At 33.0% G+C, this 288,358-nt stretch overlaps 2 protein-coding genes across 2 annotated transcripts; one reads left to right on the forward strand and one right to left on the reverse strand.

Moving 5' to 3' along the window:
- Window positions 1-27,538: 27,538 nt before the first annotated feature.
- On the forward strand, window positions 27,539-40,958 carry LOC118191918 (uncharacterized). The gene is made up of 4 exons (XM_035362781.2): window positions 27,539-27,683; window positions 31,152-31,283; window positions 36,555-36,716; window positions 40,288-40,958. The coding sequence occupies exons 1-4, from the start codon at window positions 27,675-27,677 to the stop codon at window positions 40,621-40,623; spliced, it is 639 nt and encodes a 212-aa protein (XP_035218672.1). The 5' UTR covers window positions 27,539-27,674; the 3' UTR covers window positions 40,624-40,958.
- A 26,546-nt stretch (window positions 40,959-67,504) lies between these two features.
- LOC118191919 (uncharacterized) lies at window positions 67,505-236,107 on the reverse strand. Its single transcript, XM_035362782.2, has 3 exons — window positions 235,816-236,107; window positions 77,696-77,809; window positions 67,505-68,896 (listed from the first exon to the last, which is right to left on the reverse strand). Exons 1-3 carry the CDS (start codon window positions 235,852-235,854, stop codon window positions 68,051-68,053), a joined length of 999 nt encoding a protein of 332 aa, XP_035218673.2. The 5' UTR covers window positions 235,855-236,107; the 3' UTR covers window positions 67,505-68,050.
- Between the last annotated feature and the right edge of the window lie 52,251 nt (window positions 236,108-288,358).

Genomic DNA, 288,358 nt, shown 5'->3' on the forward strand with positions numbered 1-288,358 from the left:
CTACTGCGAATATGGACGTGTGGAAGCCCAAATTTGGAATTTGTTTTATTATCGATTTCATATTTTGTAAAACATTAACGAATTTTTGATCAACAAACTCAAAGATTTCAAATCGAGCAGTTGCAAAACTCTACGGGGAAAGAAAAGCCTTTTTATCTCCAGTGTGCGGAACTGTGTATCGGAAATTCTAAGGATAGGCTCATTTTAAAATTATTTTGCGACATTGCTATTGAACTGAATTTTATGGTTTAAGTGCAATGAACATGATATTTAATAAATAAAAGTAACACACAAAACATTAAAAAAACTTCCCTTTGGACGTAATTTAAATTCTGAAACCTTCAAATTTTGCCTTTAATTAATCTGCATGTAGTAATTGTAGAATTATCAACAATTTAAATGCTTGAATGGTACTAAGCCTAACGAGGTCGCCATTTAATTACATTTGAAACTCTTCGCAAAATAGTGAATTAAGTCAGTTTGTGCACGACACTTCAGTGTCTTTCTGCCGAGTGGGACCTAAAGTAGACTTTCAGTTTTGTGCTGGGAAAAATCTCTCTTATAGGCTGCTGGCCGAATTGCTGCTTTATGCGTGGGAAATCTAATTTTAATTTTAATTATTTTTTTTTAAACTTCATTTGGTGTTTTAGCTTTTTGTATTTTCCAATTTTCAATGCAGATTTGAGTTTTATTTAGTTATTTATTTTTTGTATTTTTGTTTTGTCACAAAGTGAGGACTGAATTGATTTAGAAATATATCTGTAATGAAATTCGTGGAAATAAGTATAACAAAATGCAGCAAAAAATGTGTATAATTTAATAGGCTATAGAAGGAAATCGTCGTGTCCACATCAGATTTTTAAAAAAAATTTCTGCGCAATTTTCGTACCCACGCACTATAAAATGCTGGAGTCGCACTTTTCACATAAAATTATCTGTTAATTAATGGTTCAATAATAATACTGCCAGAGGCTATCACTCGCAGAAGATTTTGCATTTGGAGCCCAGAGAGCCATCTTCTGTGGATGGACAATTTCAGGTCTGGTTCAAAATCTTTACTGTCCATGTCTCTTCAGTAGCGATTATTCGAGACAAAAATCTTACATTTTCAAATAGTCATTTCAGTAAAGTTCCATTAAACAACGGCCGCAAAATTATTTCTTCAGCAAAGGTTTTATCGAAATATGGTATGCTGGAAAAATCTTCCTATCTTGCGACACTTCCTCGCATGTTGCTTAATGATTTTCTTCTTGTCTAGCCTGCGACAAATATTACGCTTTCTCCTTTTATTGATGGTTCTTGTCTTCCTGACCAGCAGTTGTTTTGTACTCCTGATGTGCTGTTCAAGAAAACGAATATGTTAATAGACTGCTATATTACAATGTATTTGCCTGGTCATACATTTTATGGAATGCGCTGTAAAATTCTTGAATCTTGCCGCATAAATTTCAGTTTACGCTTTTTGGTTTTCTACTGTACAATATCCCATATAAAGACTCCATTTCAAGACACTTCAAAATGCATTACTCAAATAGATACTTTGTTTCGGCTTATAAAGTATAAATAGATACTTTGTTTCCGACTGTATTAGCAGTTGAAAGCAGTCCGAAAATCCTCTCGTCCAACACCCGGAATGATCTAAAAATCCGAAATCCGAACAAACAGCAACGTCGTCTTTCCTTTTTTTTTTTTTTTTTTTTTTTTTTTTTTTTTTTTGTATGCTTTACGGACGCTTAGTTGATATTTTTCATAATAAAACCTGTGGAGGATCCCGATTTTTAATTTCACTTCGGCGCTAAATTAAGTACATCCATACTAAAAGAAACGATCATTTATTAGAATAAATCTGTATGATCAACAATCTGGCTCCGTAGTCACCCCGGCGAAACATTATTTATGAATTTTTGTTTTTATCACCGCATCATTATCAACACACACAAGTTTGAGAAATGACTCACGCAGAAGATGTATAAAACAATTTTTATTTAAAAATATTAGTAGCTGAATATCAAAGAGCATGGTAAACCATTTATGTCCACAATAAGCTTAGTGATGAGTGTGTTGACAACAGTGGAGTAGCGAGCATAACTGGAGCCCGGGGTAAAATACCTTTTTGGCGCCCCTCCCCCCTCGAAAAAAACGCAGTGATATGATGAAAGTCTTGTTTGGAGACCATTTGGCGCCCCTATGCGAGCGGCGCAAGGGGCATCATACACCCCCTTGCCCCCTCCTCGCTACGCCACTGGTTGACGAGGAGAAATTAAAAAAAAAAAAAGTTTTTTGTAATTCATAGCCGTAAATTAAAAGATTACATATAGTGCTGTTTGAATTGAAAGCAATTGATTTGTTATTCAGATAAGCCGAGGAGCTAGAGTTAATGGGGCCGTACCGGGCGACAGAATTTAGGGAAAGCAACGTTTCTCAAATTTAGAAAAAGCACTGAGCAAGAAAACTAAGGGATGGCAAAATCTTTAAAGTTTATGGAAGGCACTGGGACGGAAAATTTAGGGGTGGCAAAATTTTTTAGAAATAAGGAAGGCACTTGGCAACAGAATTTAAGATCCTCAAAGAATGCACTGGGCCGCAAAATGGCTAGCGCGGGGCCTGGGTAAGCCTTAAGTATAATCTGGGAATTAGTACATTCGGGACTCAGATGAGCATGTGTAGGAAACAGACGTAATGTATAATAAATAACTAATATATTCTAGCTGCGCCCAGACAGTGGTTAGGGAAGTTCGACTGCTGTACCGAATCCTGGAGAAGGCATGGATGTGAAATTGTCTGTCATAGGAGGTAACAGTGGTCGCCTATTAGGCGCCTCCACAATAAAATGGCCACCACTTCTGGCTTTAGGAGTGGCCAATGCCGTTATTGGCAAGTGAATGAAACTCCATTAGGAGTGAAAAAAGTATATATTCAGGCTTAACTTTGTCAGCGTGTGATGAAGATAAAACAAAACTTAGAGGTACAGCACATTTTTAATCGCAAATCTCATGATACATCGCCAATAGCGTATTGAGGACGCTAGTTAAACTTTATAATTATAGCCGAGAATTTGAAGATTTTCAGAAATCGCATGCAGAAAACGACATTTTCCAATTAATGGAATTTGTAAAGAAATACAAAATGGTTATAAATAAAGATGATATAGCAGAAACTTCTCATTGCTATGACAATCCTCCAATCATCGATTAACTAACGGATGCCGAAATCTGTACCATGCTACTAAATCCAGAAAATGTTGCTAGAGAAGTTCTGAAAAACGAAAAAATTTCTTTTGGCAATTTAGAGGAATTCTTAACACGGCAGTTACAGGACTTGAACAATGAAACTTTGTAACTGAACAAGAAATTACATCTGTCTGTAAAATTAAAGAGAAAGTATTAGCCAAAAAGGAAGTAATTTAAACAACGTACACCGAAAGACATGATTAATAAAGAGAAAAAAATAAATACTAAGCTCTTTTTTTTTTAAATTTTGATTCCGTTAAGGTTATAAATGCTTCCTTATTTCATAAACCATCATTTCATATTTTAAATTTTATAATTTCTATGTCATCTTTCTAGATTTAAAATATGGATTTAATATTCGGAAAAATCCTTAACCTTAAATCTCCGAAGTTCGTCGAATCCAGATCTCGGACTTCGCACTGTATAATACAGTTGCTTATGTTATGTGCATGATCTAGAACTCTCCCTCCAAATGCATATTTACACATGCTTCCGTGACGGACGCTCTAGCTCATCCTGCTATGAGCCGGTTGCTTCCGGCTCATTCACCAGGTCATGTACTTAAGCTCTCCCCGTTTGATGAGAAGTAATCAGAATATATACAAAACAAAATTTTAAATGATTTCGTTAGCAAATCTGTGGAATCCCATCAACAAAGCTTTAAATTTGCCTGCTTTTTTTTTATAAGATGAGGCTTATGATATCTAATATACGCTTCCATCTGAAAAACGTTCATATGCTGATGCCTTCCTTAATTAATGCTTTTGAATAGCGCTTTGGGACATTTCTCACGCATAATAAACGACTTCAACTTAACCAATAGCTTAAGCTTCAGACACGATAACAAAATCAGAAAAGGAAGTTCAAGAACTAGCAACTGCAAAAGTTAACTCCGCTAGTATTTCCTGATTGTGGCAGGGAAATTGAAAGCAATTTAAATTTCCAATATTTTGTCGGTGCTATTAGGGAACCTAACAGACGCCGAATAGCCAACAAAAAAGATCTGAAGGGTGCTCTTGTGCATGCCATGAAAGAAGAGGCTGCGCAGAAGGCTAACAGAAGAGACCTTCATAATGTAAAAGGTGTCAACAACTCGGAAGATTCGATCTTGAGAACGGTAGTAAAACTGATGAAAGGATTGAGGCAGTACAAATACTCAAGATTGAAAGAACCTGTAGTAACGGATTAAAGTGCTAGGGTTGAGGCAATGATGAACATTTGCTGAAGCAATGTAATGTCCTATGCGAAAAAAACTGAAAGTGTACGAAATTGTTAAATTTGTACGAAAGAGTAGAAATTCCTTAAAGCAGAAAATTCAACTGCGGTATTCTACAGATATCGTCACTTCACGGTGGAAATCACTAATTTTTATGTTGAGAAAGAAATAAATACATCTTTTTGCACGATTGATTTTTGCACCTAACGTGAATGACGAATGCATGTATCAAGTTCGTATCCTGTGCACACGAGCACTCAGTGTGTGTATAAAATCCACGTAACTCTGGAATTTTTAAGCAAGAGATGGCACCTTTGAGTTGCGATGGGTAAAAGGATACTGGGCTTTATGGGATTTCCTTCATTTGGGAGATCAAGTTCCCTATCGCAAATCAAAAGGCTGCGATAGAAAGAGCTTCAGATAGGAGATCTCGAGTATTTAGTATTTTATCAGAGCTTCACAGTAGCCCTACTGGAATTCATTTCAGCATAACGAAGGCACTCCCCAGAATTCGTGGACATTCTTGTGGATAAGACTATACATAGAACGTATAGAAAGTTAGTGCAAAGCTTGAGATATATGAAGAGCTCAAACGGCAGAAAAGTATATGAAGTATTATATCGTTACAAAGTATTATATAGAGAAGATAGAAGTAAAACAAAACTAAGATGCGTACTCCTAATGAAGAAATATCGACATTTGGAGTGGATAAAAATGACATGAGCTGCTGTAGGACAATTGTTTGCGATAATATTATTATCCCTTCTGGAGCTGAATAGGGGTAATTCGCAAAAACAGTAACTTCGCCGAAGTTATTGTTTTTATAATCAAGTTATTATTTATTTGTTGCTTTTAGGGGATGTTTCTAGATTTATTTTAGTGTGTTAAAATTTTTGGCCATATATCTTGGGTATAAGTTCTTATTTCTTGTACATAATTGTCGATTTTATGATTGGAATCCAACAACGTTGAAAATGCTCAACTGGAATGAGAGATAAGGAAAAACCTTCTCAGACTTACTTTATTGTTTGGACTCAACGACAACTTTTAAGGTCAAATCGGCAAAATTTGAAGATTTTTTTTCTGAGTTTTGGGGAAAAGAATTTTTTAGTTTTCCCTGAAATTTTCAGAAGCATTGCAACTCCATATAATTACAGCTCTAACAGCCAAGCGAACCTACTTTTAGTATGTTCTGATTCAGTTCGTAGTACTTCAGAGAGATTGCCTTTCAAAACGTTAACTAGATTGCGTTTTAAAATTTAGTCTGTTAATTATGTCGTCAATTTATGACATTCATCATGTGATAAGGATGATATGCCTAACCGCTTTCTCCTTGAGATATTTACTGCTATTTATTTTGCTTTGTTTTATTTGTTTTATAGCTATTTATTTTGTTCATTTTTCTGGCTATATGAAGAAACATACATGAACTATATGAATATAGAAGAAACATAGCTCGTAACAATATTATTTATGAAATGCAATTAAGAAATCACGCTTTATATTTTTTACTTTTCGTAAATATTTAATCATACGGTGGAAAGCATTTCAATTGATATCAAAATGAAAATTCAGTTTTACAGAGAAACTTGAACAGTAATAGCAGATTTAATCAGATCTGAAATTTAAGATTGTAAAAAGAAAATTCATGATAATGAATTTTTGTAAAGAGAGCAAAGTACTCCTAATTTATCTGACTTTAATACGACAGATATTATAAAGCATGAATAATACTGCTTTTTCAAACTCAAGAATTTGTGTTTAATTATTCTGTACTTTTGAATTTTTTTGATTAAACTGTTAATTCTAATGTCTTGTAAAATGTGCATTGAGCTCATTTTCTCCGTATCTCAATTTGTAATTGTTGCAGAAAATTTTGTTCAAAATAATTAGGCAGATTACTTTGAAAGTCTGTACATTTTCTGAGTTTTTATCGAGTAAAGTAATGGGACTTGTAACTGAATTGCATTTTCATTAAACAATAATTTTAAGGCCTGCGATTCAGATAATATTTCGTGATGGAAATTCAGTAATTTTGAAATACGAATGACAGTGTAACCAAGTTATTCTTTTGTATGTAAATATTTTAAGATGATCCGGAAGATTAAAATACACTGTGATGGCATATAATCTGAAAGTTTCCTGTCGATCCAGAATGCTACATTTATTTGTTTAATAATTCATAAATTTTTTTCGGACATTAAGCTCATATTTCTTTAATAGTTTGGTGACTTATTTCAGTCTATCTTCCTTCTTGTTTCTTTTAAAATAATGAAAGCAATAACTGTTATTTTGCAGGATGTATCAGCTGAGTGCAATTTTTGTAAAGATTTTATTACTTTTGGTTATAATGCTAACGCAAGTAGAATAAAACGGTAAAAAGTATGGATGCTGTAGGTGGTTCACGTTTTGGCCAGCGCAAACGATAAAGTCGCCAGTAATGATACAACTGATGCCAAACGGAATATCTTCGCTGATAACTTTTTACGCTTCATTTTCAAAACAAGTCGCAGCCATTTCTTAACAGATTGATTGTTTCTTTCAATACTGGCATACAATTACATAGAATTTTTACAAAAGATAGTTAAATTTTTTACCCTAAGACCATTTGCGGTAATTAAGTCAATTAGGATACAATCACACCGCTCACCCAACGGCGAAAATATAGGAAAGGCAAAAATTAAAGGTTAAATTCATCAGTTCTAATGAGAATGCACTAGCGAAGTAAAGCACTGCGGTTTTACATAATTTCTGAGTAAGCTATTCGTACGAATTGAAATAATTCTTGCATTTAAACTTGTATTCCAAATTAAGATTTAGCTTGAAATTAATGTAGATAATTACTGAGAGAATTATATTTTGTAGCGTAGTTTACGTGAGATAAGATCACTTTAGGTCACGTGATACGAACCGACGAATCAGGATGCTGAACCATGAAAGCATAGTAAGTTCTTAAATTAATGTCTTTTTACACATTTATTTTCTTTATTTATTGACTTTTTACAAAATTCTAAATCATACAGTTAATATGTTTATGCCTTCAAAATAAAAAATTCTTAGAACTATGTGAATACTGCATGCTGTCGCAAACAAAGTCTGCTTGGCGAGATTTGCGCCGGCGAAACGGAAAAGTACCGTTATTTTCCTTGATAAAGGTAGCTTAAACATTTAAAACATTTTTCATTCTCAGTTTACGCCACTTTTTAGAAAATACAGAGGCTCTTCGCACATTTTTTAGACAATTTTGCTTTGCTATTAAAAAAAGTCTTTTTGAAATTTTGTTTTAACTGCAACTGTATTTCTGAAAGTATAAATTATCATCTGCTGTTTGACAGTTTTGTTTTCATGAAAAATGGCACTTTTAAAAAATGATGGTTGGAAGGTCACGTTTCTGCTAGCGTAGAATATATTCGAATCTAGTTATTAAAAAACGCTAGGAAAGCCAAGTTTTTTTTTTTTTTTTTTTTTTTTTAATATAAATGTTTAAAGCTACGATAGGCATTGTCAACAGGGAAGGGAACAAAATGTCAAAGTTTGGCTTCAAACTTTTATCTCCAGTGCGCGGAACTGTGTATCGGAAGTTTTAAAGATAGGCTCATTTTAAAATTATTTTGCGACATTGTTATTGAACTGAATTTTATGGTTTAAATGCACAGAGCATGATATTTAAGAAATAAAGGTAACACACAAAATGTTAAAAAAAAACGCCCTTTTGGACGTAATTTTAAATCTGAAATCTTTCAGATTTTTTTAATTTATTGTTATTATTTTTTTTTTTCACTCGATCTTTTTCTGCTGTTATCTTTCTACTTATTTATTCAAATTTAAATATTACTAAATACGTTCCATTACTAAAATTTAAACACTGAGGTCTATATGTCTGCTATATTTAAAGCGAATGAGGTAATGTGCGCGGTATGAATAACTTGTTCTTGACGCAAAGAGATCAGTGATAGACTTTCAATTAAAATTACTCAAAATAAACGGGTTTTATTTATTTTGAGAGCACATGATAGCATGTATCTCTCATATAAATTATTGCAGAAATTTGGAAATTGCAGAGTTCGGAAACATACATTTGTAGAGTCATTAGGATTGTTTTATTTTGAAGCAAGAGTACATGAAAAATGAGGAGTGCTCTCCCAGGAACTCGAACCTGGACCTCTCAAATACGCGCCGAGTGTGCTACCTTTACACCACGAAGGCATGGTGAAAGGAGGAAGAAAATACCTTATACGCTCCCCCTTTTAAAAGGCGACTGGGGATTAGGGGATCCAATCGCCAAATCTTAGTGGTGACGAATTATTGTCCACTACCTTTTAGTTGGGTCGCCACTGTAGATTCGAAGCAAGAGTACATGAAAACTGAACAATGCCCTCGCCGGGACTCGAACCTGGACGTCTCTAATACGTGCCGAGTGTGCTACCGTTACACCACGAAGGCATGCAGAAAGGAGCGGGGAAATGCTATATTTATTACATTAAATAAACGACTGAAGAATTCCAGTAGGTTTATGCTTTAAATAAAAATAAAATAGTTTCCAATCTGTGACACACCAATCATGAAGACATCAAAGTTATGAGAAAAACGAGGACGGTAAATTTTATATGCAAAAATTGTAAGCAAAATTTTAACTTTTATACAAAGTAAATGGGGTATAATACTGATTTTGTTTCGTATCTTTGTCTTCCTGCATGCTTTTCTGATTAAGTACTTATGATTTATTTATTTTAATCATTTACTTCAACAGTTTTTTGATGATGAGACAAAAATTATATTTCCAATACATTAAATATCTCAATATATATGCGGTTTATTCGTGCCTACGTTGAGCTTGTATGATGAAGTTTGGTTTATTGGAATGTTTGTAGAAGGAAGGAAGAAGGAAACATTGTTAAATCGCTTGCTCTGATTACTTTGCTTAAATTGCGCAACTATATTCACTTATAATAGAAAAAAAAAAATGGTAACCGTGTTATATACTGAAAATACCTCAATGTATGATCTAGATTTTCCCCCAAACTCCAATTACATATCGAATTTCTGTAACAGGTTAATAGTTACCTTCACCTCAAATCGAGATTTTAGGAACTAATGGATCCAAAAATTAAAAGAACTATTTTTACTTTTCTGACAAGTACATCACTCTTTTATCTGTTAGTAATCAAAAGTAAATAAATAAAGAGAGAAATGATTTTTGCAGAGAACGGAAGACGGAATTTCCTCAGGCGAATAAAATTCTCTGTCGTTTCAAATCAATTTCGCTTTTTCCGAAATATCCTTTCTCTTGGCTTGAACGTGAAAGTACGACGTGCCCTACTTTTGCATAGTTTTCCGGGTTCAGATATTTTTTAGCAAAAATATCGTTTCCGAAAACCGCCAGCTTCTGATACATCATAGACGCCATCTTTGATATAGAATGAAGATTCTTTTCAGGGAACATTAGAATCTCATAGCGACCATATCTGAGAATAATTAGCATTTTTGAGAACATAGATGATTAATTTTCTGGGAATACAAAAGTTTTTGATTCCTGAGAATGATTCTTATACACATCGAAAAAGAAAATCACTTCTCTCATACCACCTACTTAAAGAAGACCGAAACTATCTTAAGCAGTGGGTAGTCGTCTTTAGTATGTTCACAGAATATTATGTAATTTGCTACTTAAAACTGATCACAGGTTCTTAAGCATAATCAATTTTGTACTCGATATAAACGGTTATAAAGGCAGCCAAATAAATAACTCAGATATTAAAATGTGTAATTAAAAGATTTTCTATTTCTTTTCTTGACTGAAAGCTTATTTCTAATCTTAGTACAAGTATTTCAAAATAAATAAAATTATTAAAAAAGTATATTAAATTGTTTGGAAAAGCATTTCAAAGTATTATAAAGAATTATTAATTAATTTTGAAAAGGTTACTGATAGCATTTGCAATTTAATTTTTGTCTTAAACTAGAGCTGCCTAAACGGGATTTTGATAAATTTGGTTAATTGTCCAAGATTTATTTAGTTTCATTAGAAGATAAGGCTTCAACAGCAAACTGTTTAACAACTATCAAAGAGAACAAAAGAAGATGAACATACGAAATCGTCTTTTGTCCTAAGGCCCTGAACCGAGTATTGAGTTAAAAAGTGTAATACAATTAACTTTTATGTGTAGATATGCAAGAGTTGCGGCATGATTCATTTACAAAGTAGGAATCTGTATTGAATTCTGGGCATCGAAACGGCTTACATAAAGGGATCGTCTAGACAGTATTGTTTCGCTACAACGAAGACAAGCTTACATGATGCCGCTCACTTTCGTTAGTTTTATTCATATGATTATGCAGAACTGGCTCTGTAGCAAGTTGTATTTTAACAATAAAATAAATACAAAATAAACCTCATTCAACTTTGAAAGAACACTAAAGTCTGCTAAATTTAGAAGTATCATTTCAAGGTTTAGAGCTTATACTTGTTTTCACACACTAAAAAAATACGTAAATCAAAATAAACTGGGTTAAAAATAGAAAATGCGTATTCGTAAAGCTTTATAGCTCTAACAAAACAAATATTTATTCAATAAACAAATATAGCTCAATTAAAAAAAAATTAAGGAGAAAAACCCTTTCAGATTTAAATTTTTAAAAAACATTTTCCCCCGGAATATGCTTATTCTGAATACACATGCAACTTATTCTTAATTATTAATTAAAATGATTTCCTTATGCACAAATTAATTTAAATTGCATTATATCATGCAAGTTATACTTGTAGGATTTTATTTAGTTTACTAATAGTTATTTTAAATTTGTGAGGCTTTCCTGCTTTCTCTTATTCCCCTCGTGTTCCTCACCAGGATGTAAATGAGTTAGGGTAAACGAGAGTATTTAAACTGTTGTAGAGAAATGTTTAGTCATATGTGATTTTATTGTTCGTTACTGTGAGCGCACGTTGCTATTTTCTTTCAGCTGTTAACTTTAATAATCGGCTACGCATTCTTGCCGCCGAGTTATTATTCTGCCGATGTAAGTTCTAAGTCAAACTGTTAGCTTAAATTGAACTGTGTAGTTTCGCACTACTCTTTGCCTTTAAATTTAGTGTTACATTATCTTTTAAGTTATGAAAGCAAGCAGTATGTATTTGTAATCACGCAAGTCCGGACCATAAATAAATTAAATTGTGTTCAATAAAAGGGTCTTTTGCACCCTTCGCCTGGTTATGTTCATCTTCAAGCTTGTGCGCGAATTCGCAAGGATTAACTATCTAGTCACATTTCATGATAGCTATAAAGACTAGATCTTACACGCGATAGTTCCAAATCAAAATATTATTTGTCAACTAGACTTATTCTAGCGGCACTTATTTAGGCTGCATAAGTTTCAAGACGAAAAGAATGAAGATTTATTTTAAAATATTATTTCATGAAACACTGTAGTAAAAATTTTAATAATTTACAATGCAAGGGGGGAATGAAGTCTCTAGCTTCAAAATAAACTGAATAGCTGGCCTAAAACGACTAACAAATTACAAATTAAATTATCTAACCAACTAGACACCCGGAAACATTCAGACGCTCACTTCAAAGATTCTATAATTTCAGCTTTCACTTACCAAGAAGGTCTCAATTCACTATCAAGAAAGCAGAGCACTGCTTAAAGCAGAAGATAATCTCATTATTGCAATCAAGCATAAGTTGCAGCTAAGAATTTATAGTATTTAAACTCACAGAACTTAGATTTCCACAAAATTTCTGGTTTAGACGAACTGTTGGTGACGGAAATCGAGAACAAGAGGCAGGTGTAAATTTAAAATTTAATTGCTAGGTATTTAATGTAAATGTCTTAATATAAACAACTAAACATCTTCCAAAACTAAACAGACATATTTGAAAAATACACACTGCCTAACTATTTAAAATAAGTACAGAAAGCTAATTAATGGAGCAAATCCAGTTTCTGGAATAATGTGAAACAGAAATTGTTTTTAAAGTCCCTTTCCTTGATTATCACTCCTAAACATTTACTGCAAATAAAATTGTTAAACTTCGTATGATAAAAGGGATCTGGCGTTTCAGGTTCTCTTCACAAGCGAGGCACGGATTAGAGTATAAAATTAACCGTATAGGTTTCCCCTTAGCCAGTTATTTCCCATTTCCACGACAGGGTGCAAATTAAGTATGTGAACGAGAGTATTTAAACGGGTGAAACGAGAAGGTTAGGCAGAGCGTGATTTCGCTAGTGTAGCACACGTTTGTTCTCCAGCTGTTAATTTTAGTAGCGGCTACTCAGTCTGGCCGATTAGTTAGTGTGTCGCCGGTGTAGGTTGCAGAGTCCACCAGTTAAATAAAATTAAATTGTGTAGTTAAATTTTGTTAAATTAATTTTTAAATTAATACTTTGAAGTTTTAAAAAATTAAATTGTGTAGTAGATAAAATTAAATTGCATTACCCCTTACCTTTCGAATTTTATTGTTAAATTACTTTATAAGATATTTTCTCCCTCTTTTCTGCATGCCTTCGTGGTGTAACAGTAGCACACTCGGCGCGTATTCGAGAAGTCCAGATTCGAGTCCCGGCGAGGGCATTACTCATTTTGGGTTTCTCCTGCTTCAAAATAACCTAATGACCATACAGCTTTTATGTTCTCACCGCAAGTAGTTGGTGCTATTATAAGCACGAAGTCCATGGCTTTCTGTTAAAGAGTTGTGCTTAGGGTATTTTACACCCTTTCCTTGTTGTGTTCATCTTCACGCCTGTGCGAGAAGTCTCCAGGTTGGACTTTGAGATCTAGTCACGTGGCATGATAGCTAAAAAGGTGAGATCTTACAACCGAATCCCCAAAAATTATCTATCTTAATCGGGGATTATGAAATTGGATATTCTTTATCTAGCAATATATCCAGAGCCCAAATGTTTTAAAAGAAGCAAGCAAATATAGAATTTAGTATGTTTTCGAATCAGTCTCTACGATTCGAATTATGAAAGCCATTACGTGACTTGATTTCTTGTATTAAGAGAAAATATTTTTTTTTCTTTTCTTTTCTTTTTATTAGTCTGCTCCGCTTCGAAGACTCATAAAAAGTTGACTCACGTCTTTCACGACAGGATATGTCAGCGAAGACCAGCACCTACCTCGAAGTTTACGTAGAACTAAAGTTAACAAGGATGAGACGATGTCTTAACATACACTAAGGAAAAGCAAAAAAACTTCGATTCGGTAAAATTTAAAGAACGTATAGTATGATAAAATGAAAAATTTTCAGTTAAAACAATCAACAGACATTCTTTTAAACTAGATGCTAGTTTCTGATTCCACTTTAAAAATTGTAAGAATAAAAAGACTATGATGATAATTAAAAAAAAGATAATTAATTATCTCTATGCTAAATCTTGAAATTGAGTAGAAATAAATAAATAATTAATAATTATAAGAGAGATAAAAAATTATGTTTAGGCACGGTATGTTATTGCCGCGTTAATTCTTTTAATGATATTGAGAAAACATTGTTATATTACATTAAATTTAAATCATGACGTCGTATGTATGCATATTAACTTGAAGTGTCAACAGTTTTTGTTCCCTGGTTTGGTAACAAAAATTATTTACGAATTGGTTGTTTCTTGGAAAGAATGAACTGATTTTATTCATACTGAAATGTTTTTATGCATTTTATTTTCAGATGTACATAGAACTTTTAAATTCTGTTTTGGCCGTGGCGCGCTCATAGTATACTATAATAATTAGTTATTCTTTTCTGCACCGATTGAATTAAAAAGAACTTGGGGCAGTGAATACTTTTGCTTATAATTTTTCTTCGAAAAAGCGAGAACCATGCAGAGATTTCTTTCGCTAGCAAGTGAAGTTACTAATTTAGATCTTACGCAAAACCGAATATTTTTAAACCAGGGATTACCTACATTAAAAAAGTTACCTTCATATTTATAAGAAAGAAAAGAATTGAAAATTACATTCGTATAACGCATTTGTATTTTCTGACTGATAATATGAAACATGAATATATGTGTGATAATTTTAATTAATTTAATGAAAAATATTTTGCTGTCCTTGACTGTATGTAAGAAAAATGAATGTCTACTAAAGAACCAAAGCCCACTTTGTTTATAAATTCTGGCTTACGATTAGAAAAATGTTTTAGTTCAGAAATATTTTCTTCTTTATTCTGTTTAAACCATTTTATACCTATAATTTTTTATTTAAACTTGACAAGGAACGACTTTTCAACACTTAACTGGTGATTTATTTTGAGCATTCAAGGGCTGGTTCTTTTCATTCTTTCTTCGTTCCAAAGAGAGTCCGTTTGTTCTTAGACTTTGCCTGAGGTCCTAGAATGACAGATTATTGCCAAATAAATAGCGACAACTTTATCAGCGATTAATCTTTCTATTTCGGATACAGAGGAACACATCAGTTCTCTGAAAAAAGGAAGAAGAGCGTTGAAAGTGGATGGGGAGGGGAAGAAAGAAAAAAGAACAAAAAAGAAAGGAAAAAAGTAAGCCAAGCTTAGACCAATTTGTTGTGAAGTTAAATAAGTATTTTCTTGAATAACTTTATTTTTATTTCTTGCTCTCAGAAGGAATTTTAATATTTTAAATTTCTTTATTACCGATTTTTGCCTGGCATCATGTGCAATGCAGTTTTTAAAAGAATTGTATACCTACATTTTAAAATTTCCTTCTTCTAAATATGTTCGTTTGAAGATGATAAAGAATGTTTCATTATAACACTACTATGAATACGGTGAATTCTTCCTAAATGAATCTTTTGTAGAGCTGCATGGGCGTTTTCGTGGTTTTCTCTATGTGTAACGTATTAATACGAACCGGTTTTCCTTAGAAAATCCTCCACGAAGGTATCCCTTTCTTTCGTGTAGTGCCTTAGGGCGGAATACGTAAGTAATAATAATAATAGCAATAAATGTGCACCGTAGTCTTCTCACTGCTATTTGAAAGATCTATAAAATGCCAATTGAAAACAACTTTTGATATGTCGAATGAATCAAAAAGGGTTATTTTGGACCAAAAAATATGGAACTACTCTTATATGCGCCCTCAGGTCGCCAAATGTGGAGACAAATTTCTCGCCGAAACTCCACGGTGCCATACTACTATCTAAATGTTTTGTCTACATTTCGAACTTTAAGCCTAAAATGCTTCCAAAAACGCGGTTTTCGCACAGGCAAAAACCACGTTTTGAACACACAATTTAAGCTAAAAATCCGAAACAAAAACAAAAAATTTAGATAGCAAAAACGTAATGTTTCTAACCAAAAATATTATACCAAAATATAACCAAGAATCCATGTACACAGCGATATGTTTTAACTTAAAAAAAAATTACGAATCGTACAATCTAGCCAGTGAAGAAATCTGCGAAGTAGGCACACCTCGTTTTAATAAATTAACATAACAACAATAAATTTCAAAGAATACCATGTACACAGCACTCTGTTTAAACTTACAAAAAACATCTACGAATTGCACAATCTAGGAATTGCGCACAAATCAACAAAATAAACTAAAATAAATTACAAATAATTCAAAAAACAACAATAGCAACAGAAATTCATAGTAAAAGAACAATAAACATAACATTCTACAAAATAAGAAGAATAAAATAAAATGCACTTATCATAATCGATGCTTCTTCGGACAGCAGAGCGTAGCTTTAATATGCCGCCACGTACTCTCTTGGGTATTTATATGAGAGCCAGACTCGCTATCCACAAAATTCATACTATGGTTGACAAATAAATGTTCAAAACCTTCTTTTCCTAAATCCTTGTAAGATTTCCAGCCATCCGAAAAAAATAGTTGTACAAGGCTCAGTCCACTCTTTAATGCATTGCATCAGCGTTTCCTTACTTCTATCATGCACAACCACTAAAAATAATCTCCCAGACCCTCTTGCAACCACGTCTCTCATTGCAACATAGGCCATTTCAAAACACGCAAGACACGAACCAACCAGCAATTAAACCACTCCGACAAAAGAGGTTTCAACGTCAAAAGGGATGCCATACAACACGCAACCGCTCCATAATCCAGCGCAGAACACATATCGCCACATTTGGTGATTTTAGGGCGCATATAAGAGTAGAGCCAAAAATACAAATCTTGGACTATAAATAACTGAAAAAATGTCATTTTCAGCGATGGGATTCATTTATGTGTTCATGGTTAGACATCTAACGCTGCTAGACAAAGCAAGAGTGAGTTAATAAGACCTCGACATAACCAGCAAACCTTAAAATACCCAAAAAACAAATGTTTTGGGATTTTTTTTTCCTCTGCAGATGGCACTGAAAGTCTAGTTCCTATCGATGGAATGAAGAATCCTTCAAAGCTTACAGGAATTTTAAAACATAAGATTGTGCCGTTGTTGGAAACCTTTGCAGAGACATTTCAGCATGAATTGGCTTCATGCTATAATTCGAAATCTGCCAGAAAGTTCATGTTGGAAAATAAACTTACTCCGCTAGAGTGGCCTGGAAATTACCAGACTTAAATTCAAACGAAAATTCGTGGCACATTCCTAGTGAACATCTTAGCGAAATGGATTACATGACAAAACAGCGCTTGATTAAGAGAGCTGTAAAAGCGCATTTCCATAATAAAGAAGTAAAGCCTATATGAAAAAGACTAGTAGAGTCAATGCCTAAGCGCATTTTAGAGGCCATTTCTGCTAAAGCAGTGTATATTTTCTAATTTTATTATTATCACTGTATTTGGAGGCCTGTACGAAAATTATTAAAAAAATCACTTTTTCCCATTTAATTTGCACACTAAAGAAGCTTAATGTGCAAAGAATTATTGCATTGTTCCAAGCGTGTTGCTGTGATGTAAATGACAGAATTTCTAGCTAGTTAGCTGGAAGATCCGTGGTTTCAAGGAGTGCGTAGTTAATTTATTACGTTCTGATGTCGGAGGTGAGGTTTCTTTTTAAGATATTCAAGGGAATTATTATTACGTTATGCACTAGGGATTCCCAGTCAGGAAGGGAGATTTCATAGCTTAAAGCTTGAATGCAGCCAGCCTTTTAATTATTTGTTAAGTATTTAATTTATGAATATAAATTACTGCTTTTATTCAAGTTTACATACTTATAAGCATTTCCTATACTTTTGTTGTTTAATATATAAAACAAGTTAAATAATAATTTAAATTAAAATCAATTTATGTATGTATTTTTCGAGTTTGGGAAAGAAAGGAGGCAGGTGATCTTCTGGCAGTGGTGAAGGGAGTGCATGAAGCCCAAAAGGTTGAGAACCACTATTATAGATTATGTTATAGGTATGAAAATAACATTGAATGACTTAACATGTAGTCGTATCATTGCTAAACTGTAGGGCGCATAAATGTCAATGATATGGCATAAGGATTTCGATATCGTCCTGTTGTATTGTTTCACGTGTGTGAAAGACCCTCAAAGCAATAAGAAGAATTGTCAGAAAGAACGGTGGAGATCCTTAAAGGAATATACTACAAAAAGGAGATAAATACAGTCGTACAGGCCAAAAGAGATTGACTCTAGGCAATATTTTAAAGCAGCTGTATATGGCTACGGGAGGTACAGCATCGTGTTTTACTATGGTGGGACATTTACAAGAAAGGCGTTGTAGCATTCAGATCGTGGACATTTATCCATTGACTTAAACGTTGCATCTCTTTAAGCCATCGTGTTTTACTATGGTGGGACATTTACAAGAAAGACGTTGCAGCGTTCAGATCGTGGACATCTGTCCATTGAATTTAACGTTGCATCTCTTTAAGCTTGAGAATCGGAGATACTGTTTACAAAGCCGTAAGGACCACCGAGACTAACCCATACTGTAGTTTCACTGAGAGTCGTTTCAGTTTTGTGACCTATTCTTGATGTCGGTTGATCTGGTAGGAGCACAATTTCACCAGGAAAACATTATTCAAAGGTATCAGTATAGAAGTTTTACAGTTCCTGTGTGAGGCGGCATAATGCTCAGTGGTCCAACTTTAGATTTTTGACAGTTTTTCTTAATGACAAACCGCTACTGCAGTGAGATGAGCTTTCCCTACATGCATCTTTTCGAGGCACTATTAGTTGTGACTTCTTTCTTTTATTGACAGTAATGTCACAATGCCTCGTTCATGTACCGTAGACGAATAATTGGAAAGGGATGACATCTTTAATATGGAAAGGATAGCAAGATAGACATCTCAGTTATACAGCACATCTATGGAATGCTATGGTCTTACTGAACGCCCGTATCCACTACACAATATTCATCAGCAAAAGAGATTTACAATGAAATGAAAAAATATTGACGAACAGCTTATCGGCCTCCTTATGTAGACGTTGCAAGCTTATGTTAAGGGCCATCACGTTCCCGACTAAATTCAAACTCTTGCCTTTATTTCATTTACAGGTATCACTTTCATTTCTTCATGCTACTTCAACGGGAAGGTTGCTGTAAAAAATGAAACAGTTAATACATACATTTGTACAGCATGTATTCAATATATCTCACTGATAACTGTTATGAATATTTGCAGCATGGTCATGATTAATAAAGACGATTTAGGGCTATAGGTATCGTTCCTGCTGCAAAATCATTCTCGTATTTCATGCCCACCAGTGGCCGAGCGGTAAAGTGGCTGAATACTGGTATTTCAGTTCAGGGTTCGAGTTCACGAAAGCATACCTCTCCCAAGAAAGACAACCCTAGTTTGCTTTGCCTAGTCAAGTAAACCAAATTAAACCATTCTAAGTTTTCTAATTATATACTTAATGTAAAATCTATCAAAATACATTATTGTTATTAATGAAAAAGTATATTTCTAACGTTATATGTTACCTGCACGATGCATATCATTTCAGAGTCTTATTTCATTTTAAACATCTTTTCAAGGCTTAAGTAGACAGTTGTGTAAGTTAAATAGATTAAATTTATTTTGTGAAAATCTGTTAATAAACTTAAAAAATTCAGAGGATATTTTGATATTGAAGAAATTACTGAGAAGGGAGTTAATAATCAATTTCACCGATATCCTTTATTTTATGTATGTGTATACACTTCAAACTTTCTATCACAACCATCCATAACTCCAGGCGATTTTCGTTTCCTGTGAAGTAATCACTTTAGAGATTGTAACTAGCAGTGGTATCAGTTATGTATGTAAATCGATAATTACTGTCATTTACTACTATATTCTACACAGGGCTTTTAACATGTGTAAAAATATTGAAACATGTTGGATTAATTTTACCGGTAATAGTTTAACTACCCATAAGTTAATAAAATTTCTGATTAAATGAAGTGTAACTTTTTTTGTTTTGTTTTGTTTTGTTAAGGGTAAAGGGCGTTAGCCCAGAAGACTCTCGAAACGGCATTTTGTCACTATAAACTATCTATAAACTAACACCTTAAACTAAATATAAAATCACTATAAACGGCCGTATAACTTTTAAAATTGTTTCCACCAAATATTATCACTATGTAGTATATTTAAAGAAATTAAATAACTAAGAATCTGCATGAATGTACGTAATGTTTATCGCATTGTGAAAAAATAACGATACCTAGAGCCATCCGATTTCGAATAACGAATTCCTCCATTCGAATATAGGCACCTGGAAGCTCAGGTGAATTTCGAATTTGTTTTATTATCTATTAAATTAAACTTAAACGAATTTTGTGGTGGAGGCACCTAACAGACGGCCAGCATTGCGTTCTAGTTACAACCGTTTGGTACCACAGTAATTGCAGTTACAACCATGCCTTCTCCGGGCCCTTTGGTACCACAGTAGGCTGCCCTAACCACTATACCGTCTGGGCGGCAATTAAGGTATAAATAGTCGGTGGAAAATAGTAATAATGAGATGAACGTTTTAAAATAGTTTGCATTAATTGGATCTAAACATCACTAAACTATGTCAAAAGCAAAATTGTTTCGAAATTCCACATCAGTCAAAATATGTTTTGGTTTAATTTTACTACAGCACATTTTATCAACCGATTAAGAATTGACTGAAAACCAGTAAATTAAAAATAGATACATCCTTATGTGTTTAAACTAACTAAAAACTATTCCGAGCCAATTAATTATGGCGGGACTTTTATGAAATAAAATGTTTACGTCTTGAAATTTTTTAAACAGTTTTTTGAAAATAAGTTTAGTAAACAGTACATTTTTTTGAAGTACTGACTAAATAAAACTCTCTTAAGGGAGTCTGACTTCTTAAGGGAGAATTATAATTATTTATGAAATCTGTTTACTTGATTTTTGTCTCTTGATTCATCACTTTCTTTTCTAAAATAAGTGACACTTCTCAAGTAAATCCATTTTATTATTTTGTGGGTTGCGACTTTCATTTTTTAATTTATTACGTAATTTATAGCTTCATTTAAAGAGCAGCGGAGATTTCTCCAATTTCTTTTTTCGGCTACTTCTTATCCTTCTTTAGAAAGAGGAGTGGCACCTGTCGTGCGTTTAAAAAATGTCTTTCCGTTAGACATCTTCAGCCTGAAGTTCTTGATTTATACTAAAGTTCGTGTTGATGCTTAAGCTGGCCTAGTTCTGTTATTTAATTTTTTTCGTCTGGATTACAATGTTTTTATTTGTACTTCAAACCTTAATTAATATCACTTTTCTTAAAACTCTTATCCTGTACTCTCATTCACTCTAGCCCATTCTTCTTTTCGTATGTTCGCCTACGTTTCTCAAAGAATGCTTTCATTTTCTTCATCTACTTTTTCTACTGAATAGGAAAGTGCAATAAGAATAGTCATTACACGAGGCTGATATTGCAGTACAAATGATTTAATTATTCGAGATTTAAAAGTCATGCTTACTAGTTCTACTACTACTTATGTCTATGCTTACTAGTTAGTAGATAAAAATGATAAATCAAGATACATAAACATATCTTGGGGCTGTCCGGGATATTATCCAAAATTAGGACTTTTCTTGTATTAATTTTTTAACTCAGTTTGTAAGAATAACTTATTATTTCTTACTTTCATTTTGCTGCCACTCGTCTTCCATCTCAGATGTATTTTAAAACATTTTATCAAGAGGAATTTAGTTTATTATAAAAGATAGTCCATTCTTTCTTAAAGCACTTATAAGGTATTTCTCCCGTCTTCCTAGCATGCCGCTGAACCCGTATTCCAGAGGTCCGTGGTTCGATTCCCGGTGAAGGCGATGCTAATTTTTCAATCTCCCTTGCTTAAAAAAAAAAAAAAAAAAAAAAAAAAAAAAACTAATGTCTCTACACACTGATAAATTACATCATAATAGTCCTTTGTTTCACGTTTTCAGTACCATAAGATTTAGAATTTTAAAATATTACTGATTTAATCTGTAATAACTGATATTAAACACAGCCATTTGTGCTCTTGAAATTATATTATTTTATTAATGACTATGCAATATCATACTTATGACACTTGCATATGACATATAGCATGTGTATTAATAATGTAATACATATGCCCTAAGAGTATCATTTTCGTCACAAATATCTTTTACAAAGAGTATTGATTCAATGATATCTCTTTAAAAAGATCAAAGTTTTCATTACATTTTATACGGTTATAGTTAAATTATGTGCTCTTGTCAACTAGAACCTTGGAGAAGAGTATAGCGACTATTCGCTGTTCTTCTTACAACTATAGAACAAAGTCCTAGGAAGGGTTAAAATACCCTTTTATTCCTCTCAAAGAATAATAACAGGTGGCCCTTCTTGGGCTTACAGGTAAGCCTGAAATTGGGCTTAGCCGAAACTGTACAGAAATAATTAACCGAGTTGACCCTTAACCAACTAATAAACTTAATTAACCAATTAACTAACCGATTAACTTAATTAAGTAATTAATTAACTAATCATCTAGCTAGTAACTTAACAAGCTAATTAACTTACTAATTAAATTAATTAACTAACTAATTAACCTAATTAACAAATCAAATAACTAATTAACTAATTAGCTAACTGGTTAACTTAATCGACTAATTAACTAAGTAATTAACTTAACTAACTAATTAACTTATTTAACTAACAGGCATTTAAGACTATGTAAGATAGGCTTAAAGACTATATAGGCCGAATGTAGTAAGATAAGCTTAAAGCAACGACGTGGCCAGACGTAGATTAATATGTTATAGATAATTTATCGAAAGATAGTTGACGAAAAGGACTATATTTTTACTTCCTTGTACGAAGTAAAAAGGAAGTATTGTAATCGCGAAAAGTTTCAGGCAGCATATGTCAACGAAAATATTCATTTTGACCGCTATCGAACGCAATTTAACGATGTTTTTGCGTGACATCTGTACGTAAGGACAGAATAAAAGACTCTTTTTCCCCCAAAAAAATCGTAAAACTAATTCAAATTAATACTAAAGAGAATTTTTCGTGGTGCGTACGTATGTATCTCGCATAACTCAAAAACGAGTAGCCTCAGAATGTTGAAATTTTTGTATATAGGACTTCTATAACATGTAGATGTGCACCTCGTATTTTGGTTGCAATCGGCCGCTCCAAACGTATATGTTTGTAAATTGTGCATTTTTTTGCTTTAAAAATAATTAAATTATCTTGTTCTTATCTTCCGGTTAAGGTTTTTATGCATTAGGAAATCTGCAAGCAATATTTGTAGAATTATACAATTTAAAAGCTGTTGTGCGGTAAAGCCTAATATTTAAATAACATGACGGACATGTTTGTTTACATTTGAAACAGCAGGATAGTGGGTTTGTTGCCAATCTAGGGAGACTAAGCTTCGCAACAACAAAGATAACGCCTTCATTTGTTATTGCGAATTAAATCATGGTGAATCCTTTTTGAAATTTATTCGAAGAAATGAGTATTTAAGATTTACTTCGTAATTTTTAATACAGATATTTTGAGTTTTTATGTATTTTTGCCTTGTCGCGAAGTAAGAACTGAATTAATTAAATGCGAAATACTGAATCGTGTGTGGAAAACTTTTTCTTTTATACATCGTTCTAGCTTTATTATAATGTTTGAATAGAACATGTGGCAACGATTAGATAATTCTTCAAATGATATAAATTTTGTGCATTCTGAGTTATAATATGAACGAACTATAACTCTGTTAAGGGAACCAAGCGCCAGAGTGTCGCTATGGTAAACAAATATAGTGAATTTTAAAGAGTGCGTTTATTCTATTGTGGTTTATGCGCTATCGACGAAGTAGATTTAATTCAATCCAATAAGTTTAAATAAAATGCAAGAAAAAATGCGTATAATTCAATATTGCCTACAAGGAAGTCATGTGGTGTACACATCAGATTTTTTAATTAACATTTTATTGCAAAACGTAACATAACTTGTTTAATATAACGTAATTTTTTCATTACTAGCGTTAACTCGGACTCCAATGTCAGCTACCTTTGCATTATATTTAGCGATTGACGGGTGCTTCCATTTTTTTTTTTTACACTAACTGTTGAAGTCTAGCTCTATTCATGTTATCTGCAGTCGTATTTCATATTCTGCATTTAATTTACTTCTATATTTTGTTTTTGTTTGTCGACAAAGATTTTTCAGTTAAATACGCTATTCTGAATGGTATTAATTTTTAATATATTTATTTACATGCGAAAAACTTCTAGTTTCTGTTTAAATCCACAACCAAAAATTTAGGAGCTGCTCTTGCTTAAATTTAGATCTGTTGATATGGCAATAAGTTGTTCCCTTTTAGTGGCAATCATTCTATTTTATTCCTTCGAATAAATCAGAACTAGTAAGCATTCTGACTAGAACGGAGTTTTTAATCCAGTCATACTTAGTTTCGGTCTTAGTTTAGAAAAAAAATTATAATTTGTAATAACAATCAAGTTCCGACTACTTCGTACTAGGAACGACATCCATTGTTAACTAAAAATAATATTTCAGAAAAGCAGTTAACACAGGAAACAGGATTAATTTATATTATAATTAACAGAAAAATAGTGTTAATAATTTATTCGCATTTCAGAGTTTAATTCAGAGAATAAGTTCATTCTGTTTCACTAGAAGTCAGTGTGAAAATTATTTTTAAGTTTGACTAATTTGCTTTCAATGGATGATTTAATAATGCTTATAATTTGATTACGTGTAATCAAAATGCTGTGATTGTAATGTTGTGAATGAAAACAACTCTTAAATATTGCAATAACATTATCTACTATTACTGCTGTTAGCCCACGCACTTTGATTTTCCTTTTTGCATTTTCTGATAATAGTTTTCTGTTATGATGATGATTATTAGTATTAATAATTTTCCCATCGTTTTATAATAAACAAAGTTAACACTTCTTTTTACTTCCTTGTACGACGCTACTGTAATCGCGAAAAATTTCGGGTGTCATATTTCAATGAAAATATTTATTTCTACCGCTCTGGAAACCATTTGAACGATGTTTCTGCATGACATCTGTCATGTCACGTAGTGCACTACAGATTCCTACCCAGTCTTCAGTACTAACTGCTTTATTCCTGAGTGCCTCGTTGTATGGTAGTAGTGCTCTTGCGCGGCATGTTAGTGTGCTGTTTAGTGTGTATATGATGGTGCCCAGTACATGAACACTCTAAAGTAACTAACCTATCCAAAGTTACTACGTATATATGTATGTCGTATATATGTAAAATGCACCAGGGTAACTTATGTGTGTTTATTTATTTATGTTTATATATGTATGTATCAATGTAGAGCTGGCCTGTAACCAAGAGTAAAATGTTTAATTATTAGTGTGAAATGTTTATGTACGTGCAATAACGTACGCATGTGCAAAACAAATATTATTGTAACAATTTATTCCCAGTGTTTAAACCTAGGTGCACATAAAATGCACCCCGTTAATGTTTAATTATTAATGTACAATATTTATGCAACAGCTGCAGTGTGTGCATCAGTATACGATTATTTTATTGTAAATTACAATTATTGTAAAATGTTTAAATATCATTTTAAAATGCTCAAATTTCAATATATTCAAATACAGCACCAACAAATGTTTCTGTTAAGCTCCTGACGCCGGGCTTCTGGGGCACCAAAGAATTATCGCGTTGTAAAGTTGCGGATTTCGGACGATACCCGAATCGTCCTAGTAAGCCGCCTGGGTGACCGGATCCGCTCTCACCTGTCACCTGTACGTACGTATGCGTTTATCTCTCATAGCTAAAGAATGAATACCAGTACAGCGTATATGGGACTTCCATAACATGTAGTTGTGTACCTTCGTTTTTCGTTGCAATGGGTTGCACCAGTGGTTTTTATGTTCCAGTTAAGGTTTTTATGCCTTTAGTTAATCTGCATGCAATAGTTCTAGAATTATCAACAATTTAAAAGTTTAAGGGGCTAGTTAAGAATAACGAACGCCCATTTGCTTACATTTGAAACTCAGGAGAATGGTGAATTAGTCAATTTGCACCTTCAATATCTTTCTGCCGATTGGGACCAAACGTAAACTTTCAGTTTCTGCACCGAAATATTTGCTGGCCGAATTGCTTGCTTTTGCATAGAAACTCTAATTTCAGTTGTAAAAAAAATCTTTTGTAACTGTTAGCTGTATTTGGTGTTTTATACTTTGCTCTATTTTACAATTTTTTTTTTTTTTTTTTTTTTTTTTTGAGGTTTCATGTATTTTTGCTTTGCTGCGAAGTGAGAACTGAATTAATTGAATGAGAAATATATCTCTAAGGAAATTAGAGGAAAAAAAGTTTAAGTGAAATGTAGCAAAAAAATGTGTATAATTTAATAGGCCATATAAGGAAGTCATGTGAGTCCACATCAGATTTTTCTTTTTTTTTTTTTTTTTAAATATAGGAACCTACTAACACCACTGATAATCGAGGAAGTTGAACTCAGCTTTTGCATTCGTTTTTTATATATTTTATACGAAGGCTGAAATTTAAATAATTATTAATAAAATGGCAAAAACCAGTAACTGTCAGTAAACGTTTCTTTGTCGTGAAGTAGTTCGAATTAAAAATAATATTTAAATGTAAAGGTAACAGCAAAATTTATAACGTATTGAACGTATTGAAAGAAGACTTAGTGAATAAGTATGAGATTTAAGATTAGTGTATTTGCATGTATGTAATTCACCGTTTATTTATATATCGATCTTAGAATGCAAAGAATGTATTTCTCATCGTAACATCATATTCAACTGAAAAAAAGTTCAGAAATTTTTATTATATTCTTAATCTGAAAAATCTGCAGCTGACATGTAAATAAACTCACGATAGCAAACTCCAGACTATCTAGAGAGTTTAGAATTCTTTGGAGCAGCAAACACGTAAAATCAGCTATGCCGTCGACGGGATTCGAACCGCATAGCTTCAATTTGATAGTTGGGCATTTTGTAACGCGACAGCATGCATTGAAGAAGGTAATTCCATTATAACTATGTACTAAATTATACAAAAAAATTAAAACATCTTTATGAAGTTATTAATTAAGTTTCAAGGAGGAGGATAAAAGCGTAGAATTATTTTATATTTCTAAAATTATATGTCAGTTCAGTTTAAAATTGAAATTTGACGTTCGAGAGTAAAAGCATGAATGATATGGAGAGAAAAGCACAGCGGCGAAACAAACAGATCAAACCAGATTTAAAAGTCATGATAAATATTAAACTCTTATAAAGCACGAAATATTGTGCAATCGTTAGTGCATACGTAAAATGATATTAAAAATGTATAGATGCGTTTATCTTATTTATGATGCGCAAAAGTTTCCTAGATATTTTATAGATGGGTATAAAACTTATTCAATACTTATGGACAACGCACCCATAAAAGTTTTATGTTGCAGCGGTGACTCGCTTCTGTTTCGGAGAAAGCTTAGACTATTTTCGAGTTATTAGAAATAAAATTTTTTGTATTTTACTTGCGAAGATTTTAGCTATAACTTTCTTCAGTTAAAAAGGAAACCGTATCATTTTGTTCAATAAAATTGAAAACACCATTGTTTTGATTGGTGCAAATTTCAGAGAACATAGAAAGAGAGCCAGCGGGCATTGTCTTTGGTCGTAGAGAGCACTTACTGAAAAATAGGCCTTGTCCCGAATGTTCCACATAGGATGCTCAAGGGCGGTGACCAAAACTATAGATAAGACATAGATTGGGGCCATCACTTGCTATTTAAAGTCAACCGGCCAGCTTTAAAAGAAGAAAGCATTTAGAGTTTTATCGAAACAAGTTTAGTAAAAAGACGTTTTCGACTTCACCTATGAAGAAGGTAAGCTTCTGAATTTTTTCGGTTTGTTTTCTGATCGCGGAAGATGCCTTTGCAAAATGTTAAATATTCCCCTTTTGTGTCAAATAGAAAACGCATTAGAAATTTTTATATATATATTTCAACATCTTTATGTGTTGAGGATGTATTTGTTAAAAATTAACCGCCGCGAGATTATTGGATAATAGTAAAGAAAAGAGTTCATAAATTTTGAGAATTTTATTTATATGATAAGATTATATAATAAAAGTGCATTGTATTTATTTATATTATTAACTTTTCCATCAAAAACAAAATAATTTAATTTAGCTTATGGAATAAGTTTACACCAACTATTTTTAATCATTTCTTAAAGAGTGTGATAATTTTCCATTTGTAGTATTTAAATTTTTAAGTTATAAACTTCTTTGTTTACATTCAAAACAATTTTAGCTTAAGTGCATTATGAAAGCATTTGCGAGATTAGTATTACATTTTTGCCAGTCGTTGTATTAAATGTGAAAAAATATCCACCATCCAGAACTAAGCAATAAAAATAATACGTTATACCCTGACAGAATTTTTAGTCCAAAGGGGCTTTGTCCCTGAAGGACTATTGTTTTCGTTTTGCGATTTTGCGTCGGACTCATAAACGTCGGTTCACTTTTCAAACTGTTGCCACAAAATGTTAGAGTCCTGCATTATATTTGAAGAAATTAAATAATGAAAAATCTGCATAAATGATTGTCTATTTCTCGCATTGTGATAAAACAATGGAACATAGAGCCATCGAATTTTGAATGACGAAATCCTACTGCGAATATGGGCATCTGAAATCCCAAATTTGGAATTTGTTTTATTATAGATTTTATATTTTGTAAAACTTTAACGAATTTTTTATTTACAAACTCAATGCTTTAAAAGCGAGAAATGGCAACGTTATATATAAAAAAAAATACTTTTATCTCCAGCTCGCGAGACTGTGTATATCGGAAATTCTAAAGATATGCTTAATTTAACATTATTTTGCGATATTGCTCTTGAACTGAATTTTATGGTTTAAGTGCAAAGAACATGATATTTAATAAATAAAGGTAACACTCAAAACGTTAAAAAAACGCCCCTTTGGACGTAATTTAAAATCTGAAACATTTCAAATTTTTTTAAAATTTTTTTTAATAAGTAATTTATAAACGAAATTTATATAATCTCAGAGAATTGTTATATTGTTTGATACATATCATATCTTGCAATATCTATGAAGGTAAATGCTAATTTACGTTACTAACCAATTACTGGTGTCTTTAGTTGCTTACTATTAATTAACCCAGTAACGTATTTTTACCATTAAAATGAAAGCGCGTAAGAGTATTTTTTCTGTCAATAGTATATGAATCTGTGCGCACGTGAAACGTTAGACACAAATAAATAAAATCTTACAGAATAAGAAAAATGTACTAGAATAATTTTCTTATTAGAACTTTTTTTGACGTATATTTGGCTGTTGTTTACAAAAGAAGGAAAGCAATATAAATCACAATTTTAAATATTCTAGGGCTTCCGTAATCTTTTAAGCATTTTTTCGGAAGGATAAAAGAAGGATAACTCTAATTTAGTTTTGAACCTTGATAGTAGCCATTCTTATTTACCAAAAACCATAGTATATTTTACGTGTATTAAGTTTTGCAAGTTTCTTTGAGATATCCATACCCTGAAACACATCCTATGTGTATACATCATTGGCAAGATGATAGATAGCATTGTGTACTTTTTAATTAAAATTCTTTTAAATTTATTCCTAAATTTTCAACTTTTATTTGTTTCATTTAGACAATATTTGTTTGAAAGTTATTTTTAAGTGACTTATAAAAATGTAGCAAAAATTTACGCCAGTACAACGCGGTGCTATAATTGAAATCGAGAAGTTTAATGTTAAAATCTCTGGTATATTTAACTATCAAAGAAGGTAGCAAAAGCCTACAGTTTTTAGGAACGGTAAGATTAAATAGCGAACCAAACAAGGAGTCATGTCCATTGAGATTTATCGGATTTAATATTTCAGTGAAGCTTTAACAAAATAATTAGAAATAGTAAAAAATACTTAACTAACTTAATTTAATAGCACTCACAGTACTTAACTTAATAGCACTCACAATACAACAGAAAGTGTTATTCAAGGAACTGTTAAACATGCATTTTTTACAACGTTACATTTATTTTAAAAAAAGAAGCCAAAATTTTTTCTTATGTAGACTATTGGTACAAAATAGATTTATTTGCAAATGTTCAAAGAGACAGTATCCAATTTCATAAATGTACACTTTTCAGTAAAATTATGATAAATTAGGAATTTCAATCACGAGAAATGCCGTTTATCAAATAAAAATATTCTCTGTTACTAACAGTTTTGAATCACGTTAATTAGACGCAAAATCCCGCCACGGAAGATTTACATTTATAATTGCACGAGGTAGCTATTTGGAAATGTTTTTTTCTCCCAAATCCTTTCCTTCTAAACAATTGAATCGGAAATTTTTATAAAGACGCAAAATTTTGCTAGATAGGTTATATTAAAGTTTTTCGGGAATATCACAAAATGTTAGTTTTATAATTTTGGTTTCGACAACATACACAGCAGGCAACATTGCCGATTTTATTAAACTAAAGGGGCATTGGCACAGAAGGGCTAGTCTCAAAACGGCATTTTGCATCGAATCACCAAAAGCGTTGAATCACATCTCAAATTGTATTTATGAAAATTATTTATGTTTAAAGAATATATCATTATATTTAAAGAAATTAAATAATAAAAATTCTGCATGAACGTACACATGTTTCTCGCTCTGTGAAAAAACAACGGTACTTAGAGCCATCAAATTTTGAATAACGTAGTCCTCCACCCGAATATGGGCACCTGGAAACCTGAATTTTGAATTTCAAATTTGTTTTATTATCTACTAATATTTTGTAAAACTTTAACGAATTTTTGATTAAAAACTCCGATTACAAAGCAAGCAGTACCAACACTATAGGGAGTAAAACATTTTTATCTCCAGCGCGCGAAACTGTCTATCGGAAATTCTAAAGATATACTGTTTTTTTAAATGTTTTTAGCTTAAAGAGACATGATATCTTTTTATTTATATTTTTATTACATCTGTGCTATTAATTGAAACACTATTATTTATTTTCTTGGTAATGAGACATTTAAATTATGGTTTTTTTTTTTTTTTTTTTTTTGTGTGTGTGTGTGTGTATGTGTGTGTGTGTGTGTGTGTGTGTAAATCTTAAGATCTTAATAGCTTTAATGGTCTGCAAAGTTTGACATTATTATATCGTATTCTTTACTGTCAATATAGCAATTTTTTTAACATTATAACCATCATACCTTCTTTACTAATTGTACAGCAGTGCATTTTCAAACTGAGAGAGCGAAATGATAAGCTGTACATTGAATTACAAATATCATAAAAACTATGTGTATGCTTTCAGGTTACCATTTTCTTGGTTTTCTTTTATTTTTGCTGCAAAGTAAAAGCCCAGGAAAGGCATTTGCAGTACCGAGCGCAAAATGAATATGAAAAGAGGGATGCTGTTGGAGAACACTACCATGAATACCACCACGTGAGTAATAATTTACACTCTTATTTGTAGCATTCATTATATACAGCAATGCTTTAATTTAAAGACTTTCTTCAATATTACAAATTTCGTCCTTATTCTCAATAATACAGCAGAAAAATCCATTTGTCCGAATTAAAGGGGATGACACCTGTTTTCAGATAACTAATGCTAGGAGGCGCTTTCCTAAAATATGGAAATGGCTATCTTTTATACACATTACCTACAACAATAATGTACAACAATAATGTACAATAATGCACTTTCATAACATAAAATCATTTTTAAAAATTTCTTACTTTCATTTAAATACTCAAAGCAATAAAATATATATGTGATTACGAAAAATAAATTATCGATTTTTATTTTTCTGACAACTACCGCTTCTAAAAATCTATTCGCGCGGATGAGAGAAGAAAACGCATAATGAAAATTAATAGTATTGTTGCATGCATACGGGTTCATATTAGATTGAATTACACAGCTCCGATGATAGGTTAATAAAATTTATTTTATCGGAAGAAACTCTTCAGAGTTCTGGAACTTTCCACAGAAATAATCGTACAAATCTTCCCAGTATCATAGAGCACAATCAGTAGTTACACTTCAAACTACTAAGAACGTTAAACACAACGCAACGCAAAGGACATCTAAAGAGCGAAGCTAACCCGGAGATATCACAGTACTCCGAATTCACGCTAAACTAACAAATGAGAGCAGATGCTCTTTCCAGTGTTATATAGTTTTCACCCGGCTTCCTAGAAATGTCTATTACTTATCGAAATTACTGGAAGGCATATGAAGGCCGAGTACGGTTACAGTTTCACAGAACATTAATTACAATTATACAATTACAATATCCATTACAGTTATACAGGGACCGGACGAAAATATTGCCAAATGGTCGCCAAGTTTGGCGGATTTTGGCGATTTCCTGCCAAATTTGGAGACAAAAATTTGTCGCCAAAACCCTTGCCAGCTTGGCAATATCTCGTCAAATTAGCCAGACAGCCATTTACCCAATGTTAAATACACCTGCCCCGGTATTCTTGCTTTTCCTGAACAGCATCATCTCTAGATTCTAAAATAATCTACCTATATACAAAATTCTTAATAATATTAAGGTTTAAATATGCAAAGACGTTTTTCGAAGGCTATATATAAAAATCTCAAACTTAAAAGAAAATTATTTTAAATAATTTCTTCTAAAATTTCCAGTATTCTCATCTTTTTAACATCACTGGTAATTTAATAAAAAATATACCCAAACTCATTTAAAGCTTTCCCATGCTCAACATCTAGCTCAACGTAGCTTTAGAGCTTTCATTTAAACTTATTGGATTGAATTAAATCTACTTCGTCGATAGCGCATAAACCACAATAAAATAAGTGCACTTTTTAAAATTCACTGTAATTGTTTACCATAGCGACATTCTGGAGCTAGGTTCACTTAACAGCGTTATATTTCGTCCATATTATAACTCAGAATGCACAAAATCTATATCATTTGAAGAATTATCTAATCGTTGCAACATGTTCTTTTCAATTACTATAATAAAACTAGAACGGTGTATAAAAGAAATTAAGCAAACAAAACAAAAAAGAAACAGTTTTTCACAGACGATTGAGTATTTCTCATTCAATTAGTTCAGTTCTCACTTCGCGACAAGGCAAAAATACATAAAAACTAAAAATATCTGTATTAAAAATTATGAAGTAAATCTTAAACACTTAATTTCCTCGAAAGAATTCCAGAAAGAATTAAGATTTAATTCGCAATCATAAATGAAGGCGTTATCTTTGTTGTTGGGAAGCTTAGTCTCTCTAGATTGTCAACAAATCTACTATTCTTCTGTTTCAAATGTAAACAAACATGTCCGTCATGTTATTTAAATATTAGGCTTAACCGCACTTAAACAGATTTTAAATTGTATAATTCTACAAATATTGCTTGCAGATTTCCTAATGCATAATTACCTTAACTGGAAGATAAGAACAACATAATTCAATCATTTTTAAAGCAAAAAATGCACAATTTATAAACATATTAGTGTAAAGAAACTGAGATCATTGAGCCGGGTAACAGAGGGGATATATATATATATATATATAAATATATTTATATATGTTTGGTGCGGCCGATTGCAACCAAAATACGAAGTGCACATCTACATGTTATAGCAGTCCTATATACAAAATTTCAACGTTCTGAGGCTACTCGTTTCTGAGTTATGCAAAATTCTCTTCAGAATTCATTTTAAAGCAGTTTTATATATTTTTTTGGAGGAAAAGAGTCTTTCATTCTGTTCTTACGTACAGATGTCACTCAAAAACATCGTTAAATTGCATTCGATAGCGGTCAAAATGGATATTTTCGTTGAAATATGCTGCCTGAAACTTTTCGCGATTACAATACTTCCTTTTTACTTCGTACAAGGAAGTACAAAATCAGTTTTACTCTTTCTTTTTTATTTCGTTGTAAATTCCTGTAATAATATGTGCATAAAATCATGTGTTTTGATTATACCTTTCTCCAACTTTATGAACTACTTTACTTACTTCCAAGGTGGAGCCTATTAATAGAAGGATAAAACATTGCACGCTAGCTCATTACGATGCGTTTTTCCTTCCTTCTTGAAGATGTCCATGTCATGTCAAAGAAGCGTACTCATGCAAAAGCCATGACGTTGTCTAATCGGCCTTTAATCCATGTAGGACAGAAAGCAAAGACAGATTGATTGCTGAGCTTAGGATAGTGTAAATGTGTATCAAGCCTTATAAATGCATTTCATTTCTTTTGACTGCTTTTCTGTCTGAATTAGGCCATTGTGTTAATGACCCAAACTAGGGCATAACATGGGCTGCATTTTATGCAAAATTAAACGTATTGTTTAATAATGAATGGCGTTTCTTTATATTAAGAGTTGCAATCTGACCATCACCTCATGTAAAGAAAGCAAATTTTAATGAAGGTCGCATAATTATGAATCTAACTCGTGTGTTTCTCCAAATCGACTGCGGAATTCTCGCTAACCATTTAAGCATGACATGGGTTTTGGTTACAACATAAACTATAATGTTAAGAAAAGTTTCTTTTTAAATTTATTGAAATACTTCAAATTATAAATACGTAGTTTTTGCGACAGAACATATCGCATAAGTTCCAGATGTTCTTATGAAATAGACATTCGTATTCGTATGAAACATAGATTCATGGATTCGTATAAAACAGACATTCTTGGATTTGTAAGAAACAGAGATTCATGGATTTAGATATTTACGAAAGGAAAAGTTTCACATTAGAGCCGGACAAAGCAAGAAATATATTTGCCTCATATAAAAATACAAAGGAATGCAAAAGTAAAATATAATAGATTACATACGAATTGGGAAAACATGAAAGTATTTAAAAGGGTGCAACCTTGAAATTTGTCTAAAATGCTAAAATCTGCTTCGCATAACAATCATGGCTTTTTTTTCAGAATTTATATCCTCAAAAATATAACTTTTATTAAAAGCTTTAATTTAAGAAGAAGATGAAGAAAAAAGATTTTCGTTCGTTTTCTCAGTTTCCTTCTTTTCATTTCTCTAAAAAAAAATTTAAAAATGTTTTACAGAACCGAAAAACAGTTGTAGAGACATTAGGTATTTTTTTGGAAGCAGGAGATGTGAAAAATAAGCAACGCCTTCGCCGGGTATCGAACCACGGACCTCTGGAATACGCGCCCAGCGTGCTGATCACTATACTACGAAGGCATGCTAAGAAGGCTGGAGAAATACCTTATATACTTCCCCCTTTTAAAAGGGGGAGTTACGGGTCCCAATCGCAAAATCCTGGGTGTGGAGAATCATCATCCGCCACCCTTTTAGCTCGGGTGCCATTGTAGAGGCATTAGGTTTTTTTTTTTTTTTTTTTTTTTTTTTTTTTTTTTTTTTGAAGCAGGAGATGGGAAAAATGAGCAAGGCCTTCAGCGGGAATCGAACCACGGACCTCTGGATTACGCGCTCAGTGTGCTGACCACTATTCTACGAAGGCATGCTAAAAAGGCGGGAGAAATACCTTATACTGTCAGAAAATTGAAATTAACGACACTAATTGTTTCATTTATTGCAGAATAATTCGCAGCAATCTGAGGAGCCGATTCATATTAATTTTGAACACTAAAGCGAAAGGGTAACTCTTAAATTATAGTAACAAGGTTTTAACTAAAAATAGCCACTTATTTACAAATATGATTTCGGAATATATGCGAGATGTTATCTTCGAAAGACTTTAACAATTTCATTCGAACACTTTTCTTGCAATTTATTATTTTATAGCATTCCGAGATAATTTACTATCAAATATTTTGGTTGGAAAAGGCTTATCTAATGATGTCTGTATTGTTTACCCATGTAAATATTAAAATATAACAGAGTGGATACTTAACTGGCAATTATCTATTTTGTATATAAGTACATCTAACAATATTAAACATACTCAAATTTTACTCATTTTGATTTGTAAAATAGTTTATAACACAGATAATTCTATCTATTACTGCAAAAGACTACTACTATGTAACTGTTGCGTTCTACGGGTTCGTGGATTTGGAGTAATTGATGATAACACTTGCTGAAGAATAATAAAACACGTTATTCGCCAGTATCTATTACTACACAGGGCAGTTCCAAAGACACGTTTACACTCTTCGAAGAACTACGACAAACACATTGAAACAATCAGCAACACAGCCTTCTGGGTATACGGGTGAAGAGAGCTTCACGGCAAAACACTAAAGTATTGTTTTCGACTCGGTCGATCGCTCTCAAGCTAATCTTTGAATTCAAGACACTCCCTTCTCTCCTGTACTGGCAGGGTATATATAGATCAACCTTCGAGAATATTCCCGAGAAAACCGCTAAAAATGCGTTCTAGAATGTTCTCGTTCCGTCTGTAGCTTATCACCAATTTATGGTTTCACCAATTTTGTTGTCAGATAACGCCAGATGGGCGATTTTGCGCGAAACCTGGCAACCTTTGCCTTTCCCTGCCACTTTCTGGCAACCCTAAGTCCCTTTGGCACAACGCTGCTCAGCCGCAGATTTCGTCACGTTTGGTGAGGAAGCTATCTCACCGCGCAGCCGCTTGGCATTTCGCAACAATCCTTTTATACATTTAAGCTTTTAATTTAAAATTAATGTATTAAATATATATATAAAATATTTAAAGTTAATGTTACAATTAATTATTTTAATTGTTAATTATGAAGTAAAATATCCTTTCTTCTTCAGAAACCTCATCCATACCATTTTGGATACAATATCAAGGACGAAAAAGGTAATTCACAGTGGCATAAAGAAGAAAGTGATGCATACAACAACAAGAAAGGTTCTTACGGCTACACTGACGCCTATGGAGTTTACAGGCATGTAGATTATATTGCAGACCATGATGTAAGTATGAGTACTCATTATCATTGAATATAATTTGCAGTTATGTAAAAAAGTTTTTAGTTACGATGAGTCCTCATTCATTTTGTTGTTTTTAATTCTTTTCTATTCTATTTTTATCTTCTGAAAATAATAAACGTAATGAGTCTTCAAATTATTACTTATTGTTTCTCCAAATTCCCGTAATATGAGGTCAATTTTTGATAAAAATTCGACTGTAGTGGACTACAGTATTTGATGGTTTAGGACTTTTAAGCTAGAATGCTCTGTACAGTACTGAAATTCAATATGAGGACATTTTTCAATGAACGCCAAGACCCATGGTTCTACATGATTGTGGCTTCTATAGAGATGGTCGTCTTAGAGAGGAAGAAGTTCATATATGATTCGACAGGAGATCTTCATTTATGTTGGGAGCAGTACTCGTCATTTTCAGAGCTGGTCTTCATAGGGATATTTTAAAATGAAGTTAATTGGTATATTGTTTTTATTTTAAAGTTAAATTTGAAGATTATAAATGCATATAAAGAATAGGAATGTCACATATCTTTGCGGTTGAGTGTCACCCCTTTACATTCAGAATTTCCGCCTGTCACCTCTGAGCATCGTCTGCCTGGAAGATCAAAATATTAGCACTAGGAGAGAAATATCTAATGGAGTCTGCGTTGCATTTAGTTGCAGTTCTGGAAATCTTGTTTCTCCTTCATGTTCATATAACGCTGTATGTACAAAGGTGACAGAATCTGTAAATTTTAAATCCTGACAGACCTATGCGTCTAATACAATTTTTCGATTTCTATTATTTGATTCATTATTTATTATTAAATTAGAAAATATGATAATTGAAAACATAACTGTCCAACTATTTTATTTTATAAGTTGCCAAATGGAAATTTGCTCTCAACGCGCAATTTAAAAGTATTGAAACGCCTAAGATCGTCACTTGCAATCTCTTCTCACCTATCAAGCAGCTGCATAACATCACCCTCGTAACCGAAGGTTTGAGGTGGGAATTGTGCAAAAGATCGTAATTTCACGCCGGGAACTTGTGATATGACATTAATTTAAACTGAGTGTTCAATTTAGCGACGACAGAGTTAGTTGAAGTAATTGGTGATTAATAGCCCTGATAATTATTTAATTGTCAACACAAACACAAGTTAAAATCAAATAAATATTTATTTATCTATTCTTTATGGTTTACAAACTAAACTGAAATAATTAATTTATCGCTATACCCCTCCCCATAAAAAAAATGAAGCCACTTGCCCTGGCCGTTAGGAGATTAAAAAGTTACAGCAAAATTCTAATTCAAAACTACAACAACTGGTCGGATAAATTCACTGTTGCTAAATTTAAAAAAAAAAAAAAAAAAAAAAAACCTGTTGTGCACACCACATAATTTTTTTGTACGGAATATTAAATTTTTGCGCATTTTTTCCTGCATTTCATTTAAAATTATTGAATTAAATTAAATCTAGTTCGTCGATAGCGCATAAAACCACAGCAGAATAAATGCACTCTTTAAAACTCACTATATTTATTTACCATAGCGATACTCTGACGCTAGGGTTCTCTTAACAGCGTTAAATCTCATTCATTTTATAACTCAGAGTGCACAAAATTTATATCATCTGAAGAATAATCTAATCGTTGGCACATGTTCTATTCAAATATTATAATAAATCTAAAACCATGGATAAAAAAAATAAAAAAGAAACATTTTTTCACAGACGATTCAGCGCTGCTTACCTATTCGCTATTCGCAAACATTCTCCTCTATCCGAGACAAACTGGCGGCAGTATTTGCTGCTAACACGATACACTTATTACCTCGAATTTAATTGGAGATATGTTTCTTATTCAATTAATTCAGTTATTTAAGCAGGAAAGAAGGCAAATTTTTCGGTGCACAAAACTGAAAGTTTCCTTTTGGTCCCACTCGTCAAAAAGACATGAAGGTGCAGAAATAATTAATTCACTATTCTGCTAAGTTTTAAATGTAAACAAGTAGGGCTGCTATTATAAACAAAAGTTAAGCTTTGCCACACTTAAACAACTTTTAAATTGTTGATAATTCTACAATTATTGCATGCAGATTAACTAAAGCTATAAGAACCTTAACGCTATGATAAGAACAGCATAATTAAATCATTTTTAAAGCAAAAAATGCACAATTTACCAACATATAAAAAAACTGAGCTTACTAAGCCGACTAACAGAGTGGTTATGTTATATATATCTATATTTATATACTTTTGGTGCGACCGATTGCAACCAAAAAGGGAGGTGCACACCTACACGTTATAGCAGTCCTGTATACACAATTGCAACGTTCTGAGGCTATTCGTTTTTGAGTTATGCGAGATACATATGTACGTACGTACAGACGTCACGAAAAGTTCCCTTCAGAATCTATTTTAAATCAGTTTTTTAATTCATTTGGGGAAAAGAGTCCTTTATTCTGTCCTTACGTATAGATGTCACGCGAAAACAAGCGGTCAAAATGGATATTTTCGTTTAGAATATAGTACCCGGAATTTTTCTTAATTACAATACTTCCTTTATTTTGTACAAGGAAGCAAAAAGCATTACTATGGCATAGCGTCATCACAGCAGGAAATAAGGTTTATTAGTCAGACATAGCGTATTCTGTAAACTCTTACGAAATAGCTTAAACATTTACGGTTAGTCTACAGTTAGTTAGTCTAAACATAGAGTTAATGGTTAAGATTAAATTTTTAAACACTACGTCTTGCGATTCTGTTTAACTTTTTTGTTTGAGTGAATATTGTGAAAACGGCAAAGACGAATACTACAGATTTAAACTTAAATATAACCTAAGAAATAAACCTAAGAATCAATGTCACGAACTGATGGAATCTTTCTTACAATTGGCAGTAAAAGACAGTTTCCTTACTCGCAGATATATTCAGAATTTGCGGATTTAATTTCATGGAATGTCTAATCTGAGTTTGTCAATTACGAGTAGCTCCATTTGGTCACTTGTCGAATTTTGTTGCAAATTATTTTTCGTAGACAAATATTATTTACACGTTTATATATATTACACGCACTCTGAGGTATTTGTTGCACAAGCGCAGAAAAAATCTATGAATTCTCGTTAGTTATGGAAACTTTAAAAAAAATATTAAGTTTTTTTCCAGATAACTTGATAACAATACAAATAAAACTGGCTTCCAGTGTAATAACAGCGTGAAAACTTTCCATCGAGTAAAAATGTGATGAGTAGGAAATTAAAATGAAAATTCGACGCCATTGATGAATGTAATCTTTGTCGTAAATTTTCAACAAATACATCTCATCTGTACATTTTTATGTTTTGAAACATAATACGGCTTTTATATATTTTCAAATGTTGTTTAGTTTGCTGTTTTATATGTAAATTACTTCCATACTCCATATTTTGATGGGGCATTTTATAAAGTTTTGAAAAGATTTCCCATAAAAGAATTTTATGCACAATTTTTAATAATTTATCTTTATGAAAAAAAATCATTTTCTTTGCTTTGAACTCAAGAAATCTTTTTAATTTTTAATAATATTGTTATAGGGATTTCGAGTGAAAATCCGTACAAATGAGCCCGGAACTGCCAGTTCATATCCAGCGCATGCATATTTTGATGTGGAAGCTCCGCCGCAACATGTTTATTCTTCATATCAAAAACCTGCTCATTATGAATCTCCGCCACAACAGGTTTATGCTTCATATCAAAAACCTGCGCATTCTGTAGCTCCACCGCAACATGCTTATAGTTCGTATCAAAAACCTATTGAAGCTGCATTACATCAAGAAGAAGAACAAGATAATGAGTATCCAAACTCGAAAGAGAGGTATACGTATGTCCCTGTTTACGTTGAGGATGCTAACAGGCAGAAAAACTACTAGTTCTTGTTTCTCAGTACTGGAAACATTTAAGAAATTTCTCAGGGTTTATGATGTTGCATTTGATGTTACCTTGATGGATTAAGGTAATGATCATCATGGAAATTAGTAATTTAAGAACTGTATATTTTATATATAATATTACAAAATGAAGTATTTTAAAACATTTTCTAATTACTCGTTACTTAAATAGAATGACTATGATTTGTTCCCTATTTGTATATATATATGTGTATAGTAAGGATAAGGTTTTTTATTTTAGAAGTCATTAATTTTATGTCTCATGTCGAAAATAGTGTGTTTGTTATAAGTCTTCTGTAAATAAAACGTGTTTTCAATTATTATTCTTTTGAGACTCTTTTGTAGTTAAGCACGCAAGGGCTATCTGCCTAAGGAGGGAGATGTCTTCGTGGAGGATTTTCTAAAGGGAACTGGCTCGTATACACATTACACGTTGTAGACCTTTCTGTATATTTATATGTATTTTAAATTAATTTTCTGATTTAAATTTAATGCTTTTTAACAAATTAAATTTTTTTATTTATTATGTGTAGGCAATCGAGAGGCAAATTTTATCTTTTTTTTTTAATCGATTATGGAGAGGCAGACATTGGCAACCGCGAAAAAAGAGGGAAGCCCCGTGAAGGACTTTTAAGGGAAACTGGCTTGTATCCCCGTTACGCATGGGGTAAACCACGAAAACGCCCCTACAGTCAACTCGTTCGTTAGGATTCGAGCCCCCACCGAATTACCAGTGTTCGGTGACTTCACCGCTTGGCCGATGGTGGGCCAGTCGAAGAGCATTGAACACATACACACACAAAAAGAAATCCATTTCACTGCCTGAAAACTCTAATACTGATGACTTCCATTTCTAGTTTAAATTTTTACAATAATAACATTCATTGAGAATTTCATTAAAAAGGAATAAAGGAATCTTTTTTAGGAAGTAAAGAAAAGTTTTTCCAAAGATTAATCTGAATTTTTCCAGTGGAAAACTCTTTAAAGATAAAACCAGAAATATAATATTATCAAAATGCAAAAATTTTTGAGACAAGAAAAAATAAAGTACGTAAGCGACAAAACTTTTGAAATGTGTTTTACTGCATATGTTGAAATGAAACCTAATGTGATTTTTCATGATCTTTTATACACGTGCCTATTTTTAAATATTTGGAAACGGTATTTAAATTGTTATTTCGAAATTAAAAAAGGTAATGTGCTCTTTTCGAACCAAATCATCGAAATCACAATAAATATTTAAGTACAAGAAAATTTTAAATATGAATTATGACGCATGCGGTTGAATGACGAAAAGAAATTAAATTAAAATTTGGTCTTTTGCTTTTATAATGATTCTAGAATAGGAATTATGATGCTTAATTTGCATGCGGTTGAATGATGAAAAGAAATTAAATTAAAATTTGGTCTTTCGTTTTTATAATGATTCTAGGTTTTAGACAAAAGTAATAAACATTTCCATTTCATAATAAAACAAATTTTGATTCTAATTCTCATTTAACTCTTCGTTACAGAAACATACATGTAAAATAAAACTGCCTTTTCTCATCGTAATTTTGTTTTTGTCAGGATGCGGATATTGCAAATTAATTGTTGTTGTTTCTTATCAACAGTTATGTTGTTACTTGTCTGACAGTAATATCAGAACAAGCCTATAAAATTCATCGTGGCAAGGAGTGCGAGACTGGGCCTGTCGTTGGCAACAGCCTTGAACACCAGACAGGTGGCAGTACGACTTTGCTCAGTTCCCCCCCCCCCCAGTTTTGACGGAGAGCAGCCCGGTGTGGACGGTCCAAGGGTATCCCACTCCCCTGCCGCTACCACTAACCTCCCGAGAGGACTTTCGGCTCACCGTATATTTAGAGTACTCCCATGTCGCACACACACTGTACATTACAAAAACCAATGCCATCTATACACAATGGCAGTCAGCGTCGCTAACCATATCCTCGCTGGGCGGCGCAAATTATTTGAGACTGCTAATGGTCTTTGACGACAATGTTGCTATAAAATTATTAATTTTGTGTTATAATAATGAATTACGTTTATTCAATTTAAACAAATTTAAAATGATTTACATACACGGGATTTAAAATTCTACGTTAGTTCATATTTAAAAAAAATTCTGGTTTGTAATAATAAAATTAATTATTGCATAATATTTAAATATTCTCATTTTATAAAATATACAGAATACTGTATATTTATCAAGAAAAATATAACAAAGAAAAAAGATGTCTATTTACAGGTACAACTTATTACTACTCGTCATTTTTGCTACAGAGCTTTAAAATGATCGCTTAGGTATTTTAAAAAATTGCTACTCTTCTAAAATTTACGCAAGATTAACAAATTGCTATCATCATGATGGTTAGCAAAACGCCTAGACGAATTAGATATTAAGGTAAGGCTAGGTTATTTCAATACGGCAAAGCATCTCAGGGCTGTCTAAGAGAAGAGATGCTTTCGTGAAAGACTTTCCAAGGGAAATTGTTACGTTAAACTACCTGTTAAGTTTGGATCCATGTTTATAGCTTTCTGTTACAGTTTGCAACGGAACAAAAATAATAGTTTAAAAGAAGACATCTCAATCCTCTTTTTCTGTGTCTTTTAATATGATATCGTCCCCAAGAAATTCGATACCACGGTTCTAAAATAAAAATCTGATGTGGACATCACATGAATTCACTTGTACGGCCTATTAAATTATACACATTGTTTGCTTCACTTCATTTCAACTTTATTTCCTCGAATTTCATTAGAGATATACTTCTCATTCAATCAGTTCAGTTCTCACTTGGCAGCAAAGCAAAAATACACAAAAACTGAAAGCATCTTCATTAAAAATTTTAAAGTAAAGGAAAACATACAACACTATTACAGTTAAAAAAGTTAAAAAAACAATTTTTACAATTAAAAATTAGTCTCTACACCCAAACAAGCAATTCGGCCAACGAGCAGGAAGACTGATTTTTCTGTGTACAGAATTGAAAGTTAACTTTTGGTCCCACTAGGTAGGTGAATTTGGTACATAAACTGATTTAATTCACTATTCTACTAAGAGTTTCAAATGTAAAGAAATGGCGGCCTCATTCATCTTAGTACCACACAAGCAACTTTTAAATTATTTTTGAACATTTTTACCACCTAATAGTTGCATAGATGGGTTTTTAAAGCCCGATGCCTCAGTCTATCCATGAATGATGAATTCAAAAGTGTAGGTACCATTGAAACAAAAAAGTGGTAAAGTCAACTTTTACCACTATTTCTGTCTGGTTATCAAGCAAAAGCCATTTTGAACATGAGGGGGAATATGAACTGTTAACATTCCTCCTGAGGAGATTTACACCTATAATGGTGAAAAATGGCACGGCATAAATTACTGTAAACCAAGATTAACATTTTTTTAAATTTTAATTAAATGGCACAGAAAAATTACACTTTTTTTAGAACTGGAGGGGAAAAAACTCAATGTTTTCTAAATGTTAAAGCATTATCGAACCTTTATAAAAGCAACAAGAACTCGTAGATACGAATAAGATTTTATGAACAATATTTATCAGAATTGAAAAAAAAAGCCCTCAGAAAAAATTACCTTTCTCTATGGATACATAGAGCAACACATGCAAATAATATGTCAATAACGTGAAAAACTTTATTGCTTCTGATTGGCAACTTTAGTGTAGCAACTCATGAACTAAGGATAGTTAGGTTAGGTTAACTGGTTAAGGTAAAGAAACTCGAAGGCTATCTCTCTATGGGGAGGGATGCCTTCATGGAGGACTTTTTAAGGGAAACTGGTTCGTATCCAAGGGCTATCTGTCTTATGGAAGGGATGCCTTCATGGAGCCTCTTTTAAGGGAAGCTGGTTCGTATTCAAGTTACACATTGGGAAAACCATGAAAAACAACCGTGTAGCCAAGCCCGTTCTACGAGATTCGATCCCAGCTCGAATTATCAGTGTTCAGCGACATTACCGTTTAGACGCTGGTACACCCACGGACTAAGGGAATCATCAGTATATTTTAAAAGTGTTTTCGATATCAACTGGAGCTTTGCTTTTTTTGTGAAAAAATGAAACATAAAGAAAGACACTCAAGCTTAAGAAACTGTATATTTCATGGCAATATTATTGAGGAATACGATTATGACTCTGAAGAAAATAACTGGAAAACATTGCTAAGCAAAATTAGTTTCAATCCATATTTTAATGACATTTTGTTGTGTTGTTGTTGTTTCTCATCCGCGTGACCAGCAGAGCTAGATCAGGTCCATGAGCCCAGTCACCCTGAAAGAGTCCAGTACAAAAAGGGGGTTTTGAACCAGATCCTGTCTGGTAAACCCCAGACAAGTTAAGATGTGATCAGGAGAGGCCTGTGCGGTAGAACACTTAGTGCATATTTCAAAGTGTTTATTACCACCGACAAAAGTCATTGATAACAGATGGCCACTAAGGAATCTAGTAAGTGCAGTTTGATCTCGTCTATTGCTGCACTGAACCAAGGAGTCACCAGGGCATTTACTCTGATACCATGTATGTACTGGTGGGACCATCCAAACGGCCTTATTCTTTGCCTTACATTTAGAAAAGGACATTTTTAAATGACGTTATGTCGGACAAAATTTAATCTGTAAGATGTTGCCAATGAGGTAAGGGAAATTTGATTGAAAGTGAAAGCGAAGATGGAGAAGAGCCAAGAATTATTCCAATTTATGAAGAGTAAATAAACGGTTTAGAACCATTCCACTGGTACGTTAGAATATCAAGAAAATTTAAGAGTTTAGAAAACTTGAATATTATCATTTACAGTTTATAGAAAGGATAAAGAAATAGTCGACATTTGATAATGTTAAAATAACAGCAACATGCCGAATAACAATTATTAGAAGTTCAGACCAGGAGCACTTAACATTAATTTTTTATAAATTTCAATATTACTACAGAGTAATTATTACGTCAGAACCTTCGAAACAAGTAAGGCAAAATTATAAAAATGAACGTTGATTTCTTTGATTGAACTACTAATAATTTGATTAATATTTTTAGCGAAACTGATATGTATTTCCTTAATAAATGAATAAAATAATTAATAGAAGATTTGAAGAAGAACATATTAAAAATCTTTAAAAAAATTCAGGTAATTTTGTTCTATCGCGTATATAAATAAAAGTTAATGACTTAAAATTTAAGTTTAAATGTAAATTTTACAAATTAAATTTTAAAATACTAATCCAACTGAAATAAAATTTAATGTGGAACATTTCAATTCACTTTTTAAAAAAGGAAACGAATTTAACTTCAAATTTATTATTAAAATTACTATACTTACTATAATAAAAGTCTTCCTTATAAATGAGCTAAATTTTGAAAAATGTTTTTTCTTCATGTGGGCCTGTGGAAAACTTCTTAAGCGAGTTTATCCATAGCTATCTCGTTTGTATGTGTATTAATTTATGCATGAAAACTTCGTGTATAGTATGTATTATTCATGATAAAGAAGTGTGATTATATTATTTTGTAACGTATTTTATTGCAAAAAAATGAGTGACGGAAATAGGACGAAGTTAAAGTAAGGTTACTAGAAATTATAAAGATTGAAAGTTTTTATGACAAGCTTGGAATTAAGCGGACGAAAGAAAGGTTTAGCGTCAGTAACGTGACTGATTGGAAAAAAAGGACTTGTAAATCAAGTAATAAGAGCTTAACTTTTCTTCAAACTAAAAATGGAAAGCACGGCTTTCCATTTTTAGCTATTAAAAATGAGTAATTTATAATTTTCTAAGCGTTAAAGATGCTATAGGAACAAGAATCAGCTCAAGTTGCTTAAATTTTCAGAATTATAGTTTCGAATCAACAATAGCTAAGGAAGAGGAAACGAAACACTTTTTTCATCAATTAATAAAAAATAAAATAACTATAATAATTAACTGTTACTTCATAACTGCGAAATAATTTCTTTAAAAGCTGAAGGTAAAGATAGGTTAGAATTGGGATCATTAAAAATAACTCAATAATTTTTATAATGTGAAAGGCTTCTAGGAAATTTAAGTTAATTTAGAAGGAAATTCTCCTCCCCCCTTCCGATTTGATTCGGTGTCGAAATGCATGGAATATGTTTGGAGGCAAAAACTAAAAACTATTTACTGATTGTTCAAAGTTCATTTTCCTATCCTCTTATCTACAATTTTCAGCCTTAACGAAGAATCAGATTATTTTTTTAAATAATCTGATAATTAATTAAAAATAAAAAATTAAAACCTCATTAATTAAAAATAAAAAAATTAAACCTATAAAATTAAAGCCTCGAGAATTACCATTCATTTAATGATCATTCATTTACTACAGGTGTTCGAGATTGGCACGCTTGGAGGGAGGGGGGAGAAAATGCCACGTAAGACATCAGATTTCTAATATTCTACACGCATAACGTTCAAAATTATTTTAGAATTATCTTAAATCTTTCCATTAATTGAAATGTTATGACGTACCTAGTTATTAAAATGCTTTGTTTTAATATTTGATTAAAGTACAGGTTTTCCAACTTAGCTGCTTTGTCAGAGGTAATAATACTGTGTCATTATTTATGATATAAAAGTGCCACTGTTTCACCATCATTTTCTGCAATCAGCTTCATGACGAAATTAGTTCTACTGTCCATTAAATGGTTGGCATGACATTAAAAATATAATAAGCTCAACATCAAATGATGTGGTAAATGAATTTCACCAAAACAAAGAGTAACTGACGGTTTAATTCTAAGGCACAAACCGTCAGAAACCGTGAATGGAAAACTGCATCTTCAACTTGAATCTTTGGGCATCATCGTTTTAGATTAAAGTTGTCAATCATTTTTTAAGTTGGATTCAACTAGTCGCCGCTCATTCTCACGATTCGTAGAGAAGAAGCTCGAAATCGAGGCCACGTCTTCGGCGGAAAAGATTTATAAGACTTGTTCTTTTTGATACTCCTGTTGCTGCTCGTGAAAATAAAAATTCTTTTTTGAATTCTTTTACATCGTGATTATTTTTATTATTCTGTTTTCTTTTTTTGTCTTTGATATTCTTACGTGCGTCAGCCTTGACATGATGTGAAGCAGACCATTCGGTAACCACAATGCGCATATTTAGTATAATTTGGCTCTTACTGAGTAAGTGATTTGTTTGGTGTTTCTAAATGGATATGGTGTTATTGTTCGCAGTCCATTAAGTTAAGCTTCTGCTTAGTGTATTTAAAAAGGTTATTAGTTTTAATATGCGATTAAATTTGAACAGCCTTCGGTCTAAAATAATGGCAAAGTTTTTTTCAAACACCGAGTTTAATTTTTCTAGTCGCCATTCAGTGTAAAAGAATGAAGTAACAACAAATGATATAAACAGTACTACAGTATTGTTTATTTTCTCGAATGTTAAAGAGATCTTATTAAAATATGAATATACATAAAATCCCTGATGCATTTTATGAATTTTTGCGTGTTTTGCAAAAAATATATAAAATTTTTTGAAATTTATTTTCAAAATTAGAGAAATCTATCTTCGAGATAAAATGAAATTCGCATTTGATTTTTAAATTGGAATCTGAATAATATTACTTCCCTTCCCTTAATTCTCATCTAGCAAAAGTAAAATACATTGCTAGGCAAATGGATATATATTACAGTTTAGTTTAGATTTTCTGGATCTGTTCTTGTCAATTTTATTTTTTCTTCCGATATTCTACGTTTAATTGTAATAATAAACCGAGCCACTTGCAGTTTGAAGTCTATTTACTTACAATCATAAATGATAACAGCTAGGACAATATTTTTCTCGCAGAAGTGGGATGGAGGAGACAAAATTCGCGGTGAAGTAATGGGGTATTTAGGTTTGGTTCAGTTTACTACGGCAAAGAAAACTATCTGCTTAAGTAGAGGGTTGCCATCGGGGAGAACTTTCTAAGGAAAAGTGGCTGGTATACACGTTACACATGAGGAAACCCACGAAAATGCCTATGCAGCCAGCCGGTTCGCCTGGATTCGAACCCAGGTCAGAACTACTAGTGTTCAGCTATTTTACCGGTTTGTCGCTGGTGGACCAAAGTAGTGGTTTAAGTAGCGAAAATTGGGGATGTTTCTGATTTGAAATTTATACTAACAGTTTAACGGTTTATAGATGGATCTATACTGTACATATTCAGTTTTCCTTCATTATGAAACGCGTTTTGAAAAAAATATTTTTCGGCATCAAATTGATTATCATACTAATAAGCAAATCAGAACAGACGAGCAGCAGCCAAAGTGAAACTTAAAATTACTAATTGGAGGGCAAACAGGTTTCTTTTCATCAGGAGCAAAGAAATTTGCAGGACTGTTAAACAACGGACTTAACGGTCCTATTTATTATACCCTACTGCAGTACAGCGAGCAGAAATGTAGCTTCATCTGTTGGCAAAATTAATAACGAAAGCTGAAAAAAAATTACTAATAGACAACTGAAGACGACTGTATGTAATTTCAAGCATTCAGTGTATTTGTTTTATTCCTTAAAGCCAACAAACTTATGAGTAATTTAAAGATTCTGACATGCTTATTCACAAAGCCTACAGACCGTTTCTGCTGCTGTTTGCTCCGATTGGTTAAAACAGGAAACGTAGGGTTACAGAATCTAGTGCTTGGCGACTTTTGGTTCATCGCCTTTACAATTTGTATCTGAGCGTCGTGTACCAAAAAGTGTGCATAACTCAGCTGAGAAACCGCAGCTCAGTGGTAACGAGCGCGGGAAAATTTCTCAGACTTCTACGGCCGCCGGTTGTATTCCCGCTCGTAGCTAACATGAATTCTTCTCTACACTGATTAATTTTTATTTTAGTTTTATTGAATGACTTTGTCGTTATTTGTCTTTTCGTCTTCGGATGCGGTGTTAAAAATTAAACGCCTTTATTTTTTCTATTTTTGTTAATGTTAATTTTTCTTATTTTTATTTACTGCTTTATACTCTTTGTAGTAGGTACCTGTAGCAAGATTACTATCCAAGATCCCGAAAAGCGTTTCAATAAAAATAGCGCATAATGGAATAAAATATAATTTTAGTTATACTTACTCATAATTTAGGTAAACGAATAGGTATCCAACGTCTTTAAATGTTTACTGAATGTTTTCATTTGGTTAATATTTTAATATTCCTTTATTTGTATAATTTAATGTGTTATGGAAATTTACACAATAGACTCTTTCTAACAGAAATGACGAAAAAGTGCATATGCTATCTCCATGTAAACACCTTTTTCTTGTAAAACAATTATGTACTTTTAAAAGTTTAAATTCAAATACAAATAAACTACTAAAAAGATCAGCAGGTTATTTAAAATATATTCCACACAATTCTTCTAAGCTTTCATTCATAAACTAAAAAAATTTCAAATGAAATAAACGCTGTTTTCGTTTGCTTGGCGTTAATTACCACGCCTACAGGGCGATAAATCGCCATTCCAAATATGAATGCCAAGCAGATGTTTCCTCCAATGAGAGCAGCCCGTAGCGAAATGGTCTGTAGGCTTTGTGAATATGCTTCTGACATTGACGACTTAGGAGTAATTTAAAGATACTGACATTGACGACTTAGGAGTAATTTAATGATACTGACATTGACGACTTAGGAGTAATTTAAAGATACTAACATTGACAACTCTGACATCTGAACTACGTATTTTGGAATAGGATTACTTTGAAATGTACTGTTGTGGACATTTAACGAAAAGTATTATAGTATTTTATTTATAAATGATATATTAATAGAAATTAAAAAACAAATAGAAATAATCCGAAGTTTGCATATTTCATATTTGAGAAAAATACTGATATTTGTTAAAATAGAAAATGAAAATTCTGTAAAATTCGCGAAAGTAATCCTAAAAATTTGTACCTCGGCAATTTACTGCCCTACACGTAATCCATATAAATGTATATTTCTGATTTTTCGAATGTAATTTTCAGTTTCTTTTATAAACGTACATTCTGTAAGTTCTGTATTATGCAATAATTCATTATCACTTCTCCTGGAAGGTTTTACTACATGGTTATTAAACATGTTTATGATGGAATAAACTCTCATCTATTATTATTACGAAAGAATTATATATCATCACAACAAAAGAGTACTTTAAATGTTCTTTAGAAACTTAGAGTTTAGATTTTTCTCTTAAAATTCCCGAAACATCTCAGCGAAGCAAATAAAAACACTAGTTTCACTATGTTATGAATTATCTAATAATTATGGAAACTGTACATTACCGAATCTAAGATTGCTGCAAATTTTATCGTGATTACACTTACAAAACGCAAATGAACTGTCAACTATTATCCTCAAGGTTAACTCCACTTTCGCATGTTACAGAGCAGACTAGTGTCCAAGATGTTTCAACATTATATTTAATTCTTATGTTACTTCGAATAACCTCATCCGTCAGGAGGTGACAGCTAGAACAAAGCATAAAATAATCTAAACTTCCGAAGCAGCAGCAGCATAATATCTAAAGCTGCGTTCACTTTTCTTATGCTGACCCATTTTTGAAGGCGTACATGAGAAAGTGAAATCAACCTTCTATTTCATTGTTTCACAAACAGCGTTTTAGTGAAACCACATCTTAAAAATGCTACAGTTTTTGTGCGATCTATAATTTTGTTGTGGAAGTGGGTGGTCTTACCTGTACCGATAAGTAAATACGATAGTTGCACAATGATGGAAGGTAGTTCCTCTTCTCTTCCCCGCAAAATTCGTGCAGTAAATCAAAGAACACACACATACGGCATATATAATTTGCGGAAAAAGAGAATGGTAAGTAATGGATAGTAATACGCCCTTCAACCTTTGACAAATAGAAGGTGGCAGTGAAAGGTGATCTACGCTAGAAAAGTGATCTCCCAATTATAGTGATTTATAGTGACGTTTGATGACCAAAAATGTGTTTAATATTGAAATATCATCGTCTTTCTTTGTCTCATTAAATATTATCTTCTAGCTTCATCTCATTAATTTGTCTCACTGTTACCAATATCATGCTTTACTTTTGTCTCATTAATTTGTCTCAGATTTAAATTTCGTAAACTATTGAGTAATTACATTTTGTGACTGAATGCACGAATTCTAAATAAATATAGAATATAGACAATTAGAGAAAGAAATGATATTGGTTCTGTAACAACTTCTACTGGGGGATATTTCTGTCGAATGACGTTTCATATTAAAATTACATTAAAAATTATTAGTCCAAAGGGCTAGTTTGACCAGAAAGACTATTAATTTCGTTTTGGCATTTTGAGTTGATTCACTATAAATGTCGTTAACTTTTCAAACTGTTGCTACCAAATATTAGAGTCCTGTATTATATTTAAAGACATTAAATAATGAAGATCTACATAAATGTATGTGTGTTTCCTGCACTGCCATAAAACAACGGTACCTAGAGCCATCCAATTTTGAATAACGTACGTTTATGGGCATCTGGAAGCCCGAATTTGTTTTATTATCTATTTCATATTTTGTAAAGCTTTAACGAATTTTTGATAACCAAACTCAACGATTTCAAAGCGAGCAATGGCAACAGTGTACGGAATAAAAAACATTCTCCAGGGCGCGAGACTGTGTTATGGAAATTCTAAAGATACGCTCATTTAAAAATTATTTTGCGATATTGCTGTTGAACTGAACTTTATGGTTTAAGTGGGAAGAATATGATATTTAATAAATAAAGGTAGCCTACAAAATGTTAAACCTCCCCTTTTCTTTTAAAAATCTGAAATCTTTCAGATTTTTATTTTTTACAATTATATTAAAAACTTAGGGATTTCATGAGTTTTTGGGAAAAAGGAAACGTGTGCTTAAAAGTCTCCCTTAAAATTTTGCCTAGGCCATTAGCGTTAATTAGAAAATGACGTATTCTTGTACGTCTATTGTCCGAAAACGTGAAACTGAAGGTGACAAAGTCATGAAATTTCAATTTCAGAGTTCGTGCGTAGCAATGTCTACGTGGCATACCTTTTTTATAGGTTATATCCATCGCTCTAATTTTTCAGTATAATTTTTTCAATCTTAATGAACAATATATAATTTTTTTTCTAGTATCAGACATTTTTAGTTAGTTAAGAGAGCACTTCGGGGTCACGTGAATATCGGTGGGGGAATGAACAAGCATTTTAGTCATGTAAATTTACGAAACTTTCAGTTTAATATTTACTAGCTTCGGTCAAGAACACAAAGGTCCAGCAAAATTAATAAAATTTACAATTAATAGTAGTATTATTCTGCATAGAAAATGAATTTTTCTAGTAAGTTGAGCTAATGTATGAAGAACATGTGATTTTTCTTGATGAATTTGCCTTCATTGAATTTGTATGTTATTATAATAATGAATATGAATAACTATGTTAATTCATAGTACTTCTCTAGTTTCTTTGGTAAAAACACAAAGCCTTTCAAAAGCACAGTAGATAATTATATGAGTGGTAATAATATACTTTTCGATTGCGTTTATTTTATATGATTTCTTCCTTAATAAATGATGTGGCTTTATATTAATAAATCATTATATTAATTTAATGGCGCTGGAGGTAATTATCAATTATATTAATAATTATTTTAGTCAAAGTGGTATTGATTATGCCGATCCATTGTCAGTGCATATTCAGCTATCGACATCCTTGATCATCATTTACGCCATTTAAAATTTCATCGACTCCCAAGGGGTCAATCCCGACATTGGAGCCTCCGGTTTTAAGACCTGTTGGGAACCCCCGGTCTTAAGACGCATCAAATGTTGTAGTTGTAATGTAAATGAAAAAAATCAGAACTGTGTTTAACTGATGAAAAAATGCGTCACAAATCTATTTAAGGTGCAGGAGTACGAATAATTAGTTTTAATTTTTAATTATTTCGCTTTTTAATTTTTTTACCATCACTATTTTTTGTGTGTTTATTACGCTTAAATTACACAATTTTCCATGAGTGAGTTAAATTTTATCGAAATTTCTTATATTCCTCAAAATTTATATTCTTTCTTATGTAAGTTTTAGTTAATAATTAAACTAATGTTTCCTAATGATCTCCGACCGTACGTATACGCTCCTGATTCATATGAGCCATATTTTTACCTTCTAGTGTTTCACATAATACTTGGCGTTAGAACCCAGCCTCAGTTTTTATCTTTTTTTTCATTGTTTGTCACTGTAATAGTGGCAACCATGTGAGTTGGTTGTGGCAACCATGGTTGTAGTTTGTTGGCAACCATGGTTGTAGTTTGTTGTAGTTCTACGGATTTTGAAAATAAATATGACGCTTTGAAATTTTATATGTGAAGTTATTTTATTTTAAGTTTATTACGAGAAAGGAGAACGGTTAGCTCTTGCAAATCTCGAACACTTGGATCTTAGCCAGTTGAGTGTCGCTTGCAACTGTACTTGTTGCTGGTTGCTGAGTGGTAAAGGCCGCTGCAAATACTGAGCATTTGATCTGAGTTCGATTCCAGGTAAACGATTGTTGTTGCCATTCTCACTGATAATCGCGAACACAAACCCATGACTTTCACCGTAGAAAAGAGTCAAATGCGCCTGTCATTGGCATGAGCCTTGAGCACGATAAATGTTACAGCCCGACTTTAGATCAGTCCCGCCCCCAATTTTGATGGAGAGCATTCTGGGGGGGGGCGGTTCGAGGGTCTCCCACACCTCTTCACCTAACACGAACCTCTCGAGAGGACTTTTGGCTCGCCGCATATTTAGAGTACACCCATGCCGCGCAACACTATACATTTGAAAACATCCATGCCTTCTCCGGGATTCGAACCCGTGCCCTTTGGTACAGCAGTCAGCGTCACTAATTATTATCCTGGTTGGGCGGCCCAGGCGAAAAGGGTAACTGCAGGGGGGAGCAATTGAGGTTTCTCCCACGTGTAACATGAATATGGGCTAGCTTTCCTTAAAAGTTCTTCCCAGAAAACATTCTCCATTAGCCCTTGTACCCAAAGTACGTTTGCGATATTCCAAAGAACGTTTGAGATATTCGAACATTCTATAATTTAAGCTAAATGCATGCAGCAGCTAAATGTCCAGTGTCTCAGACCCGAAAACAGGAGCGTGTGCTATTAATTATGTGTTTCTGAAGAAGGAAAATCTCTATGTGTCTGTTAAAATCCAACGATCCTTTTTCATTTCACATAAACTACAAGTAAAGTCAGGATATTACAGTTACTATTTTTAATGCTATCGAATACCGTTTGCATCTGTTATGAACAATATTTACGTAAACGTTTACCCTAATAGAACAATTTATGTATAAAAAAATTAAAAATTATGTCAAAAAGAATATTTTAAATATTCTTGTTAATACAATTTCAAGAAATGGGAAACGTCGTTTCATAATATTCAACTGAATAGGCGAGAATTTCATTTTGAAAGTAATAAGAGTATGAAAAATGTTTATATTGAAAATTCAGAATATTTTTTTAACCGAACGTTTTAATAAAATCCGTGAAACAGTATCACGAATTTGAAACCTCCTTCCATCCTGTAGCTTCAGTGATATCAAATCAACACTAAAGAGGTCGCTGTGATTAATGATGAATCCATTTCGAATATATTTCTTTACTTTTTTTTTCATTCCTGCTGCATCATTTCGAACTGCACGGCGCGCGTCTCAAGATTTAATCGAGTCGAGGTGATTTGAGGTTGGATGTGATCGGTAATTGCCGGTTTTAACCGGTATTTTGACACTCTTTATTAATTGATCTAGACTTCAGAAGCTGGTAAGAAGATCCGTTTATTGTAGAGACTCCATCATCTTGCTGCTTAAGATAATATTTGAATGTTAGGCATTAGACTTCAAATAGAATATATTATGTACGTTATAAATTAGAGAAATATAACCAAGTAAATAGTTGAAAATATACTTTAATATTCTGAAACTTATAACAATTAAAATCACATATATTAATTCATCCAAAGACTAGTGTTATTGTAAATATGATACACAGCATTTTGTCAAAACAAGTTGCTTTAATATGGCTTTTATTTGCTACGAACATTTATATCTTTGATTCAACTCAATTCTACTAATTTAGGAGTAAGAGGTCAGAATTATATACATATTTCATAAAAACTACAGATCTTTTTCCTTCTTTAGTTTGGAATTTCAAGTCTCATGCATGGGTAACGTAATGATTTATAGAAATAATGATTGCCTAGAATGTTGATCCATAATAAAGAGCAAACTGGGCAGCTGAGACGGATTAAATATTCATCTTTATTTTAGAAAACATGCTGCGGACACAAACAAATTGGCATACTACTCGTGCTTCTTTCCTAACGTTTACGTTTTTTATAACTTTGTAGTAAGAAGAGAGCAGCAAGCAGCAGTTCAGCTAGGCACAAGTGTAGAAAGCAAGTAAGTATTGTGGATGAGTTAGTTTTGTTTTTCAATGCATTTGATTGGATGATACTGCTTTAAAATTATTATTGGCTGTTTAAGTTTTATTTCCATTTACATCCCCAGCGTTGTATAAGAGAATATGACACATATTAATTAAATCATTAAAATTAATTTAATTGCGACAAGGCAGATGATCTATTAAAAAGAGGCATCCAACATGAATGGAATTTTTAAAAGTTAAACTCTGCCTCGTCAGTCCAATAAGTTCATACTTAGTCAGTGCCAATAAGTTAATACTTGTCTGAGAAAAATTATAAAGAATAGCTGCATAAGCAGTTATTAATTTGCGGATACAAAGTATTTAAAGATAGAATAGCAGTAATCTTGAAGACTGCATTGGTATACAGGGTGTTTTAAAAAAGTTGTGCAACTGATTATCACTTGACTGATTGATTGTAGATTCAGGATCTGTCTTTAAGAAATGGATGAATTAAGGCAGATTTACTAACTGCGATGATTAAAGCATACGAAACTCCCTTAGTAACATTGAAAAAAAAAATTAAAATTTTAGCATTTGTCGTCTACAAAGAAAATTCCAGTGTTTAAGTTGCCATTTATCCTACTAATGGTCTTTTTATTTACAAAACGGAAAGTCGGTAATATCCAGAACCAACACTGAAAATGTTTTTAAAATTTTCCGAATTAAACCACTATCATCCGAAAGGAAATAAAATCAATTTAGGAGTTATATAAAACTGAATTTCATTAAACACAAAATTTCGAATTTTAGTATTTTTGTAAATGATAATTTGACACCAATGTTTCTAAATTAATGCTTCTTTAACGTAAAAGATATCTAAAAAAAAACGGCATAGGAAATCTTAACCTGCACAGCTGATCTGCAGTAATATTCTCAAAATATTTAATAGTGACGTTTGAACAGTTATGATAAGATGAAGATTATATTTTCTTTTTTTATATGACTAATTTTATCTATGGACAATTTTTATTAACACTCGTTTTTCATTGGAAATTTTCTAAATTTGTGCACGGCTTTATCACGTGAGCAAAACTGTCGTGGCTTATACATTTAATTATTTTCTTAAATTGATTTACGATAAACGGTCAGTAACTATTTAATCATGTAACATTTTGAAATGCCAAGATAAAAATCAGCTAATGCTTTGGGCGAGGAAAACGTCTTCTGAAATTAGCTTCTACCATATGATTCTTGTAAAACCCAAACGACACTTGTACTTACAAGCCGCAAAGTACAAGTCAAAGTAAAACTTTTTATCCAATTATAATTAAACCAAAACGCTTACCAATCAATAGTAATAAAGCATTATATGCCTTTTTATAGAGAAACAAAGGCACTTCATTCTTAATTTAAAGTGAATATAATACTTTTGTTCACAAGTGTCTCTGCCCTGCTTAATATGTAACTCCGCCTCTCTTTCTTTCCGAATGCTGTGTTTGAGTATACTAAAAACAAGTTTTTGGTTACTGAATAGGGCAAGCACCTCGTGAGCCAATTTAGTTAAACTGACTTCAGTAATGTTATATCAAATATAAACAATTGTATTAACTAACTATAACATGCGTCAGTGAAGTGATGCAGGCCTCACTTCAGTGGCGCATGGAAGATCTACATCATGAATGGAAGATCGCATGGAAGATACATGACGCACGGTTCCTGCATCACGGTTCGGGTCGTGGTTTCGAACACCTTCTTTGATGATGATCGTTGTCTCTTCATGTTGTTTGTTCTTTGTTTTTTGCTGTACTCTGAATAATAAACATGTCTTCTCACCCCGTTCGTGTCCTTTGTTTCTTGAATTTTGTGTCGTCACTACCGCACCAGGAAAGCGTTTCCGACCATGCATTCCTATGTGATTTCCCATCGTCTAGGAGTACTCTGTCTCTCCTGAAAGTTTGTCACCGTATGTATGTACTGATACACCCTGTACACATACATATATATAGACAATGAGTTAGAAATTTAGAACCAATTTCACAAAGACCCAAAAGAAATGAAAATCAATAACATTCAATTTCAAAGTTCCCTATAAATATGTAAATTAACTATGTAGAGACATTAGGATTTTTTGGAAGCCAGAGAGATGAAAAATTAGCAACTGCCTTCGCCGGGAATCGAACCACGGACCTCTGGAATACTGGCCCAGCGTGCAGAACCACTACACCACGAAGGACGCTAGGAAACTACCTTATAACTGAAAGCCAGAAGAATTAAAGAAATGTGAAATACTAAAACCTCCAAAATACAAACACCATAAAAAATAAATACATAGAAAGAGGAATGCAATCAAATTTGATATTACGTTATCAAGAGGAGGCACATCAGGCTCAATTGAAACCCCCTCCCCATTGAAATTTCTGCGTTTTTGTTATCCAAAATTAACTAATGAAGTAAATTATTTAATTATAATAGTTCACTAGAAAATTAAATATATATATTATATATATTATATTTTATATAATATATATATATATATAACATTCTATCGTTATACAGAAAATTTTAATTGCAAGAAAGTAAATATAATATTATAAAAGAATTCATAAACTAACTTGAATATTAAAATCTGATGTGTACGCCACATGACGTTCTTGTACGGAATATTAAATTATACTAATTCTTTTCTGCATTTTATTTAAACTTATTTCCTTGAATTTTATTAGAGATATAGTTCTCGTTCAATTAATTCAGTTTTCACTCCCCGGTAAGGCAAAATACATAAAACCTCATATCTCAGTCAAAAATTGAAAATATAAAACACCAAATGCGTTAAAAAATTTTATTATTAAAAACTTCCTGCAAGAAAGCAATTCAGCCAGCTAGCAGGAAGACATTGAAGGTGCAGAAATTGACTTAATTCACTATTCTGCTAAGTTTCAAATGTAAACAAATGTGACTGCTGTCGTAAAAAGTTAGGCTTAGCCGCACTTAAAGTTTTAAATTGTCGATAATTCTACAACTATTGCATGTAGATTAACTAACGGCATAAAAACCTTAACGGGAAGATAACAACAACATAACTCAACCATTTTTAAAGCAAAAAATGCACAATTTACTAATATATAAGAACAAAAAAAAAAAAAAAAAAAAAACTATGCTCACTGAGCTCAATATATGTATTTATATATATAAACCAAAAGTATATATATATATATATTCTACATTCTAATTTATATATATATATATATATATATATATATATATATATATATATATATATATATATATATAAATTATAATGTAGTTGAAGTTGCGTTATATATATATTTTTTACAGTTAGCAGTAACAAACTACTCAACTGAACTACTTTAGTAAATGCGAGTACTAGTCAGAAATTCAAATATGTAGATCTTTGTAAGTTAAATTAAAACTTGCTATTTATTAGCCTTTTTATAATTTTTATTTTTATATTTTAATTGTATGTAGTTTATTTAAGGTTTACATGAATAATTCGTGTTGGGGAAGTTTCCTGTAGGCAAGAGTTTCTAAATTACTTTGGTTTTCTACTCTTAATTGGCTTTTAATTAATTTAATTAATTTTAACTCTAGTCATTTACTTGCTATTTTCTCAAAATTCCACTGTTTAAATTTCTTTTTTTGTAATTCACAACATTTGATTTTACTTTTGCTTTTGAATTTACTTTTACCCTTTCCTATATGGATGACGAAACACGAATGGAGTAATTGAAGAGTTAGGTTTTAGTGCAATTTTCCCTTGATAAGTCTGTCTCTTGCCTGCTCAACAATTATTCACTTATTTTTAGGAATAATAAGTTTAATTTTTTGGAATAATTTTTTAATGATTTTAGATAAGCGCAATTAATTTACATATGCTCTTAGAATTTAAATGATATTGTAAATTAGTTCGCAAAAATAATAATTATTTTTATTTTTATTTCTTTGCAATTAAAATTTCTTAATTAAATTTTAATTTTATATTTACTTTATACGAATAGATAATATATATATTTATGTACTTTTGGCGAGGCCGATTGCAGTATAAAAGGGAAGTGCACAACTACATGTTACAGCAGTCCTATATACACAATTTCTACGTTCTGAGGCTACTCGCTTTTGAGTTAGGCGAGATATGTACATACATGCGTCGTACGTACAGACGTTACGAAAAATTCTCTTCTGAACCCATTTTAAATCCTTTTTGCAACTCGTGTCAGGAAAAGGAGTGCTTTATTCTGTCCTTACGTACAGATGTCACTTAAAAGCCTAGTTAAACTGTATTCAATAGTGGCCAAAATCGATATTTTTGTTGAAGAATGGTACCCAAAAATTTTCACGATTACAATATTCTACATCCTAACACTTATAGCTTAACTCAAACTACATTTAAAATTGGGCAATCATAATGAAATTTTTTCTTAATTAATTTATTTATACAATTAATTACAACAATGATTACAAAGACAATTTTTAGTTTTCTAGTCAACTTCAGTACATAATAAGTCGTGTACCCATATTTTGCATTTTAGGCACTGAATCATATTATGTTTGTAATCTTCGTTACAAATACTATTACAGGGAGACAACTCGATGTGAAACAATATGGTTGACTAAAATTTACTCTTTTTGCCCAAAGAGGCGCAGTTGGTGCGATATTATGCCTAATATTTAAAAGGTATCATTTAAGCGGTGGTACGATTTAACGCAACTTGTACCCTAATTTAGAGAACAAGTTTTCTAGAAGCCCATTAAGCGTATTTCGTTCTAGCGCGCAAAATTTCGTAGACCATAAAATATTTTCGAATTCTGAGCTACACTTATGCTTAACTGTAAAACGAATATCTAACCTTTAGTTTATTCTTATTATGATTCTTTATTGAACTAGCTTGTAAGCTAAGATCTATGCGCAGCTGAAATATAAAAACGCAGCAGGATACTAATTAATGCTCTATAGGAAGATTTATGCAGTATGTTCCTCCTTCTTTTCTGCATGCCTTCGTGGTGTAATGGTAGCACACTTGGCGCGTATTCGGGAAGTGCCAGTTCGAGTCCCCGTAAGGGGATTGCTCATTTTCCACGTCTCTCGCATAAAAAAAATCCTAATGACTCTACACTGGCGCCCGAACTAAAAAGGTGGATTCACCAGGATTTGGCGACTGGCTCCCCTAATCCCCAGTCGCCTTTTAAAAGGGGCTTATATAAGGTATATTCTCCCTCATTTCTGCATGCCTTCGTGGTGTACTTCGTGGTATAGAGCACTGAGTGCGTATTCGAGAGTCCAGGTTGGAGTCCCGGAAGCAAAAACTTTTGAAAAGTGCTGACACTTAAATGTACGAACTAAGATAAAATCTAATTTTGATAATTTCAAATTTGTATCCAGGCTGTTTGAAGAAAGCCATAACAAAACGAAAACACTACATTGTTTCATGATAAAATGCGCATCTTTAGAGGATAAACGTTACAAAATAGTTGCCTTACTAAACAATTAATATTCATTCACGTTTTAATTCTACAAATACTCTTTTACAGAGCTTATTTCACATGTATGTAAATGGTTAATAATGACACATTCTATTATGTAAGAATTCTTTTGACTACAAAAAGAAAAGGCGGTACCATTCTTTTCTCAAATAAAAAGTGGAGCAGAAATCAAGCCACCCTTTAATAGCGTATTTATGCAAATAATAACCGACAGAACCTCCAAAGCAACTTTTGCATCATCAGCATCTCTTAAACCCACCTCACCTTTTTTTTTTTTTAATTATTGGAACATTAAAACAATTCTTAGCTTATGAAATAAGTCTCGCCTACCATTATCTTCAATTAGAGTAACAACGGTTAGAAGAGAAAACTCATCATGTAGTGTTGATGATGCCCCAAAGATATGTGCTGAAAGGTCGAGAACGAGCTTCCCAAAAAGCTGAGACCTGTTCAACCTTGCCAAGAGCAGTTGCAACTGAACTGAAAATGGGGGCACGTGTTGACTACACCCTCTCGATTTGCCGTTCATCTTACTTTCTGTCAGCCCTACCTGTTATACTTGCGACATAGCTGTAAAATTAGAGGGGCAAGTATCCTTATTTTTAATTAAGCTATTTCCTTTTAAAGATGGGGGTTATGATGCAGCATTAAAAATCTGTGATTTATAGCTTCCTTTGCCAATATTTTAAGAAAAATTCTTTGATAAATGGATTTCTTTTTTCGACTTTGTCAAAGGAAACAATTGCAGTAGTTTTATAAATTATAAATTTCTTTAGATTAATTTATAATGTTTATTATAGCCAATATGTCATTTTAATATAAATTATCTGCATTTTCTATTTCTTCCATCAACTATAACAAGAATGTAAATTCGAGCATTTTGTAGCTTTCAGAGAGGGAATCACCCAGTATATTTATTTAGCTTGAGACGTTCATTTAGCTGACTTATCTGGTGATAGAATGTTGCATCCTTTAGCGTGAAAGGCACTAAAGCCCTACAAACAGCTAATTGACAAGAAGTCAAAAAGTTTAATTCATTCTATTTTTTTTGTTCTATTAACTGCCAGTCTTAACTAATGAAACCCTGTATTAGTTTTGAGTCTTATGTCTTAGTAGTGAAGCATTAACAAGGGTGAGTTATCTCCCCTGTTAATGTTTAACTACTAAGTTAACTACTGCTCCTTCGAAATAATGTCTTAATGCCAGACTTTGCGTTTGAGAGCAAGCTTAGAGTTAATTCCAGACAGAGTTACTTAAAGTTAATACTCAGCCAAAGTTAACATCTTAGATATTATAACTGGACATTTCGGATAAATAAATTTAGGATAATTTAAGTTTGTATGGAATCTCAGTTACGATAAAAAAATAAAATTAATCTAAAGTAACGATTCTGAGTTATAATCAAATGTATTTTATAATCTTTGCATTATTTTAAAATATAGATTTTATTATAATGTTTAAATATAATGATTAAAAATATAATATATCAAAAAATTATAATATTTGATTATGATATTATGATTAAAATATAATATGCTGATATAACATAATGATTAAAAATATAATATGCCAGATGTATCATGATATCAATATTTAATATTGATATTAAAATACTTTCGGCAATCTCTCTTTGGATAATAATACCGCTATTAAAAATTTATGACAAACTTAAACAGTTGTAATTCTATTCCTATGTATCCTGAACTGGAAAAGTTAGAAAATCTCCGAATCACGGGCAGCATATAAGCATTCTGTACCGCGCCACGCACATGGGGAGGGGAAAAATTCCTCTACGTGATTGGATTTGGCTTTCGATGACAACAATTCTTCTACACTTAAGAGCGCCTTGACTTTGCTTGGGTTCGATGGTACATCTCCATACCGTTTGTTTACGTTTTAACAGCAGTATCGAAAAGATTATTACGTGTGTTGTATTTTTGTTGCTATGAGGTTACACTTCTTACAACACTGTAGTGTGGCGAATTTAATACAAAAAATGTAGAGATTTTTTTTTCCTAGAGAGAAAAAGTATTATTTTTTCACGTGCAGCTCTAAATGTGTATTAATAAATGTATTCTTAATTTGAAATCTTTCATATTAAAGGTGTTGTGATGAATATTTCCTGTTCATTATATACCATTCTCTGCAGATGCAATCTCCGAAGGCATGAGACAAGTCAGTTTTCGGAAATAGCAAAAACGATGTTGGGGGTTAACACAGTACACAGTAAATTAACAATATTCATAATCAGTCTGAAAAAGTAAAAGTTTTTGTTTTGAATTTATATTTAAATTTTTTATTTTGAATATAGATTTGGAACAGAGAAAGAGACTACGAATTTTTAATTGAATTATTTATTCTTTCATTTAAGGCAACAGAATGTAAGAAATGTGAAAGACATGGACTTTAACATGGAAAATAACATTTGCAAAGGAAACATTTTCTGCAATGTAAAACGAACAGAATGCAACAAAATTGCAATAATAATAGTATACTTACTAGGCCCAAGATGCCTTTACAGTTGGGTCGAGATCATCGTGTTTTCATTTTTGCATTTAATTCATGAAATCAGCTATTTATATAATCTCAGCGCTTAAGATTGCCTCTGATATTAACATTACCTTTGAAAGATTTAATAATTTTATTATTCCATGAAACAGGAAACTATGTGCAGAACGCTTCAGCTAAATATTTTCGTTTCAAAGAAAACAAACGGTAGTTTTCACGCTTTTGTGTCACTCATGCGTGTCATTAAACGAAAAATCAAAAATAAGAATCCCGCTTAAACGCCATTAAATTAAGACAAAATGATGTCATCGGATATTATGTCCAATCAGAAGTACGGATTTTTTCCTCATGCGCGTGGCGCGGTACAGAATGCTTATATGCTCACGGGCACGCATCCAATTCTTTTGCTCATTCTATTTATTTTTCTAAGTTTTACAAATCAGAAAAGTTCCACGAAAGTTTTGTAATGCTTCTAACTACTTTGTCTATTCTAACGTAGTGGAACTTACTGAACTAAATTGTGACTTATCGCTGAGTCAAAGTGTGTAAACGACAAAGTCCAGATAAGGGTTAAATTAACCTTTTATTCACTCAAAGAAATAATGAAATTCGGTTCCTTCTCGGGCTTACAGGAAAGCCTTCACTTCGGCTCAAGCTAAGAAAATAAGAAACTAATTTAATGCTAAACTAAGCTGACTTAGCCGAAGCTGTATACAATTACCTAACGTAATTGGCCCTTAATCAAACTAGCCGGTGACTATCAGCAAGCATGTTACAATACGGCCAAGCATAGTGAACTTAACAACGATACTTTGATACTTGGTCGGTATACTGGCCTGCAGCAGGTGAAAGTTTTCCCTACTCTTGCCAGTTACTGAGAGAGTCCCATTAGGGCCTGACCTGTGATGTAACCGCAAAGAAAATTCTCCATAAGAGATAAATACCTGACGAGGAGAGAAGAGATTGAAAACTGATAACCAGGAAGAGCTGGAAACTGGTCGGTTTTTAACAACAATGTTGCCTGACGGCAAACACAGGACACTAAGGACTCATAAGCTTCTCTGTTGGAAGTAAGCAAAACTTCTTTTATGTACTCTTTCTACCTCATTTACATGGAATGCTATGCTAAAAACTCATTCTGGTAAGGAGTTGTAAGTAAGGAACAGGAATTTAAAGGAAAAGGTTACAAAATTTACAAGGATCTTATACTTTAATTTGAAATAAACATCACACCATTCTTCGGTATGCTTTTATTTACGAAAACGGTGTATATTTTAACTGACTTATCTAAATATGTAAAAACAAAGATTTATCACGATTTAGTAAACAAAGATTATTATTGTTTAAAATTAATAAATACCGTTCCAGAAACTACAAGAATGCAGACTATTTTCTGAGAAACGATCAAGTGGAAATCAAGAATTTTCCAGTGGCACAAAAGTTTCGAAAAGGAAGAGTATCAACAAAAGATAATGACCAAATTTAGGAGACCTTTCAACACAAGTAATGGTAGAATAACAGAGAAAATTTCACAATAAATAAAGAGCATTGCTCATTATTTATTGATGATGATTTATTGATTTGACTTATTGATGATAAGATGAGGGTTTATTGATATGACTTATTGGATTTATTCATATGATTTATTGAATTTAATGATATGACTTATTGGATTTATTGATATGACTTATTGGATTTATTGATATAACTTATTGGATTTATTGATATGACTTGTTGGATTTATTGATATGATTTCTTGGATTTATTGATATGACTTATTGGATTTATTGATACTGATGATGACTTACTGATGGTTAGAAATTTATCTGAAGTACTAAATATTCCACCCCCCTTCATTGCTCATACAATATAACTAAGGATTTAAAAGATGACAAAATTATGTATATTTTCAGGCTTCATTTCTCCTAACTCATAAGTCGGTACGCAGCACTATATAAGAAACGGCGTTTCATGGCGATACGTTTTAGCGCTTTATAGTAACAAGGCATGAGAACTGATGATGGTATGATCCCGAAATAAAGAGATAGATTGTAGAATGACGAGATCCTTTGTGTCCCGCAATGAAGAAAAAATGTTAATCACTTTTTTGACTCAAAAATGCACTTTTCTTCTAAATCCTTAAGAGAATCTTTTATTCAGAAGCAATGAAACGTTATCACATATCATAAGAAGAATGAGAATAGAATTGAGAGGGGAAAATTATTTGCTTCATGACAATACACCAAGTAATATAGCGATCATTTTCAAAGAATATTAATCTAGGCAACGAATTAAAGCACTGGAGCATCCTGCATATTCTTCATTCTACAATACTTTGAAAAAGTGACACATTTGAAACTCATTGCCCATTTTTCAAGCATAAACTGGAAAAAAAAAATCTAGAAATTCTTTCACAAACCAATCTCTTTGTGGATCTAGCCAATGATCTTTAACGATCTTTCCCGCTTTCGGTTTTCCTGCCAGACTGCTAATTTCTAGTTCACTCGTTTTCAAATGAGACATAAAGAGATAGTATTTAAAGGAAGGTTTTAGATGGTAGAATTAAAGCATGTTCCACCTGCTGAAGACCGTGTTACTAATTAATTCTCTTGAAAGCAGTTTATTTGCGGCTTTGCGTTATTCTCACCCTGAGGTAAGATATCACGCCGATATTAGGTCTGAGCCAACTTGCGCGTTTTTCTGTCCGTCCAGCCTTCGGCTTAACTACAAATTTACTTGGTTCATTTCAATTCGTTACTTTTGATTTGCTCCATAAATGCTGGCTAATTCTGCAAGCACAAGCTTTGCTTTCTGTTAATTCATATGAGTTAATATAAGAGTCTTTTATACACTTTCAAAGTGTCTGTTATAATTTCGAAGACATAGCGATAGAAGTCGATTAAGTCCTAAGAGTTTTCATTCAGGTTATGTTACCAAAGAGGGTGTAACTCTAAAGCATGTGAGAATGACATGTAAATATCTAAATCTATCTAAAATATGTCTTTAAATGTTTAGAGTGAAACTCTATACCTTTAAACATATAACTAGAAGGCACAATCATTTCATTATTGATTGAATATATTTCTGAGCCCACAAAGCATCCTCATGCATGTATGGAACGGCAACAGCAAATTATGTGTCAACTAATTTACATAATCTGAGAATTATAAAGAGGAACTTTCTCTGGAACATATCATAAAGCATCGAAATATCTGGCTGTGCTTGTTGTTAATAAAATTAAGTATGTTTGATTTTAACTCTTGAATGAGTTTGAGGCAAAAGTTCGCAGTAGAAAATCAGTATGTAAATAACAATCTGAGTATTGCAGACATAGTAAGATTTCCCTCATTTCCTTTGAAATCATAAAAAATATTAAAATCGCAAAAACTAAGTATTGGATTATCTTAATTTTTATAAAGTTTACCTAGCATTTATTTTGGAGATTTGCTTGATGGTATGAGGAAAAAAAAGTGAAAAATAATAGATGATATCAACAAGCTTTATTACTTATTTTTAATTGAATATTCATTGGATAAGGAGGAATTTTGCAGAATTTATTTAAAAAAACAGTTTTTAAATGTAATTTATCAAAAACTTTCGAAAGCTCTGCATTTTCTTCGAACTGAAAAACTCGGTACAGACTGAAAATCAGTTCATCGCGGCTTGAGTGCCCTTCTAATGCTGAAAAATCATTGTATTTACTTCAGCAACGAAGCATCAGTTCTCAGACTTCGCAATTTTGTACCACAAATTCTTAACATTTTTCCGAATGGCATATTTACGAATCTCGAATTCCTTTCTGCACAATCGTTCGTATCATGTTCAAACTCATTAACAACACATTTTGAGGATTTTGTTCAAAACATCAGCAGCTCCCGACTTCGAGAAGAATATCCATTCACAAGACGCTTCCACACGAAGCCAAATGAGTGACTCTGAATCTGAGTATGGCTTCCTAATTGTTCTCAACTCATCTTTGTAAACTCATAACTGAAAAATTACTTTCGTATTCCTAATATTATTCTGGAATTATTTGTCCCTATATAATGGAAGATCAGGATGGTCCTCATATCCTTCAGGAATATGAATTTTAAGCACATGTCTCCTTTTGGCACGCGCTCTTGAATCACGATGTCTTCGAGGATATCTCTTACCTGTTGAGCTCTGACTGTTTGTAGAGAGTTTGCTACCGTAAAGAGGAGCGGTATAATCTTTTTCAAAATCTTTTTTAGATAGTTTGTCACCGAAAACATAATCAGAATTACTGTCAGGCTTGTTAAAATATTTTTCCAAATTAAATTCCTGAAATTTAGGGTCAGGTATCTCTGGGTATTTTGGAGATAACGGGAGAATAGATCTCAGCGGTAAAGCACTGCCTTTGTAAGTGTTAACAAATGAGGAATCCTTCGGAGAGGATAACTCTTCAAAATTAGGTCCAAAAACGGCACTTTTATCAAAAAATGAGTTTTCCTTGAAAACATCAGTGTTTTCCTGAGGGTTTATGAACCTATCTTTATCATGAATTAAATCTGAACTCGAGTTGTATCGCGAAAAGATCTTGCTGCTGTATTCCAGCTGGGGAGAATTCTGGATGGCATGTCGGAAAGCATTTCGGCCGTTTTCGGAGAGCACACGTACATGAGCTGGTTCGGATGACACGGTTCCTGGTTCATTGGTCGTGACTGTGGCTCGAAATCCTTTCCCATCAGCGACATATTCCACCCTTCGGAAAAGGCCACTAGCATCGACGAAACTGTAAAAACCAGTTTTGGAACCGTCTGGGTCCATCTTTTCTTGTCTGGATTGCATAGTTCCATAATCGTCAGAGAAACGGTAGCCAAATGTCAAAGGAAGCTTTGCACTTAATGTGTGGTCCTGTAATAAAGAAATTGTTAAAAAAACAAGAAAATATAAATTTATTAAAGCAAAAAAACTCATTAAGAAGCTAAGGAAAAGTGTTAACAATACTTAGCAGGAAATAAGATATTATTCTAAATAAAATCTTATTTCTCGTTTCAAAGTATTTATTAATTAGCATTCAATTTATATGATGTATTATTCTTAAGAATTAGAGAAAAATATACGAAACATATTATTATGTATTGGATGTATCTTGTGTCATATGTATCTCGAACCCAAAAGAAATTAATGGGCTCACCAACGCCCTAACGGTACAGTCGCTGAACACTGATAGTTTAATCCAGGCTGAAATCTTCGAGAACGTGTCTTCTCTAAGGTTACTTTACTGCAAGGTTTGCTGTTGTATGATACCTTTGACTCTCATTCTGTTCAAAAGCAACTATTCCTTTTGTGTTTTCGTTTCTTCCCTTGTATACGGGACGTCAGAATTGGAAAGAGCCTAACCTTGTTTTTCTACTTATCTTGGCTTTCCTCATGCGCACCGTGAATAGGAAGCAGGTTTCCTTAGAATCCTTCACGAAGGCATCCCTTCTCTTAAGCAGTGTAGTCTTCCCTTGCTTTACAACAGTCAAACAAACCAAACCAAAAGAAATTAAGATCGTGCAACAGAGTTTTATATAACGTTAGCAGTTTTAGACAAATTTCACTAAATTTGACCTTAAGTTTTCAAGGCTTTTAATTTTGTTTTAGAATTTACCGAAAAACATAAAAAAAGTTACTTTTTTCTAACAATTGTTATATATTGTTAAGAATTTTGTATTTAGATAGCTAATTTTAGTAGAATTATAATTAAAATTGTTCTATTTCCCAGTGCAATGCAGCGCGAGACAAATTTTAAGAGAAAGCTATACCGGAAAAATAAAAATAGAAGGGCACGTGCATTTAACGTTGAGTAATATCTTGGTAATTTGTATTGAAATTGAATAAATGTACTTGACCATTATGTTAGCTGTAATCGTAATTCCATGCTCTTATTGCTTCCCAGAAATCTCGAGAAGCAGAAATTACTAGAAATATCTCGCGACCGGTTGAAAAACTATAAAAAGCCAGAACTCAGCTCAGTGAAAACTGGAATCTCAGCTCAGTTGCTTACTTACTGTTGTTGCGAGTTGTTTAGTTCTGCGTGCAACTGTATCTGAATTAGTGTTTAGATACGCTTTGCATTGCGCTGTAACGTTTTTAGTAGTTTGAAGTATAACTACGGATTATACTCCGTGATATTGTGAACTATTGTACAAATATCTCTGAGGAAAATTCCAACGTTCTGATATATTTCTTTTGATAAGAATAAATTTTATTAACCTATTATCGGGCTTCTGCATTCAATCTATTACGAACCCGTACGCAGGCAACAGTATCTAGTGTAATGTAATTGCGTTGCTAGGATACCAACATAATTCCACTAAGAAATGTAAATTACCGCAGACGATTATCCGCAAAGAATATCCGCAGACGTTGCGTGAGCTTAAAAATGTTTTTCAGTTATTCTGTAAGTTTTGACTAATAAAGTTTGTTGTTCGTTCAAAAATGGCGAGAGTTCTTTAAAACTTCATTACAGCAGGTTATGTACTTTAAACTGGTTCTTGTGCTCATGGACAATGAGCGCCTTTAATTTGATAAATGCAACTGCCATTAGCTTTCCTGATTTCGGAATTTCATATTTGTGCGCCATTTATTTTCAGAACTTTAGTAAAGAATAACTGCAAGCATGCTTTTAGGTTTTGACGATATTTTCAGATGCATTGATTCTATGAATCATTCATCATATACGTTCTATCATTAACATAAAATATTAATATTTCCTTACCTGAGCAGCGTTATTCAGGTTAATTTATCGTGGTCAAGACAAGAAATAAATTCAGGGAAAGGTGCTGCCATTTTGAGCCTCAAAAGCTATAAGGTTCTTTTATAAAAAAATAACATTGCTCACTATACGCAAATCTTTATAACAATAAATCATACCTAAATTATTTTAAGTTGATTTTTTAAGCAAAAATATGCATCATGTATTAAAAAAATATAGTACGTGGCAAAATGGGCAAAAAAAAAGAAGGGATCTGAAATATACATAAAAAATAATTGCTGTAGATTGTAATCATCTTCAATAAGACTGTCATTAACCATCCTTTATCTTTAGTGATTTGTTATTAACGAACTGGAATCCGACCTCTGGTTACATCACTGAAGTATCGCAAGATTTTTTCTGCAGTTGTAATGACCCTTAACTTCATTGGGATTTAAGTTGAGGTTAAATCGTTAAGGCTGCAACACTTACTGTGATAAGGTGGTTGCTATTTTGGAACATGGAGGTTGTTTAGATCAAAATTAATGAATCGGATAATCTTTTAAAACTTACGCGACTGCGGTGCATGCAACATGTTATAAAGAATGATGTTGCTGGATTTACTGAACAGTTAATTACTTTTGATGCAGTTTTCGAAGTTCCTGAAGCATTTGTGAAGTGAAGCTTCTATTAGTTTGCGTAAAAATAATCATTGAAAAATTGTGTAATTTTTCTATTTTGTATTTCAAAAAAGATTTTACGTTTAAATATTTCTTTCGAGGTTGGTTATAGACTCATGTTGGAAATTTATGAAATGAATAAAATAAGGTAAAGTGATAAAATATATTATTATTTGCGTGTTCCGCCCTAAGGCATTACACGGAACAGAAGGATGACTTATTGGAGGATTTTCTAAGGGAAACTGGATCGTATTAACACGTTACACACGAGGAAAACCACGAAACGCCCATGCAGCCAGCCCGTTCGCGAGATTCAAACTTCCAACCGAGCTACCAGTGTTCAAGGACTTCACCGTTCGGCCGCTAGTGGGCAAAGGTGGCAAAATAAACGATACATATGTTTATCTCAAAACTTCATTTGTCGAGTTATACTACTATTCAAACCCATAAACTATTTATCACAGTAAATCAAAAACTTTTTACCTTATTAATAATTTGATTTTTACCGAAACTTCTTGTTTTCTATTATTTATTATGAATTTTATCTTTAAATTTGATGTGCATTTATAAGTTGCTCCCATACAAAAATTAACGAAGTGTTACTTAGTACTGAATGTCACTGAACAGTTCTCCGAGAGAGAGAAATTAATTTTAGACATCAATTTTCTGTAAACCCACATCATTCCAAGAGCACGTAGATTCATTATTATGGGAAACATCAGAAATAATTTCTGTTGACTGCTAGATATAATCAGCATATTAAAAAAATTCCCATTAAGTGTACAATGCTGTAAGAAAAAGATAGATCAAGATATACAATTCTGTATAATTAACAGAGATCTGAGTGGGCTTCTTCACAAAAGTATAAGCTCTAATACGCAGTTCCATAAAACGCTGATGTTCGAAACCGATTATTCTCTAGAAAAAGTAGACCTTTAAAAGCAGTATTGACATTTGCCATATAAGCATTCAAAAATTCAATACTGTTCATAAAAACATTGTGCCTCTGCATTCCAGCAGATATTTCTCAAACAATGAGCACTGATTAATAATATTCTGTAATTAAATAATTTGGTTATTTGCGTATGGTTGTTAAATCTAACTTTAGTGTTCACAGGTTTCTATATTTTTGGATTTAGAAACCGTGAAAATTTTCTAATGGAAGCGAAAATGTATATGAGTAAAAATTTTTTATATGATAAGCAATCAGTAGTTTTTTAGGCCGCAGCTCGAGGAAACTATCTTTTTTTGGGAACGATGCCTTCTGTTTGGGAAGAAATGAAGTATTTTGAAACGAAATAACATTAGCTTTGCATAATTATTCTTTTGAGCAAAAGTAACGCTATTTGTCTAGGAATCAAATGAATGCATAAAAAATTATTTCGAAAGTAAAAATAGTTAATTTCTTTTCCTTTCATTTTTAAAAACATGGAAACTTAAAAATCCACTGGTTATTTTCCTTCTGCTTAAAAGACTAAGTGACCCAAAGCAAAGAAGAACAAATCTATTTTAGCGAAACTGTCACATGTCTACTGCTGTTTTTCGTACTGAAACAAATAGACAGCTGAAACTAGGATTTCGCGAAGACGATACATCATTGTGTGATCTGCAACAACAACTATTTTTAGTGGTTGAATTCGATACTTGTTCAGTGTCAATAAAGAGGATTTTTACCTGTTACAGATTACGTGAGTTGGCTCTAGATGGGTAGAATATATTTACGTCAAAGTGGACTGAAGTTCATTGTGGTTGTATTGCAACAATTTCGGGGACAAATGTCGGATAACAAGATTTTGAAAATAGCACAACTTTATTTTTCGGAAGTCGTTTCCTTAAATACATTAACTAGTTTGTTGGAAAGCTCATGATGACATAGGCAAAGCCCGAGTTAATAAAACAGCCGTAACAGCTATTTTGGTGATTTGTGCCAATGGAACGCTTTTAGAGTCTTGCAGGCATTTAATTACACAGCTGCGCAAGATGTAACTGATACGCCAAATCCAAATATAACATATAATTATAGTGCATATAATTTGCAGATTATTTTTCCAGCTTCGTAATATCTTTTTTACATAAAAATCGAGGATTTCTATAGAGACAGCAGCACTAACAGTTCATGAACTTACATACCTGGTTATTGGAAAATTAAAGAATTCTCTGAATAACTTGTCACTATCAAAAAATAATGAAGTACCACAACGATATACATCATTTTAAACTGATTATTCTTGAGCTAAGAGATGCTGTGACAAAAGTCATGGCACGTTGTGCATATCAGTAAAATTTGAATTATCCCAGAAAAGAAGCCGGAAGAAGAATGTTAAATTTACTCAGTTTTAATTCAAATAAAAAGAAATCACAACTCTAGAACTATTTTTTGAATTACACAGGGTGAATCTGAATAAGAGGACAAAACTTCTGGAGGTGATAGAAGGCAGCTATACGAGCAATATTCATCATAGAATGTATGGTCGAAACGCAAAGGGCGAGCCGCTAAGGCACTGCAAATAAATGGTATAAAACGGGTAGGTCTTCGCACCCAACGGCATTTTCTACCGTGGATTACGGAGAGAATTGTTGGTTATACGAATTATGAAATTTCCAGGGCAATGGATTGACCGAGGTGGTCCCACAGCTTGGCCACTAAGATCACCGGATCTCTCGCGTTTGGTCTTTTTCCTGTGGGGCCATATGAACAACATAATCTTCGAGTCTCTCATTGAAATCACTCTTGTTGCCGGCGATATCCGGAAAAAGCCTGATGTCTGCGCAAATGCGCTACTCCCTATCCCGCTGGTATGAAGCCTAGCAATTTTTGTGAGCATGTTCTGTTCATAAAATGTTTTGTGAAGTATTTTCACTTATTCTTGTGTTAATTCTTTAAACGCGACAATGGAAAATTATCCTTTAACTTCTCACCACTTGCGTTCCGACCATACATCCTGTGACGAATATTGCTCGTATCTGTCACCCCCTAAAGTTTTGCCCTCATGTTCAGATGCACCCTGTATATTTGTTATATAAACTTTTTTTGCTCCTTAAAGTAACACTTTTTTTTTCACTTCTGTAGTTGTAAGAAATCATAATCGCTTTAAAGTTAGGGGTTTTTATCACAGACAACTGGAATTACCGTACTCTGTGATTTTCTCATTAAGCTCAAATTCCGCTAAAGACAAATATAGGCTTAAGCGCTAAAACGAAACCTTTCTTAAATCGAAATGAGATAAAGAGCTGAAAACTATCATTAGCCCTATTAGTATAAATAAAAAGAATACTTTAATAACCACTGCCAAGGCAAATTTGGTTAGGCCGTTTACCATTTTCGTTTTGAAAAACAACAAAATTTTAAAATTGATGGATATCGCATTTCTATCAATAAGTCAATTAAAATAAAGCTATTTAATAAAAAGCACAAATTTCTTACACTGAAAAATTTTTAACTTTTTCGGGACTTCAGAATAGGTTACAAAATCATAATAAATAGCACATGAACATAAAATTAACATTCGTAATATGATAATTAATAATGCCACAGTTTACATAGAATAAAATAGAAGTGAGACTTTGGGATACTATGCATATTTTATTTAAAATTAATACCTTTTTGCATCAGTACAATGAATGACATGACATGTCAATGATTGAAGTCACTTCCGTGTGTTTTCATTTGTAAATATTGAAGAAACATTATTCTTTCTGTTGACGATATCATTAAAAAATTGCCCAGCTCTATTTTAATTTTGAAGGAGATTCCCTTTTGGAACAGTTTCGAAGGTCTTTCACCTCTCTTTTCCTTCCACCATCCTCTCGAGAGTTCTTACGGTTCAACAGCACTTTAAGTGTCTCCACAAAGACCCTATACAATTGCAAATATCCATGGGATTTTAACTCGGCTCTAAGGACATGACACATGACTGCCCTGTTTCCGTGGTGGTACACGCACTTGTCTTCTTGGCTAAAATTCCATTCATCGATAATCATATCCCGTCGTGTGTGCTCACTGTTGTGCAAAGCGATCCAACTACCTGCTTGACCAAGATGGAAGAAAACCGGTGCATCCTTTCATTAAGTATTTCGGAATGCACAAATAAACATGGCTAGGGCAAATTCACTATGAATCTTACAAATTTTATTTTGACGTTTAAAAACGAATATTCTTGCCTTACGCAGATCCTGATCTCGTTCATTTAAAACCTTAGCGTTTTAATGCAGTAGCATAGCTATAAAAACGAAATTTAAATTTCTGCTACAGTCAATTTCAAGAAATTTTTATTCTTACGATGAATTTTGATAATGCCTTTTTGTTAACTTCTACTCTAATAGTTTTGAATATTTAATAAGATTTGTGGTACAGATTAGAAAACGATCTTTCTGTTAACCAAATATTCCAAATAATTTTGTGAAACTGTATGTATGTTAAAACTAAAATAACCTATAACAGTTCTAAAAAGAGCACAACGGTTTTTTGTTTTTCTTTCTCTTATTTTGACAACGTATATCTTGTTCCAAACAGATTATTGGATATCCAGACCTTCTATGGCTGAGAAGTTTCTCTATGTCTGTACTATGAAAACCATCTAAATATCTACGCACGGAATGATATACGTTTTCTTCAATAACTGCTCCGTTTTGAATACTGATTTTATTAAAGTTTGAAACAGATCTTGATACCTGCTTTCCTATTCATAATGTTGTTAATGGTTCCCAAGTAGCCTAGCAGTGGGATTAAAGAGTACTACAAGACTGCAAATTGTAAATATTCTTAAGGCCTTTCACAAACTACACTTAGATTAAGCTTGTACCTGAAACAATGAAAAACAAAATGTCTTATTTTATAACTCTTAAATTGTACATGGTAAATTTAAATATTATTTCGTAATTCGAGATGTATTTTATATAATAATTGCGCGAAGGAAATGCTGATAATTGTTTTCATTTTTAACGAAAGTAAAAGTACTGTTTGGAGCTCTTTCTGCTAAAAAAATTACGCTCTAATATGAGCCTTGTATAAAGACGAAGTAGAACAAAGTTAACTTTCGTAAAGCGGGGAATACCCGCATAAATATATTTAGATACTTTTCAAACTTAATTAAATTTTTTCTTCTTTAGTCTGTGATTCTGTTGCACGAAAATAGTTATATAATAAATTAGAATATTAACAGAAAGATCTTTCAGATTAATTTAGGTTAAAATAACACACCGAATAACGATTATTGGAGAAGTTAAACAACAAGTAAATCAAACAATATATAAAAAATCTATAAAATCTATAAAATGTCTCGCTAAAAGAACATGAGGCATACATTAGGAAAAAGAAAACTCAGAAATCCTCTCTTTTCCAGCACTGTCGGCCAGAAAATCAAACTTTCCATTTTTCTGCAGTCAAAATTATTCAAGAAACATTTTGCATTGGTGAATTAGATTCTCTAGAGGCGTTTCATATTCGAAAAAATCTTTCTGTTCTGGTTAACGAACCTAATTCTCATCCATCTTTATCCTCAGTCTTTAGGGAAATTATGTTTTAGTTTTCTTGTTTCATCAGTAGATGGCACCAGTAGTTTGACTTCTTTCCAGTCATTCTTGTCCTATCACCATATTCTATCTTGTTTATTTGCACTTAGGCAGCTGAAAAAGTTGGTTCTGTATTTAAATCCTCGGAACTAGTTCTGCAAAATTTACAAATATTACGCTGATTCTTGTTTAATTTCTCCAATAATCTTTCAGATTACAAACGCTTAGCATGACCAGTAGTAACAGTGAGATCATGTAGTAAAAGGGAGATCAAAAGATAATTAATGTCCACTCAACAAGATTAATTCTTTTCTTACAATTACGAATACACAACTTTATGAGGGAGAGCTTACTAAGAAAATATAAGCTGTTAGCACTATAAGAACAAAAGGAAATAATTTATTACTCAATGTGAAAAAAGTTTCCGTGTATTTAGCTTCTTTTAAATGGCTATAACATTTAGCGATTATTTTTTTATTACTATTATTAGTGAAAAGGTAAAATATACAGTTATTTCAGTTTTGTACACACACATTTTTTTATTACTATTATTAGTGAAAAGGTAAAATATTCACAGTTATTTCAGTTTTGCACACACATATTTTTTTATTACTATTATTAGTGAAAAGGTAAAATATTCACAGTTATTTCAGTTTTGCACACACATATTTTTTTATTAATATTATTAGTGAAAAGGTAAAATATTCACAGTTATTTCAGTTTTGCACACACATAGAAATGAACAATAAAAAATGGGCATAATACAGAATGAGACCTTACATTTTCAGGTATAGCATATCTACGAGTAAAGCTTTCAAGACGCTTCAATTCTGGATTAAAAGAATTTGAATTTCGAGCAATTGGAACTGCTCTGCAACAGAATGCTGTCAGAACCTGCAAGAAAGTAATCAGTTTTAATTTAAAATAATACAAATTAAAATTTAAAACTAAATAAAACTTTTTCGTTACTAGCATCACATAAAGCAGTTAATAACTGTGAACGGTTTATTACGACCGTCCCAGTTAGCATTTGTTTTATAAATGCCCACAGCCATTACCCCTGGTGGGAAGGTATGGAATCTGGTATCTCTTACTAGGTTAACCCTAGTCACTTGTATACAACTTTAACAGCTTGACGATATGTTGACGTCACCCTACGGCCGTTTTCGCTACCCTTCATCCTGGAGCCATTTTTCAACAGGATAATGCTAGATCAGATAAGACTGGTATATCTCTGGACTGTCTCCGAGATTTTTATGCTCTTCCTTAGCCAGCAAGGTTACCAGACCTTTCGCCAGGGCCGTGATACTCAAGCACCCCAAAATGTCGATGATCTAGAGACAAAATTGAGAAACTCCTGGCAGAGTGTATCGCAGGATGAAACTAGGAATCTTTATCACTTCCTACCCCCATGATTACAAACACGTATTGCAGCCAGGATGGTCACTAGCAACTGATATGAACATTCAATCTGCAACTGCTAGCCACTGATTTGTCCTATGTCCTTGAATTTTGAATCATGTCATTACCTGAGTGTGAGCTTTACGCATTCATTACAATAAAAACAGTCACTTTCTTCATGATGCTTGGTATTTTTTCCTTTTGCCAAAGAGTGTACATGAGCTATTATTTTCCTCTCATCCTTTCTTTGAGCATGCACCGCGAAGGTTTTTTGATGCCCATATGCAAATCTTTGTTTGTGTGCTTGTGGCTTATCCCACCCGATTGAAAAAAATATCATATCAGGTGTCTGGCAAACCCACAAAATTCATCGTGGCAAGGGGTCAAGATAGCTAATGTCATTGGTAAGAGCCTTGAACACCATATAGGTGACAATACGACTTAGTTTAGTTCCGCGCCTAATTTTGATGGATAGCACCACGGGCGAAGGATCAGCCACTCTTCTTCGCCTACTATCAACCTCTCGAGAGGACTTTCTGCTCACCACATATTACAGTGTCCCCATGCCGCACAGAAACTCTACATTTACAAATATTTATGCTTTCTCCGGGATTCGAACCCGGGCGCTTCGGTATGGCAGTCAGCTTCGTTAACCACTATCTCGAATGGGCGACATGCAAATTTTTTGCATAGTTAAGTCGATATCGTTAGACATAAACTAAATGGAACGACTTGAAACAGTTACTTGAAGCAAACACTGGAATTAGAGTTGGAAGGACAGTACACAAGAATGGCAATAGCGCGAAGTCCTTCCCAGGTTTTCCAGCCTAGCAATCTAGGCAAATCAAAGGTATATAAACAAATACCATTTTTTTAAATTTAGTTTAATTTGCAGATTTTTATGAACTAAGATTAAGAATCCCTTGCGTATTAACCAGGAAGTGGTCGTGTTTCGTTTATTTAGTTCAGGAAAAGCGCGAAAGGGTTAACTACTTAAGAGAAGGATACGTTCATGGATAAATTTCTAAGGAGAATTGGCTCTTATCCACGTTACACATGTGGTAAACCACAAAAACGCCATCGCAGCCAGCTCGTCTTGAAATCGAACTCACTATTTACTCAGAACTACCAGCACTCAGAGACTTGACCGCTCGGCCACTGGTCGGCCAATCAGAAAGTAGAAAATCCATAACATTAGGTTGTTGAATAATATCAATTAACATGCATATTAATTTTCATTTCATTGACTACAGATAATGCGTTTGTAAATAAATTCATTTAATTTTGATTCAAGTCTAACTGTTCATTTTACACAGCATTTAGATGCAGTTATCTAAGCAACAAACTGAGATGAATCGAGCATATTCATATAATTTTAAACTGAGAATTTAAACCTTTAACTCTGCAGTATTGTGTTCATAATAAAACAAAAAGCTCTTTCAGATATCTTAATAAAATGTTGCTGCTTATGAAAAAAAAATATTTACTCATCTTTTCTTTGAATGTGCGAAAACAAAAATTTCACTTAAAGCAGCCAATAATCTGAATTATTTGAAAAATTAAAATGCACGTCTTAATTGTATTAAAAACTGAGTAATATAGTATAAAATTATTATTCGCTTATTGGTGCTAGTAAAGCAGTTGAGTTTCCACGTCATGTTCTGTTACGCTTATATTACATTACAATATATATTGATTATCTTCGTTGTCTAATGAACTGTCGATTTGAAAGTTGTTGCCACTCTTCGAATAAAAGAAATTTTAATTTTCCTTTAGCAAATTGCTTATTTTAAGACTGTTATCTTTTAGGAGCAAACGACTTTAATGGCGTTTTTAGGTTGCAATAGGAATAAATTTTGTGTATTTTTGTTTACCAAATGTTAGTTCGCTGTCGATTTTAACATACGGTTGGGGGGGGGGAAAAAAAAAAAGACATGTTTTACTTTTTTGTTTTTAAAAAGGCAAGAAAGCAGCTGAGGTTCAAGAAGAGATATGGAAAGTTTATGGTATTGAGTGCTGAACAGAACGCATGTGTCAGAATTGGTTTAAAAACTTTTTTCTGGATATTTTTCACTTAAAAACGATCAACGCTCTGCCCGACGTCTATTTCCACCCCAATTTTCAGGGAGAACATCCCAGGGGGGCCGAGAGTCTGCCACTCCTCTTCCCAGGTATCAATCCATACGAGAGGACATTCGGCTCGCTATAAGTTTAGAGTGCTCCCTGTCGCAAAGACACTATACATTTACAAACATATATGCCTTCTCCGAGATTCGAGTCTGCGCCCTTCTATACCTCAGTAGGCTCCTCCAACACTATGCCACCAGGGCGACGTTAAATATCTGAATTCACAACAATTGAAATCGCATACGATATCTTGGACTAGTTTAAGAGCTCGATTTTTAGGTTTATCGTGAATTGAAAGAAATTCACTTAACACAAGGAATCAATATTTGTGGAACGTATTTAAAACATAATTGCAATCGAACTTTTTTTTTAAACGAATTATCGCTGGTGAGGAAAAATGGATCGTCTACAGTAACATTAATCGAAAAAGATCATTGTCTAAACATGATAAATCAGCGCAAATCATTTCGAAAGCTAAATTACATCAGAAAAAGATCATGATGACCATTTGGTGAGATTACAAAGGTGCTGTATATTCTGAGCTTCTTCAGAGCAACCAAAAGATCAACTCGGATAATTACTGCCAATAACTAGAGAAATCGGAGGAAACAGTCAAAGAGAAAAAAACCAGAATTCGCAAATAGCAAAGGAATAATGTTCCAACATGACCATGCGGCGCCTCACACATCTTTGGCAACATGTATGGAATTACTGGAGCTTTGTAAGAAAATGACGTCACATCCCCCATATATTCCCGACCTTACACCACCAGATTGTCATTAATTTCGAAGTTTACAAAACTTCTTAAAAGGTAAAAATTTCAGTAGTATCAGTGACTTCTCAATGGCACTTAGTTGAGTTTTTTGTTGATAAAGACCATAATTTCTACGAACGCGGGAAACCATGATGTTATTACGAAAAGGCCAAAAGCTCATAGAATAAAAAAATGGAAGATATTTAATTCTAAAGTTCATTTTCGTTTAGAAAAAATATAATTTTATTTCGCACTGTAAAAACGAAGCTACTTTCTCACCAACCCGATATTATGTCACATTTAGACATAATGGTGCTCTATGTAAGATAACAAATTTTCCTTTTTATGTTTTTTAACCTCTTTCACTTCAGTAAAACTTCGATCTGATAACAGGAAGAATAATACAATTGTTTGCGGTATTTTACTTCTTTTCTTATCATACAATAAAATCAACAAATACTTCTAAAGTGAATAATGCGTTTCATGCTATGATGCCCATATTTTAAAGTTTCGATACCATTGCACTATCAACCATTCAGGCAAATGTGGATATGAATCTTTTAAACCTCATTAAAAACTAATTTTTAAAATCAACAGAATAAGATAGCTACTATTCTTCAGATTTCTGACAGAATAAGAAAAGTATTACTTTTCAATTGAAACAATTTTAATGCTATTTTCATAATAATTTTCGGAAAAAGATTCATTAGGATACTTAAGGCTTTTCGGAAAATTCACACTGCTTAACATTGACTTTCCAGTAAAATGCCTGACTGAGTGATATTAGTTGTCAAATCTTATGTAGCACTGAATTAAATTGATTACCACGTAGGCTATCATGGAATTAGAATTATTTCCTTACGAATTTTAAAATTCTTGGGATTTTTATTGTTCAATACATTTTACTTCAGTTTAAGAGGAAAAAATTAATTTATTAATATTATTTAAATTAGAATATTACTTAAATTAATTTAATATTACTTAAATTAGGAAAAAAGAATTAAAAAATCTGAAAGCCTTCAGATTTTATATTACGCCCAAAGGGACGCCTTTTTTCTAACGTTTTGTGTGTTACCTTTATTTATTAAATATCATGTTCTCCGCACTTAAACCATAAAATCCAATCCGACATCAATATCACAAAATATTTTAAAAGAGCATATTTTTAGAATTTCCGATACATAGTCTCGTGCGTCGGAGATAAAAATGTCTTTTTTCCCCTTTGCAGTGTTGCCATTGATCGCTTTGAATTCGTTGAGTATGTTAATCGAAAATTCGTTAAAGATTTACAAAATAAGAAACAGATAATAAAACAGATACCAAATTTGGGCTTCCAAATGCCCATATTCAAGTGCAGGACTACGTTATTCAAAATTTAACGTCTCTAGAGTTGTTTTTTCACAATGCGAGAAACATACATTCATTCATGCAGATTCTTCATTATTAAATTTCTTTAAATATAATAGAGGACGATAATATTTCGTGGCAACAATTTGAAAAGTGAAACTTCGTTTAAAGTGAATGACGCAAAATGCCAAAAGGAAATTAAAACATACATTCATTCAAATTAATGTTAAATTAAAACATACATTCATTCATGCAGATTTATAATTATTTATTATATATTTAAAATCTGCATTATTCATGCAGATTTTAAATTCATAATTCAAATTAAAACATACATTCATTCATGCAGAGTCTTCATTATTAAATTTCTTTAAATATAATAGAGGACGATAATATTTCGTGGCAACAATTTGAAAAGTGAAACTTCGTTTAAAGTGAATGACGCAAAATGCCAAAAGGAAATTAATAGCCCTTCTGAGCAAATTGCCTCTTTGGACTAAAAAGAAAATATAAAAAGCCGGGAACTTAAATTAACGTATGTAATTTACGTAACAGTTCTAAAACCTTAAAAAGATTCTGTTAAAAACGTATATAATATTCAAATAATACCCGAATACGGAAACGCTTATTAATCAGGTAACAGTAAACTGCACGACAAACTGTTAACATAATTAGGTTTTTGACTTTTTTAAGCACGCCGAAAATTTCTTTTGCAACGTAATATGAGCTATTAAAAAAAAAAAAAAAAAAAAAAAAAAAAAAAAAAGGACGAGGCGAAACACTTTTGAAACGTTCTTGGCTATTCTTTTCAATAGGTGTTGAGCAGAGGTGGTAGATGTACACAAGCAGAAAATTTAATTTTCTCCCATTCACGTGATACAGACTCACGAAAACGTCGATGAAGTACAGAAGGAGTGTTAGGGTGGAAAGCCACAGTCACGTTTCAGAAAATAAGTATACTCGTAGAGGTAAGCGTTGCCATTTTCGAAATATTATGTTTCGGGTTTCAAACAGCGACCCGATCCATTGTTTTCAAAAATGAATAAAAAAGATGGTTTTCTTCCTGTAAAATGATACATCGGAGAAATGGAATGGGATTACTCGAATATCTTCTAACAAAACATGTTGAACGATGTCTTTTAAAAACGAGTTATAAAGCGGTAAAGCTAGAATTGTGAATCTGTGCATCGTTTCCGTGAATTATTTCACGCGTTTAAATATAAAGCGAATTTCACGTACTTATTAACACTAAAGTTAAAGGCATGGTATTTATATAATTTTTTTCGAGCGATTCCTTTGTCTCGTATTTTACGCATACTTCTGTACCATACATTTTTTCTTTTGAATACCGTTTTCGCATACTTTTCTTTCAAACTTATGTCCTCTTGTTTTGTAAATTTAAGTGTTTTTTGCTTATCTTACTACGTATATACATAATACATACCTGTTATAACCAAGGCAACGATGAATTTGAGATTTAGTGTAGTTTTTGTTTTTTATTATGGCATAGCACTCGAGGGTTATCCGCTTAAGGGGAGCGATACCTTCGTGGAGGATTTTTATAAAGGAAACTGGTTCGTATATAGGTTACAAATGGGGAAAATCACTAAAAAGCCAATTAGCCAACCCGTTCACCAGGATTTGCACCTCGGACCGAACTACCAGTGTTCAAGGCCTTTACCGCTCGGCCGTTGTTGTGCCCATCGAAATTCAGAGTGCTTGTAATTTTATAGACGGACTAGATGACACCTCACAAAACAAAGCAATTCTGTACAATCATAAGAGTTGTTGCCATCCACTAGCTACATGTGTTATTCATATCAGCATATTGTGGAAGCCCAATAATCATTAACGTCCATTCGGCTTGGCCAATAGCCAGTTTCCATTTAATATGACGTAATAATTTTAATCTATCACTCAAGATACAAGTTTAGCTGTTTAACAGATTGAGTATTTTAAAAGAAATAATCACTATGCTTTCGTTGTGATAATTATTTTACAAAAGCAAAATACATCTGTATGGTAATAAAAGCCCGGAATTTGATCTTTGAAATAAAAGAAAGATAATTGTAGATTAACAGCTTAGAAAATTTCTTTGTTAGTGTATATAACACAGCTAATATGAAGATAATTTGAAATTAAGATGTTAGAGCAGTGGTTCTAAACTTTTTTCTGCCCCATGCACACCTTTTAACATTTCACTGATCGACGATCATTCTTCTCCTTCCTTCTTTTCAAGATAAAAAAATACATACACATTTGTTTGAATTTAGATTATTTTTTAAATGTGTTTTATAGATTAAGCAAGAAAAGGATAGAAAATTTTGATAATTACAAGAAACCTTGAATAAAAATAGATTTTTTTATATACAAAAACTAAAACTAAATAATTAGCAGTCAAACAAAATGTTAACTACATTCCCCTTCTTGAAACTATGAAATTCCTCCCTGATTGAAAACTCATGTACTAGATACTTTTCTTTTATATGTAAAGAGTATTTAATATGTTAATTTCGCACCAAGTTGATCAGGTGTGTCCAATACACGGCACCGGATAGTTATTAAAGTGGCCCGAAAAGCCTAAACCGCTGTATAATGTTTATACTGTGACATTTCTTGGTTCTGTTCAAGATTTTGTGACTATATTATGAAATCTTAAATTCCGGTATAAAAAGTTTAGCGATCTTTTGCACCGCGGAGACAGTAACGATAATTTGGGTACTTTTCTTGTACACTACTGGCCATTAAAATTGCCACACCAGGAAGGAATGATCTGATGAACGTCAAAAATCACTCCAAAGGAAGAAGAGTTTGGGATATCCAAATGATTAGCATTTCAGCGCATTTAGACGACACAGGAGGGAGAAACGACATCTGAAGCACTCCATAAAAGAAAAGTTATGTAGCGGATTTATCATTCGGAAAGTACTTTGCAAGGTCGTAGTTTGCTCAGAATACCGTGTTATGCCTCGGACAAGAAGAGGAAATGCTTACCAGTAAGTTTCGGAATTCGATCGAAGCAGGATCGTTGCCTTTCGAATGTAGATTATAGTCCCGTGATATCGCCCATCGCAATGGTCGTCATCCAACCATTGTCACGCGAATATGGAATCAAAGGATTGCTGAGGGCAGAGTCGTAGCTAGGGTTTTCAGCGCCCAGGGACAACTGAAGATTTTGCGCCCTCTACTGCTTGCCAAGGATGGAAAACGTTTAATTCTAAAATGTCGTAACATCAGTTTGGCGCCACTTGATTCTGCGCCCGGGGACAGATGCCTTCCCTTGCCCCCCTCTAGCTACGCCCCTGGCTGAGGGTTATACTGAAGGGCATTCAGGATCCCAACGCCTTCTCATGAGTAACGCCCGAGACGACAGACATGTTGTGAAGTCAGCCCTGCAAAACCGTACGACCACATCACGGACCATTACTTAGGAAAGGCGCGTGCTTGCAGCACGCTCAATATCAGCTCGTAAAGTGCGTCGACGTTGACGTTTGCAAGAGCGGGGACTATCAGCATGGTGACCATTACTTCGGCCATCCTTAACAATGCAGCATAGACAGAGACGGCGGCTATGGTGTGGAAATGACAAAGCTGGATACAGAAGAGGCACAATGTCGCCTCTTCAGACGAGTATCGTTTCTACGTGCAGTATTCTGATGGCCGTATAACGTGTCTGGAGTGTCCGAGGAGACCGCATGTCACCTGCTTGCATTCGACATCGGCATAGCGGTTCTGCACCTGGTGTGATGGTTTGGGAAGCCATTGGGTACGCAACACGCACATCTCTAGTTCGGATCGACGGTAAAATTTGAACACAGATGGGTACATCTCTGACATCTTACGTCCAGTGGTTCTGAACTTCGAGGCCGCCAAAAGCCAAGTTCCAGTAAGATAATGCAAGACCACATGTTGCACGTCATGTTCTGAACTTACTGGATACAAAGGGTATTCGATTGCTGCCCTGGCCTGAACGGTCTCCAGATCTGTCACCAATTGAAAACATCTGGTCATGTGTTGCTGAAAGAGTGGCTCACTACCCCTCTCCAGCTAATACGGTTGATGAAGTGTGGCACAGACTTGAAGCAGCATTGGAATGAATTGCTGACTTCTGTCATTCAAGCTCAATTTGACTCCATGCAGAATGGGGTAAGGGCCGTTTCAGCTGCCAGGGATGGCAGCTGTTGCTACTAATTTTGCACCCCTGTAAATATTCAAAATGCTTACAAATTTACGTGCGTGTTACGTACGTGCTTACAAATTTACGTGCGTACGGCGTGATGCTTTTGTCATCACGCCGTACTGTTTACGTGCAATAAATACCTTTTTTGTATTGCTTTCCTTCATGGTGTTGCAATTTAATGGCCACCAGTGTAGTAGCATTCAGTGGAAAAAACGTCAAAACTTTATGCTGAAAGGTTCCATATATCATACGCGTAGTAATATATTTTTATCCTATTTTGTACACATTTTAGACATGCAGTCCTTAAACCGAAGAGCTTAACCGAAAAACAAAAAACCGAAATTCTTAACCGCAAAGAAAGATGCTAAAAATAGGCGAATTTTTCGAATATTGGTACATATTTCGGCAAATCAATGTACAGTATCAGCGTACATTTTTGAATATACACTGGTATTAAATCTTATAAGACACCGAATTAGAATTTAACATAAATTTCCTAATAATTTGAAAATTTTCCAAGTTAACAGCATGTATGCTAAGGATGAGAATAAGAAAATCAGATGAATTCAAAAATTAAGAAGAAATCGAAATTCTGAACTAAATATCTAACTCTATTACTCACAATATTATACCAAATATTAATATATTTCTTATTTTTTAATAATGCTTTGAAATTTCGTTCGTCTTGCCTGATGCGGTGATTAATAGGCAACGTCATTTCAATCATCTTATCAAAATAATTCAGACATAGAATTATCTTTAACGTCAGAAAAATTGATTTTATTAAAAATATTCTTCATTTTAATCAATGAAATTACTATTTCTATAATCTATTCATACTTCGTTTTCAAACTTAACATGAAGTTCTTATTTATCAGAATATGCATTAAAACTGCAAAGGAATTTTAGGTCGTTTTAAAAAAGCTGTCTCGATAAAGTAAAACAAAATTGTGTTTCAGCAAAATATAATTATTTGCTGGCAGGTAATTTAGAAGAAAATACGTAAAACTTGTACACCTTTAATATGTGAAGAAGTTAGAATATATCAATGAAAATTTTTGTTTCAAAACCTAATTTCATTTTTCTTTCTCAAAAACAAAATACAAGTTTGTATCTTTTTCTTTATTTAAAAAGATAAACCTCATTTCTGTGGTTTTAAGTTGTCAATCCACCCATTTTAACCTGATTTAGATTTGCTGCGTGTGCTTGAAAAATCAAATATTTTATTTTAGTGAACAAGCACTTCTTTCCGAATTGTTTAGTCACATTCTTCACACGAGCAGACATTTTTTAGGAAATTCTCTATTACACTATATAAGCCATATTAAGACACAATAGTTTTCATTTGCTTCGCGATATTTAAATGCTTCATTTGTTGATTTATAATCAATAAACTGCTACCTTTTAACCTCTAGTGTTTTCGCAACTTTATCTTCAATCATTTTTTTTCGTTATGGGTACCTTTTCTTTTGTCTCTACGATTCGTATTTAATCTTGAACTAACGTGAGATTTCATCTCAGGATAATTATATTATATATATATATATATATATATATAAACTTACCTTTATTTATTAAATATCACGTTCTTTGCACTTAAACCATAAAATTCAATTCAACAGCAATATCGCGAAATATTTAAAAGAGCATAGCTTTAGAATTTCCGTTACACAGTCTCGCTCGCTGGAGAGAAAACTTTTTTTTTCCGTAAAATGTTGCCATTGTTCGCTTTAAAATGGTTGAGTTTCTTAATTAAAAACTCAAAAATGCTTTACAAAATATGAAATAGATAATAAAAAATTCCAAATTTGGGCTTCCAGATGCCCCTATTCGGGTGGAGACGTACGTTATTGAAAATTGGATGGCTCTAGATACCGTTGTTTTATCACAATTCGAGAGACATACATACATTTATGCACATTCTTCATTAATTAATTTCTTTAAATATAATACATTACTCTAATATTTGGTGGCAACAATTTAGAAAGTGATTCACCGTTTATAGTGAATCAACACAAAATGACAAAACTAAATTAATAGCCCTTTGAGCTAATAATAATGATAATAGGATATTTAATAATAAAATTATACGTCGGCCATTTTTCTAAAATATTTTCCGAGTACGTCTTAGATTTTTATTTCTCTCTATAAAATTATACTCGCGTCCCGTTTTCATAATTTACAGCATTAACACCTTCGCTGCCAGCCACGAGTTATCTCGTAAGTCAAGTTCGTGTTTAGGCTCCAGCAACGAGTTAATTCGTTGAACGTTTTCGTTTTACCTGAGCCACATACCACCAAACTCGTAGTATTTTCATGTTCTTTGAAAAAAAAAAAACAAAAAAAAAAACAAATTGGCGCAATTCGAGAGATTTAATTTAAGTAAATAACATTAAAACTGTAAAAACAACCAAACAATTTATAGTAATTTTTATTATAATAACTGTTGTAAAAATAATCAGTCTTTGTTATAAGCAACCGCCATCTACGAATATACTCGTAGTTGGCGCTGTCATAAAAGCATTTTATCGCAAAAACCAATTACGATATAACTCGTATAGCTAATAAGGCAATTAAAATTATCTAAATTAAATATCTTTCCCATAAATACATGCTTTGCATTTTTTATTTTACAATTAATTAATTAAAATTTGTTGGCGTGATGGAACCGTTTCAGAAAATGTCCCTCGGCAGTGAACCTGCTAAAGGTGGATGTATCTCATTTAGGACATTTATCTTAATTTGCTATCTGATATTTCACAATTTAATATAAATTAATATATTCTGTAATAATCTTGCTTTTCAGTTTGTTTTAATTAGGTTATTACGAAGCAAGAGACATGAATAATTAGCAATGCCCTCGCCAGGACTCGAACCACGGATCTGTCGAATACACGCCGAGCGTGCTGACCACTACACTACGAAGGCATGTTAAGAAGGCGGGAGAAATACTTTATATACTCCCCCCTTTTGAAGGACGACTGGGGATTAAGGGATACAATGGCCAAATTCTACTGGTGGAGAAGAATCATCTACCACTTTTAATTCGGGTGCAACCATACAGACATTTTAGAATTTTTCGAAACAAGGAAATCGAAGAAATGAGCAATGCTCTCGCCGGGATTCGAACCTCGAACCTCTCGAATACGCGTCGAGCGTGCTGACCACTACATCACGAAGGCATGCTAAGAAGGCGGGAGAAATACCTATAAATTTACCAACGGCCGAGTGATTAAAATAGTGATAATTAACGTTAGAGGCTCAGCGGCAGATTTTATCATCAAAGGTAAATTTCAAAATTATTTTCCCAAATATTTTCTATTGCTTCCACTTTCAAGTTTTATTTATTATAATTTAATTTGACACCGACACCATTTTTATCTCAGAAAAGGTATCTTTCCCCTATCTTAGGGTATGGTAAGAATTGTAAGAAATGGAGGCTCCCTTTTTGACGACAAAAAAAAAAAAAAAAAAAAAAAAAAAAAAGGATCGGTAGTTCAACTTTTTATTCTAGATAATTCATTAATTAGACTATAAGGTATTTCTCCTGCCTTCCTAGCGTGCCTTGGTGGCGTAGTGATTAAGCACGCTGGGCCGGTATTCCAGATGTCCGTGGTTCGATTCCCGGCGAAGGCTGTTGCAGAAGCATAACATGAATGTCTTTAGATTCTATTTTTCTTATCTCATAGGCCTAAATTTCAGATTTAAGTTCAGATTTCCAAAAGTACCGTTATTTTGATTTTGCCGGTTAATTGAATACCAGTTACATGGCTTTTATTGCACTGCACATATTAAGTACTTCATATTGACTTTATATAGTTCTTTATCGTGCATAATTTTATTTAGAATGTGCTATTAATTGAAGATTTGTTTAGAAACTATATAAATTAAGCTGCATGTAAAGAAATGGGTAATAATAAAGTGTGAAAAAATGGATAGAAACAAAGAATGTTTATTCGTTGCATAGTGCGAAACGGAAGGGATTAGAGCTACGAAACTGAATGCAAGATTCTTTAGAAGAGGTCCACCAGCTTCAAAATTCTCCTAATCTATGTAATTCCGGTTCTTTATTTCACAGCGAATGAGTTGTACTGCTTTCATTTAACATTTAAAATTTTGTTCTATGAGATCCTCAGTGGGGGGGGGAGGAGAAGTGTGGAAAGAATCTAGAAGTAGCCTTTAGCAAGTTTTGTCACTGCACGAAACATATGACCTTTAATCTATCTTTTACTCACCCTCACGCTTAACAGATTTTCAGAATACTGTCATTTGGTAAAGTATATATGTAATTTAGCTTTCAAATTTAACCAGTCTGTTACTGATTAACAAACTGTGTAATTTAAAATAAAGGCTTTGCTGCTACATGAAGAAAACCTTTATCTTATTTAAACCGATGCATGCAGCCTTTATCTTTCAGATTCAATAAATTAATTTTTATGAATATTTACAGCTACGTTATTATTCTCAATAAAAACATTTATGGCACCTTACTAGTAAAGCATAAGCTTTGAAATTTTATAACATTTTATACCATAAAATAAAAATTAAAAAAAAAAAAAAAAAAAAAAAAAAACGGAAAATTCATTTTTGAGTTGTAAAACTCTCCGAACGGAATTTTCTATTCTCAGCGTTGATACAAGTACCCTTCTCCAAAAATATATATCAATCAGTAGAATATAATTTCATGTAGGGTAAGCTTGCAGAAGTCCTACTCCCTAAGAAAAAAGTATCAATTAAAAAATAGAATCTATGAAAAAAATATAAAAGTTATGTGTGGAAATAATATATTGGGTAATTGTTGCTCATATGTATTACAATAAAATTCCATGAAGTCTACTCTGTTGGATAAAATTAATAAAATTTATGAACACAAACTTAATAAGAGTTTGACAACCAGTAATCTAAATCGTACCACATATAACTTAAGACGTACTACGTTTGAAAATTAGACGATTATGAAAAAATATCTTTCTCTCAATTAATTTAATTTATACAGTTAATACAATAATGATTACAAAAACATTTTTTCACTCTGTTGCCAACTCCAGCACGTAAGTCGAGTATCCATCCTTTGCATTTTAGACCACCGAATCATATTCTCTTTGTGGTCTTCCTCACAAGCATTACTGGCAGACGGTCACAATGTGAAACAGTATGATTGACTAGCGAGTAACTTATTTTAAATAATAGTGCCAGTTGGCGCGATATTACGCCTAATATTTTAAAAGGCACGACTTAAGCGATGGTACGACTTGTGCAAGCTTTTCCTATGTTTCTCAGATAAAACGATCAGAGAGGTTTCTGATTAATTTTGCCCCAAATCCCCAAAGACATCGAAACCAAATAGAATCTGACCCGGTCCATCTTCTGTCCGGTTAGGCACCTAAGCGAGAGGTCATACCTATGCACCAATGACCTTCCCTCAATGAGACGCAGGTGCTCAATTAGTGGCGAGCAGCAAAGCGTTTACGAAGGGGAGTAAATAAATAAAAGAACTCGTTTTCCTAATGGAATTTCGTGACTCGGAGTTTATTCAAATAATCCAGAATATCGGTATATGATGAAGATGGTGAAGAGGGTGATTTCATGGTTCAGGAAGGGACCACCCACAAAGTGCCATGAAAACAAATGAATTAACTGTTAAACGAATTGAAAACTGCTCCTTTTCACTTTCTGTCCGTTAAGGCATTCCTATTAAGGAATGAACAAATTAGCCGAAACTGTCAAAGCATAAAGTGGCGCAATGGAAATGAAATAGCGGTAAATGGATACTGTAAGTTTTAAATTACGTTTTAAATAGGAATAGGTATTAAAATTTCATAAATATGGCGAAAGCCTCGGAAATAGAAAATTCGAATCTTCCTGCTTTTTTGATTTGAATCTTTCGAATTCTAACCTTTAAAAAATAATAAAAAAAAAAATAAATAAAATAAACGTTAAACAGTTTTTTATTGACGTTGATAGAAATGATCTTCATAAATAAGGAAAACTAAAACTAAAAAGGATCACTAAAACTGAATCACTGTGTAGGAGGACACAGTGATTCAGTTTTAGTGGATTTGATCACCTGATCACTTCACGGCGGCCCTAAATGATCCACTCTTAACGTTCTGTAAGTAATTTAGCTTTCCTTGCTTAATATTTACCTGTATTGATTCTTGATATAATCTTATATTTACTACAATTTAATAAATTTTCGGGAAACATGTAAAACATTTGAATTCTTACTTAAATAATTTTTGTGAAATAATATTGAGATTATGATCCCCAAGGTTAAGAGTTTTATTTAAGCGCTTTATTTACTAAATATACATTGAATTTTCTCAATAAATGTTGTCCTGCTTTTATAAGCCGTAATATTAAATTTGGTTTGCTTAATTAAAAATGTTTCTTTCTTCTTTTTATGTACAAGATTCAAGAGATTTGATATTAAAACATTATAGGTTTCAGTTTGAGGGAATTGTAATATAAGTTCTCCTTCTAATTAAACTAATTTCCTTATAACCCAAGCTTTGTGTCACTGGATATATATATATATATATATAATTTTCTTTCCTATTTTAAGTAACATAACGCTTATAGTAAATCATTCTGAAAAACATCTTTCCAGATTTAATCTCTGTCATATAATTTTACCCATAGGTATTCAACTCAAAACCTTTATCATCAAATAATAATAAAGCGTTACTATGTTCATCTATCTGTTACTATATGTATTGAGAATTAAAGCAACTACACACTTTAAATCTATCTATCTGCGAAAATGAAGCGCTTTGTCTCTCTTCCTGCTTTATGTCCCAATGCTGTACGAAAAAAAAAAAAAAAAAAAAAAAAAAAAAAGTTTTAGATTATAAATTACGTCTAAAGGGGCGTTTTTTTAACGTTTGTGTTACATTTATTTATTAAATATTATGTTCTTTGCACTTAAACCATAAAATTGAGTTCAATAGCATTGTCACAAAATAATTTTAAAATGAGGCTATCTTTAGAATTTCTGATATACAGTTCGACGCGCTGGAGATAAAAAGATTCCCCCCCCCGTTAGAGTGTTGCCATTGTTCGCTTTTAAATCATTGAGTTTTCATTCATTGAGAAAATTGGATAGCTCTAGATACCGTTGTTTTATCACAATGCGAGAAATACACATACATTTATGCAGTCCTTCAAATATAATGCAGGACTCTTAACATTTTGTGGCAACAGTTTGAAAAGTGAACCGACATTTATAGGAGTCCGACGCAAAATGCCAAAACGAAAGTAATAGTCCTTCGAGACTCAAATCCCTTTGGACTCAAATCTCTTTTTCCTCTGTGTCATAGTGCTGGGTTCATAATGCAATTTACATGTTAAAGTTCCATTATAGAAACTGCAATTTCTTTTAGTGTTTTCTAACATAAACTTTGGAGTGAGACGAAGATGCTTTAATCTTTAATTCATTACAAATCAGATAAACCACCAGTTAAATTGTTCTCAAAATTCCAGGAACAGTTTTACGATCTGTGAACAGCTACATGCTTTTTATATGCATGGCATCAAAAGGAATACAATGAAAGACGATGTTTTTCTGACATCATAAAGATATCTTCCGAGTTTTTCTTATCTATGGCCTCTGTTTCATATGAGTAAAAGAAAACGGAAAATCTTCAGTCTGCATCGTGGTTCAGAAGGCATTGTAATCTTATATCACTGCATAATAGCTCTATAAATATAATAGTTTTCCGTGATATGAATCTTTAATTTGATAAAGAAGTCAGAAAAAATAGATCTTCCTGTTGATTGTAAGCTGTTCTGACAGTGTCACAAGGTCAAAAGATAAATCAGAGGAATGAAAAGTTTAACTCTTTGAGGAAGAAAGGTAAGAAGTTTTGAAAACGAAAAAACAGCTGGTTTTGTTTCAAGGAAGCTGAAGAATGATACTTTTCTTTTATTGCTGAACAACAAAATGGAGCTTACACAAACTGCTGGAAATTCTTGGAGGTAAATTAATAGGATTTATAGCGTTGGAAGTTCTTTTATACTAGCGAAAATGATACACTATGAAGAATTTGGTTATGTCATCGCAAAATTTCTTGCACTTTATAATGTCTTGTTTTAAATAATACATGAATCTGCTTGGTAGCGCTGAACGATTTAATCCTCTCGTAGTATCTAAACGAAGCAATTATATTAAAAAAAAATTCAACTTACTATACGTTAACATTATTACACAATTATTACGTCTGTTGAAGAGTTATTTAAAATCCAGCTCTCCTAAATTAAGAACTAAATTGCTTCTTTAAAAAAGTCTTATAAGATATGCTTTGACTTATGCATCAGAGACTTGGGCATTGACTTTACGTGCTGAGGTAGCTCTGAGAATTTTTGAGCAAAAGATCTTATGTTGCATTCTTGATGGGGTCCAAGTGAATGGATCATGGAGGAGAAAGATCTAATTTAGGACTCTATAAAATTTACAAACAACCTGATGTTGTAAAAGTCGTCAAATTACACAGACTTAAATGAGCTGACCATTTGGCTAAAATGAATGAAGATCGTTGCTGCAAGAAAATCTTTCTGGCAAAGCCCATGGGAAATACACCTCGGAGCAGATCTCCGCTAAGATGGATTGATTGTGTCGAAAAAGATCTTACTATTTTAAAGGTTAAAAACTGGAAAATAGTTGCCAAAACTTCCAGAAGCCTTCTAGAGAAGGGCCCACTCAGGTCTGTATAGCTGTTGAGGAATGAAGAATTAGGTATGTTATCAGTAACTAGGTTGAGTTACGTATCTCTACATGGGTGGGTAATGAAGATACAGTTAAATTTGAATATTGTGTAATCATGGATATAGCGAGGTTGACTATAACTATGCAAGATAGGTCCTCGTCTAACTTAGAGAAACACAGGTTTTTAAGAAGTCTACATAGTTTTCTTGAAAGTACTTCGAAGAAAAAAAAAAGAATATTTACTGGCCTAAATTAAAATCTGTAATAATATCTACGGTTTTGTTTCAAAATAATTTTTTAGAAATTTCTAAAATATTCCGTAGTTTTCTAGATTTTCTGAAACATTTCTATATACTTATCATGATTAATAATATCAAAGAAGTGAGAAATGGATTCAGATAAAAAGTAGGGAAGTTTTTTTTCTCTCCGACTCTCTATATTTTTAAGGATGCTGAATACAAATTTTAGACTTGCCATTTCGCCAGAAGCCAACTATCGTGGGTGGGGAAAAAAAACAAGATGTTTGCTCTTTTTTTTTTTTTAAAAAGTGTTTTGCTTATAACTCAAAAAAAAAAAAAAAAAAAAAAAAAAAAAAAAAAAAAAAGCATTCTTCAAAGATGACCGTTCTATATACAGGTAAAGAAGACAAATTTCTCACAAAACGCATACATTAAGTTCAATATTCGGACAATATGCAACTCCGCTAGAAGCGCTGATAAAAGATAAAAACCAACTTTTGGCTCTCCACGAAAAATGCAAAAAACGCTTTACTATAAACGTGCATGAAAAACCTAGAAAGCAAAATGGAGAGAAGTGCCATAAGATTACTCGAAGAAATATATTAAAGAGCAACCAGATAAATATTATCCTGTGCACCCCGTGAGAAGATTAGGCGTAGCAGGAGACGTATTGAAGCTGGCGAGAAATCGAAATGATGATTATAGACTCTTCATTGTACATTGTATAGAGTCAATGCATAATTTGGCAGCTGCTGTTGCCCAATATCATTTCCTTCTGCATGAAAGCTCTTAAAAGCTCCTATAAGACCTGCCAGACAGTGGAAAACCAGATACGTAGACCTAGAGATTATGCGAAAGCAGCAATGTAATCAATTTTCACGTATCTTGAAAACAGTGTAGAGAAATACCAATTTACTGACGAAATGGGATTGAAGAGGACATTCATCCTTACCTCAAAACAATAAAAGCATACCTCCTTGAAAAGTATGGCGCTGATGTATTGGTAACAGCTAATTTTGTGTATTTCGAGGCTACATGTCGCAAGGTTATTACTTATTTATAGTACATGGACAAGGAAAGGCTAAAAAAAACAATTGTTGATATTGCAGCTGCTATTATCGTTGAGAATGCACGAATTCAAGTATACGACATGACACTGTACCCTCCAAGAGTTTCGAAAGAAGCTGAGGATTTCATTCCATAACCTCTTCAATCTTTTACAGATGCTGCAGTGATGAGAAGAAAGGAAATATTGGAAAATGGAGGAAGAAATTGACTATGATAAACTTGGGTCTATTTTCTTACAGACCCAAGTTACATATATCTCCTCTGCAAGTAGGGTTACAGCAATTTCGTATGGAAAGTACGAACCGTGCAGGTTACTTGATATGCTGAACTCATTAGAATTTTGATAATCAAACTCGGAAGCCACACGTTTTGAAATGTTCTCTATCATCTAACCACCTTGGACTCTCATTCAGCAAGCACTTCCTCAAACGGTATACTATAATGCAGACTTCAATATGCGAACTATTGATGGGTAAACACATTCCATTCGACAGGTGCCATACTTTATCTGACTCCAAAAGTCTGCTATTGTCTTGTGTCAACACACAGCTCAGTTGAAGAATGTACACTGCGAAATAAAAATGTGTGACATTTCTATATCTCCCGTTCTACTGGACTGATTGACGAAATTTAGCTGGAGATTTTCATGTCTCGAAAGGGTGACTTAGTATATGTATTAGATTTATATACAGAATGATTTTAATACAGGTATTTTGAGACAAAATCGGACTTTTTCTCAAATAACATGCCAATTTTTTCCATATTTCGATTCTACGACTCAATTATGCCAAACTGCCGAGTTTTGTAAAAATCGCACAAGTACCCTTTTAAAAATTAGCTCTCAAAATTTTAGCTCCTCAATGTTAATTGAATTTGATATATATTTACTAAAATCTCTTTTTCTGTTAAACGTACTTGATTTCTTTTACCAGAATTCAAAATTTACGCTTTATTTTGTGTTTTTCGCGGAGAGCCAAAATGTGGCCTCCTTTTTAAGCGCACTCTAACTGCGTCACAGATTGTTCGAACATTAAACTCATTTTATGGGAATTTTATCCCCTACTTATGGATAGAGTGGTACTCTTTGAAAAATGCTTAGTTTTCGAGTTATAAGGAAAAGCTGAAAAAAGTGCAAAAAATTTGAGGCCTTTTTTTGATTTTCGTTGTGAGTTGGCCTCTGGCCAGGTGGCAAATCTAAAAAGCGGATTTAGCACCACAAAAAGCATACAGAACCGGTTAGATAATACTTCTATATTTTGTTATCTGGCATAACTTCCGTTGACTGGACCATCATTAAAAACATTTTGTAGAAATTGTCAGACTTTTTGAAGTCGAAAGCACGAAAAATCAAGGGTACCCTAGGCGAAATTCCGGACACAAATCTTCCAGTTGTTAGCAGTTATGTGATAATTCGTATTATCAGGAAAAATCAATATTATATCACTATTTGTGGACATAGAAAATACACATTCGTATATTTTGATATAATTATGTCAATAAAAAGTGGTATAGTATTTATGTTTCTTGAAGTTATGCATGCTTATGAGCCTTGCGAAGCATAACTATTGTACCAAAGCTAGAGCAGAAAACTTAAAAATAAAACAGAATTCCTTAGAAGTTTGTGCAATTCATCGACCAGTTAAATCTTTTAATACTTTTTCTTGGCTTTTAAACGCTGTTTCATGTTTCAAATTAACATAATTCCTCACTAAATGTAAGAAATGCGATATTTATTCACGTAATTTAAAACTGTTTGATGTTTCTAATACTTTACTCGTACAGTTTCTTAGACATCTTTTAGAAATATGCTTGGTTGGGAGGGATTTTCGCAAGAATATTTTCAGAATATAAAGAATATTCATACTAATTTTCAATTTTATTTTAGCTAACACATTTTATTTACATGTTTTTTTCTTTCATATATCTTTTATTTCTTTCGTCAGTCTTCACCAGAATGCAAATTAGTTCGAGTTTAAATAGTGAGAGGAGTTGCAGTTTAGAGAGTGTATCACCTAGTATAATTTGTTAGCCTAAGAAGATGAGACTCATTCTTATCCGTTGTGTAGATTTTGTGAAAATTTTGTATTTTTTAGAGAATAGGGTTAGAATTCCTAATAAAGTTACTTTAGCTAAACACTTTGTGTTTTACTACTTTAAATACTCGAGTTCCTAAAAATACCTAATATTTGATACTTTTAAGATTTGCTTCCAGAGAGGTTTTATAAATTTGTAAATAATTTGTAATATAATTTTACCTCTTGCGTGCCCTATTGATGTACAGAGGTTATTGATGTACAGATGTATGATGAACAGATGCTATTGATATACAGGTGTACAGAGCTTAAGTTAGTCTTTCTGTTATTCGTAAAGTTGTTAATTCCTCTGTGGAAGGCAAGATTAAACAGGTGCAATTAACTGTCTATCTACCTTTAAGGTTATAAATTTAGTGTAGATATATTTAACGTTAATATAACAGTTTCTTTTTGACTTACGTACGTGTTTTGATTTACATACATATAAAGACAAATTCATTTTCCTGTCCTAATTTACAAAATGTACCTACAATTTTCTGTGCTGTGTTATAGTATACAATTAGTTCCCCGTCTGGATGAATAACTGTTAAATTTAAAAAAATAAAAAAAAACTGAAAAGTTTAAGATTTTAAATTATATCCAAAAGGGCGTTTTTATAACGTTTCGTGTGTTACCTTTATTTATTAAATATCATGTTCTTCGCACTTAAAACATAAAATTCAATTCAACAGCAATATCGCAAAAGAATTTTAAAATGAGCATATCTTTAGAATTTCGGATATACAGTCTCTCGCGCTAGAGATAGAAATACTTTTCTGTTAAACGTTGCTATTGTTCGCTTTGAAATCCTTGAGTTTGTTAATCAAAAATTCGTTAAATTTGACAAAATATGAAATCGATAGTAAAACGAATTCCTAATTCCAAATTAGGGCTACCAGATGCCCATATTCGGTGAACGATTACGTTATTCAAAATTGGATGGCTCTAGGTACCGTTGTTTTATCACAATGCGAGAAACATACATACATTTATAATGCAGATTCTTCATTATTTAATTTCTTTAAATATAATACAGGGCGATACTATTTGATGGCAACATTTTGGAAAGTGAAACAGACATTCAGTGAAAAGTGAAACAGATTTGAAATGTGAAACAATGCAGAAAGTGAATCAACACAAAATGCCAAAACGAAATTAATAGTATTTCTGAGCTAATTGCACCTTTGGACTGAAAATGCAATTTATTTATTTAAAAAAGCGCTATTAAGAATGTGTAGATTTACCTGAAATATATTTAATACCTTGTAGAGTCATTAGGTGTTTTGATGCTGAAGATATGAAAAATGAACAATGCCCTCACCGGGACTCGAACCAGGCCCTCTCGAATATGCACCGAGTGTGCTACCTTTACACTACGAAGGCAGGCAGAAAGGAAGGAGAAAATGACTTATAACCTTAAATAGCACAGAGCTTTTATATATAACTGAACTATTTTATGGTATCACGCTTATAATGTAAATATAGTGAACATAACACTTATGTTTCCAGATGATTTTGGTTTTCTGTGGATAGGATCGTCTTAGAGAAATTATATTTGATACCGATACTTTTTTATGTTTCCAGGCATACACTGGTCACTTTCAGAGGTGTCTTCTTACGAAGATGATAGCCAAATGAGATTTCGCTGTCTATATCAACTACATGGTTGTCCCTGAAAAGTAAATCTAAATCCAGCATTCGTATGCATATTCAATTGTAATATCTAGATCGTTATACAAACGAACATAGCAGTATTTTTCAGGTGCCACCATGTGGTTGGGAGCAATCCAGGGTCAAACCGGAATTATTCAATTTTCTGAAAAAATGCTTTAATCTTTCATATTCAATCATTTTGACATTTACGCTGAAAGGATACGTGCGTGTTAAACACTACACAGTGTAATTTTACTTGTCAACTGCAAAGATAGCCATCTACTCCTTCATTTGGAGAAGAGGGAAAATTATCAGCCACAAAATAAACTAAAGAAATAACGAAACTAAATTTCGTGATTATTTGATGAAAGAATAATGGTGTTTATGTCTAATTATTAGCTTATACGCATCTAAAGCACTGTAATTTGTGTTAAAACTAAACCAAAAATATATAGATAAATAACTACGCTATAAAGGATCACACATCGCATGCAAAGTATCTGCACTAAAACTGTAAATAATTATTTCAAGGATAATCAGAAACGCTGGAAGATTTTACTACATATTAAAAAAGGCGTGTTGGATAAATACGTAAAAAGTTTAAAATGGAGAACAATGGTAGTAAGAGAAAAATAATTTTCCGGCAATAACAACTTTTTAGCTTTACTCCTCTATTCAAAACATCAGGTGTTCATAAAATTGTCTTATATACGTTTGTTCTTTTAAAACTTTATGAAACCGCGTAAATGAGCTTTCGGTAACAATCACAAGGTTACTTCTGTACCCAAAGCCTCTTTTTCTCTTTATTTATGCATCGGAACATACAAATATTTCCCCAGAGAGAACATCTAGGGCCATCGTTTAGGACTTTATATGAGAAACTAACTCCTAACCAGGTTACGCAGGGGTGGCGAGGAGGGAGGTGAGAATGACAAAAATGGCTGTGCAGTTAGCTTCTTTGCCGAAATCTGAAATCCGGTCAAACTAGGAATGTCTATCAGTCACACCATTGGGTCACCCACGAACACTTGAAAGAACAAAGAAAAGCAAAGAGAGGAGCTTAAATATAACATCATCATAATAACATAAACAAAAAAAAAAAAAAAAAAAAAAAAAAAAGCATTCTTTACGTAACCGCCCTGCGAATTTTACCTTTATTTTCACAATCCAATTTTTACCGAAATAATAACTGATCAGGAAAGACGTAAGAAAAAACGGCAAATCTTTCATCCGAGTAACTGATAGAGGAAATAGCACGCAATAAATAATAAAGCAGCTTAAGTAGATAAAGGACATGCTCATCTTTCTTGGCTCTTTTAGAGATGTTAAACTTTTTTAAACGAAAAGCCATATCGTCGCTATCGGTAATGAGCTAGCCGATAGACTGGCAAAGTCTGTCACTGAAGACTTGCCTGTCACTGGCAAAGTCAAGTTATACATTTTGATTTAAAAACTTATTTTTATTGTCTGAAATCCTTGCTGAGAAACAAAAGTGTGACTTCTTGGCAGGCAAAGTGGAATGACCCTGATTCCAAAGAAAGGTTCACTTACAATTTAATTTTAATAGTAAGTGAAAGAAGGTGTATGAGCGACAAGTATCTCAATCAAGCCTTGACTCATCATGGACATTTTCCATCTTACTACGAAAGGTTCTCGATTAAAAATTGTGCTTGTGGTATAAGAATTGCTAATTTAGAGCACGTGTTATTTAGTTGCTCCTCTATGAAAAATATTGTACAAAAACTCATCCCTAATATTGTTAAATTTAATACCCTAAGGTGATTTTCGTAAAAATGTAGTGTCTAAATTAAGAATGTTAAATTTCGCAAAATATGTGTCTGTAAACGAAATGGAATTGCATATTGTATGAGTTCAGGTCATTCCTGTCTTTTATTTAAAACTAAAATGTTCATATTTATATTGTTAATTTATTCTTTTGTATATGTAAGTAACATATGGTATATTTTATATTTCAATATGTTGGAGCGGCTGGTAGATCTCACTAGCCTTGTAGAGACATTAGACAATTTGGAAGCAGAAAAGATGAAAAATGAGCAACCGCCTTCGCCGGGAATCGAAGCGCGGTCCCCTGGAATACGCGCCCAGCGTGCAGACCACCACCCCATGAAGGCATGCCAAGAAGGCGGGAGAAATACCTTATAGTCTTTAGAGAAGAAGTTTAAAGCTGTAGTTGTTAATCTTTTTTTTTTTTGCGTCATTTTAAAGCAGTAGGGTGGCTGTTCTGCTCCTTGTAGGCCTGGATGTTTTCTCTTTGGTATCTAGTTTCCCGTTTATAGCTCTACTAAGCCCTGTTAAGCCTCTAATAAGCTGGTAGAGGTAATTGTGATCAGTCATATGCTAAACAAAAAGCAAAGAAACCAAAGAAAGACGAAGAAAACAAAGAAAGCATCCAATCAAAGGAAAAGTCATGTAAAACTTAAGATGAAATCTGAAAGTAAAACACCCAGTAAAAATAGAGAAGGGGAATAATTTGAAAGGCAAATATGAAACTAAAAATTTAAGGAACATCCCCTCCCCCGGAAAAAACACTTCAGAAAGCTTTAACTTACTACTTTATTATTTCTCGGACTGTTTGACCTCAGGGAGATATTTTATACTTGACTCAACCACTTGTGGTGAGGTTGATGACAGGGATATTATTAATGCTAACCATTAGAGTAACTTGAACTTTTATATCATTTTCGAGTGGCTTGTATAGATTTTTTTTTGACGCGGGTGACAGGATAGATGAGCAGTACCCCCGCTGGGACTCGGACCTCTCGAATACGCACCGAGTGTCCTACCGTGACCACGATGGCATTAGGAAAGGAAGGAGAAAATACCTTATAAACTATTATGCCGTTCTGAATATTATCATCATAATAATCCGAAAACTATTGTTAAAAAGAGTGGTAAATGTGTTGGTTTATGAATAGTATCCACTATATTAGAGCTTTTGCCTTTCTCCACACATGTGATACACTACGGTAGAATACATTTGCTGCAAGAACATTGATTTCGTGAAAAATATAAAGTTTTCTTTAAAGGTAATGATAATTCAACGCTAAATTGTGCCTTAATTTAAATTTCAAATTGGCATGCTCTCTTTGTGCCTGCGTTTTTCTTTCTGCATATCAGTGTATACTGCATTTTTATGCATTTGTAAGAGATGTATAATTATTATTTGAGCGTTCTCTAAACCATAAGAGGAAGTAAAGAAATACTGTAAGGCAATCAACTTTTAATTCATAATCCAGCCATCAAATCCAATAATTTCGGGATTTCGGAACAAAACATAAAACTGTCGAAGCGTGAAATTCTCACGTGCAAGTGAGACGAACATAAGAATTAACCTTGCGAACGTCACGCTTACAGACGATTTCAGTTACGCAATGATCAGCAGACACATACGTCACATGATAGTGAATAGAACCAGAATTTTGAGCGGATATGGATGCCCTCAATGCATGGGAGCTATTCGATTAGAAACGGCTTTGCCCTCGTTCGAGGACAAAACGATCAGGCAGTAATTTGTTATACACACTTTCACAGAGAGTTTTAGCACTTCGAACGCATTTACGAGTCAGTATCAAAATTCCAAGGCAACAGCTATCATGCATGTAACATATCTCGGTTTTCATCATTAACTAATTCAAGCGCTTCTGCTTTGCAATGCTTATGAGGGATGTACCATGAAAACGTAATGCTTATATTCTTTTAAAATATGATTTGGTAAACTGGTTTACGCCAACCTAGGTCGTTTATTTGGTGCTACCTGAATTTTATAAGATTATGATAAATATTTTCTGTATAAGGGGAGATATGTATTAAAGATTACCTCAACCAAATCTAAAAATTTGATGTGTACACCATAACAATTCCTAGTGCGGAATAATAAATTATACGCATTTTTTCCTGCATTTCGTTTAAACTTATTTCTTCGAATTTCACTAGAGATATATTTCTCATTCAATTAATTCAGTTATCACTTCGCGACTAGCCGATTCAAGATATCTATATTAAAAACTGGAAGCTACAGAGAAACATAAAACATCAAATACAGTTAAAACAATTAAAAAAAGTATTTTGACAATTAAAATGACAGTTTCTACGATAAAAAAAAAGCAGTTCGGCTAGAGGGGAAAAAGACAGATTTTTCGGTGCACAAAACTGAAAGTTTCCTTTTGGTCTCACTCTGCAAAAAGACACTGAAGGCGCATAAACTAACTTAATTTCTTGTGGACACTATACTGGCTCAATGCATGAGATAATTTAATAACTTAAATGATAATTACAGAAGGGATTAAGCATGATTTAATTAAACTATAACCGGAAGATAAGAACAATATAATTGAATCTTTTTTAAAGTAAAAAATGCACAATTTACCAACATTTAAGAATAAAAAGTATCTGATGCGTACACCACATGACTTCCTTGTACAGAATATTAAATTATATGCAATTTTCCTTCATTTCATTTAAACATACTGAATTAACAGTTAACGAATTTTGAATAAAATCTACTTCGTCTATAGCGCATAAACCACAACAGGAAAAATGCACTCTTTAAAGTTCACTATATTTATTTACCATAGCGACACTTTGGCGCTTGATTCACTTAATAGCGTTACATCTCATTCATTTTATAAGTCAGAATGCGCAAAAATTACATCAGCTGAAGAATCACGACAAGTTCTGTTTAAATACTATAATAAATCTAGAATGATGTATAAAAGAAATTAAACAAGTAAAAAAGAAACATTTTTTCATAGACGATTCAGCGCCGCTTAACTAATGCGCATGCACTACTAATTGATTCAGTTCACCCTTCGCGGCGAGCAAAAATATTACATAACAATTCAAAATATTTTCATTAAAAATTGAAAGATATAGGAAAACATAAAACACCAAGTACAGTTAAAACAATAAAAAACATTTAACAATTAAAATTACAATTTCTACGCAAAAACAAGCTAATAACTTAAATGATAATCCCAGAATGAATTACGCATCATTTTATTCGCAATAATAAAAGATGTTACTTTGTTGTTGCGAAGCTTAGTTTCTCCAGACTGGCAACAAATCCATTATTCTGCTAAGTTTCAAATGTAAACAAATATGGCAGTCACAATAAACAAAAATTATGCTTAGCAGCACTTAAAAAACTTAAATTGTTGAAAATTCCACAATTATTGCATGCTGGTTAGCTAAAGGCATAAAAATCTTAACCGGACGATAAGAACAACGTAGTTCAATAATTTTTAAAGCAAAAGATGCACAATTTACAAACATGTAAGTCTGATGAAACTGAGCTCACTCAGCCGAGTAACAGAGTGAACATGTATATACGGTTACAAACGAAAACATAGCGGCAAAAACTTCGCGGACGAAAACGTAGCGGAGAAAATAACGCTAGAAGAAAACGTAGAGGTATAAAACATCATGGGAGAAAACATCGCAAAGAGAAAAGATCGCAGTTCTAAAATATCTTGGTCGAAAATAAAGCGGTTCATAACATCGCATGCATGCGTTTTTCAAATCGCATAGTGACATACTATGTAACTGACTTTCGTCATGACTAACAAATCGACATCCAAAAAATTGATTGCACCCTATACATGAAAATGTGAACGACACTTTAAGAATAAATAGAAGCAAAACAATATATAATTTTCATTAAAACAATATCAGATTAACAAACGTGAAAGAAAATAATTTGACCATTAACTAAGCAATTTTTATAAAGGTGACCTCAGTTTAGAAATCGTTGAGATTTTTAATCAAAAATTTGTTAAAGTTCTACAGAACATGAAACAGATAATGAAACAAACTTGAAATTCAAAATTCGGGCTTCCTGGTGTTCGGGTGAAGGACTACGTTATTCAAAATTTGATGGCTCTCTAGGTAGCATTGTTTTTTTCACAGTGCGAGAAACTTACATACATTTACGCAGATTCTTCATTATTTAATTTCTTTACATATAATACAGGGCCCTAATATTTGGTGGCAACAATTTTAAAAGTGATTCTACGCTTTGGTGTTTCGACGCAAAATGCCTTTTCGAGACTAATAGCCTTTCTGGGCTAGTGCCCCTTTCAGCGAACAGAATTCATTAAAAAAACTTTCCTGAATATGAATATTCGCAATAAATTTCATCAAATTATTTTATAATCGTGGCAAAAAGAATTTTGAGAAAATTCATAGGGTTATTACGCCAATGACCATTGGATAAAAGGGAATTTAAATTTCATAGGTTTATTACGCCAATGACCATTGGATAAAAGAGAACTGGTTGCTTAATGCCGTATGACAAATGATTTTACCTGTGATAAGAAACCTGTCAGGAAAAAAAATAAGGTGCTCACGAAGAAAGCTCAAGTGGAGTGTTCTCTTCTTTTGCATTGACAGATGACGGAACTACCAAATCCTTAGAAATAAAGTCATAAATTTGCGGATGAAAGAGCATACCTTCCGAGTCATTGCATAATAAGACAGTTCAACTACGTACTCAAAATTTTGACCTAGAATATGAAGCACGCTTCAATATTGACTCAAGGAGAGATATTTTCTTAGGAAGACACTTCAAACTACACATGGCCGAAATCCTTCTGTCGGCTCTGATCTCGTCATAGAAGACTTTACCGCGAGATACCGCACCTAGTTTCAAGACTATTTCTCCATCTTACTTTGCATTTAAGGTGTGCTGGTATGAGTTGCGAATGGAGTGGATTTCGATAAATTAGCTAGTTACTCAGAGTTTATATATACATATTTTACTTTATAATTTTTCACAAATGTTAAGCTTTAGCATTATGTTAATATCGCAATGGAGGTGGAAACAGATTGTGTTTTTGATTTGCAAGCGAGTTCACTAGTTATAAATTACAAAGAAATTTAATTTTGACTTAATTTCTTTTCGAAGAATTAAATTATATAATACTGTCGTTATCATCGGGGTAACGACTGCTGAAATATGGGTGATAAAATCGTAATTTAAACGAATAAAGCAAACGTAACGATTTAACAAATCAAGTAAACTTCAGATAGCACTTAGGCAAGTGAAGAGTGATGGCAAATTATATTAAGGATTAAGTTTTGTGTAAGAAATTGTCTCATATTATAAGTTGCACATGAAGAAAAATATGTATTCATGTAACCCTTTAATCGAACTTGGAAGAAATGGTCAGTAGGTATTAATCGAATCCTAATTAATGGACAAGTAGTCCATTAATCAAGTCAGAGAACCGAACTCAGGTGGGACTCAAAAGTAACCCAATAATCGAATCCAGAAAAGAATATTGTAACGATCTTACGGATTCGCGGATTTGGAGTGATTGACGACAACACTTGATGAGGAATCAAAATACAATTTATTCACCAGTATTACTCAGGACAGTTCCAAAAACACGTTTACAGTCGTCGAAAAACTACGACAAACACGCTTAAACAAACAGCAACACAGCTTTCAGGCTATCAAGTTACAACGGTGAATACAGCTTCACGCCAAAGCACTAGAGTGCAGCTCTCGACTCGGTTCGGTCGTTCTCGGAACTCAACATACTCTCGAGACTCTCCACGCTACAACTCACGATGCTCTCGATAGTCTCAACGATGCACACTCTCGATGCACCAACTCGCTATATACTCGACAGTAGACTACGAGACATTCGACAGACTCGACGATAAACTGCTACTCCGGATACAGGCGGGGTATATATAGCTTTTGGCCTGCCTTAGAGAACACTCTGGGCCAGATTGGTATGAATTCATTTTAGAATGTTCTCCATCCGTCTATGGCATATTGCCAGTTTTGTCGCCAAATGTCTCCAAAGGGGGGATTTCGCGTCAAATTTGTCAACTCTGCCATCACTTGCCATTTTCTGGAAACCCCAAACCCGCTTTGCAGGGAAGCTATCTTACCGCGGCTGTTATATATGGTAACGAAATGTTATGTTCTTCAAAATTCATCTCGCTAGTAAGCTTCTTCATGAAGCTTCTCATCAAGGAAGTTATTTTTGGTTTGCAACATAAAAGCGCATTACTATTTCACATTATGAGTTCGCCCAACGTCTCGCATAGATGATGTTCGACATAGAGAAATTCGCAAAATTTCATTTGTCATGAAGCTAATCTAATAAATTCATGCATTTCATAAAAAAATTCATGGTTATCGAGATTGTGTGCGAATATTTCGTTTAAATGTATTAAAAAAACACCTGTTTGATCTGGTTCATAAAGAACATTATTGTATTTCATTTTTAATCCATCCTAATACTTCTAAGCCGAAAATTTTATCTCCTAAATTGCAGCTAATTAGAATGAACTTTGATTTTCGCTCTTGAATATCACCAAACAGTTATCTCAGCTATTGTCATCTATTCTGAGGCAATACCTGTATTATTACTGTGCGAATTTCATTTTTGTTTTGAAGCAGCCTTTTCCACTGCGACAATATCCAGCCACATCTAGGACAAAAATAACGAATTATCCCTATTTTCTCACTCCACCCGTCTAAATCTATGTCAGACTTCTAGGAAACTTTCGAAAGTCTAACAATTCCATCAAACGACAATCTACCTACCTTCTTAATGGCATCTCTCTGCACGCAACACCTTTTGCTAGCTGTTGTTTCAATTCAACTCTACGCGGCACGTTTTGCGATTCTTCGGCAACTATTGTTTGGGAAAGAGTAACAATTGAATAATATGTTTAAAAGCAAGATAATGCACGTGCCCTGAGGTTGTTCTTACGTCCTCTCCATTTTCTGAATACTTACGATTTGTCGATTATCTGCACAATATTTTGTTAGATATAATATTCAAGTTTCATTTTTCTATCATTTGCAGCATTTGGAGAAATGGATGTTTCGTGTTTATAGTCTCCACGTGCATTGAGAATGAGGTCATAAAGTTCAAACGTATATATAAGATAGTGCTTAAACTCTCTAATATGATAAATTAAGTTAAAGGATTTATTTAATGAAATAAATACGTCAGTATTTTATACATGACTAGCGGAAGTACCCGATGCCAGTTAGGTTAGATTGAGAGTAATGTATCTAACAACAGAGAGAACGATACCGCTGTAATCCTTTTCTAATAACGATGCAAAAAATATTACTCATAGTCATACATTTTTCAGTCTGATACGATATGGAACCCACATAAAAAAATTCGATAGAAAAATAAACTAATTCTCTCGCATCATAACAGCAACAATGGCACGTAGTTTTGAATGATTTTCGTCTTTCTAATCAAATGGTCATAGAAGCTCAAGCTCCATCCAGTATTTCACCTAGATTCACTCAAATGTGGCAAAAAATTTATCAGAAATCAATAACGCGAACAAACAAACACACAAACAGGCATTCTTCTTTATATATATAAATTTTGTAAAAGTTACAAATTTTTAATTAACAAACTCTACGATTTGAAAGCGAGCAGTAGCAATACTTTTCGAAATAAAGCATTTTAATCTTCAATGCGCGAGACAGTTGCCACTCGAAAAAATGATTGCGAAAATTAGTGTTTTCAGAGATTTTAATTAATATCTCGGTTGATTAAAGTCGTACGAAAATGTGAATAGCCGAAATGGCTTCTCCCGAATTTTTGGAATCGGAAATAATGTATTTAATGTTTAGCAATGCTATTTTTATTTCATTGAAAAACTCAGAAACATTTTAGTAACAAACTCTACGATTTGAAAGCCTGCAGTGGCAACACTTCTCGAAGTAAAGCAGATTTTATCTCCAGCGTGCGTTACTGTTGCCACTCGAAAAAATGAGGGAGAAAATTAGCGTTTTCAGAGTTTTTAATTAATATATCTAATTTTAGATATTTTTTTCTGGAAAAAGTGGACGTTGACTTTTCCTAGGACATAGAAAAGCAGAAGGTTTGTGACCTTTGTAGAAATTGTAGAAAGTTTGGCGACGATAGCTATATTGGTGACTGAGTTAATCGCGAACAAACAAACACACAAACAGACATTCTTCTTTCTTTGTATATATCGATGATTAATGTCAGAGTTGTCTAAACTTACTTTTCAATGATAATTTTTGCGATGATGGAAATATTCAGAGACAACATATCAGAAATTACGTCAAAAATAATTCCTGCGCTTTTTCCATGCTCGTTTACAGCGTTCTTCTCCATGCTCTTTGCTCGCTCTTCTCTATCTTCGTTTGCAGCGCAGAATACCCCGTGTGTTACTATATAAATGGGCTTACAAGAAGAGCGTGAATGTGTCGATATTTGTCTGGTAAGGAAGCAATTATTTGAAATGAACTATGCTTAGACTTACAAGTTATTCTTAAATCTTATTAAGGACTTTAGTTTTTAAGTTAATATCTGCATTTATACAATCTATGTTTTTCTAATCAATATTAATAGCTTCACTTTCATAATTATACCAGTAGTTTAAAAAATACAAGCATGGATATAGATGAAAATGAGATAAAATTGCAGTAAATGTGTCGTACAATTATTCAGTTTGGGCGATGTCCATCAGAACATGTCAGAAAATAAATGTTGAAAAGACAAGAAGAATCAACGTAAGCTGCATAACTTCGCAGGACCAGTTTCAAAGGTTGATCAGCACCTTCGTTTTCAGATGCAGAAATGAAAATGACACATTCATTTCAAACATTTTCATTCCTGAAGCCGAAGAAAAACGTTTTATTTAATTTCCAAAAAGTAGTCCTGAAAATTTAAGCAACTTACGCTGATTCTTGTTGCGTTAGTACCTCAAATTTTACAAAAGGTTTGCTACATTGTTGACATATTTTAAGGAATTTATTTATTCACAGAAGGTATTTGATTTTTTCACAATGTTTTCTACGTATTATGGGTAATTTTTCAAATTTTGGATAGGTTCATTTGAAATTAAGGGATAATCTTCATTTATAACTTTACTTTGTATTATTGCTTTATTTTCCTTTGCTTTGGGGAAGATTAGAGTTTTCTAGTGAACTGGTGATACGTTAGCATCATCAAAATATATTTTCGAATAATTCATCAGCTAATTCTGGATAGAAAAAAGCAAGAATTTTCTTATCGACGAGGAACTGTAATTGATTCCAATGTATCCTACTCTTGACAACGTTATATCGGAGTTTGGATTCCGACTTTTTTCTTTTATTTATTTTTGGTTCCTCGTGTGATGGTTTATTTTAATTTTTCTTTTAACACTTTCAGAATTCTTATTCTATATTTAAAAGATTGAAATTTATTAATTAGGAATTTCAACTTTTAATCTTTGTGAAAAATTAATTCAAATATCATTTTATTTATTTATTTATATACTTTTGGTGCGGCCGATTGCAACCAAAAAGGGAGGTGCGCAACTAGATGTTATAGCATACAAAATTTGAACATTCTACGGCTACTCGGTTTTGAGTCAAGCGAGATACATACATATGTCACGAAAAAATATGTTCTGAATCCATTTTAATTTCGTTTTATAATTCGTTTTTGGAAAAAGAGTTCTTTATTCTGTTCGGATATGCAGATGTCACGCAAAAACATCGTTAAATTGGATTCGAGAGCGATCAAAATTGGTATTTTCGTTGAAATATGATAACTGGAAATTTTCGCGATTAAGTTACTTCTTTACTTCGTACAAGGAAGTAATTAATTTGTATATAGCAATTCAAGATTCATTCGCTAAGTCGACTTGCATATCGTAATTCGGCCATTATTCAGCCATTATGTTTCAGATATGGTAGAAATCTAGTCTTAATAAATAATTGCGTTAATTTTTCTCTTCATACTTCTCATGGAATTTAGTCGTAAGATGATTAATTTATTATTATTACTTTTACTTCAGATGAAACACTACAATACCTTTGGTGTTTTTCGCTATAAATCTTCAGTGGATTCAGCATCAATTTTTACCTGTAGTAATGTAAAATTTGGCATGTAAACAAATATACTAGTACTTTTTTTATCAATTTAAAATTAAAACTTGTAGAATATCCCTCCTAATTTATTTTCTATAAGGGTATTTTATTACTTGTTATACAAAGAAGACGAGAAAAACAGTTAATGATATAATGAATATTACCAGTTTAGATTCAAAAGTTCAAGTACGAAAGTCTGATGCATTTTTTCAGATATTTTAGGTAATACAGAGAGGTTATAAGATTTATTGGGAAAACGTAGAGATTTTTTAAGAATGTTACTTTGTAAAAAAGATTCTAATTACCAGGGAATTGAAAGTTTGGATATATAGTCATGCCCTAAACAGCCGCTGATTCAGTATTCGCAGTTTGATTTATAGGCGACTCAGCAGCAAAATGGAAAGAAAATTTGCTGTAAAATCCTAGATTCAAAATGCAAGCGAAATGACAGAACCAAAGTCCATAACATAACCCAAATACACAATTAGGTATTTCTCTCTCCTTTCTGCATGCCTTTGCAGTGTAATTGGAAGCACATTCGACGCTGATTGGAGAGGTCCAGGGTTCGAGTTCCGGCAAGGGCAATGCACATTTTCACGTCTCCTGCTTCAAGCTAACCCAATGACTCTACGACAAGGATGATCCTGTTATCTGCTACATCCAAATACACGCTAGATCCTGCTATCTGCGTGCTCGTTTCGGGACGATGTAAACTCTATTTTCTTCGTACTAGCTTCTAGTACGCTATTGTTTTCTTCATAAGAGATTTTAGTATGCTACTGAGCGTAGAAATGGTCATTTCGTTGAGATAGAGTTACGTGTATCAAATTGAGTGTTATATCTATCCTCATGTTACAAGAAAGATTCAGGATTTGGGCTCACACTCCAAGTTATTCCGCACTGATACGTTAGTAGAAATATTTGACTTATTTTTATTAGCCCAAAGGGGTAATTTGAGCAGAAAGGCTATTAATTTCGTCTTGGCATTTTGCGTTGGCTCACTATAAACAGTTTCACTTTTCAAATTATTGCCACCAAATATTATGGCTCTGCATTTTAAAAAATCTGCAAGAATGTATGTATGTTTCTCGCAATGTAAAAAAAAATGACGGTACCTAGAAGCATCAAATTCTGAATAACGTAGTCTGCTACTCAAATACGGCCATCAGGAAGCCCAGATTTTGAATTTTGATTTTTTTTTATTATCTATTTCACATTTTGTAAAACGTTAATGAATTTTTGATTAAGAAACGCAACGATTTCAATGCGAACAATGCCAACACTGTCCGAAAAAAAAAAAAAAAAACATTTTTATCTCCAGCGCGCGAGACTGTGTATCGGAAATTCTAAAGATATGCTCGCTCATTTTAAAATTATTTTGCTATATTGCTGTTGAATTGAATTTTGTGGTTTAAGGGCGAAGAACATGATAAATAAAGATAACACACAAAACGTTAAAAAAGTGCCCCTTTAGACGTAATGTAAAATCTGAAAGCCTTTAAGATTTTTTTAAACTTTCATTTAAATTTATTTTTATTTAATGTAGTAACGAATGCCGTCTCGACAAAATGCTCTAAGCTATAGGCTTATTTTTGAGACGGCATTCAATACAAGAAGAAAATTCGAAACGTGACGTATCATAATTTTTTTACTAGGAATTTTATTCACTGTCAGCGATATTAATGAATGAGGACGAAATTGAGAATGCCTGGTTCTAGCAGGATGAATGGTGACTGCACATACAGCCCAAAAAGCGATGGAAAAAAAAGCATTTAAAAGGACATCTTCGGTGACTGCAACATCTCTCGAGAACTGTCCTCCGCGTTCACCCGACTTGGTTCCACCAGATTACTTTTTATGAAGAAGGGAAAGGCATATGAAGGAAATCCGCACACTAGACAAAAACTCCTGCACTGACACGTCACATTCGGAACATCACTCCCGATGTTGTGCACAACATTCAACACACATTCAAAAACATGCGGAAAAGTGTGCAACTGTGTTTTCAAGTTCAAGAGGTTCACTTCAAGCATCTTTTATAACTTCCATGACTTTAATACGGCAAGTTATGAACTGCATATTTACTTACTGAACACCCTGTATTTCACATTTTGTAAAACTTTAATGAATTTTTGATTAATGAACTCAAGGATTTCCAAGCGAGCAATGGCAACACTTCCCGGAAAAATTGTTATGTCCAGCACCGAGACTACGTATCGAAAATTCTAAAGCTATGCTCTTTTCAAATAATTTTGCGATATTGCTGTTGAATTGAATTTTATGGTATAAGTGCAAAGAACATGATATTTAATAAAGAAAGGTAACACACAAAACGTCAGAAAAAACGCTCTTTTGTGCTTAATATAAAATTTAAAAGCTTCCAGATTTTTTTCTCTTTTTTAATTCCCCATAGTTCTTTAAACGTTTGCTTTCACTTTTATTTGTAGCATGCACTCTATTTTCGTTAATAACTTGTTATCACAGTTTTATTTTGAAGTTCTTATTTACCAATAGAATATAAACGTAAGAGACAATATGCTATGCGGTACAATAAAAAAGAGCATTTATTCCTTTCTTTTGCATATTAACTCTCATACTTTCATAAGTACGAGATAGAGTATACTGGAGTGTGTAATACATTTTGCCTTACTCTGTTTAATATCACAGTATATAATGTACTACAGGAAACAGAAGGGATAATTATCATCTTACACTTCGTTGTAATGTTTTTCTCGTGTAATTTATCATTTAAATGTAATTTTTTAAAAAATGAAATGTTTCAGATTTTAAATTACGTCCAAAGAGGCGTTTTTTTAAAAATTTTGTGTGTCACCTTTATTTATTAAATATCATGTTCTTTGCACTTAAACCATCAAATTGAATTCAATAGCAATGTCGAAAAATAATTTTAAAAGCGTATCTTTAGAATTTCCGATACACAGTTCGACGCGCTGGAGATAAAAAAGTCCCCTCCCCCGTACAATGTTGCCATTGCTCGCTTTTAAACTTTTAAATCGTTGAGTTTGTTACTCAAAAATTCGTTAAAGTTTTACAAAATATGAAATCGATAATAAAACAAATTCTAAATTTCAAATTTGGGATTTCAGATGCCCGTACTCGCAGTAGGATTACGTCATTCAAAATTCGATGGCTCTAGATACCGTTGTTTTATCACAGTGCGAGAAATAGACATACATTTATGCAGATTTTTCATTATTTAATTTCTTCAAATATAATGCAGGACTCTAACATTTTGTGGTAACAGTTTGAAAAGTGAACCGACATTTATAGGAGACCGACGCAAAATGCCAAAACGAAAGTAATAGTCCTTCGAGACTCAAATCCCTTTGGATTAATTATGCATATTACATTTGCAATTATATGCGACAAATCTTGGAATGTATTAACATAAGATACAGAAGCATTACTGTATGAATAAAATTCAGGTTTGTGCCACTTAGAGAATTACGATTGTTTTAAGTGCACGGAGAATCCAATTTTATTGCCATTACAATTCGTGTTCGGAGTGTTAAAAAGTGTCCAGAAGATAATTAAGTGTCGAACAAAAAGATAACTGATCTGAGAAAAGTAAATTTGCAATTTTATATTGCAAAACTACATCCTGTCAACAGAGTTCTGATTTCCTCCTCAAGGAAAAAGAAGCGATGTCCAGAGATCTATATGCGATAAATAATCAGACACAACGACAAACACCGTTACTCAAGACACATATCGAAAAGAAGAATATCAATGTTTATTTAAAAGGTTTATCAATGACTATCAGCTGCTTCGCACATTGTTGCGCTTTCTGTGATTGTGGGACTGTTGCATCAACTGCCGGAAAGAGAAACAATAGGTTTTGTGCTCTAAATCACTAACCAGGAAAGATATAAAGAGGAAAAAGCAAATGACTGTGAAAAATTCTCGAGTAGATTCATTGAAACATCGAATTGTTTCAAGTCAACAAAGAAATGTTAAGTGTACTAAAATCTCATAAATCAGAAATATTATTCAGATTAATTTTTAATATTAACAGTTCATCTTAAAGGAACAAAAAGAAATGATATTTTACAAAAAATTATATACCCCTAGATATAAGTAATAAAAAATAAAGAGCAGAGTTAAACCATACAACTCCATGCAACAGATAAACAAAACAAAAAACGAAGAACACAATGACCACAAGCATTGCATAAAATTGACAAAAATGATATCCAGAAATAAAAAAAAATCAAAGTACCATAAAAATCATAACAGGTAATTTGCACTTCTCGTGACATGTTCATCAAGGGATTGATTCGTAAATATATAAAAATCGTAGACTTGTAGACCCAATAGGTATTTTTTGGAGGCAGGAAAGATGAAAAATTAGGAACATCTTCGCCAGGAATCGAGCCACGGACCTCTGGAATACGAGCCCAGCGTGCAGACCACCACACCACGAGGGAATGCCAAGAAGGTGGGAGAAATACCTTATAGACTGTTTCTAAATTAAACACTGAACAATTAAATATATTAGAATATAAGTAAACAAAGAAGTTTAATTAAAAATTTAGATTTTATTGTCCTTTAGTCCATCCTGGCCAGTCAACCCGAATATAGAAACTACAGTCTTGAACCTAACATCTAGTTCTCTTTTGAAGTTATTAACAGCAATTTTTAATCCCGTCATTTATATTAAAGTTTTTAGACATCAAGATTCTTCTAGATATAAATTCGTATTCCTATCCATTCTTCTCCGTATTTGAGTCTCTTATAGATTTATAAGGTATTTTCTCCCTCCTTCCAACATGCCTTCGTGGTGTAATGGTAGCACACTCGGCGCGTATTCGAGAGGTGCAGCATTTTTCGAAAGCATTGCATTTTTTCTCATCTCCTGCTTCAAAAAAAAACCTTATGACTCTACAGTGGCACCCGAGCTAAAAGGTGGTGGACAATAATTCTTCACCACTAGGATTTCGCAAATGGGTCCCTTAATCTCCAGTCGCCTTTTATAAGGAGGAGTATAAAAGGTCTGCGCCAACTTCTAGTAAATTATATACGCCTCCTTTTAAAGGGTGACTGGGGATTAGAATGACCAATCACCAAATCTTGGTGGTGACGAATTATCATCCACCACCTTTTAGTCCATGCGCCGCCATAGTGTCATTAGGTTTTTTTGATGCTGGGACGTGAAAAATGCCCTCCAACCTGGACCTCTCGAATACAACCCGAGTGTACTACCATTACACCATACCAATGTATATTTAAGGGAAAAAGAAAGACACTGCCCGTGGTCTGGTAAAATACAAAGCATTGCAAGCAACGCCTGGCAGGATCCCCTGCAAGTCCTGTGGGGTGTAATTTATCTGGATATCTAATGTGGCTGAACAATACCCACATTGCCAATGGTTAAACAATGGGTGTCCACCACATTTCTCCATATACCATTACACCATCCCCTCCGGGGATCGACGTAGAGAATTCTGCGAAGCTACTGGTTAGGATCTGTACCTAGGCAGTCTCAGCCACGGGGGTATAAAATTTATGAACTTGGTGGTTCTGAAGGCCCTGTGAAAGGTCACTCATTGGCCGGCCTCGTGGTCTGGCATGTCCTGAGCGGTACGACTCTGGTAGCCGGGGGTTGATCCCTCCTGTTTGCTGGGTAATGACCCAATGCGACTGGCAGGTAGCAATTGACGACCAGTGCTGCCTGGTGAATTCCAGGTGGTGTGCCGCTCCCCTGGAGGGGTAATAGTAGAGGTTGAACCTCTACGATGTGTCTCAAAGGGTGGTGGCCTGTAATGTGATTAAGTTCAAGGAGCAGGGAATGTCCAAATATTGTTGTTATTACCATTACACGCCGAAGGCATGCTGGAAGAAGGGAGACTGAGTGGTATAAATGTTACATAAGTGTTAACAACCTTATTAGAGTTAAATAAATTTAATGAAATTCCGAAAAAACTGGAATTAAAAAATGGAAATTTTTTTACATTCAGGAAGCTCTAAATTATTAATCAAGCTTTCGCATATTTTCTGGACATATTGTGGTCTCACAACATAGGTTTTTGCTTTTTTTTTAAATACACGTTCTATCCCCCCCTTTGTATTGGCTTTTGTGACATGTGACTATGCTTTTTGGTTGAAACAAATTGAAAAGTCCCCATCATTTCCTCTATCTCTTTTTGTTTTTTTTTAACTGCAATTTATAAGATCATCTAAGCAATAAGAAATATTCATACTAAATTGCGCCTAAATTTTTTATTCAAACACTACTAAAATATTACTACATTACTTGAACTTATTAATACTATACAGTTTGGAATCATCAGACTGATCAAGGCCTCTAAAGGCAGTTTTTGTTTTATAAACGAATGTATATGATATCTAAATCGATGTAATATGTTATTACCTTTTTTATCGCTCTTTTATAAAGTTTCACACATGTATAAAATTTTTTATTTTACTGAAGATCTGTGCTTTATGGCTCGTACGTAAATATATCTAAACGTACACTATTATTGCAGCCAGAGCCTAATTTCTAAAATTAGAAATGCATATGACTATCACGTATTATAAATAGCTCAACAGATCACTTTAGCAGTTTCCTCACCGACAACATTGTACAGAGTACACACTATTAGGGGTAGTCTGACATTACGCTCACGAGAAGCCGAAGAAGAATTTCAGGGATTCCTATTAGCTTTTAAAAAAATGTATTTCAGATTTTATATTACGCACAAAGGGGCGTTTCTTTTTATTTACACATACTGTAGTCCTTAGGATTTTTTTTTGGGAAGCAGGAGAGATGAAAAGTATGCATCGCCTTCGCCGGGAATCGAATCACAGACCTCTGGAATACGCTCACAGCGTGCAGACCACCACACCACGAAGGCATGCCAAGAAGGTGAGAGAAATATCCTATAATGCATACACTTTTCTAGAGCATTTGGGATACAAATATTTAATAACGGCATATCTTTAGAATTTCCGGTACAGAATCTCGCTCACTGGAGATAAAAATATTTAATTCCATACAGTGTGTGGCCACTGCTCGCTTTGAAATAGCTGAGTTTTTTAATCGAAAATTCATTAAAATTTATTTACACAATACGAAATAGATAATAAAACAAATTCCAAATTCGGGAGTCCAGGTGCCCATATTCGGGTGAAGGATTACGTTATTCAAAATTGGATGGCTCTAGGTATCGTTGTTTTTTCTCAATGCGACAAACATACATATATTCATACATTCATTCTTCATTATTTTATTTCTTTAAATGTACTACAGAGCGATAATATTTGGTGGCAAGAATTTGAAAAGTGGTACAGCCATTTATAATGATTCGACGCAAAATGCCGTTTCGAGACTAATAGCCCATTCTGGGCTAATGCTCCTTTGGGCTAAAAATCATTTCTTGTCTTTTCTTCTCTAACATTCGAACTTTTAGGCAGTTCTCTGCATAATTATTTACAATACAGCTTTGAAAGAATTTATCCGAAAAGCACAATTTTTCAAAATTGGAAAGGAAATACCTAGTATAAAACATTACAAAACAATAAATATGTTACTGAACTTGTGCTTCTGCTACTTTATGTAGAATACTATGATATGATAAAATTGATGGATTTGCATCTTACGTTACGTAAGTTTTCGAATGTGAAATGTCAATCAGTGGCTCATTTCACAATCGGAAACTCAGTTTACGATGTTTTTTAAAAATAAGACGTCATTATATTCTAAAGACTAAAACACTAAAATCTTATCTTTTAGATAGTTTATACATAAATTCGTTTAAAAGAAATACGATGTAATAATCAGCCAGCCAGAAAATAAAGTAAATTTATTTTACGACGAAAGATAACCATAATTATATCCTAAGAAACAATTAGTGAATGTAAGTATGTCATAGAAAATTTTAGTTATCCTGGAATAAAATTTTGTTCACTCATAATATAATAAATTTTAAAAGCTAATGAAAATTACTTCTGATAATATGCAAAACAACAAAGCAGGATAAAATTTCAAAGAATAAATAAATAAATACATAAAATAAAATAAAAAATCTGAAAGCTTTTAGATTTTATATTACGCCAAAGGGGCATTTTTTTAACGTTTTGCGTGTTACTTTTATTTATTAAATATCATGTTCTTTGCACTTAAACCATAAGATTCAACCTAACAGCAATATCGCAAAATATTTAAAAGAGCATATCTTTAGAATTTCCGATACACAGTCTCGCGCGCCTGGAGATAAAAATGTTTCTTTTTTTTTTTTTTTTTCGTAGAGTGTTGTCAGAGCTCGCTTGGAAATCGTTGAGTTTGGGAATCAAAAATTCGTTAAAGTTTAAGCAAAATTTAAATAGGTAATAAAACAAATTCAAAATTCGGGCTTCGAAGTGTTCATTTTCGTTTGGAGAAATACGTTATTCAAAATTGGATAGCTCTAGGTACCGTTGTTTCTTCACAATGCGAGAAACATTCATGCATTCAAGCGTATTATACATTATTTGGTTTCTTTAAATATAATACATGACGATAATATTTGTTGGCAACAGTTTGAAAAGTGAATTGACGCAAAATGCCCTTTTGAAATTAATAGCCCTTCTGGGCTAACGCCCTTTGGGCTAATAAGAATAGTTCTAAGAGTTAACTGCTCTTCGGAGTCTTTTAAAAATAAATTTTTTGTTGGTTTTACTAACACGGAAATAAAAGATGTTAACTAAATACAGTGTTACGACGTTTACGTGCTACTTTCGAGAAGACGTGACAAAACTGCATTACGGTATTGAGAACGCTGCTGGTAATGAAAAGCTTAACCAATTTAATAACACACTTTGCTATGTGCGTGCGTTTAGTATGATTAAGTAAACGAATGCAAAACTATTATTGACGTGATCTAGTTTACTTGTTTATGAAGTTTTCTTGTTTGTTCGCATTTCATAATTTTCTAATGCTGATGATAATATTTCACTCACGAAGATACATCAGTTAAAAATTGATCCTATGTATTAGCTTATATGCTTATTGGCTCACATGCATATTACACTGCATCAGGTTTCTTACTTACTGACTTTATTTGGTTTCTCTTTGTTAAACGTATTTTCATGCTTTCCTATATTCTGCAATTGCCAAATTTGTATCTGTCATGGTTTCTTTTGCATTGGTCTACAACATATACAATTCTGCGGCCTAAATTTTTACAGTCATTCTGGGCATTATCTATTTATATATTAATGTGTGCCTGTCTTAAAACATTTAAAGTTTTTTTTAAACCTTTAAAAAAACATTTTCAACCTTTTTTTTTTAACTCAAACCTTTTTTTCCTAAAAATTTTTTCCGGCCATTTTAAATCCTTTTTTTAACTTATAAAACCATTAAACCTCTATTTCCCAGTTCCAACATTCTTTATTTAATATCAAGTTCAACCTATATTTTGAAACCTTTAGTTGAAACCTTTGCAGAGTCATTAGATTATTTCGAAGCAGGAGAGATGAAAAATGAGGGACTCGAATCACGGACTTCTCGAATACGCGGGAGCATGCTGACTACTACACTACGAAGGCATGCTAAGAAGGCGGGAGAAATGCGTTATACCTTTTTTAAAAAAACTTTTGTTTTTTAGCTCCAACATTCTTTATTTAATATAAAGGTCAACCTATATTTTGAAATTTATAGCTAAAACTTTTTTAAAATTACTTTTTTTCCAGCACTAGCATTCTTTATTTAATATAAATGCCAACCTATATGTTGAAACTTTTAATCGGCTATTCAGAATTTCAGTAATTCACAGAGAAGCTTCAGATATTACAAAAAAAAAAAATGCATTTGTATGTTTTCTATATTTTACACCTGAGACTTATTTGGATAAATACTTTAAAAGTGTTAAATTTCGGAAACGCCTATACTAATACAGGTACAAGTAGGCGAAACACCAGAATTTCATCATCGGTTGTACAAGTATAGCCACATCGCACAAACTTTGCACCTCCGCCCCAGTTTGAATGGAGAAATTCGATGGGGGCGATCGAACATTCGGAATTAGGGAACATTGGAGGAGAGTGCAATGTGCACTTCCCGCATCAGTATTATAAGTGCTGCCTGACCATGAGATCAGTGTACCCCCAATGTATTTTAAGTGCTGCCATGCCGCACAGGCGCTATACAGTTACAAACATCCATGCCTTTTTCAGGATTCGAGCCAAAGCCCATCGGTTCGAACAGTCGACGTCATTAAATACTATACCGTACAGAACGATGAACTCGCTCACAGCTAGCCTGTTTGCCAGGATTTGGACCCGAGAAGAAATATAAACATGGATATGTTAGTTTTTACTCGGATAAAATTCATAATCAGAAACACATGAAATAATTCATAATTGAATAATCAATTAGAAACACGTTAAATAAATATACTTCTTCCATTTGTTGTATTTGCATCAGATTTCTTCTTTCAATTCAGGCTTCCAGAAAAATATTTCTAAATTTATTTTTAAAAAATGCATTACATTTTTAATTAATTTAAAGCAAACTGAATTAAAATCGAACGAAAGTTAAGCGTACAGAGACACGAAAGGTATCTGTCTGCATTGCGATTCGCTTTCAATATGAACATTTTACAGTCAGCTGGAAGTGTACACAAGGATTTTTTTCACATTATACAGTTTAAAATTTTGGGTATATTTCAATTCCTATCTGCATAGAACGGATGAAAGATTTTGAGTGAAATAGAAACCATCTATGAAACCAAAGTTTTAAATTTTCGACTCTGTGATTAAGCAGCTTCTTGCAATTTAGAGAAGTTGTTCGTTTCATAATGAATTGCAGTGTCGCCCAATCGGTGTAGTGGTTAGTGTTGCTGACTGCTGTGCCGAAAGACTCGAATCGAATCCTGGAGAAGGCATGAATGTTTGTAAATATATATATTGTCTGTGCGGTATGGGCACACTCTAAATTTGCAGCGAGCCGAAAGGAAGAGGGGTGGGAGACTCTCGGATTCGTCTCTGGGTCCGGAGTGATCTCCATCAAAACTGGGGCCGGAACTGAGCTAAATCGCCCTGTCACCTGTAAGGGCTCATTGCCACGAGGAATTTTGTGGGCTTGGCTGACTATAGATCAGAGAAGTGAGCAATAGTCAACAACAACAGTGATTTGCTACGTTCCTCAAACATACTGTCTCCTTCAAATTAGTTTAATAATGTTGCATTCTACGGGTTTGTGGATTTGGAGTGATTGATGACAACACTTGATGAAGAATCAAAACACAATATATTTGTCAGTATTACACAGGAGAGTTTCAAAGAGACGTTTACACCCGTCGGAAAACTGCGATAAATACGCTGAAACAATCAGCAACACAGCCTTCAGGCTATAACGGTGACGACAGCTTCACGGCAAAGCACTAAAGTACAGCTTCCGACTCAGTCGATCACTATGAAGCTAACCTCTGAACTCGAGGCACTACTACTGAACTCAGCATACTCTCGATACGCAAGATACTCTGCGTACAGGCACGGTATTTATAGCTATTGAGCTGCCTTTGAGAACAATCTTGGGAACACCGGTTAAGAATTCGTTCTAGAATGTTTCCGCTCCGCCTACGACACATCGCCAATTTTGTCGCCAAGTGGGCGATTTTAAGGAAAATCTGATAACCATGCTTTCCTTGCCACTTTCTGGTAACCCTAACCACATTTTTCAGGGAAGCTATTCTGAAATTCTATTCAGCTGAGCAATTCGTGACAATTTGTTAAAACCATTTTGAATAAATTCTTCAACATCGATATATATACCATCTAATTCTCATTGTGCGACATTGATCGTTTCTTAGTGTGCCAAAAGAAAAAAAAAAGAACTACCACCTAACTCTTACAGTAGTGTCAACGAAAGAAAATTTCCTAGTAATTGGTGTGCACTATTTTTGCCCAATGGGCTCCAAGAGGCCGGCTAGTGTCCATTTGTGCGTAATTCAGCTATTAATAGTTGCAGATACTGCTTCTTTGCTAATCGTGAAAGACACAGAATGTAGTTTTTTCTAAAATTTCTACAACTGGTTGACTTAAAAATTGTTTCAGCGTCAAAACTCAGATGCTCACAGATTATTAAATTCAATGTTTTGTTGCCTGCTTCAAAGTTCCTGTCTATTCAAAAAATATTATACATACTGATGAAAAAGAAGCTGTTATAGGTTTTTATAAATTTGGCTTAGGTTAATTAAACTAGAAGTCAAAATGAGAAACTAGTCACTATCACAAGATCACAATTTCCCAAGAAGAATTTGTGTACATAAAATCGCCAAATTTGGGTCAATTCTTAAACATAAGATGTTTTACGAGCTATCAAAATGGGGAAGAATCATAATCTTATGGATGGTGAGCACAATTATTTATTATTTTAAGTATGATTTACCTTTAAATTCAGAATTTTATGAAGTGTGTTAAATCACAGAAATTCAATAATATTTTCATGTCATGCCAGTAATATATTGTTGTTGATGTATAAAATGTGTATTAAAAATATGGAAAAACTGTTCAATTATTCATGGTTATAGAAGAATGTAATTTTCAAATACTGTGCAATTTCCGCCCTTAAAAACTGCCATAACTTCTTAAATTCCTTGTACGAAGCAAAGGAAGTATTGCAATCACGAAAAATTCGGGTACCATATTTCAACGAATGTATCCATTTTGATCACTATCGAATGCCATTTAACGATGTTTTTGTATAACATTTATAAGTAAGGACAGAATAAAGGACTCTTTTTACCGAAATGAGTTATAAAACTAATTTAAAATGGATCCAGAAAAGGTTTTTTTTGTTTCCGTGGCGTCTGTACGTACGTTTATATGTATGTATCTCGCATAACTCAAAAACGAGTAGCCTCAGAACGTTGAAATTTTGTAGAAAGAGGACTGCTATAATATGTACGTGTACAACTCTATTTTGTATAGAAACATGTATATATATACACCCACTCTGTTACTCGGTTCTGAGCTCAGTTTTTATTCTTATATCTTGGTAAATTGTGCGTTTTTTGCTTTAAAAATGATTGAATTATGCTGTTCTTTTCTTTTGGTTAAGGTTTCTATGCCTTTAGTCCAATCTGCGTGCAATAGCTGAAAAATTACCAATAATTTAAAAGTTGTTTAAGTGCAGCTAAGCCTAATTTTTTTTTTTTTTTTTTTTTTTACCACAGCAGCCATATTTGTTTACATTTAAAACTTAGAATAGCCAATTAAGTCTTTCTCCACCTTCAGTGTCTTTTTGCCGAGTGGGACCAACTGGCCGAATTGCTTGTTTTTGCGTAGAACCTCTAATTTTAATTGTAAATTTTTTAAAATTGTTTTTAACTCTATTTGGTGTTTTACGTTTTTCTCTATCTTTCAATTTTTAATGAAGATATTTTGAATTTTTATGTAACTTTTGTCTTGCCGCGAAATGAGAACTGAATTAATTGAATGAGAAATATATTTCTAATGAAATTCGAGGAAGTAAGTTTTAAATGATATGCAGGAAAAACTGCGTTCAAGTTAATGTTACGTACAAGGAATTCATGTGGTGTATAACATCGGTATTTTATTTTTGCGTTCTAGAGTGTAAATCAGAAAAATAGAAAGTGAAACTTTAAATTCCTAATATATGAGATTTCAAAGATAAATTTTTTTGTTTCAGAAGAAAAGAATCAATAGTTTAAGTATATAAAATGTGTTTAATGAAAATAAATGAAGTATTTGTAAAATTTACCAAGCAATAAAAATTTTCAAGAACTGAGCAATACGAAGCAGGGAAAAACATATTATCTATTAATGTCTGCGGATTAGCATACAAATGCAACTCCATCGTATCAACACGACATGTTTTTTGTCTTAAAGCATCTATCTTTTTGAAGATTTTATTGATCGCTTTGCCACCCAAAGAGAAATTCAATTTGCCACACGTACAACCAATTATGTTTATTACATCAAAGGCCACGCGTCACTGAACTCCTCAAGAATACGAAATATGTACCTCATGGTGTAGGAGGAATTTAAAATACGTGAAAACGCATGGCAGTTTTTCGTAATATTGATGCTGAAGTACATTTATTTACACGAACGGATTGTCCAAACCGGTCGATGGATCAAGAAAATTCCAAGATGGATTGCCTGCTTCTAATCCACTGACACGTGATTCAGTAATCGTTTCTAATGTGACATTTAAGTAATGGAATCTTGCTAGTTTGCGAATATTTCCTGCCATTTCGTGACTAACATGTTGCTTCTGTTATCTCAAGATGTAGCCTCAAGCAAAATGATGTTGGGGTCTTCTTAACCCTCTCTGATAAGTTAAGGGAAGTCGATACATCTTGTGGAAGCATGTTAACGTCATTCAATTAATAAATAAATCAATTAGCAATTGGAAAATGCTTCGAGTTTACTTAAAGCAACTTTAGGATTCTTAATGCAATGCCTTCCTTTTAATTTGAATAACATAAAATGGTAATTGTACAGGTAGCAAATCAATTAATAACTTCTGAGGTTATCTTTAATCTTTTAACCAAAGATTCTGCTTTGACAAACTCATATTTTACTTCATTTAATAGATCATTACGTCATGCCATACATTAAGGCTTCAGAATTTCAATTCACTTTGGAATTTTTTAAATTAGATATTTCTAGTGATAATTTTTAACAGCTAAGGTCTCATCCATTTACATGGAGTTATTTATGTACGTTGCTTATATTTAGATATTTTAAATGGAAAAAAACTTCGTGCCAAGAACTTAAATGACAATGTTATAAAATCTGTTCAATTATTCTAAAATGACTACACCAGAAGATAAAAAAAAAAAAAAAATATTTAGCGCAAAGGGCGTTAGCGCAGATCGGCTATTAATTTCGTTTTGGCGTTTTGCGTTCAAAACTTTAAATGTAGGTCCACGTTTCAAACTGTTGCTACCAAATATTACAGCCTTGTATTATATTTAAAGAAACTGAATAATGAAGAATCTGCATAAATGTATGTATGTTTCTCGCATTGTGATAAAACGACGGTACCTAGAGCCATCCAATTTTGAATAACGTACGTTTCTATCCGAATATGGGCATCTGGAAACCCAAATTTGAAATTTGTTTCATTATCTATTTCATTTTGTAAAACTTTAACGAATTTTTGATTAACAAACTCAACGATTTCAAAACGAACAATGGCAACATTATACGCAAAAAAAGCATTTTTATTTCCACCGCGCGAAACGGTGTATTGAAAATTCTAAAGATATGCTCATTTTAAAATTTTCATTTTAAGTCGCGCATATATTGTACACTTACAAAAATCCAAGCATCCGAAATTCGTACCAATGATACGTTGAAATGACCAGCTTCACTAACCCATACACCGATGATGTACAGCGTTATGATCCGCGGATATTTTATTCTCGGAATTTGCTATAGCATCTTTTATCAAATATGCTGTTATGGATCTGTGTAGCTAAAGGTTGTGCATTTTATGTAGCTAATGATCTCTTAGTCGAGATCTTTATGGCTGTGAAATGATGACGCCTGATGTTTTTTGAATTTGAAATTAGCGGATTGCATTTGAAGATGATGAAATCAGCAATAAACCTTATGTATAAATATTGGATGATAGCTGCAAATATAAAAATTAGGATTATAAATTAGCATAGATATTTCCATGGAGAACATTCTGTGGATCTAAGGAGTAAACTGCAAACAATAAAAGCGACTCAGTGATGGCTCGATACCTAGATAAAATTTAGTAATTTTATTTTCATCTCTACCTAGGTATAATTTAAGAAAGATTTAAAAGATTTAGGGAAGATTCAAATGAATTATGGAAATTATCATTATGCTTCGTAGCAGCTTATTGTAAATATAGTCAAATCATGCTTAGATTTGCCTTTGCAGAGTGCGAATATAAATCTCATTTTTAAATGAGATTTAAGCCCAGAAGTACATAACAGAAAATACGCTTTGTTTAAATGATATTTTATTTTTTATATTTTTTAATTTTCGATAGCAGGATAAAATAAGTCATTTTCATCTCTACCTAGATATAATTTGGGAAAGATTTAAAATCTATCCATTACAGTTATTATGTACTGTTATCAAATTTCAAACAGCCATACAAATTATTCATTACAGGAACATTATTTCAAACACTACCTTCTTTCTGCGCCAGCACGAGAAACAGAATAAAGCAATTCTGAAAAAATAAACAAGTAACATCTTATGCTTGTAAACACACATGTTCTTTATTGAGCAAAAAGAAATGCGCTCGTAAAAGTCGCGATAGAATCTCATCCATTTATAACATCTACCAACAGACTGCCTGGCCGAATCTTGTACCCACCTGGCCGAATCTTGTTCGATCCGAGACATTAAAAAGAAAGCTACGGCTTCGCTTCAACGAATTCGACGTTGGTGTCCTCATGTTATGGAGAATATGCTACGATGTTTGCATGACTACTTTCCTAATAGCTTTTAGAATATGATTTATGAGCAATTTATCTTTCCTGAAAATCGATAAATGAGCCTTAAGAACAATCTGAAGTTGCTGACTTCTTCTGAGACAAAATAACATGTTATCATTAACATACTCTTTCATTTCAAAAATGAACTATTATTCAAAAATGCGTGTTAAGTCATTAATTTTAAAAGTTTGATTTCTTTTCTTTAAATAGCATTGAAACTGAAATGAATTTACAGTAGTAAGGTAAGATATAGAGCAGTAATAATCATTGAGGAATTCCTCGCTATCAAAAAAAAAAAAAAAAAAAAAAAAAAAAAAAAAAAAATCTCCGGCATGCGAGTCTGTGTATCGTAAATTATGAAGATATGCTGTTTCTAAATATTTTGTGATATTGCTGTTGAATTGAATTTGATGCGTTTAAGTGCGAAGAACATGATGGTTAATAAATAAAGGTAACACATGAAACTTAATAAAACGCCCCTTTAGGCGTAATATAAAAGCCGAATGCTTTCATATTATTTTTTTTTCACTTTTCAATTGAGTTTGTTGCTATTCCGCAAACTGTAAGATATTTTTATCTTTCAAATTTAATCTGTATGTTGTCGATTAACAAAGCTGTTTAAAATCAATAAATACAGTACATAAGAATTATTTTTTTTTAACTTTTTAATCTGCTTGATTTAAATAAAAATAGGTCTAATTCATGATATACCTAATTAAAGGCATTCCATGTTTTTATAGAATTATATTGCGTATTTTCACTTTTCAAATATACAGACGATACATAGCATTCCTAGTCTAAATGTATATTTATGTAGTACCCGATAAAACGTTTTTCTGTTTTATTAGCTCTATTGATAATTGATAAGTCATATTGAACTTTAAACAAATCCTTTTTTAGACGAGCCTAAAAATCTGAATCCTTTCAGACTTTTTTATTTATTTTTAACCCAAAATGAAATAACTAATAGTTTCGAAACACGATTTTGCGTTGTTTCACTTCTCATTCGTATGTGTTGCCATTCGGAAAAACGTAAAACATAATTCTTTCATATTTAATCTGTTTGTTATTAACAGAATAAACTGTTTAAGAGCAATAGATGTAGCTCTTAAACAGTTTATTCTGTTAATTAAAAAGTAAAAAGTAGTATTAAGAGCAATAGATGTAGCTCTTAATACTACTTTTTACTTTTTAATCTCATCGATTTAAATAAAAATGCCCTTAATTTATGAGATAACAATTTGAAATATCAAATATTTTTACAGAGTTGCATTTAATATTTTTTTCCTATTTTACATATACATAATATACATAAAGTTCCCATGCTAGAGTTGGAAGCGTGTTCTTTTAATATCCTATAAATGCTTCGCTATTCCACCTAGGAACGTTTAATCTCTAATTTCTATTGATAAACTATTTCAAACCCTTTTGGACGATCGTTACAATCTGAACACTTTCAGATTTTTTAAAACTTTTATTTCATGCACTGAATGCGGCTTTCATATATCGTAGAATTTTTTTAATATTGTAATTTATCATAAGAGATAATAAGTCCATATTTTGAAAATGATTTTAAACAAGTTCCAGACGCAGTGAGTAATAGGGCCCAAACTATTAAAAGCTCATTACCAGCAAGAATTGAGTTCGATATTTCTTGATATCTGTTTATTTTTTATAATATTTTTGTTTAATGTTTAAATTAATACTTAATTTACAAACTTTTTTATGTGTTTCTTTTCCCTTTTTTAATTTTATACCTATATTTATATCATAAATTTTTATTATCTCATTTAAAATAATCGATCGTAAAGCTAACACCATTTGTTAGTTTTCCGATCGATTTTCTAATTTTTCGATCTAGATTTCTTCTGAAAATTTATTAAATTATGCATTTTGTTGAAATTATCTTTCATATAATATGAATACAATCTTTCCATTATATTTATTAACATGCAAAGGCTTTTTTATTACATTAGTATAACATAGAAAACAGGAAAGTTTTTCAAAAACATTAGGAAATATAAAATGTTATTTTGTATTTAGTATAAGGGGTGAAATGTTTTCGAATTTAAAAACGCTGTGAGCTTAACTAATTAGATAGGAAAGCAAAGACTGCCTGTATTAGATGTTTAATGTGAATTCATAGGGAACCAAAACTAGGCCAATATTTCGTGGCATTAACTGCATGATTATAAGTGCAGAATTACTATTGCAGAATATGTTTGTTTGGATCATATTTTGAAGTCAATTTGATATCAATTCAGTATCTCTGTTCCAACTAAAATTCCCTAACAGGATAAGCAGATGTTCGCTTTTCCCGCGGTGGGAGGGAAAATACAGTTAGAACAGAACGTAAAGATGATGTGGTAAGATGAATAGTTCCGGCAATGTGCCGCGTACGATATTTTATATTTGTTTTTATCATGTTTGTTAATGTTAATAATAAATAATTAAAAGACAACTACTGTGAATTAAATGACTCAACACTTCAGAACGAAGACATCACAATTTCATAAATAATTATAAAATGTATTCCTGCAATTTTTACGTTTCGTGAACTAAGAAATTTCATATCAATTGAAATTTGCAAGAAGAAAATACCTGAATTTATGTAAAAGTGTATGAGCTGAGGGCAAAATTTTGTTCCAGTTTCGAGAGGTATTATGTCTCAAGAGGAATCTTTTGAGACCACACAGAATCGAACCACATAATTGTTTGGTTTAGTTTATAAGGTATTTTCTAGCTGCTTTTTGCATGCTTTTGTGGCGTAATGGCAACACACTTGGAGCGTATACGAGAGCTCTAGGTTCGAGTCTCGGAGAGGGCATTGTTTATTTTTCGTCTCTCCTGCTTCACCTAATATCTCTACAGTGGCGCTTGGACTAAAAAGTGGTGAATGATGAATCTTCACCATTGGCGATTGTGTCCTCTAATCCCCAGTCACCCTTTAAAAGGGGGAGAATATAAGGTATTTTCTCCCTCCTTTTTGTATGCCTTCGTGTGTAACGATAGCACACTCGATTCGTATTCGTGTGTAAAGGTAGCACACTCGACTCGTATTCGAGAGGTCCAGGTTCGAGTCCCGGCGAGGGCATTGAACATTTTTTACATCTCCTGCTTTAAAAAAACCTAATGTCTCTGCATATTTACAATATCCAATACGATGTCCCATCAGTTTAAAACCGTGGACAATATAATAAGCAAAAAAAGTGACGCAATTAGCTGCCAAGGGTATTTATACCAAGTTTGATGTACAAGTCAGCTAATTTATTGGTTAGTTAGTAGCGTTACATAACGTAAAAAATCTCGAATTTGGGAGGACAGAGAAATTAGGGGGACAGTGTCAAATCTAGGATTTTAATTTTGAGGTTGCCAATCATTTTTTTAAAGCAAATACCATATTTTTATTATATATTACATATATATGTTTTTTTTTCCAGAAAAACCGAGAATTCAAATTTGAGAGACCTACCGTATTACATAAAAACACATATAAATTTGTGGCTACACTTTCTCCTTATTTAGAACTTCTATAATTAATTGTCTATCACAGTAATTTTTTATGTTTTTGGAGCTGCCGAAGTTAATTTTATGATTCATGTTTTGAAGGGTTTTATTGGATATCTTCCAGTCTATTGACGATGCAGAAAGATGGATACATCATTCTAATTATTCAAAAATCTTAATACCATTTATTGCCAGAAATTTTATCGAATTTTATGTTGTTTTCATTCGTTCCTTTAAATTTTTCTTTAGTTTCCATAACTAATGTAAATTTCTTGTTTATTAAGATTCATTTGCATTCAATTTAATTTTGTTTTATTCATTTCAGAAAGAATTAATAGAGGTTATAAGTTTTTGTTAAGAATTAACTCCAAATCATAGTTACAATTTTATTTCAAAATCCGTAAGACATGTTTACCACTTAAAGAAGTGAGACTGTAGAAATATTAGGTTATTTTAATTCTGGAGATATGAAAAATGAGCAATGCCCTCCCCGGAACTCGAACCTGAACTTCTCGAATACGTGCCGAGTGTGCTAACTGTTACACCACGAAGGCATGCTTTAAAGAGGGAAAAACTACCTTATAAGGTACTAACCAAAAAGTGACTGCGGATTTATGTTCTTATGCAATAAAAGTAAATGTCAGGTGATGAATATTAGTGGAAATGTAACTTCTATTAATCAATATTCTTATTTCTTTAAAACGGTATATTGGTTCCAGATGTACACCTAATTTCGTGAGTACAAAAGAGTAGAGAGAAAATCAAGAATTGTTAAGAGCATTTCCTAGTCTCAGAGAATACCATACTACCTATGTATAATAAGTGGTTGAAATAATAATTTTTTTTCATCTTTGTTCACTTGACAGCGAATGAGTGACTCATATTCATTGACTTCTTGACTTTTCGTTTACAGCAACAAAGAATTCTAAATATATGATAAGCTATTCAAAGATAGATAATCCGTACAAGACTTACAATCAGACAAAAGCATTTGATCAACGAGTTATTATAGGGATTACCTGGGGATAATTCATCTGAAACAAGTTTCATTTGCATCTGTAGTTTGTCTCTTTCCTTTTGAATGAAAATGAGAGGGGATGTCAGACATCTGATGTGTTTAATCGACTGAAAAGTCGTGTTTTGAATTGGTACCAAACGAATGGAATAGACAGAGGAAAGATATTAAGAATAAACAGACAGTACGTTTTTAGATTGCTACTGAAACACCAGGAAATATCAGCTGCAATCAGTGTGGCGTACAGTATACAGAAGATCGAGAAGAACATTACACTATCATTGTAAGTTCAAAATATTAAAAGCTTCTGATAATTTTATCATGTTTATCTAAAGCAAATGATATGCACGAATAAATTACACTTGTTATGTAACTGATGTAACTAATCGTGTTGAGTGTTTATTATTATAAAACACTATCTGCTTCCGGGTAGATACTTTTGCAGAGAACATTCTAAGAAATACCAACTCAAGATTGTAAGTACAATCACATATATGTTCTGATTTATTATTCGAAACCTTTTTTCAAAACATTATGCATATGGATCGCTTTTACACTGAAAAATATATTATGTAATGAGTTATTCCTAAGATACTGTGTTTAACAATTCTAAAAAAAATCAGTATTCTAAGAACAACTATAAAAAGAAAACAAAATCTGAAAGCTTTCAGATTTTAAATTACGTACAAAAGGACATTTTTTCAACATTTTGTGTGTTACCTTTATTTATTAAATATCACGTTCTACGCACTTAAACCATAAAATTCAGTTCAAGAGCAATATCGCAAACTAGTTTTAAATTGAGCATATTTTTAGAATTTCTGATACAGAGTCTCGCCTGTCGGAGAAAAAGTTTTTTTTCTGCACAAGGTTGCCATTGTTCGCTTTGAAATCCTTAAGTTTGTTAATCAAAAATTCATTAAAGTTTTACAAAATATGAAATCGATCATGAAACAAATTCCAAATTTCAAATTTGGGCTTCCACATGCCCATATTCGCAGTAGGATTACGCCATTCAAAATTCGATGGCGCTATGTACCGTTGTTTTACCACAATGCGAGAAATATACATACATTTATGGAGATTTTTCATTATTTATTTTCTTCAAATATAATGCGGGACTCTAACATTTAGTGGCAACAGTTTGAAAGGTGAAACGGACATTTATATTGAACCAACGCAAAATCGCAAAACGAAAACAATAGTCCTTCAGGGACAAAGCCCCTTTGGACTAAAAATTACAACAGGCATCATAGTTATTATTGTAAGAAAAAGCTGATAAGAACCTACGTTTATTTGGTGTTCTATTTATTAAGTTCTGAGCGTGTTAAAAGCAAATATGAAGTATATGTCATCGTTACTAAAATTTGTATTCAGGTAATGCAGCAGCACCATACGCTCTTAAAATTTAATATGTCATGTGTAACGGTGTAGTTGTATAAAGCTGTACACAAATACATTTTATATATTATTTTATTAAATTTTTATTTATTCTATAAATTAAATTAAATTATTAAAGTAAACATAGTTATTAATTTAAATCAACTAAATATAATATGGCAAGAGATAATACAATCGTGTAAAGTCTTAACGGCGAAACGTCCCGACGGCGAAACAGCCGACGGTGAAACGGCCACGGCGAATAGTCCCACTCCCGAAAATGGCATATTTTACTCTCGACATCTGCATTTCTTTTCTAGCTCTTGAAACTGCAGCGCAATATAGTATGAGTTCTTTGCAAATTGAACCTTACATTTTGTTCTGCTTTATAAGTTGTTGAATTTCATTTATAATAAACTCATTATAATGGTCTAAACTGTAAAGTAAAGCTAGAAAAATTGTTATGTTTTTATCTTAGTTTTACTTTCTTCTATATTACTTAGGGAAGCCGACTGCGATACCGAAGGGCCCGGATCCGAGTCCCGGAGAAGGCATGGATGTAAATTGTTTGTTCCGTCATGGAAGGAAACGGTGGCCGCCAGTTAGGTGCTTCCATAATAAAATGACCACCACTTCTGGCCTTAGGAGTGACGAAAGCCTAAACATGACTAGTGCCTGCATTGAAAAAAAAATTATTTTTATTAATTAATTTGCGCAAAGAAAATTTCCAAAGGTAAAATTATTAATTCAAATGGGCTTTGTCCCCGAAGGACTATTGTTTTCGTTTTGCGATTTTGCGTTGAATCACTATAAACGGCGAATCACCTTTCAAACTGTTGCCACTAAATGTTAGAGTCTTGCATTATATTTGAAGAAATTAAATAATGAAACATCTGCATAAATGTATGTATATTTCTCGCATTGTGATAAAACAACGGTACATAGAGAAATCGAATTTTGAATGACATAACCCTTCTAGGAATATAGGCATGTGGAAGACCAAATTTGAAATTTGGAATTTGTTTTATGATCGATTTCATATTTTGTAAAACTTTAACGAATTTTTGATTAACAAACTCAAAAATTTCAAAACGAGCAATGGCAATAATCTACGGGGAGGAGGGAACCTTTTTATCTCCAGCGTGCGGAACTGTGTATCGGAAATTCTAAAGATAGGGTCATTTTAAAATTATTTTGCGACATTGCTATTGAACTGAAATTTATGCGAAGAACATGATATTTAATAACTAAAGGTAACACACAAAACATTAAAAAAACGCCCCATTGGACGTAATTTAAAATCTGAAACCTTTCAGAATTTTTTTATTTATTTACCTTTTTTTTCTGGTTTTTTGGTCTATAAGTATGGAACAGGATTTTAAAACACAATTGAATTTGGTTAACTTGTTATTTGAGAAACATTTTGAAACAGATAATTAAGCGCTAAAAGACAGAAAATGGAAGATTTAAATTACCAAAATATGCTATCGAAATGGGAAAGAATGGAAACTAATTGCTAGAAATATATATCTTGGTCAAGGTGTTCCCATAAGTTGCGGAAACTGAAATATTTAAATTGCTTTTACTGTTTTGGAAGTTAAATCTTAGAAAAGTATAATAATCAGTATGAAGCCAGAAAAGGAATCGTAATAAATCAAACCCGCTATTTTATTTTATTTTAAGTTTAAAGATTATCTGTTTATTTTAGTTTAGTATGAAGAGAAAAATAATTTAATTATTTGTTTATAACACCGAAGTTAGCCCTAGTAAAAACATTCAATTAATGCAATTAAACGTAAATAAATGCAATAAAATTTAACTCTTTATCTAACTCTTGATAATTTGCAAATCTTTTAGTAATCAAAGTCAGTTTTATTTAAGGGAAAGCAATTACGTTAAACACTAGCAAATTCTTTTACATTAGGCGGCATCATTGTGAAATATACGCAACTTCTTGCACTGAATAATTAACGAAATTACATAAACATGTTTTAGCCAAAAAATTAGATGAAGCTACGAATCTGGCAAATGGAAAATTGAATAAAAAAGAAACCTATCTACAGTTTTTGAAATCTGAATATGTAGTATATCATTGTATGTGCCTTTATCATTCTACCTCGTTCTGTGAAATAAATCTTTATAACTCTTTCATTTTCTAGGTAATACATAACATTTGTTCCCACTGCATGTTTTCTCAAAATTAGACGAAGGAAAAGATGCTTTTTGGAGAGAAAAGCATTTTAACACTTCCAGTTATGTAGGAATAAGAATACCTCAAAATAATAGATAACTGGTGAAAAAAATTATATTTTATTGTGACAGTATAGAAAAGCAAATAAAAAATGGCGAATACAAAAGAAGAAATGTCAGCTGAAACAGGACCTTTCAAATATATAGGATAAAAGGAGAAAGAATAAAAGAAAAATAACTTTAACTACAGTCTCAAATACACGCAAGAAATCACTTGGAGATTTGTAGAGATTTCACAGCATTGATCATATGAATGAATTCTTTGTATTTCAAATGGGAAAGCAGAACAGACACGATTTTCTGAAGCAATAATTCAGGATTTAATTCACAAATTGTTGATATCACGTTTACGTCAGTTGGCCTTATAACAAACTAGTACAAATCCGTTTGGGGTAGACGTTACATTCAATTTGATTACCTTCAAGACTGGCAATAGAAGAGAAGTTCTAAAGATTTACTATACGTGCATTTGAAGGAAGCTGTATTTATTTTACGGAAATTTTGGAATGGGTTAGCTCAGATATAACAGAAAGAATTTACAGACATAACATTTAATCAATCTTATATTATTTATAAATCCTTTTTAGTTTAGACCATTAAAATTAAGTATTAAATAACTTGCAATCGATTTAATAGTTCGATAATATGCTCGTCATCGTAAACAATTTTGCGTTGCTTGTCTTTTGGAACAAAGCGTTTGAAATTCAAATGTAAGTATAAATCTATTGTTATGGACGCAAAGCAAATACCGTGATTATTATTTTTATTATTATTATTATAATTATTTTTAATTTTTTTCCTGTTAACCTATAAATGGATATCCAAGTAACTTGAGACCAAATTAACCGACTGTTTGAGAACCAGAATCATAAAATAAAACTTTTTCCATGCTCCCTGATTTGAGAAAAGATTTGTGTATTTTTATTTTGCACTATATACAACTATTCGGGTATGTTTCAGTGTTCGAAAAATTATTACTTAAAAAGTGGGCAAAAGAATTTCAAAAATTTTAAAACTTCAATTTTAATTCGAGTTTTGGGTATTTTACTTTACAATAAAGTTAATTCTTTCTCTGTTCAACCGACGTTTTTCCAGAATTAAGAATATCTATTTGTAACTTTGATTAATAATGTAAACGTTATCACTCCGATATGCCTTCGAACTCTCTAAGAGGATTTGGATCATTCTTAAAGAAATCAAATCAATATTCACATATATGAGCATGTATCATACCAGAATATTAAAAGAACAACGCTCTTCGTAAGTGGCACTGCAAATAGTATAATTGATTCTTCGATATGCCAGGGCGCAAAAGCTTAAGATTGTCTCACACATCCTTCAGTCATCCTTCAGATCGGAAGATCCGGAAACATGCCCTTTCAACAAATGAAAATTACGGCCAGCACTGCACATCATTTATATGTCAATATCTATGACACAGAACCATAGTCGACGTTCGAGGAATTTTAAGTTACGTTATCACGTACATTTCCCAGAGATGAATCTTAACAAAATTCCAACATGACCGATGGATTGGACAAGAACATTCTTCTCGCATCCACAGTACAAATCCCGCACTATGTGCGTTTACCTCTCAACCTTCTGGCAAAATCGGCACTTTATAGGAACCAAGTTAGCTGAAGTTGAACTTTTTCTAAAGAGGTATAAAGATCGCAACGAGATAACTTTTTTACGAAATTCGTGCTTAATATGCCCTGAATTAAACAGCCTGCTAGGCTAAAGGCACAAGTTATGTACTTTCCATGAGAAAACAAAAGCATGTTATTATGTCATGGCGAACATCATTTTACGTACACCATGCTTCACTCTCCATGGTAACTTTCAGACTGTGTAGGAAACGAATTATTTAGTGAATTATGTCTTAGTGAAGGATTTCCTAAAGAATGTTGTATCTTATTCATATTACACATAGGAAAATTGTGAAGATACCCACATATACAGATTATTCTCCGGAATCCATATTTCGGAAGTACACATTGCTATCGTAATCAAAAAAGGAACTTCTAATACGGAAGAATGATTTCTTATTCTGTATATGCTCATGTAACTTTGAGAAGACATCTCTAAAAGTGTCCGCATGTAGATACGCTATTATAAAAGTGTTATTTACACATGATTTGTTTTAATTCGCAGAGTTACTCCAAAATATTGTCCATGAATTCTGCCCCAGTCATGCTTTTTAGCTGAAGTATTTAAGCAATATTGTCACTTTATACACTTATTTAATAGCAAGCATTTTAATATTTTTGACTGAAATGTTGTTTGCGCTGCTTTGGGTTGGAAATATTGTCTTTGTTTAGGTAGTGACCGAAGCCGTAGAAATTATTTCTTAATTTGCTACATTTACGACGTTCGTCTACATAAACTGCTCGAATTCAGGACGCTTCAAATATTTTCTAGAAGATACTGGGCTTCAAAATATTCTCAGTGATCTTGGTTTCAAGTGCGGCAAAGCTCATCAGACATAACAGGGAAACGCAACTGATTCGTTTTAGAAGCCCCTCACATCGCTGGGATACCAATGTGCATTTAAGAATTAAGCCGCCGGGATTCGAACCAGTGAATCGAGCTACCGCTATTCAACCAAGAGTCTTATTTATTCAACGACTTTTTTAAAATTTGAATTGCAGTCATACTGTAATTATAACTGCCATTGTATTCAGCTGTTTTAAGAGTAGTTTTAGCTGCAAAATAATTGCAGTATAATATCCCTGTTCAATCAATAACAGATTGATTAAATTTCAAAAATAAACGCTTATTTTTCACTATTTAAAGTTTTCCCAAATGGCAAAATTATGGAATTCGTTGTGCATGAGAAGGTACAAGGAAGATATATTAAAAATCTTATGATTTACAGAGTGGCAACATTCTGATAATCTGCTATGCGCGAAGGCGCGCTTAAGTTTAATTAAAGTGTTACTTTTTGCGCAGAGACAACACTCGGCAAAGGCTATGCCCACATTCTTTCCGTTGTTCTCACCCTCAATTTTTGAGGCATCGGTGTGACCAAAGATTGTGTTTTCCGAGAGTAATATCCCAACGTTGCTATGTCAGCAGATAAATAAAGAGAGACATTATATATATTTATGAAATGTTACTTTACCTTTTTCCATCATCATATCCTATAAAATTAACGTAAATTACCTAACGTTTAACATTTTATTCATATTAATAACTAAAAAACATGTGTTACATTTTTTACGCAAAAATAAAGCATGTCACCAGAAAGCAGAAAGCCAGATAGCAGAAAGAAGCCAGAAAGAAGAACGCGTCAAAGTTGCTTCTCCATTTTATTTGCTAATTTTTCCAGTCCGCTTTTATTTTTGTAGATGAAACACTTATTAATGCATACTCTCAATAAATAGATCACGAACTGGGAACGAAGACTTACAGAGAGGGGGTGTATTTAGAAAAAGTACTTCCGTTTCACACGGAAGTCTTTTTATGAAGAAAAACAGGATTCTTTGATGACACGTCTGCCTAATTTATTTCGACAAGACGATTTTGGGTTATTCATGTCGTCAGTATCTTAGAGATACAAAAAATTAACTCGCTCGAATATTTGTATTTTCTTTTATTTATTTATTTATTTATTTATTTATTTTGCTCACATTCTATTTCGATGCATCGTTGTCGACAAAATATCATATACAATCGTTTCAAAAATTAATTTAAATTTTCTTTAAAAATCAGTAGTCTATTATAGGAATGAGATAATCAAATTCTTAGATCCCCGAAAGTTTCAAGATTAAAAAAGTGGAATCTTTGCTTTATTAGAATTCTTGACTGAACTCTCTAAATCAAGATTTCGGGAGGATTAATGTTATTGGCATCTAAGATAGGCGTTTATTAACAAAGATTATAGAGACATTAGGTGTTTTTTTGGAAGCAGGAGAAGTGAAAAATGAGCAACGACTTCGACGGGAATCGAACCACGAACCTCTGGATACGCGCCCAGCGTGCCGACCTCTATACTACGAAGGCATGCTAAGAACGCGGCAGAAATACCTTACATACTCCCACTTTTAAAGGGCGACTGGGGTTTCAGGGGACCTAGTCGCCTAAATCCTGAGTGTGGAGAATCATCATCCACCACCCTTAAAGTTCGGCCGCCACTGTAAAAACATTAGGTATTTTTTGGAAGCAGAAGAAGTTAAAAATGAGCAATGCCTTCGCCAGGAATCTAACCATGGACCTCTGGATATCTTTTCGTTTCTTTGCAATTCTTATTTTTTAAATTGTAAAGAATTATGGATTTAAATTAACACTTAAGAAGAAATTCTATAAAGTTACTAGGAAATTCATAACGCATGGAATACTGCAGACAGTCAAGCTATAGCATATGCATTGCTAACCAATGCTAAAAGAATAAATGTGAATTAATTTAGAAGATCGCATTACAAATGTTTTGGAGAATATTAAGGTAATGTTTTAAGCATTTATACCAAACGGTTACTAACATCATATATACAGTGGCAAATATTTATTTTCTGACACTTGTACTTTTAAAATTGATTAGCAAAGATCTTGTAACAAATTTTGAAAATAGACCTTCAAAATCGTTTCTGACATAATAGTTTTTTTCTATTAAGCCTTACTCGTTGCAAAATAAATAGCATCAAAATAGTCCTTGAATTAAACTAATTTATTCAAAAAAGGTTATCAGCAACTCACATGATAATTCGGCCTAAAGATTTCTGAGATGTTTTAGAATTGGTATTCCTCGCCAAAAGAAAACACAAATTAGCCCAAAGAGGCGTTAGACCTAAAGGGCTATTAGTGTCAAAACGGCAATTTGCGTTCTTTTACTTTTCAAACTTTTGCCACCAAATATTATCACCATGTATTATATTTAAAGAAACTGAATAATGAAGAATCTGCATGAATGCATAAATTTTTCTACCGTTGTGTAAAAACACCGGTACCTGGAACCAACAAAGTTTGAATAACTTAGTCCTCCAACCGAACATGGGAATTGGGATTCCGAATTTTGAATTTGTTTTATTAACTATTTCGGATTTTGTAAAACCTTAATGAATTTTTGATTAACAAACTCATTGATTTCAAAGCGAGCAATGGCAACACTGTACGGAAAAATGTGTTTTATTTACAGCGCGCGAGACTGTGTATGGGAAATTTTAAAGATATGCTGTTTATAAATATTTTGTGATATTGCTATTGAATTTAATTTTATATGGTTTAAGTGCGAAGACATGATATTTAATAAATAAAGGTAACACACAAAACGTTAAAAAATACGGCCTTTTGGGCGTAATATAAAATCTGAAAGCTTTCATATTATTATTTTGTTTTGCTTTGTTTTAAGTGAAAATACATCATAAGAATTTTCATCTGCATTTGGAAATGATGGTTTGTTTAGCAAAATATTAATTATTACAATTTCATATTTAAAATAAACATAAGAAAACATTACAAATTAACGACAAATGTTGTTAGAAATTTCACGATTTTGTGTTTTAAAGATGGTAAAAATATTCAACATTGCTAAAAATTTCATTAGGCATAGGAATAAAATAGAGCAATGACTAAGATGGAAATTCTTGGCCATTAAGAAAAGTTTTTCTTTTTCAAGCAGAGTGCAACTTTGCATGTGCTGCATTCCCACACTGTTCTTACAAGCTTTTTCTTGGTGTTGCAGAGTGCACGTCGTCGTGATGTTGCCTTCGATGGCTGATGCTTAATAACCACCGCCCTTCAAACTGTTAATCTACATCAAAATAATTTACGTATAAGACTTAGGTTATTAAGTACTTAATCAATTTTATGTTCTGTGTGCCATGATTAATAGTTAGGCTGACATTCCAACCTTATAAGGTTTCGTGAAACAAGATTACTTAAGTTCATGTTTTTATTGTTTTAAATCTGTTGAACTGTTGTACAAATAACCTTGACTGAATCTAAAGCAAGCCCATAATTTGCTAACTCTCATAATATTCATTCTTTTAATATTCTAGATTCATAATTGCAATGAAATTCATCTTCAGTCTTCAGTGCGCTTTGCCGTTTTCAAGACTAACAATAAAAGAGTTCCCGCTTTAACAGATCTCATAACTCTTTTCCAAGCACGAACGAATGATTTGAATAACGAGTCGAGAAGAGCACATTGAAAAAGCATCGACATTCATCATTTACGTAGCTTGCGCGAAGTTAAAAAGTGTGCCTTTTGTATCCAAGCCAGTTCTCAGCGCAGAGCTAACGCTGAGCAAGTAATTATCCACCGAAAGTATGCAGAAAAAAGAAGATAATTCATGATGTTCCAGATACTTTACTTTATCTTTGTTCTTCTCACCATTGCAAAATCTCGCAAATGGAATTCTCAAACAAAAGGAAAAGTGGATTTAATTATTAGCTGCCATCGGCTCATGAATTGGAAGTTTATTAGCTGGAGGCAGTGAGGAGGTTTAAAAGTTCTACGATATTTCACAGCGGGTGTTATTTGAGTAATAATTGCAAAGCTTGAAAGAGATGCGATGTTGGCCTCTTTTAAGAATTATGCTAACCAAATATGCAATTGCAATTCTAGTCGATAGAAATCACTTGATAAATAATTTGTCTTCGCAAATTAACCTCACTTTTGTTTTTACTTCCAAATCGTAAAATATTTATCAAAACAAGGGTAAAAGCAGGTGGACACAGCTAATAAGGTGCTGATGTAGTTTAAATTTAGGAGCATATGCCTGCAGGGAGTTTGTATATTTGAACTCCACTGCTTCAATGGCTGAGTTGCATCTTTCGAAACTCGTTTAGTTACTATACAGAAGAAAGAAACAATGTAGTCACGTGGTTTTATAAATAAGCCAGAGAATGAAGTAGATTACTTCTTACAATTCAGCTGGATAAAAATTTTCGGCAGTCGTATTGAGTCCTTATCCAAGTTGGTTTTCATGAAATAATGAATATAAAATGAAATGATAATAATAAAAACACACACAAAAAATCTGACATGTTTCAGATTTTAAATTATGCCCAAAGGGGCATTTTTTAACGTTTTGTACGTCACCTTTATTTATTAAATATAATTTTATTTGCACTTAAACCATAAAATTCAGTTCAATAGCAATGTTGCAAAATAATTTTTAAATGAGCCTATCTCTAGAATTTCTCACACACAGTTCGAGGCGCTGGAGATAAAAAGGTTCCCTATCCCCCGTATTGCTATTGCTCGCTTTTAAATTGTTGAGCTTCTTATTCAAAAATTCGTTAAAGTTTTACAAAATATGAAATCGATCATAAAACAAATTCCGAATTTCAAATTTGGGATTTCAGATGCCCATATTCGCATTAGGATTACGTCATTCAAAATTGGATGGCTCTAGATACCGTTGTTTTATCACAATGCGAGAAATATACACACATTTATGCAGATTTATCCTTATTTAATTTCTTCAAATATAATGCAGGACTCTAACATTTCGTGGCAACAGTTTGAAAAGTGAACCGACATTTATAGGAGTTCGACGCAAAATCCAAAACGAAAGTAACATTCCTTCGGGACTCAAATTCCTTTAGAGTAAAAAAAAAAAATCTGAAAACTTTTAGATTTTATATTACACCCCAAACGACCTTTTTTTTTACTGACATATAAACGTTTCAAGAGCATTTGGGATAATGCCACATTGGACTAAACATATTTAAAAACAGAATATCTTTAGAATTTTCGATAGGCAGGTTCGCGCGCTGGAGATAAAAATCTTTTTTTTTTCCTTGCAGTGTTGCCACTGCTGACTTTGAAATTGTTCAGTTTTTTAATTAAAATTTGTTAAAGTTTTACAAAATATGAAATAGACAATAAAACCAACTTCCAATTCCAAATTCGGGCTTTCAGGTGCCCATGTTCGGGTAGAGGAATATGTTATTCAAAATTGGATAGCTCTAGGTACCGCTGTTTTTTCGCATTGTGAGAAACACACATATATTCATGTAGATTCATCATTATTTTGTTTCTTTAAATATAATACAGGGCGATAATATTTGGTAACAACAATTTGAAAAGTGATCCGGTCATTTAAAGTTGTTTGATGCAAAATGCCGTTTCGAGAACAATAGCCCTTTTGGGCTAACGCCCATTTTGGCTAATAATGATACTAAGGATTTTGGAGTATTTTATTGTTAATTAAATTCACATTGTTGTCTCATGGGAAGATCGACATGTCTATAAACATTTAAATCAAACATAATTTCATTGACTTAGTAAGTACAGTTTAAACATATAGAGTTTTTCATTTTATCAATAATGTGGGATGGCATCGTTCATTATAATCAGATGACGCGACAAGCTGTGAAAATAAATCTTTTACTTTTCCGATGGTAGAAGGCAGACGATTCCGCCATTAAGACGATGACGCGATTAAAAGATTTTTGCATATTAAAGATGATTCCTTCTCTTCATCTGTAAATAATCTCACCTATTTACTTCCACGTATGTAATTACTTTGTAGTTTATTGCAACTATTCATGTTTCATTAAATATTCAAGTTATTTGTAAATCGGACTAGTTTATTAGCCCCTAGACAGCCACAAAAGGAGTAAGTTTACAGACATCATATTCCTAGACAGTAAGTACCGATTCTACAGATTTGGGCGCTCAGGCCGGTATGAGCCTAGGAAGAAGCATTATGAATATTACAAAATAAGAGAAGTAAGTTTTGATTCGATTATTTACACATTGTTACTTCTAAGAATAGTATTCTATGATACTGTGAATTAAGATGACTACCTTAAATTCTATTCCTAGAATTTCAAATTCTTTAAAGACTGGGCTTACTAAGTCAATTAAACTTTTACATCAAATTGTGTTTGGAACTTTGGGTGATCGAAAAAATAGAGCTAGATTGCGTAACTTTTGTGGTTTTCCATCTGATTTTAATATTGAAGAAAGAACACAAAAATTACTTAAAACTCTTACTGCAAATGATTTTATTTCTGTGTGTAATTTGTTACATCTTAATTATGATTCAAATCCTGATAAAACTGTGATTTAATATTGAATAGTCTTTGTGATTTTAAGCTTTTAAAATCCGAAAGTGATGACGATGATGAGTTATCTGAAAACGAAAGTGTTTATGATTCTGATAAAAATGATGATATTAATTCTGTTCGGTCAGAATCACCTCCCATAAATAACTCAGTGGATGAAAACATTATAATGCCTAGCAATATTTCCCTACATTTTCGTGATATCTTAGAAACTGTTTCTGAATTTAATGGCACTGATACATATCCAGTTGAATCCTTCATTGGTGATTTAGAAGAATCTTTTAAATTATTTAAGTTATCGGAATTACAGAAAAATGTGTTTGCTAAAAAATTGCTTACTGGTTCTTACTCGGTCTTTGAAAGGTATAATATCATGGAACAAGTTAAAAGAAAATCTTTTATCTGAATTTGGTTCTAAAATAAACAGTGCACAACTTCATAATTTGTTACAGAAACGACACTTAAAACCTGGTGAATCACTTTCCGAATATTTAATTACCATGCGTGAAATAGCCAGTCGAGGTTCTGTTGATGATTCATCAATTCTTGATTATGTAATCAATGGGATACCAGATCAGAGTAGTAACAAAATTGTTTTGTATGGGTGTAAAACTATTTCTGAATTCAAAGAGAAATTAAAAATTTATGAAAAAATTCGCGTTCCAGATACGAAAAATAAGGGTTATTCAAGTACTAACACACAAAATAAAACACGCGCTGTACCTAGTAAGATTAAAGAGCCAAGGTGTTATAATTGTGGAAGTTTAGGCCATAAGTCGAATTTTTGTAATAATAAGATTAAAGGATTTAAGTGTTTTAAATTCGATTTGTTTGGACACAAAGCCGTAGATTGTTCGAAAACATCATCTAAAAATATCCAAGATGCCAAAGCTGTTATTCCAATAACTCAGATTTGTCAGAAAGAAATGCATAAAACTGTTAATTTGGGTAATTTGCAAATTGATGCTTTAATAGATACTGGTAGTCAAGTAACGTTAATCCGAGAAGATATACATAAGAAGATAGGTTCTCCTGAACTGAAGTCGGCAGAGCTACAGTTAACGGAATTTGGCAACAAACCTATAGAGAGATTTGAAGGTGAATTCCAAATCGATGGTTCTTTATTTAAATCAAATATTTGTGTTATCGCAGAAAACAAGAAATCTGAGAATGATTCTGAAGAGCAAAAAAATGCTTATTGCAGTGGAAATGGTTCTGAAGGAGGATTTCAAAAAGTTGTTAATTATGGTTTTTTACTTCCAAAACCAGAAACTGATCCTGTTAGTATAGTTCCTGCTACAGTACAGAATGTGATCAAACTGGACACTTCATCTACAATCAAAGCTAGTGGCAATGATTTCCTGATTGTGAATTCTGATGATGTCCCGAGTGATGCAGATTCCGCTGTAAATGAAAATGATGCTATTAAAGATGAATTAGTGCAAAAAGGAAACTCAAGCTCAATAGAATTAGCTCTGAAGCCAACGAGGAGAAACGCCACTGCAGAAGCAAATTCTGAAGAGAATCATTTTTCCTAAAAAGAGTCAGTTGCTAAAAATGATGAATCAAATGTGAATTCTACTAGAACAATTTCAGTAAAATACCTTGCAATAGAGAAGCAAAAGAAGCCACTGGAGACGAAGAAACTACAGAGACCACCGAAGAAGAGGAGAAGATTGAAAAGGAGAAGTAGATCAGAAAAACTGATGACAACGACGTTAATACAGAAAGCAAAGACGAAACAAAAGAAACTGAAGAAGGTGAGAAAAAAGAAGCGAAAAAGCAGATTCAGAAGATCCAGGAAGAAAACCAAAAGGCTTTGATAATGAAATACCGATTTTGATGATTCCTGATTATAGACTTTTTCCTGACTTGACTAATTTCTCCCGATTTGACTAATTATTGTTTTAAAGACGTGAACTAATTTAAGAAGACTGAAGATGATGTCTAAGGATGAAATGTATGAAGGAAGACGGCTTGAAGAAGACGATTTTAAGAAGACGCATTCGAATGACGGATCTTGAAGATATCTAACACGCATTCAGAAGACGTATCTAGACGGTATCTAAGAAGACGCATTCAGACAATATTAAGACGTATGTAAAGACGAATCCAGACGAATTGTACCAGACAACATCAAAGAAAACGTGTTTGTGAAATGTATGTATTCAGATAGACTGTTAAAGATGAACGAACACTGAAAGAGCATTGAAGAAGAGATAAAGCCGTTATTTCTGTAGATGTTAAGATAATGAGAAAAGATGGCTGAAATAAACCTTTTAAGACGACTTTTCCCTCAATAGTAACTAAAAACTTTTTTTTTTTTTTTTTAAATTTTATTTTTCAGATCCCTAGATGTAGATAGATGGTGGTGCTACGAGAATGCGAGGCCGCATTCCATCAGGATGGACGAGCATTTGTGGGATGGCTTCGTTCATTATAATCAGATGACGCGACAAGCTGTGAAAATAAATCTTTTACTTTTCCGATGATAGAAGGCAGACAATTCCGCCATTAAGACGATGACGCGATTAAAAGATGTTTGCATATTAAAGATGATTCCTTCTCTTCATCTGTAAATAATCTCACCTATTTACTTCTACGTATGTAATTACTTTAATTGTTGCAACTATTCATGTTTCATTAAATATTCAAGTTATTTGTAAATCGGACTAGTTTATTAGCCCCTAGACAGCCACAAAAGGAGTAAGTTTACAGACATCATATTCCTAGACAGTAAGTACCGATTCTACAATGATATGCAATTTTATGAATTATAACGAATTTTCCAGCAGTAAATTTTAATAATAAAAGTTCAGATTTCCTATCTGAAAAGTAATTTTAATGATCATTATATTTTAAAATGAAACTAAATCATGTAAAAATGGGATTCTGCAGTGATTAATCAGAAAGAAAGAAAAATATAGTGAAAGAAAAATATAGTAAAAGAAAAATATAGTAAAATAAAACTATTTAATATTTGCTATAATTGAATTATATACGAGCAAACGGTTATTGATTTTTACGACGCTCTTAGCTTAAGGAACGCAGTTGGTTGTTGTAATACTAGAATAGAAATATCCTTTCTTAATCAGATTTCTTAATCTTCACCTTTGCGAACTAATTAGTTTGAAAAAGAAATTGGTAAAGAAGTTCTTAATGTGAAGTATAATAATTAAATCAAAATTTTCCTCCGAAATATTTTTGTCATTTCAACAGGGTAGTACGTTATTTAAAAAAGAATGCGCTATTTTACACTAACACTTTTAAAAGAAGAGACATTTCCGTTTATCTACTAGTTAAAATAGGCTACCAGCAGCCGAGCGGTAAAATCACTGGTAGTTACGACCTGGGCTCGATACCAGATGAACGGGCATGGACGTTTTCGTGGCTTTTCCAATGTATATATACAAGCCAGTTTCCCTTAAAACGTCCTCCGCGAATGCATCCCTTCCCTTAGGCAGACAGCCCTAGTGTTCTTTGCCTTAAATAAATAATTTAAACCTCAAGTTAAAAGAGCTTTCTTCATATATTTACGCACTGAAACCTAAAACATGTAGAAAAACCAAAACGGAGATTTCGGATTTTTTAGTTCTTTTGATAAGTTTGTAAGGATCCTAAGTTTTACTAACGTTTATTTTATTTTAAAACTGTACTATCACTTCTTATTTTCTACTTCCGGCCAGAATTAAATGCTTTAGCTTGTTTATGAAAATTGTCTTGCTTAACGCCCAAGTACTTAAGTTGTGGTTTTTTGCCAAGAGAGAGAGAAGAAGTTTTAGGAAGCAAGCCGCTTGCCACTGTAGTTTTACGAGTTTTCACTCGGTTGCTGGTTGCCTTTAAGGCCAGATGTTTAGCCCTCTTGATAGTTGCAAACGTATTGTAGTTTAAGCAGCTCGGCGTACTACATACGTACCTTCTTTAAATAAAGGCCAGTCTTAGTGCTAGGCATTTGTATACTAATTCAAAGTTAGTTTTTCAGTTAGTAGTTTTTATATTCTTACTTTCAGACCACAAGTGGTTGGTCTTTGTATTCCGAAGTTCGGAAGATCCTGTAAAAGACTGAAAATAAAGGGTTTCGTATATCCTTCCTGCTTGTGCTGTCTACTTCACACCTTCTTAAATATAGCTTGAGTAATCTCCCTGTTTCTATTCAGGATCATTTATGTTTCCAACACAAATTAAGAGAAACACAAGTCCTGACAAGTTGTAATTAAAGAATTAGTTCATAACACTTTTATTAATATGGAAGCACCAAATCTAGACACGTAAGTTAAATATCTCACTGAAACCCTTTTGTTTAGTAACATTTTGAAGAAAATTATATAGATGTAAGAATATATGCGTAATTCTAAGCCATACATTATTTATGCTATGCATAACTAATATAATGTCATATTTTGAAAGATATGAAAGGATTGTGAATTAAGATCTACGCTATAACCTATAATTTTTTAGATAACGTTTATCGTAGAAAGATCTATAGATGTCATTTCGAAGTACAAGTTGTCATTTTGTCGTTGGATGTAAATGGTAGACGTGAGGGACTCGAGACGAGTGATGTAGAAGATATGACAAGGGGTGCTATGGAAGATAATGCATCGGATGATAAGATCTCGTAGACGTGTAACTGCATTGTTATATCACAGCAAACAAGGAACAGATATGACGGCAATCTGTCATCGAAGTCCTTTTGAGAATCTTACATTTTGACATTAATTTCTATTAATAACATACATTGTGACATTAAAGTGTATCGGTTATATTATTTTTGCGCATCACTAGCAATAGTAATTACATAAATTATCAGCAATAAATGTAAGCAACTTGCCGATTCTAAGCCTTCCCATACAACCTAATGACGTCTGAAGTTTAGCCCTATCGACTTATAACTAAAACCATTGTCAGACCTAGAATTGGCCATCACAGAGGATTGGAAATTGACAAAGGAGGTGGGAAAACACACAGGAACTTCGATAACTACCCGGACATAGAATTGACAGTTGCACACATTTTTTATTGTCCGGCCATCCTTGCTGAATTGTTAAAAATTGGGATCTTGGAAACCGAACCTCTATGATGATAACACTTTGCAGATTGCCAGGGCTTATCATCTTCGCCATGGCACTATTTGATTAGGTTTTGTCGTAGACCCGACAATAACAATAACAACAATTTATACCAAGAATTACAGTAAGAAACAAGAAAATGTAGTTGAAACAATATTTTTCTCAAATTTATAATTGGCATTGTGAAATTTGTGAATTTTTAGCAATTCAATCAGACTGCCTAATTTAATGGTAGTTAAGGGGCTTTTGGATCAGGGTATTCGGAATCGGACTCTAGAAGTTGATGAATCTTTTATTATTCAGATTCACATTCAGTTTGACGTTAGACATGTCTTACTCTGGTCAATTTCAGTATTCAAATGAAGTTTCACAAAAACTAACGCTTCCCGAAAAAATTCAGTTCATAGCTAAAATTGAAGAACGATTGTCCCTAAGCCCATGCCGTACTTAACAAGCTGATATGAAAATTTAATCAGCGTATAAGCTAACACATTTCCTTTCCAATGGTGGACCGAAACCCTCTATACACATTGGCCACTACTAAGGCTGAAAGCGGTGGTCAGTTTATTATGGAGGCACCTAATAGGTGGGCCAGTGTTGCCTCCTATGAAAGGACGGCCAAATTACATCCATGCCTCCTCCGGGATTCGAACCCGAACCAAAATGATTAATTTTGATGGTCTTCTAATTTTGATTAAGAAGTATACAGTAACAATCATAATATTAAAGATTGCTCCCAACATTTTCATACTATCATTTGACGAAAATCATTTATAGTAAAATATATAAATATGCTTTTTAGTCATAATTTTATTTTTACATTTATCTATATCTTCAAAAAATAATAATAAGTATACTATATAAGTGTGCTATTTTGGAAGAGAACAATAACTGTTGCTTTATTTTTTAAAAAAAATATCAGTAATTAAACAAATCAGAATCTTGCAGCCTAATAACTAAATTGATTTTTCGCAGTCCGAGTTTCAGCGAACAGTTTATATAAGAAAATGAATTTCCCTAACAATAATTATTTTCAGTTAAATAGTAACTTTAAGTTAAGTAAATTTGATGCGAATACCCAACGACTACCCTGTACTGCCTATTAAATTATACACATTCTTTTCTGCATTTCATTTTCATATTTAAGCTTATTTCCTCGAATTATTCTAACTTAATTAAACAATCCCTCTAAGCAAGTTAAAAATGACATAAAAAACTTCAACTTTTGAAATGAAATACTTACTACATGGCCAATTTTTGTCGTTTGGGAGTCAAACATTTTATAATTTTATTTTTTCATAATCAGTATAAAACTTTTCCAAATATACGTATAGGAACCGGGAGACAGCATTAAAAGTTATATTTCTTTATTTGACGAAATTTTTTAAAAAATTTGACATAACCCAAACAGGTATTTTCGACATTTAACACATTTCTGTAATTGAAAATAAAAAACTACGACCAATGATTGCGAATTAAAGGCCGGGTTTATATAAATTTATATAGTATACACGTTTGGTACTGCCGATTGCAGTAAAAAGGAAGGTGCATAATTAGATGTTATAGCAGTCCCATATACAAAATTTCAATGTTCTACTGCTAATCGTTATTGAGTTATGGAAAATGCATACATACATACGTACATACAGACGTCATGAAAAAAACCCTTTTAAATCCATTTTCTTCTTATTTCTCTTTTACAAAATATTTGGTCCTTCATATTCTTTTCATACGGTTCTCGATGCATGTTTCTGTTATTTGTAATGCCCAGATAGTACATATGTTGCATTGGAGAGATTGCATGCTATCACAAAGATAAATTATTTTTCATTGATGCCAGATTTTATTGCAAATTACTGTTATTTAAAAATTATTTCGAGATTATCAGCTTCCTACTGCGTGCTTATGCATTGTTCCTAAAAGCCACATTGCACTTCCACCTGCATTTCCGAGTTTACATGTTCGCTTTCCTTCTACATTCTTCAGTGCAAGAGTTTCGTGACGATCTTCATATATTAAGTGTTAACGCCTCTTGAATGCAAGGAAGTTTTTCTATTCCCTACGCTTTTAATTATCCTGAAAGGTTAATATTGTCTTTGTTCTTCCAAAAAGGCGAAAGGATTCATTAAAGGATTAAGAATAAAGTTCTGCAAGATATAATGAAACCTAATTTTTGTATTCGCGATTTAAATAATGCAATGGTTTACTACTTTTCATCTGAAAAGACTTGATCGTAAATCTTTAAGTTGCATGAGATCAGTAATTGATTTATACAAATAAGGATACCTTAAAATGGATTACCTTTTACATTACTTTCGTCATTACGTGTATATAGTGAATTTTTAATAGCGCCGAAATAGTGTTATACTAAACTTTTCTAAGACCGTTTCAGTTAAATAAACTTTCGCATTAAAAGTTGTAGACAGAGCAATATAATTATTGTTAAAAATTTTTAAAGACCTCAAAAATAGAAAATTAACGTAATCAAAAGTGTTATAAATAAAATTATACGCTTCTGAAAATCAGAAATTAATTTAAATTACTTAAATGCAAAATTATCAAATTATTATTTATTGAATTACTAAGTAGGAGGTAAAGTTTAATTATGAGTTATTAAATGATTATAATTAATTAATTAATTAATATTAATTATTAATTAATTGTTATGAATTATTAATTAATTTAAAAATTACTTATTGAATTATTACTTGGTTATTTGTTATAGATGTTTATTAAGAATTTAAAAGATGGACATATTTGGTAACCTATCTCTTTATATAGTATTTTAAAAGTATGTATACTGAAAAACATTTAATATTAATGGTATATTGCTATTTGCTCATTATATTATCTAATATTGGGTGCGGAAGAAGATAGAGGATAAATTATGTGATTGATGATAAAGGATAGGAGATGAGAGTCCAAACATTGTTGAAATTCGTCAGTATGGGATTTAAACCTAGAGACTTCGATTGAAAGCGCAGACATTCAATACTAAGCTTCTGAAGTCTTTTGAAGTCTTTCTGCCAAGGAAGGGTTCATTTACGAGGCACTTGGGCTTATTGCCTTTATCTCCACATCATCAAAGATTTAAAATGATTATCAAAAAGAGGGTTCCGCAAAGAGGTAAAATTTAGTGTCAAATTGTAAAAATAACAAAAGCAGTCTTTTAGGTTACGGCTTTGTCGATAATACATTGTATTGTCAGGTGACAACGTGATGGAGGACGAGGACAGCTGATGTCTAACAAAGGTAAGCAGGCATTATGCCACACACCCTTGTTATATTAATCTGTCATAATCCAACTTTTGTTAATCGATTAAGTTCACTGTAATAATTGTATACCATGTTATTGTAATCGTATATTCAATACGAAAGTCTAAAATTAATGAAAAGTATCTCTGTAAATGTCTTGTTAGGCTGGCTTTTGATGCGGGCCAACCGAACTCCCAGCGGGTACAGCAGTGCGGCGGAGAAGAAATACCTGCTTCTCTGTGAAGTCGCATGAACAAACAGGGACCCGGATGATAACATTATATTATCAGAAACTTCTACTTGTGACTTCCATCAAGCATCGTCCGAAACATTTTATGACGCTTTAGCCAGTTGCTATTCCGTCCTATCATTGGGAAAGAAAGTTCTAGATGAAAATCGTACAGATTTACCGTGAAAGGTCTGCACAAACTGCCCTAAAGCTCACTGCTTATATTGAAATTAATTTAGCTTCCTAATGTTTCGATTTTGGCTGCATAGAAAAACAAAATTTGCTACAAAATAGCCATTTTTAATTCTATGGATTAAACGATACAGCGTAGCTATACATGCATTTCAGTTGACTGATCAGCTATGTAAGGAAAAAGAAATAGAGCAAATGTAAGGTCCGAAGGTCTAAAGGCATGAAAATTTGCTTTCACACATTTTTGCTTTTTTCATATTGCAAAGAAAAATTGGTAATTTTTACATACATAATATGCTTTGTTAATGTACACGATATAAATCATGCTTAATTTGGAATGCATGCAGCTTATAGATATCATATATCATTCAATGTGAATTCGAATCAAGTGTGATTAGGAATATTGTACTCAAGGATCTCTTATAGCCTTCCTAAATAAATCTACGCGAATAAAGAACGTAATTTGAAAACAATCTGGTGGAAACAAATACAAATGCAAAAGGAAGGAAACAAAATACTCTCGGTCGAAGAGCTTGGAAAGCATGGTCATGGGTATCTTAGTCAAACCCCAGAAAGCTGAGCATTTGTGTTGCAAGTCCTTTAGATTATCACAAATATAAAATTTGAGTTGCAAAGAAAGTAGTTTCGGTTTTTAATATGAAATAAAACTCAGTTTTTTTCGTTACAAAAAGTGAACTATAATCAGTCATATACTTTCCATTCTGTTCGATGACATTTTGCTATCTTTCTGATAACTTCAGGATTCCGCAAAACTCAATCAATTGCCATTTGAGGTCATCATTATCCCTGAAATTTTTATTATTTAAGAAGTTTTGTAAATTTCGAAATATACGCTAATTCAATGGTGTAACGTCAGGGAAATATATGGGGGATGCCACTTCACTTCCTATCCAGCTCCAATAATTTTCTTTGAGTTGATAAAGACATGTGAGGTCTCGCATTGTCCGTGATGGAACATGATTCCTTTGCGATTTGCCAATTCTGGCCTTTTCTGTTTGACTGTTTCCTCCAATTTCATAAGTTATTGACAAGTGCCGAAATAGCTCAGTTGGGAAAGCGTTAGACTGACGTTATTGGCAATAAACATCTGAGTTGATCGTTTGATTGCTCGGAAGTAGCTCAAAATACACAACACCTTTCTAATCCCACCAAATTGACGGCATTATCTTTTTCTGATGCGATTTAGCTTTCGATATGATTTGTGTTGATTCGTTATGCTTGAACCATGGTCTTACCCCCGATTAATGTTATTGTACAAGATTCATTTTACATCACCAGTGATAATTCGTTTAAAAAAAGGGGTTGATTACGTTTGAAATGTGTATCACAAATATTGATTCGTTTCGTGTGTTATGTGAATTTCTTTCAATTCATATGGAACCTAAATATCGATTTTCTTAACGAATCCAAGACATCTTACGTAATTTTCAGATGTTCTGTGTTATGTGACGCATAGTTATGTGACGATTCAATTCAAGTATGTTTTTAATTTTGTCGTCATGAACTTCAGAAATTCGTCCAGAAGCTCTGAAAAATCTCCAGAATGAAATTTTTTAAACCAATTCTGATACATGAAATCTACACCATAAACTTCATATATCTTTTTCTGAGCCTCTCTTTCTCAACTACATTCTTGCCTTTATGATAATAAGAAAACAAAGTATGCCGAAAATGTTTATCTTGCAAGCTTTATTAAAATTGACTGTAAACTAAAATTTACCGTAAAGAAAAATATATGGAATTTTTTCTATATATTTTTGTTTGTAACCTAAAATTATTAACTGTGAAATCTCAAAAGGAAAAAAAAAAAAAAAAAAGACTGTCAGAAGAATAACAAAACGAACATAACGATATATATTTGTAGCAACCAAAATTACTTTCTTGCCAACTTAGTATTAAAGTTGGCAGTTTGCAAACACAATATAAAATGACTTAATAATCTTATACCAATTATTATGTGCTGCAGTGAAAAAAACCTATACGTTTCTGAATACAAAGGGCATCTGTATATTCGAGCTTCTTCTTTATGGACTTGACTTGTCTTCATACACTAAATGCATTAAGTAATACCTTAAGATATTTCGGGAAATTTGAGGCATTATATATTTGCCGCTGAATTTCAAACTCATCAGTCATAGAGGAAAATTGGTGGTATGGTCAGTAGCCAATGCAACTATCGAGCCAAAAAGTTTCAGTTCAAATCCCGTAGATTCTCGTCAAGGGGAAATTCGAAACCGTTTTGCCTACACTGATACCAAGATATAATATCCTTAATTATGGTACAAAACAGTAGATGAAAGGTTGGTTGGTTGGTAACGGAGGACGGGGACGCCTGATGTCTAACAGAGGTAAACAGGCATGTGTCCCGCGCCCTCCACTAACCAGGAACAACTCCCTGGGGCCTCAAGAGGCCGCCTCGGGAGCTTTTTAGGATGTTAACAAGATCATTTACATGGCCATACAAGGGCAGATTGCATTCGTTTTACCGTTTTGACATTTGTTGTTGGAATTTGCTATGGTAATTTTGCACATTCACAATAAAATTCTAATAAAAATACAAATTAAATATGCAGATACAAAAATACAGTTACAAAATAATAGGATCAAATTACAGGCTCATAGGGAAAAAAAAATAAATAAAAATAAAAAAAAAATAATAATAAAAATAAAATAAAATAAAATAAATAAATAAAAATAAAAAAAAATAAGTATTATGCATATACAGAAGAGGAAATGTTAAATACATTTGATTGTACATTATTTGAAAGGTGTCTGTAATAGGGACTTATGTAAATTTTAGGAGTAGACTTATGTGTCTGAGAATGTGGAACTGCATGCTGACTTAGTTAGTGTATCATGTCTTGAGAGTTTTGGTTAAAGAGGAGAGCACAAATCTTGGCCCATTCTCTTGAGCTTGTTAACAACTTTGCAAATTGTATTTACTGCCGGTTTGTGCTTTATAAGGAAGCGGTGATAAGCTTCACTATTGTTGATAGGAAGAGGGAGGTGATTTCCTGCTGTCAGATGGCATTCAAAAACATAGTGGTCTGGGGAACCTTCCGCTCCGCAGGCGCATATGTCCGTGGTTGTTATGCCATGTCTATTGAAGTAGGTCGGGAATGGGCCGTGTCCCGTAATATAAGCCGTAAGAGGAGCTATTGCAATGTTGCGTTCAGTGCTGACTTTCGGGAGGTAGCTGTATGTACGTCTTCCAGTTGTGCAGTACGTCCAGTCTTCCTGCCAAAGATTTAGGCCTTGACCCCGTAATAGCCCTTTGAGGTAGGAAGGAGGGGCTGGGATTGTGATTTTTTCAGCTTCTGGATCAGTGGCTGCTTGCTTGGCCAGGCTATCAGCTGCTTCATTCCCCTCATTTTCTGCATGTGCCTTGATCCATGTTAAGGAGAGATGTTTCTGCGGGTTGCGCTGTAAAAGTTGTTGTAATTTGATGATCAAGGGCGAGGTGTGGTTGTGATTATCTAGTGCTAGAAGCGTTGACATACTGTCAGTGAAAATTTTCGCCCGTTCTATATTATTATTGAAAATGTAATCTACCGCGGTTATAATTGCTTGCACCTCCGCCTGGAACACACTGTTGTTTAAGTCAAGGCGTCCTTTCCATACATGGATGATTCTTCCTTTGTCATAGTGTGCAAAGGCGCTGCCTAGTAGATGAAAGGTAGAAGATTTAGTGTTATCATTCTTCAGGTGTTCTCAGTGGAAATGGAGATGTTGCTTGATAATAGAAATAAGGAAAGAAGAAAGTGTTCGATAAAAGCATACTGACATTCTTTTACCATTGAAGAAAACCAAATTTTTCACATACTAACGGCAAAAAATAAAATCATGATTTTAAATTACAGCTATCACGTTTTCACCTTCAACCTCTCGAATTCATATCACGTCTCGCGAAGCATAACTAAAATGGCAAGACATATAACCTTCTAGTTCTTTGCCGTAATAAGTAACCTAGCCTAACCATACTGGAAACATATAAACCTTTGGATCATATGTTTGCTCTCTCTTTCTCCTTACTTAGTTGGACAGTCAGCGGAGATGCATATATGAAACTAAACAACACTATATCTTTCGTTGTTGCTGTCGTTGTTGTCGTCATGTCCGTATTACATGGAAGAATGGTTGCTAGAGACTTCTCCAAAAGGAGAGTCACCATATCGTTTAATCCATATAATAAGGAAAAGCGATTTTTGTGGCCAATTAATTTTCTTATGTTGCCAAAAGTGAAAGAGTTGAAGGCTAGATTAATTTAAACATAAACAATCAGCTTTAGAGCATCCGTGCAGACGTTTTACAATAATTCTGTAAGATTATCATCTAGAATTTTACCAATCACGAGACGGACTTGATGTGCTCATAAAATGTTTTAGATTATACTGTATCATAATTTGCTGAAAGTCACAATGTTTCCTTGGCTAGGTATGCGTGCAGAAGTAGACAGAAATAATTGTTGCTTAGAGTGAGTATTTCTTCAGAATGTAAAATCTTGAAATATCAACGATGTTCTTATCGAGAATTGGAGACGGATCTTCTAGTTGGTAGCTAGGTATCCTGATGACTACACATTAAAATATAGAAAATATAGCTTTTAACTTCTTACATTATCGTGATGTGGGCGATGGTTATATTACAAATATTATATAAAACACGCTGTCATTTAAAATTATCGCATATAAAAGATTTAGAGAAAAGAAAAATGTCAAAATACGGTTCAAATGTTTGATGATACACTGTCTCATAAACATTATCAAAATTAGCGACTCCTTTTGAATGCGATGGTTATCACATGTTCGACTCATTTATTTGTCTAAACATTGCTTTCGTACTGCGGTATCAATTATATGAGCCTTGTTCATGCACATAAATAAACTGAATTTCTTTTAAAATATGAAATCATTTTCAATGATACATAATTTATTATGTGTTATAAAAGAAATTGGGCTACCTTTTTTGTTTTATTAGCCCAAAGGGCGTTAGCCCAGAAGGGCTATTAATTTTATTTTGGCATTTTGCGTCGAAAACTTTAAGTCTTTTAAACTTAAAAGTCTGAATCACGTTTCAAATTGTTGCCATCAAATATTATAGCCCTGTATTATATTTAAAGAAATTAAATAATGAAAAATCTGCATAAATGTATGTATGTTTCTCGAATTGTGATAAAACCATGGTACTTAGAGACATCAAATTTTGATTAACGTACGTCTCCATCTGAATATGGGCATTTGGAAGCCTAAATTTGGAATTTGGAATTTGTTTTATTATCTATTTCATATTTTGTAAAGCGTTCACGAGTTTTTGATTAAGAAACTCACGATTTCAAAGCGAGCAATGGCAACACTGAACGAAAAAAAACCCACTTTTTTCTCCAGCGCTCGAGACTGAGTATAGGAAATTCTAAAGATATGCTCTTTTTTAATTATTTTATGATACTGCTATTGAATTGAATTTCATGATTTAAGTGCAAAGACCATGATGTTTAATAAATAAAGATAAGGGTTTTATTTTTTATGTTATTTTTTGTTTTTCCTATAACTGTGTCAAGTATTCTTATTCTGGTATAACAGCATTTTTTGAAAAATATGTAATAAACTGAGATGTTGCCTATATTATTATTTAACACACAGAAGCCTAGAGATTCAAAGCATTTTGATTTGAGTGGCACTACAACAATCCATAAACCAAAGTGAACTGGGAAATACAGTTTTTCAGATACATGCTGTTTGTTTTTATAATTTCATTTACTATTTTAATTACAGTGAATCCTCTCATAACACCTCCCGAAGTCACTCGCCTGTTAAAGTAACTAGCATTTCTTTGAACTTAAATAAATCACTGAATCTCGTTTTGTTGATATGACCATTACTAAAGAAGGTCAAAAATCTTCTTAAACTATGGATGGCCAATTTATGAAAACTTCACTGCAATTCGTTTTGGAATCTGGTTTCAGTTTTTTTTTCATACGAAAATACTAAATCTTCTTTGAGCGAAAGTATTTGTAGATAGGCTTTAGGATGTGCTTAAATATGTTACTTAATGTAAAGAATCACTGAGCCGGAAAAGGTGTGTGACTTAGTCAGCTGAACTCGAATAAATTGTTAACAGTTACTCCTATCCATGCTGCAAAAACACACTATTCTTGCCTTTAACTGTTGAAGATTAGATCAGTGACTTGTTGCTTGCACCTTTTAGGTTAAATCATGAATACATGATGTATACATGATGAATACATGTAGATGAAAGCCTTTGGACAGTAATCAAGGAAATACATATGCGACTCACGTAAGATTCAGTGTAAGTGCACATTCAATCACGAAAGCAAAGGTATATTACCGACACTACAACAGTCCGTACTGCAATCATTAAATGTGAATTAAAGCTGTCTGGGTATTCGAGCATAAACCGCATACACTTTAAAAATGCGAATTTTAAACTGTTTTCCTCGTCTTTCGCATAATGTTTTCGGGATAGGCAGATTATTTGACGGTTTGTAAAGCATCACGTTCGGTACATTAAGTTAAAAGGATCTTTGAAAATACCGTATGAAAGAGAGTAATAAATATAATTTAAAGACCACATCTAATAGATAATGTACTCGCACATTAGATTAGGCCAAATCTAAAGGCGAATTTATATAACATATTAAATCAGCGAAGAATAATGAAATATAACGTTTAAAAGACACTTGTTCCCAATTTAAATTTAAATATATCAGCAATGTTTGAAATTCGCAATAAATTCCCAGATTTCTTTCTGATATAAAAGACTTTGAATGAAAGTAGTTTCATATATATATATGTAAATAAAAAAATCTGAGAGCTTTCAGATTTTATATCACACCCAAAGAGGCTCTTTTTAACGTTTTGTCTGTTACTCTTTAGAATTTCCGATACACAGTCTCATGCGCTGGAGATAAAAATGATTTTTTTTTTTTCTTTTTCGTACAGTGTTGCCATTGCTCGCTTTGAAATCGTTGAGTTCGTTAAAACTTTACAAAATATGAAATAGATAATAAAACAAATTACAAATTACAAATTTGAGCTACCAGGTGCCCTTATTCGAGTGGAGGACTATTCAAAATTTGTTGTCTCTAGGTACCATTGTTTTTCACAGTGCGAGAAATATACACACATTCATTTCAGATTCTTTACTTTGCAATTTCTTTAAATATAATGCAGGGCTCTAATATTTCATGGTAAGAATTTGAAAAGAGATTTAAACTTTTACAGTGAACCAACGCACAGTACTAAAACGAAATTAATAGCCCTTCTGAGCAAATTGCCCCTTTCTGCTAAAAAGCATAAAAAACATTGAATTAAAAAGATATTGCAATCTGATCAGGTTGTGAAAATTTTAATTCACGCCCTAAACCAATTTTAAGATAAAAAACTACAAAAAATCAACTTATCATTGTAAATTAACCCTTCTTTAATGAAGGAAAGACTTACTTATTCAAGACGTAGTCTGCAGATCTATTTCACTAGACTACTGACTCACGAGGCTTGTAACAAATATATCTTTCTAATAATGCTTTATACTTTTTCAGAACTCGAAAACAATGAACATCTCGAAGAGGTTTCTTAGAACTGTTTAAAAGAGGAAAACATCCAGTCTACTTTTTTCGAATTTCTGATGATATAGAATATTTTCAAGTAAATACTAAGACATGCGTTATAACACGTGCACGCGAAATAGTATGGAAGTAGTAAGTAAATAGTATAGCATAGTAAGTTCTTATGATTACATGCTTGAGATGATGAAATTTATGCTAAATTCAATTTGCATACGTAATTAGCTTGCTTTAATTCCAGTTACTCGGTGGGATTCTTCAACATATTTACACCTTAACATCCACATGCCGTACCGGAAAAGGCGAACTAGCTGAATCAAAGGCGACAAATGATTTGCTGATGTATTTCGTAATTGATGGGTTAAAGGCATCAGCATCTAACGCTGAATTCAGTCTTTTTAATGGAAAGAAAATCAAATCAAATTTATGCTCATTCTCTGAAATGGGATGACCTCAACCAATGAAATTTTCTCTTTCTATAATTCATTTCACTGTTGAAGGACAATTGAAATAGCTTCAGATGTAACCTTCCTACATCTCCTGCTTCTATAATTAAGACACAATAACACGCCGAATAAATACTGATTCAGAAGTCAAACAACAAAAATCAGCGTTAATTCACAAAATTTTCACAGGACTAGTTTCGATGGTTTTACCGAACCATCATCTTCAGCTGCAAAACCGCAAATGAACAAGATAGGAAATAATGTTTAGATAAGATAAGAAAGCCTGGACAAGAATAAGCAAGTGGCGCCATCTGTTGGCGAAACCAGAACTAAAACATAATTTCTCTAAAAGCCGAAGGCAAATTTGGATTGGAATTAGGATCGTTAACTAAAACAGAAAGATTTTTATGAATGTGAAATGCCTCTAGAAAATCCAGTTCTCCAATGGAAGATGTTTTTTGAATAATTTTGGCAGCAGAAAAATTGAAAGTGTGATTTTCGGACCAACAATGTTGAGCAACAGAAGACTTCTGTGTTTCCTTTTTTCTAACACATGCCTCATGTTCTTTGACGCGAAATTTTAAGGCTCTCTTAGTTTGGCCAATGTAATCCCATCTTATCCCATCTGTTGCGAATTGTGCCAGATTATATGCTCTTCCCAAAATTCATAAAAGTGGTATTCCTTTCCGCCCTATTGTATCAAATTTAGGTACTGCCTCGTATCCATTAGCTAAATATTTAGTTTCTAGATTTTCCACTCTATTAGACAATAACATTTACACCATAAAAAATTCAATAGAGTTTGTAAAAAAGGTTAAAAACATTTCTCCTCGTAATTTACTCATGGTTTCTTTTGATGTAAAATCATTATTCACCAATGTCCCAGTGGAGGGTGCATTAAGATGTCTAGAAACCAGACTTCGCGAATTTCATTTCTCTTGCATCGAAATTGATGAGCTAATTTCTCTCACTCAACTCTGTTTGAAACAAACACATTTTGTTTTCCAAAATAAATATTACAAGCAAACTGAGGGATTAGCCATGGGTAGCCCCCTCAGTCCCATCCTGGCTGATATCTACATGCATTATTATGAATCAAAATTGTTTGAAACTTTAAACTTCCCGGCATGGTTCCGCTACGTAGACGATACTTTTACCCTGTTTGAAGGTAATAAAGATGATTTAAATAGAGTTTTTTCAACAATGAATTCTGTTGATCCTGCTATTCAGTTCACTTTTGAACTTGAGACTTGCAATTCTCTTCCGTTTCTCGACATTCTGGTCACACGTAACACATCCAACTTCAGTACTACAGTTTACCGTAAACCTTCATCGGTTTGCCTTCCACCACACTTTAAATCATGTCATCCGACTAAACAAAAGTTAGCTTCATTTTATTCCTATGTTTTCCGTGCTCTTCAAGTTTGCTCCTCCAAACTAGCCCTTGATGAAGAACTAAATTATTTAAAAGCAATAGCTATTGACAGGGGCTTTTCACCCAACATTATTAATCAAGCAGTTAAAAAATTCTCATCTCAACACACTAAAAGCCCCACTCTTATTTTAGGAGATTATAAAAATTCTGTTGTCATTCCCTTCTTTCCATCAATTAGCTATAAAGTTGCACATATTTTGCAGAAATTTAACTTTCGGGTTGTTTACTCTCCCATCAATAAAATTCCAACTTCTATACTCAAGGACCCCATTCCGGATATGAATTCCTGGGGTATTTATAGGACTCCTTGCCAGTGCGGTTTAATTTACATTGGCCAAACTAAGAGAGCCTTAAAATTTCGCGTCAAAGAACATGAGGCATGTGTTAGAAAAAAGGAAACACAGAAGTCTTCTGTTGCTCAACATTGTTGGTCCGAAAATCACACTTTCAATTTTTCTGCTGCCAAAATTATTCAAAAAACATCTTCCATTGGAGAACTGGATTTTCTAGAGGCATTTCACATTCATAAAAATCTTTCTGTTTTAGTTAACGATCCTAATTCCAATCCAAATTTGCCTTCGGCTTTTAGAGAAATTATGTTTTAGTTCTGGTTTCGCCAACAGATGGCGCCACTTGCTTATTCTTGTCCAGGCTTTCTTATCTTATCTAAACATTATTTCCTATCTTGTTCATTTGCGGTTTTGCAGCTGAAGATGATGGTTCGGTAAAACCATCGAAACTAGTCCTGTGAAAATTTTGTGAATTAACGCTGATTTTTGTTGTTTGACTTCTGAATCTCCTGCTTCTATCTGACCTTTACATTGTTATACACTTTAAGCAATCACTCTGCAAAAATTTTCTGAAGTGGTCATAGTCATATAGCAACATCATTTGTAAAAAGCCACCGTTATGACGTAAATGTTGTTGATAAATGAAATCAAAGAATGCGTACTAGCGAAAGTGGAGCAAATTTAATAATATGGTTTCGAAAAGTTTTCTCTTACTAAAGCTGCTGCAATTGTGCTGCTTTCTTCTTCCGAGATTTAAAACAAATTACTGATTAATTTTAATGTTTAATTATGAAGTAATTTGGAACAAATATTCTTTTAAAATACAATAAATTATTCTAGAGTAATTTCTGATTCATGTCATTCCAAAATTATGGATTATACAGCAACATTTTGTCAAAAACTCTGTAAAGAGCAAAAACCCTGCAAACAGGCCACGATTCCATGGAATATCATCTTTATAAAATTGCCATCCTTCGATCTAGTGCATGCCAAATTTGCAATTCGGACATCATGAATGTAGAGCATTCTTCTTATATGCCCAGAACTAGATAAAGAGTCTCAGAAACGTGGTGAAATAAGCAAACTATACTGGAATGCCAGAACTTTCATAACTCCTTGTAAAGACTACATCTCTTATGTTTTTCTTCCCTGTTGTTTAAATTTTTAACTTTTTACTTTTGTTCCCATGTTCATTCGTACTGGTTCTTACTTTAAATGTTTGTTCTTTTTTTATTATATAACATTCTTCTTGTGTGATACTTGAGCTGTTTTATATGTTTGGACTGATCCTTCCGATAAAGCCATATGTAACAACAGAGTAACATTTAATAAAGCCTAGCATTGTACTTTAACAATAATACTGGAGACAAAATGTAGTTACTTTCAAATCATCGAAAACAAATTTGCTTTCTGGGTGATTCAGTTCTTAAATTCAGATGTGGTTGGTTCTGTGTGGTTTTGCATTTAAAAAACATGGAGATTTTCCAGGATTCAATCAGCTGCAGATTTCTCAAAAGAAGGATCCACCTCACTTGAATCTTCTGGGGCCCTTCAGCTTAAAACACACTGTATAGTTATAATTTTTCACACTTTTAAACTACTTTTAATAAAAGGCAAAAAGTGATTTGGGGATTTGCAGGTCTGGTTAAATGCGGGCCCTCCCGCGAATTTCATTTTTGTGACCCTAAGCATTTTTTTCTGGTTGCGACAAATTTTAACTTATGCGGTTCCTTTTACTCAAATTGTTCGTTGTTGTTGTTTTGTTATGGATGCTAAAAGATCACACTACATTATGATTTCACTATTAGGCTTAATATCTTGTTTACTTTACATTCTAATATTAAGTACTCTAGGTTTTTTTCCGAATAAAAGAAGCAGTTTTTATTTCCTTTAAAAATCAGTATTTCATTTCTTGCAGTACGAAATATGTCATATACCATCTGACAAAAAAGAAAGACAATATATTCATTCCCATATCCAGTTATATTCACTACATTACCTGAACATAACGATTTCAAATTCCTGGATCGTTCGAAGAGAATCCGTTGAGCAGTTAATTTCTCAGATTTTGAGATCTGACCTTCTGGTAATTTTTCGAATGGGAATTAATTAAATGTACACCCCCGAAAAAAAAAAGAAAGAAAGAAAGAAAGAAAAGGGGAAAAAACGGAGAACTTCTGCATCTCCTGTTCTACTAAGGGCCGATTGACGAAATTTAACTTGCGTTTTTCATCTCTGAAAAGATATGTATTAGATTTATATATAACATCGTTTTAAAATTCTATTCTGACACAAGATAGGACTTTCTCTGACGTGGCATACCGATTTTTTTTCACACTTCGATTCTATGTCTCAAATTATGCCAAAGTGCCAAGTTTTCGAAAAATCGCACGAATAGTTTTTGAAAAATTAGCTCTAAAAATTTTAGCTCCTCAGTGCTAATTGAATTTGGTATATATTTATCAATATCCCTTTTTTAAAACGTACTTGATTTCTTTTTATCCCAATTCAAAATTTAGGTTCAATCCAAATAAGATTCACAGTTATTCGCAGTTGTTTTTAAAATTTGTATTTTTTAATAATTTTTATAAATTTTTCGAAAAATTTTTGAATAACAATCTAGTATCACATTTTTACAATCAGCTTAAATTCTAGGCATATCTACAAAACAATTAGAGAATTTTATACAAATTTTCCAAAGATATACGTGAATTTATATATCGGAGAGTTTTGAAATTTGGTATATTTGTTATAAGCGATAATATCGCCAAATGTGCTTTACGCGCTTTGGAAACAAAATGGTATGTCATTTCAGAAAAAGGCAAATGTTATGCCAAAATAGAGCAAGGCTATGTATAAATCTAATATTTATATTAAGTTGCACTTTCTAGACATGAAAAACGCAAGCTAAATTTTGAAAATCGGCCCAAGGAGATGTAGAACTATCCCCCCTCTTTCTTTTAGTCCAAAAGGGCTTTGTCCCTGAAGGACTACTGTTTTTGTTTTGCGATTTTGCATTGAATCACTATAAATGTCCATTTCACTTTTCAAACTGTTGCCACCAAATGATAGAGTCCTGCATTGTATTCGAAGAAATTAAATAATGAAAAATCTGCATAAATGTATGTATATATCTCGCATTGTGATAAAACAACGGTACATAGAGCCATCGAATTTTGAATGACGTAATTCTACTGCGAATATGGGCATCTGAAAGCCCAAATATGAAATTTGGAATTTGTTTTATTATCGATTTCATATTTTGAAAAACTTTAACGAATTTTTGATTAACGAACTCAAGCATTTCAAAGTGAGCAATGGCAACACTCTACGGAAAAAAAAAAAAAAAAAAAAAAAAAAAAAACTTTTTATCTCTAGCCCGCGGAATTGTGTATCGGAAATTCTAAAGAAAGGCTCAATTTAAAATTATTTTGCGACATTGCTATTGAACTGAATTTTATGGTTTAAGTGCGAAGAACATGATATTTAATAAATAAAGATAACACACAAAACGTTAAAAAAAACGCCCCTTTGGACGTAATTTAAAATCTGAAACCTTTCAGATTTTTTTTTTTTTTTTTTTTTTTTGTATTTATCTTTACTTTTTTTGTTTTTTATTCTTATTGTCATTTTATTTTATGCTTTTTATACCGATTTTCATTTTATTTATTTATTTATTTATTTTGTGCAAGGTGTACCATATAAATGTCGAAACAGTTGCATCGATACAAAAACACGGACCAATGAATTTTACTGTAGATCATACATTCTATAGCTTTTGTGCGGCTATAAGATATGTAATACGACAGGAAATGACACTGAATTCTGCTATGTTGTAAGTTGACTTACGGAAGATGTACACTTAGAATGTGTGACAGCAAGCTTTAATCTTTTCCTTATCACGTAATGCAGATTCATGCTTAGTATGAAATAAAAATTTTGAAAGAAACAAAAATTCACGGCATCTTTTTGATATATTCTTTTTGATATATTCTTACATATTATCACAAAAGACGATCCAACAATCAGTAAAAATATAAGTACATATTTCAGAGAACGTGTAAGTTCTATAATACTTACTGATTTTTGGATCACTTTGTATATTTCTCTGTTATAATTCTAATGTTCATTCTTTTGTACATCAAATTCGTGTAATTAATTATGTTCATTCTTTTGTACATCAAATTCATGTAGTTTTAAAAACTATTTTAATAAAATAGTACTATAGCTTAATTTAATAGTATTGTTACGGATTTGGTATTGAATCAGTTAATGTTAGTAGAATTATAAATAAAATTGTTTTATTTCCCTTGCAGTGCAGCACGTGACGAATATTAAAAGAAAACTCAGCCGGAAAATTAAAAATACAAGAGCACGTGCATTTAACATTTAATAAATAAATATCTCTTTTTGATTTCGAGAAATTGTTAGAACAATCTCGCGCGTGATTTAAAAAGCTTATAAAAAGAAGGAAAACCTCTCAATTCAGTTAGCACAAAGATATGGGCGATACACGGGAGCTATATCATTATCCAGCGAGGTGCATGAAATGCGGTAAACCTCATGAAACTTATACCTGTTCCTGAAAGAAAGAGGATAATAAATCTGCTTGCTGTGCCCTTTGTGGAGAAAATCACGTCTCGATCTATAAGGGTTGTGTTAAACACCCAAATAATATACAAAAAGCCATCGCTGCAGCGAAAGCAAAAAAGAAGCAGAAGCAAGCAATAAATTCCAACTGAAAGCCGCTGACTTCCCCACGCTACCAAATAATACAAATAAATCAGCTTGGACAAAAAATAATCCAAATACTAAAAATCAAAATGAAACTTCGATTTTTTTCATGGATTAAAGTACACATTAATAAAGCAAAAGAATTCCTTCAAAAATTCAGAACTGCGAAATGAATAATGAGTAAAATCGAAGTAGACATAGCCGCTTTCGATTATTTTACGAGTATTGACTTGGGATTCTAGTTTAATTTACTACAATTCCACAACTGCAACTTATTATTTCAACTGATTTTAATTCTGTATATATCATTCTTCAACTTGTAATCTGTAAATAGTTTTATTTACTTAAGAGTTTACCTATTTTAGACTTAGTTTATTTTATGATTTTATGCTTCGAGCTCTAACTGCACTGCATTGCTCTCATAAGCCAGTTTTCCTATGGACTAATAAAAGTTGGACTAGTTTTAAAGCAAAAATACAAAAATTTATATCAAATTAAGTAATTTTCTAGCTTAATTAAGAACTTTTAACGAACTTTGCTTACTTCCAAGCTGACCAACCAGGTGCCTTCTTAAGATCACATGACTCTCCTCTGACTGCCTTCACGCCAGCACAGCGCAAAACGCAGAACATCCTTCGTACAGACTTTACAAACTCATGAACTTTCATTTTGTTTGACTTTCGCCCTGTGTGCTGATGTATTAATGTATATCTTTATTAATTTTAAGCCTAGAAAATGTATAATGGTTGTAATTTTCATGATACTGGTAAAAATCCTTGGAGGTTGAGGCCAGAAATAAAGATAAGACCAAATATCAAATTCAGTTAGTTGTTGTTTTAAAAGTTTGTTTTGAAAACTGCTCTTGTTGACTGTAGCGAATTCGCGGATTAGCTTTCTCTAGCTGTTTTGAATTAAGTTCTGTTGAACGTTTGATTAATTAAAAGATAACTACTGTGAGATATTGTAATACTATACGAAAATCTGAGAAAGTTTAACCATTTTTTTATATGCTGTAAAAATAATAAATTTTCTTCATTTTTCATCGGACTTGTGCATTCACGAACTCGCACGCACGCAACAGTATTGTAATATTCACAGATTGCAAGTTGAAGAATGATATATACAGAATGAAATTGATGCGTTTTCGTACGGGTTCGATATGACGCAACAGTATTGTTGCGTGCGTACGGGTCGTAACAGATTGAATGCACAACTCCGATAAAAGATTAATAAAATTTATAATTATCACAAGAAATATAACAAAACGCTGGAATTTTCCTCAGAGATATTCGTACAAGTGTTCACAACATCATGCAGTAATAATCAGTAGAACGAAAATATTTTAAATAGAATGCAATACGACCAGTAGCTACACGTTAAACTACTAAGAATGTTAAAATACACAACGCAGCTGAAAGAGAATTCAGATATCTCTGTTCACGCGGAACTAAATAAATAGCATTAAAAGTTACTAAGCAACTGAGATGAGATGTCTCTCTCCAGCGTTTTAATGCTTTCAATTGGTCGCGAGAGAGTTCTGGTAATTTCTTTACCTCATTATATTTACTCAAATTAAATTTAAGTAAAAGAGATATCAATTTATTCAATGTTAAATGCACGTGCTCTTATGTTTTTACTTTTATGACGTAGCATTCTCTTAAAATTTATCACGCGCTGCATTGCACAGGGAACTAAAACAATTTTAATTATAATTCTACTAAATTTAGCTATCTAAATACAAAATTCGTAACAGTATTATAATATTTTAATTCATATAAGCATTTGTATTTGTTTGTTACATTTAGATTTTTACATACTTTTGCTGTGCACTTTTATAAGTTTTTGTAATCGTGCGTTTATTTATTAATTAAATTTAAAATTTCATGCAGATATTTATTAAACGCAAATTGGTAAATAAATGTGACAAATTCATATGCAAAGTTGATACATTTCAAAGATAAGCCGTGAGGTTTAATAAAACCCGCTATTGGCGATGTAAATGTGTTCTCATAAAGTAATTGAAAACCTTATGTTTGAAATGCAAATATTATTTAAAATCACTGATTTTCCTTGATTTTGATGATTAATGACATTGTGCTATGAAAAATGGTAATTGCTGTTATGTATCTTTCACTACTTCCAAAACACCTGTCATTATGCTAATGCCACGAACTATTAATTCATGAGTTCAAAGTTCTCTTTACTGTAATTTCTGCAAGAATTAGGAATATTACATCATTTATGAGGAGTTTTATGTAGTTCAAGCTTTAATGCTTAAGAGAAAAGATTGCAAGACGCGCACAAAGTTTTTACTAAAAATTAGCACTTTTCAAACAAACATTTTTTTACCATAAAGAGGCGCATGGAGTATTTCAAAATCTGTCTGCGATTGCAATTAAATCCATCCAAGCTAATCATGCGATAGACAAAATGTAAAATTACCTCTATGCCGTAGAAGACTGGTGCACAAATTGGCGCGTAAAAATCAATGCTAGCAAGTCACAACTTTTAATTCTTAGCAAAACTAAGAAAAACATTACTTTTAAAGATCTCTACCTTTTTCAGGAAGCTGTTCCTCTGGTCACAAAGGCCAAATACTTAGGAATGATTTTGAACCAAAGGCTCACATGGTCTAACCACATTAATAGTGTCAAGAGCCAAGCCATGGGCATAATATGCAGATTTCTCCTGGTCATTGGAAAATATTCAAATCTTAGCTTGCGTACCAAAAAACATATATATACCACTTGCATTCGACCGATACTTTTTTATGCTGCTCCTGCTTGGAACACGGTCACTCAAACTCAACTGCATCAATTACAAGTAGTGCAAAACAAATTTCTGCGCATTATTACTGATTCACACTATGTTATTCGCAATAAACGTTTACACAGGGACTTAAAACTTGAGACGATTCCAGATTATATCAGAAGATCTAATGAAAAATTCTTCAACAAAGCTGTGCAATGTGACTTTGTTAATTACTCCCAAGTCTTTAATTATGAAATTCTCTTCAAAGATAGAAGCGTCAGACCACTTGCAGCTCACACCTTCATGGGAGGAGACGACAACATTGTCACTTAGCTCCTCAATTGGTAGTTGTTTATATTTCCAATGCATCTGATTTTGATTCAAGTTCTTCTGTAACTTGAATATGATTCTTAGAGATTGGTAAAACTAATGCTGTGAGATTTTTCGCATTGTGATGATATAGTAGTGTTGTAAATAGGTTGCTTAGGTTGTTGTTGAGTTGCTGTAGTGTATTGCGTTGAATAGTTGTATTAAAATTGTGTTGTATAGTTGTATTGTATTGTGTTGTATTTAGCACTATTGATTGAGGTTGTTTAGTTGTATTTGAATTTGTCATTGGAACTATTGCTGTACTGTATCTTCTCATATTGTTGTCATTGATTTGCATTGTCTTGGGTCCTCCTTGAAAGCTATGATCGCTCGTCACGTTTTGCGAACTTGTCCAATTGGATTGTCTTACTCCTTTTGGTACGTCTCTTCTGCCCCTTTTCTCCGTTTTCTCATCTGAGATTTTCTCCAAGTCCGGATTTATGTCAAGTGTCCTTGGGCTTTAATTCTGGAACCGGCAACATTGCTCTTCGCAATAGCTCGGTCAATTATAGAGTCTAAGTTCAAAATCTGAATATGTCAAACAAAATTTTCAAAAAACAGAATATTAAAAAAAACTTACATTAAAATATTAATTGAAATATGCAAAGTTAATTACTATGCTATGCAAAGTTAATTACTATGCTATGCAAGTTCATTATTTTCGCTTTTTTGATACTCAGCTTCTGCAAGACAAGACAACTTTTTCGAGGCATTTGTATTACACGAATCCTTTGCAAGTCCCTTACGAAAATTGCAGAAACCGCTCCCAATTCTGCTGTGTTCGCTGATATCTCTATTAGAAGAAACAGTGGCATTGATTTCGTTGAATTCGTGATATACGTACTGGAAAAAAAAATGGTGAATACCTCAGGGACAACATATGGAACTTTAGTAGAAATCCAGAGCTAAATGTTACGCCCTTTACAACCAAAACTTCTGTGATTGACTATTTATACTTTAAATGATCAGTTACTGAAAATGAAATTCATAACATAGTGTTACGAAAGCTCAGCTGCGATAAAATAGCTTCACCGCAAAGCGGATTTAGGATTGCCAGAAAATGGAAAGGAAAGGCAGGGTTTCTAGATTTGGCGCGGACTCGCCCATTTGGAGGCATGCCACAGACGGAGTTAGAATATTCTAAAACGAATTCTTACCGGTTTTTCCCAGAATATCCTGGAAGGCAGGTCAAATGCTATATATAGCCTACCTGTATGCAGAGAAGAGTATCTTGAGTAGTATAAAAGTATGTCGAATTCAGAGATTAGCTCGAGAGCGACTGAACCGAGTCAGAAGCTTTAATTTAGTGCTTTTCGTTAAGCTGTCTTCACCGTTTTAGCCTGAAGACTGTGTCGCTGATTGTTTCAGCGTGTTTATCGTAATTTTTTCGACGACTGTAATGCGTCTTCAGAAATGTCCTGTGAAATACCGACGAATAAATTGTTTGATTCTTGATCACGTTTTTTCATCAATCACTTCAGATCCAAGATCCCTCAGAAAGCAACACAATACCAACAAAATTCACATGTTAAACAATCTTGCATACTTGATAACTACGCGTATTCCAATCAATATTTTAATGCCAAATTTTCTGTAATATTTTTACATGAGAATTTTATGAGCCATCATTAGCGGACACTTTGCCCACCCTCTACTCTGTTATAATTACACATCGGATTAAGTCTTCTTCATATGCAAAACTAAAACATGATTTCAAGAAAATGGAGAAGTGCCTTGAAGAATACAGAAATACATACATAAGGATCGTGGAAAATTCACAGGATTCAATTATCATATAAAAATATCAAATTTCAGCATTTTATGATATTTGTTCATTAAATTATTTTTCTAATTTAACGATTAAATACAGATGTGATCAAAATATAAGTGAATTAAAGTTTAAAATTATCAAAACAACAAACTTGCATTTGGCGCATATTTAAGAGCGCGCTTCTCTTCTGTCTTGAATTAAAGTTGTTATATAGTTTTATAAAAATCAAATATTAATAAAACTTTTCTCAAAACGCCGTGATTGTAATAAGAACGACTATGATTCATTTAGTAAAGCTAATTATTTAACTTTTTAACCATTCACTTTCAACAAGAAGTATTCATTACCTAGAACTGCATTCCTTAGTTCTCTTGAATATTTAAGAAATATAACATTAAATCATAAACAGCTATTCTCAGCTAAAAAATTAAACTTTTGCAGTGCTTTCATTATAAAATGAGAATAGAAAGCAAGCTGCATTTATTTAACATATTGTTGCGTTCTGTGGATTCGTGGATTTGGAGTGATTGACGATAACACTTGATGAAGAATTAAAACACAGTTTATTCACCAGTATTACACAGGAAAGTTTCAAAGACACGTTTTACAACCGTCGGAAAACTGCGAAAAACACATTGAAACAATCAGCAGCACAGCCTTCACACTACAACGGTGAAGACAACTTCATGGCAAAGCACTAAAATATAGCCTCCAACTCGCTTGGGTCGCTCTCAAGCTAAATCCTGAACTCAAAACGCTACTACTGAAATCAAAATATTCTCAAGATACTCTACTCCGCATGCAGGAAGGGCATATATAGCTTCTGACCTGATTTCGAGAACATTCTCGGGAAAATTGGTTAAAATTCCTTCGAGAATGTTCTCATTCCGCCTATGGCATACTGCCAATTTTGTCGCCAAATGGCCGATTTCGAGCCAAATCTGGCAACCTTGCATTTCTTGACATTTTCGGGCAACCCTAAACTTCATTTGCGGGGAAGCTATCTTACCGCAGTTGGGAATTTCGCAGCAATATTTTTTAACTAAGTAGCAGCTCGGGGGGATATGTACGGTCAAACAATTTAAAACCCGTACGTTTACGTTCATGAGTCCAATTCTTGTTGATGGATTTTTTCTTTCATCCAGTTAACTTCATTTAGCGTGCCTTAAGCATGCTGATTTTGCTGGAAGTTTAGTCATTGGAACGACTTTAATCGAGGATAGGGTTAAACCAGGTATTCTCAATCAAGATAGAATTCCCTCTTGGCAGAGGAATTTCATTGTTTCAGGAGAAGGGAATGCAGTCAACTATTTATTTACCTATTAGGTATTTAGTTTTAGTTTATGAATGTAAGAAAACTACTTTTATTCAAGTTCTAGTATTTATCAACATTTTGTATACTTTTTCCTGTTTAATTTATTAAAAAATTAATATATATTTAAATAAATGTATATGCAGTTTCCAAGTTTTGGAAAGGAAATTGGGAGGGGATGATCGTCTAAGTACTGTGAAAAGGGTGCATGGGGCAAATATGTTTGAGAACCGCTGGGTTAAAATGTTTGCTTGTCGTTTGTCTAAAGGTATAGTATCTGTAGGTACTAAACGTATAGCACATATAATAGAATAATCTAGCCCTCTTCCAATGCAGTTTTGATCTAGAATAAGCTGACACACAAGATCTGAGAACTTCGCACCGGTTATCGCTTATCAGTATTTATTCAACAAGACTTTTCGGTTGATACGTTTGAAGGATATTCCGCCAAATACTATACAGTCGAAATATTCCTATGTGGAGTTCATGATGTGGCAGCCTGCCGCTTAAATGGTGTAGTGGTTAGGAGAGCCGACTGCAATACCGAAGAGCCCGAGCTCGAAACTTGGTGAAGGCATGGATGTAAATTGTTCATCCCCTCATAGGAGGTAACGGTGGCCGCCTATTAGGTGCCTTCCACAATAAAATGGCCACCACTTCTGGCCTTAGGAGTGGCCGATGCCGAAAAAAAGGCAAGTACCCGCCATTCGATAAAAAATAAATAAATAAGTAAATAAATAAAAATGTGATGCAGCAGACACCATTTCATTTGTTGCGATATAATTCAAGTAATGTGTCTCTTGCAACATAAAAATATTTCATAATTTGAAATTAAAAAATATGATAATATATCTGCTGAAAAAAATATTTTAAATTATATGTGGAAGCGTATTAACATTTAAATAAAAAAATATTTTAAGTAGAATTTTTTATCTCTCTTCATATTTAATATCCCGAGATTCCGTTTCCATTTTTTAGTTAATTGTCACCATAAACCGAGCTGCAGACCTCAATAATGGGGAAAAAATTATTCATTATCTATAGTTTGTGCTGAAAAGGGAGAAAATTTGAAAATCCTCTTACAGAATATCCAGTACGAAAACTTTAAATGGAATATTTCTTATTATTTAAAAACTTATTCTTCTTCTTTATTAATTTAAGCCGATTTGTACATATTGCAGTTTCTTTTGCAAATCTAACTAGAGAAATGCTAAAAATTATTTTACCGTGAGTCATTGGTCAATATGAGAATCAAGGAAATAAATGTCATCATGCCTAGGGGTATATCATGTAACACGCCTGGGACATTCATATCATTACAAGGAAGATTTTGACAAGATGGCTGTACTCTTTCGCCTTAGCAAGAACCATAAAATGTTTGCAAGATTTTTTATAAGCAAAGGATTTGATGATAGGTGTACGAATCATACATGAATGTATGAAGGGACTAAGAAGAAGAAACTCGGCATCACTGGGATGGAAAATTCTCTTTGCCTGGATTCAACAGTTATAGAAGATAACAATGCACCCGGGAAGAACATGATATGCGAAATCAGGAACGTCGCAGTCAAGTTGGTGGCATCACTATCAGGCACTAACTCTGATCAAACGTCACATTCAGGACGACCTGGAGATCAGCAAAGCGTGAGCTAGTTGGAAACGTAAGGCGCAGACATTGGAAATGAAAAAAAAAAGTGCAGAAACTTATTAAGAGCTTCATCTGTATGCGGCTAATGAGAAAGCGTTTCTATAGATATCGAAGATGAATAGTATATATATATATATATATATATATATATATATATATAATAGTATATAATATATATATATATATAAGATTAAAAATATGTAAATCAAAATTATAATTTAAACTAACGATAAAACTTTAATTCTCCCTCTCTGTTTTAAAAATCCTAATAACTTTTCTGTATTGCGTCATTTCTAGATCATTCTATGGCTTGCGTAGCTCTGATGACGTAATAATTGGGAAACAAAACTTTTCTCTTCCAGTGCTTCCATATTGCATAACTACGCACTTCAGCTTCGCTCTCTGCCCTGCTAGGATGTAATTTCGCTCTAGTGGGCCTATTCAAGAACTATCGCTAGAATCGCTAGAATATGAAAAGTGCTATTGCTAGAATATCAAAAGTGTAAATGTTCTTGAATAGGCCCACTAAAGTGCCAAGGGAATTGTGACCACAAGAGTCAACTGGAAAATAAAAATGGAATTAAAACCACCTCAACTGCCAAGTTCTGTAGATATTACTAAGTCAACTTATTAGCATACGATGCAATTAAAATTCTTCCTCTTCAATATGGATCTACGTAAGCATCAACACTGCTCCGGCTTTTCCTTGCTTTTATTATGTCTTATATATATATATATATATATATATATATATACATATATGTGTGTGTCTGAGCGGCTGAGTGGAATAAAGATCAAGGATGAAAACGAGGCTCGCTTTGTGGGACTTGAATGACCATTCACCAATCAGAAAAAATACATTGCTCGAGGTTATCAGGCTCTGGGATAAGTGTATTGAATTAAATAGGGAAGAGACTAAACTGCAATTTTATAATACTTTCTGTGATGATATAGATATTCTGAAAATAAAATATTCAGATTTTATGTTGAACCGGCCGCCCACATGGTATAGTGGTTAGGGAAGCTAACTACGATATCTAAAGAGCCGGGTTCGAATCCCGAAGAAGGCACGGTTGTAACTGTCCGTCCTCTTCATAGGAGGTATAAGTTCTTCCACAATAAAATGGCCACCATTTCTGGCCTTAGGATAAAAAAGACAAATACTAGTTTCCGCCGTTCGTTAAAAAAATATGCTGAACCTAATAATAGATTGGCATATATTGATTCGTGTAATAAAAATTAAAAGAGGAAAAGAACGTTAAATTTTATTATTCAGTACAACTAAAAATCTTCTCTGTTAGTTTTCTGAAAATATTGTGTTCACTCTACCGCAGATATTTTGCCAATATCATTCTTTGATCGCGTGCCAACTGGTGGTATATCCGTAGTGTGACATCCAAAACTAGGCAGATGTTTAACGAAGCATACAAATAGCGCACAGTAGAGCAAGAATTACGTAATCAAACAATTTAGAGTCAACCGAAATATCTTACAAATGTACAATGAACATTACTTTCCTCAATTTTCAATTATTTAAAAAATACCTCAGGCATCAAACGGATGTACAAATAGTTATACTTCCTGTATGTTCCCACATTTTTAAACAAACGATGCTTAAATTGACAATGATTGCTTTCAAGGTATAACAGCTGTGAAAGAGTAAAAGGAATTTTAAAACGGTTCAGTTGCCTTATTTGCTTGTTATACGCATCGGCGCCCGAAACTGAATCTGAAGTTGATCCATTTTGGTAATTAGTCAGCATCAAAATCGTTTCCTCATTGTTTGTGATAATTTACATGGACTTAAATCTTTTGTTCGCATTTATTGTTTGCGTTAATTTTAAGATCACATTTTTCTTCGAGAACAAAAAGTACGGAAACATAAAAGTAGGCGCTAATAAAATTTAAAAATAGTGCTATTAAATTAAAATTTGTTCTTTTGTTTGGATAGGGCGATACACAGGAGGATTATCTTCCTAGGGTTAGATGTCTACGTGGAACACTTGTAGAGTCATTAGGATATTTTGAAGCAGAAGATCTGGAAAATTAAGAATGCCATCTCCAGGACTCGAACCCTGGACCTCTCGAATACGCGCCGAGTGTGCTATCATTACACCACGTAGGCATACAAGAAAATACCTTATATACTTCCCCTTTTAAAGGGTGACTGGGGATTAGGAAACCTGATTCCCAAATCTTGGTGGTGAAGAATCATCATCCACTACCTTTTAGTCCGGGCACCACTGTAGAATCATTTCGGATTTTTTTAGTTTCCCGACATTAAAAAATTCAAGGTTGCTCTACAGTAGCGCCCGAAATAAAAGTTGGTGGATGATGATTCTTCACTACCAGGATTTAGCGACTGTTTCCCCTAATCCCTAGTCGCCCTTTAAAAGGGGGAGTATATACGGTATTTTCTCGCTCTTTCCAGCATACCTTCGTGGCGTAACGGTTAGTACACTAGGCGCGTATTCGAGAGGTCCAGGTTCGAGACCTTGCGAGGGCATTACTCATTCTTCCCGTTTCCCATTATCAAAATCCAAATGACTTTCCACACTTTATGAGCAAAATGGCGCGTATTTACGTTATAGTATGGGAAAGCTAACGAATTGCCCATACAGAATCCTTTCTGAGAGGTTCGGAAGTAAATTAAAGCTCCTGTTAGTGACATTTTTTTAACAGCATTTTCCAGATTCATCTCATGATAAACGCTTATTAACAAATATAAACTTATCAAATGTCAAAATTTTAAGAATGGAATTATTTGATGATATTTTTTAATTTCTTGTCAGCACCCAAAAATGACTAAACTTGAGTTACTCGTAACTACTAAATATTGTTACAGCTTTAAAAAAACAAATAATAAAAGAGATCTGAATTATATTTTAAAGGTTTACATGAATAACGTCTTAAATTCTGTTAAAGATAATTCTGCTAAAATTCCACAGAATGTAATCAATGGCGTACTCCCAGGGGTATTAGTTTTAATAACATTCTCTTAAATAATAACATTACAAACTCAGAATTAGTTTATCATATTTGAACTCCAGGATTTTAGATCTTGAAATAAAGCAAGGAAGTAACTAACGAAAATACTACATGTTACTAACTTTCCCCAAATATTTCGTAGCAAATGAGAAATATTGTACCGCCTTCATTGCTAGCTCTCTATCTATCTACACTGTGCGCAGTTAATCTGTGTCCTTTTTGTAATTCATTTAGTTTCAACGATTTGAAAAATCAGAGTGATATTTGTATCTAAATATTTATTACAGAGACAGATCTTTTGGGACATGAGATATATTTTAATTCACATTTTCAATGATAGATGGCGCTGTACCACTAGTATAGTGATAATGCGCATATGTAAATCTTTCAAAAGAAGTGCTGCTTAAGAGCTCAAGACGGATTGCAATATCATTTGCTAATCTTTACTGTTATATGTTTGCAAATACAAAACGAATAAATATTACTTAATATTATATTTTTGCATTCTAGTCTTGACTGCGATACTAACAGTGTGGCATCTGTTAGTGAAAATCTGAACTAAAATTTATTTTTATTTTAATCCAGAAAATTCACTACTAAGTTAAATCTTTGTGGCGAAAGGCTGATATGCCAATCTGTCAGTTTTATACGATTTTTTATAAGTGTCCAAATACATAGGACACCCTATACAAGTATCACAAAATTATCTCTGTTTCTAACTGCTAAGCTGAAATAAAAACTATTCACTTTTTATCCTGCAGAGTAATTCCCAGTGATAAACTATATGAAATCTGGCAAATAAGTAAGATTAAAAAATACGTAAAATAAATTCCTAACTTTAATTCGGAACAGATCTTTAAGTTTTCTTATTTATTCCCCCTTTCTGCTCTAAAAATAGTAAAACGCTCATAATAAGTCACTGTAGACAACCTCATATCAAAATTAATACTTATAGAACTGATTTTACATAATATTAGTCGCTCGATTGTATTTGAATTTCATACTTCCATTCATCGTTCATGTTTCAAATATTCTGTCGATTAGGCCTTATTGGCATTATCATGAAAATATTTTTAATACTGTTTTTAATCTCTCTATATATTCAAAACTCTCACCATTTGTCTGGTGCGTTATAACCTAAAGGTTATGCGAAATGAAAATTGCAACTAACCGATCAATCATCTTATTTAACATTCATGATACATAATGCTTCAGCCGATAATAATATTAAAACTTGCGAACTAAAACTTTCAAACACCAATAGAAATAAAACAAAACCATAACTCCAGTATTCCTAATCTTGCATTGTAATCTGCGGATATTCTTCTCTCGCATATTGCTCACTTAGCATGTTGCATCTTACATCAAGTGTCCTGTTATAAGTATGCGAAAAAGCACAAATGAAATTTTAAAAAAAGAAGAAAAAAAGATACATAGATGGCTGCATTTAAGTTGTATATTTTACATTCAAGTATATTTTGTCGGCCCACCAGCGGCCGAGCGGTAAAAGCCGCTGAACACTGGTAGTTCGGTCTGGAGTTCCAGTCCCGACGAATGGGCTGGCTGCATGAACATTTTCATGGCTTTGCCCATGTGTAACGTGGATAGGAGAAAGTTTCCTTTAAAAGTACCTCTCTTCCTTTCCGTGTAGTGCCCTATGGGCGAAGCACGTAATAAGCAAAAAAAAAAAAAAAAAGGGTATATTTTGTCACCACTAAAGGAAAGTGTTCTACTGAACACTATGTCTTTATGCACCAAGTTCCATAACCATGGATTTGTATCGGGTACTCCACCATCGAAAATATTTTTCATTACATAGATTTTGAAAGATCGCTAGCCAAGATGAAGTGTTTCATCATTTAACATTTCTAACATTTTACTAGCACTCTGATTTTGAACTTGGAATTAGTTCAGAATTCCTTGCAAAAGACAGCAGATATAAGTTATTTCTCCTCCTTTCTTAGCATGTCCTCGTGGTGTAGTGGTCAGCACGCTTGGCGCGTGTTCGAGAGATCCGTTGTTCCAGCCCCGGCGAGTTTATTGCTCTTTTTACACGTCTCATCATTAAAAATCCTAATGTCTCTGCATAGAAACTGAAAATAAGATTCCAGAGAAATTAGAAAGCGCATTATAAATAAAATAAATATAATTAGCCCAAAAGAGCGTTAGCCCAAGTGCGCTATTAGTCTCAAAACGGCATTTTGCGTGACTAAAAGCATTTGCAATGACTGAAAGCTTTGAGCGACTTGTCAAATTGTTGCCACTGAATATTATCGCCCTGTGTTATAGTTACAGAAATTAAATAATGAAGAATTTCCATGAATGTGTGTATGTTTCTCTTATGGTGGAAAAGCAACGGCACCTAGAGACATCAAATTTTTAATGACGTAGTCCTCCACCCGAATGCAAGCCCGAATTTTGAATTTCGAATTTTTTTATTATCTATTTTATATTTTGTAAAACTTTGATGAATTTTTAACTAAAAAAACTCAACGATTTCCAGTCGAGCAGTGTCAATATTGTACAGAATAAAACATTTTTATCTCCAGCGCTCGGAATCGGAAATTATCTATCGGTAATTCTATATCTGTCAGAAGTGTCTATCGGCAGTTCTAAAGATATGCTGCTTTTAAATATTTTTAGCTCAAGAGACGTTAGTCGAAATGTTCTCGAAACCTGTATGTGTGTGTAAACGAAAAAAATGCCTTTTGGGCGTAATGTAAAATCTGAAATCTTTCAGATTTTTTACTATTTTTATTATATAATTTCATTACGAATGAATTGTTAATAAATAAAAAAAAATTCCTTTATAACATCCATTTCATATTTACATATTCATGCAAGTTCTTCAGAACTGTGTGTCTGCTACAGATTTGACCTTTACTACCCTTATGATGTGTTTATAATATAGTCCACATTCTACAAAGTGTGCTTCACTAAAATGAGCTAATTCCTTCTTACGCGGAAAAAATGTCTTAATTTTTTCCGACTTTAATACTACATTAGTCTGCCAAGAAGGTTTACATGATGAAGAAAATTTCAAATGACTGTTTCTGTTTCAAATAAGCATCACAGTATACCTATTATTTGTGTCTTAAACGTCAAATTGAAAAGGAAGTCTCTTGAATTTTAAAATATGTCAAAATGCTGATTATGTTTTCTTAACGAAGTGTCCTGCTGAAATCAATCGGAGGAAATTCGATGATTTAGTTTTCACAGTCAGCCTGCTAGATCACCGAACGTTGCTTTTCTTCTTTACTAACATTGTTAGCTGTTGCTGCTGAGGTAAACAAATCATAAGCTGAACTAAGTACGGTAAGATTACGATTATCATTCATGCAATATACCATTTATCTTTCGCGGCCAAATTCGGAAATCATTTGAAATCGGTTCAATAATACATGAATAATTACACGAAACTGAGAGATAAATAACTACTGCATCTTTTGATTATATAATTTTTCTCTCCTTGCGAAATATTTGAAATAATTTAACATACAAATCAGTAAACATAAATGTTATGTTTTAATTATGATTTATGAATAAAATAAAATTAAACAATTAAAATATGGAGTTTGGAGTTCGGATTGCAGAAACGTTTAACAATCTCTCTATTTTTTGGGGTGCGATTTGTCTTTTAAAGCAAATTTCATGACATATTTGATTAGTTTAAGGCTAATTAATTTTTAGAATGCCACTAATTGAAAATAGTTTCTGTGAGCACCATAGATGACTAAGTTTAAAATTGGTTTCTGGGTAATTAGTTTTAAAAACTCTGCTCTAGATTAGGGATTTCTAATCTTTTTCTTCCACTGACCCCTTTTAAAGGAAAAGGTTCTCTCTTAAAAAGGTTTTCTTCATCGACCCTTTTTCACTTTTGTCTGCAATATGCAGCATACAACATAAAAGCGATATAAATAATTGTAAAGAAATAACTTAAATATAGCAATTAGATTAAGAATATGCGCCAAAAATTTGAAAAAAAAAATGCTTTAATTACTTTATTATTACTAATTTTTTTTATTAAAAAATAAATAAATTTTCAGGGGGATATTCCTTCTGATTGCACAAAAGTTTGATTTCAACTAATATGGTGACTATGTTTGATGTATTGATGCAATATTTTTAATTTTTGCCTTAAAAGTACTTAATTTAATTTTCCCATTTACTCGTCTAAAACTATTTAACCTGTTTCCTGCTCTCCATTCTACTTTTGCGTTCTTCGTTTTTTTTTTTCTCTTCTTTTTTAATGAGTTTTCTTCTGTTCTCGCACTTTACATTTCAATATTGCACTTATAGAATAACATATTTCACAGCTTTATATCAATAAACAGTTAATTATAAAGTTTTAATAACAAATTTTTCATAATCAAAGGGATCTTAATTATGCTAATCTACTGTCGGTGCATTTTCTGTTATTGATCTTCAATCGTATACTTAATCATGATTCACCCTCTTTAAAGTTTCAATTAATTCAGTTTTCACTTCGCGGCAAGGCAAAAACACATGAAAATTCAAAGCAACTTCATTAAAAACTGTAAAATGCAGATAAACATCAAATACAGTTTAAAAAACAGTTTTTACTGCTAAAATTAGAGTTTCTACGCAAAAACAAGCAATTCGGCCAGCCCGCAGGAAGACAACATTTTCGGCTTACAAAATTGAAAGATTACTTCGGTCCCCAGTCAGCAGAAAGATATTGAAGTTTGTGCACAAACTGACTTAATACACTACTCTACTAAGAGTTTCAAATGTAAACGAATGGCTACCTCGTTAGGCTTAAGACTATTTAAACGTTTAAATTGTTGATAATTCTACAATTACTACATACAGATTAACTAAAGGTATAACCGGAACATAGAAACAACATAATTCAACCGCTTTTAAAGCACAAAATGCACAATTTGACAACATATAAAAACAAAAGAATTGAGTTTACGGACACGGGTTACAGAATGAACATATATATGTTTGGTGCGACGCATTGCAACCAAAAAGGGCGCTGCACAACTGCATGTTATAGCAGTCCCGTATACAAAATTTCAACGTTCTATGATTACACGGTTTTGAGTTACGCATGATACATTTGTACGTATTTATATAGCGTACGTATGACGTGATAAAATAATTTCTTCTAAATCCATTTTACAATCCACTTTGGTAAAAAATTCCATCTCTCCGTACACACACAGATGTTCAGATGTTCAAATGCTGAGAGATCGTTCAAATGATTTGAGAGCGGTCAAAACGGATATTTTCGTTGAAATATGATCCTCGAAATTTTTCTCGATTATGATACTTCCTTTACTTTGTTCAAGGAAGTGAAAACTATAGTTTATGTTGCTTACTGTTTATTAATCATATAAAACTATCTTTCATCATTTTTAATTGAAGCTATAAACTCCTTATTACATATAATTTAGAGAAATTTTTACGTTATAATTTGAGAAATCATATTTATTAATTTTTAATTATTTCTTGTATTTTAAATCATCAACCACTCGAAGATATTAATCTTTATTTAAAGAAATCAATGAAATGCTTTTCTTAACACATATCGGGCCCTACCAGCGTCTGAATAGTTAAGACCGCTGAATGCTGGTAGTTTAATACGGATAAGCCCAGGTAAGCCCGCTGGCTGCATGGTTAGTTTTTGACGTTTCTGCATGTGGTTAAGGTGAATATGAAAGCAGTAAACGATGGTTTGTTACTAATTTTAGAATATGACATGTGTATAGGTTTTATTTATCAGAAAAATTATTTTACATTCTCTCTTTGATATTTGTTCAGTATTTCGCTTCGCCTGGAAAGATAATATATCTATATGTGTAAGAATGACTATATGTGAAATGTGTATGTTCATAAGATGTCTATATGTGAAAGATGTCATCTATGTTTATTGGCTTTGGAATCTATCGCTAAGTTTTATTTTTCTTCAAGATCCTTTGAGATTTTAGATTTGCCAGTTATTGTCTTTTTTTAGTTCAAAGGAGCTTTCTTTCTGAGTGACTATTCCTTCCGTTTTGCAATTTCGCGTCGAATCACTCTGAATATCCGTTTCACTTTTCAAACTGTTGCCACCAATTATTATCGCCCTATATTATATTTGAAGAAATTAAATAATGAAGAATGTGCATAAATGTATGTATGTTTCTCGCATTGAGATAAAACAACGGTACCTAGAGCCATCCAGTTTTGAATGACGTAATCCTACAGAGAATATGGGCATTTGGAAGCCCAAATTTGAAATCTGGAATTTGTTTTATTATCGATTTCATATTTTGTGAAACTTTAACGAATTTCTGATTGACAAACTCAAGGATTTCAAAGAGAGTAATAGCAACGTTGTACAGAATAAAAAAAAAATATCTGTACAAGCGCGCAAGACTGTGTGTATCGGAAATTCTAAAGATATGCTCCATTTAAAATTATTTTGCGATATTGCTTTTGAACTGAATTTCATGCGAAGTGCGAAGAATCTGATATTTAACAAATAAAGGTAACATACAAATTGTTAAAAAAAACGCCGCTTTGGACGTAATTTAAAATCTGAAACCTTTCAGATTTTCATTTTTTATTTTTTGTTTGACCAACATTTCTACAAATCATCACCTTTGAAGAAAAGGCATTACAGAACTTTTATCACTTGAACATTTTCCCTCTCCTTGCCTAATGTTCTTTTAAGCAACGGTTACTAATTCGTTTCATATTGATATGCCCTCCACTGGCCGATCGGTTAAACTCGTTAAATACTGGTATTTTCGATCTGGGTTCGATTTCAGGCGAAGAGGCTGGCTGTATGGGCTTTTCCGCGGTTTTCTCCACGTGTAAGAGCCAGTTTCGTTTAGAAAGTCCTTTACGAAGGCACCCCTTTCCCTTAGACAGGTAGCCCTAGTGTGCTTTGCCGTAATTTTAATAAATTATAAAACGTTTCATTGATTTTAACTGACAAAAATAACCCTTCGTTATGAACATCGAAGACACAGTACTATAAATTTTGAGAAGATTTTTAATCATTTCTATGCAGTTGGATGAAGCACTATACCATTTGTTCCACAGATATATTTTAATACTATTCAATAATTCTCTTTTGATAGCCCGACATGAAGAAACAGTTTTGTGATGTATTAATTCATTGTTAATCAAAGAAAGTAATTAAGCTTTTATATTCTTCGGCTACATAGTTTCTACGCTTTCTCTTCTGTCTCAAAAAACTATGAATTGCAAACGAAAGTGAGAGAATGATGACAGACATTACACTATCCCTACATACAGTATTTTTGTAATTTTTTATTTTAGCATCTCAGGAATTTCGATAAAGAGTTTCTTCCAGGCGTAAAAGTTTTGTCCACCTTCTTTATTCCATTAATCAATTCCTGACAATGCTCAAGACAGCATACCCTTACTATGTTTGCTATAATACAAACTAATAAGCGACAATGCACATAGATAACCACAGATAACCTAGATAACTACAGATTACTAGATACCAGATTAAAGATTACCTAGATAACTAAAGACTTACAGACAAATAACGCTGTTTAAGGTTTAACAGTTCTTCAAAGCATACTCTGTTCTCAAACTTTATAGACAAACCTTGCAGAAATCAAGTTTGAAAAAATTTCGATATATCCGTTCCTTTCTTACACGCGGGGTGATTATAATCAGATTTGATTGTAACAAAGTTAACCCCTCGATAACCTTTCTCAGTACCAAACAATGCATGTGTAATATTCCATGCATCAGTAATATTTTGCAGTTTGTCTTCATATTAAATTATCAATGTATGAACTATGTAAATGTTAAGTTAGGCAATTTACTTGAAGCAAATACTATAAGCAGATAAATTTATAGCAACAAAGTACATAAACAACAGGAACAAAAGTTTACTCTTTTTTTAATGCCACCCTTTGGTGTGAAGTTTTGGAGTTTTTTTTCTTGCCCGAAGTACATCTAATTAACAATTTTATAAAGTAAGCTTGAAAATTGACTTAAAAACATTATCGACTCCTTGAATTGATCCTAATTTGGAATCCGCAATGTTTGCAGTATACAGTTAGTGTACTCTGTCTTTGACATATTTATAGATTCGTAAGCTCTGAATCAAGTTGCATGAAATTTCCAGTCATAAGTCAGACGAACAAATTAGTTAGCTAATGAAAGGAATAGTGTATGAATATCTAATGAAAAGAATAGTCAAATCATGCCAAATAATTTGTAGGAAAATTCTTTAGTAAGGTAGTTTGTACAACATTAACCCAGTGACGGGATACCCCATCTTGCTGCCGATATTTGGATAAAATAAGGAAGTTTTAAAACGTTTATCATATATAAGTAAACTTCTTTCATGACATAAATTAGTAATGAATATTGTGTAATTCCTAGTCAATAACTTTTAATTTTTATTCCGTCATATTTCATTTCCGATTTCGCAGGCACAAAACAGTTACTGTAAAGTAGCTAATGTAAAAAAGAAAAACCTGAAGAATAAATATAATAATTAGGGCGCGTTAATTGTAGCTGATAATTAATAATATGAATTTACTCCCTGAGACAAAATATAGCTGTTTTTATTCTTTCCCACGTTTTCTTTTTGATAGGTTTACTTTTAGGCAAGTCTTCGATTGTTAAGTTTTATTTTCTGACTTATAACTGTTATTTGGTAATAATATGCAGAGTAACTCAAAGAATTTGAATACTGGGTCTACAAAGGGATCCTGGTTAATTTACGTTCTATTTTTGTTCATTTTTGCACTTTACGGAGTGATAATAATATTTTCATTTTAATTACTTTTAACTGTGCTTTGTTTAGAGTAGTTATTAGGTGATAACTCTGACTTCGCATGGAACGTAAATGGCATGACAGAGTAACTTAACGTAACCCAACGACCCAAAAATTGGAGAAAACTCTGCTAAAGATGTTTTTTATATGAAATGTTTTAACCTTTCGTCGGTTGCGAGATTAAACAATTCTTTCTTTCCGAATGCGCGTGAAATCTGTCAGTTGTAAATCTGTAATGTGAATTCTATTCGCTTGCGATGCGTAACTGGAATACGAACCGAGTTCGTTGATGACCATCAAAGGGTTAATTACTTTATCAGCAACTGTAATCTTCATGTTGTTTACATTTTTTCGCATATTAATTGTTTAAATATGTCAGTAACTTTCGGATCATTCTGTATCTTTTGTCGATGTTTTTGTCAATCTTTTGTTTTCTTGTATGATGAGGGGATGATGCATATGATACAACAGATGCACGATAATGTTGCTTTACTGAACAAAAGAAAGAGATTCAATTAAATTATTTATTTCACTTTAAGTCTCACATCTAATAGCAAGAAGGATTATCTACTGCAAATTAAAAGAGCATTAAGTTTAAGCATTAAGTTGCATATTTTCTAGTTTTGATGGACATAAGCACGTTTACATTATATATAAGTATATTTTATTCTCAAGAAATGAAACTTACTGATAGAAAAATGATAACTCGAAAATGCATTTTATTTAGCTTAGTAGTACGGAAAAGTAAATTATTAAGAATAATAGAATAAGTATTTGAAAATACTCTGGCTTCGGAATAAAGTCACATATATTTATTTAGAACTTGATGAATAGATACTTAGGTGCTTATAACCTAAATATAATTAACTGAGTTAGCATTTATCAATAAAATGCATCATTACCTCACTAAATAATTATTAACAGTAGGCAAGAACCTCTTCAGAAAAAAACTAATTTTCTTTTACTGATGTAACTTCCCACACGAGCAGACTAAAACTCAACGATTGTCTTCAAGAATAAAAGAAGGCCCATCATGCATACATTAACCACCAGAAAAGTCCCAAACGGAAAGCCAGCAAGGAACTTCCGCGGCTTGTCATTGGTAGATGGAGGTATTGTTTTCCTGAGAGGTGAAGTTATGCTTCATTTACCCTAACCACAACTTCGAGGAGGGAGTGAAAAACAAGGGTGAAATCCTCTTCTAAACAAAAGAAATTTCTACAGACCTTCTCAATCACAATGCGCGGTGAAAGCGAAGATTACAAGAAGACAAGGCCTGAAAAACTAGTGCTTTTTTCCGGTACGCACCTTATCAACGACTTTGGTCTAAATGACGTGTTTATAATGTGGCACGTTCAGCGAAGCGGCACGTGTGGCGTGTACTTTGTAAGCCCTTAACCCTCCGTACCGCTGCTACCGTCACCAGTCATTCCCAGTCTCCCGACGGCTAATCATTTTTAACCGGTTTTTCGTCACACTTCAGACTGCTTCTTCTTCCCCGAGGTGGTAGGGGATTTAAAAAAAAAATAAACAAAACTCTTCATCCCCTAATTAAATACGACGCTAGTGAGAAACTGGATTTCTATTTGAAATAATTGGAAATAAATAAAAAGTCGCTCATTCAGATAAATTTCTCGAAGAACTGCCAGATTCGCAGACTATATCGTGCAAGTTAGTTAGTAAGACAAAATCATTTCGTTTGATTCAAACTGTCAGATACATGTGATTTATTTAAATCTCGTTTCACTTCCCATTTTTCGTTCGTAGGTAATAATAAAGTAATAAATCAATGCTTAACGACATAATTTTGCTGTTTTATCCCTCCAGCTTACAACGCAAAATGAGGAGACACGTTTGTTCTATAAAGTTTTTCAAAATGAAACAAAAGAAATGATGATTAGATTAGAACTTTTTTTCTCATGCACATTTTCTTATTAATCCAAAGGGGCTTTGTCCCTGAGGGACTATTGTTTTCGTTTTGGAGTTTTGCGTCGAATCACTCTGAAATTCAGTTTCACTTTTTAACTGTTGTCACCAAATATTATCGCATTGTATTATATTTGAAGAAATTAAATAATGAAGAATCTGCATAAATGTATGTATGTTTCTCGCAGTGGGATAAAACAACGGTACCTAGACCCATCCAATTTTGAATGGTGTAATCTTACTGCGAATATGGGCATGTGGAAGCCCAAATTTGAAATTTGGTGTTTGTTTTATTATCGATTTCCTGCTTTGTAAAACTTTAACGAATTTTTGATTAACAAACTCAAGGATTTCAAAGCGAGCAGTGGCAACATTTTAATCTCCAGCGGGTGAGACGGTGTATCAGAAATTCTAAAGATATGCTCAATTTAAAATTATTTTGCGATATTGCTCTTGAACTGAATTTCATGATTTAAGTGGGAATAACTCGTATTTAATAAATAAAGGTAACACACAAAATGTTAAAAAAATGCTCCTTTGGACGTAATTTAAAATCTGAAACCTTCCAGATTTCTTTTTTTTTCTTAATCAGTCATATTTACATTTAACAGCGTTGCAATGCATTTGTGAAATTTCTTCATTTGAGCAAAAAGTTCGTCAGGTACCCAAATTATTTAAGGGGTGTTGGAACCCCAAAATCTCTAAAAAATTGTGATTTCGGATTTTTGCATTTTCAAATTCTCTACACTTTTATCTTTCTAAAAATATTCTTTAATCGCTATGAAAATTAGAACTGTAAAAAATCTAGTTTTAATATGTCAACTGCTTTGATCAATGAGGATTTTTACATAAAACGCGTTTTTCTCCGAACGTGATTTTTTTATACTCGATGTACCTTTTCTCAGGAACTACTGCTTACAGGTATCTAAACTTTTTATGGCTTATTTATTAGGTTTCCTAATATTTACTGATTTGATAGCTTTTTGTGATAAACTTAGAATAAAAAGTTTTAAAAAGTTTTTTGCGTGAGAAAAGTGCTAAATTTTAATATGCCTAACAAAATATTCTGTAAATTACTCTAAAATTCAAAATGTTTCAAAAGCTCATTTCAGTATAATCAGATAGGTATACTTTAATTACACAAAAAATTTCAAGCTTGTATCTACAGCAGATTATGAGAAAAGGTACATCGAAAATGGCCAATTTAACATTGTCGGTATAGGGGTATCTGATACCCCTTAAAATATTGCTCTCGTTTTTCATGGAAATAGGAAGTTAAAATATCTTGATGTAGGCACCACACGACTTCTTTGCATTTAATAAATTAATTATTTCCGATAAACTAAATGATAAATTATTTTTCTTCTTTTAGTGCAATAAAACATTTTTAAATTGTATTTTATTTTTATTTATTTTCTCAATTACCCGTTATTAATTAAAAAAGTTATAAAAACTAATATCGACAGTTTGTCATTAAGTGCGCCAAGATAGCAAACTTCATCATTAAATGCGTCAAGATGGCAAGTAAGTTTTGCACAAGAAATGCTTTTCTTCCTGCCCTATGCTTCAGACTGCGACGCATGTTTTTTTAAAAAATGTAAAATATCACTTAATTAATATTTTTTAAATCATTCTTGTTTTAAAGGAGGGCGAATCTGTGTTTTATAATCTGTGAAAATTTCAAAACTTTATTTCCTATACATTTTTAGACGTTGAAATTTTAAAGTCATGAACGTCAAATAGTCTAAAAAAATTGAGCGACTTTAAAAAATTCGCCGAAAATTCAGAAATTAAGTTAAAGATTCCATACAAGTTTCATTGAAATGTTTTTTGTCTGCTCTATTCGATGATGCAAACAGTAAAATTCTAATTTCTAAGTTTGTTCTTCAAATGAAGATATGCGCGAAAAATCGCTTAAAAATTAAATAAAAAATTAATGAAATTTTGAAAAAAAAAAAAAAAAATCGCTTCACCACATTGCGTTGTCATCAACCAACAGTGTGTGTACAAAATTTAAACTGGATAGCTTGACCGAAAGTAGGTTAAAAATAAATGACAATATTCCACTCATTGTGAAACAGCATGAGTGAACTAAGAGAAAGACCTTATAAAAAGAAGACTGCGCTCATTTTCCCATCGGAATTGACACGGCTATTGAATTATATTGAAATACGCATACAGGGCTCAAAATTCGTCAAACGGGCTAGTTGCATGGTTCCCCCCCCCCCGTATAACGAAAATATAGCCAATTCCTCTTATAAAATCCTTCACGGAAAGTTCCCTCTCCTTAATCACGCAGTACGCAAGGGCTTATTTAATTCAATTAACCAACAGTTCAGTAATTAATTAGATTACGCAATCTATAATTATTACTTTATTTCAGCTAATTGGAGCAATATTGAATAAGTATATTAGCTGAATACGAATATTGCATTGTCACTTTTCTGTAGCCCAAATGTATACACAGTACAAAGTCTGTAATCCGGATGTCCATTATCCGAAATGATCTATAATCTGGACCTCAAAGCCACAAACTTTTTTGTATGCTTTTGCGCATGCGAGTTTAATGCTACGCATGCGCGTTTAATGTTTACGCATGCGCATTTAGCACAAAAAACGAAGCAACTTAAACAACTTACGTTGAAAGAAATGTTTAATAAAGTAAACAAATAAACATTAAGCTTTATTTGTAAATTTTCATACCTTTTAGATCATAATTGCTCTTTATTTCATAAATTACGGTTTCATATTTTTAATTGTATAATTTCTGCATGCCATCTTACAAGATTTAAATTTATGATCTATAATCCGGAAAAACCTTAATCCGGAATCGCCGAGGTTCCGACGAATCCGGATTACGGACTTTGTACTGTACTTACTGTAAACACAATAAGGAATTTTTATTTAATATTTATTGACTTATTGTTTGTCCCAATTTTTAAGCTTATGAGATTAAAAAATAAAATATTTAAATTTTCCGAACACAAACACTTTTTGAATAATTAAACGGTAAATTATTTTCTGTTTTCTTAAATGCCTACCTTATTTCGGTTTCAATTAAAACAAAATCCTGATATTAATTTCATTGATGTGGGCATCAGCATAAATTTCACTTCTTTTGTACTATTCTAATATCAAACTAGGAAACTAGCTTCTTTTTGCTTAAAACAAAACTCAGAACTTACTTTATCAAATTCAAATTCAACTAAGATATTCTTTTATAAGTGATAAAATCATCCACAAGGTAAACAAAGAACAGTAGGTCTGTAAAACAGTACATAACTACCTATTTATTAATGTTTATAGATTGAGTATGTACCTCCTGTTGTACAGAAATCTACTCGCGGTAGGTATTAATTTAATCATTTATCTAAATTAATGTACTAACTTTTTAGAATAAGTGCTGTGCTACATGTTTTTTTTTCTCATTTAATTTTAATCCCCCGGTCAAAAACTTAAAAAAATAAGGAAATAATTTAACAAATTAAATTTTACTTGATGGAAAGAAGAAACTGCTCCGATAACTGAAAATCCAGACATCTGGAGTCCAGATATTTGAAGCTCTTGATGTATATGCTATCGGCAAAGTATGAAATACAGCATTTTATAAGAATGCGTAGGCATTGTATATAATGCCTAAAACTAACCGGCAATGTATGAAACGATTCATATTTGAAACATTTCCTAGGTTTTCTATAGAATGTAGAATGACAAGCCGGCAAAGTGTGAAATGCATTTTCGATCCGTTTCGATACTTACCAGAAGTTAACAAATGATGTAAAAAGCCAAAATGACTACTAAGAAGGAATCATGGAACTACTGGCTGCTGAATCGCTAGAATGTGATGTTTGTGGAAAACAAAAGTATATTCATTTATCCTGTAATAGAAAGCGTCAGTACTATACAGTATTACATTACGGACGCTGAACTATTTCCTGTACTTCATGAAAACTTATCTGTGTACTGGACACAGACGACGAGACAGAATGTTGAAAGAACTTTCAACAAAATACAAAAACGTTACACGTAATGATATTGAACTGCAAAACCTCCTATGTGAGCCCTTCCAGAAAAAACAAAAAGGTATTAAAAATTAAGATTTGTGGCAAATTTTTTGCATTGAATAAAGAACGCAACTTGACATTATTGTCTGTTAACACTGTATTAAGTTACGCTCACTTACAGGTGATACTTTTGGAATAAATCAAAGCCGAAGAGTGATAATTGCGTAATAAATCAAATTTACCCTGTAAACTAACAGTTGTGCAATAAATCAAATTTCTTAGGCTGTCAAAAGAAATTTATAGATGTCAGAAAAACTATTTTCTAACAAATGATGTTTTAAAAATGATTACCTCTACAGCATTTAAATTTGCAATTTATGTCTTTGTACTATGAATTATAGCTTCAAAGTTCTTTTAAAAACGTATGTAATGTTTTTAGTTTGTTCGCATATACTTGCTGGGTATTTTGTTTTTTAGGCTATTTTTTTTACCCTTAATTACCCTAAAAAGCGTCATTTTAAAGAAGTTACTTTACACTAAATTAGTTTCAGATAATAAAATAAATAATTAAGCATTAGCTGCAGAATTATAACATACACTCTCAAACAATGGCAAAGGAATATGAATGAAAAAGAAAATCTCTGCCAAAAGACTAAAACTGATGTTTAGAGAGGAAGGAAACCTTTTTTTTTATTAATTTAATAATTTCTTTAATAATTAAAAATATTGATGATGATATCACATGACTTACTTGAACGGCATACTAAATTATACATATTTTTTCCTGCATTTCATTTAAACTTATTTCCTCGAATTTCATTACAGATACATTTCTCATTGAATTAATTCAATTCTCACTTCGCGGCAAGCCAAATATACATAAAAACTCAAAATATCTTCATTGAAAATTGTAAAGTACCGAAAAACATAACACCAAATGTAATTAAAAACAGTTTCTTTAAAATAAATTTACAATTAAAATTAGAATTTCTGAGCAAAAACAAGCGATTCGGTACAGCGGGCAAGAAGGTAGATTTTTCGGTGCACAAAACTAAAAGTTTACTTTTGTTTCCACTCGGCAAAAAGTACCGAACACTGAAAATACCGAAATTGACTTAAATCATTATTTTACTAACAGTTTCAAGAAGTGCAAACAAATGGCTGCTTCATTAAGCTTAGTAGCACTTAAACAACTTTTAAATTGTTGATAATTTTATAACTATTGCATGCAGGTTAGCTAAAGAATAAAAAGCCTAACCAGAAAATAAGAACAACTTAATTTGACCACTTTTAAGGCGAAATATGCAAAACTTACCTACATATAAGAATGAAAAAAAACGAGCATACTGAGCTAGATAAAACAGAGTGGGTGTGTACATATATATATATATATATATATTTTTTGCATTGAATAAAGAACGCAACTTGACATTATTGTCTGTTAACGCTGTATTAAGTTACGCTCACTTACAGGTGATACTTTTGGAATAAATCAAAGCCGAAGAGTGATAATTGCGTAATAAATCAAATTTACCCTGTAAACTAACAGTTGTGCAATAAATCAAATTTCTTAGGCTGTCAAAAGAAATTTATAGATGTCAGAAAAACTATTTTCTAACAAATGATGTTTTAAAAATGATTACCTCTACAGCATTTAAATTTGCAATTTATGTCTTTGTACTATGAATTATAGCTTCAAAGTTCTTTTAAAAACGTATGTAATGTTTTTAGTTTGTTCGCATATACTTGCTGGGTATTTTGTTTTTTAGGCTATTTTTTTTACCCTTAATTACCCTAAAAAGCGTCATTTTAAAGAAGTTACTTTACACTAAATTAGTTTCAGATAATAAAATAAATAATTAAGCATTAGCTGCAGAATTATAACATACACTCTCAAACAATGGCAAAGGAATATGAATGAAAAAGAAAATCTCTGCCAAAAGACTAAAACTGATGTTTAGAGAGGAAGGAAACCTTTTTTTTTATTAATTTAATAATTTCTTTAATAATTAAAAATATTGATGATGATATCACATGACTTACTTGAACGGCATACTAAATTATACATATTTTTTCCTGCATTTCATTTAAACTTATTTCCTCGAATTTCATTACAGATACATTTCTCATTGAATTAATTCAATTCTCACTTCGCGGCAAGCCAAATATACATAAAAACTCAAAATATCTTCATTGAAAATTGTAAAGTACCGAAAAACATAACACCAAATGTAATTAAAAACAGTTTCTTTAAAATAAATTTACAATTAAAATTAGAATTTCTGAGCAAAAACAAGCGATTCGGTACAGCGGGCAAGAAGGTAGATTTTTCGGTGCACAAAACTAAAAGTTTACTTTTGTTTCCACTCGGCAAAAAGTACCGAACACTGAAAATACCGAAATTGACTTAAATCATTATTTTACTAACAGTTTCAAGAAGTGCAAACAAATGGCTGCTTCATTAAGCTTAGTAGCACTTAAACAACTTTTAAATTGTTGATAATTTTATAACTATTGCATGCAGGTTAGCTAAAGAATAAAAAGCCTAACCAGAAAATAAGAACAACTTAATTTGACCACTTTTAAGGCGAAATATGCAAAACTTACCTACATATAAGAATGAAAAAAAACGAGCATACTGAGCTAGATAAAACAGAGTGGGTGTGTACATATATATATATATATATATATTTTTTGCATTGAATAAAGAACGCAACTTGACATTATTGTCTGTTAACACTGTATTAAGTTACGCTCACTTACAGGTGATACTTTTGGAATAAATCAAAGCCGAAGAGTGATAATTGCGTAATAAATCAAATTTACCCTGTAAACTAACAGTTGTGCAATAAATCAAATTTCTTAGGCTGTCAAAAGAAATTTATAGATGTCAGAAAAACTATTTTCTAACAAATGATGTTTTAAAAATGATTACCTCTACAGCATTTAAATTTGCAATTTATGTCTTTGTACTATGAATTATAGCTTCAAAGTTCTTTTAAAAACGTATGTAATGTTTTTAGTTTGTTCGCATATACTTGCTGGGTATTTTGTTTTTTAGGCTATTTTTTTTACCCTTAATTACCCTAAAAAGCGTCATTTTAAAGAAGTTACTTTACACTAAATTAGTTTCAGATAATAAAATAAATAATTAAGCATTAGCTGCAGAATTATAACATACACTCTCAAACAATGGCAAAGGAATATGAATGAAAAAGAAAATCTCTGCCAAAAGACTAAAACTGATGTTTAGAGAGGAAGGAAACCTTTTTTTTTATTAATTTAATAATTTCTTTAATAATTAAAAATATTGATGATGATATCACATGACTTACTTGAACGGCATACTAAATTATACATATTTTTTCCTGCATTTCATTTAAACTTATTTCCTCGAATTTCATTACAGATACATTTCTCATTGAATTAATTCAATTCTCACTTCGCGGCAAGCCAAATATACATAAAAACTCAAAATATCTTCATTGAAAATTGTAAAGTACCGAAAAACATAACACCAAATGTAATTAAAAACAGTTTCTTTAAAATAAATTTACAATTAAAATTAGAATTTCTGAGCAAAAACAAGCGATTCGGTACAGCGGGCAAGAAGGTAGATTTTTCGGTGCACAAAACTAAAAGTTTACTTTTGTTTCCACTCGGCAAAAAGTACCGAACACTGAAAATACCGAAATTGACTTAAATCATTATTTTACTAACAGTTTCAAGAAGTGCAAACAAATGGCTGCTTCATTAAGCTTAGTAGCACTTAAACAACTTTTAAATTGTTGATAATTTTATAACTATTGCATGCAGGTTAGCTAAAGAATAAAAAGCCTAACCAGAAAATAAGAACAACTTAATTTGACCACTTTTAAGGCGAAATATGCAAAACTTACCTACATATAAGAATGAAAAAAAACGAGCATACTGAGCTAGATAAAACAGAGTGGGTGTGTACATATATATATATATATATATATTTATAATAATAGCAAGGAAAAGACGAAGTAGTGTTGATGTGTAATAGCTATATACGATAAATCGTAGATCCATATTATTGAAGAGGAAGAATTCTGATTGCGTCGTATGCTCATATGTTGACTTGGTAATATCTATGAAATTTGGCAGTCGAGGCAGTTTTAATTCCATTTTTATTTGCAATTGACTTTTGTGGCCACAATCACTTGGCACTCTAGTCGTGCCTATTCACAGAACATTTACATTTTTGATATTATTGCGATAGCAGGCAAAACAGCGAAATTACATCCTAGCAGAGCAGAGAGCCAAGCTGAAATGCGTAGTTATGCAAAATGGAAGCACACGAAGAGAAAAGTTTTGGTTTGAGTTAAAAGTTTCAGTTCCCAATTATTACGTCATATATATAGTTTTGGTGCGGCCGAATGCAACTAAAAAGGCCCAGTTACAATATATAAAATTTCAACGTTCTGAGACTATTACATTTTGAGTTATGCGAGATACGTACGTATGCACGTGACGAAAAAAATCTCTTTTGTACGTACGTACAGGCGTCACGAAAAAAAAATCTCTTCTGAATCCATTGTAAATCTGTTTTTCAATTCGTTTTGCGAAAAAGAGTCATTTATTTTGTTCGTACATGCAGATATCACGCAAAAACATCGTTCAAATGAATTCGAGAGTGGTCAGAATAGGTTATTTTCACTGAAATATGATGCTGTTATAATATATATGATACTGTCTATAATGTACTGTATGTATGTAAATATTAAAAAATATTTTAAAAATTATTTATAAAGTATTTTTAACTTCACTGACTCACCCTTTTTTTTTTAACTTCAGTAAAGTCTTCTAATAGTTAATGTAAATAGATTTTCTTTTCCGCCTTCCTCTTGCTAAGAATGCTTGCATTGCAAGCTTCGGATAAAAGCACTAGTTTCGTTGTTAACGTGTATACTTATATAACATTTTATCCACCTCAAATTCATTTAAATTGCCGCTAATTGGCAGATTTACTTGCTCATCGTTTTCCCTTAAATTCAAAATACTCTGCGAAGAACTGAACCCATGACGATATATGTGTTTATCATTAAGTCACTCGACCATTGGAGGGTCATATCTGCATTAATAGCATTTTATGAAAATCTTTGTTACAAAATTCGAATAATTTTGCGATTCCGTGAAGTGTTTTCTACGGAAATATATAAATATATGGTTGAATAATTTTCATTCAATTACTATACGTGATTGAAACGTTATTCTTAATAGCAAAGACGCAAGGAAGATAAATAAATATTTTATATGAAATTCTAATGTTTACCAGTTTTTTAATTAGATCATAGATAGACTTTTAAAATGAGAAATAAGCATTATAAGTTGGAAACATCATAATAATTTATTAACATTTAGAAATTAAGTAACAGTAATTAAATTCTTTTCCAAAAAGCATTAAAATGTTTTCCAAGCGTTTGGTTTTTCCTTTAAGATCTTATCTTTATTTCTTATCTAAGCGTCATAAATTGTCAATGATTTAATGCTATTTATTTCGACTTTAATCATCATGAGGGAATAAAATTTAATGGGCATTAAAACAGTACTTTTACAAGAGATTAATTAAAGCGGATTAAGTTCTAAGTTCAAGGATGTTAAGTCAGATATGCCTGCCTAATCAACTGAAAACAAACATTATCCTCCTGGCAACATAAATGTTTAAAATCTCTTGCATTTTCTTTAGAAAACTTCTGATTTAGTGATTTAGGTTCGATTTTATAAATTAGGATTCTGTCATATTTTTGCATTCGATGTAGTGTTTAATTCAATTGTTATTGTCAACTTTTTTTAATTATCAACACAAGTTTTAGAATTTTTGACAAATGTCACACATGGAAGTTTTTAGAATGTTAAGATTTTTTATATTTCTTTGTAAATGAAACGTATTTTTATATTACATTTCAATAGTTTACTTCTTAATATACATTCTGCAGAAAATTTTTAAGAACATTAATTCTTCTTTATGCATTATTTTATTCATGATATTGATCGCAGATGCAAAATAATTAGCAGAATTATGTGCAGTTATTACATTTGTGCTCGTTTTTGTAATTGTGTTGAAATTAACTTACTGAAATGACTAAATTTATTAGTAATGCGCAGCAATTTTCAATGTGAGTGACTTAATAGCGAATTTATAATGAAGAAAAATTTATTCTGTGAGCAAATAACATTGAATGCACTGATATTCTTTTAACAAAAACGCAAATTTTTTAATTGATTTCATTTCCTATTTTTGACAGAAATTTATCTGCCTATACAGTAATGATCTTCATGTCATTTAACTTTTTTGAGGTAAGGAACAACATATAATCTGAATGAAACTATAAAAAATAAAAAATCTGATGTGAACACCACATGACTTCCTTGCATGACCTATTTAAATATACACATTTTTTGCTGCATTTCATTTAAGCTTATATCTCATTCCGCGGCAAGGTAAAAATACATAAAAACTCAAAACATCTTTATTAGAAATTGTAAAATACAGAAAATCACGAAACTCCAAATGCAGCTATAAAAATTAGAAATAAAATCAGAGCTTCTAAGCAAAATCAATCAATTCGACCAGCGGACATTTTGGTGCACAAAGTTTAAAGTCATATACTTTTGGTCACATTCGGCAAAATGTTACTGAAGATGGTGCCCAAACTGACTAAATTCACTATTCCACTAAGAGTTTCAAATGCAAACAAACGGCGGCTTCGTTTAGCAGCGTCACTCAAACTTTTAAATTGTTGATAATTCTACAACTATTGCATGCAGATTAAGTAAATGGAGGGAAAAAAAACCTTAACCAGAGCAGAATAACAGCATAATTCAATTACTTTTAAGGCGCAATTTACCTACATATAAGAATAAAAATTTCATCTAATTGAACCGGGTTAACAAAGTGGGTGTATATCGATTGCAAGCAAGAAGGGAGGTGTACAACTACATATAGCAGTCTCATATACAAAATTTCAACGTTCTGAGGCTACTCTTTTTTGAGTTATGGAAAACACATATATACGTACGCACAGATGTTATACGTACAGCCGTCACAAAAAAAAATACTCTCCGGATCCGTTTTAAATTCATTTTAAATTCCGTTTTGTGAAAAAGAGTCCTTTATTCTATCCGTAGTTTCCGATATCACGCAAAAATATCGTTAAAATGGATTCGAGAGCGGTCAAAATGGATATTTTCGTTGAAATATGCTATCCGAAATTTTTCGTGATCACAGTACTTGCTTTACATCGTACAAAGAAGCAAAAAATTGTATAGTAATACAATTTCTCACTGTATGTAAAAAAAAATTTAAATCATAATAACAAGTTTTTCATCCCGAAAGGAAAAGGATAAATGGTTTCTGAGAACTTTAAAGTACAATGTAACATCTCTTAAAAAAACTCAACATTAAAAATTCAAGAAATAGATGCATAAAATTAAATTAAAAATAAAATGCATAGACAAAAATTATCGCTAAGGTAAATTGTACTTTAATACACGTAATTATACGCTAATGCACGTAATCATATGTTACTATACGTAAAATTATATACCTCTAAATTCCAAGTTTTCAAAATTTCTCATATTTTATTTAAAAAAACATATTTGCTTTCAGGAGATTTAGTGACTTTTGATATAGTCCGATTCTGTAATAATTTTAAGGTAATATTAAAACAATCTTAAAACGAAATTGTATATTTTAAAAAAGTCCTTATAAATAGTACAACTTTATAGTATAAAACTACAGCTGCGTTTTACGTAGTGTGTCCCCAACATTCTAACATGTTCAGAGAAATTTATTTTGTGTCCTTTTTAAATTTATCAACAGTATAAAATGAAGTTATTGATAAAAAGTTAAATATAAAGTCTGAAACTGAATTAAATTATGAATAATTAATAAAAAACAATAACCTTATTATCATAATAAAAATTACTGTTGTTAATTAAAAGAACCTAAAATAGAATTAATGAATAAAATAATAATTTTTCAGCAAGTTTCAAATCTGATTATGTCTTCGCAGTGAAGTTCAACAACTGATGTAAAGGAATGTAATAAAATTAATGAATTGAAAAAAAAATTCATAATTATTATAATTACTTATTAGTAAAGGGTTTTCCATAAAATGAGTTCTTTAGAATAATATACATTTCAAACATCATAGTTAATAAAAGTACTAGTGTTATGTTTTATTATTCCTTCTTATGACATCGGATTAGAAACAATTTTCACTGTTGCCACTGAAGTAATTGTAAAAAAAAAAACCAGTGCTTAATTTTTGAGTGATTTATGGAGGATTTGTAAAATAAAAAGGTAGCTGTTTAAAAAACTTGCTGTGACATTATTTCATTATGAATGTAGGTTAGCTGAAGACTTCTATGTTTATTTATTGAAGAAAATAATTATTCAAGACGTAATAACTGCACATGTGGTACTAGACCACTTGCACACGTGATTTGCCATAGAAGTGGTCAATTTTCCCGCAACGAAAGAGGTTAAAATTTTAACTCTGGCAGAATAGAGAATTCATGCAGTTAAAACATTAATACTTTGTTCGAGGAGTTAAACGACGGGACAATAACCGGCGAATCTTAGTTTTATAATAAAATAAATATCGCCATTTTTTGTTCATTATTTAAAGGGAAATTTATATTAAATATATACCTGACCTTTGTTTATCGACACATTCTGCATGATATTGGGGTCAAAGTTATACATACTTAAATTCTCAGTCTTCCTTTTTTTAAAGAAGATTGAAGGAGATTTAAATCGTTTAAAGAAGATCTGAAAAGATTAATTCAGGAAACTGTTTCGTTTATATCAGATATTCCCAACTCTTCGGGCTCGTTGACATTTTCAAGTTCAATGTTTTATACTGTTGCGTGCGTACGGGTTCGTTATGAAATGAATGCACAAGTCCGATGAAAAATGAACAAAAATTTATTATTATCACAACAAAAATGCTTAAATTTTCTCAAATTATCATGCAGTATTACAATACCTCACAGTAGTTATCTTTTAACTACTCAAATATCCAATAGAACGTAATTCAAAACAGCTAAAGAACGCTAATCCGCGAATTCGCTACAATCAACAAGAGCAGTTTTCTAAACAACAAACTAAGCAAGCAACTACTACAAACTGAGATGTTTTCCTCCTTTTATAAGATTTTAAAATCACGCGCTAGAATTTTCCAGTACTTTCTCGAAATCAAATAATAATTTATTTATTTAACGCACGCGCTCTTGTATTTTTAATTTTTCCGGCTTAGCTTTCTTTTAATATTCGTCACGCGCTGCACTGCGCGAGAAATAAAACCATTTAATTTATAATTGAACTAACATTAGCTTTTTAAATACCAAATTCGTAACACTGCCCCCTTCCCAAGGACTGCACGTCCCGGGCAGTACAATCCCTGGACAGGAAGGCAAACTTACAACTGTGGCATAAATGCAATAATAAGCATTACATTACAATAATAAACAACACGAACAATAAATGCAATAACTAACTTAAACAAATCAAATGCTATCAAATACTAAATACAAATCAAATACTAAATACAAATCAAATCAAATACACATTTAAAAACAAAAAGGACCATGGTCTGATACTATTTACAATTATTTACATTATGTACTATGGCCATAGTAATGAGCTAACCTGTCGTAAGAGTTCGAAGACTGACGGATCCGAACCACGACGTCATTCGTGTTCAGCACTGTATATGGGCCATCCGAAGGTGACTGTAATTTAGGTGACAGTCCTTTTCGTTGAATCGGGTTCCACAACCACACCTTGTCTCCTTTGTTGGATCTATGTCTAGTAGCTCTTGTGTCGCATCTGGTCTTCGTTTTCTCCGTCGCCAAGTTGACTCGCTTTCGTGCAGAACGGTGCATCCCCTCAAACCGGGCCTGGGCATCTTGGATGGGTTCCTCAGGCGATGAAGGCGCATCCGTAGGGAGACTAAACAGGCGGTCACAAGGCAGACGAAGGTCTTGACCGAAGAACTTCTGAGATGGAGAATAGCTGATAGTCTTGCGTTTCTTTTCGACCCTGATATGATTTCGGCAGCTTCCCGAGCTCGATCTTTCGGACAAGGCGTCGACATTTCCAGGCGAGGATCCCTTTTGAGGATGGATAGTCATGCCATCAGATGCTGAAAGCAGCTTATTGTTTTTGAAATCTAAGGAAAAATTGTATTTCCTTAAAAAGTCCAATCCGAGTATGCATGGATCTGTAATATCCGCCACATATGCCGTGTGATGGTAGGCGGCACTTCCAAACGTGATTTTCAGGTTTAACTTCCCAGCTATGTCGATCTTATCACCAGACGCAGTCTGAAGGGTAACATAGGATGGCGTCCAAATAAGTTTATCTTTAAACTGTTCAGCTAAATCTTTCCTAATGATGGTAACATTAGCTCCTGTGTCAATGATCATATTGCAAGGAACTCCATCGATATTCCCATTGATGGACAGTCCGTTATTGTTGCCACTCACTATAGAGATCTTAAGCGCTTTAAAACAGGGTTTCTCATTATCTGGCAACCTCCGTTCCTTGATATGGTCATTAATTTGTTTCCTGCGTCGTTGCTCAGAAATTGTCTCAATTTTCGTACCCTGGGGTGTTCTGCAATTCTTTCGTACGTGGCCTTCAGCTCCACAGTTCCAGCACTTTGGTTTCTTGTCAGTCCTTTTCCTTCCCGTGGCATTTAATTGTCTGTTTAAATCGTATGCTTTATTTTCCGTGCTCTGGGGAGTTCTGCAGTTCCTTCGTAGGTGGCCTTCAACACCGCAATTCCAGCACTTTAGGGTCGGTTTCGTTTCACCACTATTCCGTCTTAAAGCATTCACTGGTCTTGTCAACTCATCCGTTTTATTATCCGTGCCCTGGGGTGTTCTGCAATGCCGTCGTAGGTGACCTTCAGAACCACATCTCCAGCATCTTACAGCCACTTTGTTCTCACTGCTACTCCGTATCAAAGCATCGACTTGTCTGGATAAATCATCTAAACGAGCCATCAATTGGTCCCCTGGGTCGTGGACTCGCACAGCTCTGACTGGGTAGCGATCTCTAAGAGTTGCTTGCTGGGCTGCCTCGAACTTCATGGCGTACAACAGAGCGCTTTTTATGTCCTTTACATCTGCCATTCGAAGAGCTTTCTGTATTTCAGGATCCCGGATGCCGTCGATGAAATATTGCAGCGACAGGATTTCTCTTGTTTCTGTCGGGCACTCCGAAAAGGCGAGGTGGGACAGCCTTTCAACATCCGTGGCGAGCTCCTGGAGTGATTCGGTGGGCTTCTGTTGACGGGATTTTAATTGAAGCCTGCTGTAGTCTTTTAAACATTTCTCGCCAAAGCGCAGCTCCAAAGCGCCGGACAGAGCTTCGAAATCTAACCTTTTGTTTTCGGGAAGAGTCTGAAGGATATCCGCTGCGTCGGCTCTTAAAGAAGCGGCGAGATGACAGGCCTTAGCTTGGGAATCCCATCCATTCGCATCCGCAACGATAGAAAACTGGGTCTTGTACACTTGCCAGGATGTCTTCCCATCATATGTGGATAGCTTCAGAAATGGACGAGCAGGCATCGGTAAGAATTTAAAATCATCATTCTTGCTCCCTGCCGTCGCTACGAATTTCTTTAACGTTTCCATTTCTTTGGCAACTGCAGAAACTCTCTCATCAATTTGTTGTTCGACTTGGTGTTGGACGGCACAAACTCTTCCTTCAATTCGTTCCTCCACAGCCGAAACTCTCCCTTCTATATGTTCTTTTACAGAAGAAACTTTTTTTTCTATTTCTTCTTTCACCGAAGAAACTCTTTCTTCAATTTGATCTTTTACGAAAGAAACTTTTTCTTCAATTTGTCCAACTTTATTTTCAACTTTGTCAATTCTGCCTTCCATAGTTTCAAATTTATTTTCTATTATGCAGGTAATTTCTCTTTTCATTTCTTCTTGACATGCTTCAATCTTTTCTTGACCAGCTTGAACGGCTTTCATTTCGTCCTTAACGGATTCCTGGCCCAATTTCATTTCTTCCTTAACGGATTCCTGGCCCAATTTCATTTCTTCCTTAACGGATTTGACGACCCCTTCCATCTTTTCTTGGAAAGCAGCAAATGCAGTCATCATTTGCCTGAATTGTTCTTCCATCGCTCTTGTTATTGGCATTCAAATCCCACCGCTGCCACCAAAAATTGTTGCGTGCGTACGGGTTCGTTATGAAATGAATGCACAAGTCCGATGAAAAATGAACAAAAATTTATTATTATCACAACAAAAATGCTTAAATTTTCTCAAATTATCATGCAGTATTACAATACCTCACAGTAGTTATCTTTTAACTACTCAAATATCCAATAGAACGTAATTCAAAACAGCTAAAGAACGCTAATCCGCGAATTCGCTACAATCAACAAGAGCAGTTTTCTAAACAACAAACTAAGCAAGCAACTACTACAAACTGAGATGTTTTCCTCCTTTTATAAGATTTTAAAATCACGCGCTAGAATTTTCCAGTACTTTCTCGAAATCAAATAATAATTTATTTATTTAACGCACGCGCTCTTGTATTTTTAATTTTTCCGGCTTAGCTTTCTTTTAATATTCGTCACGCGCTGCACTGCGCGAGAAATAAAACCATTTAATTTATAATTGAACTAACATTAGCTTTTTAAATACCAAATTCGTAACACTGCCCCCTTCCCAAGGACTGCACGTCCCGGGCAGTACAATCCCTGGACAGGAAGGCAAACTTACAACTGTGGCATAAATGCAATAATAAGCATTACATTACAATAATAAACAACACGAACAATAAATGCAATAACTAACTTAAACAAATCAAATGCTATCAAATACTAAATACAAATCAAATACTAAATACAAATCAAATCAAATACACATTTAAAAACAAAAAGGACCATGGTCTGATACTATTTACAATTATTTACATTATGTACTATGGCCATAGTAATGAGCTAACCTGTCGTAAGAGTTCGAAGACTGACGGATCCGAACCACGACGTCATTCGTGTTCAGCACTGTATATGGGCCATCCGAAGGTGACTGTAATTTAGGTGACAGTCCTTTTCGTTGAATCGGGTTCCACAACCACACCTTGTCTCCTTTGTTGGATCTATGTCTAGTAGCTCTTGTGTCGCATCTGGTCTTCGTTTTCTCCGTCGCCAAGTTGACTCGCTTTCGTGCAGAACGGTGCATCCCCTCAAACCGGGCCTGGGCATCTTGGATGGGTTCCTCAGGCGATGAAGGCGCATCCGTAGGGAGACTAAACAGGCGGTCACAAGGCAGACGAAGGTCTTGACCGAAGAACTTCTGAGATGGAGAATAGCTGATAGTCTTGCGTTTCTTTTCGACCCTGATATGATTTCGGCAGCTTCCCGAGCTCGATCTTTCGGACAAGGCGTCGACATTTCCAGGCGAGGATCCCTTTTGAGGATGGATAGTCATGCCATCAGATGCTGAAAGCAGCTTATTGTTTTTGAAATCTAAGGAAAAATTGTATTTCCTTAAAAAGTCCAATCCGAGTATGCATGGATCTGTAATATCCGCCACATATGCCGTGTGATGGTAGGCGGCACTTCCAAACGTGATTTTCAGGTTTAACTTCCCAGCTATGTCGATCTTATCACCAGACGCAGTCTGAAGGGTAACATAGGATGGCGTCCAAATAAGTTTATCTTTAAACTGTTCAGCTAAATCTTTCCTAATGATGGTAACATTAGCTCCTGTGTCAATGATCATATTGCAAGGAACTCCATCGATATTCCCATTGATGGACAGTCCGTTATTGTTGCCACTCACTATAGAGATCTTAAGCGCTTTAAAACAGGGTTTCTCATTATCTGGCAACCTCCGTTCCTTGATATGGTCATTAATTTGTTTCCTGCGTCGTTGCTCAGAAATTGTCTCAATTTTCGTACCCTGGGGTGTTCTGCAATTCTTTCGTACGTGGCCTTCAGCTCCACAGTTCCAGCACTTTGGTTTCTTGTCAGTCCTTTTCCTTCCCGTGGCATTTAATTGTCTGTTTAAATCGTATGCTTTATTTTCCGTGCTCTGGGGAGTTCTGCAGTTCCTTCGTAGGTGGCCTTCAACACCGCAATTCCAGCACTTTAGGGTCGGTTTCGTTTCACCACTATTCCGTCTTAAAGCATTCACTGGTCTTGTCAACTCATCCGTTTTATTATCCGTGCCCTGGGGTGTTCTGCAATGCCGTCGTAGGTGACCTTCAGAACCACATCTCCAGCATCTTACAGCCACTTTGTTCTCACTGCTACTCCGTATCAAAGCATCGACTTGTCTGGATAAATCATCTAAACGAGCCATCAATTGGTCCCCTGGGTCGTGGACTCGCACAGCTCTGACTGGGTAGCGATCTCTAAGAGTTGCTTGCTGGGCTGCCTCGAACTTCATGGCGTACAACAGAGCGCTTTTTATGTCCTTTACATCTGCCATTCGAAGAGCTTTCTGTATTTCAGGATCCCGGATGCCGTCGATGAAATATTGCAGCGACAGGATTTCTCTTGTTTCTGTCGGGCACTCCGAAAAGGCGAGGTGGGACAGCCTTTCAACATCCGTGGCGAGCTCCTGGAGTGATTCGGTGGGCTTCTGTTGACGGGATTTTAATTGAAGCCTGCTGTAGTCTTTTAAACATTTCTCGCCAAAGCGCAGCTCCAAAGCGCCGGACAGAGCTTCGAAATCTAACCTTTTGTTTTCGGGAAGAGTCTGAAGGATATCCGCTGCGTCGGCTCTTAAAGAAGCGGCGAGATGACAGGCCTTAGCTTGGGAATCCCATCCATTCGCATCCGCAACGATAGAAAACTGGGTCTTGTACACTTGCCAGGATGTCTTCCCATCATATGTGGATAGCTTCAGAAATGGACGAGCAGGCATCGGTAAGAATTTAAAATCATCATTCTTGCTCCCTGCCGTCGCTACGAATTTCTTTAACGTTTCCATTTCTTTGGCAACTGCAGAAACTCTCTCATCAATTTGTTGTTCGACTTGGTGTTGGACGGCACAAACTCTTCCTTCAATTCGTTCCTCCACAGCCGAAACTCTCCCTTCTATATGTTCTTTTACAGAAGAAACTTTTTTTTCTATTTCTTCTTTCACCGAAGAAACTCTTTCTTCAATTTGATCTTTTACGAAAGAAACTTTTTCTTCAATTTGTCCAACTTTATTTTCAACTTTGTCAATTCTGCCTTCCATAGTTTCAAATTTATTTTCTATTATGCAGGTAATTTCTCTTTTCATTTCTTCTTGACATGCTTCAATCTTTTCTTGACCAGCTTGAACGGCTTTCATTTCGTCCTTAACGGATTCCTGGCCCAATTTCATTTCTTCCTTAACGGATTCCTGGCCCAATTTCATTTCTTCCTTAACGGATTTGACGACCCCTTCCATCTTTTCTTGGAAAGCAGCAAATGCAGTCATCATTTGCCTGAATTGTTCTTCCATCGCTCTTGTTATTGGCATTCAAATCCCACCGCTGCCACCAAAAATTGTTGCGTGCGTACGGGTTCGTTATGAAATGAATGCACAAGTCCGATGAAAAATGAACAAAAATTTATTATTATCACAACAAAAATGCTTAAATTTTCTCAAATTATCATGCAGTATTACAATACCTCACAGTAGTTATCTTTTAACTACTCAAATATCCAATAGAACGTAATTCAAAACAGCTAAAGAACGCTAATCCGCGAATTCGCTACAATCAACAAGAGCAGTTTTCTAAACAACAAACTAAGCAAGCAACTACTACAAACTGAGATGTTTTCCTCCTTTTATAAGATTTTAAAATCACGCGCTAGAATTTTCCAGTACTTTCTCGAAATCAAATAATAATTTATTTATTTAACGCACGCGCTCTTGTATTTTTAATTTTTCCGGCTTAGCTTTCTTTTAATATTCGTCACGCGCTGCACTGCGCGAGAAATAAAACCATTTAATTTATAATTGAACTAACATTAGCTTTTTAAATACCAAATTCGTAACAATACATTAAAATTAAATCTTAATTTGGCATCTTTATATATCTTGAGGTTTTACATAAATAAGAAGCTTTCTGTCGGTTTTTTTAAAAATCATTATACATTAGCGTGTTCTACATTATAAAATATTGTTCGGATTCTGTTCAAGGCATGGACATTTTTGTACCTATCTTTCCTCGCCTTACAGCTGTTACCTCCGTCTATTTTTTATGGTGTGCAGGCTAAGCAGTCTCGTTAATTAGATGTTTAAATGTCCAGCGGGTCCGCTATTCATCGGAGAATCAACTGCCAACACTTCCATCACTCTTCGGATACCTGCAAACTAAAGCCCAGATGCGTTAAATGCGCTGGGCCGCACAAAACAGCAGTTTGTTCTGCGAAAAGATTAGAAACTGTTCGTTGATGCAATTGCAATCAAACAGGACACACCGCAAATTTTCGCGGGTGTCCTAAAATTCCTGTATCTGTTGTAAATAATAAGGCTTCAGAAAATGTTCACCCAAATGGCACCAAATCCTAGCCTAAATGACATTGCTGTAAAGAAAGCTACCCTGCTAGTTAAAATCAAATCTTATTCTGAAGTCGCAAAAATTCTATCTCCAAACAGGCTACAGATAATAGAGACCCTACTGTAACTAATCCAGATGACTCTAGTTTCAGTGCATTTTTTTGAAATTGTTAAACTCCTCAGGGAGTTGGGTAAAATATTCGAAGGAATATCCTTCCGTGAAGTTCTGGCTAAAATCACTTCAAAAATACCTGAAATCCAAGCCGCAAGCAATTCGATAGATAAGTTGTTTATCCTTTTCTCACTGTTTGAGGATATTTTTGGTACTATGCACAACTAATTACTGAAATTATTTAATGTTACTTATTTACTGACGTTGTATATTATGTTCTATATTCTCCATACTACTATTTAGTACAGTATATTAAATATTCTTTAATTCTGCATCTACAATATCTATTTACATCTTTGGTACCTACTCCCTAATGCATGTCAACACAATCTCCACCCTTATTTAGTTATTTCTTATTTTCTAGTATTTAAGACTGCTTCCTGTACATTTTTAAATTGTACGTCTTGTGTTATTTTTTTTCTGTTTTTCTCAAGGGTTCAGAGTATCATTCGATTCGTACTACCTTACATCTTTTATTTCCCCTAGCTACACAGCTTTTTCCTATTCGAATAACACACTTGCAGTTACCTAGTTTATCCAATTAACTATTAAAAGTATCTTACTAGGTTTTAATATATAATTTAAAAAAATAGTTACATGTATCTCTCTCGGCTATTTTGCTTTTAGTATTCGAAATTTCTAACTTTTCTACAAGGGGTAGGGCTTTTGCCCAGGTATCCGGGTGTTCAGACACCGTTCCACTGGACTGCATTCATCGGAGAATGCTGATGAATGGGGAATTGCAATGACAAATACTCAGATGCTAATATTCATGTCAAGATTTATTAGTATTAGATTAAGGTTTATTACTATTAGTATAAGATTTATTAGTATGATACATTATTAAATGTTCACTTGAAATGCTAGATAAATTTCTTTATTTGTTATTGATATGAATAAATCAGAAAATTAATAAAAGAATAATAAAATAGAAGAATAATGTTTTGAACAGTATGATATTTTTGCGTACGTATGAGTTCATAACAGATTGAATGCGAACAGAACCGATGGCTTGATAAAATTTATTCTACCGAAAGAAACACTTTACAATTCTGCACCTTTCCACAAAAAATACTCCTACAGCTCTTCTCAGTATCACACAGTACAATCAATAATTACACTTCAAACTATTAAGAACGTTAAACACAACGCAATGCAAAACGTACTTAAAGAACGAAGCTCACACGGAGATCTCAATACTTCCGAAGTTTACCCTGAAATAAAAACTCTGAGAGCTGATGCTCTGTTCGGTCTTATATAGTTTTACTCCAGCCGCCGAAAAATCTCTAGTATCTTCTATTTCTCGAAATTACTGAAAGGCATATACGGTCAAAGTTGCATCTAAGGACCGGATCGGTTACAGTTACATCAATTACAATATCAATTAGTTATACAGGGATCAGGTCGAAATGCCGTCAAATGTTTGCCAAGTCTGGAGACTTTTGGTGATTTTTCGACAAATTTGGTAATAAAATTAATCGCCAAAACTGTCACCAGATTGGCGATATCTCGCCAATTTAGCGAGACTGCCATTTACTTCAGTGTTATGTAGACTTGCCCCTGTTATTTTGGTTTTCTGGCAGAACTTCGACTCTTCGTATTTTCATGTTACTTTACACGAAAGACACTACAATTTTAGAAAGAACTTCACTAAAATTATTTGCATATATACAGAAATTCATAACATTCCTTTATTTTTTCAGTTCTGTTTCTTAGTTTTTCAAATTTAAAATATGTTTGCAAATTTTCTCTGTTTGCATTTTTTACATATTTTAGTATTTGTAAATTAAGTGGAATATTTATGCGTAAAAAATTAATGGCAACATCCTGAATAATAAAGGACTATATAGCGACCACGCCTAATTTGTAAGATGTAAAATAAGTCATTTCGAGAAAAATGAAAAATGCATTTACAGGATTTCATACGTTCTTGATTCAGAAAAAAGAGGAATCATGTTTATATTCTTAGTTGCTAAACTAAGAGGACATGGATTTTCTTTCTAAACATCGATAAAAATTAAACATCGAAAATCATTACTTTCTTGAATTTCATCGCAGCAATGCATGTTCAGTACATATTTAAAAATTATTTAGAAAACTTTAAAAAAACATACAGATATTCATGTGAGAGTATTTATTTAATTAGTTCATTAAATAATTCTGTAGAGTCTGTGTTTTGGCCTCCTCGGTGATTGCGGTGATTTGTGCCCAGAGGGCGCACCGCACAAAAAGTTAGTTGCGTTACAGAACGTAAGGGAAGCGGACACGCCAAAATGTCGGGCGTATTACCGCTAATTGAGGTAATTGCATCGTATCTGTCAGGTGGCAGAAAACTAGTATGATGTATCAATTCACATGCCAGGTGGCAGAATATGTCTATCATGTACATGCCAGGAGGCATAACGCTTGTAAACATGCCATGTGGCATACGCTTTGTAAATAAATTGTAAATAAATGTACAGTAAAATATCTTGGTGCAATAGATCAAGGAACAAGCATCAACAACCTTCTGATCATTTGGATACGTACATTTTTTCTGGTGACACCGGACGTGATTTGTGGAGATGAAGAATGGACGAAGAAAATTAGTGAGTTCATGACTGAAAAGCCAGGATTTAACGCGAAGAAATTCGAGGTAGGCCCTTTTTCATTTCTTCAGTTTTGAATAGAATTGTTGAATAAAAATCTTGGTGATTATTATAGTTGATAGAATCTAATGGTAAAATGGAGGCTATGAATAAGGCAAAGAAGTTGCGTACGGTGACGCGTAACTTAACTACCAAGTTGATGAGTAAAATAGATTCTGCATTGTTAGAAGAGGGTGAAACCGCGGATGAGAAATTAAAAGAATTACTCGAAATGTTACTTGAAAAATCGCAGTTGTTGAAACAATACGATTCTGAGATTGAAAAACTTATAATTACGGAACAGGAGTTAGAAACAGAAGTAATTTCCGCGCAGGAATATCAGGAAAGAATTATAAGTTTTAAATGTAAAATTCAGGAAAAATTTAGAAAAAACGCGTGTAAAGTTGAATCTAGAAATTCTAGTGAGGAAACTATATCCCCGAAGTTGAAAACTTGTGAAGTTAATACTTTAAAATTGCCAAAATTAACGATTACAAAATATTACGGTGATCCTTGTTCTTGGCTTGAATTCTGGAATCAGTTTAGTAATTCCATTCACCAAAACGAAAGTCTCAGTTCGGTTGACAAGTTTTGTTATTTAAAATCGCTTTTGGGAGGTTTAGCTTTAAATGCTATTAGTGGATTAACATTTACTAATGAAAACTATACGGTGGCTGTTGATATACTAAAAAATCGTTTCGGCAGAGATGACCTGCTAATTAATGCGCATATGAATAAATTGTTGAGTTTAGAACCTGTAAAATATTCCGGAAATACGGCTTCTTTGAGGAAGCTTTATGACGATATAGAAATACAAATAAGGAATTTAAATTCTTTAAATGTTACTAGTGGTTCTTATGGATATTTATTATCCCCTATTTTGTTAAAATTAATACCCGAGAATTTAACTCTAGAATTCACTAGGAAAAGAAGTGATAAACAAAATTTCGATGTTAATGAACTACTAACGTTCTTGAAAACTGAAGTGGAATGTAGGGAAACATCAATGATGTTAGCGCGTTCTAAGAATTTTGATGTAAATGAAACACCAATACGAAACAAAAGTTCCCATCAAGGTTATCAAAATAAATCTTACATGCATTCTAAAAGAAATGATTACAGTACGAATAAGCAAGGTGCTTCGGTATTAACTAGTCAAAGCGAAACTCCCTCTAAATACTTTCAAAAATCACATTTTAATCCAAATCGAAAGTTCTCTACCCCGCCTAAGAAAGAGAAAATGTCTGCATATTTTGTTTATCTGCTTGTCATATGAATCATGATTGCGCACTTGATTTAAAGACTCGCCGAAAGGCATTAATGGATCGAGGTTTATGTTTTATTTGCTTTTCGAAAGGGCATCCAAGGCGTTTCTGTGCTCATAAAGATGAAAAATGCAGACTGTGCAATGTCCAAGGTTTACATAATTCGTTAATATGTGACGCTGCATCGAAAGGTTTAGAGACGGATACTTCCAATCAGACAAAACAAACGCCAATCCCTGAAGCTTCTCTTTTGCTCTTATGTAATGAAAATAATAACAAAATTAAACTACCGACTTCCGTTCTTTTACAGACGTTTTCGGCAGCAGTTAGGTGTAAAGGGGGGAACGAAAAGGTATTACGTTGTATGCTAGATTAAGGGTCAACAAAGTCATTCATCTTACGAGAAGTGGTTGATTCACTGGGGTTGAAAATTATTAATAAAGAAGCGCTTATCATTTTCACATTTGGATGCAAAGATGCAAAAGAGCGCTTGTATGACATCGTAGAAATCGTACTGCAAAATGTAAACCATCCCAATAAAAAGATAAAAATTAACGCAATAGTCATTGATTCTATAACACTAGGGCAAGTAAAAGTTCCTTCTCGGTGGATACGACAGATAACGTTTGAGAAGGGAATAGAATTAGCAGATGCTGGTACAAATGACGAAATTCAAGTATTAATAGGTTCGGATTATATTTGGGAAATTTTAGGAGAACGAAACGTGAAGATTTGTAAAAAATTAGTCGCAACAGAAAGCACTTTCGGTTTTGTGATTCAAGGCAAGGATGAAGGATCAAAGTGTAAGGACGCAAGAGTTAATCATATAACCGTTGTAAATGAGGACTTAGATTATGAAAGAGTTAAAAAATTATGGGAATTAGAAGCAATTGGGATAAGTTCGGATAAAGAAATATCTCTATCAGATAAAGAAATTTTAGAGTCATTTGAACGAAATACAACTTACAAGAATAAAAGGTATGAAACTCGATTATTGTGGAAAGAGGGTGTTGAAGGTTTAAATAACAATTATGAAATCGCGAAACAGCGTTTACAATTTTTAAATAATAAGTTTCAGAAAAATAGCGAGCTATATTTAAAATATAATGAGATAATTAATGAACACTTGAGAGATGGTATAGTGGAACGGGTAGATACGTATTTAAATAGTAGTTTGAAAACGGGGTATTACATGCCTCATCACGCGGTAGTGCGCGAGCAGAAGGATTCTACAAAGGTTCGAATAGTTTTTGACGCTTCTTCTAAAAGTAAGGGAAATTTATCACTTAATGATTGTTTGGAAAGCGGTCCTAATTTAAATCCTGATTTGCTAAAGATTATCATTAAACTCAGGGTACATTCAATTGCGTTTTGTGCCGACATTCAGCGTGCATTTTTAGAGGTAGGCTTAGCTAAAGAAGATAGGGATTTTTTAAAGTTTTTGTGGATAAATGAAGAAGGGTCAAATCTCGATCACAGTAATTCCAACTTACAAGTTCTTCAACACAATCGAGTTCCTTTCGGGGTCAAGTGCTCACCTTACTTATTAACAGCTACAGTAAGACTGCATTTAAAAAAGTATGAAGATGCCTACGAAGAGGCATGCAGTATGTTAAAAGAGCTTTACGTAGATGATTTAATTTCTGGGACAGTTAATGTAGCAAAGGCCTTACATTTAAGCAAGGACATGATTTTCATTCTTAGCGAGGCCAGTATGAATTTACGTAGATGGGTTTCAAACTCACCTGAGCTGAATGAACTATGGAAACTTAATGGAATTGACTCTCGTGAAACATCTGAAGACTCTTTGGTACCGTTGAAAGTTTTAGGTCTTATCTGGGACAATGTCAATGATAATTTGAAAATAGATGTATCTCAGTTTGAGAAGTTACAAAATCTCAAAGTAACTAAACGCATCATTTTAGCAGCATGTGGTATGGCAGCGTAGCAAATGGAGACAGCCTAGCAGAAATATTCGCCTAAATGACTTGGTTCTCATTAAAGAAGATAATATGCCTTCATTACGTTGGAAACTCGGGCGAGTAATAGAAGTGTTTCCTGGAAGAGACAATAATGTCCGAGTGGTTAGACTAAAAACTGTGCACGGGGACATTAAACGTCCTATTACCAAACTGTGTCTTTTACCAGTTGAAGAACATTAACTTAAGTGTTTGGTTTATATTGAATATGTTTTATTATTATTTTTATTTCTTATTGTACTAATAATTTTATTTGTTTGTTCTAGTTTAACCCTCATAGTTAACGTTTCAATATAGTAAGATATAAGATGTTTTGCTAGAAGATTGGTAAGTGTAATATGTAATTTTATACTTTTTAAAGGTTTTTGTATGTTTTCAGTTTCTATATTTTTCATTTACTTGTTTGCATATATTGAAGATTGTATTAAGATGAATGTAATTCATCGGGGGGGAGGATGTTTTGGCCTCCTCGGTGATTGCGGTGATTTGTGCCCAGAGGACGCACCGCACAAAAAGTTAGTTGCGTTACAGAACGTAAGGGAAGCGGACACGCCAAAATGTCGGGCGTATTACCGCTAATTGAGGTAATTGCATCGTATCTGTCAGGTGGCAGAAAACTAGTATGATGTATCAATTCACATGCCAGGTGGCAGAATATGTCTATCATGTACATGCCAGGAGGCATAACGCTTGTAAACATGCCATGTGGCATACGCTTTGTAAATAAATTGTAAATAAATGTACAGTAAAATATCTTGGTGCAATAGATCAAGGAACAAGCATCAACAACCTTCTGATCATTTGGATACGTACAGTCTGTTAAGTCTTTTGATAAGAGACAAGTGAGAATCAATTATACAGTATATTGCAATAGTTTGCTATAAATCTTCCAACAGCCAAAGGAATATTTTAATCTCCTACTCGGTAACACTTTGCACGAAAATGCAGTAATTTCCTATAGCTTTACATTAAAATAAATTTATGAATCTGTAAGGATTTATTTAATTTATCTAACCAGTTACTAAATGTTCAGCAGCTTTTCTGTCATTTTCCTTTTCTTTTTTCCTGCCAGAATGCAAATTTTAATTCGCGCGTATTCAAATTAGTTAGTTTGTCTTGGTTTAGTTTATAGCAAAGTGTCCTAGGGCTCTACGGCTATCTGCCTAAGGGGATGGATGCCTTCATGGAAGACATTTTAAGGGAAACTAGCTCGTATAAGCGTTACGCATTGGGAAAACCGTGAAAACGCATGTGCAGTCAGCCTGTTCGTCTGGATTCGAACCCAGGTCGGAACTACCAAAGTTAAGCGATTTTACTGCTCGGCCGCTGTTGGACCAAATGAGGTAGAAAGCCCTGGTATTTAAAGGAAGGTTTTACATTACGGAGCATGTTCTGCCTGCTCTGGCCCACGTTAACAGTTGAACCTTTTAGGTTGCAGTCTATCTGCGCTGTTGCGTTATTCTTGCTATTCGAGCTTACCACGCTGGTATTAGTTTTGAGCCAACTTGCTCGTTATTCATTCTGCGTAGCCTTTGGTTAACTTATAACTTAAGTTACTTTTTATTTGAATTTATTTCTTTTTGAGTTACTCCATAAATGCTGGCTAGTTTTGTAAGCACAAAATGTACTTCCCTTTAACTTACTGATTTTTACACCCTTCGTACGTTCTTTGTGTGATTACTGGAAATAGCCATAAGTTGCTTATGTTCAGCTTGAGTCTCAAGTTACTTTATGCTTCCAAAGAAGATGAGACTATCTACAAATGCTACATTATATCACAAATAAATATTTAAAGAATATGCTTGAGATGATAAATCTAGCACGAGTTAGTTACAATAGAATTTCGCATCTTGATGTAAGTTTTTATCTGCATCTGTTTAATTGTATTATTATAAGGTATTTTCTACCTCCTTTCTGCATGTCTTCGTGGTATAATGGTAGCACACTCGACGCGTATTCGAAAGGACCAGGATTCTTGTCCCGGAGAGGGTATTGTTCATTTTTGACGCCTCCCGCATCAGAAAACCTCAGTGACTCCACTGGCGACCGAACTAAGACATGGTGGATGATGATTCTTTATTTACAGGACTTGGGGTTTGGGTCCCCTAATGCCCAGTCGCCCATTAAAAGGGGAATATATTAATTATTTTTCCATCCTTTCTGCAGGCCTTCGTGGTGTAACGGTAACACACTCGGTACATGTTCGAGATGTCCAGGTTCGAGTCCCGGCGAGGACAGCATTTTCACCTTCAAGTTTCCGCCTTCAAAAATCCCTAATCACTCTACAATATATAAGTTTTAAACTAAAATGAAAGGAATTATTATCATAATTTAATTAAATACAGAGTAGAAAAATTATAGTTCCCCCCTTCATACTTGATTTGTAGTAGCGCTTACACGAAGGAATAATTAACATATACAAATTAAACAGTTAATAAGAATAAAAGTTTCTAACTAAATTAATGTTCATCTTCTGCATGGCTATATTATTTTAAAGCATAGTTTGGAAAAAGGGTGAAAGATTTCTTACAGATGAAAAGGTAAAAATTACTTATCGGGTGGAAGTTGATGTTTTTCGAGCGTTTTTTTACTTCCTTGTACGAAGTAAAAAGGAAGTATTGTAATTGCGAAAAGTTTCAGGTAGCATATTTCAACGAAAATATCCATTTTGACCACTATCGAATGCAATTTAACGATGTTTTTGCGTGATATCTGTACGTAAGAAAAGAATAAAATACTCTTTTCATCCAAAAAAAATTATAAAACGGCTTTAAAATGAATTCTGAAGAGAATTTTTCGTGGCGTCTGTACGAATGTATGTACGTACGTATGCATCTCGCATAACTCAAAAACGAATAGCCTCAGAACGTTGAAATTTTGTATATAGGACTGCTATAACATGAACATATGCACCTCGTAGTTTGGTTGCAATCGGCCGCACCAAACGTATATAAATATATTTATATATATATCCACTCTGTTACCCGGCTCAGTGATCTCAGTTTCTTCACTCTTATATGTTTTGTAAATTGTACATTTTTTGCTTTGAAAATGATTGAATTATGTTGTTCTTATCTTCCGGTTAAGGTTTTTATGCCTTTAGTAAATCTGTATGCAATATTTTTAGAATTATCAACAAGTTTGAAGCTGTTTAAGTGCCGCTAAGCCTAATAATTTTTTTTTTTTTTTTTGATGGCGGCCATTGCTTGAATTGCTTGTCGGCCATTTGAAACAGCAGGATAGTGGATTTGTTGCCAATCTAGAGAAACTTAGCTTTGCAACATATTGCGAATTAAATCATGCTTAATCCTTTCTGGAATTTTTTCGAGGAAATAAGTGTTTAAGATTTACTTCGTAATTTTTAATACAGATATTTTGAGTTTTATGTATTTTTGCCTTGTCGCGAAGTGAGAACCTAATTAATTGAATGAGAAATACTCAATCGTCTGTGAAAAACTGTTACTTTTTTGTTTTGTTTGCTTAATTTCTTTTATACATCATTCTAGCTTTATTATAGTATTTGAATAGAACATATGGCAACGATTAGATAATTCTATTCTTTAAATGATATCAATTTTGTGCATTCTGAGTTATAATATGACCGAAATATAATACTGTTAAGTGAACCTAGCGCCAGAGTGTCGCTATGGTAAACAAATAGAGTGAATTTTAAAGAATGCATTTATTCTATTGTGGTTTATGCGCTGTCGGCGAAGTAGATTTAATTCAATCCAATAAGTTTAAATGAAATGCAAGAAAAAATGCGTACAATTTAATATTCCGTACAAGGAAGTCATGTGGTGTACACATCAGATTTCTTTTAAGAAAGATTTCCAAACTATCGTTATTTATAGTAAGTCAGTAAATATTTTCAACATATGAAAAGAAAGCATACTTTAGCAATTTTTCGTTAAAGCTTTGGAAACAGCGGCTATGTAGAATAGCATTTCCTTATTGACTCTAGAAATTTTCAGCAGAATTCTGTATTCTTGAAGAAATTTTATCGCAGTTTCTTCCATCACTAGTAAATTCCACAAGCTCATATTTTAATATTAAGTTTAAGGAAAAAAAATTCTCTAAAAACTTTTGGAACTTAAAAAAAAAAAAAAAAAAAAAAAAAAAAAAAGGGAAGAAGAAAAAGAAAACCGCATATGAAAATAGCGGAGTTGCTTGAGTGAAGGATTATCATGAACATGTTTGCCAGGAGCATGATGAGCATGGCTACCACTATGACGCATTCTGAAAATTTGGCGACTTCTACTAAGGTGGATACTTTAATACGTAAGTACCAGTTTTTCAAATTAAATAAGTAAAAAAACGCTTTCAATAAAGGCGCATTTATCACTTAAAATTAAGGAAAACAAAAATTATACCTTATATTACTAAATTCTTCTGCTAAATTATTATCACCAGCTCTTTTAAATTAAATCAATGTTCACAGTAGGATTTATTGCGAAGCTTATAGAATTAAGATACATGCACTGAAGAAGTTGTAGATACATATAGATCAAACAATTAATAAGTGTATATTTGCTATGTAAACGTCTCACTTCTCATCTAAATTACATCTTCCTGTCAGCGTTTTTACTATTCATAAAATAATTCATAAAGCAAATAATGAATAGTAAGAGACTAAATTCCAAAACAGATTAAGCAAGCAAAGCAGAGAACGTCAGGCAATTCTTTGAATAGATATTCAACTAGTTTTTGTTTGAAAGCAATTTTTGTCCTATTTGCACTTGCTACTTTGCTTAGTAATCCTTTGGCTTGTTACGTAATCCCGTTAACAAAGCAATAATAAAGATTTCTACTTAGTATATAATGCAACTATTTTAAATACTAATTTAAAGTTTCTGCAAGTAAAAATGTAGTTTAAATGCTTCCAGAAGAACTGCGCATCATTTTTACAGTTTCATTAAAATTTTATAAGCTTAAAATGCTCACAAACTCTGAGCTTCGACTGCCTTCTGATAGGTTTCAGCTTCTAACGGTCGCCCAAAAGGATTTGTTAAGTTTCTTTCATGTTCTCGCTGCAGTCGCAGTCTATCAGTTTATTGTTACACTCAGTCTTTTTAACCCATTTTTGTTGTCTTTTTACTTCCTTGCACGAGGTAAAAAGGAAGTATTGTAATCGCGAAAAGTTTCAGGCAGCATATTTCAACGAAAATATCTATTTTGACCGCTTTGGAATGCAATTAAACGATGTTTTTGCCTGATATCTGTACGTAAGGACAGAGTAAAAGACTCTTTTCCTCCAAAAAAATTACAAAACGGCTTTAAAATGAATTCTGAAGAGAATTTTTCGTGGCGTCTGTACGAACGTATCTCGCATAACTCAAACACGAGTAGCATCAGAACGTTGAAATTTTGTATATAGGACTGCTATAACATGTACATATGCACCTCGTAGTTTGGTTGCAATCGGCCGCACCAAACGTATATAAATATATTTATATATATATATCCACTCTGTTACTCGGCTCAGTGATCTCAGTTTCTTTACTCTTATATGTTTGTAAATTGTACATTTTTTGCTTTAAAAATGATTGAATTATGTTGTTCTTATCTTCCGGTTAAGGTTTTCATGCCTTTAGTAAATCTGTATGCAATATTTTTAGAATTATCAACAATTTAAAAGTTGTTTAAGTGCCGCTAAGCCTAATAATTTTTTTGATGGCAGCCGTTGCTTTTTTACATTTGAAACAGCAGAGTAGTGGATTTGTTGCCAATCTAGAGAAACGTAGCTTCGCAAGAACAAAGGTAACGCCTTCATTTGTTATTGCGAATTAAATCATTATTCCTTTCTGGAATCAATTTCTGGGATTTTTTCTGGAATTTCATTATTATCTTAATCCTTTCCGGAATTTTTTCGAGGAAATAATTGTTAAAGATTTACTTAATTTTTAGTAATTCAGTTTTTAATAATTAGTAATTTAATTGTTAATAGTTAGTATCTTTTAATACAGATAGTTTGAGTTTTTTTGTATTTTTGCCTTGTTGCGAAGTGAGAACTGAATTAATTGAATGAGAAATACTTAATCGTCTGTGAAAATCGGTTTCTTTTTTTGTTTTGTTTGCTTAATTTCTTTTATACATCGTTCTAGCTTTATTATAGTATTTGAATAGAACCTGTGGCAACGATTAGATAATTCTTTAAATGATATAAATTTTGTGCATTCTTAGTTTTAATATGAACGAAATATAATACTGTTAAGTAAACCTAGCGCCAGAGTGTCGCTATGGTTGTAAGGATCTTAAGTTTTACTAACGTTTATTTTATTTTAAATCTTTACTATCACTTCTTATTTTCTACTTCCGGCCAGAATTATAAGCGTGAAGGAGTTTATGCAAAGTTGTCTGGCGAACGCCAAGTATTTAAGTGTGGCCTTTTTGCCAAGCAGAAGAGAGGAAGCCGTGAGTTCGAAGCAGGCCGCTTACCTTAGAAGTTACGCAGTTGCTACTTTGCCTTCCAGGCCAGAGGTTTTAATCCTCTTGATAAATTAAACGTATTGTAGTGTTCACAGTCTCTGTGCTACATACGCTTTCTGTTATTATAAGGCCAATCTTATTCTAAAGTTAAATTAGAGTTTAGTTTTATTTTGATATCTTTTAAGTTAGACCCCGAGTGGAGGGTCATTGTATTCCGAAGTACGGAAGTCATTGTATATAAAGAAAAAATAAAGGGTTTTGTATACCCTTCGTCTGTATCCTGTCTACTTACTACAATTAGTGAACATAGCTTTAGTAAGCTCTCTGTTCTAGTCAGGTCATTGTATGTTTCCGAAGAAGGTTAGAAGAAACATTGAACCTGATATGGTAAACAAATCGAGTGTATTTTAAAGAATGCATTTATTCTATTGTGGTTTATGCGCTGTCGGCGAAGTAGATTTAATTAAATTCAATAAGTTTAAACGAATTGCAAGAAAAAATGCATATAATTTAATATTCCTTACAAGGAAGTCATTTGGTGTACACATCAGATTTTTAGTTTTTATTATTAAACATCATTTTCTTCGCCCTTACACCACATACAAGGTAAATTACAAAAATTTTAGAAGCAACATTGCAATATAAATACGTTTAAAATTTCCGATTCAAAGTTAAGTGTTGGTGTACATTTTGCTTTTTTTTCCCCCAAATCTCTTTTCAATTCATCATATCAATGTTCAGTTTTCTTAATAACATCGCTTTACAAAGTTTTTTATTATTAACGTTTTGTTTGTTTACTTTATCTATTAAATATCATGTTCTTGGCGCTTACGCCCCATAAAATTCGAAACAACAAAATCCCAAACTATTTAAAAACAATGTATCTTTAAAATTTCTGATGGACAATCTCGCTCGCTGGAATTAAAAATGTTTTATGCCAAACAGTGTTATCACTGTTCGCTTTCAAATCGTTGAGTTTGTTAATTAAAAAATTCATTAAAGGTTTACAAAAATATGAGATAGATAATAGAATAAATTCGAAATTCAAAATTTGGTCTTCCAGGTGCCCATGTTAGGGTGGAGGTCTTATTCAAAATCTAATGTCTCTATGTACCGTTGTGTTTCAACAATACGAGAAACATGCATATATTCATGCAGATTTTTCATTATTTAATTTCTTTAAATAAAATACAGAGCCATAATATTTGGTGGCCGAACAGTTTGTAAAGTGATACAACGCATTTAAGTGTTTTAAAATGTCGTTTTGAAACTAATATCCCATTCGGGAGTAATACTCCTTTTGGGCAAAAAAATTAATGTTAAGGATCAGTTATAAAAATGATATACCGCTCACAAATCTATCGAAAATATGAATAGTTACATTGCATTTGTTTAGACATAACCTAATAATTCACGTGCAATAATATTTCACCTCTTACAAATCGTAGCGTAGACTATAAAGCAATTATGTTTTTACGATCACAAATCATATTTCTTCTAAATGCATTCTATGAAAATTATTTCAGTGTATTATTTGGAGTTTCTATGAACACCGGTTTTCATAGACAATGAAAATTCGATTGCGTGATAATAAATAGGTTTATTACTGTATTTTATTTCACTAAGCATGTATACCACTAAGCATGTTGTACTTTGCCTTCTTTATAAATTTGAGAAAGAAATAAAATCTAACATAATTGCAATGTCTTCCGTTCTTATGCTGCTTTATATTGGCAACAACATAAACATGCTGGATTTGCAATTATAATTATAGTAATTTCCAGATGCTGGCTAAACACTTTTTTGATTTCACTTTTTTGATCAAGCACCTTTTTTGATTTCACCAAATCTTTTAATGTAGCTTAATTAATGCTTTCTTGTGATTCGTTTAAGGTTTGAGGTGTGTGATTCGTTTAAGGTTTGAGGTGTATAATCATTATAATCATTCAGTATTTTATATAAATGTGAAGAGATAATTAATTAATACATAATTTTTACTATGAAATGTGTGTAACCACCCTGCTCTGAACAGTTTCTTTTGCCCTTAATTATCACTCAGAAGTGTCCTCGATGGAATTGAAAAACCAGTAACAGATTGGCTGAAATAATATTACGACCTGAATATCATGAATAGGCAAAGCAGTTAAATGGCTTTGTCGTGTAAAAAGAACATATTTTTTAACGACACGTATCATTTTCTGCTTTCTGAAGAGCAGCTGTAAGACGTTGCATCATTTTCAAAGTTGCAAAATGAGCTTCGTTAAAAAAAGGTATTCATCGTTTCACTAATCGAGACATTTCTTGTAGGACAATGGGAAGTTCTAATTCTAAAGACTAGAATGTTTTAAATACGCAAGCTTTAATGGTGCTTTTTAATAACCTCGGTTTCGAAGCCGAAAGCGAATCACGAAAGACAGGATGCTTTTATTGAAACTAACGACTTTTGCCTTTTGGTTTATTTGAAATCACAGTCTTTGAAAAGAGTCCGATAAAAACCTATTCCTTTACTTAATTTACGTAATATAACATAATATTAAAAACTGGCGAAACTTTAGAATGTTTTTTTTTTGTTAATTTGTAAATTAAACATATTATTAATTTATTTTTTGCTTCATAAGGATAACAGAAGATTTTATATTAAGTGCAGTTTAGAACAAGAATTTGATACATTTGTTGCCTATCATTCGTGCTGTTAGTTTGTATCTCACATTTTTGTTAGTTAAATTGATTGCCGATCGCCCTTTTTATTAATTAAGAAAATTCCAAAACGCATTTCCTTGTTAAATTATTTAAAGGAAACATATTCATCCAATAAAAATCACCATTAAATTTCTAAAATTTAGGGAAATGGAAAGATTGAAGGAAATGTTCAAACACGGAGAAGATTGCAACTTAGGAAGAATACATATTCAAACTAGATTCATTCTGTAGGACCGAAAATTATCAAGGATGTAATGGTTAGATCAACTCATTAGAAGATACTTTTGCCTTACTATTGACGATTTTTATAAGACCTTTCTCGATCTATTATTTAACAAACTGTTAGAATAAATTAGTGTCACTTTTGCATACCGAGACTCGGCAGCGTCAAAACCAAAAGAGTTCCAAACGATATATTCGCAAGAGAGGATTCTACCTACGTTTTGACGCAAAAAAGTCCTAAAAATATTTTGTATCTTGCGCTGTACTTGAGCTTCCTTCTCGTTTTTCAGCCATGTCACCTATTCTTTTTTTTTTTTTTTTGGAATATAATCCTGATAATATTGCCTACTACGTAAGCCTTAAGATATTTATAAGTTTTTAAATGAGTCTTGTAAGTTCTTTTTAAGTAAGTCTTGTAAGCTTATGACGAAAGATCAAAGAAATAGTCACAAACCCCCTGAAGAACTGTCGATCAAATTCAGAAAGAAGAATATCATGATTCTCTTGCTAATATCATGAATTTTCCCTTGCTAATATCATAAATGGTTAAGTTCACATCAGAGTTGTATTGTTTTATACTATAGATTTGTACACTGCAATGAAATAAGAGATATGCAGTAGGAAATAAAAATCGAAGCAGCATTTATCTATGCATGTTTTTATAAAATTGCAATTTCTTAAAATATAGAAATAAAACACAGGTTTTTACTTCCTTGAACGTTCTATTAATTCTTAATTCTATTAATTAGCTAATCAAAGTCGAAACTATTTGATTCTGAATTAAGATTTTATCTGGAACACATCATACTTCGCTTCCGCTTCTCATGCTAACGCTTGTGCTCTTGAAAATTAGGTTTTTAAAATGTGACGGTACCGATTTAATTCTCTGAAATCGGGCGCTATTTGCATAACTCTTTATATATGTGTGTGTGTAATTACAACATAATTTTTTGAAAACATAATAGAATCATGACTAGAATTTTCGCGCTTTAAGCTGCTGCAAAATTATCAGTAAAGACATAAATTAAGAAATTTAGAACAGTTTTTCACAAAGACCATAAAGTCAAATAATCCTATAAATGGAATATGTGTGTGAGTGATTATGGCAAAGCCTCGAGGGCTATCTGACTAAGGGGAGGGATGCCTTCGTGGAGGACTTTCTAAGGGAAACTGGCTCGTATATACGTTACACACGGGGAAAACCACGAAAACGCCCATGCAGCCAGCCCGTTCGCGGGATTCGAACCTCGGACCGAACTACCAATGTTCAGCGACTTTACCGCTGGTGGGCTATAAATGGAATAAAGAATTTAATAAATGTTAAAACCAAAACGCTTCAAAAAAGCAATACCCCAATTAAAAAAATCAATGAAATTTAAAGAAAAAGAACATAACAGAAGAAGAGTTCAATCAACCTCAATGCCCCTTCGTCAGGAGGAGGAACACTGAAATCAATTGAAATCTCTCTTCTACAAAAATCCTTCCTTTTTGTATCCGGAATTAGCCGATGAACTATTTCAATGTATTTTAATTATAATAGTTCACCCGAAAATTCTGGTTCCTCCTCAAAACAAAGACAAAAACAAAGTAAATTCAAATTAAAATCTTGAATAAGGAGAATTCTATTCAACGAATTGAAAACGTATGTGAAATAATAAAATACTTTAGTGAAAAATTCAAATCGACATTTTACCTTTAAACTAAGAGCACATAATCCAACGAATTTAAAACGTAAGTGAAATTATAAAACCTTAGTGAAAAGACTTAAATAAAAACTCACAAGAAGTAATTAAAAACTTTGAGCACTTTCATTTAGAACACAATCGAAACTATGAATAACATCGTTAATAAGAGGGAGAGATCAATAACCTTAGTATGAGTTATAAATCAGAAATATATGAATATAATCAGTATTAAAAAGAAAGTATTCTATATGCTCAGATCAATAAAATGCAGAAGTGAAAGTAAGGAAGTAATGGGGCAGATTAATCAAAATATTTGCAGACATCAAATACAAAAAAATACAACATTTGAATTTCATCAGCATTTGAATATGATCAAACTTCTAACATTTGAATGACAAACGTCCATTATTTGAATTTGATATTACTAAGACTATGAGGATGTTATGGGAAATTACAGAAAAGATAGGATATTATAAAGATAACCATTATATATATGTGAGTTGCATTAAAATGAATCAGCAAATGACAGAATCGCGATAGAAACTGATTAAAATTAAATAACTTGGATAATTAATTGATATATCAATTTCATAGCAATATTCAGAACTATATTTTCAGGTGGCCAAGAATAACATATTTAAACAGAAAATACTATGAAATTCTAATGGTTTAATGCCTAATAATTATTGATTTAAATAATCGCGATGTTTAAGACGATTTTAATGAGCAGAAATGATATTTTTGATCTGTTTGCATTTTGAAATTAATCTCATAACTAATGGAATAAATTATAACGTAGTTTATATTTCTTCAAATTTGTTCCAACTATTCTTCATTCGCATCTTGCATAAAATTTTATATAATTTAACGTACTTGCTATATGTAAAGAAACTATTGTATTATAATTCTTTCTACACGGCTTTGAAAATAAGATTGGGGAAAAATAGGATTTTTAAGTGACTATATAAGCTCACATTTATCGCCTGCGTAAATAGATAACAGTTTTAAATTATAAATTTGAATACTATTTCTTATATACCATTTGTAAAAAGTATCATTAGCTTTCTAATTAACTATTACGAATAATTAATAATTATGTTTCAAAGTCTTATTTTAGAATGTGTGAAAGTAATGTATCTAAAGCGGTTAAGTTAGAGCAAATGTTAAGAATTTATCAAAAATTGTAGTCATAACTCTTTATCTTCACACTTTTATTATTCTATCCAGGTGAGTTTTCAAAATAAAAACTAGTTCTAAAAATGCAAAGATATAAAATTTGGGAAACTGATACTAAGTCAAGATATTTGTTCTAAAGGTGCAAGGAAATAATTTCATTGATTTCTTTAAGGACAAAATTTATTTTTTAATACAATAATATATACTATATTAGTTTAGTAGTTTAAATCCTAAGATAAAAAAATAATGCTAAGCTAAAAAATGTTAAGATAAATTAAAAAAGTAAAAAAAAATAATGCTAAGATAAATTAAATAAAATGCAAAAGTGCTAATATAAATTAAAGGCTCAAATTTATTGTATATATAATGACACGTAACATATTTATTTAAGCTAACAGATACAAGCTAATAGATTACAAATGATTCAGTGGGCTTCAAAACGCTCTATTTCTTTAAATAATGCAAGTAAAAGAATGAGAACTAACATGAAGCAAAGCAAAAATTTTTCAGATCTTACACATAACATTTAAATATCTGATGTGTGTTCCTCTAGATGACGCAGTCTAAACAGTATTCCAAGGTCTTTCTACACATATTTTAACATTTTCCTGATAATGGTCTTGTGTAATGCATCCTGGAGCTGTTGTAGTGTTGCTGACAATATGAGCACATGAACATTGTGTTTAACACGTCCAAAGAAAAAAAAAAAGTCTGGTCAATAGGTCAAAACACATTGATGGCAATCTGAAACATGGTAAGGCCCCTTTCCCTATATCGCCTAGTCCAGCGACGGGGCAGCTTAGCACTGGGGTACAGACATGCTTCACTGAACCAATAAGGTGAAGTCCCATCTTGCTGTAATATGAAATTTTCTGAATCAGCTTTCGTTTAAGGAAATAACCACAACTGCAACGTTTAAGGAAATAACCACAACTGCAACGTTTAAGGAAATAACCACAACTCCACAACTTACAAAGACATAACATAACCATCGCAGTATTCTCTGAGAAAATGGTGCACATACCTTTGTCTGTGAAAGTGGCAGACGAAGTCTAGTTTTAGTAAATCCCTCTCCTGTTCAGAAGAACATGACAATTTTTTATTTCCCAATTTTCGGATGTTGTGACTGTTTACAATTCCGCTCAAATCAAACTTTACTGAATATTAGATAAACGGAATTTATGCGATTATGTCGTTGTTGTTGCTGTTGTCGTTATGACTGTTCTGGTCTGATCTCAGCAGAACAAGCCCACGAAATTTATCGTGGCAAGGACCACAAGATTACGTCTGTCGTTGGGAAGAGCCTTGGGTGCCATATAGTATGAATATATAACATAACAGTATGAACTGTCACCTATATGGTATTATTTGCTCTGTATCCCAACCTATATGGTAGTATATGATATCCAACCTATATGGTATTATTTGCTTGTACCCTGTCATATTTATGGTATTATTTGCTCTGACTTAAAACTGGTCCAATTCCACGCCAGGTTTAATGAAAGCATCCCAGGCGATGGGTCCGAGGGTCTTTCACCCCTCTTCTCCTACCACCAAACCACACAAGAGGACTTCCGGTTCGTCATATATTTAGAGTGCCCCCATCCCGCAAAGACACTATACATTTACAAACATCCATGCCTTATCCAGGATTTGAACCCGGGCGCTTTTGTACTATAAGTCAGAGTAGAGTCACTAACTACTATGCAGTTCGGGAGGCTAAGGCAATTATAAAATTCATAATACGTAATTTAATCCTCCGGTCCTAAAAGCTGCAACATTTGCAAACAGTATTACTTTAATTAAATACACCGTCGCCGAAACTTCCAAATATTTGTGTGTGGAATACGAATTTTGCAGCTCAGATTTGTTTTGTAAGTTACTCTAGACACTCTTTTTAAATCCTTCAAATGTTTAATTACTTACGTTTGAAGGCTCGCCGCTTTTGTTCTTCGCAGAATCAACGAATGTTTTTGAAGTGCTGATGCCATCACAGAATTTTCTGGTGGTTTAGTAATTACATAGTATCGTATTCCTTCAAAGTATACAATTGCAGTGCGTAAATATTTCGAATATTCTAAAAAAAATTAATTAACAAAAAATAAAAATCTGAAAGATTTCAGATTTTACGTACATTACGTCCAAAGGGGGCGTTTTTTTTAATGTTTTGTGTGTTACCTTTATTTATTAAATATCATGTTCTTTGCACTGAAACCATAAAATTTATTGAATTTTATGGTTTCAGTGCAAAATGAACAAAAATCAGTGCAAAATGATTTTTGAATTTTATGGACAACAGCAATGTCGCAAAATAATTTTAAAATGAGTATATCTTTAAACTTTCCGATACACGGTTCCGCGCGCGCTGGAGATAAAAAGGTTTTATTTCCTCGTAGAGTGTTGCCATTGCTCGCTTTGAAATCGTTGAGTTTGTTAATCAAAAATTAGTTAAAGTTTTACAAAATATGAAATCGATAATAAAACAAATTCCGCGTTCTAAATTTGGACTTTCAGGTGCCCATATTCGCAGTAAGATTAAGTCATTCAAAACTGAATAGCTCTAAGCACCGTTGTTTTATCACAATGAGAAAAACAAACATACATTTATGCAGATTTTTCATTATTTAATTTCTTCAAATATGATACAGAGCGATAGTATTTGGTGGCAACGATCTGAAAAATGATCCAGCCTTTCAAAATTTTCAACGCAAAATCGCAAAACGAAAACAATAGTCCTTCAGGGACAAAAACCCCTTTGGACTAATAACACTTCATATATTTAAAATGGATGACTGAAAATGAATCAATAAAATCGCTACACTTTGTTTCACAAAAAATTCTGAAAAACTTTAAATTGCTGTCTTTTCTTTACGAGAATATGAAGAATACGTTCAAATTTCGGTGAGTCATTTGTAATTAATTATACTGAGTAGTAATAGCAATAGTGACAATGTAATTTCATAGCATCAATTTTGGCTCCATAATTCAGTTGAAATACTTTACTCTAATTCGTATTTTCAAAATTTACATTTTATAGCTACCAAAGAATATCTTAGGAATATTGAAGTGCAAAAAATGCAAAAGTTTAAAATAGACCTTCTTAAATATATCTTTATAGCTATGCAGTGTACGAAATTGTCACAGAAGGTCTCCAGCAGTCATATATCACAGGAAGGCTTAGTACTCATGGGGCGAAAATTTGATTCATATTTACAAGATATGCCATAAAAACGGGTTTCACGAAAAGACGCAAATAAAATTATTCTTTTGCGCAAAAGTTTTACCAATATCGATTGACAAGCAGCCACATGTTATTTAAATTTGCAATTTTTTGAATAGATATTTTTTAAAAGTTGCTTGGATATTTTGCGCGCACAGTGTGGACTGCGGAACATCAGCATAAAAAATCTTCGGAGTGCCTAAAATACACCATAGACTTATTTTTCCGCATCGTGCAGTTATACTTCTACGTTGCACAACTGCAAGATATATTGAGGGGAGCATTCTGTGCAACTATTATAAATTTGTCTCATAATACAACTAAAGAAAATTTTGAACGTAGTTTGTTACTATACGTACTTCATTGTGGAAGTACCCGTACTGTCTACTTGGCACGCGTATTTTGTTTCTGTATGAATAACATATCAATAATAAAAAATTTACATAGTAATCATTCACGATCGGAGAATATACTTTCTCGGGTCAATTTACCTGCGGTGGTTAGCGAATAGGTTATCGTGTTTTTAAAATGATTGCACACTCATCTTCAGTGCTTTTTAATGTAACCAGTAAAAAACCTTCACCAGGAAAAATTTACGGTCAGTTCGTATCGCCTTCTGATTTAATTTGGATTTGAAGAAAACTGAAAGGAAAATTGAAAGTCCTTTTTAAAAAGCACCTTTTTACGCACTATAGAGAAATAAATTGAAATCGAGATAATCATATCTGTCAAAGAAAAGTCCTTTTATCCCGAAGTCCTCAAGATCAGGTCTGGATCTACAGAAATACAGTCAGTTCTTGATTTACAAGGATAATACCGTGAACGACATCCACGGCTAACTCGAAATCGTGGTCGATTCGAAGGCAGTTATAAAATTACAAAAGACAGAAACAACCCATATTATAATTAAGAGAAAATAATGCTGACAAATTACTTGTATTTTCAAGGATTTAATTTGGAGAATAAATTTATTTGGTTACATAAATTAAAGAACCCAGTATAAATTAGTCAAGAATAACCATTGTTAGAAACGAAGAAATTAAGTTTTATACGACTATGACATCATCCGCTGTAAAGATCTGGAATTGTGAATGAAAGAAAAAGAGTTATGCTTTGTCGAAATGACAACATCAGAAGGAAAAGATGTTCTAAAGACATGATACAAAATTTGCACTTGTAGTTTTGTAATAGTCGTTATTATTAAGCCGGAGGAGTCATATGTTTGTGCTTTCAAAAGACCAAATAAAATTTATTAATATTATCAAAGATGTTTTTTATTGACAAGAACTGAAGTCTGACTTTATTGAAATAAAGTGCGGGATGATCAATATGAATTTCATCTCCGTATGGAATTTTGGAAACAAAAAAGGTTTAATTTTGCTAACATTAAATGCATTTTTCTTTTCATTTTCATAACTTCTATAACCCGTTTTGTTTTGCGTTTATATGAGCATTAATAATTTTTCTGTTGTTCAGCAATGAACACATTTAACCTTTCTTTAGAGAATGCTCGATTAATTCGTGACCAGGTCAATACGCACCCAATAAACGACAGCTGAACATCCGCTGTCTTTACCTTTTTAATACATTGTATATTCATATGCCTTGACAATCTGCCAAATTTAAAAGTTGTACAGTAACAATACGTATCAATGCATAGACAAAACACAATAATTTTCATGAATTTAGATATTTAAAAATGATGCACGAAGTTCTCAATAATATTATTAACGGCTGAGCCATTAGTATGATAAAGAAATTTCATATTCCATGTATTATGCACTTCCGATATAGAATTTACTGACTGATACATTTAAAACATTTTCATGCAAGATAAGATATATGCTTTCCTTTTTTCTTCGTTTCTATCATATCAAATGGTCGAATTTTTCAGACAATTAGAAAGAAATGTGAAAATGAATGTAGTATTCCCACAGTAATATATAATCTCTTTTTTAACTGCAACTAAAAGGTGTTCGTACTGAAATAAAATAATTAGTGAAGTATCTTACATATAATTTAAATTTCGATGTCTTATGTCCTGTTAAAAAGCGCCCAAGAGGGTTAAGAATTTGAATCCTTGGTAAGAAAATATGATATGATCGATGCAAATGAAAGAATATTTTGACGATACAAAATCTTGTCGCATGCTGCTAAAATGAAACATTTAAGTAATGTACCCCGAAGTCAAATGTACTGGCAATCCTATAGTATACAGATGCATCATGATACACGTAGGTATAGCATGCTTAACTATAAAATAATCATTCTATGAATTTGAACCACCGGGTCGTTGACTACAAATCATTAAACATGATTAAAATATTACTGTTGTTAAAACTGTTGATTTTTCAAATGAGAAGCTAATTAGTGATTAATTAATATTATGGTCATTGTAAAACTTTCATATTCTTCATTGCATTCTCAAAACTAACTATTAAAACACGCGAAGTTTATTAACATACCCAGATCATTACAATTAATTTATAATTCTCGTGTGAACATATTGACAAGGAGATGCATATGCATATAAACATATTGAGATCGTTATAATTAATTTATATTTCTCGTGTGAACATATTCACGAGGAGATGCATTTAGAAAACTACAATTAAATGTTGCAGGTGATCAACAACCAGATACACTCAGTTAATTTACAATTGATATATCGATATATCCTTATTGAGATATAATCAAATCATTTACATTACATTGATATTTCTTCGATAAATTTATACTATCAGCATATTTGCCCCGATATGCTAATTACAATTAAATTGATTAACTTTCTCACATTTAAATAAATTCTATTAATTCATTATTCATAATCAGCATATTTACATATTAGAAAATTTTTATTGTATAAAGAATTCAAACAACTCTTTGGATTCAATTAATTTTTAATTTAAAATTTAAAAAAGAAGTTTTTTTACATGATACAGAAATTAACAAAGCTGTGATAAATGTAGAATGAAAAGGGGAGAGAACAAAAATAAAGAGAGAGTACTCACCGCGAAGAAGACGGTGTACGCGAGTCTTAAATTCCTCATATTCTACCTGCTAGAGAGGGAAGCGAGGGAATTGTTTCGCGCGCCCAACATGTAGCAGCTCCGTGCGGAGCTGTTTACAAAAACCGAAAAGAATCGTTTCTGAAAATCATCGATGTGAAGAAAGCGGTCCTTTATAACCGGACGCCTTAATTGGAGGCGAATGAGGACAAACGCGGATGATTTTGTAACCCTTTCTCTCTCTTTGATCGTGCACCGATTGTTGCCATCGCGCGCTTCCCGAGACGCTATCTCCATCCCCTCGCAAACTGGCGGAAAGAACGGGAGAAATGTTGCAGGAATGATAATTTGATTTCTGACCTTGCAAAGCGTGTCTTCCCGGGGCAAAAAAAATGGAAAAGAAAAGGTTTAATATATTTTGCTTCCTAAAAGGGATGAGGAAGATGGAGATCATCACCTTTAAGAAGCAAAATATATTAAACTTTTTCTTACGAATTATTTAATTATTTTTCTTATGAATGACTCACTTCGTTTTAAGAGTTCAGCAGACTTTTCTTTTTCGTATATATATATGTTTTACATATAATCGAAATAGAAATTGAAAAGCTAACAAGTAATGTGACGTAAGACCTATTTGGTCTTAAAACTTTTTGCGCAGAATGCTGCAAAAATATGATATATTATAAGGTATTTCTCCCGACGTTTTAGCATACCTTTCTGGTGCAGTAGTCAGCACACTCGGGGCGTCTTCGAGAGGTCCGAGGCTCGATTCCCGGCGAGGGCATTGCACATTTCTTCAATTTCCTTAACCCAGACATTCTAAATATCTCTACAGTGGCACCCGAAATAAAAAAAAGGATTCGGCGAATGGGTCCCCTAAGCCCCAGACGCCCTTTAAAAGTAGGAATTTCTCCCGCCTTCTTAACAGGTCTTCGTGGTGTAATGGCTAGCACAGTCGGTGCGTATGCGAGAGGTCCGAGTTTCGAGTACCGGCAAGTGCACTGCTTATTTGCACTTCTTAGAAATAACCTAATGTCTCTACAATGGCGCCCGAACTAAAATGGTGGTGAATGATAATTCTCCACCACCAGGATTTGGCGATTGGGTCCCCTAATCTCCAGTCGCCCTTTAAAAGGGGGAATATGTAAGGTATTTCTGCCGCCTTTTCAGCAGGTCTTCGTGGTATGATCAGCACGCTCTGCGTGTATTCGAGAAGTACGTGGTTCGAGTCCCTGTGAGGGCATTGCTCATTTTTCACATCTCCCGCATCAAAAAGCCTAATTTCTCTACAATACATGTATATAAAATACAACAATATATTTCTTCGAAAGAAGTAAGATGAATAATAAGGTTGATCTTGCTTTTGTTGTTTTTGAAAAAAGACTTCAAACAGTACAGAATTAGTGTTGAGTGATCTGTTTTTCAGGATGAGTTACCTGCTTAAACTTTGGTGTGAAACTGATTCCAGATTATTGTAGTGGTTTGAGATCAGTGCACATTTTAATATGTAAAGATTCTCTTTCTTCGCTGCAATCAGCTTAGAAAAATAACGTTTCAGGCAAACTTGCTGTTGAAATTCAGGTTATTGCTAAGACCTTGCAAGATCTTGATATCGACATTTATTTGGCGTATGTTCGTGGACATTGGGAATGAGACATTCGGACATATTGGGAATGAGAGGCCTGCAGCAAAGCTAGCTTCGAAACTTCCCATTGATTTAAGGCTCCGTGTTCAAGTTTCTCCCTGGAAGAAATGCCATCTATATATGGAACGGATAATATTTTACGTCATGAAAAGCACAGTGGACCAAAAGGACTTTCCTACAATCTTTCACAGAATAAAATTTGATCACTTTTCAATAGATTTTATAAATCTGCTCGATTTATATTAGGACAGGACAATTTTAAGAGCTAAATAAAGCCATTTGGACTTGCTTCAAGTGTTTCGTGCTGTTGGAGTAGCGGTGATCAAGAGGTTAATCATACTCTTCTCCAATGTATTCACCAAAAAACTGGTGGCCAAGATGCAGACAGGTGCTTTAAAGTGGCTGAAGTAGCTTCCTCTGAAGAGGACTAAAAAGAAAATTTCTGTTTCGTGAAATTTTATTCTCAACTTAGGTTACTTAGTTCTTCTTTTTTAAAGATTTTTTTAAAATTTGACTTATTGTAATCGCGAAAAATTTCGGATGCCAAAGAAATTTTTGTTCCTCCTTCTATTGTACATTTGTTAATTTACTTTGTTAAATTATGTAAGCCACGAGGTATACTTCGGGGAATATGAAGTTGTAATAAGAGATAACAACAGGGGAAAAAAAAGAAAGAAAGAAAAAGAAAATACGAAAGCTTTCAGATTTTTTACTACGTCCCAAAGGGTGTTTTTTTAACGTTTTGTGAATTAACTTTATTAATTAAATATCATGTTCTTATCACTTAAACCACATAAAATTCAATTTAACAGCAATATAAAAAAGTATTTAAAAACAGCATATGTTTAGAATTTACGACAGACAATCTTGCTCACTGGAGATAAAATTTTTTTTTTTTTTTCGAGCAGCGTTGCTATTGCTCGCTTTGAAATCATTGAGTTTCTTAATCAAAAATTCGTTAAAATGTTACAAAGTTTGAAATAGATAATAAAACAAATTCGAAATTCAAAATTCGGGCCTCCTAGTGTTCATGTTCGTTTCGAGGACTACGTTATTCAAAATTGGATGACTCTAGGTACCGTTGTTTATTCACAATTCGAGAAACATTCATGCAGATTCTTCATTATTTAGTTTCTTTAAATATAATACATGGCGATAATATTTGGTAAAATTGAAACGTGAATCAACTCAGAAAGTGAAACGACGCAAAGTGCCATTTTGAGATTAATAACCCTTTGTGTCTAACGCCATTTTGAATTAAAAAAAAGAAGAAGAAAATAAAGGAGACATATTTGGCGTTCGCAAAGTCGTTAGTAGACAAAGATTTATCAAACTGAAACAATATTACATTTTTAGAGGAGTCAAAATTTAATATGTTCAGGTCCAGTGGTCGAATTATTGTTAGCCGAACTCAATTAAAGAATTTAATCGCAAAAAAAATTGCTTTCTAGTAAGCCGCACAGGGGTTAGTGACGTTAGCATAGGCAATGTTTTTTTTCTACCGTTCTGGTAGAAATGACATTAATGCATTCATGCACACCATACTAATTAGGTATATTGTCAATGTTAGCATTCATTTCAGTTAGATTTGGTTATTACCGCAATGTGATTTAGGTACGTACTGTAAATTAAAGTTTCATTTAATGCGCTCTAGTGATAATGACAAAATTAACCTAGCGCATTATTGCGCTGTTGATGTTAAAGAGTTGGACTTGTTTTGGCTGCATAAACAAGATTCAAACTCTTAACAGACGTACAGCGAATTTTCGATATGTTTGAAATAACAACATAGACTTGTAAAAGTTTAAAATAAGAATTTTGTTTAAACACAAACTTTGACCATAACAGCAGGTCTTTTGCTAAGGCCTACCAGTGGCCGAGCGGTAAAGTCACTCAACACTGGTAGTTCGGTCCGAGGTTCGAATCTCGCAAACGGGCTGGTTGCATGGGCGTTTTCGTCATGTGTAATGGGTACACGAGTCAGTTTCCCTTATAAAGTCCTCCATGGAGAGATCCATTCCCTTAGGCAGATAGCCCTCGTGGCTTTGCCGTTATCACCTAACCTAGCCTTTTGCTTAACAAAACAATCAGCACTTGTGGCGATAAAACTAAAGTTACAATTAATTGGAGATTTAATAAAATGTAGGCTTGAGGGGTAGTTACACGCTCTGTCTTAAATACTCTCTAAATTCATCTGCATTTTTGTTGGTGAGGAAACGGAAAGGAGAAATTATAGCAAAGAAGTTTGTTAATGAAAAATAATACTAGCCTTATAATGTAAATAGATTACTGCAAAATCTACCACGTATTTCTATATTACTCTAAACATTTCTTCCATGAGACAAGCTAAGCATTAAGCAAAGAAATTTTAAAGCCTTAAACGCAGTTTCATAAGTTATCATACTTTCAAACTTAATTAACTTATTTTTACGTCCTTGTTTGAAAAAAAGGAAATATTGTAATCGCGAAAAATTTCGGGTATCATATTAATATCTATTTTGACTGCTCTCGAACGCATATGAACGATGTTTCTGCGTGACATCTGTAGGTAGAGAGAGAATAAAGGACTCATTTTTCCAAAACTAATTGTAAAATGGATTCAGGAGAATTTTTTTCATGTCATTCATAATGTAATCATGTCATTCATAATGTTTCATGTCATTCATAATGTTCTGAATGTTCATAAATGAACATAAATTGAATGGTCATAAATGAACGTAATTCAAAACAAAGAAATTCAAACATCTAGAAATAAAAATGAAACAGAAACGCGAAAAATATTTTTTACTTCGCTTGTAGTACAGCATGAACCCAAGATTTAATTCCATAGAAGTTCATTGAAGAAATTAGGGAAAATAGCGTGTATTCAAACGTGTATGCTTCATCAACGAAGCCTGAAGCCAAAGATCGTTGCTAATTAGACTAAATGAATTATAAGAAAGAATATAGAAAGCAAAAATATAAATAATTTTTTAAATATTTCTACTTTATGAAAACAGTTTGAAAACGTTTGCTAACTGAATAATAGATCTTGAAATCGCTTCACTGATCTTACGTATAAAATGCACACAAAAAAAAAGAACTATTCATGACATTCTTCACCTAAAGCGGAAGTTTTCCTTGTTGCCAGTTTCATTAAGAAGAAAGTAATTAAAGAAAAGAACTTGGTATGCCGGAACATTTATCCGTTCTCTAAGAAAACAAATATATAAAATTGAAATTTTATTCGGAAATAAAATTAATCAGAGTTCTTAAATAGTTTATTTTAATTACAATATTATGTCTTCTTGTTTTTTACAAAAAATCACCGTTGTGAAAACAATCCAAGATCGGAATAGTTTGATATATAAGGAAACTTTCATTTTGCAACAGAAGTTTTCAAGCATAAGTATACTTTTTGTGTATTGTACTACTTTCCGTTACACAAATTATGAGAGTTATATTAGTTAGAATTTTGATCAAATTGGTCCTATGAGCAATCTTTCTAGATCTTTCAATTTTGGTTATTTGCTTGTTTGTTCTAGTAATTTCTGACTAAATTTAATCAGACTTTTTTTAATGAAATTGATGCTAAAAATTCATGTGTGCATCCTCATCTGCTTAGAAATAATGACACTAATATTTTCTGATGCATTGATTTTTAGTTAAAGTAGTTGGTGAGCTTCAGGTATTAGAAGAAATGCCCTTTTTGCCAATTAATAACTGATCTGTTTATCTTTCGATGGTATCACAGAAGTAGATCCAGATAATCTACAATTAATTGATATTTATCAATTTTTTAAATTTAAAAGAGTTGGGGTAGATGTTGTTGGATCTTAGGATTTATAATATTAAAGCAGTAAGACTATTTGGTAAAAGAACAGAAATCACTTTTTCAACAATTAAACTTGTAAATTGGAATACCAACATATCTAAAAACGTTATAGCAAATCCAATTTTAATCAAATTACCACAATTAAAAGCGTATGAACAGAAATTGAATAACAACAGCAAGAAATTTTCTTCTTACTAAAATTTTACAAGAAATTAAATACCAGTTAATATCATTGTTAATCCACTTAAAATAGTTGGAGTGGTCTACACCCTGTAAAATGTTTTATCTGAACGCTGAAGTAGAGGAGGGTAAAGAAGTATGTTTTAGGGGATTTTATAGTGTAATTTGTATACATTTGTATTACTGTACAAGTTTTCTTGATTATACTTTTATTAACGCAACAGATGACCTACTCTTTGTTTGTTGTTTCTGAGTCCTCATGATAAGCTCATGACGTGAAGATTTTATGCTTTTCTAAACTTTTTTTTTTTTTTTGTATTTCCATAATGCTTTCCAAATCTAAAAAATTGAAGTATACTATGTTTAAATTAGCATTTTAGAATATCTCAAACTTGACACCGCCAATGACGCCAAACTGCCAACCATTGTCTACTTTTGAATTTCAGTCTCTTGTTCCTTTGTTCGCTCAATGGTAAGTTCTGAAATCATAGTTCTCTGTTAATTTTTATACATATTTTGTATTATTACATTTTGAGTTTTTGCTTCAGAAAAATGTGTGTATTTATTTTTCTTTTACTTAATTGGGCACTTTATTTCATATGGATTTATTTTCATTTCATTTAAGGAATGCTTCTACGTCGGGAAGGCATTTAGAATTTTTGGATTAATTATTATAATTAAATTATTTAGAAAGGTTTATCAGCTAATTTTGAATGAACAGAAACTCAGTGGTTTCCTGAGCGGAGAGATTCAATTGAATCTGATCTATCTCCTCTTGATAACGTTGAATCAGAATTTTGATTGTATTCCTCTTCCTATTTACTTTTTGTATTTCACATATCTATAGTTTTCGGGAATTATTCTGGTTTGGTGACAACTGGCTGATGTTGTTTTACGTAATTACTGGAAATTTTGGATTTTACTGGTATTTAATTTCATTTCTGTCATGTATTTGTGAATTAGGTTCTAAATTTCTTAATTTTGCCTGTGTATACATACATACATACACATATTTATATATGTATATGTATATATGATTATAGAAGTGGCCTGTCATTAAGAGTAAAATTGCTGTAAAATGTTTGTTTATGTACGTGCAATAATGTATTCATGTGTAAAACAAACTTTATTGTTACAATATATTCTCAGTGTCTAAACCTAGGTGCACATAAATTGCATCAGGGTGATTTCTGTTTATACATACGCATCGTGTAGACTTTATATGCCTAATGTATAAGTGTATCCTTGTTTAAACCTAAGTGCCGATAAAATGCACCAGAATAATATATGTTTAAATCTATGCACCAATGCAGAATTTTTATATGTATTACATTAAGTTCAAGTAAGAATTGGAGGCTCCTTTCAGCCCACCTGGACACGAGTGTCCCCTTAACTCAAAAGACGATAACCCGTCTCTCCACATAAGAGGGCAGCCAGCAACCCAGCTACCCCCAAACAACAAACAAACACAAATTCACAACATAGAACACCACAGATATCTAAAACCAATATAAATACAGAATTCAGTTTTAACAGAAGCTTCCTACAAGCGCCCTAATTTCATTGATAAACTTCATTAGAGCAATGGTATATGATTTAAAAACTTTAAAATTAATGGCACTTACATTAAAATCAGTAATGTTAAAAATCTGTCTAATAGGGGCTGTTAAAATACAATCAACCACAAAATGCCTAGCATCCCCATCAACCTGACAACTATTACATAATTTATTTTCCTGCAGATTAAATCGGTTGAAATAGAACGGAAACCTACCATGTCCAGTTAAAACCTGATTAATGTCAATATTGTTCATACATTTAATTTTATTCGTGATTTTAATTAGTTCCATAAATCCCTTTTTTTAGGTGAAGAGAACCACTGTATTTTCCATTTTTTTAACGCAAAACTCTTTCATTCTTCGAACCTGTTACTTCAATAGCCATTGCATTGACATTTGAGATCGCCTGCTTGGCCAGGCTGTCGCCCCTCTCATTACCAATAAAGCCTATATGGGCATTAACCCAGTGTAGCTTAATATTTAAATATGAAACATACTAAGTTCAGTATAAAACATTTGAATGTCATTGTAAAAATCTGTACTATAAGGTTATGTATATGCAACGATGTATGCCGTGTAAATTAGATGTTCTGTATTAGTGTATTCTCAATGTTTAAACCTATGTGCAAATAAAACGCACCGAGGCAAATTATGTTTGTAAATGCGCAACAGTGAGGAATTTGTATATCTCAGAACAAAATCAGTATGAAAAGCTTAAATATCAGTGCAAAATTCTCAAATGTCAGTGTACAGTATCAGTATAACAGCATTATCCGTGTATCAGCGTTATCAGTGTAACAGCATTATCAATGTACAATATCAGTGTAGCAGCCTCCTGTATCTTGTGTGAAACTATTGAAACCTTGCTCCCGTATGGCCGTCTACAGTCAAAAGTTCCTATTAAACTTCCGACGCCCTCCGCGTTCCAGAGACGTCACGGAGTACTTATGTTGTACATTTGGGATTTCAGACGATACCCGAATAGTCCCTGTAAACCGTTCCAGTGTCCGGACCCGCTCCCACCTGTTACCTGTACGTAGGGACATAATAAAGAATTGTTTCAGCCAAAACGGATTGTAAAATGGATTTAAACTGGATTCAAAAAAATTTTTTTTCCCGTGACGTCTGTATGTATCGCGCATAATTCAAAAAACGATTAGCCGCAGAACATTGCAATTTTTTATATGAGCCTGCTATAATATCTAGCTGTGCACCTCTCTTTTTGCTACAGCAGCATCAAACGTATATACATATCTACGTACATCTATATGTACACTTGTGAATAGGCGTAAATGAAGTTTTAAAAGTTAAAAATAAATAAGCAAAGAGATGAATCTGCAGGTGTACTGCAAGATTGAAAATTATTAAAATAAAATATAAAGGTCAGAATTAAAATGAATAAAATTCTATTTCTGTAATATGCAGGTCTAACCTATCTTCTTGGGGTAAAAGTTACCAAACTGAAGAAACGCAAATTAATTAAACTTACAAAAAAGGAATCTTTAAAGGAAAATTAAAATGAGAAACGATAAAATTTTTTTTAAGTTACAGAACGGTCTTCAAAACACTTTTCGTTTCGACCTTTACTTTTTAATATATATATATATGTAATAATAAAATTCCATAGTCAAAAATACACTTAGATTCTGTATGTTCTTTTCACTTTTAATGGCGGCGGTCTCTTATTTGAAAGTACGTGGAATTAAATACACAGCCCCGTAGTCAAGTTGTTTTTCCCGCTTTTTCTAGACGTACAGTTATAGAATGTTCTACAGATACTGGAATGGCTGACGAGGCTGACGTCATTTCTTGGAAGCTCCGCCTTTTCAGAGGCTATAAAAGGACTCGCAAAGGAATATCGGGGTCTTTTCTTTAATGTAACGATGCAGCAAACTTCATACAAAAAGTTATTAGTAGTTCTTTTTATTTACTCCGGAGATCTGATTTTGTAACTGCTATTACTCCTAAATAATAATAAATGGATCCTGTTTTTTAAACTTATCGTCTGATAATTTAAGCTACGACTACATCTATGATTCTTTACCAATCTATTTATTCCGGACAAAATCTGATATATCATATATATATATATATACACACACAAACACACACGCCCTCATTACCCGGCTTTCTTTTTCGCAATCGTTTGTCGTAATCATATACTTGCATTTACAGAAGTGGTTTAAATTACAAAAATATTCATCTTTTGGCAATGCCAAATTAAAAAACAATTAATTTTGACAGTTAACGAAATATAACTTTTAATGCGGTTTCCAAGTTAATATGCTTATAGTTGGGGATATTAATAAATAATAATAATTTCCTACTCGTTTTATAAATATAATATAATAATTATATACAATAATTATATAATAGTATTATTATATTTGTTATGAAAAATTAAAATTATAAGTAGTTTGACTCTTGTACAACAAAAATTTATCGAAATATTTAATTTCAAAATCTACAATTTTTGAAGCCATTTTCAATTTGCCTTAAGTAAACGCTTAATTAAGTTAGAATAATTGGAAGAAAAACATTTACATGAAGTGTAGCAAAAAATGGGCATAATTTAATAAGCCGTACAAGGAAGTCACGTGGTGTCCATATGAGATTTTTTTTTCATACAGGAAACAAATACAAAGCTGCTTTATCGGTGAATTCACTGCAACAATGCGTAACTACAAGCAGTAGCAGTATAATTGTTATTGATATTACTTTCATGTTTAATCCCTAAAGTGGCATCAATTTAGAAAGTTATCTTGGCCCAAAGATAAATTGCATTTTCTCTGAAATCAGCGTCTAGCGAGAGGCAGCAGTTCAGAGAAGCTGATTTAATGACAAACTAAGATAAGCGGAAGCTATTAATATGAGTCATACTAATCAGATCAACACTTCCTGGCGACTGAAGTACTTTAAGAAAAGTGTAGTAATCTGTTTATTTGTTTATTTGGAGAAACAATGCAACATGAATAGAAGGGAAAAGTAAACTTTACACCTAATACAAAGGAAATAATCTTAATCTAACAATATAAATGCTTTCGATTTTCTGTTTCTTTTGAATGACGCATACACAAATTGGGTTTGTGCTTTTGGTAACAATATGTAGTATTTTATTACTTTGCTAAAACTTTAGTTTCTTGAATTATATTACCTGCGTTAAAGACATTCCATCTAAGCTAATGAAATTCAAAATGTTATCGTAGTTATAAAGCATTGTTTTGTCCTCCTGTAAAACGAGAGAGACGAAAAAATGAAATAATGTGTGCAAACGGTAGAATTATTAAATATAATATAATACCAGGAAGCACGCATGAACATAATACATTCTAAATTAACAAAAGAGAAATTTGCATCACATAAATATAGTTGAATTAGTTTCTTTGAAATCTGTTTTATCATCTCTTAGACTATTATGTTCAAATAGACGCCTTTTAAAAAATCAGATTGAAGAGAAACCATTAAAATCTGATTACTGAGCTGCTTTATGGATGACTGCTTTAGAGAATACATTGTTTTCACGTTTGAAAGTTCGGAAAATGTAACTCAAAATAAAAAGCATGTAAATGTATTAACTTAAAAGGTATTCATAATAAAATACACTAGACCAATCCTAAATTTTGCACTGTAACAAACATGCGAATAATTTCATAATTACATGATGCATTGCAGAAACATTATGCTATCTTTGCTTCATTTGTGTTACGCTGTGGAAGTAAAATGAAGTAAATTAATAGGCAATACCTAAGAAAATATTAAGAAGAATATTATTTATAATGAACTGTTACATCTTTAACGCTTGACAAGTGGTGAAATGGCATTCGCAAAGAACAAATGTTCAAGAAAATAAAAGTGTGATGCAAAAGGGTTTTAAACAAGCGGAACAATGATTCTTAACTAAGAAGCATTGCGCGAACCATTTAATGATCTTATTAAAGAAAGGCTTCCTGACAAGTCACCTGCAACCTTCCAGTTATGAAATTGCAATCATGTACTAACACAAAAAACTCTATATAAGATTGTCAGCACTATTATAGATGGTGCGATAAACAGTTTGATAAAGAAAGTGAAAAAAAAAGATGTATCATTGTTACAGTTACTCTCCACTTTCTCCAGGCAAGTGTTATTTGAAAATATTTCTTAATATTATTCTAACAATTTTAAAGACTTAAAGCATTTTCGTAGAATATAATGCATACTACACATTTTTAAGTGTTTAATTTAATTTTAAGTGTTTTGATTTTTAATTTTTCTGGTTTAAATAGAGACTTTCTGTGCTTCTTAATGGTAACGCGTAAATCAGTAGAAGCACATTCATTTAGAGAACTCATTAGAGATTAGAGATTGATTAGAGAGATTGAAGTGGCAACAATCTGTACTTAAGAACTTACTTTCGATTTGTTGGATGCAGCTTGAATGCTGTGGATTATATGTCAAATTGATTCTAGATTAGATTAATTTGTTTTGATATTGTAATAAATTCCCTTTTAAACTAGATTGAATGTTGAATAGGAATACCACTGAAATACACATATAAAAATTTAGATGCAGCGTATAGATTTATTTTAGAACTTTGCTAAATAGGCTGCGCCATTTGTCTATCGAACAGCAGTCAAACCTTACTTTACGAATTCCTCATTTATGAAATTTAGGAATTACGGATTCGTCTTATAAATAATAACAATAATAAAATTAGGTTCCTGAAAGGTCTCAGATAATAGTCTAATATTTTGAAATGCTAAATATTTAAATTTCTAAAAGTTAAATAAATATTTAAAAGTTTCAATGTCTAAAAATTATAAACTTAAAATATGCAATCAAATCTTTGCTTTGCTGACTCCAGTTTAAAGCAAAAACAATTTTAAGTTAAATATTTATGATTAACTTATTACTTTAAATAGTAAACTTCTAGGAATTCTAAGATATAGAACGTAAAATTAGACGCTTAAAATGAACTAGAATAAAGTTGCTTTCGATGGGTCACTTAAACAAAATTATCGTTAAAATCCTCAAATTTTGTAATTTTAGAGTTTTGTACATGTAAATGTAAATATTACTTTTCATACCATGCATATCTATAAATAGACGTAACACTTAGGAAATTTTCAGTAAATAAATATTAGAAAATTAGAAATAAGTGCCACTGGCCCAATGAAGGAAAATTGTGGCCTCTTATTGGACCAGCAGCTATTTTCTTTTCAATACAGTATCATCATAATACAAGTCAATAAAATGTTTACAGCTATTTTGAGCCCGATTCGTAAATATAAAATGATGGTTAGAGATACTCCGATTTAGATTAAGTTAGATTAATAGCTTATTATTATTTTTATAGCAAAGAAAATAAGATCAGTATCTAATTATAGATTTCATTACTCCTGCTAGCTTTTTACTAAATCAGATACAGTGACGTTTTATTCGTCAACTGGAATTTGCAAAATATTAGCCTCAATATGGTTTCCGTGTCCGGGCCACCTAGCCCATTCACAGCAACTAGCAGTCGGCCTGTAATACACGTTTGTGACTTCGGTTATAATAAAGTAAACAATCATTGTTAATGTAGCCAAATAACGCTTATTTAACACAGTTTTAAATATTATCAGTAACAACTAAAACACTATTAACGTCTCACTGTTATCCATACTTTGTTTAGATTTATAAATTAGAAGAAAAGTACAAAAATCTTACATTCTTGCAAAGCGTGAAGATGAGCGGGGATTAACTCAAGTGAAGATGGTGGTTTTCAAGCTTCATGTAGTATACGAAACAGTCACCAATTAGCGCCTGCTTTCAATGACTACAAAATAATGGAAGTGGTTTAATGAAGGTGCCGGGCCATCAATAGCAACCTTACCCTACATAAAATGTCAGTGCAGAATGTAACAGAAGAAGTTGCTATTATATTATTTCAAAGTAAATTAATACCACTGGGAGGAACCACCACATCTTAAATTAATGCGTTTATTTATTAAAAAGAAGAATTTTATTCATGATATAACAAAGCGTTTATTTACTAAATTGCTTGTGCATAAGGCTTATAGAAAGTACAGTAAGCATAAAAGCTTTCCCCGATAACAAGAGTTCATTGCACATTATAGGGTATTTCTCCCCCCCTTCTTGGCATGCCTTCGTGGTGTAGTGGTCTGCACGCTAGGCGCATATTCCATAGGTGCTCGGTTCGATTCCCGGCGAAGGTGTTGTTAATTTTTCAATCTCCTTGCCTGCTTCCAAAAATGCCTAATATCTCTACAGTGGCGCCCGAACTAAAAAGGTGTTGGATGATGATTCTCCTTACCCAGGATTTGGCGACCTAGTATTTGGGTCCCTAAAAACCCCAGTCGCCCTTTAAAAGGGGAGTATACAGGGTATTTCTCCCGCCATCTTGGCATGCCTTCGTGGTGCGGTGGTCGCTAGGCGCGTATTCCAGACGTCCGCGGGTTGATTCCCGGCGAAGAGGTTGCTAATTGTTCAATCTCTCTTGTCTGCATACAAAAATAGCTACTGTCTCTACAACATAAAACTATTAACATTAGACATATATGTTTTTCCTCAAAATCTAACTGCGTTAACTAGCATTCTATAAACAGTAATGCATTAGTAAATTTAATCGTGCGCCGCTTTGTATCTTAGACAATATGAAGTCGGTATTCTATTTCTCGTTACCTGTTCCTCAACATTTGCTCTGTAAGACATTTAGTATTTTGTATCTGTAACACATCTAGTTTATATCAATATCATAAACTGGTATGAAAAACAGTTCGGAACTTGGTATATACTCTATCAATTCACAAACGCTAGCAACAATCTCATAACTCACAGTATATCTGCCAGTTCTTGGAAGTTGACCAATACGACCAGTTTGTTTAAAACTCTTTTATTAACTCCTGATACTATGGAAGACTGTGTTCTAAGCCGTCGCTCATAGTTGATTTAATTTCATGGTTTCACAAAATACACCACTACGTAATGATAAAAATAACTACATAATGTATAATAAAATGATAAAAATTTCACATTCATATCTCCCTCTGTTGTTTACTTTAAAATTTCTGTATTCACGAAAAGACTTATACTCACCCTACATTTCCTTCACGGGGCATTACTTTATATTTTTCGTGAACGCCAAATTCGGCTGCTAGAGAGAATAAACACACGCGAAGGTATTTCTTCGAAATGTTTAATTAAGTTAAATTTCAAAAACGAAAATTGTTGAAATGCCATGGCAATTCGATCACAGAGACAATGTTGGAATTTATGTTGCTTATTACGAATCTCAATAATTCTAATAATTCAGTAACCAGAGAAGAAATATTTGTATATTGTTAAACTATTTACCAAACTCCAATTATTAGTTATTCAGCGGTAAAAACGTCTAAGTAGGTGTTTAAAACTTCTGATAATTACGTCAGAAAATTCTGTAAATTTATCAGATTTATAACAAGCTGTTTTAACTTATGATTTTCAAGTTTAAAATTTTCTGTCCATTCTAAATTATTCTTTTTCACATTAGTTATTCTAGAATAGGAATGGGCAAACTACAGTCTGCGGGCCCACTTCGGCTCGCGGATAGAATTTTAATTTGCCGGTCCGAGGCAACTTAAAAGAAATATATATTTATACATGATATATCTATCTCCTTTTCTACTTTGTTTTATATTTTTTTCTTCCTTTTCTCAAAGGATTGATGATCTTTTTACTTTCTCTATTTTTGTTCTACAAAACATAAATTGACGGAAATAGCAAGCACAGACAGCTTTCAATCGTTAAAGTATTAAAAGCAGTTCTTTATTAGCTAAAGCTGTAGATTGGCTCCAACAAGTGTTATCTCTTTCTCGGAGAATCTCTTTGAATTCAACATAGGTGAATTAGACCTCACATGTGGCAGACTGCACATTTTTAAGTTCCAGCCAGCGGCTTTTACTTTTGACTCGAGTTCTAATATTATTGGTTGCGTATGGTAAGATTGCGAATATATAGCACTGTGAATAGTGGTGTAATTATTAAAAGTATAGAGTAGCTAGTGCTTGTTTGGGTTATTCGTAAAATATTTCAGCCCCAAAATGGCTACTAAAAAACGTAAAGTTCATTCAGAATGCCTTGCTTTTAATGATGAAGGCTCTGGAAATATTTTTTTACGGTTGTAAAAGATAAACCAGTGTATCTCATCTGCAATGAAGCTGTAGCAGTCTTCAAAGAATATACCATTTCCCATCATTACACATTTAAGCATAAGAATTCCAATAACGAAGCAATGTCCGAATATGAAAGAAAACAGAATGCAGAAAGTCTTTCTAAAAATTATCAAGCAGACAAAATTTTTTTAAGAAGGTAAACAGTATCCAAGAAGCAGCTACACATGCAAGTTATGTTGTAGTAATTCAATATTGTTCAAAATTATAAAGCTCTTAGCGATGGGAAGTTCCTTAAATAAACGTTGTTTTATTTTCATTCCACGTTTGTGATGCTTTATGTCTAGACAAGGAAAAAAATTTGATACTGTAAGTTTATCTCGAAAAACGGTGACTTCTAGAATCGAAACCATCGATAAAAATTTGACATCACAATTAGAGCCAAAGATTGGCCAGTTTAAATTTTGCTCCATAGCTATGGATGAAAGCACTGATATAAATGATGCTGCTCAATTAGTATTATTTATAAGAGTATTATGCTCAATTAGAGATGATAACTTTGAAATTACCGAGGAACTGGCGTACATGCGTTCTTTAAAGGGAACAACAACGGGATGTGGTACTTTTCGTGCATTTCAGGAAGGGCTTTTAAATTTGAAAGTGCCTATAATAAATATTTGTAATATTACGATCGACGGAGCACCAAATATGACAGGAAAACATCTGGATTTCTTGGGCCTTTTTAATCAAAACTATCCCGGAATCAATGCTGCTTTTCTACATTGTGTTGTACATCAAGATGCTCTGTGTAAATCCACTTCAAATATGAAACCCGTGCTTGATGCAGTCGTGAAGCTTATAAATACTATTCGATCTCCTGGGCTTACTCATAGGTAATTTCGAGATTTTCTCCAGTCCGTGCAATTTGAATACTCTGATGTATTGTATTACACGGCTTAGTGCAGGATGTGTTTCGCAGCGAGTTTGGCAGCTGAAAGATAACATTGTGCTGTTCTTCCATGAGAAACAGTGTTCTGCGGAGTGCGAAATGTTAGACGATACAGAATGGCTTTCGGATTTTGCATTTTTCACAGATCATCTTCTTTGTCATATGAGGAACCTGAATGTCAAAATGTAAGGTAAAAATCAATTTATCAGCAATATCTGGGCCCATTTCAAAGCTTTTAAACTAAAATTTAATCTGTTTACTGGGCAGCTAGCTGACAACGACTTGTCTCATTACCCGGGATTAAATTCAATACCCTCAGTAAATGGAGAGAAGCTTAAGAATTATGAAGATGGGCTTGAAAAACTGCATTTTGAGTTCGAACGCAGATGTCAAGATTTCAGTGCCATTCCAACAGAATTGGATACTTTTACTATGTCTTTCAATGTAAATTATGAAGCAGTGAGGTCAGATTTGCAGCTTGAATTGATTGAGTTGCAATCTAACAACCATCTCAAGCAGTTGTTTCTAAATATTCCATAGTTAGAGTTTTACAAATCATTATCGAAACTAAGTTTCCCAAATTTAATATCTTACGCCCAGAAAATAAGTGCTGTTTGGTTCATAGTATATATGTGAACAAGTGTTTTCTACTATGAGCCTCAGGAAGAATTATTTCAAAAGTAGACTAACAGATGAGTATTTAGCCTCGTTCCTTAGAATCAGTGAATCTCACTTCGAACCTCAATATAAGGAGCTTTAAAAAATGAAAACGCAATTTCATTCATCTCATTAACATATTTAAATTGTAATACCTGTACATTTTTAAAAATTTTAGAAAAATTATCTCGGCCCGCCAAACGTTTTGTTTTTCGATTTTTGGCGTGCGATCGAAAAAGTGTGCCCATCCCTGTTCATAACCAAAAGGCTATCATACAATATTTTAGAGACGTAATATATGTTTAATGTCATTAATTTTACCTTGGAGATTTGCAATTAAAATTACATACGTAACTAATATAATGATAAAAGTGAAAAACGTAAAATGTTTGTTATGTCATCTCTTTACAATAAATGTCTCTGTAAATGTAAATGGGTTAATTTGACCTAAACTATCATGTTCAGGGAGAAAAATACAGGGAAAATTTCATAATATTCTGCTTAGGTTTAAAGGAAAAATATTATAAAATTAAAAATATCCTTTTTTTTCATTTTAAGAACTGTATGACACTTATAATTAAACTTAAAAGTTTCCATTTAATAGGATTGAAACTATTCCTAAACGAATTCCTAAAAATACAAAAATTGACAAACAATTCCTAAAAAAATTGGGAAACACCTCCTACAAAAATTGACAATGTACTCCTACAGAAATTGACGAACAATTCCTTCAAAAACTGACAAAAAACTCCTGCGAAACCTGACAAACAACTCTTACAAAAATTGAGAAACGACTCCTAAAAAAATTGACTAAAAACTTTTTTATGCCTGTGATTATTTTCCTAGATTTAAAGATTTCATTCTATGTAGGAAACGATTCATGAGTGTTTTTCTCAAATTTACTGTAGGAGTTAAAATATTGAATAATCATGAATTATACTTACGCTTCGAAGAATGAATTTAAAGCAGTTTTAATAGTAGAAAATAAATATAGAAAATAAATATTATAAAAAAATTGTTTTGAATAGCAACAATATTTTCATTGTATAAAAACATTGTACTATTTAATCAATTTCTGTTAGTTTTCGTTAATATGATCAATAGTGATCATTACGATCTTGTAGGAAAACAATAATTTACTAATTACAATTTTGCATTTCGATTATCTATTTAATTTTATTTGTACGACCTTCATAACACTGTGACTGAACAAAGGTCACAACAACAAGCACAGGGAACACATATTATAAATTATCATATGCAAAGATTAGACGTACTTTGTTCGTTATGTCTAATTTTCAGAATTTCGATTCGAAATGCCAATTTACTAACATCAAGCAATAGCAAAAATAAAAAGTATTTAAAAGAAAAAAGGTAACAAAAATTCGGTATCCCAGAAAAGTGGGTTTAAACATTCCGAATATATGAAAAATTTCAAAAAATGGAAGTTTAAAATCGGAAATCAGTTTACTAGAAGGTAGGTTGTATGCTTTCACGCTTGCATGGTTAAATCTAAAGTAAAATTCTTTGCTTAAAATGCGTCAAGAATGTGAAAAATTGTCGTATTGATCTTTTTAATTCAGATATATTGCTTGAAAATCTTTTTTTCAATTCCAGTTGCTCCCATCTGTCTCATTTAAAACAGAAATTCAACGGCAAAAATCACAAGTACTTGTATCACTTCTACTGTTGCTCTGTAAAAGAAGTTCCGTACTGATTTCTTTTACAATTTTTGAAACCTACAGTTCTTATTTGAAACGAGGAGAGAAATCTATCGTGTCCAATCTGCCAAAATCGTCATCTTTTAAATGTAATTACGTTTACAAGATATTTTCTTGTAGAAAAACAAATTCCTTCCTCTTTGAGGTCTACACTCTCAAAAGTGAAATTCCTCCTAGTGATTGAAACGTACACGCTCCAGTGGTTATTTCAAGAAAATCGAAAACTGTTATTTCCCGATTCATTAAGAAAATGTTATACAATTTCCGGAAATAAGCTGACAAATTACAAGTTTAGCTACTCCAAATACGTCGTACTTGTTTCGCCTGTTTCAGAATGTCTCCAATCTGAGAAGAATCGCATTTAATAGGGAATTTAGAATACAGCGGAGAGACCAGAATTTAAATTATAAATAATTTCCGGTCGTTCCCTGTCAAACGCTTTAATCTATAATAAATGATAGGCCTTTGCAATTAGAATAAGAAACACAGTATTAAGTAGAATAAGAAAAAAATCAGGAAAAGGGCTTCTTCTTCTTATCGTTAGTTAAATTAAGAGAGAGGTTATTTTTCTAGCTCCAATGGGCGTTAGCCCAGAAGGGCTGAAACGGCATTTTGGGTCAAATAACTTTAAATATCCGAATCACGTTTCAGGTTGTTGCCACCAAAAATGATCGATTTGTATTGTATTTGAAAAATCTAAATAAAGAAGTGTGTATATGCGTATTTAATTATGTCAAAGCATACTAGAGCTATCTGCCTAAGGGGAGGGATGCTTTCGTGGAGGACTTTCTAAGGGAAACTGGCTCGTATACACGTTACACATGGGGAAAACCACGAAAACACCCATGCAGCCAGCCCGTTCGCGGGATTCGAACCTCAGACCAAACTACCAGTATTCAGGGACTTTACCGCTCGGCCGCTGGTGGGCGTCTAAATAGTGAAGAATTTACATGAATGTACGTATGTTTCTCGCATTGTGAAAAAAAAAGGTGGGGGCGGGTACCTAGAGTCATCAAATTTTGAATAACGCCGTTTCACACTCGAGCAGGGGACTTGGAGGCCCGAATTTGGAATTTGTTTTATTGTATATTTCATACATTTATAGGCTGTCATGTGGTTTCCACATCAGATTTCTTTTAAATATTTGCGACAACATTTATCCCTTTATATGTATGTTTGTATTTAATATGGAATTGTTGGTCTGTGTAAAAGTAGCTTAAATGAAACATGAGATACGCTTTTCACGCGATAGATCTTTCCTGAATTTTCTGAAATTTCGCGTCTAATGCGTCCAAGGAGCTTTGCTGTTGTTGCTGTTTTATTTATTATTCATGTGCGACTTTTAGTTGAATTATGAGTTTACTTGGAAAAGGAGTTTGGCAAGTGTCGATAGTTTTATCACATTAAGGAAATTGTTTATATCTGCGCTCTGAATATGTTCTTTCGAGTTAACTGTCACGTTGTTTGTACGTTTATGTATTGTAAATATATTCCGTACGAGAAGAAGAGGAAGAATGACATTGTTTGTTTACATTAGCTAGATCTGTGAGGTCATCGGAATGTATCTACCGTATATGTAGTGTATAATATTCCGAGTGGCTCTTCAGATACATGTAAATGAACCGATAGCCCGCAACAACTCGTGTCAGCATTGTGGATCTCTTTGAATGCTGATAACCAGGAAGATAGGGGATAAACTGAAAACTATCAAGAAGACGATTGCTGTACCTTCCGTCGAAGTGAAGACCACAATCGCAAAAATGCCGCTGAGAAGATGAGGGAACAGGCAGCCACGAATGCCGAGGAGATCAAATCCACTGAAGCAATGCCAATAAGACGAAAGAGAGCATTGCTGAAGTGGAAGGGAAAATTTGGAATGCTGTTACGGAAAAAGTAATCGTCATAGAAAAAAAAATTGCGAAAGATAAAGACTGAAAATAAAAAAATCTTGTATGTCAAACAAGAATTTTTTTGTGGGGAACGAGAGGCTTGAAAAGAAAGTTTTAAAATTAGAACGGAAAATTCTAGAACCGGCCTCAAATGTAAACAGTTTAGCTGGTTTTGAGCAACATTCCGGTTCAACGATTATGACGGGAAGTCATCCTGGAGAGTCTAAAAACACAGTTTCAAATTATTTCTCCGGCATAGCAGTTGGACCCTGTCACCAAAGCCTTAGATTTGGTGTATCCTTAAGAGAAAGACTGCTGTCATTTTACAAACTCTTCAAACGGAAAATCTTTCAGATACTGACGCTTTAATTAAAGCGTTAGATCTGCGGTTTGGAGAAAAGTTTTTCAAGAATTGCCACCGATTGCAATTTAAAACTCAGCAGCAAAAGGCAAGAAAGAACTTTCAGGAACTGCCTACTGATATTGAAAAATTAACGCAACTGCATTTCCAGATTGCGGGCTGGAAAGACACATTGATTCTGCATTATTTTGTGGACGCTGTTATGTATAGATATGGAGAAGTGTAGTGGATACCAACTCCTCAACCATACGCAATGTAGGTATTGTCCAGCCGAACTACACATAAGGTGCCCCGCCAGGAGTTGCTATGTTGCATAGCTCTGAGGACGCTATTAGGAATCCCGACAAAAACAACATTCCGGATAGCTGATAATAAAGATTTGAAGTATGCTCTAATACACTTCATGAAAGTGGAGACTGTGCAGAATGTTAGTAGAAATGATCGTCGTAGAGAGTGTCAGCAGTACGGAGGAAACAGTGCTGAAAGCAGTGACACAGCTGTCAAAAAACTGGAAGCGATGAAAGCCTGCAAGGCGAAATGGAATAGCAATAATGATAAAATAAAATACTGGAATTGCAAAAATGAAGGACGTTAATAGAAGCAATAACGTGTGTTTCCAGCAAAAAAGACTCAAAGGAGTCGTAATAATGGGATAAAGTGCTGAAAATATGACAAAGAAGGACATTTATGAAGGCTGTCTTTTGTGCATAATCAACTGAGTTAAAATATTACGAAGGAGCAAAAATCGAACGGAAAACGGAAAACCGTTTGCATTTCTAATAAACACTCCATACGCCATACCATTCGAGGCGGTGTTTCACAAGGTTCTGTACTCGGTGCCGAGTTATTTAATATTTATCTGAACCAAATTCTCTGAACATTAAGCAATGCATGCCGATAATTTACAGATTCTTTCACAAAAAATATTTTTAACTCCAGCCATATAATATTTGCAAAATCACATATCTGCATCTGAGACTTGACTAATCAAGTGAAAATGTGAATAAATATTTAAATTTAATGGTAATTCTATTCACGAGAAGAACAAAAATAAACTGGAATCTACAGTTTTATGGGGGTGCTTTCTCTTGGGCTGAGAAATTTCTTATCTCGAGGTGATCCTAACTGAACTCTCACATGGAACCCGCACATTACATCTATCATTCGGAAGTTACAAGTGAGTAAAGGTTGGCTCTTTTCCTTAATTGCACGAAACAGTGTTCTTTTTTGTAGACAACAAATTACTCAAAGCCATCTTTCGCCCCATGTTATAGCATGCCTGCCCAGTCTAGGTGTACGCAAACCGCATTAATCGAAAGAAGGTACCAACCACACAGAATGTTCTTGGAAAAATATGCAGTGTACCTCGGGATATTTGTAACAATAAAATACATAAAGAATTAAATACTTTGCATTTAAAAGTATGCGCTATGAACTGACCAAGAAATTCCTATATCTATATATAAGTATCAGCATATATCTATATATAAGTATTCTATATATAAGTATCAGCAATCATGGCTATACTTGTAATCTTAATCGCCCCAGGGCGATTTTTAATGTAAATATAATCTAAGAGAGCAATTATTAGTTGCCATGCTTGCTTTAATTACTTTGTGACGTTTATCTATTTATTATTAACTAATAGTTAATTTTAAGTTGCAAGCCTTTTCTATCACTTTCTTTTCACCTACGCTTTTCATGCCAGAATGTAAATGAGATAGTGGGAGTTTATTCAAATTGAAGTAGAAAGAAGTGCTATTTAAGCAAGAGTTTCGGAAGTTAGAGTTAGAGCGTGTTTGTCTATTCCAGGCCGCGTTGTGCCGTGACTATTAGCGATTTGATTCTGTGGCGTTGAGTGTTTCTAGCCATTCGGCTTGTCTCGCCGGTTTTTCTACAAACGAGAGCCTTTTCTGCGCGTTAAATTATTCTGCGAGCCGTTAGGCTAATATACCACATTTGAATTTGTTCAATGTTACGTATTTCTGTTAAGTCTGATGTGCTTGTCTTGTATGAACGCGAGCTGGGTGCTTGTTAATTCTTGTGTTCCATAAAAGAGCTATTTACTTCCTTCTTCTGGCCTGGTTTGTCTGTAAGTTAAGAGAAAAGAATTATTCCTCTGCAGTCTTTCTAGATTTCACTTTTTTATGTTGCCAAAGGTGTTGATACTCTACAGCTTAAATCTGCTCTTAAAATATAAACTCTGTTAAACTTCAAATTTTTTGGACTTAAGTATTTACCGTGACTGATATTCTTTGAACTGGCATGATTTGAAAGCACGAATTATTTGATAGGGATTACGCCTCGGGCATAGGCACCCTGGTGACCGAAGCATTCCACTCTGAAGTCAAGGAGCTCAGAGATGTTCTTGCAGCTTTTAGCTGGTAATCTATCTAGGAGATTTAGTTGAATTCTGCAAGTGATTTTAGCAGCTGCTGATATTTCTCGCTCACTAAGGAGAAATTATTTAAATCTGCGGTCTGATAAAGCTGTTTCAAGATAATTAATGTACTGTTTGTAATTGTTTCCCATTATAAATTGTTAATTTCCTACTGTGAGTTAATTCACGAGTGATTATTCAGAGAGATATAAACGAAAACTATGTTATTATACATAATTTTCTATACAATAATAATTAATATATATAATTATAATATATATATAATTTTAACTCCACTGTCATACTAAGCAAAATCCATTAATTTCTTTGTACTTTTGAAAACACTGTGTTGCAAATAGCATTAATTCCATAATTGTACTTTTCACTTTCCATCATCATAATCAAAAGAAATTCACGCAGGTAACAAACTACCGCATTAATTTTTTTGTGTTCGGCTTTGTAAAAGGTTTAATGGGAAACAATGTTTGGATTGTGCAATGCTATATTTATTTTGTACAGGGTCGTTTTTCTCTGTTGTTTAAAATGAAAAGACAAACTGAATTTAAACAAAAAGTATAAAACTTTATGGAACAAGAGTTATAACTAGTATTTATCATTTTGAAGTCGCAGACGAATGTAAACAGTAGCGCTAAACTCTTGCCTTCACACGAATATACTCTGCGTCTTATTTTTGCACATTTTATTTATGGAATTTTATGCAAATTATTCATTTGTACCTCTTATTTCAAAGCAACAAACGAATAATTTTTTAAGTTCTAGACTTACGAGAAACAGCTGTCATTCAAATTGCAAATGCTTAACCCCTATATTTATGGACCTTTTTTAACTTTTTGCTTCATATTTAACTAGTTATTAAACAACAGTTAGTCCGACAAATGAATCGTTAGGTATTTACTCCAAGCCATATACGCTGGCTCAAGCTGCATTTACTTTACATAATTCTAGTCAGATCGTGACTTCTCAATAAGCATTTTGATGTTACAAGCAAAAATATAACAAAATAGCCATGCTTTCACCCTACATAAATCGCTTTGTTTCATTGACAGTATACGTGAGAAGGCCTTATCATAGGTATCACTTCAAACCTTGGTTGACCCCCTTTTTCAAATTTTTTCCAGACATGCAACAGACAACTAATCGCCTAATTTGAATCTTAGCTCCAGCACTTGTATGATTACGGCTATACATGTTATATTAATCTTTAAAGGTCTGTTTCATTTTTCAGCAGGTAGCGTTTTCGAATCGCCAGATGATGTGAAAATTATACAGTAAGAGCGAGTAGTAGCAGAAAATTGATTACAGAATATTGAATTTGTGATGGAATTAACTTGTATGCGTAATTATGAAATTCTTTATTTCACCATTTAGACAAATTTTAGCCAATATAGAGTGCTAAAAGTTTGCGATCACTAAGAAAATTAATTCATCAAAGAACTTGGAAGGAATTAAGAAACAAAAATTTATAACTAACTCTTATAAATATATCGATTAGATTATGTCATTTATTTAGATGTTACGGGAAAGAGTTCGAGTGCAATATGCTTTTGAGGAAATGCTTTGGTGGTAAAACATTCTAAGCAGATTTTTCTATGAAGAAAAGGCACGAAAATTTTATTTAGCTATTTATGTAAATTATTTCAGTCTAACAAAATACGAGCACTCACTCAGTTCATAGAACTTATTCAGTCGACTACTGATTGTGAATATACCGATCTGAATAAACTCATATCGTTGATTGCAACACATAGCTTAGATGTTATGCATGTATGCGAACACTGTTTTAAAGACAGAACAATGAAAATGTAACTAAACTCTACATTTGCGACTAGTTCTTGAATTTTTAGTCCAAGCATCAAGGATATAGTATTTTAAAAACACATAAAATTATATTTTCAAAATATTTTTTAAAATATAATTTGGAAATTTAGCGAAATTTTAAGCTGTTAAAATTACTCCTACACTAATAAAAATACAGGTGTCACTTGCTGTTTAAACATAAAGTCATTTAACCCTTTGAACGTCCGAGATGGCACTTCCTTCAAACGACCACAACCGCGGAAACGGTAGAGACTGCAATGTGTTGTTTTCTTCTCTCCCTCTAAAGTATGCAGTAAGCAGGTGCAGTTTTCCCAAATGTGAAAGTTTGCTACAGACAGCTTGTCCTAAAAGGCTAATGGAAGCTTCTTTGTTCGGAAGCAGAAAGGATGTCATTTGAAATCTTTACACCTCTTTGTGCGTTAATGGACGGAGAGGGGACGAAACGGACGAGGCGTGTAATGGACAGACTTAACTGTGTTAAATGCACGACAAATTACTTCTTTCATACAATGCCTTTAATTTTGTGTTAAAAAAATAGCAAAATTTGAAGTCTCAAAAATAAAAAAATATTATTTTTTAGTAAAATATCATTCTATTATTTTTAAAATAAGTCATTCTAATTATATATTATTATTATTTTTTTAATTTGGGCCAAAAATCCGTTAAAAATAGCTATTTTTTTATCCAAATTCCTGCTCGCATTATATATTATAATTTTATGTCAGTGGCAAAGTACGTATTTTATTTTTATTTTTTTAAAAATATTTTAATATCTGAAGCATTTTCAGAAATTAAAAGTAATATAAGTTGAATATTAAGGACCTAGAAATAAATAGACAAACGTCACGATCAAGTGGGTATAAAAATATTGAACTTTAAAACATGTTATATTTTTTGACATATTCTGAGATTTTATGGGTCCTCATATCTTAAACGAAATGTAAATTCCGTGTCTGTAGTTACGTATGTCTCCGTGGTCTATATTTGAGTTGGTGTAAGTAAAGCATATGATGAACTGTTTAATGTCCCTTAAAAGAATTTTAAACTGTAGCAAAACCCGAATGTAATCGAAATATACAAAGGATTATACAAATAATAAAATTAAAATTTATCAATCGTATCAAGAAATTGTCAGATGGGTAAAAATAACAGGTGCAGGTAGAAATGGGTGGGACACCTGAATTTCACCATTAGTGGCGCACCGGTATGTTCCCGCCCCACTAACTCTGAAGTCACATCCAATTCTGATGCAAAAACTCCCAGAGGAGATGGATCTGAGAGTCTCGCACATCCCTTCATACTACTAAGCCTCTTGACAGAGTTATTAGCTCGCTAGCAATTTATGTGTTCCCATGCTGCACAGATACTATACGCTTACAAACATCTATGCCTTCTCCAGTATTCGAACGCAGACTCAGTGATAGGTCCCTGATCGGAATAGTGGTTTATGGCGCTGAATGGGAGTTAACATTGCTAAACACTACACCGATAAGGGAGGCGGTAAAAATGGCAGTGGATTTGGAATAAACCACTTGATAGTAAGCTAATAGAAAAATTCACTCTGTGTTATGGGAATGTAATTCTACAAAATAATAATTCTGCAAAAGATAAACGTAAATGCATAAAGGGTAATTAATTGCAATATAGATCTACTGATGCATCATTTTTCTGTCCAGTCGCATCATTTTTATGCACTTTTACCAGTGCATCATTTTTCTCTCTTGTTGGAGCTATTCCATGGTGCCAGTACAAGAAAGCAGTGTTTAACGAAAGCTTTTCTACAAACGAATAAGACAACGCTATGGTCTTTCTGTAATTAATGAAATAAAACCTATTTTTGCTGTTCTATCAAGACCTAAATTAGTGAAAAACGTTTTGGATGGGAAAAGTAAAGATGAAATGAATCTTTTATTTTGTGGAAATACTATTACAAGCATTTGGTTTTTCTAAAATAGTAGTTTCTATAGCAGTGTCATAGCCGTAATTTTTATTGTGACATGACTGACTGGCTGGTAGGATCAATAGAGTGAAATATCTTGGTTTTAAGATTGAACATTTTTCTATTATAATCTGGTTATAAACATGCGAAAAGATCAAAAGGGAGAATAAAAGCTGTGCTCCCCAACTGGTATAGAGGTTAGCGTCGCTGACTGCCGTGCCGAAGGACCCGAGTTCGAATCCCGGAAAAGGCATGGATGTTTGTAAATGTATAGTGTCCGTGCGGCATGGGGGCACTCTAAATATGCGGCGAGCCGAAAGTCCTCTCGAGAGGCTGTTGGTAGGGAAAGAGGGGTGGGAGACCCTCGGACCCGTTCCCCCGGTGGCTTTTCATCAGAATTCGGGGTGGACCTGAGTTAAATCTCACTGTCACCTGTAAGTTGCTTAAGGCTGTTGCCAACGACAGGCGTAAACTTGGGCTCCTTGCCATGAGAGAATGAGGCTTCTGGCAAAGCACGCGAAACCTATCTGCCGGAGGAAAGGTGTGCATTTGTGGAGGAATCTAAGGAAAACTGCCTTGCATCCACGTTATATATGGAAAAAAACAAAAGGAACGCCCAAGCAACCAACCCTTTAGCTATCACATGTAACCAGGTGTGTATTGGTGTGTATTGAGAATATGGCAAAGCACACTAGGGCTATCTGCCTAAGGGGAGGGATGCCTTCGTGGAGGACTTTCTAAGGGAAACTGGCTCGTATACACGTTACACATGGGGAAAACCATGAAAGCGCCCATGCAGCCAGCCCGTTCGCGCACATGTAACCAGATAGAACTACCATAGTTCAGCGCTATTACCTCCCGGCTATTGCCAAGCTTCATTGGAAGAGATTTCGTTGATAATTACATCATCATGTTTTATCTATATTTCCCCACACAATAAACTTTCTCTTTTATTTATATGCTTCAGACTTTCTAATCTTCCACTTTCTTTACATTTCAGATCTATTTGGGAGGATTCTAATTTTATTTCCGTCCATAGAATCGTTGTATATAACACTTTTCTTTTTAAAATTTGTATTTTTAAATAATTTTTACAAATTTTTTGAAGAATAACTTGAATTATAATCTATAAAATTTTTACCATCATCTTAATTTAGATGCATTTCTAAGCATACCTGCAAAAAATTAGAGTACATTATTCAAAATTTCCGAAGATATACGTGAATTTACATATTGACGCGTTTTGAAATTTGGCATATTTGTTGAAAGCGATAATAAAAATCAAATGTGATTTATGCACTTTGTTAAAATTATTTGAAAGTAGCAACGATGTAGCTTTTCTTCCGCTCCTGCACAATATAAAAATGGAAAGGAAAATAGGTTGCCATATATTAAGAAGTTCGCCAAGTGAATTATTTTTGGCGCAAACTGGAAAACTGAAAAAAATGCCTCCAGATAAATTGTTGAATTTCTCTGAAAATTTCTCACCAAATTAAAAAAAAATTAATACTTAGGCATAATATGAGTCGTAGGATCGAAGCATGGAAAAAAAATGGCATGTCATTTCAGAAAAAGTCCGATTTTGTGTCAAAATACCTATATTAGAACAATTGTATATATAAATCTAATGTATATCCTAAGTCGCGCTTTCGAGATATGAAAAACACAGTTTAAATTTCGTCAATCGGCCCAGTAGAACGGGAGATATAGAACTGTCCCCTCTTTTTTTTTCGCGCAGCGATCGTATGGGTGTTATGTGTTCAGATATGCATGTACATATGTACACACATATATATATGCACATATATACATACATTTCTGAATCAGGTCTCGAAGACAGAAGAGTGCCACTTTTAATTTTTATTAAAAAAAAATCCGTTCGTTAGCTGCTTTCAGATTGCTCGTATACGACTCGCATGAAGGAGTTTGAGACCATTGATTTACTTAAAATTGAAATAAATAAACTAATAATAATATTCATTTATATTATACTCGCTTTCATTGTCTTCATAGCCTGGGAATTTTGCGGTACGCATTTTTATCTCCGGCATTTCATATGAGCATTCAATTTATTTGCGAGAATACTGAATCAATAATTTTGTAATAAGAACAATTTTTATATTATAGTCTTTAGCTTTGCACTATAACGTAATAAAATAATGGAACTTGCCGGTATGGAACGTAGCAAATGTTTTCAATTTACTATTAAAGAGTGATCATATGAAGACAAACTCCTGTTAATTTAATCAGTTGATTTCTGAGTTTATATTTTATGATTTTCCTCTCCATTACGCAATACCTAAAGTTAAGACTTTATAAAAAATTCTGAATGGTTTCAGATTTTAGATTACGTCCAACGGAGCAATTTGTTCATTACACATTTTGAAAAATAAAACGGATATTTATAGTGTTTCAACGCAAAATACCAAAACGAAATACATTATTCTAATGGTAAAAATGAAAATTATCATGGGGATGTTTAAAATATAATTTGTTAGGATGAGAGAGAAGGAATGGAGCAGGGAATGAGACACACAAACAAAGAAACAAACAACAAACACGCAAACCCAAAAAACAAACAAACAAAATAATAAGCACTATTGAAAAGTGAATCGGACATTTTTAGTCAATCAACACAAAATAACAAAACAAAATGAATAGTCCTTCAGCGTACAAGCCCCTTTGGACTAAAATTAAGCCACTTTATGACGCAGATTGAATGAATATCGATGCAACATTTTATTAATTTTAATGTTCGATAGTTAATATTTGTGAATTTATAATTTAATTAAAAACTATTTAATTAAATTAAAACTAAATAAAAATTTAATTAAAAACAATTACTAATTGAATCAAAAGAAGTTATCCAATCCTAGTTGCAGATTCAACAGAAAATAGAATTTCATGCACCTCATGCTGAGGTTTAAATAAAATGTAACTTAATTTATTTGCAATATTATATATTACATAGTTATTTCTAATCTAAAGTGATATCTCTTCTATGGTAGACGTAGATAAGAGTTGAGATTTAGGAGTGAAAGTAGGCAAGTCCTTATAACTTGACTCAAAATTATCATATGAATAAGCTAACTCGTTTAGTGACGAAAATAAAAGTTAAAATTAAAGTTCATTCGTAGAACAATGCGCTTCTTCAATTTGCATACAGATATCTTCCGACACAGAGATATGCATCTATGACTTTCGATCTACTTCCAGCTTCAATTTCACTTTTACTGAAATAGAATACAATAACCTTATTATATTGTCTTCGACAGACAGTTCTGGAACAGGACGCTAAGTAATGAGGAACACTGAATTGAGAAGTGAAAGCAATCAAAGAAATTTGCAGTTTTTCAAGAACCATCGGAAGTGTTTTGTTTTTTCCTCACATACTTAATGAAAGGATAAATAGTACGAAAATTGTGTTTTCATAAATACAAATTTCTTAAGTAATTTAATGCATCCTATGGCAGATGAGAAATGGCACTTGTTTATAATCATAAGATTGGACAGTAGCACTCGCTTTAAAAGGCGGTGGACAAGTATTTGTCACCACTAGGATTTGGCGATTGGGTCTCCTAATCCCCAGTCGCCCTTTAAAAAGTAGAGTATATTTTCTCTCCTTCCAGCATGCTTTCGTGGTGTAACAGTAGCGCACTCGGTGCGTATGCGAAAGGTTCACTGCTTCAGTTTCAAATATTATTTTTCTGAGGAGTGAATCCCATCATTTAAATCCAAAAATCTGCTCTTAAAGTTTCTTTTCCTCAATATGATTTATTCGGAGAAAATCTTATGAATATTGTTTCGAAATGCCCAGCTGCGATAAGATAGCTTCCCCGCAAAGGGGCGTTAGGGTTACCAGAAAGTGGAAAGGTTTGCGACATTTGGCGCAAAATCGCCCATTTGGTGACAAAATTGGTGATCTGTCATACACTGAGCGAAAACATTCTAGAACGAATATTTACCGGATTTCCCGAGATTGTTGCCAAAGGTAGGTCAAAAGCTATATATATCCTGCCTCTACGCGAAGTAGTATAGTAGTTTGTTTAGATCAGAGATTAGCTCGAGAGCGATTGACCGAGTCGGGAGCTGTAATTTAGTGCTTTGCCGTGAAGCTACTTCACCGTTATAGCCTGAAGCCTATGTTTCTGATTGTTTCAGCGTGTTTATCGTAGTTTTTCGGCGGCTGTAAATGCGACTTTGGAACTGTCCTTTGTAATACAGACGAGTAAATTATGTTTTAATTCTTCATCAAGCGTTGTCATCAATCACTCCAAATCCACGAACCCGTAGAACGCTATGCTACATTTTTAACAAAGTTAAATATATTTAACATCTCTATGAAAGTATAATTACTAGAAAAGCTAACACTAATAGCTGCTACCACAAATAAAAGTATCGTTAAATGTCTTCACTCTTTTTAGGAGCATTTACTAATTCAAGGTTGTCATGGAACTAAGCGAATTATCGCTATGCCCAAAATGCAAACAGAAACGTAAGAAGTGTGTAAAAAGTCCTTTTATTAAGTCTGAAATAGCTGAACAGATGTCACTCCTGTCACTTACAAAACGAGCCAGCATTTTTGGCGTAAACTCAAAAGTAACGAATTCAAAATTAAATTATCTTAAGATAGTCAAAAGCTACCCAGAAATGTTTAACGCACAAGTGGCTCAACCCTACACCGGCGTGAAAAGCACTATCGGCAAAGCAGTCGTAAACCCTCACTTAAAAATTATCTCTTTCTGTCTCATTTAAATACTCGCGAACTAAAATTTGCATTCTGGCATGAAAACGGAAAGGGAGAAGTGATAATAATGATGCGTTACATAAAATAATTGGTTATATAAAATAAATAAGTACCTTACAGTATAACGAAATTTTATAAAAACGATACATAATTTATTCACATTCATTAGTAATTGTCAAAAAAGTTTTAGTAGTTAGTTAATATTAATATTTTTTAACAATTTTTAACTATAAAAAATTTTAATACTTATGTAAAGATGTAATAAAATATTGCATTAAATGACAAATTTTCACTTAATTAGAATAAATGAAAGATGAAACGCATTTTAATAATTTTAAATTAAACCGCAGTGTCTATTTAATTATTTTAATAACTAGCTTTACAGAATAGTATATAAATAGTATACATAGAGTATAATTTCACCTTCCTGATATATATATTTTATACAGATATTTTGATGTAGGTTTATAGCATTCTGTTTTAATCATAAATACACTCAATTTCCTTATTAATGCCACAACAAATTGTGAGGAGAATATTCTAAGATTTTTTTTACTCATTCTTTTAATTGCTTTCATGATCTATCCTTTCTTTAATTGTTGTTTCTTCACTTTCATAACCAACATGTTTGCTTGTAATTCAGTAGTAAGTTAACTTGTAGGTCCATCAGCGGCCGAGCGGTAAAGTCGCTGAACACTGGTAGTTCGGTCCGAGGTTCGAATCCCTCGAACGGGCTGGCTGCATGGACGTTTTCGTGGTTTTCCCCATGTGTAACGTGTATACGAGCCAGTTTCCCTTAGAAAGTCCTCCACGAAGGCATCCCTCCCCTTAGGCAGATAGCCCTAGTGTGCTTTGCCATAATTAAATAAACCAAACCAAACCAGGCCCACCAGCGGCCGAGCGGTAAAAGCTGCTGAACACTGGTAGTTCGAGTCCCGGCGAACGGGATGGCTGCATGGGCGTTTTGGTGGTTTTCCCCATGTATAACATGGATACGAGCCAGTTTCCCTTAAAAGGACCTCCACGGGGTATCCCTCCCTTTTCGTGTAGTGCCTAAGGACGGAGCACGTAATAAGAGAAAAAAAAAGTGAACTTGTAGTCTCAAATGACAAAGACCCACATTTGGTAGAGAAATCTGAAATGAGAACGAAATAAGAGTTCATGTTTGATAACGGGTAAAATATTCGTGGCTTTAAATATGCGGATTAGCAGAGAATATTTTGCACGAAAACGCTTATAATTGAAACATTCAAGAAGTTCGTGGTTTTGGTGTATTACAAACGATATTGAAATTATCTTTACTGCCGTATTTCTTTAGATAAAATATTTTTCATATTCATTGCATAAAATTTATATTTTAATAAAATAAAAAATAAATATAATATTTTTGTGAATGTACGTTTCAGAATCCGCAGTTAATCTAATTTCCTACTGTACATTGGCACCTCGATACAAGCTGGTTATTCCTAATATTTCCTCTAGTAATGTTTTCTTTAGCTTACTGGCAATAGAGCTAAGCAAATATAAATATACGGAAAAAAATCTGAAAGAGTTCAGATTTTAAAAATCGCCTAAAAGTTGTTAAAGTTTTTTACGCTCTCGCTGAAGTCGCAATCTACCAGTCTGCTGTTGCATTCAGTCCATGGCTAGCTTTAAGCACCATTTTCTTCGCACTTACACCTTACACGACTCAACAGCAGCAAAATAAATAAATAAAAACAGCATATGCTTAGACCTGCCGATGCAGTGTTAAGTGTTGGCATACATTTTCTAATTTTTTCAGTCTTTTCTCAGTTCATCATATCAATGTTCAGTTATCTTAGTAAGATGGCTTACAAAACTTTTTTTGTGTCTTTTTATTATTAACGTTTTGTATGCCAGCTTTATTTATTAGGTATCATTTCACGTTTACGTCACATAAACTTCCTTTCAACAGCAAAATCACAAAATATTTAAAAACAGTGTATCTTTAGAATTTCCGACAGACGGTCTCGCACACTGGAGATAAAAATATTTTATTCCGTACAGTGTTGAAACTACTCGGTTAAAATCGTTGAGTTTATTAATAAAAAAATCATGAAAGTTTTCCAAAATATGAAATTTTAAAGGCAAAATTCGGGTTTCAGATGCCCATGTTCGGGCGGAGGACCACGTTATTTGAAATTTAATGGCTCTAGGTACCGTCGTTTTTCACAGTGTGAGGAACATATATACATACATGCATATTATTCATTACTTAATTTCTTGTAAAGATAATACAGGGTGGTAGTATTTAGAGGCAACAATTTTTGCCGTTTACAGTGGACGACACAAAATGCCATTTTGAAATTGATAACCCATTCTGGCTAACACCCTTTTTGGCTAATAGAAAGAAATTTTTTTTCCTAATGACAGATTGGGACAGTTACAATGTAAACCCAGTCCATTAATCTATACAAGGCCAGATGTGGTAGTCTCTTTATTATGGAGGCACCTAAGAGGTGGGCCACCATCGCGCCCTATGAAGGGACGGACAGTTACAACCATGCCTTCTCCGGGATTCGAACCCAGGCTTCCCTAACCACTATACCGTCTGGGCGGCCCTTAAATATAGGAAATAGTATATTTAAGGTTTTAGAAACAGAACTATTTCTGGGAATCTGTTTCCTTCTTCCTGAAATTAGTGTATTGGTTCATAAAACGGATTACATCTTCGCGTTGGTTTGAGCTTACCTTTAATGTGTTTTCCTTTGATTTTTAAGACGAGTGTTAGATCTTTTATGTTTTCACTTCATCAAATGAATTCACAGTATGATTGCTGAAATCTAGAGTTAATGTATTATCATTGCCGCAACTTCCTCTAGTGTAAAATAAAACGAAGAGATAAATAGAAGGAAAACGTTTGATATTTAAGAATTTTTTATTCTTTAATGACGATATAATTCAGCTATTTGCTTTACGGTATCTTTCTTGCAAGGTATTTCAGAAGTGTTGTTTATCCAACGTGGAACTTGTTCGTGCTAATTTTCTGAGGAAGTAATTTTTTCTAACATATGTTTCTGAAGTCCTACTTAATCCTTTCTGGGGGTAGTTAATTTTTGAGTTAAATGGATCATTTTTATATTTTAATAAAATAAAACAACGCAATGTTTTTTTCTTTGGTTCACTTTATAAAAATTTACGAAAAAATGTAAAAAGGATACATATGTAATTATCTCCATGCGCATCTTATTTACGTTTAACTAACTGAAACAAAAAATAAAATAAAATTTGTCTCGCACAAATGGTCAAATTTAAATTAAAGTGCAAGAAATTAAGTTATCAATTTATTAATTAGTATAATGTCTCTGTTCCGTTAGTGTAAAAGACGTTTTCTGTAATATTTATGCCTTAAAAATTAAAGAAAAGAAAACTTTAAAATCTCGTAAATGGGATTTCAGAAAGGAAAGCGTATTTTAAATTAAAAAATATACAGCAGAATTTCCATTATAAGTTAAGAGATTTTCTTAATTCTTCAAGGTACTCGTTGTTCCTTAAGGTATTGGTCACGATCATATGAAATGGAAGTGATCGTTTAACTTTCGCAATTACACTTTTTGAAAAAAATTATAAATTATTGTTTTAATCCTCCCCTAAAAATATATTAAAATTTTTATGATAAAAACTGTACAAAGATCTCCATAATATTCGGAAAATACACTGTATAAATATCATGAATTATTTATTGAATTAAAGGTTAGGTCGGCTTAATCCTAGCATACTCTAAAGGCAGGATTTGGCAACTTTTAGCGAGTTTTGGCGACGTTTGGGAAGCGGTACAGTTTACATTCTTCAGTGGTTTTGGTGAGATTTAATAGATTATTATTATTATTATTATTATTATTATTTTGAGTTGTTCATTGTCTAGACATTTTGCAACGTCAGTGAGTTTTGTTTTTAGCGATATAAATCGTTTTGTTTTTAGCGTTACAATGTAAACCCAGTCCATTAATCTATACAAGGCCAGATGTGGTAGTCTCTTTATTATGGAGGCACCTAAGAGGTGGGCCACCATCGCGCCCTATGAAGGGACGGACAGTTACAACCATGCCTTCTCCTAGTGATTTTTAGTCTTGGTAGTGGTAATTTTTTTTTTTTTTTTTTTTTTTTTTTGATGATGAGCAGCAAAGGCATCATTTTGATCTTGACGACAATTATCAAAATCGCTCCAAGGCCGTGCCGTATGCTACGATTTTGCTACTCAAGACCCTCCACAGTAATTCGCACTTTAAGGTAGCGCATCAATAAGATAGTTACGGACGTGGTGCTGTACAGATTAATCGTATGGCAAAGGGACAGTGCCCACGTCCACCGTCACTTGTCACTTGTCTGAACAATTTTATGTATGGTATATTAATCAGTATTAAATAATCCTAAGTATTATGTACCAGTACTGTCCTACGCACAATGCACTATGTATCCTGTATGTATGTAATTTATTTGTATTGCGCATTACATGCACCTCCATAAAATATGTATCATGTATAGTATATTAGTTTTAAGTAATCCCACGTATCATGTAACAGTATTGTCCTACGCACAAAGCACTATGCATTCTGTATGTATGTTGTTTATCTGTATTATCTGTACGCATTATGTACTTGCAATCTGTATTATGTACACCATGTACTCTGCATGTATGTAATTTTTTTGTACTATGCATTGCGCATAAACTATGTACTTGCATAATGCACAACCTTTAACATAAATAACCCGTACTATATGCATATCAATTTGTTACATATCACTTAAACGCATCCCCGTATTGCATTATGCACAGCGCATTATGTATATTGAATTTTAATTTTCTCTGTTTATATGGGATAATATGTTTTATTTTTCTCTCTTTGTCTTTATTTGTTTTTGTGTGTAATTTGTGCTTTATGTGTTCCATGTCATATTTTTAATTAATGTGTATATTAATGTGTTTTATGTAACTGCTGTTTGTAATTTATATATATAACATATGTACTACGTTCGTATACAATGTCTTGCATCAGTTATAGCCCCTGTTTGACCATGTAACAAATTTATTTAAGATCCAATTGAACTCCCGGTGCAGCCTCCTAAGACTCCAGGGAGTTGCTGTTTCTATATAGTGGAGGGCGCGAGGCATACGCTTGTTTACCTATGCTAAACACCAAGCGTCCCCTTCCTCCGTCACCTGTACCTGTCTGAACAATTTTGCCGAGATAGAATCGTTCGTAAATTCTGTAACGTAGACCTTAAATGCATTTTATTAAAAGGACGCTTGAAAAAGGTTTTTTTTATAAAGGCATAGCTTTGAATTCAAACTGAATTACAATTTAGAAACAGTAAGAAACACTACCGAGTAGCTAAGTTTCACTCCATTTTATTTTTAACTATCAAAATGAGCTGCTGCTTAGAATCACACAAAAAACAGAATCAAAACTCAAATACAAAAATCATCACGAACAACTACTTGTTGCCATTCAACATAAAAGAATTATAAATATCAATATTATTAATATATTAAATTAAATTTTGCAAAATAATGAAACACGTGCAAAAACATAAAAAATACTTACTTATGCAATAACTGTGACATTACACTGGTACAAACCATGGTGGTTAGAATAGGTAGATAAACCTTCTCCGTATATTCCGTGCAATGAAAATGAAGCCATGAAACGTCACGGTATGACGTCACGACTCATCATGGCCGCTGCGTCAAGTGGACTTCTGGTTGGTTTTGTTGACATTCTAATCGGCGTTGTCTACATGTTGGCTATTCATCATTGAAGTCTTCTGGTCTAATTTTAATACTTAATACAAAAGATTTTTTGCTTAGTATATCAAAAAATCAAATAACTCTTTCAAATTTAATAAAATCTAGGTACAAGTGATACAAATATGAATGGTAATTTATAAAACAAATCTATTTACATGCTAAAACCTGGAGGATCAGTGGAAGTTTCAATGGTATTTTATGCAGATAATTCCTAAAGACACTTTTCTAAGCCTGCGGACGTTGATATTTGCTTTCAAATTCAGTGTAATTTTATTTAACAATATGTTTCGTAGTCTTACCCGTACGCTGTATGGCGTCCTTGATAAGTCTTGACGTCACGTCGCTGACATTTCATTGGAGTCATTTATGTGACATCAGGCTTACTCCATATGATCTAATTTCCTTGTATTCCTTGCCGCAATTCAAATAACTTAATCTAAGTTAACTTCAATTTACGCATATTAGAAACCAAAAACTACTGAAATGCCGCATTTTCTAATTGAACTTTTCCTTCACGATCAGGGTCAAAAAGACGCTCAGATTATTTTACAAAGGGTCTCTGTTTTGCATAATTATCAGCTATTACTTCAAGTCACCAATCAGAGGATTCAAAGTATAATGCATTCTTACGCCACGTGTTCCCGTCAAGTACCATCTATTGCATTCATCGATACCATCGACTGCATTTTTCCTAAAAGTACATTCGTAATAAAACGGACTTGTTTATAATTATAAATTTACGAAATATTTCCACTCAAATATATAAAGGAAGAAGAGACAGTATGTCCTGAAGTATCTTATCATGAGTTAGAATAGTATTTGAATACATAAGCATTTTATTACTTCCTTCATATGAATATAATAGTGTGAAAAAGCATTTATTACTTCCTTTATATGAATGGAATATAGTGAAAGCTGTCATCTCTAACAGGAACTTAACTCTTTTGCACGTGCAAAGATCAAATGAAATTACACGTTAATATAACAATGTTTATAATGGAAGAATTTTTTTTCAGTTCGCTGGTTGAATCGAAACGGTTTTTCAAAGCAGACTTCCTTGCGCAGAAGACAGTTCTATTTACTACTTCCTCGAACGTAGAGGAGTAATTTTAAATGGTAACTACGATAGTATCTTGTTTTTTACCTTTGTTCTTTAAATTCACTTTCTCATCGCATGAAAGATATACCAAAAGGTCAAGTTCTGCAGCTTTTAGAATGAATAGTGTTTCTTTTATTACTTTATTTCAATCAGATGAATTCACAATTTTTTTTCCACAATTTCAGAAGTAGAAAGTGATTTTCGAAAGATTACAATTAATATTAATAGGTTAACTATTTTTATTTTATGATTATGGAATATGAAACGTATTTCCTCTTTTCTGTTCCTTATGATTAAAAAAACAAACAATTAAATATTTAAAGTTAGGCAAAATTCAACCTCATATTAAGGTTGATTTAAAAAAAAAAAAAAAAAACTTCTGAAATTTTAGAAAGTTTTAACGCGGGTCCCTCGGAATGTCTTATAAGTTCTCATAAAATATCCGACACTAATTTTTTAAATTTTTTTAATTCTAATTTTTATTTCTCAGCTGACGATTTTTCCCAGTCACATAGTAATGCATATGTTATCTCAGGCATTGTCTAGGCTTAAGCAGTGGCAGAAATTGAAAAATGAAATATATATAATATAAGCATGGCATATTTTATTTTTATGCTAGCTTCAGTTTAATAGACACATTAAAGTGGTCAAATATTAAGTAAAAAATAAATATGCATTTTATAATTAGGTAAAGTTAACGTTAGACAGATACTGGTTTTATATTAGAAAAACTCTTAAGTATTTCGATGGAAACTATGTGTGCTATTAAATAAATATCTATCTATATATAAACTAAGTAATAATCCAGCTGTGAACCAGATAATAGAATTTAATTTTAAAGTGTTTCTTTTTTCTCGCTGCGTCCTGTATATTTAGTTAAAAACCTAACACAGTTTGAGACCAATTGCTCAAGTGAGGAAGTTACGAAGACAGAGTAAAAAGCTGAAAGAAAGTTTTATCAGATCAAAAGGAGGCACGAATGAAAAATGCTTGAGAAACTTTGAAAAGAGGGGAAAAAGCTAAGAGGCAAATAGAATTTTGAAAATTTTTGAAACATATTCACGTTTTAAACTTTCAGAATAACAAAAGAAAAATTAGTTTTTAACATGAAAATACAGATGAGTGTGTATTTTTCCCAAAAGATATGTTGAAAAATAATTTATTAATAGCTTTCTAAATATAATTTTATTTCTAAGCTTTTTTAAGGTAAATAAATTTGAAAACTAAAAACGCGTAATCATTACGGATGGGATATTTGAATTTTCGAATCTTACAAATAAAGATTTGAAAGCTCCGTTCTTCACGAATTTTTTCCCTCTCCCTTTCTCCTTCGCTGTCAATGACGAAGGATCTGATTAGGTGAGGATGGAAGAATACGTGATACTTACACTCACAATACTAAATTATAAATTATTATTATTAAATTAAGGCATTAAAAGTAATTAAAAAAAACGTAATCACTTGCCATGTAAAGAAATATTTCTCAAGAAATGCTAACTCTAAAACTAATCAGCCTTGATCAAAATGTCTAATGTTAGAGATCAAATGTCTAGAAAAGGTCTAAATGTTCTCCAAATTTCTGAAAAAGTTGCTAGTGCAGAGGAAAGTAATAATAAAATTAAAATTAATTTAAGGATAATAAAGAAACAATATAGGCTAAGGTTGTTATTAATACTACTGAAACTGTTTACTTTTTATCAGAAAAGTGCCTATCTTTCATACAAAGCTCAAACTATTTAAATAATTCACTTAAGTTATTGAAGGGCCCCAACAGCGGCCGAGCGGTAAAATCACTGAATACTGGTAGTTCCGACCTGGGTTTAACGGGCTAGCTGCATGGGCGTGGTTTTCTCCGTTTAAATAACATGTATACTAGCCAGTTTCCTTCAGAAATTTATTCACGAAGGCATCCCTTCCCTTTGACATAAATAAGCTAAACCTTAATTTATTCTAGAATTAATTTCGAATCCTTGCAACAATTAAGAAGTAAATTGCTAAATTTTAAGTAGTAAACTTTCTTTATCTGCTGGCAGTGAGTCTCAGATTTAGTAGCTTGACAACTAAATTCACATATTAAAATAAAGAAATAAACCCTCAAGCTTAAAATTGTATCGACTTTTAAAATTATGTGTGTGTGTGTGTGATTATGGCAAAGCCTCGGGGGCTATCTGCCTAAGGGGAGGGATGCCTTCGTGGAGGACTTTCTAAGGGAAACTGGCTCGTATACACGTTACACATGGGGAAAACCACGAAAACGCCCATGCAGCCAGCCCGTTTGCGGGATTCGAACCTCGGACCGAACTACCAGTGTTCAGCGACTTTACCGCTCGGCCGCTGGTGGGCCACTTTTAAAATTATGAAAATTAACATGCTATTAATTATTACGTAATTAATGTGGAAAACTATCGGTTAGTTTTGTAATTCAGTTAAGGACGTTCATTCAATACATTATGGTACTTGTATATATATATAAGAATACCACGCGTTTTTTATTACAATGTGCCCCTTCATCATGACAAAAGTCTAAAATACCCACTGGATAAAATTTCTTGAATTCGAAGGCTTCAAAAATTTTATGGCTCCCTAGTAAATAATTGAAACTATTTAATTAGTTAGAAAAAATATATTTTAATGAAAGTGTTTCAAATGTCAAGCTAAAAATTCTAATTTTACTTCTTTGGTATTAAATATGAGAACCATTAGATTAATTTTAAAATTTTATGGTTAAAATATGAATATATTTTTATTGTGAAATGTTGCTAGGAAATATTATCTGTTTCTGGTATTCGTAAATGAAGCAATCATGTTCAGTCAAAGAAAGGAATGATGCCATAGATGTGGCTAAAAAAAAATAGAGAATATACTGCGTGGTTATAAAATAACTTGAGGGGACCGCGACTTTGTTAGTTAAGGTGTACTGTTAGCGGGACAAGAATACCAATACTGCGTTCGTGAATTTTGACGGTTAAAAAAAGTTGGAAAAGAACCGATGAACATAACAAACTAACCTAACATGGTTCAACGATTTGAAAACAAGGACATATTCCCGATATCGCAACTTTGAAAGATCGAATAACGTTACAGGTGAGATAAATTAATCCTGATACGTTGTGAACGGTCGTGAAAAGTGTCGTGCAACGTCCGCAGTTCTTGGAACATCACACTGATAGTCATATTGAACCTCATTTGTAAGTAACAATCGTTTGCTGTTAATAAAACTGATGTGGGCTGTGTCTTTTTGGCATTTCATCATTGATTATTCACATTAATGCACTTTCGCAGGCCAACATTTTCCTAGTGGCGACTTTTGATATTAATTTTCCTTTTTAGAAATCGAAATCCCGTGGTCAATTATGTATGCCCATCAAATTTGAGTTGCCAAATGAATGGCAGCTCTGTCTGCATCACTGCGATTGTATGCGATTATTGTCTGAGTGAATCTTTCATCTAGTGCTTAACATTACGGTATGGGCGTACTAAATTAGATTCCGCTGACGCTCTGTATGTTGAAATCATCTTCACGGTATCGCTAAGATAGAAGAACCTCTTATATTTCATTTGCTATGAACAAGATGTGCTATTACGTAACGGCACGGAGCGTCAAACTCTTAAGTGGCTATCATGTTTTAATTCATCCTTGGCTGCAATTTCCCATGATATATCGTCAATTGAACATGTCTGGGCCATGGTCGTTCCATGAATGGAAAGCTACAGACCGTACGTGCCTAGAGAGATGAGGATAGAAGGGGGGATTCTTTATGTGTTATTATTCGGGGAAGAGGATCCCTACTGAGAATTTTCATTATTCGTAGATGTTTTCGATGTTGGAATGAAGAAAAGAGAAAACAATTTTATTTTAAATCTTTGCAACTACTCGGATTCCAATTTCTATTGGCAACTTGTCGGAACTAAATTGAAGCTTAGTTTTATTCTCGAAGAAATACTGGCCATTTCACAGGCTGTCGGCTAAAGAAAAATATCAAGAGATACATGTTTATGTAAAAATTCATGAATATTTCAAAGCATTAATTCAGTCTATTAAAGAAGAGTTTCTGTTTACATGTTATATTATTTCTACGGGTTATTACATCATAAAAAAGAAGTGTGCTGCCACGGAGTGACCTTTTAATATCACTTATCTTAGTTACTTTAGTTTGAAGAATTTAGAAGATTTAATAACCCTTGTGATCTCTGCCATGATCGATTAAACCAACAAGAAGTAAAATTAGTAAATCAAGAAAATAATTTCCTATTAGGTTTATAAGAAGTTCTTCATTTTGTGACGAATTTTGTATATATGTAAATAATATTAGTGAAATTATATTTGAAATTGCTGTATTTTTTGTATAATGTGACATGAAATGCTTAAAAGAGAACATGCACTGCCGAGAAAATAAGGATACAGATGCAAATCTATTTAACATCAAGTAAATGACGAGAAATATTGACGAGATATTACCACGTTGGCGATGGTTTTGGCGACTAGTTTTTGTTGCCAAATTTGACGAGAATTTGTTTAATTTGGCGAGCCTTTGGCGACATTTTGGTTCTGTCCATCTACAACAGCGATTGGTATTGTAATTGAATAACTGTGGAAGGCACTAGAGATTTCTCGGCGGATGCAAATCTATTTAGGATTGATTAAATGGCTATCTCGCTCAGATGACGATGGTTTTTTGCGACTAATTTTTGTTACCAAACTTGGCAACCATTTGGCGACATTTCGGTTCCATCCATCTACAACTGTATAGGGTACTGTAATTGAATAACTGTAACAAGTCCAAAACATAATTGTAACCTCATCCGTCCCTCATACACCTTCCAGTAATTTTGAAAAGTGGAAGGTACTAGAAATTTCTCGGCGTCAGGGAAAAAACTATATAAGACCGGTGAGAGCATCAGCTTAGTTCAGCGTGAGTTCGGAGTATTGAGATTAGCTTTAGCTAAAGCCGCATTAGCTTCGCTCATTGAATACCCTTTGCACTTCATTGTGTTTAACATTACTAGTAGTGAAAGTGTAACTAGTGATTGCACTCTCTGATACTGCGAAGAGCTGTACGAGTATTTTTGTGGAAAGTTCCAGAGCTGAGAGTGTTTTTATCAAGCTATCATCGGTTTTGAGCGAATTCAATCTATTTCGCTCCCGTACGCTCGCAACAATGTCTACATAGCAGCACGTTTGGAAGTCGATTTTACATATTTTATTCAGCATAAAAGCAGAGAAAGAAAAGAAGGAAGTTAAAGAAGTTCGTTCTTCATTCATGGATAGTCTCCAATAGCAGTAATTTGATTAAACATTTAATTATGATGTGTTGCCGAAAAAGTCCAAGTTCCAAGTTCCGATGAATATGCCGCAAATAGCATGCATGCGGCATGCTTTGTTCGGGCTGTCTTGAAACCATGCTTCAAAGAGCGCATCAGGTAAGCGAATGTTGAACATAGGTCCGGGGGGACAGGCTAGTTGGTGAAAACTGACGAATAGTCACGTGTAACAGCGAACGGCATCAGATTGGTGGATACAAACTGAAAAAAGTGTTTTCATATCGAAAAATACTGAAAAAGAACTTATATTTTTACTTTTATATAAGCACGAATGGAATCAAACATTGTAGAACTCCAAATAAAACCAATAAATCAGAGAAATGACATGCGGAAGGAATTTAAGAGATAAACATGAACTATATTAAGGATCGGAAAAGGAAAAGTGCTTAATTAAGGAAAGTCTTTAGAGGTTAAGCAAATATTAAATGATAATCTGATCTTATACACACATTTAATATGATACAAATTTCTTATCTTAATTTTTAATTTCTTCCAGTTCCAAGATATTATTTCCTTTATTTTCAATTTTCTTTTTTTTTTCGCTTTGTCATTTTTTGATTAATTGCACGTAATTTTTCTTTTAAAATATATACCATTTTATCCTTAATTTGAATGGCATTCTGCAAGGTTTGAAAAGGCGAAACGTTTTATTTATATAGCTATTTAAAGAGTATTTATCGTATTCAACAGAATAATTTGCTAGTTCCTTTATAGAGAAACAATCCGAACTACACGCACGACGAGCTGCATCTAATTAGTATGATAAAATTATTCTCGGTTTTAATTTCAAACCTTGTAAATGTATTGTAATATCTATTTTTAAGTATTTTTATTTCAAGTATCTGCTTAAATTTTTTTATCCATTTAAAACAGCTCTTTTAAATGGAGAGCGTAAGATTCAAATTATGATGTTATACATACGTTCATATAACAAGCATAGTGCATCACTTAGCGTTATAAGTACAGATCACTTCCCATTTTCAATATTTTTGGCATAACATTCAGAACTTTTATAAGTTCCTTCAGACTACGATTTCACTCAAAAATTTAAAAATGAGTGAGTATCGTAATCGAAATTCGACTGAATTGAAGTTTTGATAACAACGAAATTTTTCACGGCAGAAAACAGATATTAAATAAATTTAACATAAATAAAAAATTTGAAAGCCTTCAGATTTTATATTAGGCGCAAAGGGGCGTTTTTTAACGTTCTTTGCGTTACCTTTATTTATTAAATATTATATTCTTCGCGCTTAAAACATATTAGATTCAATTCAAGGTCAATATCATAAAGTATTTCTTCTTCCTCAATGGTTTGACAGCCCTGGGTGGGCTCTGGCCTTCTCCAAATATCTCTACTTTTGGCAGCTGTTTTCCAGTTTTTAACCTTTAAAATATTAAGAATTTTTTCGACACAATTCAGTCCATCTTAGTGGGGATCTTCCCCGAGGTCTATTTCCCTCCTTGAACTTTGCCAGAAAAATTTTCTTGCAGCAACGATCTTCATTCATTCTAGGCAGATGGCCAGCCCATTTCAGTCTCCGTAATTTGACGAATTTTACAATATCAGGTTGTTTGTCTATTTTATAGAGTTCTAAATTAGAGTGTCTCCTCCATGATCCATTCACTTGGACCCCACCAAGAATGCAACGCAAAATCTTTCGCTCAAACATTTCCAGAGCTTCCTCATCACGTAAAGTCAGTGCCCAAGTCTCTGATGCATAAGTCAAGACAGATCTTATACGACTTTTGTAAAGAAGCAATTGAGTTCTTAATTTAAGAAAACTGGATTTTAAATAATTTTTCAGGCCATGAAAACATCTTTTAGCAGCAATGATTGTTTTATATATTTCTGGGGGCGACACGTTTTTATTATTTATCTCTGTTCCCATATTAGCAAAACTGTTAACTTTTTCAAATTTATAATTCCCAATTTCTAAGTGATTAAGTATAACATATTTAAAAACAGCATATCTTTGAAATTTCCGATAGACAGTCTTACGCGCTGGAGATAATTTTTTTCCCGTAGAGTGTGGCCTTTGCTGGTTTTCAAATTTTTCAATTTGTTAATCAAACGTTCGTTAAAATTTTACAAAATATGAAATAATAAAACAAATTCGGAATTCAGAATTCGGACGTCCAGGTGCCCATGTTCGAATGGAGGCTTATTTTATTCAAAATTTGATGGCTCTAGGAACCGTCGTTTTTTCACAATGCGAGAAACACACATTCATGTAAATGCTTCCATATTTAATTTCTTTAAATATAATACAGGGCGATAATATTTGGTGGCAATAATTTAAAAAGTGATTCGCCGTTTATAGTGAAACGCCACAAAATGTCGGTTTGAGACTAACAGCCCTTCTGGTCTACCGCCCCTTTGGACTAATAACACACTGAAATTGTTAAATTCCTAAATTACAACTAAGTATGGCAAAAGAAAACCTTTCTTTAAGCGCATAAAGTAACAGATAGTTTCCTTCCTTACGGAGTTTGAGTGTGCCTCGTGTTTTACCTTTATATGCATATGCTCATTAAGTACTATTATAATTTCTAAGTAATTTTTATTTTTTAGAGTATGATCAAAATTTAAATATCGGTTGAATGAAACCTTTCAAAAGTCTATCTGCTGTATTTTCGATCGTACTTCAAATTTCCAAAGAAAAAAAAAGATGTTTCATTACTATTGCAGATTTATATAACAGATCATTATAACACGGAACTTTGAAAGAAGCTTAGAAATAAGAAAAGCTAACTTCATATCATATGTACGGTGCAATGTAAAGCTTAGAAGCAGCCTTTGCATTGTAATAAATGCATGATAATCATACCTAAAATGTAATAATAAATTGCACTAAATTCAGCGCTAGACAACGAATATTCACTTTCCATCTCAAAGCGATGATACAGTTAGGAAAAAAATTGAATGCGCTGTCACGTTACGGGAGAGGAAAAGGCTTTTACTCTCTGACCTCGTAAAATATATTATTTCGCTAATGATGCTGATACTAAAACACCATGCAGAGGTAAAATTAGGGAAAATAACGATAGCGGGAAATTCGTTTTATTTTAAATTTCTGATTCTAAATAAAATCGATGATTCAATGCAAAGCTGTATGTTTAAAATAATGACTAAAGATTTTATTATACGAGTGAGTTACAAAATAATAATTCCTTTTGTACAATTTCAAATTTATGGGCATCCGCCACATGCATGATGCCCTTAAACTACTTCCTAGGACGAACCTAAAATCTTAAACCCAGCGTCATGCACTAAAACGACGCTACTGTCAATTTCTCTTTCTCACCATGTGTCAGTATATCATTACCCCTAACATTTTCAAGTGGTCCGCTTCATGTAAGTTGTGAAATTCAAATTTGAGAATATGGTATTATAATGTACTATAAAGCTTCAAACAAATTTAAGGCTTATTAAATGCATTATATTTATTAATGTATAAGTTAAATCAATATTAGACAGTTTCGTGAGGCACTGAAAAACGTGCATTAAAATATCTGTGTTGTGACTGATACCATTGTCGTATCTGAAACGAAGGCAAAGAATTTGAGGACACGCTTAGTAACATGGTGAGAAGTTCGACAATGTATTGCAACACTTCCAACAGGGCACTAATCCACATCAAGGAAGTGGTAAACATTTTTGTTCAGGAAAAGAGTGAAGCCTATGCGAGTTAAACTGCGCATCGTCGGATTTAGGGTGATGGTAGCTTTATGAGTCGAAAATTCACGTCATGAGTGTGGAAGATTCTTCTCGTTAGAATCAAGCAATCGCGGGCAACAGCATTGCAACTACAGAAAACGCGCACCAAAATCAAGGAAGTTGTATTACAGTTGGAACTTAGTGTTATTACATCACATCATTCATGACAAGATGAAGTTTTGAAAAGTATGTGCAAGCTAGCTATGCAAATACTTCTCACATAAACTAAGAGAAACACATGTTGTTGCTTTCTGACAGTTTCTGCATCGATAAGAGACTGAGAATAAAGTACTTCTGTAAAGTTATGCTCACAGATAATGTATAAGGTCTTTTCTCTCTCCTTCCAGCATGCCTTCGTGGTGTAACGGTAGCACACTCGGCGCGTATTTGGTTCGAGTCACGGCAAAGGCTTTGCACATTTCTCACATCTACAGCACCAAAAAATCCTAATGACTCTACAAATAAAGACTGGGTACTTATTTGAATGGAGCAGACTTTCGGCACGATGACGAGGTTCCATCAATGATATATGAACAGATGAATTAATATGAGGTTACGTACAGTCTCACTCGCGAATGGCTCCCTGTTCCAAAGGTCTCCAAAATAATTAATTACCTTCTTTTTTATAATAGCAAATATACACTTAGGAAGTGGATGTCACCTACGGTTAAGGTGAAACAAGCTTTCGACTTCTAAGTCCACCAACCGGTGCTTAAGTAGCAACAAATCCATCCGAAAGTGTCCTTTCTTCCCGCAGTATCTTCGTGCTTCGGAAGCGCTGGAATAAATACATTGAACTAGATGAGAACTGAGTTGAATACTGATAAGATAATTATTTTACGGTTTTCAACAAATATTATATGAACAAAACTGTCTTGTTTTCCATTGACTGCAGTAATATAAAATATGTAAATATCCCTATAAGTTTCTTTGCATTTACATTATGCTTAACTTTTCCCATTTTTGGGCTACAAGATTAAAAAGATCCTTATAATGCGGTTCAAATCATATCTCCCAAAAAGGGCACAACTCTAAAATAAGACGTGAACCTTTTCAGATAAGCACATTCGAGCGTCATGACACAGCGCGAGACTTTTCGCTAGTTTTTCGTCTTTCCTGTCAAGTCTGAGATCGAACAAGTATCGTTCGAAAGAGCGAAACTGCTCCTTTGCGAGAAATTTCCTGTCAGCTGCGATAGTCTGATTTAGAGGTTTCATCTAAATACCTTACAGAAATGTACGAGTAGAAGCATATTCAGTTCCTCTCCTTCATATAAACATTGCTGACGTAACTTATTACAACACAGCATGGGCTACATTTCACCTTCCAGACGAGCGCAAGTTGTGTTGAAGTTCAGATGAATTATACAGCCTAGTAAATCAAATGGATTTCTTTGCGGTCGACCACATAATTTTAGAGTAGTGTTGATTCAGCTTGTTATGAGCAGGTGTTGAAATTCTATCCAGACTGATTTATTCTTCATTCCCTAGAGATGTGCTACAAACTCCCAACAATCGTCGTTCGCTGCCTACGCTAATCAAACCGTGATCCTTTCGAATAGCAAACGGGGCAATTTACATACAAAGAAACGAGCGATGAAACAAACACAATGTTTATCATAAAAAGCATTATATTCACAACTCCTTTATTCGTGAAGCGTGCCCGGAAATATATGCTGCTCGTTAAATTACGTCTTAACGATTGCAAATTCCCAAACTAGCCATTACTGGAAGAAATTTAATTTCTCATATGCGAGAAAAATGTAAATATTGAAATGTCACACTGTAATATCTCTTAAAAGAAATCTGGTTTAATATTTAGTAACGGTTAAATAACATTATTGGGTTAAAAATATTTTTAACTTATAACGATGAAAAATGAAGTTAATGCATTTGTAATGAATAATTTCGCTCACGGATGCACAATGTAAATTCAAACTTCTTGTTAAAAACTCCAGATTTCTTTCTCTTATTGTTATAAATAAATACCGTACTGGTTTAAATATAAGACAAAGTTTCTTTTCTGAAAATGTCTTTCCGAAATTTTCAGAGAAGAAATGCTGACTTATAGTGAGGCCGTTATTACTACCAGCGCAGCATATTATATACGCAGCATGACATAGTCAGTTAATAACAGTAAGATAATATATTTTAACATATTCAGCTTAATACTTAAGTTAATAACAACAATATAATATACTTTAACGTATTAGCAAATACGTAGCATATTAGCTTGTAGAGTGATTAGGTTAATTAGAAGCAGCAGACGCGACAAATCTGCAGTGCCTTTGCCTGGACTCGAACCCTGGACCTCTCGAATACGCGCCGAGTATGCATCCAATTACACGACGAAGGCATGCGGAAAGGAGGGAGAAAATACTCTATAAAACATATCATATCATTAAAAGAATATTATATCATACATCACTGCTGCTTAAAATGGCAAACATCCCTCCTTTCTGCATGCCTTCGTGGTGTAACGGTAGCACAATCAGTGCGTATTCGAGAAGTCTAGGGTTCGAGTTCCAGCGAGAGCATTGCTCATATTTCACGTCTCCCTGCTTCGAAAAATTGCTAATGACTCTACACTGGCGCTCGAACTAAAATGTGGTGGATGATGATTCTTCATCACCAGGATTTGCCGACTGGGTCCTCTAATCCCCATTCGCTCTTTAAAAGAGGGAATATATAAGGTATTTTCTCCCTCCTTTCTGCAAGCTTTCGTGTTGTAATGGTAGCACACTCGGAGCGTATTCGAGAGGTCCAGGTTCGAGTTCCCGCGATGACATTGCTCGTTTTTCATGTCTCCAGCATCAAAAGTCATAAGCGGAAAAATTAAAAAATTTTCAATATGCACAAATGACAATTGAAAGGACACTAAATAGACCCCAGTCCGATATTTATGCTAAAGAGAGATCATAGAAATGTGCACCTTCCAGGATCTCATTTCTAAGGTGACAAAAACACTAAAGATATTGCTTCGTATAGTCTTATGTATGTGTTCTACAAGATGCTCTGAAAATTGCATCAAGAAAAGATTTTTTTCGCTGGAAATAATAAACATGTACTTGAGGTCATGCTTGAATCAAGAAAAGCTGAATTCGCTTGCATTTCTACCGATAGAAAATGGTATTGCTCAAAAATTACAGTATGATGACATCATCGACTACTTTGCCTTACGAAAAACACAGAATATTCATTTATGAATGGTTGCAAATATTAAAAGTATTGTATTTTTAAATGATCTGTGTAAAAATTTATTTTAATTTAAATATTAATATTTGAAATCAAGAATATATATGTTTAATCATATGAGTTAAATATACGTGGAAAACAATCAAACTGATTGACTAGAAGGCTGAAACTGGTTTTGTTAATAATCGATTTTCCTTCGATACGATTAAATCACTTATAAAGATTAAATTAAAAGCTAGGCATGAGATCTTACTTGAGCTTTCGATGTTATTCATTCCTAGATATTTAAGGGAGAAAGATTAACTGGATAACCTTGCATATAAAATAATGTATAATGGGGTCAGTTCGTTGATATCATAAACTAAAAAAGAATCGAATGAAATAAGTAAATTCAGGTTGTTGTAACTGCAAACTAGAAATTATCATATTTCAAAATCTGTTTAACTTGTCTAATAAATTATACCGGCTTAAATTACTCGTATTTGTTATATGTTTTGTCTTTACTTTATTTAAATATGACTAAGCTCCTCATAAATAATTATACCTTTAACATTTATAAAAATTACATTAATATATTAACTAAGTGAATTGAAAAAATATAGTTATTTGCAAGATTTCTTGTATTATAAATTATTATTTACAACAATATTGTATCAACAAATACTTAATCTCGTATAAAACTTGAAAGCATTAATAAATATCAAAATTTGCTTCCTACCTTGAAATCTTCAATAAAAAGAATTCATTAGTAATGAATATTTATGTTTAAATAGTCCACTTTAGTTACTATAAATATTACAATTTAGTTGCTATAAATATTACAGTTTGCTTACTATATTTTAGTGTTTCTTATATAGAAAATATAGGCAATTGGGCTTAGAAAAAGGAACTTTAGAGAGTAAAATTATTTATAACTATTAAATATAGTAGAGGGTATTCAAAACAGAAAAAACAAATTAGACAATTAGTTGAGCCCGATATGCATGGTAAACAACTCTAGAAAAGATTTAATTTTCTATTTTTCTTTCGTTTTTTGCCTCTTTATTTTTAACAGAAAAAACTTCAGAAAAATTCAACTTATTTTTTGTTAGTATATACTAAAAAAGTTAGGTTTTTATGTTAAACTAACCAGTTATCACGAATTTCATCTTTATTTTAAATTTTTTTCTCTACGAATTCTTCACCAGAATGTAAATTAGCTTTATGTGTATATAAGCTGAATGCCTTTGGATCTTAGTCAGAAAAGGCAGACTTCCATTAACTTCGGATAGTATAGAATAAGTTTCTTAGAAGAATTATAAATGAACATTACCTGATTAAAAACAAACTGATCCATGACGACTTGAAAATCGAATCTAGTAGTGAACCACATTACTAAACTTATTAAGCATTTCTTCAAAACTAGACTTGACTGTGATGCTGCAGATTTTTCAGAAGTTCTCAGTTACCAAATTGTTCTAGAAGATAATTAGATCAGACAAACTGCTACTCACGTGCTTAAAGATCACAACTTCGTAACCTAGCTTTGACTGTCAACGTTTAGTTGTAATCCTGAGCGGCGTGACTTTTGTGTGGCGTGACGTCGCATTCCATTAGACTGGCACACATGCAGAAAAGGAAACAATGGTCTC

This window comes from Stegodyphus dumicola, chromosome 6 (genome assembly GCF_044657685.1).
Source record: "Stegodyphus dumicola isolate Sdum_Otavi_A_Nest chromosome 6, ASM4465768v1".
Classification (NCBI taxonomy): domain Eukaryota; kingdom Metazoa; phylum Arthropoda; class Arachnida; order Araneae; family Eresidae; genus Stegodyphus; species Stegodyphus dumicola.

Excerpts from the sequence above, each read along its gene's own strand:
- LOC118191918 (XM_035362781.2), top strand. Across the intron at positions 31,284-36,554 it reads ACTACCATGAATACCACCAC|AAACCTCATCCATACCATTT; the intron begins GTGAGTAATAAT and ends TTTCTTCTTCAG. Across the intron at positions 36,717-40,287 it reads ATTATATTGCAGACCATGAT|GGATTTCGAGTGAAAATCCG; the intron begins GTAAGTATGAGT and ends ATATTGTTATAG.
- LOC118191919 (XM_035362782.2), bottom strand. The coding sequence starts at position 235,854 with ATGAGGAATTTAAGACTCGCGTACACCGTCTTCTTCGCG. Across the intron at positions 77,810-235,815 it reads CGTACACCGTCTTCTTCGCG|GTTCTGACAGCATTCTGTTG; the intron begins GTGAGTACTCTC and ends ACTTTCTTGCAG. Across the intron at positions 68,897-77,695 it reads GATATGCTATACCTGAAAAT|GACCACACATTAAGTGCAAA; the intron begins GTAAGGTCTCAT and ends TCTTTATTACAG.